The sequence below is a fragment of the Danio aesculapii genome, chromosome 22 (assembly GCF_903798145.1).
Source record: "Danio aesculapii chromosome 22, fDanAes4.1, whole genome shotgun sequence".
NCBI classification, from domain to species: Eukaryota; Metazoa; Chordata; class Actinopteri; order Cypriniformes; family Danionidae; genus Danio; species Danio aesculapii.
Genome location: NC_079456.1, coordinates 10896900 through 11154330, shown reverse-complemented (window position 1 = coordinate 11154330; position 257431 = coordinate 10896900). Strand labels below are relative to the sequence as shown.

The 257431-nt window shown below is 35.9% G+C and overlaps 20 protein-coding genes across 34 annotated transcripts in view; 10 read left to right on the top strand and 10 right to left on the bottom strand.

Annotated features, from left to right (window-relative positions):
• stab1 (stabilin 1) overlaps window positions 1–4998 on the top strand; it is a 70127-nt gene extending 65129 nt beyond the window's left edge. Inside the window, exons 65-69 of the mRNA XM_056447685.1 lie at window positions 352–501; window positions 584–697; window positions 892–1038; window positions 2999–3103; window positions 3218–4998. Of these exons, the coding sequence (XP_056303660.1) occupies window positions 352–501; window positions 584–697; window positions 892–1038; window positions 2999–3103; window positions 3218–3256 (555 nt within the window). The 3' untranslated portion in view covers window positions 3257–4998. The remainder of the gene's footprint in view (window positions 1–351; window positions 502–583; window positions 698–891; window positions 1039–2998; window positions 3104–3217) is intronic.
• An 11668-nt stretch (window positions 4999–16666) lies between these two features.
• On the bottom strand, window positions 16667–48193 carry ccdc71 (coiled-coil domain containing 71). The gene is made up of 2 exons (XM_056448021.1): window positions 48099–48193; window positions 16667–19259 (listed from the first exon to the last, which is right to left on the bottom strand). The coding sequence occupies exon 2, from the start codon at window positions 19216–19218 to the stop codon at window positions 18181–18183; it is 1038 nt and encodes a 345-aa protein (XP_056303996.1). The 5' UTR covers window positions 19219–19259; window positions 48099–48193; the 3' UTR covers window positions 16667–18180.
• Window positions 48194–55826: 7633 nt separating this feature from the next.
• On the bottom strand, window positions 55827–63071 carry kctd6a (potassium channel tetramerization domain containing 6a). Of its 3 annotated transcripts, XM_056448389.1 has the most exons (4): window positions 62789–63071; window positions 62348–62459; window positions 57899–58619; window positions 55827–57789 (listed from the first exon to the last, which is right to left on the bottom strand). In XM_056448389.1, the coding sequence occupies exons 2-3, from the start codon at window positions 62372–62374 to the stop codon at window positions 57933–57935; spliced, it is 714 nt and encodes a 237-aa protein (XP_056304364.1). In that variant the 5' UTR covers window positions 62375–62459; window positions 62789–63071; the 3' UTR covers window positions 55827–57789; window positions 57899–57932. The 3 variants fall into 3 exon arrangements, with proteins under 3 accessions (XP_056304364.1, XP_056304363.1, XP_056304362.1); XM_056448388.1 differs by having other exon boundaries at window positions 55827–58619; window positions 62780–63071; XM_056448387.1 differs by having other exon boundaries at window positions 55827–58619.
• A 4608-nt stretch (window positions 63072–67679) lies between these two features.
• On the bottom strand, window positions 67680–78380 carry pdhb (pyruvate dehydrogenase E1 subunit beta). Its single transcript, XM_056448231.1, has 10 exons — window positions 78291–78380; window positions 78133–78192; window positions 74315–74422; window positions 74168–74230; window positions 73539–73574; window positions 71552–71837; window positions 71370–71480; window positions 69671–69762; window positions 68373–68514; window positions 67680–68111 (listed from the first exon to the last, which is right to left on the bottom strand). Exons 1-10 carry the CDS (start codon window positions 78324–78326, stop codon window positions 67966–67968), a joined length of 1080 nt encoding a protein of 359 aa, XP_056304206.1. The 5' UTR covers window positions 78327–78380; the 3' UTR covers window positions 67680–67965.
• Window positions 78381–82741: 4361 nt separating this feature from the next.
• On the bottom strand, window positions 82742–114387 carry pxk (PX domain containing serine/threonine kinase). Of its 4 annotated transcripts, none has more exons than XM_056447538.1 (19): window positions 114166–114387; window positions 112457–112507; window positions 109079–109126; window positions 107345–107531; window positions 107181–107258; window positions 104925–104998; window positions 104617–104691; window positions 101560–101664; window positions 98370–98471; window positions 97173–97334; window positions 96222–96339; window positions 94139–94217; window positions 91282–91330; window positions 91114–91191; window positions 90549–90635; window positions 90402–90465; window positions 88331–88393; window positions 86524–86551; window positions 84609–84687 (listed from the first exon to the last, which is right to left on the bottom strand). In XM_056447538.1, exons 1-18 carry the CDS (start codon window positions 114277–114279, stop codon window positions 86535–86537), a joined length of 1551 nt encoding a protein of 516 aa, XP_056303513.1. In that variant the 5' UTR covers window positions 114280–114387; the 3' UTR covers window positions 84609–84687; window positions 86524–86534. The 4 variants fall into 4 exon arrangements, with proteins under 4 accessions (XP_056303511.1, XP_056303512.1, XP_056303513.1 ...); XM_056447539.1 differs by having other exon boundaries at window positions 88331–88390; XM_056447536.1 differs by lacking the exon at window positions 86524–86551 and having other exon boundaries at window positions 82742–84687.
• Window positions 114388–116531: 2144 nt separating this feature from the next.
• Window positions 116532–117193, bottom strand: LOC130216476 (hydroxyacyl-thioester dehydratase type 2, mitochondrial-like). The gene has a single exon (XM_056448371.1). It carries the CDS (start codon window positions 117163–117165, stop codon window positions 116665–116667), a length of 501 nt encoding a protein of 166 aa, XP_056304346.1. The 5' UTR covers window positions 117166–117193; the 3' UTR covers window positions 116532–116664.
• On the bottom strand, window positions 116986–120716 carry rpp14 (ribonuclease P/MRP 14 subunit). The gene is made up of 7 exons (XM_056448372.1): window positions 120624–120716; window positions 119667–119775; window positions 119177–119261; window positions 118980–119056; window positions 118358–118436; window positions 117200–117263; window positions 116986–117074 (listed from the first exon to the last, which is right to left on the bottom strand). The coding sequence occupies exons 2-6, from the start codon at window positions 119738–119740 to the stop codon at window positions 117201–117203; spliced, it is 378 nt and encodes a 125-aa protein (XP_056304347.1). The 5' UTR covers window positions 119741–119775; window positions 120624–120716; the 3' UTR covers window positions 116986–117074; window position 117200.
• Window positions 120717–121008: 292 nt separating this feature from the next.
• Window positions 121009–134869, top strand: rbck1 (RanBP-type and C3HC4-type zinc finger containing 1). 2 transcript variants are annotated; one of them, XM_056448219.1, is made up of 13 exons: window positions 121009–121214; window positions 122176–122228; window positions 122307–122451; window positions 122550–122646; window positions 124191–124389; window positions 124472–124566; window positions 124846–125022; window positions 128642–128823; window positions 128905–129016; window positions 131783–131962; window positions 132048–132146; window positions 133429–133572; window positions 133656–134869. In XM_056448219.1, exons 2-13 carry the CDS (start codon window positions 122192–122194, stop codon window positions 133734–133736), a joined length of 1548 nt encoding a protein of 515 aa, XP_056304194.1. In that variant the 5' UTR covers window positions 121009–121214; window positions 122176–122191; the 3' UTR covers window positions 133737–134869. The 2 variants fall into 2 exon arrangements, with proteins under 2 accessions (XP_056304194.1, XP_056304193.1); XM_056448218.1 differs by having other exon boundaries at window positions 121010–121218.
• A 1292-nt stretch (window positions 134870–136161) lies between these two features.
• tbc1d20 (TBC1 domain family, member 20) lies at window positions 136162–149555 on the bottom strand. Its single transcript, XM_056448224.1, has 8 exons — window positions 149205–149555; window positions 147152–147337; window positions 145104–145184; window positions 144523–144709; window positions 143123–143224; window positions 142780–142921; window positions 141102–141274; window positions 136162–138244 (listed from the first exon to the last, which is right to left on the bottom strand). Exons 1-8 carry the CDS (start codon window positions 149266–149268, stop codon window positions 137983–137985), a joined length of 1197 nt encoding a protein of 398 aa, XP_056304199.1. The 5' UTR covers window positions 149269–149555; the 3' UTR covers window positions 136162–137982.
• A 1745-nt stretch (window positions 149556–151300) lies between these two features.
• On the top strand, window positions 151301–157558 carry bloc1s1 (biogenesis of lysosomal organelles complex-1, subunit 1). The gene is made up of 4 exons (XM_056448175.1): window positions 151301–151477; window positions 152633–152705; window positions 153602–153734; window positions 157264–157558. The coding sequence occupies exons 1-4, from the start codon at window positions 151417–151419 to the stop codon at window positions 157372–157374; spliced, it is 378 nt and encodes a 125-aa protein (XP_056304150.1). The 5' UTR covers window positions 151301–151416; the 3' UTR covers window positions 157375–157558.
• A 713-nt stretch (window positions 157559–158271) lies between these two features.
• Window positions 158272–164801, top strand: rdh5 (retinol dehydrogenase 5 (11-cis/9-cis)). The gene is made up of 6 exons (XM_056448174.1): window positions 158272–158723; window positions 161451–161515; window positions 161596–161921; window positions 161995–162253; window positions 163664–163827; window positions 164157–164801. The coding sequence occupies exons 2-6, from the start codon at window positions 161499–161501 to the stop codon at window positions 164375–164377; spliced, it is 987 nt and encodes a 328-aa protein (XP_056304149.1). The 5' UTR covers window positions 158272–158723; window positions 161451–161498; the 3' UTR covers window positions 164378–164801.
• Window positions 164802–166518: 1717 nt separating this feature from the next.
• On the top strand, window positions 166519–178193 carry gls2b (glutaminase 2b (liver, mitochondrial)). 2 transcript variants are annotated; one of them, XM_056447295.1, is made up of 18 exons: window positions 166519–166830; window positions 166941–167040; window positions 169096–169217; window positions 169313–169442; window positions 169513–169592; window positions 170189–170352; window positions 171769–171827; window positions 172182–172214; window positions 172720–172778; window positions 172859–172925; window positions 174460–174510; window positions 174590–174766; window positions 176848–176979; window positions 177079–177171; window positions 177316–177377; window positions 177476–177552; window positions 177641–177704; window positions 177993–178193. In XM_056447295.1, exons 1-18 carry the CDS (start codon window positions 166646–166648, stop codon window positions 178156–178158), a joined length of 1821 nt encoding a protein of 606 aa, XP_056303270.1. In that variant the 5' UTR covers window positions 166519–166645; the 3' UTR covers window positions 178159–178193. The 2 variants fall into 2 exon arrangements, with proteins under 2 accessions (XP_056303270.1, XP_056303271.1); XM_056447296.1 differs by lacking the exon at window positions 177993–178193 and having other exon boundaries at window positions 177079–177160.
• Window positions 178194–180153: 1960 nt separating this feature from the next.
• Window positions 180154–181671, top strand: LOC130216671 (uncharacterized). Its single transcript, XM_056448554.1, has 4 exons — window positions 180154–180205; window positions 180391–180729; window positions 180978–181274; window positions 181405–181671. The coding sequence occupies exons 1-4, from the start codon at window positions 180154–180156 to the stop codon at window positions 181515–181517; spliced, it is 801 nt and encodes a 266-aa protein (XP_056304529.1). The 3' UTR covers window positions 181518–181671.
• A 1073-nt stretch (window positions 181672–182744) lies between these two features.
• On the bottom strand, window positions 182745–186374 carry si:dkey-102c8.3 (uncharacterized protein LOC556374 homolog). 6 transcript variants are annotated; one of them, XR_008835711.1, is made up of 6 exons: window positions 185969–186263; window positions 185022–185345; window positions 184529–184816; window positions 184283–184404; window positions 184128–184199; window positions 182745–184032 (listed from the first exon to the last, which is right to left on the bottom strand). XR_008835711.1 is itself a non-coding variant. In XM_056447299.1 (5 exons), the coding sequence occupies exons 2-5, from the start codon at window positions 186024–186026 to the stop codon at window positions 184319–184321; spliced, it is 756 nt and encodes a 251-aa protein (XP_056303274.1). In that variant the 5' UTR covers window positions 186027–186146; window positions 186280–186374; the 3' UTR covers window positions 182745–184318. The 6 variants fall into 6 exon arrangements, 4 of the variants coding, with proteins under 4 accessions (XP_056303274.1, XP_056303275.1, XP_056303276.1 ...); XR_008835710.1 differs by having other exon boundaries at window positions 184128–184404; window positions 185969–186262; XM_056447299.1 differs by adding an exon at window positions 186280–186374 and having other exon boundaries at window positions 182745–184404; window positions 185969–186146.
• Window positions 186375–190710: 4336 nt separating this feature from the next.
• Window positions 190711–192638, top strand: si:dkey-102c8.2 (uncharacterized). The gene is made up of 4 exons (XM_056447297.1): window positions 190711–190777; window positions 190971–191300; window positions 191542–191829; window positions 191969–192638. The coding sequence occupies exons 1-4, from the start codon at window positions 190729–190731 to the stop codon at window positions 192115–192117; spliced, it is 816 nt and encodes a 271-aa protein (XP_056303272.1). The 5' UTR covers window positions 190711–190728; the 3' UTR covers window positions 192118–192638.
• Window positions 192639–196203: 3565 nt separating this feature from the next.
• On the bottom strand, window positions 196204–201206 carry LOC130216670 (uncharacterized). Its single transcript, XM_056448553.1, has 6 exons — window positions 201149–201206; window positions 198726–199055; window positions 198211–198492; window positions 197979–198083; window positions 197761–197876; window positions 196204–196251 (listed from the first exon to the last, which is right to left on the bottom strand). The coding sequence occupies exons 1-6, from the start codon at window positions 201204–201206 to the stop codon at window positions 196204–196206; spliced, it is 939 nt and encodes a 312-aa protein (XP_056304528.1).
• A 10188-nt stretch (window positions 201207–211394) lies between these two features.
• LOC130216407 (SLAM family member 6-like) lies at window positions 211395–217709 on the bottom strand. Of its 2 annotated transcripts, none has more exons than XM_056448302.1 (6): window positions 217358–217709; window positions 215394–215723; window positions 214859–215152; window positions 214664–214780; window positions 214447–214562; window positions 211395–212546 (listed from the first exon to the last, which is right to left on the bottom strand). In XM_056448302.1, the coding sequence occupies exons 1-6, from the start codon at window positions 217413–217415 to the stop codon at window positions 212493–212495; spliced, it is 969 nt and encodes a 322-aa protein (XP_056304277.1). In that variant the 5' UTR covers window positions 217416–217709; the 3' UTR covers window positions 211395–212492. The 2 variants fall into 2 exon arrangements, with proteins under 2 accessions (XP_056304277.1, XP_056304276.1); XM_056448301.1 differs by having other exon boundaries at window positions 214664–214783; window positions 217358–217706.
• Window positions 217710–228705: 10996 nt separating this feature from the next.
• Window positions 228706–232767, top strand: si:ch211-222k6.2 (zinc finger protein 2-like). Its single transcript, XM_056448300.1, has 3 exons — window positions 228706–228748; window positions 229286–229381; window positions 231425–232767. Exons 2-3 carry the CDS (start codon window positions 229327–229329, stop codon window positions 232633–232635), a joined length of 1266 nt encoding a protein of 421 aa, XP_056304275.1. The 5' UTR covers window positions 228706–228748; window positions 229286–229326; the 3' UTR covers window positions 232636–232767.
• A 1618-nt stretch (window positions 232768–234385) lies between these two features.
• LOC130216400 (gastrula zinc finger protein XlCGF57.1-like) lies at window positions 234386–242766 on the top strand. 2 transcript variants are annotated; one of them, XM_056448292.1, is made up of 5 exons: window positions 234386–234648; window positions 235011–235106; window positions 237381–238671; window positions 240355–240533; window positions 242345–242766. In XM_056448292.1, the coding sequence occupies exons 2-4, from the start codon at window positions 235052–235054 to the stop codon at window positions 240377–240379; spliced, it is 1371 nt and encodes a 456-aa protein (XP_056304267.1). In that variant the 5' UTR covers window positions 234386–234648; window positions 235011–235051; the 3' UTR covers window positions 240380–240533; window positions 242345–242766. The 2 variants fall into 2 exon arrangements, with proteins under 2 accessions (XP_056304267.1, XP_056304268.1); XM_056448293.1 differs by having other exon boundaries at window positions 242333–242766.
• Window positions 242767–244173: 1407 nt separating this feature from the next.
• Window positions 244174–251839, top strand: LOC130216402 (gastrula zinc finger protein XlCGF57.1-like). Its single transcript, XM_056448295.1, has 3 exons — window positions 244174–244216; window positions 246279–246436; window positions 248715–251839. The coding sequence occupies exons 2-3, from the start codon at window positions 246388–246390 to the stop codon at window positions 250004–250006; spliced, it is 1341 nt and encodes a 446-aa protein (XP_056304270.1). The 5' UTR covers window positions 244174–244216; window positions 246279–246387; the 3' UTR covers window positions 250007–251839.
• The last annotated feature ends 5592 nt before the right edge of the window (window positions 251840–257431 follow it).

Sequence of the window (257431 nt, the reverse complement as noted above, 5' to 3'; positions counted from 1 at the left end):
TTGAGAGCCACACATGAATTCCCTGTTGAACACCAAAACAAATACACCAGAAGCATTATAATATATGAAAATATGTATTCATCTTCGATTTGAAACTCCAAATTTGCACTGGATTTTGTATCAATGCATGCAAACTACCCTGATGTCAAAATGACGTCAAATTGACATCTGACATTGCTTTTAAAAAAATTTAAAAACGATTACATCTGTGTTTTTTGACTTCGCTGTTAGGAGTCAATTCAAAACATCAAATCGATTTCCATTTTTGACATGTTTTTGATGTCCTTTTGAGTTTAAGAGGACGCTCTTTCTCTGCTTGGCTTTGGATTTCCAGTTTATTCCCTCTTTCAGACTTTATCGTGGAGAGATTTGCAGTATCATATATCCAGCGTCAACAATCTTCAGTATTATGAGAACCTGAAGCACAACACTGCAATCCCGTCTCGCTTGGGCTCCAACCTCATCATAACCATTCCCTCAAATTCCAGCAGTCAGACTGAGGTAAACAAGCCTCCGCAGCTTCACACCACTCACGCAGCGTTTATACCGTCAGTCAAACTGTTTGCTCCGCTGGTTTCCACAGGATGCTCAACCTCAGAAGCTGGTGAATAAGAAGGTTATTTTGGCCTGGAACATTCCCGCCATCAATGGACTGATCCACGTCATTGATGGGCCTTTCAGAGCTCCACCTGTTCCAGTAAGTGCTACTTTTATAGGAGCACAATGGATCATGCTGGAGGACCATTTTGGTATATGAATGTAAAGGCAGAATCAATCCATCCATGGTCCAGTCTACATATTTTACAACAGCTGTAGAAGACTACAGAAGAGTCTCTTTGTCAAAATCTGCACCTCACTAATATATTTTCAACTGTACGGTCTGATTTCTAGGTTCCAGCAGTTCTTCCGATCTCGCAGTCCAGCGGTGTTGCAGTGACCACTGTGCTGGTTGTCATAGCGATTGTTTGTATTGTTGCCGGACTAGCGTACTATGTCCTCAGGCACAAGAACGATGCCTTTCGTTTCCAGTATTTTAAAGTACGTTCACATAATCAAGCTTCAGGTGTTTATATAGATGCTTACTGTTCTCTTTAGCTTTCATACCATCTATCTATCTCTCCTTACATCAACTATCCATCCATCCTTTCATTTATATCCATCCATTCATTTATATCCATCCACCCATCTATCCGTTCATTTACATCCATCTATCCATATCCATCCATCCATCCATCCATTTATATCCATCCATCTATTAATTTTTATCCATCCATAGATCCATACATTTATATCAATCTGTCCATTTATATTCATCCATTTATATCATCCATTCATTTATTTATATTAAACCATTCCTTTATATCCATCCATTTATATTCATTCATTCATTTACATCCATCCATCTGTACATTTACATCCATCCGTCCATTTATATCTATACATTTATTTATATTCATCCATCCATCCATCTATTTATATCCATCTATCCATCCATTCACTGATCCATTCATTTATATTCAATCATTCTTTTATATCCATCCATCTATCCGTACATTTACAACCACACGTCCATTTACATCCACCCAATCATCCATCCATATGTATCTTCCGTCTATCCATACATTTATATACATCCATCCATTTATATACATCCATTCATATATATATATTCATCCATTTATATCCATCCATTCATATATATTCATCCATTCATATATATATTCATCCATTTATATCCATCCATTCATATATATTCATCCATTCATATATATATTCATCCATTTATATCCATCCATTCATATATATTCATCCATTCATCCATCCATTTATCCATCTATACATTCGTTTATATCCGTCTATACATTTGTTTATATCCATCCATCCATTCATTTATATTCATCCATCCATCCATCCATCATCCATCCATCCATCTATTCATCCATTTATATCCATCTATCTATACATCCATCCATTTAAATGATCCATCTATCCATTCATTTATATTTATCTGTCCATTTCTATCAATGCATCTATTCATTCATTTTTATCCATCCATTCATATATATTCATTCATTCATCCATCCGTTTATATCAATCCACCTATTCATTTATATTCTTCCATCCATTCATCCATTTATATCATCTATCTATTCATACATTTATATCCATCCGTCCATTTATATCCATCCATTCATATGTATTCATCCATCCATCTATCCATTCGTTTATATCCATCCATATGTATTCATCCATCCATCCATCTATCCACATTGTTTGTATCTATCCATTCATTTTTATTCATCCATCCATCCATCTATTTATTTATTTAAATCCATCCATTCATCAATCCATTTATATCATCCATCTATCCATTCATTTATATCCATCCATCTATTCATCCATTTATATCATCTATCTATTCATACATTTATATCCATCCTTCCATTTAAATCCATCCATTCATATGTATTCATCCATCCATCCATCTATCCACATCATTTATATCTATCCATTCATTTTTATTCATTCATCCATCCATCCATACATCCATCCATCCATCCATCTATTTATCCATTTAAATCCATCCATTCATCAATCCATTTATATCATCCATCTATCCATTCATTTATATCCATCCATCCAGTTATATGCATCCATTCATGTATATCCATCCATCCATCCACCTATCCGTCCGTTTATATCCATCCATTCATTTATATTTATCCATCCATTTATATCCATCTATCCATCAATCCATCCATTATATGTCTCTCCTTCCATCTCTCCTTCTATCTGTTAATCCATCTATCTAATAGTTTATCTATTTATGTTTTGTCTTGTTTTCTTTTTCCAGTGTTTTGTCATCTTTATTTCTGATTCTCACTCAGAAATGTAATATTTCAATCCTAGAACACGGAATAAATCATTAAACCATTTCTAAGATGAATGAAAGTGATGTAAAGCTACTGAAAGTAATGTCTTATTTATCATGTAACAGAATGATGATGAAGATGGTGCTTCTACAAAAGCTGGTGGAAATGCATTAGTATCCATCCCAAACCCTCTATACAGCGGCTACAGGGCGTTTGCAGAACCATTTGGGGTAAATCCAGAAAAAGCATCTTTCTGTGTGCTTCTACATTAAAGTACCTGATCATTACTACTGCTCCAGCGCATTTATAGATGAGCTGTACTAATCCATATTTGTTTATTTCAGGATTCAGCAGTTACAGACACACCCAACCTCATCGACTAGCACAGACAGCGGCGTTAAACTCTCCCTTCATTTACCTGCAATCAGCCGACTGCTGATAAAAATAAAGGTTCTGTATTGGCATTGATGGTTCCATGAAGAATCTTTATAAGCCATAAGATCTTTCCATTTCCATGTGGTGTAAAAAGACTCTTTAGAGTATTAAAATGCTGCTTCATAATAATTTGATGTGTTTGATTGCAGATACGTCAGAGTATGTAATTTCCACCCGTTTTTCTCTGCATTTCACACATATTTTTGACTAAAAATGTTCTTTACATTAAGAAAAAATGGTTTACTCACCCTCAAATAGGTCCAAACCTTCATGAGTTTCTTTTTTTGTCTTCTGTTGAACACAAAAAAGAAAATATTTTGATAATGCTGGAAACAAGTGGCCATTCACTGTTTTGATCCAACTATTTTCATGCGCATTTTGAACTATCGCATGAAAAAATGCTTAATGGAAACCTAAGATGCGCTTAATTTTTGAAAGTCTGCATAAAAACAATGATGAAAACAAATTTACTGATTAATTTTCAACATACGCATCAAAAAAGTCAAGTGATTTTGTTTTAACAGTTCATGTGATGATAAAAATAGCATTTGTGTCAGAACCGGTGCATTATGGGATGGCGTGAATGGATGAACTAGCAGACTGACCACTTTGTAAAACATCTGAAATGATCATTCTAAAGTCTGTCATCAAAGTGGATCAGTATTATGCAGTGTGCGAATTATACATTGACAATCGGGGGGAGGTCAACTTTTTCAGTCATGTTAGTTTGAGTAATACATTCTTCAGTCATTGATGTGTTCATTTTTAATTACATCTATTTTATTAATAAAATGTATTAAATTTTTTTGTTTTTTGAGATAAAGTTAGTGTATTCTGACCCACAATATCCTCTAATTACCTCTTTCAGACGTTACTGTACACTATAAAACCTAAAAAGTTAAGGTAACTCAAAACATTTGAGGAAACCGATTGCAACAATCCCTTTAAATTCAAAAACTAACCCTAATGAGTACTGTGAACTTAACCCAGTTGAGTAAATGAAGCAATTTGAGCACAGTAAAACCTGATAAATGAACAGAACTCAAACCAACTGAATACTGTAAACCCAATAAGTTAAGGCAACTCAAATTGTTTCAAACTATTTGAGTAAAAAAAAACTAATCTATAGGAGTTCTGTGAACTTAATTAACTACTGAAATATGAAATAAATATTAACTAAATTAAATAATGAAATATTTAATTAACTCATTACCTTCAACACTGAGATCAAAACTCTTTTCAAATGAGTAGAATTAACTTTCAGTAAATTTTGAGTTTACGCTCATTTCATTTGATAAAGTTGACTGTTGGGTTTTACAGTACAGGTCAAACTATACAAAACGTTTACTTTCAGGCCATATAAAGATACAAGATATATTTTCTCATATAGACTGCATGGTGCGATTATGCATTGACAGTGGTATGAACCGTTATAGGGGTGGTCAAATATATTTTTATATTATCTATTAATTTAATTAATAATATTATTCATTAAAATACAGATCCAAGTGAACTATTTCTCAGTTTTAATGGGCTGACACCCTATATATCTAGTTTTGATGTCCTTCAGGGGGGATCAAGCATTAACTAGGGGGGTCAATCCCCCCAAACCCCCTTGTAATTCGCACCCTGGTATTATTACTTCCAAAAGAAAAGCCTACCAATGTAAAGTCCATTTTTTTTCTTTTAATATTTATATTTATATATATCATATATAATGTTTATTAAGAAGTGACAATTTTGTTCTCTTCAGAACATCATCATCTTTGACTCATTGGATCTAAACAGTTTTTATGTTTTATGTGATATTCCAACTTTGGATGGAAAATAGCATCCATAGTATGAGGAAATATATTATGGATGTCAATGGCTACCAGTTTCCAACATCCTTCAAAATAACATTTGTGTTCAGGAGGAAAAAAAAAAAGAAACTTAATGTTCAATAGGATTTAGATCTGGGCTCTGGCTGGGCCACCAACATTAAAAAAATGTGGAAAAAGTGAAGCGCTATGAATACTTTCCGGATGCACTGTATCTCTTTAAGAACTGTTCTCCAAGTCCAAATGGATTCTTCTATGGCAATACTGTGAAATAAAAAAAAACATTTCGAATCTTTATTTTTAAGAACCTGTCTGGAGAAATGTCCTCAACACCTTTGTTTATGGTTAAACCTACAAACAAAAGATCACTCAAATTTTGTCTTGGACAACATCAGCTTACTGTGGTGTTTTCAGTTCAATAAATGTGCTAAAAACATTTGTTGCTTTACCTGTTGTTTCTGGAGGGGGTTTCCTTCTTGGCCAATCATCGAGGTAATCAACCGTTCAGGGACTCAAACCTGGGGTCTCATTAATGTCTCCACCTGCAAAACCTAATCCCAAAGGTCTCATTGACATAATGGAAAGGTATTTTTGTGTTGCTCAGTCAGATTGCAGATGACTGAAGCATAACACAGGAGGGAGAACATTCCCTCGAGGACACAGACCACCTGTTCATAGCGCATTACAGGAAGACAACATCCCATCATTTGAGCCACAAAGGACTGCAAAATACTGAAACATTGGATTTTTTTTTGTTTTAGATTTCATCTTGTTTTTTGAGACAAACACCTTGTGTTCAAATTTGGTAGATTTTATTTGAGTAATGCCAACTCTGTTAGTGTGGTTCGTTTTAGTAGCCTAAATGTAAACTCAGCAATCCAAACATCGTTGCTCACCAAACAAGTGGAGTGAAAAGATGGGTTTTAATAACCTTCAAAGTGAACTCTATTGCAAGTTGATTGAAATACGAATCCAACATGGACAAAACAAATCTAAGCAGACCAAAAACCAGACATGTAACCATAAAAAGCTCAGAAAGATTGCTCCTTGCGGCAAACATTTATATATATATATATATGTGTGACGTTTTGAATCCTTTACACCTTTTAAAAGCTCTTCATGAGTTTCCAATGGAAAAAAAAACACTACAGTGGCTCCTCGCTATAACATGGTTTACTTTTCTCTGCCTTGCAGTTTAGCCATTTTTTTTGTGTGTGTGTGTAATCTGCCATGCTTTTTTTCTACAGCACATTGTGTTCTGATTCCTGATTAGCGCATTGTGTTCTGCGTCCTGACTGGCTGTAGACCAATCAATCAATCTCCTCTGTGCCGTGTCTCCTGTACAGTACAGAATGTGTTCAGCTTGCCAGATTTACATTAATCTTCGTTCGCTAGCAGTGTGACTGAAGTGCTGTACTGTATGTTTGCAAGTTTTCACCTCACAATGTCGATGAAATGTTCTGCACCGTCAAAGGCACCTGCGGTAGCATCCAAAAAGCAGAGGAAGACGTTAACCATCGCACAAAAAGGTTTAACTTCTGGACATGCTAAAGAAAGGTAGAAGTTACACGGCTGTAGGGCGCAATTACAGAATAAACAACTGAAGATCAAATGGTTTTGATCTTTGGTTTCATCCTATAATACTGGACTTACTTTTTAACGAAGGATTGAACTTTGAGAGTGTTTAAACGAGAGAGAAAAGTGTGAAAATGTTAATGTCTGTCTGAAAAGAGTGTATAAAGTGTATGGTGAGAGGTTTTACAGCCTTAAAACATCTATAATAATTGTAAAAAATAAAGCTACTTCGCAAATTTTGCCTATTGCAGGTAATTTTTAGAACGTAACTCCCGCGATTAACGTGGGACTCGGACGAATTGGCCTAAAATCAAAATCTCGATTAATTAAACATTTTAACTCGATTACGATTAATAAACGATTATTTTATTTACTTAATGTTTGGTGCCCTTATAGTTCACTGACACGTTTTGTACAGTAAATATGCTCACAAATTCCAAGTGAGAGATTTTTGAACGAAGGAATCATTACTTGATTTTAAAATAACTGAAGTAAACACACACTATCTATGATTATATATTGAACATCACTGCTGAACAGCTGCAATTAAAACACACATTGCCTAAAGCGCGGCTCTCCGCATCGCCCAAACGTTGTCACCGCTACCTAACCAACCAATCACAAAGCTTGCGCTGTGTGTCGTTGTGACGTGTAGTTGCATTTTTTTGAGAGGTGTGTGGTTATGCGAGTGCATGCAGTTGGCAGAAGTATAATATTAGAATAATATAATAAGTATAAATCATGATATAATAAGTATTAATTAGCCTTAACAAAGCGGGATCATGTGACTCCGCACATGTTAAAAAAAATTGACCTGGAAAAATTAGATTGATTATAGGTTCTGAATGTTGATTTCGATTACTTTTCGATTAATCTCCCAGCCCTACGAGGGACCACAGTACATGTAACCAAACATTGTGTTTATCCAGCCTGATCTCACAAGGAATAGTAACTGTTTTACGTTTTGTCAGATTATTGGCTAATTCTTATAAATGCAAATATGTTCAGCTTTATGAAAATGTAAGATTTTTAGGAAGAGGCGTGATACCAAACCACATCCCTAAACCCAATCATCATTGGGGGATGAGTAAATCGTACTAAATTGTACAATGAGATCGTACAAATTCATATAAATTAGCCACTAAATCAAAAAGTTACAAATGAGATAGCGTTGGTTTAGCACAGCACACAGCATTATTTTTTTGGATGTTCTGTAGTTAATATACACCTTATTTTTCAGATAAGAGTAGCACAGCCATTGTAACTTAAATCTATTGTGACTTCTGGTTTCATTCTTTTCCAGTGATTTTTACAGGGTATCTACAGGTTTCACCAAGTTAAATCTAAGACTTTTAAAGACGTTTTTAAGACCATTATGAATGAAATTTTAGACTTTTTTTTCAAATATGCTACTTAGAAAAGATTTTCTCTAGTCCTATAAAAATTAATACAAAATAATACAATAATAATAATAGTAATCTTGTTTGACGATTTTTTTTGTAATTTTAAATATATCCATACACAAACCCTATAACCCTTAACAAGAATAGAACAAAACATAGCTGTCAATTACTTCAGTCTACAATAATAATGAAAAAATATATAGGTTAGCTCAGTATCCTCGGCAGTAAATAAATGAAGAACTTTTAAGTAAATGTTACAGTAGGGAAAGTAATTTAATGCTATTTTTAAATAAACAGGTAAACATTTTATCGAGATGGATTGTTAGATGGATTGTTGGATTGCAGATTGGGTTTCATTTCAGTAGATTTAACACTTTTTAAGGCCTAAAATTTAGCTTTTGAGATTTAAGAGTTTTTAAGACCCCGCGGATACCCTGTTTTAGCCATATGAAACAGCTTGGTATGCTGATTGATGTTGTGAATTGGTATTTTCTTAATTTTTATTGATTTGAAACATGTAGCTTCAACGTTTACTGTCATTTGTAATTCCTAGTCATTTAGCCATTGGCAAATTATTGTGAAGTCCTAAAACAACTGCAGAAAATAAAGTGAACAAATACATCAATAAATTCTATGAATGATAATCAAACCAAATGAATGATCTGTGCTTTAGACTGGACCAAATGAACCAAACTACAAATGTGAATGTACTCTGAAGATATCAAAATTTAGTTTAAATTTTTTTATTACAGATTTGAAACTAATACAAACAGACTACAAAAATGTAGTCTACTTGGGAAATAAATGTTGAAAATACAGTCTAAAAGACATGGTGAGCCGTTTAAGCCGAAATTGTGGAGAGGATTGTGGGTTTGATTAATTGCGGGAATGATCTGTTTGATTAATATCACTGCGGTGCTGCCTTGCAAATACTGTAGTAATAATTTATCTCATCAATCATTGGTGGTGAATGTGTTGCATCATAGAGGAAGCTTCTTTTTTGTCGAACAAAAACAAACCATAAACACCTCTCACATTGATGAAATAAAACGATGCTTCAGCAGTGCATTGAGGTGGCTAATGTGTGATTTGGGGAATATCCTGTGGAGTTTAGGACCCAGGGCTAATGGGGATTGCAGTGAATCCACAGCTGGGTCTTCCTCCACCATTCTTCCACTCGATTCCCATCCCCCCCGTTTTCATCGCGCTCTTCCGCAACAAAGCAGCGCCACCCAACCCCACACCAGACACAGAGGCTTCTGGGTCACACAAAAGTGTCGCGTCACACATTGCATTGTGTTTGCTTTCAAATGCCTCAAACCCAGGCAAGATGGCGGGCGCTGCTCGTCGGGAGAGCTAACACGTGGGGAGGTGGTTGGGTTAAAAACTTCACCTGTTGTTCAGTCAGCAAATACCAGCAAAATGGAGTCCGCACACCACACTGTGTGAAGACTTGTCTACAAAATCAAGCAGATATTACTCAGAATGGGCTACGGGGACTTTTAATTTTCAATAAGCACACTTTCATGCTGTTGTAAACTCACTGTGTTTATGATCTGGTTGGTTGAAATATCAATGATCTTCGCTGTCTTATTGAGATACAATGTAAAGTGGGTTTCACACCGGACAAGAAGTAATGCATTAAATATAATTGCTCCATTTTATGTCATTATAATCCTTGTGAAATCTAAATTTACAATGATAATTTAGCTAGTTCGCATTGTTATTCTTAAGATGAATGATTTTAATCCTCTGAAACAAAAATGGTAATCTTCGATAAAAGTCCATGAACTTCCGCAATTGGAGTAGAAGTCCTTCTGTTGACGTCAACTTGAGGGCTTCCATAGCAACTGTATATTAATATCCTTGACCACGCCCCACTGACCATTAGTTTGCTATGAGAGAATGGTGTGTAAAATAAAGCCCTACCCCAAAATCAATATTTCTCTTCAGTAGACCCTACTGAAAAAAACAGCTTAAACCAGCCTAGGCTGGTTGGCTGGTTTTAGCTGGTAAACCAGGCTGGTTTTAGAGGGGTTTTGGCCACTTTCAGGCTGGTTTTCAGCCATTTCCAGCCTGGTCTTAGCTGGTCAGGCTGGGAGATGACCAGCTAAAACCAGCTTGCCCAGCCTAGCCAGGCTGGTAGCCCAGCCAAAACCAGCCATGTCCAGCTTAAACTAGGCTTGTCAAGCTGGTTTTAGCTCGTCATTTTCCAGCCTGACCAGCTAAGACCAGGCTGGAAATGGCTGGAAACCAGCCTGGAAATGGCCAAAACCCCTCTAAAACCGGGCTGGTCGATCAGCTAAAACTAGCCAACCAGCTTGGGCTGGTTTAAGCTGGTTTTTTTTTTTCAGTAGGGGAAAGAACATCAACGTAGTGAAATAAATGTCTCTACAGTATTTTTAATGGATTTTCTGTGCTCGCCTGCTGTTCCTCAAGGCACTTGCTTTTAAATGGCCTTTCATCGTGTTTTACACTTGAACAACTAAATAAATCCTATTTAGCTGACTGTATTTTAATTAAATGACATTATTGATAGTGTAAATCTAAACTAATGAATTTGAAAATAGCTGTAAAGTTTTCACCGGAAGTTCAGCGGTGGCTCATATCAAAGTCCCTTTAAGACAAGCAGTTTCACTCTGCGGCCATCTTTGAAACATCTCGCGGACAGTATGCTCGGGCATTCTGTCTGAGTGGGGAAACATCAAATTCTCCAAAGCTACTTGCCAGGCTTATGATTTCATATGAGGAATCAACAATAAAATTAAACAACACTTATATCTCATAAGTTTCGTTTCTAAATGTTCGACTAAAATATTCGACAAAATCTGTCTGTGTCAACGACTGTGTCATGTATTTTGTATGAGTGTGCTACCCATACTTGTGTGACGTCATCTGTGGAGTTCAGTTAATAAAAGAACATTGGATGGAACCGCACGGCTACTCCTGTGTCATCTTATACTTCATTTAAAATGTAAAATACATAACAGCCTGATCCAAGCCCTCCCCTGGAATTTTGTCAGTCTAAAACAATCGATGATTGGCTCTTGTACCAAAAGGCAGGCTTTAATCGACATATAGCAATCGATGATTGGCTCCTGTACAAGAAGGCGGGTTTTATTTGCCATACAGCGATCGTCGATTGACTCTTGTACTAGAAGGCGGGCTTTATTCGCCATGTAGCGATCGACGATCGGCTCCTGTACTAGAAGGCGGGCTGTATTCGCCATATAACAATCGACAATTGGCTCCTGTATTAGAAGGTGGGCTTTATTGCCATATAACTATCGACAATTGGCTCCTGTACTAGAAGGTGGGCTTTATTAGCCATACAGCGATCGACAATTGGCTCCTGTACTAGAAGGTGGGCTTTATTAGCCATACAACGATCGGCGATTGGCTCCTGTACTAGAAAACGGGTTTTATTCGCCATATAGCAATCGACGATTGGCTCCTGTACTAGAAGGTGGGCTTTATTAGCCATACAGCGATCGACGATTGGCTCTTGTACTAGAAAGCGGGCTTTATTCGCCATGTAGCGATCGACGATTGGCTCCTGTAGTAGAAAGTGGGTTTTATTTGCCATATAGTGATCGACAATTGGCTCCTGTACTTGAAGGCGGGCTTTATTCACTATATAGTGATCGATGATTGGCTCTTGTACTAGAAGGCAGGCTTTATTTGCCATATAGCGATTGATGATTGGCTCCTGTACTAGAAGACGGGCTTTATTAGCCATATTGACCGTTACACTTTTCTCCATTTAAAACTATATGAGTGACATATCTTGTGTATTCTATAGTCTTTGCTCATATAGCATATTGTTACCAAAACAATATGAAAACATTATCTAAAAAGCTAAATTAGATGTGTTGTTACAGTGCCTAACCATTAATAATGGTTCAGCCATCAGTTTTTCTCTGACAGCGGCCAGAACTGGACGTCCACCAAAACCACATGCCCAGAAAACAGACGTCCCAGAGGCCTCCGTGAGCCGCCGAGAGGCACGTGGGCTCTAAAGACACTGCACTCCTTTCAGTAATTCAGCAATCTGAGGATCTCTCATGCCAGCCAGAGTTCCTCAAACGCCAATGAATGAATGTAGTGATGGGAGCAGAAGTTTTAAACCGTCAGGCCTCTTGTTGGTTCGGTGGATTTGGTTCAATGTCTTCATATTTATTGGTGACAGTGTTGAACTGTTATTATTTGGGTTGCATTTATGTGTTGCTAACACCAAGAATTTATAGCAAAACACATATCTGAGTCCAAACAGAAGATCTGAAACTTGGTAAATGATAAAACACGCAGACCAATGCATTGTCCAATTTTTTTCTCATATCCATTTCTAACGATTTCACCAACCAAAACAGACCACAGTCCTAACCTAAATCCAAATATAGGATTAGTAGCACATTCTGACAGTTAGCATTACCATTCCTTTGTGTGTTTCCCAAAAGCAACTATGCAAGCCAAGTAGGGTTGTAAATTTTGTCATTACCAACATTGATCAACAGTGTTTTATATATTAACAAACATTAGCAAATAGCATTTGTTTATATGCATATACTCACCTGAAACATGGAGTTACAGTGTAGTATTTTTAATCTCAACCTTTTTGCGTTATGTGTGAAATCACGAGCACCTGTGTGACATCAACAATATTTCTAACTAACATTGCTTTAACGATGAATATGCAACAAACAAAAACAGTTGTGACTAGCTAGTTAGTTTCTCCAATAACGCATCATATACTATATTGTCATTCAGCAAGCACAGACATGATTTTTCTGAAATGTGAATTTCTCTTGGGTGAACAGATTATTGAATTAACCAGTGAAACTGATTGAGAGGTGGGACTAAGGAAAATTAAATAAATAACGCAAAGTCATGATAGCGATTATTGCCTATTTTAATTGAACAGCATAAACTGGACTATGAAACATCTATTAGGGGCCGATCACACTGAATGCGCTTTTATGTTTCAAAAACGCAAGGCGTACAACAATGCCTTTTTTTGTCGTCAAAATGTTTGTGTTTTCTTTTACTTCAAAAATCATTCAAATATTAAGTAAAGATCCTGTTCTATGACTTTCAGGCTCACATTTGGAAAGATTAACCATGGCCGACACAAAATCCAGTGTACTGGTTTGACTCTTGACAGAAAAAAAAAATCTATCCAAAGGTATTTTTACATCCACAGTCTCTGAATACACAAATATTCCCCAGAGTTATCACTTTCCCTTTCACCAAACTCAATTTGCCACAGCGTTCAAGGTAGCAACTAATTCTAAGAAAAGAAATCTTACAAAATATGGAGAGCAGTGCACCGCAATTATTGCTTTATGCAGCTTTATTTTAATCTGCAGAGACTGGCGTTTCTCCAAATTCACATGCTCAGACCAGAAAAGCCAGAGAAAATGGAGGCCAACAAGAGGCCTATGGCAACTTTGGAAATTGCAGTCCTCCATGACAGATGGTTAAAATGCTGCGCAGGCCAATTATATCCTACCAAATTCATAATAGCAACAGAAGAAAAGCCTTTGTTGAAAGACGCTGGCTGGAAGTAGCCTAATGTTTTACGAAAAATTAACAGTTTGAGTTACTAAAATGCTATTCAGTCCTATATGAGACCCCAGAACGCAAATAAATAGCACAATATTTTGGAGATTTCTAAAGATTGAGATTAAGCTGAATGAATAAGCTCTCTATTGATTTGATTTCAAGAGTTGGCACTTAGATATTGCTTGATTACTAATTGCAGGTTTGGCATGCTGTGCCGGGAGATAATTGAGCCCAGGGCCCCCGCCTGGTCAATTAGCATGAAAGGGTGTCTAAGATCAGGTAGGTCTCAAGAGCTCCCCCTGGTAAAAGAGTAAAAGGAGGAGATGGGGTGGACGTAGGGATTCTTCAAACAAAGATAAGGCAAGTAAGGTGAAATGGGCTATTTATTATAGGCTTTGATTAATCTGATTGGTTTATCAATGATTGCAGATGAGAGACCAGCCGCGATCAATCATATCACGTGCGCCTCTCCAAAATAGTTTATAAAACTTCACTTGATAGGATAACAATAATTGGCCGAGATACAACTATTAAAAATATGAATAAATATGAGTTAATAAAAAATTAAGGAGAAAAATTACCTTTTAAGATGTACAAATGATTTCTTATATTACTAATCAAAATTAAGTTTTAACATTTACAAAATATCTTTATGGAAGATTATCTTTACCTAATATTCTAATGATTTGTCATACAAGAAAATGTTGACCATTATTAACTATTTTCAAAATATAACCACACAACATATGTTTTTTTTGTGTGTGTTCCAGGGTCACCTATGTGATTCAAAATGGTTTCTCACATCTTCATTTGTAAAATCTATCCATAATCTTGAAATTGTGCACAGTTAAAAGGCTTCTCATCTACATGTTAAAAGTGGCTAATGATTAATCTATCTTGCTTGTATATGAGAACTAATCAATATCCAAATCCTTTATTTGAGAATAAGTTGCAAAAATGTCTTAGATATTTTTCCATCCAAATATGCAAATTAGATGTAAACATAAAACATTTGCAAATAAAGCTTTTCATCCAACACTCAAAAAAATGACCCTTGCTGTTTGTTCAAGCTACTTATTTAAAATTGAGCTGAAACAACACAAATCTTGAGGTTTTTTTTTTTTTGATACAACTTAATTGTTTTATGTTCAATCCACGTAAATTTTTAAAGACTGATAAGTTAGCTTAATTCGTTCAAGTTGTTCCAACACAAATCAATAGCATTTTTTTTGACAGTGAACGAGTCAAAGAGCACAATTTGTCACTTCCTGATAAACTGGCACTAAATATAAAAATAATAAAGTAATTTGCTGTGGTAGGAGAAGCCAGTGTGGGCCTTTTTTCCGTATATAATAAATTACTTGTGCCTCAGAAGACAAAAATTAGTGCAATGAACGCACAGCTTTTAGAGGTGTGAGACGCTCTCTTTGGCATTACAGATGCTCAAGACAGTTCTGGGGGTAATAATATTGAACCACTTTGATGACAGACTTTGGAATGACCAAACTACATTTCAGATGTGTAATGTGGTCGGTCCACTGGTTTGTCCATTAATGCCATCTCGTAGCACCCATTTTTGTTATAGCATGACCTCTGTGTTGGGTAGTTACTTTTGAAAGTAATGCATTACAATATTGAATTACTTAATAGAGGTGCTCTGCAATTAACAACACTCTATAACCTACACCTACCTTTTTTACCTTTTAAAAAATACACATTAAAAAATATATATTAGGATAATGTTATCTGAGAACTTCCTGACCCCAGAGTTATACATGCCGTATATACAGTTTATTGAAAGTTTAAAGCGATACGTTTGCTACTTTTGTACAATTTGTCTTAAGTAAAATCACTGTCCATTGAGACGATCATCCCCTTTTCTTTGATGTTGTCAAAATAATGAACACATTACTACATAATCGATTGACTATGTTAATTTTAATTCACCAATTTATTACTTAAAAGCCAATTAATTAATCTAAAAAGTAGTGTGTTACATTTTTTAAAATAGGAACTCAAATATTACTTATTTTTTAAAAGCAATGTTTAACTTTACTAATTACTTAGAAAATATTATTATGTAACTCACGTTAATGCGTTACTCCAACACTGCATGACCTATTAAAATAAAATCGCATTATGCGCATGCTGGAATTTATTAGGTAAACGTGTTTCTATCATTGGTTATGCATAATTTTTCTTATAGTATAAAAGGTTTATCCTACTCAGTAGTGCGCATAAATATATTTAATGCGCATCTTAGACATTTACGCGCATCTTGGCATTTTGTATTTTGCATCCCAAAATGAGCATAAAAACAGGCGGATGGAAACCGATCTCGTGTCTCTCATCGGTTGCGATGCATTTTAATGCACGTTTTATAAATGCAGCCCCACAAATGCAAAAATGTTCTCAGTTGGTTCATGAACGGGAGGCTGCATCCTGTCTACTCATTGATATATTCTAGGTGTCAAAACTATTGAATTAAGAAAGACAATTAGATCTAAGAGGAATCAAAACATTTGATAATAACTGTAAATAATTTCTGAGACTGTGAATTATCTTCATTTCGTCTTAAGCCGAGGTTGCACACACAGCAGTATACAACATAAACCGCCATGAGTTTAATGGCAACAACATTATTATGGCTGAACACCATTGTTCAAAAAAAAAAAACAATTAAACGTACTAAGTGTATTAACCACAATACGCAATACATCAACCAAATAACATCTGGCAAGTTCATTAGCCAAACAGCAAGTCATTTATGGTTGCTGAGCAACTTGGCATATTAATATTAAATATAATTTGTTCAGTTTTCTGCTGTTGAAAACTGCTTTGAACGTGGCTCTTTCATTGATTTTAACATAAATGTTCTATAACAGCATTCAAGATCATTATCCGTGACAATATTTAATCCTGCAGATGTCGTTGAACCATAAACAGTACATTGCTTATTCCAAATGGCATCACAGAAACTCCAGAAATCCACGCCAAATATTTCTCAAACATATTTTAATTCACAACTTGATAACAGTAACTAAAGATACAACACTGACATTTACAGCTTTTGAGTGTCACAGATTCAATGGGGTGAAAATAAAGAATGATTCAAAAGGAAAAGAAAATCTGCTTGAAGTTTGAGAGTGGATGAAAGATTTAACAGGACTCAAAACGTAAAATTTCTAACAACATTTCGTTTAACGTTTGCCTCGTGGCACCAATAAACTGCTGCACTGCCATCATCTACTTTAGCCTGAAAAAAACGAAACAAAAACAAAGAACCACAGGCCTTAAGAATGTCAAATGCGAACTCAATTCTCACAGATCTCTTCCTCCAAATATTCATTCTGTCGTGCCCTAGAAAGACAGCGTAATGCATATGAATCATGAACATCCTCAACAAATGAATCCTGGCAAGAGAAAATTGATATTGTGAAGATATAACGAATGCATTTAGCTTTTTTCAATTTGATACTACCTTCAAGACTGGATCAAAATCATTTTCGGATTCAGGTTAAACATGTCAAAGGTAATCCAAGATGGTCGTAAATGATCAAACATGACCTCCTGGATGAATGGAATGAACAATATACATAATTAACTGCAGGATGAATGACAACAGCATTTTCCCATTCAAGTGTCTGAGGTACGTTCAACCAATGGACGAACAGGTCCACTGCTTGACGGGATGACGAGAACTCTTGCAAGACTTGTGGTCATGGCACCAACAAAACTTTAAAGAAACAAATACCGGGGTTGGCACATTCAAAGGAACAGAGGAATTTATGAGAAGTGGAGTGCAGAAACAAGTACATTGAGATGAAGAAAATAAAAGTACAAAGATTCAGTTATTTTTCACTCTTAAAGTATAAGGCCATTTATTTTGCCCTGAAATTAAATTAATATGCAAAAAAGTGCCCCCAATCTGAACATGTTAGAACCTAAACAAAAATATCATATGCAGTCTATGCCGGCAGACTAACATATTACAAAACTGATGATGTCTAAAAACTTGGGCGACGTTGACATCAACAGGATCCAAGGACGTAGAAAAACCATAAAGACCAACTTAGGTTAGGCTATTGTTGTCTTTTCAAGCAGTAGCATGTAAGAAATCACTCTACAACTTCAGTCTGTTCCCATGATCCAGTAAGACAGCAGTCCATGCCCATAGTATTCCAACAAAAGGAGCATCCCGGGAACTGCATAGTCATAAATAAGGGTTTGTTCATCAGTCCAATCCTTCAGAAGTTAGATAAAAAGACACAAATTATAAAATAAAAAGGTAGGTTGGGATGTGTTGGGGCAACAAAATACTGTGAGAGCAGGAACAAAAAAAGCATCCCATCTTTGGATTATGATGTCAGTAACTACTTGACGATAATGCAAAATTTGGAGGTAACTGCAACGCTCCCATCCAGAGTTAACCTAGGGTTGTTTCCAAAAAAACTCAACTCTCCCAAACAAAAAAAACTTAAGAGAAAACGAAACCGAATCCCCAGCAAGAGTCTATACAGAGTCAACAAGGGGATGGATCTGTATCACAGGCGACAAGTTCACTTGCAAGATTTTCTGTGCCTTCCTCCTCAACTCCTCATCTGTGACTGAATCATCTACTTTTATTACCTTGCACTCGAGACCATTGTCATTCAGTCTAGAAACATCTTGGCCATTGGTGAGTGCCGACTGGGACCAGTTGAAGCTTGGGAAATGGAGTCTCCTTACTGAACCATTGTCCAGACCACTGGCCATCACATCAGGTTTACCTGACACTGCTTGGATATTTTTATAAATGCTACCATCTTTAAGACCGAACCCATTTTGGCAGACCACTGGGGCAGAGTCTCCAATGAGGGCATCTTCTACTTTGAACGGACATGACAAAACTCGTTTGTTGTCCAAGGCAACTACGTTTGATATCTGACTGCCGTTTTCTGTGGGAGAATGTGGAATCCCAGAGAGATCCGGTGGACGTCCCAGAGCAAAACTGCTTTGCGAATCAGCACCAAAGTGAATCTGCAACCTCGCAGTGTGGCCTCCAGTCAACCCCTTTATGTTTGTTAGCTTGAGGCACTGCTGTGCTTGAACAGAATGTTTATCTAGCCTTGTCGACGCAGTGTTCCGCCTAAGACGGTCCACCGAGAGATTCGTCAGCAGGATCTTGGGTTGGTTTTGGAGAATGTCCTTTTCTGCTCGAGTAAGCATCGAGTAATTTACATCCTTGGACTTGCCCAAACCTTTGCGCCCTCCCCGCTTCTTGCTAGGTTTCTGCACTCTCTGAACCTTGGTAGTGCTAATCCTGGAGGAAATTGGCTCCGTAGTGCAAGATGTGTATCCATACACATCTTTGCTTCGCAGAATCACAGGTTTCGCTCCCTCTTTCCTTAGCTCTTGAAGAAAGGAAGCCATTTGTCTCTCTGTGTCTGTCAGGTCCTTGGACATGGGGTTAAAGACCCTTAGGGCCTCTTCAAGGGCAGTTTGTCCAGCTGGGGCAAATCTGGCCCAGGAATGGACTACCTTCCCCATGCCCTGATCTTCACAATTCATGGTGCACCTTCACAGCTGGTATGCATAAGGACTTCAGGTGTCTGTGAATATGAAAAGGATATTAGCAAGATGATTTATAGAAGTACATATGAATTACAGTTTAAGTGTCTAGTATGAAAAATACTAAGTCAAATGTTAATTCTGCATCACCAGCACCAAAAAGATTAACACATTTTTGAGCTTTAAACAAGATTATCCCAATTGCAGTCCTATACCAAACACAGAATTGGTCAAGGTTTTTACTTTGGCATACTCAAAGTAAAGAACAGTAGACAGCCTTCTGTAGATGATATGTAAATAATACAACACAAATAGTCCAACCAGGTTGGCCGTACAACAACTAATTGTTTGTCTGAAAATCTTGTAATGATTGCATCTACTCGCACTAAAATCCTCAAGCAAGTTTTGCCTAAAGAAGTCTGGATCTGCCTAATTGCCTTTATCTGTTTTAGGTCAAAACAGTGCCATATCATATCTCAACTAGACAAAACATCCTGGTAAGGCAGTTTGGGCAAAAACTTAAACAATTTTGATATTTTCATTAATACTGAATGGATCTAAATGGATTTCTTGACCAATATATATTTTAAGCTTTTGTCCCATTGTTAGGTATAATGGTTTTTGATTCACAACTTTTTTTTTTTAAATATAGTTTCAACAAGCCATCTAAAATTAGTCTTGATCGATTTGTATCAATATATCTTTGTTTATTGTACATCTTTGATTCTGACATCATTAACCAGAAATGACCTATAAATGGTTGGTATTTGTACTCATTGACTACATTACAAACTCTGTGGATGGATAAGTATTGTGAAGAACTCCGATGAAAACATTTGGAGGAACACTTTCACATGTCGGGATTTACATAATATGTGTGTGTGCCGGCACTCACCGGCTGCTTCACGTGCACACGCGTCAAGCAATTGGAGTTTGAAGGTAAACAAACAACGGCTTATCATAAGCATTTTATCGATATTTTTTACACAGTTGGCATTAAGAAGGAACACAGAAACATTATCTGACTAACATCTAGCAGCTAAAGGTCTATGGAAAAATATTCAACGGCTTTTATTTTTGGAAACAGCGTGGATGTGAATGCGTTTAAATATTTTGATTGGCTGGAGTACACGTTCTACGTTCACACAGCACACATTCGGGCAAATTACCGGTAATGTTACAACTCCTCTTTCTGTAAAATTGGAACGAATTTACCAGTATTTTTTAAAAAGGGCCTGTTCACACATACAGACCTTTCCGGAAAATTGTTGGTAATTTTCCGGAAAGGTATGTATGTGCGAAAGGGGCTAATGTCGATTTCCAGCTAACTAGGGTAACCGTGAACAATCTGCTCACAAAAAATTAACTTGTGGGTATTTTTTTACATGAGAGGTCGTTATACTACAAAAAAAGTTTCACAGCTGTCAAAATGGTTTTCACTTTAATCTGGCAAAAGGACTTATCAACCTGAGAGTTTTTATTCTGCACAGACCTGGAATGCACAGAATTGTTGGTCACCAAATTTATTGGATGAAAAGCGTTCAGCGGACTGATTTCACTCTTCCTCCAAGTAGGGCTGGGCGATTCTTTCGATTTTTCAGATTAATTCGAATTTACGTTTTAAGACGATTTAATTTTTCATTAAATCGAGGTATCGCGATTTTTTTTAAATAAAACTATTAGGTACAATATAAGAGGCAATATTGTCCGACCACATGATGGCGCGCCTAATTAGCCGTTCACTTGTGAGAGTACGGTGCTCTATGAAGGAATGTAACAGAGAATGTTATGGCGGCAAATCAATGCCAATATTAATCGAGCGCAGCGGTGATGTTTGCGCGCGAGGAGAAGTGAACCGTGAGCAGATTACAGATCTACACGCGAGAAAACTACAGCTCGCGAGCGCACAGGGGATCTTCACGCGCGCGCTCAACTGATCCAGCGCGAAGAAAACAAGTCCCGCGCGCGCACCTCATCATCTGTGCGCTATGGCGAGTGGATAGTGCCACTTCTCAGCCTCACATGGAGAAGGAGAAGGAGCAGTCGACCCTAACGTCGCCGCCTCAACGTGTCGAATTTTGAATAGGAGTGAATGGGAGGGCAGACGTCAAGGTAGCGGCGACGACACGGCGACGTCATATAAAAACCATTTTAGGCGGCGACGTAGCGGCGACGCACTTAAGAAAATTGCAAAAAAAATTGACGTGTATGATACGTCTTAACTAAGTACGCCGCCTCACATGACGTCTCCTAAGCATGACGTCTCCTAAGCACGCCGCCTCACACGACGTCTCCTAAGCACGCCGCCTCACATCGCGTGTCCAAATAAAGCTTCACTTTACCAAATAAAGCATTACCTAATGCCTGAAAACAATATCTATGTTCATATCATAGTTTATTAATCCAAAAGTTGTGATTGATTATAAAAAACACCCAACTTCTCTTTAATGGCTGGTTTGTAAACCATGCAATACATCATTTAGTGTTAAAAAATTTAATCATTAACAAAGTATGAAATTATTAAGCATATTATACATGTGTTTTTACGTTATACGGTATTTGTAGTTTAAACTGCTTAGAATGTCTATTCATGTAAAGTTAATGCTTAAATGATAAACTCTATTTGCTGATGCTTAATAGCTAATTAGTGTAGTTATTATTCTAAAGTGTTACCAAATTAGTAGCCTATTAAATTGCAGGAATATTTTATAACACATGCTAATGAAGAAACATAACATAATAGGGCCAGTTAAGCCAGGCTTATGGTTTAGCTGCATTGGATATATGTGAAGGTCAATTTCATGTTCTTAACCACCTGAGATCGCTGTATACATAAATTATACACGAGCAAATTATGTCTTGAAATGGCTTATTATGTGTCAACAAATGAGTGTCTACACTCATTAAAGGATCATTTTCTAGTCTACTTTAAGGCTTTGTTATGCAGGTTTCAAGGCAAGACAAGTTTATTTTAATAATACAACTTTTAAAATAGTCATTTAAAGTGCTTTACATAAACAAGAATAGCCTAAAAGAAGCAAGTAAAAAACATAAAAACGACAAAAATATATAAATTATTAAAAACAGATTAAATTGTGTTCCATTTGAATGTATCACTTTCAGAATGATACAGAAATCTGCATTCTGACCATGAGAATTCAAAGTAAAAAAGGCAAAATAATTTTTTTGGGTGTTGTAATATTACAATGCATTGTTGTTAATTGGTGTATATCAAGATGTAGGCTAATTTCAATATAAACAGTAATCAACAATTTATTACTTCATGTGGGCAGCTTCAACTAATATGTTATTCTATTGTTTAGTCTTATAATTTATGGTTTAAATATAAAATGCAATATACAATTTGTAGAATATTTTAAAATATATTTAAAATGACAGGTATTTTGATAATATCATGTGTATTATTATGTGAATTATTGTTTTTGTTGTAATTATTATGCAGTTGTAATTATTATGCAGTATGACTAATTTCTACACTTTTGTATTATCAAAACTCGCATCAAGTCAAGTATTAGACAAGTGATGTTGTCCTCCCTAGCTTAGTGTATTTAAATGAAAAAGAGGAGGACCTCCAGGAGTACAATGTATGTGTCTAAAAACACATCTGTAAGAAATTGTATGTTTATACAATCTCACTTGGGTATGCCTGATATAGCATAGACTTAAAACTTTGTTCTGCTGCTTTTGGCTTCCGCATCACAACTTCATCCATTGGTTCAGGACGAATTACTTGGATGACATTTTTGTTACAGACACAGGTAAGTTTTTATATTCAGCCAATAAGTCATTAATACACAAATTAAATAAATACTTTTAGCTAATGCCAAGACTGTCGTCTAAAAAATAAAACTATTTCCATGAAAAAGATACATTTTGATGAAATATTCAAACTTTATTACAGTGACACCTACACTACAGTAAACTCATATCTTTTTATTCTTTTCAAATCATGTGTAGTGAAATGATTATATAAAATGTGCACTAAGAATCTTGCTTTGATTAGACACCTTAACATTGTACTTGGTCTGTGCCATGTGTGATGGCACTGGTGCATAATGGTGGCCCCGTCTTTACTCATGGTGCTTTAGTTCAATTCCGTTGTGAAAAAGTATTGTTGATGGTTCATGATTAAGCTTGCTTTCATATACAATATACTTAATGCAAGTAATCTAAATGCTTTATAGGAATACATTTGATTTTTTCGAGTTATTTTACCTCTTATGTTTGGTTTATTTGTTTACAGGGTCAGTGTACATTAATAAACATTACTGTAAAATGTGGCAGAATTAGCCAAGAATATGTGACATATTTTTGTATTGCTTCAGAATCCCAACTTGTACAGTAAAGATTTGAATGAGTGTCTGGATGAATTTAACTAATATGGTTACAGTTCTGACAGACTCTACAGGGATTCAGATACACCGGAATCACAGATCAAATTAAAACCTCATGTACAACAGTAATTTTACAGCACATCCTACTTTCGGACATCACGTTAAAAAAGACTGTTTACCGGTAGTCTTCTTCCCCGGGCTGTCGCCAGGAAGATGTGGACACTAGTCGCAGACAGATTTATGCGGCCAAATGAAACTTTTTACAAAGCATAGCTATACGACCACAGAAAATGCATAGTACAACAATTTCTTAGAAAATGTGTATTCGTTAAATCCAGAGTAGATTCAGTTGTCTAAAATCATATGAAATTTGACTAAAACTAGACAAAAGTAGCCTAAAACGATTCAGATGACTAAATATGTCAGAAGTAATGTTTAAACTTCTGGCTAAACTAAATCAAAATATAAAATAACATAGTCAAAATATAACACATCCTGTGCTGAAAAAGGTACATTGATTAGTTAACAAGTATAATACAGTATTATTTATCATTTATGCATTATAATATTATGAACTAGGGCTGCAGCTCAGAAACAGTTATATTTACCATAATTTAAGATTTTTCATTCATTTAAAGTTTTTATGTATAGTGCTTTTCACAATAATTTACGTCACATAAACATATAGCCTAGTGCTTCTAAAAATACTGTCTGTGTATGATATAACCATGTGTGTGTGTATATATAGCCTGTGTGTGTATCTTGTCCACAAAGTCCGTTTTTTACGCATCACCTCTCAGGTCCTCGTAGGGTTGACATTATCCCGGCTTGGATCAAGTGGCACTCCACGATCTCTACAGGCCTTCGGATGGGTATCTCATGGAGGAATAGCTGTTAATTTTTTTGTTTGAACAGGAGATATGTCAATGTGACATGTATCCCTTATACAATTAACTCATGTGATGCATTATATGCTTTACTGATAAATAAGTCCTTATAATCTAGTGTCCAACGTGAATCTTTTCATGTGGAAATGTGAATTGATTTACAAAAAATAATCAGAGCATTTCTCAGCAACAAATTTGAGCATTTTATGGTTTTGGGTTTATTTTTTTAGTTAGTCTGTGGACGAAACGTGCCATATAACAGCTTTTACACAATACATTATACAGTTGGCCTATATATTTTTTTAAATATGCAAAAGGCTATACCCCCTATTGAACTTCTTTTAAGGGCCAAGTATTTTCGCACATTTCACGGTCAGAATGACTCAAGAAATCAACATAAACATAACATAAAGGAATTATACATCTCAGAACAATATAATGATAACTTGTTCGAGCTAAACTTAAAACCACGTTTATAGTGATGGTGAATTATATGAAATAATAAATATAAATTGGTAGTAAAACAACAACCTAAGGTTACTTTATTATTTGGCGTCACATGACACTTATGTCGGGAAATGCTTATTACACGTTTGTTGAGGCGACGTCAGTGTCAGACGTGTTTGAGGCGGTGTGCTTATCACACGTTTGATGGGGCGACGTCAGTCTCAGATGTGTATGAGGCGATGTGCTTATCACACGACTGCTGAGGCGACGTAACCCTCTCAGACGTAAAAGTACACGACTGTCTCCTTCGTTCGGTTATCCGTGGCACTATCCACTCGCCATAGTGCGCACGATGTACGCTCTCGCGAGCGAGGTCATGCCTACAGCGCGCGCGCGCGATCAGTTCTCTCCGCTCGCTCGCTGGTTCTTCTCTCTGCTCGCGCGAAACATTTTGGAATTTTGTCAGTCCTGGGGCGGGACTTGGTTCACTTGTTATCTCTAGCGCTATTGGCTACTCTACCTTTCCGGAAGTTAGCCGGGATTGGACGCCGATTAAACGACGAACCATAATTCACGTGATCTTATCATCACCTTAACAAACATGGCTTATGACCAGCACGTAAGTAATCATTTTATTTATTATGAAAATTATTGCCTTTGTTAGAAAAGGTAGTTATTAGAAACTTTATTAACAGGCGCCCTGTTTACTGACACATTGTCTTGTTAAATTAACTAATCTACTTAATCTTTAATTTATATTTAATTTACACAAAGCAAATGAAATTTTTTATTATGCTTACTTTGTAGTCAAAGTATCAATACTTCATCAATATATGCAATTGCACCATTGAAGGTAGTAAAACTACATTAGCCCATACAGCCCATACAGTCAGACTGTAGACAGAACTTTCTCTCAAGAAACCTGTAAAGAACAGCTACATGTGACTTATCAACAACATGCTTTGTTTGCATGATGGTCTACAAAGTTTTTTTTTTTAACTGTTTTAAATTTGCTTAACTTTTTGAGTTGACTGATGTAATGTTTACATTGGTTAAAATGGTTATTTTCTTACTATATATTCAGAAGTATTTAATGTTTAATTCAAATTGCACAATATTTACTTTATTTCATTCAAATCTTCTGCAACGATATTTAACTTGTGAATTTGTTTTACATTTATTTACACCTTGTTGACCAATTTATGTATGGCATGGCCATTAAAAATACAATGTTCCTTAACCAGATGGTTTTTCAAGTTACTTATAAAGAGAATGTTACTTCAGTCATGTTGTTGTAATGTTTTAAGTTGACTAGTTACACAATAAAAAAAAAATCGAAATCGAAATCGTGAATCGGTCAAACTTTATGAAAAAACCTAGATTTTTTTTTTTTGCCATATCGCCCAGCCCTACCTCCAAGCATGGTAACTGTGCAGTCTTTAGCGGATTTTGCATGGTAACGTGGGAATCAAACTACAATGAAACCCATTCATTTTAATGTGTTAACGAAAGCGCAAGGGCAGCAGAGCACAATATTAACTAGCTTGCATGCACCATGGTCAAAGTTGTCTAAAACTGGTTGTCAATTTTATGTGATTGCTTCGCTGAAGCGTTATTTGCATTTATGCTTTAGCACAATGGTCGGGAACCTATGGCTCGCGATCCACAAGTGGCTCTTTGACCAAAATACGTGGCTCTCCTGCTGTCTCCCTTAAATAATATTTTACAGTTAAAAAAAAATGCTAACCGTCAGATAACTAGAAATCAGTTTCCTATTGAAAATACAATTGCAGTTCCCTCCTTATTGTAATTTTTGCAGCAAAAAGAATAAAAACGTTTCGAACAATGCTTGTGTGCGGTGCTGTGAATAAACTTAAATTTCTATGGTAACCGCGCGCACGTAAATTCAAACAACATGAGTGGTGATGATGGCAAAAAGAAAATAATCCTGAAGAACATCGAAAGTTTCAAAATGAGTGGGCAGAAACATTTCCTTTTCTTGAAAGGTCTGGTGCACTTTTGCGACAAAGTACCAGCCGAGCGAAAGCAGAAAGAAGGCATGGGAGCTCCAGCATAAAGAGCAAACTGGACAAAAACAGCAGGGGCAGGACGGGAGTTTATACAGGGGCATCTGGGAGTTCGAGTGCTGTGAACTTTGCTTGCCTCATTGCAGAACGCAAGGCAAATGAAACCTTTCACAGCTGGCGATTAAGTCATGTGTGTTAAGCACGCAAATAAACTGTTTGCGGCAGGGCTTAATTTGAGCCGGATCTTGGTCCAGGAAATGTCAGATAGTCGTGTTTTGCGTTCCGGTATTTTTTTTTTCATTGAGCCGGCATTAACTGGTGCGTGTTGAATACCTGCGTGTGTGTGTGTGTGTGTGTGTGTGTGTGTGAGTGAGTAAGTGTGAGAGAGAGAGAGAGAGAGAGAGAGAGAGAGAGAGAGAGAGAGAGAGAGAGAGAGAGAGAGAGAGAGAGAGAGAGAGAGAGAGAGAGAGAGAGAGAGAGAGAATAAGTCCGTGTGAAAAACAGCGAGCAAAACTGTGTTGTGTGCGCACACACATAAAGGTAGTCACTTTTGACCAATCAGCTTTCTTACATTTACAATCACTCTCATTGGTTGGTGATTATTGTTTCGCGCGCAATGTGCAGTGAAAATAAATAATGGCATAGTGGCCTACCTAAATAATAACAGTTTTTTTCAAAATGCCAGATGCAGTAAAGCATATATATATATTTTTAAACCAGAGTAAATCTGATAATTAGCCTGATTAAGAGAAGATAAAACTGTGCGAATGGATCAGGAGACAGACGCAAAGCGATCTCAAGTCAGCCAGAAAACATTGACTGAAGAGGTATCTGTGGGCTCATCTTGAAGTTTAGACAGAGTGAGTCATTTTCACTTGGCACATAATAGTGAAGTGAACTTAATGTCAGTGGTGTTGGTAAACTGAATGGTGATGTTTCATGCTTTTTTCACTATAACGCTGAGTAACGCCATGTTCCGGTGTCCTGACATTTCAGATTATGCTACCAACACGATATATATATATCTCACATGGCTCTTTAAAAAAAAGAGCATTTGCCAAAATATTCAGAAATAGCTCTTTGCTGAAAAATGGTTCCCGACCCCTGTTTTAGCATTTAACATGCTTTTATCCAAATAGACTCACACCTATGAACACACTGCCCGGAGCTGTGGGCTGCCTGGGGAACAGTTGGGGATCTGGCTCCTTGCTCAAGGGAATGACCTCAGTCATGGTATTGAGTAAACGAGAGTGCTAATTATTCACTCCCCACACCAATCCCTGCCGGTGCCGGAACTCGAACCTGTGACCTTTGAATTACAACTCTCTAACCATTAAGCCACAGCAGCCCCTTTTTGTTTAAGTAATTTTACTATGGTAAACCAGTCACAATTTCACAAAATAAAATTTATTGGACTTTAATGCTACATCCACTGCCTAATCTAATAAAGCATCAATAAATCAATCCAGGAATTAAATAATTCATTTTACACTGTCTCTGAAGCAGGAAAATAATCTGGGGTTCAAATTATATATAGTACACAATTAATAAAAAATCTTTTCTAGAGTTTTTTAAATGGCATATTTTAACAGAACACCAATTGAAATCTCAAACATGCTACTTTTAACTAATCTGATCTAAAGTATAAAATACACACCCTAAGCCAACAGTCTACGAACCAGCTAGAGAATAATTGACAATATTTTAGTCAGTAGGTATGACATACACCTATAGTCATTGAAATCTTGCCACTCCCCAAACATGGATCTATTGCACACACAGCTCTGATATTACTCACTATTCCACATCACATACAGCAACACTACATTTTTGTCTCATGTGAACACTGCATAAATGACTTTCCAAGTAAAATGTCAAAATTCTTATTACAAAATAATATTTATATTAAACAGAACACTGAGCAAGAAATCGTAAGCTGTTTACAGAAATGGGTCTTTTATATGAGCATATTTTGCCTGATTGCACTGGCAGATTAATTTGTTTTAGGCATAAACAAAAAAACAAGTCTTAAATCAAGAAGTGTGGTAAAAACACCAGATACCATCTATAAAATGGAATCTCAAACAACCATTGTTTCCCCAAATAAAAAGTCAATGATAATGGATAATTTAAGTCAGGGGTGTCCAAACTCGCTCCTGGAGGGCCAGTGTCCTGCAGATTTTAGCTCCAGCTTGCCTCAACACACCTGCAAGGATGTTTCTAGAAAGCATAGTAAGAGCTTGATTAGCTAGCCAAGTTGTGTCTGATTGGGGTTGAAACTAAACTTTGCAGGACACCAGCCCTCCAGGACCGAGTTTGGGGACCCCTGATTTAAGGGATCCATTTGGGAAAGAGCTAAATCCACTTAAAAATACTTTTAAAAAATATAAAAATCACAATATCTACATCAAATATACTACTTCCATCAAAAACTCGTTTAATCGTAATATAGACTATATTAAATGGTGATCATCATCACATTAACCAATAGCTTGGGTTCGCATTTAGTGTGAACTGCAGTGTTTCGCATTGATTGCATATATTGTGGAAACCCAAATCTGTGTAAAGTCACGGCCACATCAGACTTTTCATTCCATTGACTTTCATTCATTCACATGCAAATGTGCCTGACCTGAAATGAAAGCAGTGCAATGATATTTTGCATTTCGTAGCAGACAAAAGTCTATGTTTGGTGAACTCTGACCTGCGAAATTGCATTATGTGAATACGCGAGACTGTTCAAAACTCTCAGTGCAGAAATGTAAAACAATTTCAGCAGCATTGCATTATCCAGCCTCTCCTTTTCGGAACACTATCTAAGGGAATATTTAGGGACTTCACAATCGGATCCGATTCCAATTCTGGGAATCACGATGCGATTTAAAAACTATTCTTAAATGTTCCCTACAAAGAAAATCTGGGTATACCTAGTCATTGTCAAATAACAAGAGTTTAGTTCATGGAAATGGCCATACTGTGAGCCTCAGGCACCATTGTTAGCTCGCTCTCATGTCAATTCTGCGAGTGTAAAACCCTGGTGAATAACAGGCCTATCAAAACACAAAACAGACTGTTACGTGACTCATGAGGCAAGCCCTTAAGATTTGCATATACTTTAGGTCACGTTCTTAGTCATCCAGACCTGAAGAGCTGAACCAGCCATAACACAGACTGATGTTGCTCTGGGATCATCAATATGGACGCCCCAGGCTGTGTTTGATAAGGCACAATGCTTCCTACTGAGAAAACAATGATCATTTTCCTCCCTTGGCTATTTTTAGGTCTAAGTTTATATTAAACTTACTATGTAAGACTTTTATTTTTTTACTTTTAGTTTTACTATCGTTTACTACTGACCAACAACAGGCCCATCTGTTCACATGCTCATCAAAGCAGAAGTCAAGCCAACTTGCTTAAGAGTAGGGCATTGAATTAAAGCATTGGAAAAACGTAAATGGACTGGTTAATATTAGCCGTCAATCACTCAGTCAATGTCTTAAATGTAAAGGGCTGAAGATGAAAGAATAAAAAAAAAAAAACACTGGCATTTCTTTTAGAAACCTCCAAAAGTTACAAATATTGTAACTTCTGATAGTGATCATGTGGTAAACCCAACACAGGGTGTCAGCGTCAACACTTATTCACTTTGAGTGGATGACGTCAAACATTGCTGAACTGAATTGTGGCTGCGTAGGTGGCCTTTCAGCGGCATTGCTCACTGGAGAAGTTGGGAATTTCTCAACTTTTCAAGTGGCAATGTAATCATCAGCCAATCAGATCACTTTAAGCACATACCCCAGCTCAGCCAGTAGCCAATTGCGGACCAATTTCATTGACCGACGCTGCTATGACAATTGCGTCAGCTCCTACTTCAGACCGGCCCTCCGTCTCTTATGTATCAGGCATAAGATGGTAAATCTACCATCTGAAAGGGTGTACACTTTCCGAAGAGACTTGATGAAAGACTTCAAGTTCTCTATGAAAGTCTGCTGTTTATCTTATTTAAGCAGTACATGTAGGTCCAGTGGTCATGTGCAGATTGTTGTTGCTTTTTTTTGGTTAGTTTTGATTAGAGTCGTTTTCAAATAATTTGTTAATATTAAGTTTGTAGAAGTGGTGCTCTTAATTTTAGGTGGGTGTGCATAAGTATTGGATGGTGCTACTAATTTTGTTTGATATCATCCGATTCCAGTCCCTGATCAGTCAATTGGTGAATCTCTAAAAAAAATACTTATTAATATATTATTATTAACATTATTAATATTATTAACATAAAAATTCACTAAACTTCAAGTCGTGCCATAGCTCGGTGATGCATAGGTCAACCCAAACATTTTACCAAAGTAAATCCACTCTTGCTCTGCTCCGTGCATACTCCTCAAAAACACACAATAGCTTTTTCACTGCACTGAACCACAGGATATATTTCCCCTAAAACCTGCATTCAAACTCCATTTTCCCCACTTGTAATTTAGAAGCAGATTTAGCACTGCTCTTTACCCAGTGTTATGAAAACCTGGTCTGAACAGACACACAAGTCTAGTTTAGACTTGTACAAAGACAATATATTATCACTGTTAAAGTTTGAAGAGAAAACTACATGAAGACAAAGAACCTTGAATGAAGATCCTTGCAAATGTGCAAAACTAGTGCAAGTGTCATTTAAAAATGTGAATTATAGCTTCTTTGTGATGGTACCACTAAGTGGCGTTCACTCACTGATTGAAGGCTACTGGAGGGGATGTAGACTTTCAGGAGCAGGTGGTGGTAAGAGGGTGCAGTGCCAGTGGCTGTTCTGCAAGCAAGAATCAATGATTTGAACTTGATACAAGTCTCAACCGGTAACTAATGCAGAGAGATAAAGAGAGGTTTTACATAGGCTTTCTTGGACTCATTGTAGACCAGACAAGCTGCAGCATTTTGGATCATCTGTAGAGGTTTAAGGTTGCAAGATGGGAGTCCAGCTAGAAGAGCACTGTGGTAGCCCAGCCTTGAAATGACAAGAGCTTGGACAAAGTTGTGGAGCATGATCTGTTAAGAAGGGTTTTATTTTTCTGATGTTGAAAAATTCTCATTCAAGGACAGCTAATCATCCAGGATTACCCCAAGATTCCTTACTGAAATACATGAGGTAATCGTAGATGATCCCAGTTGGATTGAGAAATTATGTTGAATGTGTGGAGTTGCAGGGAAGTTGCTCATTCAGTGTTTGCCAGATTAAGCTGTAGGTGATGGTCTTCAATCCAAGCTGATATGATCTGTGATAGTGCAGGACCCTTGCAGCAACCGTTGGGTGATCTGGATGAAAGATACGTGACCGAACGATAGACTGACAATGATAAGAGAAACTGTGATTGGATGATGGTTCCCAGTGATGTGGTGTAAATAGAAAAAAAGAAGGGAACAAAGAACAAGATGCCTGAGGTACCCCAGAGACGAGCTGATGAGCTTTGGATACCTCTTCTCTACAGGCAATCCTGAATAATCTGCTGGTAAGGTAAGACTCTAACCAGCAGAGTGGGGTTCCAGTGATGCCCACAGAGAGCAGAGTAGATAGTAGGCTCTGATGATACAACATACCAAAAGCAGCAGATCGGTCCAGTAAAAGAAGAAAGGTTATTTAGAACCTGCTTTGGTAATCTGCAGGGCTTTAGTGACAGTAGTGCAGTCTCAGTGCAATGCTCACATTTAAAACCTGATTATTTTGCATCCAGGTATTTGTTGTGTTAAAATGTGATCATTTGGTCTAAAACAACCTTTTCCTGTGTTTTGGCAGTAAAAGGAAGGAGAGAGACTGGTCTGTAACGTTCAACCATTGAGATGTTTAGTAATGTTTTTTGAGCAGCGGAGTTACCCGGGCCTGTTTAAAAGTGGTTGAGAATTTACCAGCGTGGAGTGAAGTGTTGATGTGCGGTAGGGCTGGCACTATGACCAGAGAAATCTCCTGAAGGATGTATGAGGAGATCAGGTCCAAAAAGAAAGTTGTGAGATGGACAGAGTGGCTAAATTTGGATAGTTTTTGTGAAAAGGCCAAATCATCAGCTGACAAGAAAGTGGTGGAGGAGGACAGAGCAGAGTATTAGATGTCCTAAATAGTTTGCGGTGTCTGAAATGCTGTTAATTTTGTTTTGGTAGTATAGGGAGGAAAATATAGTAAATTGGGAGGCAAATAATGCAAGTTAGGCTAGATATCTCCTAATGTCCACAAAGACATTCATTTTGCGCCATGCTCTCTCAGTTGCCCTGAGTGCTGTCCAATCAGACAGCCATTAAATGGAGGGCAGTAAAAGACCAGAATGTGAAACTTAGCTGGAGAAGTGATAGAGACTGCATGGTATTCAAATGAGGAATTATTGGTAAAGTGAGCATAATTGGAGCATTTTCAATTATTAGAAATGAGAAAACCAGTCCTTCCTTCCCAATCGAGCATGGAGTGTGGGTGATTGCAAAGTTTTTAGAGAGGACAGAGTGACTGAGTCCTGTGAACGAATCTAGGTCTCAGTCAAGGCTGGTATGTGAAGAACATATTGTGTTGCGAATTCTGGAATAAAGTCTGATTTGTTGACAGCTGACTGACAATTCCACAAAACCAACTGAAACAGATGAAGGTGTAGAGGAAATGTGGATCGGGTGTAAAAGTTTTGCCTTCAGACCAGACTTTTAATAGACTTTTTAACAGAAGCCAAAGTTTAAAACCACCAGGTCAAAACACTTCCATAAGTCCTCTAACATTTAGGAATGAGGTCAGTAGGGTAGAGTAGCTTTATGGTTCAGGTCAGTACTGTACAGTACAGATTGGTACAGCTCATCTCAATCAGTCTTGTGTCCCCATTGCCAACAGTACTCCTTTGGCAAATGTGGCGTACAACAGAATGTTGCTGTCAATCTCGAAGAAACGTAAATGTTAAGCCATACAGGTTGTTCACAAATGGCATGAGAAGCACTTCTCACAAAAACTGATGCTTTATATACAAAAAAACTAGGCATGGGATGGTTCACAGGAAAAACTTATTATTTGCTTCTCTTGTCATGGTGTGCACGTGTGTATTGATTGGTTTATTCACATCGGCCAGCAGCTAGCTCTCTGCAACCCTCACATGGTCGCCACTGAAGCCAAGCAGGTCAGTACCTGAATGGGAGACCACATTGGAAATGTAGGTTGCTGTCAGAAATGGTGTTCGTGAGACCAGCAGGGGACACTTAATCTGCGGTCTGCGTGGGTCCTAACACCCGCAGTATATTCGAGAGGACTCTATACTGCTTAGTGAGTGACATCTTTGGGATGAGATGTTAAACCAAGGTCCTGACTGTTGTTAAAAATCCCAGGGTGTCCTTCGAAAAAGAGGGGTTTAACCCTGGCATTATGGCCAAACATGCCCACTGACCTCCTAACCATCCACACATCATAACTGGCTTTATCACTCGGTCTCCTCTCCACCAATCAGCTGGTGTGCAGGTTGGGGCAATATGGCTGCAGACGTGTCATCCAGGTGAATGTTGCACACTGGTGGTGGATAAGGAGATTACCCCAAAAATGTGTCAACCATTTTGAGTGTCCAGAAAAGCGCCATTAAAATGTAAGGAATTATTATTTATTTTTTAAGATTAGACTGGAAAACGAGTGTTTGGAGAGGTATCTGACTGGAATGTGAGTATATTCCATGGATCTCTCTCATGTCTCTGCCTCTTCATAGTCACTCAGTGGAGGAACATTAGCCAGTTGACGCCACATGCACATCACTCTATATTTGCACAAGGCAAGAAGCGCATCATTTGAAATAAACTTGCGAATGCAAAAGACGTGATATGTGAATTGCCCACTGATCTACAATATTCCACATTTTATATAGATCAGTGGATCTGAAGCGGTTTGTAGAACTGAACACTCACAGACCATCTATATTTACAAAAATAACAAGAAAGCAAAATAAATGAATACAGTCTCCAAAATAATAACAATTCGATAAAAATAAACCCAAAACCAGCATTGGCCTCATTTGTGTTCAATAATAATACTTATGCAATCAGCACAAACCTCTCATCTGTATCTTTGTTCTTCACCAGCACACTGTAACCTCGTTAAAAATTATTCCGTAATAATTCTGAGTTCACATAATAGTTCAACAGGTAATGACAATAATTAAAAATTGCAGTTTATTTGGATATTAGATTGCTAAAGGAATCATTTGCTCACTTGTTTTTTCCCCACTCTTCTCTCTCACGCTTGTCCATTTCTAAATGAATGAGAAGCACTTCAATAATCATGTGCAAGTTATTATCATGAAATCAAGTTCCTTATTTTAAATATAGACGCGCGGCAAGCTCACGCATATAGAGAGCCAGCAAAACTGCTTCCCACATGCTTTTAGACACCCTTGTAAAGAAATTCAGCAAACAACAGATTCTTTTTTTGGTTTTTGGCATGTTACAAGAAGATGACTAGGTTTGTTTGAGCTCAGGTATGGCTCATATTATTATTACGGTGTCTCGACTGTGTATTTAAAAATTGTGTTTCCTGTGTTGTCAGTATTCTGGCTTGTTGCATTTTCTGTAAACCAACAGCGTTCAACAGCGAGGCTAGCTACCTCTTTTTGGTACTGTTCTGTTGTGCTAGACACCCTTTGCATAGGGTGCCAAAGTAGTAGTAAGTAGTTTCATTTACAAGGTGTTCACAAATCACAAAAAGTACAGTACCGCAAAAGTATTTCATATACCAGGATATTATGAAAATAATTATGGTTAAAAGACCTCCATGATAAAGTGAAAATATACAATGTTGTTGAATATTGCAATAAGAATATAACAATTCCCTAAACAATTTAGTGGGATTTTTCTTTTTTTTTTTTTTTTTTTTGCTGTTGTCCTTTTCTTTGCTCGTCTTTACTCCGACCATTAGTTTTTATTTCAGCTCTCTACTCTAAGACACTAGCTTCACATTTGATGCAGTCGAGCCAACAACACACACTGGAGAGGTGGTAATAAATATAGTAAAGCCTGATTTATACTTCTCCATCGAGTGTGCAACGTGACCCTGTTTCTGTTACTCTGCAATAACACTTCCAAAACGTTAGTTGGCAAAAGGTGTATATGTTCCTCTGTGTCGAGTTTTTCTGAACGCTACCTTAATGTACAAGTGGCTCAAACTCGCTAATTTTGACGTGCAACAATTTTAATCATAAGGTAAACATAAAACAACAGTCTCCATCCGGAGCTCATTCACAGAGCAATGTGAACCAATCACATTGCTTGCGTCAACAAGACCAATCACATACGTGTCATTGCGACGTGTAGTTGCATTTTTTGAGAGGTGCACGTCAGGATCACCGACGGCCACGGCGCAGGCTATGCGTCCACGCGTAGGCTGCTCCGTAGCATACACGTGCCCTTGACGCAGAAGTATAAATCATAAACCCCATCAAATTTGTCAGATTTAAAGAAACATCTAAATTCACTGCACATCTCTGCAATATGGATATTGGGTCGACTATTATCATAATAATACTGATTTTAATATTTATTGCAGATTTATTGCAGATGTATGCACTACCAGACAAAATCTTGTCGTCGATAGAAATTGTAAGAGCAACACATAACTTGACTTTTAGTTGATCATTTGGAAATGTGGCAGAAGGTAGATTTTTATAATGAATCATCTGTTGAACTGCATTCCAATCATCACAAATACTGCAGAAGCCCTTTTGGAACCCGCATGGACTCAAGATTCTCACAGAAATCAGTCAAGTTTGGTGAAGGAAAAATCATAGTTTGGGGTTGCATTCTGTACGGAAGTGTGCGAGAGATCTGCAGAGTGGATGGCAACATTAACATTAACCTTCTCATGCTTTAGCCTCTATATCTGAAACAGATCCTTGTTCCTAAAAGCAAAGAAGGTCAAGGTACTCCAGGATTGGCCAGCCCAGTCACCAGACATGAACATTTGAGCATGTCTGGGATAAGATGGAGGAGAAGGCATTGAAGATTAATCCAAAGAATCTTGATAAACTTTGGGACTTCAGTGAGAACACTTTCTTTGTCATTCCAGATGACTTTATTAATAAGTTATTTGAGTCATTGCAGAGATGTATGGATGTAGTTGTCCAAGCTCTTGGAAGTATTACACAGTATTCATTCTTTTTCCACTGCACAATGACTTTATATTCTATACTGTACATTGATTCTGTCTACAAAATCTATTACTATCACACAGAACCGCATAGCAGCTATGTCTAAGAAAAAGCTCTAATAAAAAGTAAAACAAAATTAATGTACGACTGTTTTTATGCAAGTAGAATCACTCATGAATGACCCAGAGTTTTCGTAAAAGTGTCACAACTCTGATTTTCACACCTTTTTGCAAATTAAGTTAAAGATTTTTCAAAGCTTGTTTACACCTCTGCTGCTCTGTCCACCAGAGACAGATGTTTATACTTGGTGTAAAGAACCACTGCATAACACTAGCTAAAAGATCTGAAGCAGTCCCTTTCACATTCTCCATTCAAAAGTCAAATGCAAATTGAGCTTTTAAGGATGCATTGTTTTTATTCAAATTTGTAGTTGTGGTGAATAGACCAGAAGGAAAACTGAACTTCAGGCCTAAAGGTCAATGGCCTGCCTGGTTTTGCTCCAATTCTAATCAAGCACACCTGAAAATGGTAATGAAAGTGTTGAGGATTAGCTGAAGATTAGATGCAGCTGTGTTTGATTAGTGTTTGAACTGCATGCTGCAGGAAGAAGGGAAGTATGCAAACACTTTTAGCTATGCATCTACTTTTTGTTAGTATTTAGATTCTGAAATATGTCAAACCACAGGTACACACTGATCTTTCGTTGGTCATACTAATGGCACCACAATGGACATTAGTGCTAACAGTCATTTTCTCTTTTGGGTCAATTACTGTAAGGATAGAAAAACATGCTGAGTAAAATAATATTGTTACATGATCAATAGTAATATATACTAGGGCGATTAATAGGGCGAAAATCTTATTGTAATCACGATTTGCACATGCAAGATTTCTAAATCGCCTTAAAGCACATTCTCGCAGTATGCTATTTCAACCAATCATAATGCAGCGCATCTAAACAGAGCACAACAACAGGAGACTGACTAACTTGCGTATACAGGGATGATGAGTTCAGCACAAGAGGACCAAAAAAAGTCAACATCTGTGGTATGGGATTAAGTTACTTTGGAAGGCTGATGTATCCCAGAACTAGGTAAATTGTAAGTCAGTCATATATTGAGTCTAACAGCACGCGGAAAGCCTGAGTGCATTGCTTCCTTCAACATTTACAGGATGCTTTGCGGTCGCTCCATTGTCATTGCTCGGTGACCATCAACCATTTTCTCAGAGGAGGACAAACTAACAAAACATTGCTGCAGTTCCAATACAAGTTTTATTTATGGAGAGAATTAAAAAGCACTTGGTGTTCGGGTGTCTTGTGTTTGTTTGAGATAACCGAAATTTGTATATTCCATACTCAGCTCTTGTTATGTGACTCGTAGTGCGGCATTTTGAAAAGTTCAATTTAAAGTTTGTCTGAAAAGAGGTGTTTTCAGCTAGGTGTGCCTGGAATACGTGTGCATGTCATTCTCAATTTGTGCTAGCAATTTGCGTGCCTCCATTGGAAATAACTGACTTGTGTGCGCAAAAGACATGATACGTAAACGGCGTATTTCAAGGCAGCGTCACAAAGAGGTCGATGATCTATGCATGGCAAAACAAATCTGAACACACGCAACTACTTCTGATATTTGGTCAAGCAGAATATCGGAGCCTTACTTGAGTTTGGCAGTGCGTGCACTCACACACAGTAGTCTATTTATTTGTTTTATCATGGGTCTGTTCTAGAGACAATTTGCTTTACTAGCTGTTTTTTTAAATTATTATTTTATGTCTGTTTTAGAGACACGTTACAGGTCTTTGATAAAGATCTAAGGAGCAGAGCTGAAAAGCAAAGCTCTCGATTTACCGGTTAATCTACGTTCCTACTCTCACCTATGGCCATGAATTTGGGTCATGACCAAAAGGACAAGATCTTGGATACAAGCTGCTGAAATGAGTTCCCGTTGCACGGTGCACCATTATAGATAGGGTGAGGAGCTCTGTCACCCGGGAGGAGCTCGGAGTAGAGCCGCTGCTCCTCCACATCGAGAGAAGTCAGCTGAGGTGACTCGGGCATCTGCTTCGCATGCCTTCTGGACATCTACCTAGGGAGGTGTCCCCCGGGGCCTTCTCCTGGTGGGACATGCCTGGAAGACCTAGGACATGCTGGAGGGACTATGTTCCCCTGCTGGCCTGGAAACGCCTCGGGATTACCCCGGAGGAGCTGGAGGAATACCAGCTCCCCAGGTGTCTGGGGAGAGGGGAAATCTGGGGTTCTCTCCTAAGACTGCTGCCCCCAAGACCCGGCCCCGGAAAAGTGGTTAAACTAATGAATGAATAAACATTTTCCTTTTGATATACGATTCTCATATTCACACTGTAAACACAGATTCAGTCGGTCTGTGACAAAATCGATTAAAATCAGAATACTGTTAAACATTTATAAATATTTTTTTTTTTTTTTAAATCGCAGAGCCCTAATGCATACTTGCAATTTGTTTGGGCAATAGACATTTGGTCTACTTAATGATTTTGGCCTTTAAAGGCAGTGTTTAATTTTTGCAACTAGACACCATGACTGAGTGTGAAATCATGGGAGTTGTTGTCACAACGTGGTGAGACACAGGCTGTCATCATTAAAGTCTAAATTACACTTGTGCGTTAATTTATTGTCGTTACCCACAGTAAGGTAGCATTAAAAACACTTGCAAAGAAACTTAACACAAAGGAACATAAAACCTGCTGCCAGCTAGTGTTTCAGAAGCGTTATTGCAGAGCAACCCAAACAGAACGTAGAAGTATAAATGCATGACTACACGCAAGGCAGGTGTTTTGTTAATGCTACCTTAATGTACAAGTAGCACACACTCAAGCTGCGTACCAAATGGCACACTACACTTACAAACTCAACAGCATAGTAGAGCTGCACAATTAATCGAAAAAAGATTGCGATCTCGATTCGACCCCCTAGACGATCTTAATCCAGCATTTCTATGATTCTGCCAATCTTATTTTCAAGTTCAGGAGAGAAGCAAAGGCGGCTGCACGAGTCTTTTCATTGTTTCACATACATTGCTCAGCGACATGGACACCTCCAAATGATGTTGAAAGAGTCACATACTGTATTTATAAGGTATAATTCACCCAAAAATGTCATTTTTGTCTTCATATAATGATGTATTCGTGGCCAGGAAATCACACGTGACGTGAGCTGCTGACCGTGAGCTCTTACCACAGAGAAGACGGGCGCGCACCCTACTTAATGATAGACGCGTGCGCACTCTACTTAATGATAGACGCGCGTGCATCTACTTTAGTGAACAGAACCTGCATAGACTGTAACAGGTAATGAAGTTGTAAATATTATTCCGTTTGTGGCACAGAGTGATCGTTTGAGAGCCGCGCGCGAAGTATGAACAGCACTTAGCAGTGAAAATGAAACCGAAAGCGAACACATCATTTACATAATCATATCGCATTTTAGAGTTATGATTGTTTTTTCTTTCATAGCGAGCACACAGTTGTGCATGAAAATAAATGTTTATAGTGTCAGTATAACTACTCTAGCCTTTATATTGTTGATTTTATCAATGAATTAAATGGTCTAATAATGTTGTCAATGACAGATTGCAAGCATATATCTCAAACATAATTCAACATCAGAATTATTATAAGTAGAATAGAATTATTTATAGAAACCACTAGACCTACACATACTATTATTATTGTTGTTTAACCATATGTTTGAGAAAAACAATAATAATTGCCGACTCATATTAAGCTTTATTTTACATCTACAGAATCATCAGAAAATCGTGATCTTTATTTTAAGAAAAAATAAAAAGTAAAAAATTTCGCAATTCTCATTTTAGACAGAATCGTGCTGCTCTACAGCATAGTATATGTATGTAGTGTTGTCCCAAATGGAAGACTAATGTTTTTTTAATTCAAACCGTTTCCCTGATGATGTTTGATGGTTGCCAAATAAGTGAAATAAATGACCAAACTACCCAATAATTCCTGCCATAAGTATAACCACATTCACTATCAGGAGGCGGTATAATCCCTCTCGTAGGAGAATTTTGCTTTCACAATCCAAAATGAATAAAGTTATCCAACATGTGTGCTCGATAGCTCCACCCCTTCCGCTAAGTGAACAAAGCCGCTGTCGTTGAGTGCGTGAAGTGTCCATCATTCCACACTTCATTTTACCAGCTGAATGAGTGTATCATCCAGGTAATTAAAGTGCACTTATTATTTTAGATTTCAATGTGAACACACTACTTACACTATTTATACTACAAAATGGCATAAATTACTGCTCTCCCGCGGCTCTCAGCCATGCCCACACTCGTCACCGCTACCAAGCAGACCAATCACAGAGCTTGCGCTATGCACTGAAGCGAAGTGCAGTTACATTTTTGAGATGTCATCAGCGTCAGCCATGGCAAAGGGTATGCGACCACGCAAAGGCAGTGCCGGACCGACCACCACCACCACTCAACGCAGAAGTATAAATTAGTCTTAATGAAGGCTTGTGTTGTCGCACAGGTGATATGTGCCATGTGTGTTTTTTTATTTTAAATGAGTACAGACTCTTCCTTCCAGCACAGATCTGTTTTTCTCTTGTGGAAATGATGTACCATGTGTGGAAATGTAACTGGTGCATTCAATCATGTTTGTCATAGAAGTAACAAAAATGGAAGCTCGTACACCTAAAATCCTGCTGCTTTCAAGAACTTGATGTGAAAATATTTGGCTTTTTTGTAAGTGGCAGCAGCAGTCATGTTCAATTTAACCAATCATTGAACAGATTATTAATCACTCAGCTCATTCCGGAGCACCGAAAACATGGGTCCAAAATCGCCTACTACTCAGTAGGTACTGCATTTAGAAAAGTAACTTCTATACAGTATGAATCTGCGCAGTATGAATGGAACTCGGACGTACTACATCCGCCATTTTGTCATGACCATGTGACCTACCCACGTCAGTTGCGTTGCTTCACTCCCATATATGAATCATCTCCTGTGGCATCATGGGATAGCGTAGCATGCATCGGAAGCACACTTCAGAATCTCGCTGGAAGTAGTAGGTCATCCGGGTTCTTCTCACATTTTTATCATACTATATAGTATGGACGTATGCAATTTTGGAAAAGCCATAATGATTTAAAATGTAATGAAATTTCTACCATCAACAATCTTGATGCGTGAGTGCAGACTGAGCCGATTTGCAAGGTAAAATTTAAATATGTGCATAATATGTTCTGGATATTAACACTGCTTTTACTAATATGGTTTAATTTCTTTATTTTCTGTAACGGTATCCTTATTTATTTAAGAGTTAACTGGTGATCTGGGACCTTCAAGCTGGACAAACTGTTGTAGTGGACCTTTTTTTTGTAAAACATAAATTAATACTTTTCTGTATAGATACAGGATTTTTTTGACTCTCAGTGGAAATTTGTGAATGGTCGCCAATAATATCATCACAAGAAATAAAAGCAAGTAAGTCCATATTGCCCATCCCTAATCTAAAGTTTTGTCCTTGTATGTTGCTTTAAAATAAACAAAAAGACATTAACAAAACGCATCTCATGAAGGAACACACCAGTTCATGGAAGCTGCTGTCTGAAGAGTATGAAGCAGCCACAAGTAAAATACATCTATACTTTACGGAATTGTGAAGAAAACATTGTGCTTTATACATTTTTGTCTCCAATACAAAACCTAAAATTATCAAGGGCAAAATTTATGAATAATGAATTAATTCATAACGAATTAACTATTTGCAGCCTACCGTTTCAAATACCTGACCCGCATGGTCTTTGTTTTACCCATAACCAAATCATAAATAAATACAGAGAAGCTACACACAAATGTCAATCACTTTTTCCGTGGGACTCGGAATGAAGTGAATAGGCAGAATGATCTGTATCGATATAACAGTGTAGACAAACTTGGTTGGTAAAAAAGTTGCAAAAGCAACCAACAGTATCTGAGGTTTTCACAAAAATTAAGTACAAGTGCGAAAGATTGAAGCAGTGTTCACTTTACTGACGCTGTGACACTTTACCTGATAGATTCAAAAGACAGAAGAGTCATTAGATAGAGACAAGATTAATTAAATATCACGTTTAACAACTATAGTGAAACGCGATCCAGCGGTACATCCTTGATAAACTGTCCGACGTGCACTGGTCTCTGAGGTTTGGTGCTTAAAGCACCCGCTGACTGCCTGGAGTTCAGATGTGCACATATGCTGCAGCGCATGCCAGAGTGTGTGTGGTCACATGATGTGCGTTTTCAGCGGTATAGTGTGGAGGGAGATCTTTTCAGAAATGCAAGATGAAACACCAACTACATCGTTTTCATTCTAAAATGCCATTTTAAAACTTAGACGCATTAGTGTAAACAGGGGCCAAGTATGTATTTTTCACGAGCGGGTTGCTCCTGAGATGGAGGCGGAGCGGAGGATCGACCCAACCCTAATGTCTACACTACAATACATGGCTGCACAATGTACCTCCTTGATCAAAAAGTTGAGTGTGGACCAAATGGACAAACACCAACTAAAATGAGAGCGTTCTGCGCCTGTATGGGAGGATGTGTTTTTCTGCATGGCAGGAGGCAGTAGTCGTTCCCAATGGGAAACCAGAACATTCGACGCATGTGTGCAAAGCATAAAGAAAGCAGCATTCAGAAACATTATGACAGTAATTGTCACTCACCACAGAGGGATTCGCTCCTGCAAATATATCTGATACTAATAATCAATTTTGTTTGCAAATATTTGAAATATCTACAGAAAATACAGCCAGCCTCTTTCTGCTCCTCCTTTACGTGATCTGTTTACTTGCTACGTCACACTCGCATTCTGATTCGTTGCTGAAAAACCATCAGAGCGATCTCTTCAGCCGACGGAGGGATGCCAAAGGTACATGCTAAATCGTGTCAACGCAATCCGACGCTAACCCGACAAAAAGCAATGTGTAAAACACATCAAACCAGACTGACGAAGCCCGATAGCTGACCTGGCTGTTGGCTTGGTGTGTCTTGGCCCCTGGTAATGGTGTCACAGAAAGTTGAAATTAGGCCAACTTTATGTTAATAAGCAATGAAGTGGTAAGTCGAAAATGTATCAGAGGTCACTAGTTTACTAATTGAGGATTTCAGATAATGCAGACCAATAAATTTTGATTCCGACCACACCCGTTTCCAAGCAAAGCAAAGCATCAGTTGATTATTGCAAACTGAGTAATCCTCCATAGCAATATAGGATGTGCATAAGTTAATGTTAACATGCAGAGCCATTGTTTTTGTGGTCATACTGGTTCATTTGTTGATCCTATGGTGGGGAGGGGAAGTCTTTCACCTCATTGAAACGACAAAAAATGTCACTAGCAAATGTCTAGTACAAAATAGTATAGTATAAAAAATAGTAAAGAAAAACAGAATGGAAAAAATATTGCATTTATAGTAGTCTCTCACATTTAAAATATAGGGTATGTTTATATAACAAAGAGGCAGAGTAAAATTTTCACATTTACATTTTTCGATCTGTTTTTGTATCAGAGTTGTCACAATACTGGAATCCGATACCAATCGGTACTGAAATTTAAAAAAAAATTCAAAGTCACTTCGATCAGCTGGTTTGTCTATAAGCTTACATCTGAGTGATTGGCTGATGAATCGCGGGTTTAAAACGCTCCAGTGTCCCCGTATCAGTGGTTACACGCAGTAAACATCTGTGAGTTTGGTGACCGACGACCTTCATGGCCAATCACAGTCATTTCTGTAAAGCACGTGAACACAATGCCAAATCAGCGCTGTTTAAGAACATGCTCCACAGTGCTCAAATGTTCACGGGAAACGGACGTTATTTAATATTTCAGTATCGATTGGTACTGAATTCCAGTATAGCAACTACCCTCTTTTGTATTGGAGACAAGGTTGTCAAAACAATCCCCATTTAAATGGATCCTTTACAAAAAAAAAACAAAGGCCATTTTTTTGGGTTAGGTCTAAACTAATCCAAATAAATTTGAATAACATGTTTTCATCTAAAAACACAACATGTCCACAATATTATTTTCAATTCTTTCCAGAAAAAAAAGGTCATTCACACTAAAACAGCTGAAAACGCTTTCATTCATATCCGCGTGCCATTTATTTACTTTCCGCCTCTTTGAAAATTGTCATCTGCTTCTGTCGCTAAAAAACTTTCCAACTTAAACCTGGTTTATACTTCTCCACCGAGTGATCGGCATGACCCACGGTGCATGCCTTCCGGGTTGCTGTGCATTTATACTTCTGTGCGCCGTTTGTGTTGCTCTGCAATAACACTTTCGAAACGCTAGCTGGCAGTGAGGTTATGTTCCTCTGTGTCATGTTTCTTCGCGGGTGTTTTATTCGTTCTGAACTCTACCTTAATGTAAAAGTAGCTAAATCTCGCCCATTCTGAGGCGGCAGCCAGCGGACGTGCAACAACTTTAATCATAAGGTAAACACAAAACAACAGTTTCCATCTGAAGCTCCTTCACGGGACTCGACACTTGAAAACACTCGCTTCGTGCGGCTCTCATCCCCAATCACTGAGTTTGCGCTACGCGTCATTGCGACGTGTAGTTCAATTTTTTGAGAGGTGCACGCCAGCGTCAGCAAGGGGTATGCACCCGCGCGAAGGCTGCGCCGGAAAAAAACGTACATGTTTCGATTAATTGTTTCACATGACTGAAATGTATCATTTTCAAAAGCCACCATTTTCACAGTCCACATTGCAACATGAAAACGTTTAACCACTTTGAATAGCGTTTTTAAAAATCTGTTTTTATTTCAGAAAAACACCATCACAGTGCGGACGGAAGGAAAACGGAGAGGAACATATGCGTTTTTAAAGAAAAATTACATGGTGTGGACATGGCCTTAAAATTCGTTCTCAAGCAATCTTGAGTGCAAGTCCTCATGCAATGTTATCAACCTCCAAAGTTCAATATGAACACAAGTACAAAGGTCACGTGGAAGCCAGATGTGTCCCTAATCACGTAGATTTGAGCACAACACTCGACACAGAAGTATAAATCAGCCTTTAAAGCGAGTAATCGGCCACTGCGCTAGCTTTGTGCCTAGTCGTGCATTTATACTTCTGTATGCGGTTTGTGTTACTCTGCAATTTAGAAACGCTAGTTGGCAGTACGTTATGTTCCTCTGTGTCGTGTTTCTTCGCGGGTGCTTAATAAATTGTAAGGTAAACACAAAACAACAGTTTTCATCTAGAGCTACTTCACAGACTCGACATTTGTAAACACTTGCTCCAGCGGGTTCGCTCCACTCTCGGCGCTGCCCACACTGGTCACAGCTACCAATCACAGAGCTTGCTCTACACGTTGTTGCAACATGTAGTTACATTTTTTTGAGAGGTGCGCGTCAGCCACGGCGAGGGCTATGCGACAGCGCGAAGGCTGCACCAGAGCACATGTGTGCGATTGATGCAGAACTATAAAGCAGCCTTTAGAATGAGAAGTCATTACAGCTAGAGGAGGGAGGCGCAGTACAAAATGGCAGCTGCGCATCTCTATTGAACATTATTTACAGTTTAAAGACACAACTAGTTTATTTTCTAACTTTCACACGTGCGCGAAAATGAGAAGGTTAAAGTAGATCTTCACATAAATAAATATATGTTAAAAGGCATAAACCTATGGAAAGACATTTATTAGCTGAAATTCATATTAAAATAAGTTTTATTCGCACTGTGCAAAGTAACCTATTCCTGTAAGGCTTTTGAAAATATCATAAGAAATGGAAAAACGATCATTCATTTCATGAACGTTGTAATGTTAAAAATTGTTTTCCATTAAAAAGTGTGAAGGTCATCAAAAGGAAGATTGCGAAATATAATTTTATATGGAATCGTTTTGAGTTTTTAATGTCTTCAGAATTCGTTCTTCCCAGTTAAACTAGATTGACTGATTGATTTACACGATATCGCAAGTGTGTTCTTTGAGTTCTTGGAACTAAGAAACAGCCTTCTAAGCACTGAATAAACAAATCAAGATGGCGCCAGACCTTGTCTATATGACCCTATACACGCCTACAGCGCGAACACTTAATTTGAGCGATACGAAAGCTTTTACGAAATCGCAGTTTCATCGTTTACAAGAAAATGGTAATGGTTTTCAAAAACGTTTACAAACCCACAAAACATTTAGCGTGTAAAACACGATAACACACAACATGTTTTAGTTAAAAAAATTGTGTCATTTTTAACACCACAAACAGAGAAGATTAATTATATGTGTGCTAAAACACATAATAAATACATTTATAGAGCATTTAAAAAATCCATTTAGTAAAAATAAACTGAACTGGGCCCAATTTATAACAGTTTGTGTAAAAAACTGTTAATGCATTTCCTTTATGACTTATCTGTAATAAGATCAACGTTTTACGCCTATATCTATATTTAAATCACAAGACACACACACATAAACACAGATATCTTTCTAGTAGCTACATCGCGCAGAGCCGCCAAAATGCGATACTTCACGAGGTTTGACGTAACCAAGCGCATACAAAAATACACAGATCCGCTCTTCACACGCTATATTAATCTTCCTTAGCAAACAAAACGTAAAACCGATCGAGTGATGTCTAATAGTCGAAGTCACACGACGAAACTCGCGGTTTGAAGCAGTTAATGTCAATAATACACAATTACATTCAATAACATTCAAATGGCGATGCAACACAATACAATAGAGGAACCATCAGCCAGCGAAAATGGGAGATAAATAATCATCCAACACTTATCGGTTGGAGATTCCCTCAAAATCACTCTTGATAATAGGGTCTCAAACACAACAGACGTATTTCAGCCCCACTTTGGGTGTCTACTTGAGAAAAACTAATACGCAAAAAGCCTGGCTAAATGTAGTTCAGCATTTGCCACAGACGGAGTCCTTCTGGCGAAGCTGCTTGAAGTAAATGTGACACTGCTGTAACACCACGCTCATTCCTGCAAGTAAATAAATAATTTTTAAACAATGTGTCTTACCTTTTACCGAGTCCCTTCTGAGAGCATTGAAATGAGAGCCGCCGAGCTCCCTGCCATGAAACAAAAATGGCTCTCAGAGCTTCAGAGGGCGAGAGTTTCGGAGTGGCTGGCTGGAAGAAGGGGCGGAGCCACCGCGAAAATAGCTAGCTGGGTTCAAAATTGTTTATAATAAGTGCACTTGAATTATTTAATGTTTTTATTGTGGTCAAATGGGAAAGAATGGGTTTATAATATACAATAAAAATGCCCACACTCTGTTGAATTGTTTTACAAATGAACATTTTTACCAGTAATGCAGTCATAAATTGTCATAAATAATTTGTCATAAATACACATACACATATATGGAGGACGAAACCTGCAATAACATTAAATAAATATGCAAATACATATATAAATGAGCAAATAAATCCATAAATTCCTGCATAATAAAAATTAATAAATAAATATGCAAATAAATAAATGTATATAGAAATCCACAAATTCCTACATAAATAAATATATAAATAATTAATAGTGCAGGCAGCTAAATAATTAAATAAACTACACAAATGTTGGGGGAATAAGAAAATGCTAAGCTGTTTTTCATTTATATTCATTAGCATGTTGACCTGAGAAAAAGTAAATGCGGAGCTATGTTCAAGAAATAAAAAAAACGTTTGAAAGGGGGGAACTTTCAGTTTAGCATTTTCTAATTGTCCCAACATTCATGTAATTTATTTAATTATTTACCTGCCGCACTAATAATTATCTAAATATTTATTTATGCAGGAATTTGTGGTAATTTTTTAATATATATTAATTTATTTGCATATTAATTTATTTTATTTTTTATTTATGCAGGAATTTATAGATTTATTTACTCATTTATATATATATTTGCGTTTTTATTTATTGTTTTTGCAGGTTTCGTCCTCTATACACGTCAAATATGAATGTTTATTGATAATAAAAACATCTGAAAATGGGCGATTATATTATACAACATTGTAGTTTAGGAGTGGGGGATGGGCAAGCAGAAGCACAACCCCCACCAACTGGTTTAGAAAACAATACACATGCTCAACAGTAATAATGTGAATCTCACAATTTACAGCTTTGTACATTGTAAAAGTAAAACCAAATTCGTAAACTTATTTGATGTCACGTCAACACAGCAACATGAAGATTATGAACATTCACATAAAAAAGCACCAAACTACACAATACATTATTATAAAATATTTTTAATCAAGCATTTATAAGCAAAACACAACAATTGCGATTAGCTTATAGCATGGTATATGCTGTCTGCCTTTAAACAAAATGGCTGTCAGAGCTTTAGAGGGCAAGAGTTTCAGAGTGGCTGGCTGGAAGAAAGGGGCGGAGCCATCACAACAGTAGCTAGCTGGGTTCAAAATTGTTTATAATAAGTGCACTTGAATTATTGAATGTTTTTGTGGTCAAATGGGAAAGAATGGGTTTATAATATACAATAAAAAAGGCCCACGGTCCGTTGAATTGTTTTACAAATTAACATATTTACTAGTAATGCAATTATAAATTGTCATAAATAATTTGTCACAAAATACACATATACATCAAATATAAAGGTTTATTTATAATGAAAACATCAAAATGGGTTTGGAGTGGGGAATAGGCAAGCTGAAGCACAACGCCCACCAACTGGTTAAAAAACAAAATAAATGCTCAACAGTAGTAATTGGAAATCTCACATGCTCAACAATAATAATGTGAATCTCACAACTTACAGATTTGTACTTGTAAAAGTAAAGCCAAATTCGTAAACATATTTGTCGTCACATCAACACAGCAACATGAAGATAATGAACATTCACATAGAAAAAGCACCAAACTTCACTATATGTCATAAAAAATCTTTTTAATTAAGCATTTATAAGCAAAACACAACAGTTGCAACATTTCTGTTGACATTTGGAGATCTCCCCAACTAATGATAGCTTATAGCATTGTATATGCTGTCTGCATTGAAACAAAATGGCTGTCAGAGCTTTAGAGGGCAAGAGTTTCAGAGTGGCTGGAGGAAAGGGGCGGAGCCATCACAAGAATTGCTAGCTGGATTAAAAATTGTTTATAATGAGTGCACTTGAATTATTGAATGTTTTTGTGATGAAATGGGAAAGAATGTGTTTATAATATACAATAAAAAAGGCCCACGGTCCGTTAATTTGTTTAACAAATTTTTACTAGTAATGCAATTATAAATTGTCATAACTACACATATACTTAAAATATGAATGTTTATTTATAATGAACACATCTAAAAAATGGGTGATTATATTTATTCATGATTGTAGTTTAGGAGTGGGGGATGGGTAACCAGAAGCCCAACCCTCACCAACTGGTTTAAAAACAAAACATACGCTCAACAGTAATATTGTGAATCTCACATTTTTACCTGTAGAATGACAATAGAAATTGTACTCGCAAACTTGTTCGTATATCTACACCAAATTCGCAAACATATTTGATGTCACGTCAACACAGCAACATGGAGATTATTCAAGAAAAGAAAATACACCAAACTTCATAATACATCATCATAAAATCTTTTAATCAAGCATTTATTAGCAAACCAAAACAATTGCAACATGTCTGCTGACATTTAAAGACCACCACAACCAATGCTAGCATACAGCACTGCATATGCTCCCTGACATGAAACAAAATGGCTCTCAGAGTTTCAGAGGGCAAGAGTTTCAGAGTGGCTGGTTGGAAAAAAGGGGCGGAGCCATCACAAAAATAGCTAGCTGGATTAGAAATTGTTTATAATAAGGGCAAATGAATAATATAATTCAATTCAATCCCCCATTTATTTGTATAGCGCTTTTACAATGTAGATTGTGTCAAAGCAGCTTCACATAAAAGATCATAGTAAATTAGAACAGTGTAGTTCAGTTTGTAGTGTTTAAGTTCAGTTCAAATGTTTTTTGTAAGCAAATTAGAAAGAATATGTTTATAATATATAAGAAAATAAATGCCCACACTTTGTTAAATGGTTTTAAATTTTTTTGTGTAATCGTTCTACTAGTAATGCAGTCATAGAGTATAAATAATTAGACATAAATGTACAATATACATAAAATTTAAATATATTTATAATAAAAACATCTCGAAGAAGGGTGATTATATTCCCATAGGATTGTTGTTTAGAAGTGGGGGATGGGCAAGCAGAAGCACAACATCCACCAACTGGTTGAAAAACACATGCTCAACAGTAATAATTGGAAATCGTACAATTTACAGCTTTATACTTGTAAAAGTAAAAATTAAGTTCTATTTACAGATTTATTTGTTAATCTACACCAAATTGAGATGTGTCTGTTGATATTTTAGAGACCTCCACAACAAAAGCTAGCATGCATTGTATATGCTCACTACCATGAAACAAAATGGCTCTCAGAGCTTCAGAGGGCAAGAGTTTTAGAGTGGTTGGTTGGAAGAAAGGGGCGGAGCCATCACAAAAATAGCTAGCTGGATTAAAAATTGTTTATAATAAGGGCAAATGAATAATATAATTCAATTCAATCCCCCATTTATTTGTATAGCGCTTTTACAATGTAGATTGTGTCAAAGCAGCTTCACATAAAAGATCATAGTAAATTAGAACAGTGTAGTTCAGTTTGTATTGTTTAAGTTCAGTTCAAATGTTTTTTGTAAGCAAATTAGAAAGAATATGTTTATAATATATAAGAAAATAAATGCCCACACTTTGTTAAATGGTTTTAAATTTTTTTGTGTAATCGTTATACTAGTAATGCAGTCATAGAGTATAAATAATTAGACATAAATGTACAATATACATAAAATCAGAGCTTCAGAGGGCAAGAGTTTTAAAGTGGTTGGTTGGAAGAAAGGAGCGGACTCATCACAAAAATAGCTAGCTGAATTAAAAATTGTTTATAATAAGTGCAAATGAATAATTACTGTTTTATTTTGTGGATAAATTGGGAAAAATAAATGTTTATGAAATGCAAGAAAAAAACTGCCCACACTTCAATGAATGGTTTTGAAATGTTATGTGTTTTACTAGTAGTGCAGTCATAAATGGTCATAAACAAATTGTCATAAATACACACACACATATACTATAAATGTTATTTATAATGAAAACCTCTCAAAGAATTGTGATTATATTCCTGGAGTGGGGGATGGGCAAGTAGAAGCCCAGCCCCCACCAACTGGCCAGAAAAAACACATGCTCAACAGTAATAATTGAAAATCCCACAATTTACAGCTTTATACTTGTAAAAGTAAAAATTAAGTTGTACTTACAAATTTATTTGTTAATCTAGACCAAATTGAGATATGTCTGTTGACATTTGTAGACCTTCACAACCAATGCTAGCATATAGCACTGCATATGATCACTACCATGAAACAAAATGGCTCTCAGAGCTTCAGAAGCCAAGAGTTTCAGAGGGGCTGGCTAGAAGAAAGGAGCGGACTCATCACAATAATAGCTGGATGAATTAAATAGTGTTAATAATAAGTGCAAATGATTAATTACTGTTTTATTTTGTGGACAAATTGGGAAGAATATGTTTATAATATACAAGAAACAAAACTGCCCACACTTCATTGAATGGTTTTACAATTTCAATTTTATGAATAATAGATTATATACACACTATAAATGTATATTTGAAATAAAAACATCTTTAAAAGGGTGAATATTTTCTATACAGGATTGTTGTTTAGGAATGGGGGATGGGCAAGCAGATGCCAACCCCCTCCAACTGTCAGAAAAAAACACATGCTCAACAGTAATAACGGGAAATATCACAATTTACAGTTTTGTACGAGTAAAAGTAAAATTTGAACCTGTACTTACAAATTTGTTTGTTATTTTTTTGTTAATTTTATGATGTCACGTCAACATGGAAATTACATTGCCAATTCAAGCAAACAAAATGTACTAAACTTCACAATAAAGAAATGAATGAAGCATTTATAATCAAAGCATGATAGATTTGTCTGTTAACATTTGGAGACCTCCACAACAAATGCTAGCATACAGCTGCATATGCTCCCTGCCATGAAACAAAATGGCTCTCAGAGCTACAGAGGGCAAGAGTTTTAGAGTGGCTGCCTGGAAGGAGGGGGTGGAGTCATCACAAAAACAACTAGCTGGATTAAAAATTGTATAAAAAGTCCAATAAAAATCATATTTTTTAATTATATACGAAAAAAATGCTCACAGACCGTTTAATTGTTTAACAATTTCACATGTAATTGTTTTACTAGTAATGCAGTCATAAAGTTTCATAAAGAACATTTAGTTCAGAACTAGATTGAAATTCAGTTCAGATATTCAGTTCAGTTCAGAATTGTGAAAACTGGACCGAAGCAGTTTAAATGTACTAAAACTTATTCAGCTTGATGTTAAGCTGCTTTGACACAATCTACATTGTAAAAAGTGCTATAGAAATAAAGGTGAATCAAATTGAATAAATTATTTATTGTAAATACCCAGATATATCAAATATGAGTGTATATTTAAAATGAAAACAATTTAAAAAGGGTGATTATATTCTACAGGATTGTTGTTTAGAAGAGGGGGATGGGCAAGCAAACGCCCAACCCCCACCAACTGGTCTGGGAAAAAAAAGCTTAACAGTAACAATGGGAATCTCACAAATTACAGCTTTGTTCTTGTAAAAAAATTATTGTTGTTAATCTACATCAAAGTCTCAAAGATAATTATGATGAGGTTATGATGAAGTCAACAGGGTGTCATAGAAATCATGAATATTTACAATCATCCAACAAAATGCACTAAACACAATACAACATATGAAAATCTTGTAATCAAGCATTTATAAGCAAAACATAACAAATGCAGCATTATTGTTGACATTTGAAGACCTCCACAGCTAATGCTAGCATATAGCATTGTAGCACATAGCACAATGAACTGACACTAATTAATATTAGCAATATTATTTTACTGTCTGTCAGTTTGTTGATGTAAATAAGAAACGTTTTTTATAATATAAATATAAATTGACACAACCACTAGTCAGATTTAGCATGCTTATTAGCATGGCTAGAACTGTTTTTATCTATCTTTTGAACTACACATCTATCTAGTATTTTGTTCTCTTTAGTGTGTAGGGACATTTCCCCAAGCCTCTTGATGGCGGCCATTTTATGATTTGGTGGACAGCCCAGTAGTCACATAAGCACAATGTCCAGCAGTAGAGAAACGCCCATAATAAATTTTCAAAAATGCCCTTTATAGCACTTTTGTAAATTTAAAGTGATCTTGATACCCTTTCAAATATATTTGTTTATTTATTTATTTAATTGGCAGCCAGCTGGTGTAGTTACAGCATCTACCAGCAGGGGTTAATATTACCATGATAACCAACTAATCATTGGTGGTGTTGGCCCAATAATAGCTGGAAGACATCTTTGGCAGCGAGCACAATATTCAGCAACTGAATTATTCAAATCATGTGGCTTGTTGAAGGGAGCAGACAATAAAATGGACAACTAATCCAGTAGACTTGCATTGAAGGAGGGGCTACAATATCTGTGGCTGTCCAGGCTATTTTGACTGAGGCTAGTGAGCAACCACCTAGCAACCACCCAGAACACCTTAGCAACCGCATAGTAATATGCTCAACACAAGCACATTGCAACACCATAGAAACTATGCTAGCATCTTACACAAGCACTTACCTTTCTTCAGAAAAATACATTATTTCAGTAGATTGATATTTATTTGAAAATGCAGATTACCCTGCCAAAAACATAACATCACAGAAGATTCTAATAGTTTCAACAACAAATACATTTAAAACCATCACATTTTAACCATTTAAACCAGTACATTTTAATGGTTGCTAATTTGCTAATCCATTAGGATGTATTAGTTTTAATAAAAAATACCAGTAGAGACCCACAGGATTAATAGTTTCCATTAAAACCATTACATATACACTAGGTATAGAACACCCTTTACAGCAGGGTAAATAGCAACATGCACACACGCCATGTTAGCTATTCTAGTAGACTACTGTTGAATCCAGCCTGATCTCATGAGAAAACATAAGTATTTTACGCTTTGTCAGTTTAGTGGCTAATTTGTACAAATTCCTACTAGTTCAGTTGTATGAAATTATACGATTTTAAAAAGGAGGCGTGGCACCTAACCCCACCCCTAAACCCAACCGTCATTGGGGGATGTGCAAATCATGCTAAATTGTATGAATTAGATCGTACAAGTTCATACGAATTAGCCACTAAATCAAAAAGTTACGAATTGCAGTGAGACTGTGTTGCTTGAATTTTATTGTTAGCATTGTGTGAGATCTTTATGCACTGTTTCTTATTTCATCAATCCAGTCGGAATACCCGATGTAACTACTGAAACTGTTCATCTGTATTTAAGTTTTAAGCTTGCATTGTGTTTAAATTGGTGGTTCTAGGTTTCCTTATTTATCATTGGTGGGACAGATGTGTAGCCCTGTTCTGAACTGACACCATTGGTTGAAGCTGTGTTGCTATTTTCACAAAGGGAAAGACATTCATAAATTGTGGATATTGTTTAGTCAAGTTATTGCATTGAAAAAGTGGCACTGAGCCAAAAATGTTTCCATTAGTATAATCGATTGAATCCATTTCAATAATAAAACAAAAGGTTTTCTCGATGAAATCCTACAGAATGACATCTGCTAGCGAACAGAACCACACACCGCATGATGAAACTTGTTTTTAATGTGCAGGTCAAATTCATTACACACATGAATGAACTCTTTCAATTTCATTCGGGTTCCCCAACCTTTTAAAAAGATGCAAGCCTGAATTGTACATGCTTTTACAGATTAACATGAATTTTAAATGGGTCCGGTCACGAAACATACAATGTAACATGCGAATTACATATCTTTTACTTGGCATCTCTTAGGTGGGGGATATATGACTCCTAAACAACATTACAGATATCACAGGATCATGCACACCATTTACAGTTTATGGATACAATAACAGGAGAATGTATCTACAGAAATGCTATAAATATTGGAACACTGTATATTTAACACTCAATCAGTATATATTAGCATTTTAGATTTAGGGGTCATTTTTTGCGTAAGATCATGTGTATAGTACTTTCAGAAATAAATTATTTCTGGTTCTTTTAGACTTATAAAGTGGGCGGCAACACAAAACCAGCCTGATTCATCTTTGGCTACCTTAGCCAGAATGGTACATTCAAGTACTTTTCAGTATTGCCCATACTTACAAGTTCGCAACAAGCAAATAATACAATCATGGCTATGTTAAACTTGTAATTGCTTAAGATGCTATCTCAAATTTCTAATTATTGGTATGCTTCGCAAATAAAAATTTTGTCAGATCCTGATAACCCTTTATACCTGGATAACCAATATTTAAACTGATAAGTATAAATCTTTATATATATTTTTTCTAAATCTGATCACAAAACTAAAATGCAAAGAAATACAGTGGACAACTGATTTTATTTTATTCAAAGGGATGGTAAGGAAACATCTAGATCAGTGTTTCCCAATCCTTTTCGTGTTTCATTTCAGGTTTTCGAGTCTCGTTTAATGTCCTGACAATTTGATTCAGATGTGTTTGCATAGGAAGAGATTGAAAATGTGTACTATTGATGTGCCTTTAGGAACAGGGTTGGGAAACACTGATCTAGATCCTTGTTTCCGCAGATTTTTAGTATTAACTCTTCATGACATCACAGAATGACAGATCTGAAGTGGATCAGCATTTATCAGCCAATAAGCATTAAGGGTGCCAATATATTGTCTATTACTAGTTATTACAGTGATGTCCAACCAAATATGAATAAAGCATCAACCAGTCTCTGACCTTCTACATCACACAAACCATCCAATGTTGTTATACTTTGTCTTGTAATCCACCAGCATGATGTTGGTTACCTTAGCCTGGATCTACAGGTAAGATGTGGTAGATTCAAGTAATTTCGCAGTTACCTTTATCTAAAGTTTTCAAGAAGCAAAAAAAGTTAACGTCCTGGTGAAACTTAATAATTGCTCAAGTTGCAATTACATTAAAGTCTGACCAGATATGAATGCAGTAACGATTAGTCTTCAGACTTACCAAAATATGCTCTACCGTGTTCTCATTGGTGCGTTTACTCATGTGATGCAACAGAAAACATTTGAATTGCTTTAAGTGTTGTTTACCTTAGGCAGGTTCTATGGTAAAGATGTGGCTAACTCAAGAAATTTGGGAGCATCTTAATTAAACACAAATTCAGGACTAGTAAAAACACATTCACGTCTTTGTTAAACTTGTAATTGCACAACCTGCAATACTCTACTTAAGTACTGAGTACTGTTTTATCAGTAACATCTGAACAGATAAGAATAAACAATCTATCAGTCCACAACTTCCTGAGCAACTCTACAAAAACTGTCCTATACGGTTCTACCAAGTTCTCATCGGCTAGTTCAGTCGTGTGATGTACCTGTGTGATGGCTATCTGAGCAACTCTACAAAACGTCAAATAATGTTTGATGATTTCATTGGTAGGATTACCTGTGTGATGTTTGCGCGAATGATAAAGCATCAATCAGTCCTCAACCTTCTGAGCAACTCTACAGAATGTCCAATGGTGTTCTATCATGTTCTTATTGGCTCGTTCACTCGTGTGATGTACCTGTGTGATTTTTGTCCAAAATAATACAGCATCAATCAGTCCTCAACTATCTGAGCAACTCTACAATACATCTACTTATGTTTAACCAAGAATTCATTGGCTGGTTTACCTGTGCGATGTTTGCACAAATGCTAAAGCAGTCATCAGTCCTCAACCTTCTGAGCAACTCTACAGAATGTCCAGTGATGTTCTACCGTGTTCTCATTGGCTCGTTCACTCATGTGATGCACCCGTGTGTTGCGAATCGTAAAGCCTTGTTTGGAGATGTACTCCACTAAGTGAACTCGAAGGGACACCTCTTGATGATAGTCACATGGCCCAAAGGTAAAAGACACTTGAAAGTCTCTGGTGTCCATCATGTGTTTATTCCATCTGGTGAAGTTGTTGGAGATGCCCTCAAGAAGTGCATGAACTTTGGTGGTGATGGTGAGTTGAGTTATAATAACCGCCACTGGGTTTGAGTATTTGGACAACTTACGAGTACTTGAAAGTTCAACCACTTGCTCAAAGGTGTCCAGTGGGTAAAGGGGTTTGGTTTCCCCTAAACACTGGATTAAGGGTTCAATCTGGTAGAAGTCTGCTTCCTTACGGAGGAGCTCTGTTTCTTTGAAGTCACATGGTAGCGTCAGTTTGGAGGTTCGTAAGAAGTTTAAGACGTAACGGAATAGAGGACCATCTCGGTCGATGAAATAGTTGCCCTGGGTGTCTCGTGTGGTAGGAAAGTCCCCGCGAAACATGGCGCCCAACATGGAGTCTGGATAACGCTGGAGCGTAGACAGTGACGTGGTGTACAAATGGCCACCAACGTTTAGGGTAACCGTATCCATCATCTACAAGACAAAAGAAGATAAATGAAAGACGTCCAATGCATTAAAGATGTATTTTGTATTGTTGAAAATGGAATAGATTTGATAATCAGTTTTGAGAAACTCTGAACCATTCCTTGCTGATAAGGACAGTTTGGACCAGCATGAACTGAATGCAGATCCATTGATTTTATGCTTTAGTAGTTGGTGGGCCATTAAACCCATGCGGTTTCCCAGAAAACATCAATGATATTTCTAGTAACCAAGACATGTTCATTATAGTCCAGAATTGAAAACAACATCTGCAGGTTCAGCTGCATTATATACATCAGTTTCTATCGAAAGTATACAATGGAAAAGCTTCAGAATCTATAGATTGTGGTTTAAAATACCACATGGTATGTTTGTGATTTCAAATATGTTTTCATTCAGTGGAATAAGACAATATGGGCAGAGACTATAGAATACACAACACGTCACTCAATGGGGAAAAGTGTAATGGCCAATATGGCGAAAGAAGCCACGCCTACTAACACAGGAGCCAATCAGTGATTGTTATAGACTGACATTTCTCCGGGGAAAAGGGACTGTTTAACAAACTGTTTTACGACAGTTTGGTGGTCAACAAACACACTGGAATCTCAGTGAATACTTGCTTCACAGACATAAGAAATATATCAACATAAAGCTTCTACTTTTAAATCAACCAAGTGCACTTGAAAACAAAAGTTTTCTGGTTTTGTAATCTGTATGAAACGAACGCGAGGTACACTCCGTCCTGTCAAATGCACATCACATGACAGAAACTACTCAAACGCCCATAAACTTGTAAACAAAGAGTGGCTTTCATATACAAATGAGATTCACCATCAATCCAAGTTAGAAATGAGGTTGGTGTCGTGATCTCGTTCTTTTCGAGTGAGTATGCGCATTAACTTGGTCAACCTGAAAATATGCTGATTTTGGTTGTTTAGACATTTAGAAACTAAATTTAAGAGACAGTTGATGCTTAATTTTATTGGTGATTCCAAATACGTAATGTAATCGTAAGCTTAGCAAACAGTTTTGGAGAATTTGATGGTTCTCCATTCAGACAGAATGCCTAAGAGGCATTTCAAAGATGGCCACCGAGTAAAATACCTGCCTTAAAAGGACTTTGATATGGCCCACTATCTAAGCTTGTTACTTTTTTCTTTCATATCTAGCAACACCTAGCAAACGCTTAACAACCAGACTACAGACCCTGGCAACCCCCTAAAAATGCCTTGAGAACCTCAATCACCATAGTATACACTCAAAACAATCAAAAAACTGCATAGTAAACAATCATATATTAGAAGTAAACAAGGTTGGTCAGTGAGGAGACTGAAGGGGTTTGTGAGATGTGCAAAAGCTAAAAACGCTAAATTAAAATTCATAATTTGAAAATTAAAATAACCAAAAGGGAAGTTATTAATTCTAATGAAATATGTTGTAATTAATTTAAATTTAAATTAATAACTGTATACTGGCGGCATGGTGGCGCAGTGGGTAGCGCTGTCGCCTTACAGCAAGAAGGTCGCTGGTTCGAGCCTCGGCTGGGTCAGTTCATTCTGCCGTGGTGACCCCAGTTTAAAAAAGGGACTAAGCCGAAAAGAAAATGAATGAACGATTGAATGAATAACTCTATACATTTGGAAGCTGATAACCAATATAGAAGCAAATAGATATAAATATTCATATCAATTTGTCTAAAAAGGGCATCACGGTGGCACAGTGGGTAGCACAATCGCCTCACAGCAAGAAGGTTGCTGGTTTGAATCCCGTCTGGGTCAGTTGGCATTTCTGTGTGGTTTGCATGTTCTCCCCACGTTCCATGTTTCCCCCACAGTCCAAAGACATGCGCTATAGGTGAATTGAATAAGCTGAATTGGCCATAATGTATGTGTGTGAAAGAGTGTGTATGGGTGTTTCTCAGTGTTGGGTTGCGGCTAGAGGGCAGGGTTTCTGCAGGTTTCATAAAGACAAATTTAAGACTTTTCAGACCCTTTTAAGACAATTATGAATGAAATTTTAGACATATACAGGGCTAAACACTAATGATTATTTCTAATGGCCCGGATTGCCACAAAATATGTCAAAATACAAATTGTAGTTTTATACACTTTTTTTCACCATAATATTTCTTTCTTTTTAAATGAGTTTAACATTGTTAAAAGTATTTTTAAAGGCAATTACATAAATAATCAAAAATATATATTTGTTGGCTTTTAGTCCAAATTGATTGAGTATAACTGCTATTCAACCTAATGCGTTTCTGTTAAAAAACCTTAAGTTTCATGTCTATTTATGTATATTATGTCTACTCGCCCTTATTTCTGTAAATATTTTTTGTATGAATGAAAGATAATGTAAAGGGATATATTGCTCTGTTATTATCATGAGGAACTGAGTAATTGTTTTCAGTTGTCTTTCCATGATTTTATTAAGATGGATTGTTGCTGAATGGATGGATGTTGACCCGATTGGGTAACTTTACTTGGACAGAGAAAAATTATGGCAGTTTTAAAATGATTTAAGATCTACAACACAATATTTCAGTGAATTTAAAACTTTCTTTAAGGCCTAAAATTGTTTTTGAAATGTAAGATTTTTTAAGGCCCTGCGGACACCCTGTTAAGGGCATCCGCTGTGTAAAACATATGCTGGATAAGTTGCGATCCTTGATTAATAAAGGGCCTAAGCCAAAAAGAAAATGAATGAATGTATGAATTTGTCTAAAAACATTTAATCTAATACAGTGGACAACAGATTTTATTTAAACATCTTAACTCCAGAAAACATGGAAATTTGAAGGAAAATCTTTTCGCAGAATCATTGACAATTTTCAATTTAGAATTCCTCTTTTTTCACAGTGAAAAACTCTTATACTGATGACATCTTGACTTTCCAGAGCAACCACTTAGCAACTTCCTAGCACCCAGCCATAATATAAATCATTCATTCATTTTCTTTTCGGCTTAGTCCCTTTATTAATCAGGGGTCGTCACAGCGGAATGAACCGACAACTTATCCAACATATGTTTTACGCAACGGATGCCCTTCCAGCCGCAACCCATCACTGCGTAACATCAATACACTCCTGCATTCACACACATACACTACGGCAGGGGTCACCAATCTCGTTCCTGGAGGTCCGGTGCCCTGTAGGGTTTAGCTCCAACTTGCCTCAACACACCTGCCTGGGTGTTTCAAGTATACCTAGTAAGACCATGATTAGCTTGTTTAGGTGTGTTTGATTAGGGTTGGAGCTAAAATCTGCAGGACACCGGCCCTTCAGTAACAAGTTTGGTGATCCCTGCACTACGGCCAATTTAGTTTATTCAATTCACCTATAGCAGTTGTGTTTGGACTGTGGGGGAAACCAGAGCACCCGGAGGAAACCCACATGAACGCAGGGAGAACATGCAAACTCCACACAAAAATGCCAACTGACCAAGCCGAGGCTCGAACCAGCAACCTTCTTGCTGTAAGGCGATCATGCTACCCACTGCGCCACCCCAGCCATAATATTTCCCACAAATATTATTTTCCCATCAGCTCGTCTTTAGGGGGAGAAATGCGAGTTTGTAAGGAGAAAAAAAATGATGGCTTACTCGCAAAGCACTATCTTGCAAGGGGATGTTTATTTACAGTGCCAAAAAGTCCATCCACAGTAAAAGTATATACACTGTACACGGAAACACTGCTTTACTCTCTTCATTAATATTTACCATATGTGTCCAGTCTCCATTCTCCATGTGCTCAATTGTTCCTCTTCAACGATGGTGACAAATGACAATCTCTGCAGCCTTTATGGTGCATAAACACCTCACCAGCTGTAAACTGCAAATATATATAAAATTTAACAGTTTGGACAGTATATTCTGGCGTAAAGATTATGAATATCACCATGAATTAATGAAATCAATGACGCATCTGAAGGACACCTAAGGATTTCCCAGCATCCTAGCCAACAACATTATTCAAATATCTAAAAAAAAAACATAAACCTGCTACGAAAGGCATTGATTTATTAACATCAATGACATTATTTATAATATTTCACCACGCGTGTTTTTTAAAAACATGAATAACGTGTTTAATAAGACCAAACAATCGTGTAATCGTCAGTATATCGTATTATATTAATAAAAACAGCTTACTTGGATTACCTCGTTGAAAATACGTCAATAAATTGTGAATTTAGCCTCTCCTCCTCGTCGGATGTACTCGAGTTGTTTCCTCACGTCCAGAGCATCAGGAACATGGAGGACAGAGGGATTAAAACAGAGACAGTTTGCTTTCCTGTGCGGTTACTTTTTCCCAAAATATATAAGTGAATTTAATCCAGTATGTTCATTAGCGTCTCGTTTTGCTTGAGTAAAGCCTGTAAATGACTGCAATGTTTACGTTTTGTGGATTCACAGAGCAGGACATGAGCTCCTGCTACATCGATGTGGGATGAGCGGAAATGACACACCCACGATCGAAGCCCCGCCCACTACGTAAATCACCGCCCCCGGTGCGAACATGCTGAGACCAGTCCATCATCTAAAAACACATAAATCAGCTGAACTGAGGGTGAATGTGTTTGACTGCTGTAACGCCCGTGTTTCTGTCTCTTTTGTTGCAGTTGTTCACTTCTGGTGTGATTAAATGTTCTATTACAACTGTGTGCGGCGACTCCTGTTAAAGCAGGAAATAAGTTGAAGGAAAGTGGGTGAGTGGATATTACCTTTGTCTTATTTAAAATGCCTGTAATGGTCAGATTCAGTTATAGTAATCCCGAGACTTATTGTCCCAAATTGCAACCAAAGGTTTTTTTATATTTTATTTAGCAGCAGTGAAACAATGAACTTACTTAAACATTATATATGTAAGCAACAAACAGCAAAATGGACTGACATAGCTCCTTAAATAATTGCTAATTTGTAATTATGTTTATCTATCTGCACACTTCTGATTATTAATAGCATCCTGTACATATATTCATTTATTGTAAATCTCTGTTCATAGCTAATACAACCTGTATATAATGTTCATAGTACATCCATCTGTAAATATTACCATAGTTTTTCTATAACTGCACTTTATAACTTATACCTGTATCCTGCACTTGCTGCTATTGCACTGCTGGTTTGACCGAAACTGCATTTCGTTGCCTTGTACTTGTACATGTGTAATGACAATAAAGTTGAATCTAATCTAATCTAATCTAATTGTATAATATTTTGTGTGTGTAAGAATTGCACAAGTATAATTGTACCGAAGTATGGTCATATTACTAAAGAATATTATCATAATAATAATAATAATAATAAATTACACATATTCAGTGCTTAACATTTATATTAACATATAACATACATATAACATATAAATATATTTATATATATACACATACATAAATTCAAGAACAGGACACTGAGGCTACAATTCACACAGGCTCACCAAAATTGGACAATCGAACATTGGAAACATTGAAAAACGTTGCCTGGTCTTATGAGTCTCGATTTCTGCTGCGACATTCGGATGGTAGGGTCAGAATTTGGTGTCAACAACATAAAAGCATGGCTCCATCCTGCCTTAAATCAAGAGTTCACGCTGCTGCTAGTGGTGTAATGGTGTGGGGGATATTTTCTTGGCACACTTTGGGCCCATTAGCAATAATTGAGAATTGCGTCAACGCCACAGCCTACCTGAGTATTGCTGCTGACCATATTCATCCCTTTATGAGCGCAGTGTACCCATCTTGTGATGGTTACTTCCAGCAAGACAACGCGCAAAGCATCTCAGACTAAACATGACAATGAGTTTACTGTACTCAAATGGAAATGGCCTCCACAGTCACCAGAACTCAATCCAATAGAGATGCTTAATAAATCTGTTTAGTTCAAATGCACCAAAATATGCATTTGAATATTACCTATTTTCACTATATATACAGTTGAAGTCAGAATTATTAGACCATCTTTGAATTGTTTTTCTTTTTTAAATATTTCCTAAATGATGTTTAACAGAACAAGGAAATTTTCACAGTATGTCTGATAATATTTTTTCTTCTGGAGAAAGTCCTATTTGTTTTATTTCGGCTAAAATAAAAGCAGTTTTAATTTTTTAAACACCATTTTAATTATTAGCTCGATAGTCTACAGAACAAACTATCATTATACAATAACTTGCCTATGAAAGTTATTGTATAATGTGTAATGAAAAGTTATGGTGTAGAGTCGGGTTGGCAGAAACTTCAAGCATTTCCGTTTTCGCAAGGTTAAGCTGAAGATGATGATCTTTTATCCAGTGTGAAATGTCTGACAGGCAGGCAAAATCCATGTTTCTGGATGACTGGTCCTAAAGATGTCGTGTAGATAGAGAAGAGAAGTGGCCCAAGAACAGAGCTCTGAGGTACCCCAGTGTTTAGATGCTGTAGGTTGGACACCTCTCCCCTCCAAGACACCCTGAATGACCTGTCAGAGAGGTAAGATCTGAACCATTGAATAACAGTGTCTGCAACGCCCAGTGACTCAAGCGTAGATAGCAAGATCTGGTGGTTTACAGTGTCAAAAGCAGCTAATAAATCCAGCAAGATGAGGACAGATGATTTAGAGTCTGCTTTAGCCAGTCTAAGATCCTCCACGACCGAGAGCAGGGCAGTCTCACTTGAGTGGCCTTTCTTAAAGCCAGATTGCTTGTTGTCCATGAGGTTGTTTTGAGTAAGAAAGTCCAGGACTTGATTGAACACTCCTTTTTCCAGAATCTTGGCCATGAATGGAAGCAGGGATACCGGTCGGTAGTTTTCAAGTAGCGTTTGATCCAGGTTGGGTTTCTTTAGCAGTGGGGTTACCCTAGCCTGCTTAAATGAAGTAGGGAATAAACCAGAGTCAAGAGATGTGTTAATTATGTGAGTCAGTGTTGGTATGACTGCAGGAGAAATGGCTTGCAAGAGATGAGAGGGAATGGGATCAAGCGGACAGGTGGTTGCATGGCTAGATAGCACGAGATTGGACACCTCAGACTCAGAGAGCTGGGAAAAAGAGGTGAGTGTGTGTGGTGTTGGTGGTGTATCTTGCGTTTGTTGTAGGTGCAGCAAATTGAGCACTGATTTTTGCAGTTTTGGTGCAAAAGAATGTAGCAAAGTCATCAGTAGTGAGTGTGGAGGATGCGGGTGGAGGAGGAGGATAGAGGAGGGAGGAAAATGTTTTAAAAAGCAAGCGAGGATTGGTGGCACTGTTGACTTTCTGACGGAAGTATGTCTGCTTTGCAGAAGTAACCTCAGCCGAGAAAGAGGACAGAAGAGTTTGGTATGTTATGAGCTGTTCAGGATTTTTAGTTTTTCGCCAAATTCTCTCAGCAGCCCGAAGTTTTGAGCGATGCTCACGGAGAACATCAGAGAGCCAGGGTGCAGGAGGACTGGCACGAGCTGGCCTGGATGTAAGAGGACATAGTCTGTCTAGACATGATTCTAGTGTGGAGCAAAGTGTATCAGTGGCACTGTTCGTATCAAGTGCAGAGAGTTTGCAAGATGGAGGAAGAGAGTCTGAAACAATGGTGGATAGTCTATTGGGTGAGAGAGAGCGTAGGTTTCTGCTTAAGGCAACTAGAGTTGGAGTGTGTGGCGGCTCAGGACTAATGTGGATGTTGAGAGAGAGAAGGAAATGATCCGATGTTTGTTGTGGAGTTACTAGTGTTTGATCAGCGAAGCAATGTCGAGTGTAAATAAGGTCTAGCTGATTACCTGATTTGTGAGTAGCAGAAGAAGGTGCTCTTTTGAGGTCAAAAGAGGCAAGCAGAGTCTGGAAGTCAGCAGCTTGAGGTCTTTCAATGTGAATGTTGAAGTCACCTAGCACCAACAAGGGAGTGTCATAATCAGAAAAAGATGAGAGAAGAACATCCAGTTCATCTAAGAAGTGACCTAATGTACCCGGTGGGCGTTAGATGACAACCACATTTATGTAGAAGGGGTGGATAATGGTGACTGCGTGGAATTCAAAGGAGCTGATTTTTGGCAGAGATGGTCTCTGAGTGAATTTCCATTCTTTGGAAATCAGTAGTCCAGTCCCACCCCCTCTCCCTGTCTGACGAGGAGTGTGGGAAAGAGAGAAATTAGTAGAAAGAGCTGCATGTGTAGCAGTGTCCTCCGGTCTCATCCAGGTCTCAGTTAGAGCCATGAGATTAGTCAGAATGAGTAGCTATGGAGGTAATAAAATCTGCCTTGTTAACAGCAGATTGACAATTCCAGAGGCCCACAGAAATGGCCCCTTTAAATGTCACTTTAATCTGTATAGAAGTGTCTTGAAAAATATCTAGTCAAATATTATTTACTGTCATCATGGCAAAGATAAAATAAATCAGTTATTAGAAATGAGTAATTAAAACTATTATGTTTAGAAATGTGTTGAAAAAATCTTCTCTCCATTAAACAGAAATTGGGGGAAAAAAATAAACAGGGGAGCTAATAATTCTGACTTCAATTGTATATAGTGTGTTATATATACACAGTGCTCAGCTTATACAAGTACACGCCTCTCAAATCTCTCTTTTAAATTCATGTTTTTATTAGGAAGCTCTAGAATATTATATTTGTGCATATACATTAGATTAGTCAGTACTGGAGCCAAATCTGGAGCTTATCTAACAATAACTTACAATAATGACCAAAAAACAAGTACGACCAAAAGTATATTTTATTGAAAAATATTAAATACAAATTTAAAAAGAGGAAAAATTTAAAATTTTAGTTGAAATTTTGTAGGGTGTAATTTTTTTTTTAATATTTAGCTTGAATTAAATTATATTGTCTTTCTATTTCCGAATTTGGTGACTAAAATATAATTTTAATAAATATATGTGTTTAATAAATCTGTTTTGTTTAAATGCACCAATTTACATTGCCTATATTCACTGAGAAATTGATAAAAATAGTCATTTTCAAAATGGGGTGTACTCAGTTATGCTGAGCACTGTATATGAGTAAAACACAAACTGTAAAACTTCTCAAACACAAGCTGAACTTTGAAGCCTCTGTGATAACAACACATAAGAAAATCACAAGCATTCTCATAATCCGTTGTGATAAAAGTTTATTACTTTAGCTTAAAGTAGAATTTACAGCATATTACACATGGGTTGGTTGTTTATGGCCATAATAAACATTATCGTCATGACAAAACCTCATTTTAGAATCAAAATGAGAAAATTAATTTACTGTAGTGATGAGGGAAAGACCATGTAACAAAGACATTTTCCAGATGAGAGAAAACATCCTAGAATTCCCCAAACACTGATGCAGAAACGGAAGAGAACATGGAGTATTTCATATTTAATGTGTCCGGATGGAGGGGTTATTATGTTAAACATTCAGAGTCTTTTTAACGGAGAAGATGATGTCCTTGATTTGTGGTATGCTGTTGTCCTCCAGAATCTTGGCGTACGGCATTGGAATATCAACACCCGTGACCCGAACCGCAGGGGCGTCGAGGTAATTGAAAGCAGGACCTTGAATTAAACGGGGAAAAAAAAAACAAAATAATAAAATCAACTATGATGTTCTGCCTGCTATTCCTGAACAAGAAAGGGTTTTAATTAACTACGCAACACAAGCTGGTTTAAATTGCTCTTTGTGTAAACATGTAGTGAAACAGTATACGCTAGATAACGTGCACAATTTGGAAACATTCTACTTTCACTTTCATTTTGCAAAGTCTTCAGATTTCCAGAGATATAAAAAATAAAAACAAATATATGAATAAAATCTACCCTCCATGATTCGGGCAAGAATCTCTGCCCCGACTCCAAACTGAGGCCAGCCACCTTCCACAGTGATCAGATGATTTGTTTTCGTGATGCTTGTTTCAATGGTGTCAGAGTCCAGAGGCCTGATCGTGCGCAGGTTTATGACCTACAAAAGAAAACACAGACATGTAAAAGATAAACTAAATGAAACTGAAGTGTTTTTAGGCTGTATAGTGTTTTTAAACACCATTGCAGAATGAAAGTGCTCTTCATCTAGCATCTGGCATTTTTATTGAATTTTGCAAAAACGATCTACATCCACACTGTACAGTCTAAAATGCATGACATGTGACCATTCACTGGGTATGCGTATATTTTTCTGGCATCTGTACTCACAGTGTACCGGTTGTGTAATGATCATATAAGATTTACTTGACGAATAAAAGAACTACAGTACACGCAATAGTCCAGAAAACCAATCGGAGAGTGATTGTTGATGTTGATTGTTGAGCCATGCCTCCATTTTCTAAAAAGTGCCCATTTCAGTCCGTCTATGTTGATGTACAAAAGAAACCAGTGTTTCCAAACTAAAATGAAGTCTTCAGAGTTTACAAAACTCACAAGTCAGATGCTGGAGTAGTGTGGATGCTGTAATAAAACCTATACAAATTCAAAATAAAACTAGGTGTAACTCACTAGCGTAAACAGCACCTTAGTTACTACTCCAAAAATAGTCGTAGTAGTAAAAATAGTAGTAGAGTTGAGTGATACTTAGGAAAAAAACTAAAATTTGCAATTATTGATCATTTATTTATAGGTGTTTTAGTAAAGTAGTTTGTTTTTTGGTTTTGCTTTATGCCTGTCATGAAAAAAATTACACCTAACGGCCAGTAGGTGGCGACAAGTTCCTGTCATAATCAGTGATTCACTAAATAATTTATTCAAACGATTTGTTCTACATGGCTGATTTTTTTAAAAAAAAGCAAGTGACTGCATTTAGTAAATCGTTAAATCATACTTGTTTAATCATAATCGTTTAATTATAATAGTTTAATAACGCCATTTCATCCAAAAATATATTCATTCAGAAATTAAATGTCACAAAGTTTTGAAATAATTTTTATTGGTAAAATAGAATAAAACGGACAATATTTAGTTTAAAATGTAACTCGATCAAAATACAAACGGGTTTGTTGAACTTTTGAATCAATGACAATAATAAGTACATATAAATTAACGTTATATGTGGTGTTAATTTGCTTTGAGTGTGCTTTTAAGTGTTTTGAATATGATCTTTTTATACAAAAAAATATTTTTCATACCTCACATTCAATGCCCTCCTTGGCCAAGACGGCAGCAGCATCGAGACAGAGACCGACCATTCGGGAGTGAGACACCAGTGTGATGTGATTTCCTACATCAGAACACCAATATTATAACACACACAAACTCCACACAAGTTCAAAACAATAATGCTACACTAACAAATAACGGCTGGCGATTAACTGCCATTTAAATAATCAAGGCTGTAAGAGATTATTTTATATTATATAAATATTTCGCTCATGAACAGGCATATTTATCTGCACGAATGCAGGACATTCCCATGTAGTATACTAGCTCCTGCAGCTTGCAATAGAAATATTGTGCTGTCATGGCAATTTGGTACTGTGATGATTTTATTGGCTCGGGTTTTTTTAAAATCACTATATTTTAAGTATTGAATAAATTTTAATTAGAAGTCTTACAAAATCAAATATTTCTTAAAAAAAAAAAAAAATACTACAAATAGGTTTCAGTTTTCGGTCAATGCTTCCAAAATTGTTGGGTTTAGCCCAGAATTTTCCTTTAATTTTCATCCCTAATTTTAAATATAATTTACCTTGCATGACTTTTTATGAATGTAAAGAATGTAGTGAATGTGACTTATCTACAGTAACTTCAATTGAACATCTCATTTTCCTTAGTTATTGAACCCACAGCTTCATTGTCCTAGTACAGTATTTGAGCTACATTAAATATTTACATTACTATTAACACACATTATTATTAACAATAATATTCTCATAATCACCCTGGACCACAAAAAATCTTATGTTGCACATGCATGTTTGTGGAATAGCAAAACCTTTATACAGTTGAAGTCAGAATTATTAGCCCCCCTTTGATTTTTTTTTTTTTTTTTTTTTTTTATATTTCCCAAATTATGTTTAACAGAGCAAGGAAATTTTCACAGTATGTCTGATAATATTTTTTTCTTATGGAGAAAGTTTTATTTGCTTTATTTCGGCTAGAATAAAAACAGTTTTTAATTTTTTAAAAATTTATTTTAGGGTCAATATTATTAGCCCCTTTAAGCTATATTTTTTTCGATAGTCTACAGAACAAACTAATGTTATACATTAACTTGCCTAATTACCATAACTTGCCTAGTTAACCTAATAACCTAGTTAAGCCTTTAAATGTCACTTTAAGCTGTATAGAAGTGTCTTGAAAAATATCAAGTCAAATATTATTTACTGTCATTATGGCAAAGATAAAATAAATCAGTTATTAGAAATGAGTTATTAAAACTATTATGTTTAGAAATGTGTTCAAAAAACTTCTCTCCTTTAAACAAAAATTGGCGATAAAAATAAACGGGGGCTAATAATTCAGGGGGGCTAATAATACTGACTTCAATTGTATATCGTTCATAAAACTTCATTTTAAATTAGTAAAGTGGTTAGAGAAGAACTCAATCTTTAAGTATTTAGATTTTTTTTAACCTTCAGTTTCCAGATTTAATAAATATCTGTATCTCGGGCTAAATGTTGTCCAATCCTAACAAGTTATCCATTAGGAAGAGTTTATTTATACAGCTTTCAGATGACATAAATATTCAAATGTAAAAAAAATTACACTTTGGTTTTGTGACCTAATGTCACATTTGTAATAAACTCCTTGTTCCAAAAACATTTGAATCACTTTAAAAAATAAAAACAACATTAACAGACATTCATATTGCTAAATGTTACCCACCCTGTCTTTCGATCTTAGCTTTTCCAATAGGGATGACGAAGTCTTTTGACTGCACCTCTTCTGACATCTCGAACGGCACACCGTACATCAGCTCATTCTCCAAAAACACCACTGAAAAACACAAGAGGCGTCAGTCAAACTCATCCCTCACTTCAGTCTAATCCTGAGAAACATGTGTTTACCAGGATTGTCGTCTCGGATGGCAGCTTTCAGGAGACCTCTGGCGTCCTCAGCGTTCCAGGGACTCACCACCTTCAGTCCGGGACAGTGACCGTACCAGGCGGCGAAACACTGCGAGTGTTGAGCCGCCACACCGGCTGAAGCTCCGTTAGGGCCGCGAAACACGATGGGGACGGACTGAAGGCCTGCAGACATGTAGTAGGTCTTGGCAGCCGAGTTGATGACCTGATCGATGGCTTGCATGGAGAAGTTGAAGGTCATAAACTCGCAGATGGGCCTCAAACCTGCCTGAGAGAGGAAGTGATGGGTTAGTATTGGGATAAAAGAGGGTTTGTGTTTGGTCATTTGAGGATTCAATTCAATTTAGGTGTTTTTTAATGATTATTATCATTTAAAAGCAGCTTCATAAAAGGTGTGCGTTATTACGTTACGGTTAAAATCAGAGTAGTTAAGTTGTGTATAGGATAGTGTTGGCTGATTTCCAAACACTGCTTTATGAAACTTAAAAAGCTGTAGGATTTATTTGTTTCGAATCAATTGGTATGGCTACGTTTTTTTTGTTTGTTTGTTTGTTTTTGTCGTCAAACTTGTACAATAACAGGGAAATATGACAATTGTATTTCATAACTGTAAATGTCACATTTAGAAGAAAAAACAAATAATAATAACAGGAATATAAACCAAAAAAAGGAAAAAGTGGTTTGCTTGAATGGATTTACATGAATTAAAGCTATTTTATAATAGAGAGCGAGAAAAGACAATTCTAATCAACAAGGATTTATGTGTCCTTTAAAAGGTTGTCATAATGTATCAAAAATGTATCAATAATGTTTTTTTTTTTCTTATTTTTAGTAAGTTTAAGAGCGGAAGCAAGAGTCAAATTCAGCAAGAAAAATGGTAAAAATTGGTATGGCTAGTGATTTCAGTAAACAAGGCTTTTACGTCATTACCGTTTCGAAAAAACAACGCTTCTCTAATGGGGGGGCGACCTGTGCAATACCATAAAATCCACATGAATCACAGTAATTCATTCAGATCGCCCCCCCAGTGGTGAATCACTGAACATGTTTCATAGTTTTTAACTGATCTCAGGTCAGTTTTACGAGTTTGTACATTTTTTTTTTAAATGGGACATATGTAAAATGAAAAGTCATAATAGTTAATAACATTAGGACTTAGCAGAGTCCATTATGGAGCGAACAATAAATAGGTCCTGAAAACATAAAAGAATTCATATTATGCAGACACTTAATATTTAATGATAATCTAAGTGCATTTATACTGCAGTTTATACTTTCAATTGAAAGTTTGCATCATGTCGTCGCCTATAGCCTAGGCCAGGGCTGTCCAAACTCGGTCCTGGAGGGCCGATGTCCGGCATAGTTTAGCTCCAACTTCCTTCAACACACCTCCCTGGAAGTTTCTAGTATACCTAGAAAGAGCTTGATTAGCTGGTTCAGGTGTGTTTAATTGGGGTTGGAACTAAAATAAGCAGGACACCGGCCCTTCACGACCATGTTTGGACATCCCTGGCCTAGGCGTTAGTGCTTCATCATAGCACTATGGGATCTCTGCTTTACTGTCTCCATTATTTACTGTCCTGTCCCAATAAAGATGAAAACCACTTAACCAATAATTATATATACAAAAAGAGTTAGCAATATTTTAGAAAAAGCCAATTCTAACAAATGTTTTGCCTGAGTTTTTGTTGCATTTACACAATTCTGGCCACCAGGTGTCCCTAGCAGGAAGAGTTTGAATGCTTCAATACAGTAAATCATTTTGTAAAGGAATTGTTTCAAAGCTTTGAAAAGCTTCATTTCTCCTATCACTAGTATAGGGTGGACAGTATATATACAAAGTTAACCTGCAATTAAACAGTATATAGTGTCCTTTCCAAAAAGGAGATGTCTGTGTGTATAATACATTATCAATGAAGTTTATTTGAGTATTTCTTAAGATTTTCTGTTAACTAAATGATAAACTCACCATCGCGGCACCAACAGCTATGCCAGCAAAGCCCATCTGCAAAGAAGAAAGAAAGAAATCAAACAACAATTACGGCAAGACGATGTAGATGAACAGGAAAAAATAAAACTAACAGCGATCATCTTATTTTCCCAGTTGATTGATTGCACTAGAAATTTGCTAATAATTTTTCACATTACGAGTTTACTAAAATGTTGTTTAAATATGCAATTGAGTGATTCTTTCATTAAATATGTGATGGATTTCTAGCACAAAAATCTGAACATTGGTTGAAGTATTGAAATTGACATGATGGAGCCAAAAGCTTTTACAGATGGGATTTTGGGAATCTCTTCTAATCACTTTATTATTTAGAAAATAGTACAAAATTAAACTAAGTAATATTAAAAAAATCCTAATAAAGAACGTTGGTGCTGATGAAGTAGAGATTTAGGTCTCGTTTGGAGAAAAAGGTCTTGAAAAATGCATACTGTCATTCAAATCTACAAACACAGAATTATAAAGTGTGACAAAAGAAATGTGTGATGTTTTCTTTACATCAAACTGAAAACACTTTAAGAAACGCCACAAATCTCAAAACTGACAGGTGAATTAAAAATGATCATGTTTTCGTATATTTCCATTCTCACCTCTGTAATGGGTGTGTCAATGATACGTTTGTCTCCATATTTTTTCCACAGGCCTCTGCTGACCTGCAACCCAATACAAGCAAATTACAAAAAGATGTTTTAAAGTCATTAATCAGGGAAATGTATGAATAAATGTGTCTATCTGACCTTGTATGCACCGTCATACTGTGCGACTTCCTCTCCGAGAAGGAAAACCCGTTCGTCCCTCTCCAGCTCCTCATCCATGGCCTGGTTGAGGGCATCTCGAACAGTCACCTGCAACAACCCAGAGCATACTTATTAATACAGAATTGTTGACAAGGACAAAATGAAAGTATTATACATGCTTCAGTTGATATTTTAAAGTAAAAATAGATATTTATGGATGTATCGATATATATTCTCGATGGATTTACTCTTCAGTGTTTGGACTTTCAGCAGTGAAAATTAAACCACACTGAACTGAACTAAACTTCAACTCTGAAAACTGGACAGACACAGTTTCAATTTACTAGAACTTCTATATAAAGCTGCTTTAACACAATCTATATTGTAAAAGCGCTATATAAATAAAGATGAATTGAATATATTATAATACTATGAAATTTACATGATATTAAAAATACTGCAGAAAAAAAGCATAATACCATGGTATTTGTAAAAAACAATAAAAAAGAACATGGTAATAACATGGCAATAACATAGCAATACAAAAAGTGTGATTATAAAACTTGTATAAAACCATTATACAACAACCAAACTTTTTAAAATTAACAGTATTAAATAACTATTAAATATGAATTTATTACAGTATTTTGGAAGAACAGATCTATGGGGTTACAGAGAATGATTGTTTTTTTTTTTAAAGAAACCAAAAATAAATAAATATTAATGATTTCTAAATAAATGAAACCATAATGTAGAAATGTTTCATAAATATTCAAAATTAAAATAAAAAAAATTAAAGTAGCATCAATATAAATATTGCATAATACACTGTAATTAAACTTGTATTATTCATAAACATTATTATATTTTCTATATAATATAAAAAAAAAATTAACATAGTTCATGGCCACAAAACTACGGAGACCCGAAAGGGACGTGATGGTGGGGGAAAAATGGGTGGAAGTAAAAAAAACTGAATGGAAGAAGAAAAAAAAAAAAACAGTGATATGAAAATATATATTTTTTACGTTTTTGCGTTCCCTCGCAAAACTGTTTTTCCACAAACACTTCCTGTTCACTTCATACATGTCAACCCTCCTGTTTTTGCCAGGATTCTCCTGTATTTTATCATTCCTGATCACCCTATCATAATCTTGAAAGCATGCTGAAATGAATATAAAAATGTCTGCATTCACTTTCTTTCCATTAAAGCTGTGCGTCGATCACCACCCTTCATATGCAACCTCTGAATTAGCGAATGCATGATGTATACGGACATGCTCCGTTTGATAAACTGATCCCAGATCAGCTTCTGTACACACCGTTTAAAAAGGAGCTAAAGAGCAGGACACTTTGGGATTCAGGTGCGTGTTTAAACAGACAAATACACTAATATGTAAACATAACAGTTCTGTGCGTTTTATTTTAAACACAACTAATTTTCTCTTAAATGAGCACAAACAGTATCTAAAGTAATGAAATGCTTTCATTATAGATCTGTGTATTCTTACAGTGACACCTCTGTTATCAAACTAAACGAGATTCAATTGCTGCTCTTCACTTGTTTGACAACACAGGCGTCACTTTAAATGGCGTGTACAGAAGCTGATCAGTTTATCATCTGGAGCACGTCTGTATACGTCATGCATTTGCTAATTCAGAGGTTGCATATGAAGGGCGATGATCGACGCACAGCTTTAATGGAAAGAAAGTGAATGCAGACATTTTTATATTCACTTCAGCATGCTTTAAAAATACACGAGAAGTATGGAAAAATATTTAATGATAGGATGATAGAGAATGGTAAAATACAGGAGAATCCCTGCAAACACGAGAGTGTTGACATTTTTAAAGTGAATAGGAAGTGTTTGTGGAATAACAGTTTTGCGAGATAACACAAAACATAGTTTTGCGAGGGAACGCAAAAACATAAAAATATATATATATTTTCCTCAGTGGCGTAGCACAAAATGCAGAGGCCCCCCTGCACAGACTGCTGACGGGTCCCCCTGTGAGATATCACGCTGGGTGGGTGGGGGATTTTAATCGCTGTTTTTTTTTTCTTACACCCATTTTTTTCCCCCACAATCACGTCCCTTCTGGGTCTCCATACTAAACTTCAATACCATGACAAAAATAGGAAAGAAATGAGATGGTATATTACTGAGGAATGACCAAGAAAATGTTGTAAATGTGCAAAACACCAAAACAATGATTTACCAATATACTGTACATGTGATTTACAAAAATGCAATGTTCTGGTATATTAATATTTTCCATGAAAACGGTAACCATAAAGAAAAAGTATTATCATGCCACACATACACATGGCTTACGAATGTAAATAAGGAAAATTGTGGTGTTACCATAGTATATTCCATAAGGTTGTTCATTGAAACATGATAAGTGTTGAAAATACCATAGTATAATCATAGTATATAAATAAACATAACTTTAAGCTACCATGGTGCAAATGGAAAAAAATATGGCATACTCTGGAAATTTTAGCAAACTTTTTCATGATAATGTGGCAAACATAGAAATAATTAAAAGCATTAAAAGAAATAAACAGTTAAGGAAAAGTCAAAGTGTGATAGGAGATGATTTCCATCCTCTGAAGCCTTTTTTTGTTCTGCTGCCCTCTGGAAGAAGGTTTAGAAGCATCAAATGCTCAACTAACAGATATAACTTTACCTTTGTTCCTGAGGCATTAAGGCTTTACAACCTTACATTTCAGCAAGCTTTAAATTTTTTATATATTGGTCTTACCTTTGTTTTTTAGTACTATTTATGAATTTATTATGAAGCATGCCGGATTGTGTTTTTTAATACTGTTTGTAAGTGATTTGTCTCTTTATACGTTTGTTGTATCATGAAATGCTACTGCACTAATCTAATCGACCCTGGTGGGATTAATAAAGTTGTTAAACATTAATGCATTATCATGCATAATAAATATTTGCATTTAGGATAGTATATGTGAACAAATTGTAAATAATACAATAAAACAAGGTCGGAGTTTAAAAGACCATGGTAAGCATAAAAAACATGGTGTACATATAAAATATACAGCATAGACATAGTAAATTACTAGGGAATGTTTAATGAAGCATGGTGAATATACAAAGAAAGCAACAAAAACGTTGTACTCCCAACAAAAACTAAATATGACCTTACCATGATGCACAAAATTGTATATTAACATAGAAAGTCTCTGTGAATGTCAAAAATACTAAGAAATTACTATGGTATTGTACTTATAAAGGGCAAAATGATAAAAGCAAAGCACTATGGCATTACAACTGTGTATTACCAAAGTATGTTCACTGAAACATGAAATTATTATTATTACTCACTGAAATATCTCCACGGAGGCCTTTGTTTCGTTCATCCGTTTAACACAAAAGAAGATATTTTGAAAAATGTTGAACCCCCCCCCCTTTTTAAGCTTTTATAGTAATATTTTCTTTTGTGTTCAACATTTGAAGTCACTTGATGGGGTGTTAAAAAGTAAGTTTTCATTTTTGGTTAAACCATGTTAGCTTCAACATTGTACATATACAAACACTGTGCCCTTACCACGGTACAGTAACGTTATTATCATTTATCACATGGTAATTATTCAAAACACCGAGGCTTCGTCATTGTGTTCACACCCAAAACATGGTGTTACCGTCAGTATCTTTGACAGCACTCTTGACATTAATGTATTGTCTAAAACATACTGATATTATACACATTTAAGCTAATTATTCTGTTGTGTTATTGTTTTAAATGATGCAGCATCTGCTGAAGGTGAGAGTCGCAGCATCACTGACCTGCACCGCCGCCGGAGGAGTCCTGTGAAACTCCCGCCGCAAAACCGCTGAAACGGCACTCTGAGACACAAACACACCACCAACATAAGTCTAAGCACTCTTCTCTCACAAACACCACTGTAATATGCTGATAATAGCTCAAGTTCACGCATAAATACCTTCCCCGAGCGCAGAAAACACCTCAGAGACGCCATGTTTCACTGTCCTCTGTGCGGAGGCGGGGCTGTCATCCCAGCGGCCGCGGCCAATCAGAGAGCGGGTTGTAAAAGCAGAACAGGAAACGCGGGGAGAGCGGCCAATCAAAGCGGCGGACTCATGAAAGAAGCGGAAGCTGGCCTCAGTTTGTCACTCCGCGTCCAAGGGCAAGAGAAGAATCTTTTTATAGAAAGCAAAAACCTGTGATTTCTAAATCGGTTGCTTCACTGTTTGATGTAAACTGGACACTTTTGAAATACAGCACAGGGTCATGCTGAAACAGGATTAAACAAGTTGCAATATGCCATAAAGTAAGACCAATAAGGTTATGTTATGAATGTTAAGTATTACATTACATTAAAATAGTTATTAATAAAGTTCTATAGGTTCTGATCATTTCTAATCTATACAGTTTTATTCTAACATTTTGGCTCTACCTTGCTGAAAAAAAACTGATTAAACCAGCCTAAGCTGGCTGGCTGGTTTTAGCTGGTTGAGCAGCCTGATTTTAAAGGGTTTTTGGCCATTTCAAGGCTGGTTTTCAGCCGTTCACCTGATTTGGATGTAAATACCCTCAAATTAAAGCTGACAGTCTGCAGTTAAAGCACTTCTTGTTCGTTTCATTTTAAATCAATTGTGTTGGTGTAGAGCCAAAAATGTTAGAATTGTGTAGATGTCAAAATATTTATGGACCTAACTGTATATATCAAACACGCACACATACACACGTACACACACACACGCACACACACACACACACGCACACACACACGTATATATATATATATATATATATATATATATATATATATATATATATATATATATATATATATATATATATAAATATATACATATATATACATACATATATATATACATACTCAGTTGAAGTCAGAATTATTAGCCCCCATGTTTTATATTTCCCCCAATTTCTGTTTAACGGAGAGAAGATTTTTTTTCAACACATTTCTAAACATAATAGTTTTAATAACTCATCTCTAATAACTGATTTATTTTATCTTCGTCATGATGACAGTAAATAATATTTCTATACAGCTTAAAGTGACATTTAAAGGCTAGGTTAATTAGGTTAACTAGGCAGGTTAGGGTTATCAGGCAAATTATTGTATAACGATAGTTCTGTAGAAAGTCAAAAAAAATATATAGCTTAAAGAGACTAATAATTTTGACCTTTAAATGGTTCATAAAAAATTAAAAAACTGCTTTTATTCAAGCCAAAAAAAAAAAAAAGACTTTCTCCAGAAGAAAAAATATTATCAGATATACTGAGAAGATTTCCTTGCTTTGTTAAACATCATTTGGGAAATACTTAAAAAAAAAGAAACTAAATTCAAAGGTGGGCTAATAATTCTGACTGTGTGTATATATATGATATAAATTGGTTTTATATATATATGATATATTACTTTTGATTATACTTACTATAAAGTAATCTACATTCTGAGATCTGTAAATCTTTAATAAACATGAATATATAATATTGTATATCTGAAAGTTTTAAAAATATCCTAAATATAAAATATTTATTAATAAGCTTAGACTTTTAAAAACAAACTGAAAATATATATAGTAAACATTTTTATATAAAAACCATAAATAATTTCTTGTTATTTCTTTTTACAATAGTATTATACACTCACTGGCCACTTTATTAGGTACAGCTATCCAACTGTCCTATCACATGGCAGCAACTCAAGGCATTTAGGCATGTAGACATGGTCAAGACGATCTGCAGCATTCAAACTGAGCATCAAAATGAGGAAGAAAGGTGATTTAAGTGACTTTGAACATGGCATGGTTGTTGGTCCCAGACAGGCTGGTCTAAGTATTTCAGAAACTGCTGATCTACTGGGATTTTCACACACAACCATCTCTAGGGTTTACAGAGAATGGTCCAAAAAGAGGAAATATCCAGTGAGCGGCAGTTCTGTGGGCGCAAATGCCTTGTTGATGTCAGAGGTCAGAGGAGAACGGCCAGACTGGTTCGAGCTCATAGAAAGGCAACAGTAACTCAAATAAGCACTCGTTACAACTGAAGTATGCAGAAGAGCATCTCTGAACACACATGTCCAACCTTCAGGCAGATGGGCTACAGCAGCAGAAGACCACACCGGGTGCCACTCCTGTCAGCTAAGAACAGCAAACACCAAAATTGGACAATAGAAGATTAGAAAAACGTTGCCTGCTCTGATGAGTCCCGATTTCTGCTGCAACATTCAGATGGTAGGGTCAGAATTTGGCGTCAACAACATGAAAGCATGGATCAATCCTGCATTGTATCAACGGTTCAGGCTGGTGGTGGGATTGTAATGGTGTGGGGGATATTTTCTTGGCACACTTTGGGCCCATTAGTAAAAATTGAGCATCATGTCAGTATTGTTGCTGACCATGCTCATCCCTTTATGACCACAGTGTGCCATCTTCTGATGGCTAATTCCAGCAGGATAATGCATCATGTCATAAAGCGCAAATATACTCAGACTGGTTTCTTGAACATGACACTGAGTATATTATTATTATGTAATAAATATATTATGTGATATCTATATATACATATATGTGCAATTATTAATCACAGATTAAATCATTTTCATATTATTAATGAGATCTTAATTGTAATGCATTTACAATATATCATTAATAATCAATTACAAAACAATTAATAAAGTATAACAATCAAATATATTGAATTTAAAAGGATCTTATTCACATACATACAACTAATCTATAACTTTATGTTAGAGCAAGGAATTGCACAACATAAAATCTGTTCCATTGTCTTTACTTCAATGTTCACGACGAAAAGCACAAGACCATCCTTTTAAAATATATTGCCAATACAAGTTTTTTAATAACAGGGAAAACAATATTTTAGCACTTTGAGGACGTTCTCCTCCAGTGCTTTCAAAGACGGATGAGGCAACTGTACAGAGGCGAAAATCAGTGGCAAATTTCTTCATCATCATCATCAAACACATTGATTCTTCAACCGTCCTCATACATACATACATCTCTGTTGTAAACTTTAGAATGTTTCTTCTTCAAGACCACTGCCAAATAATCAGCGGTAAAGTGCTGTAGCGAAAAAATGAAAACATTATTAAACTCTTCCCCCACGGTAATAACAAAGCTGAGAATGTGTAGTACGGTACTGAACTGCTTTCAGTGTGTGTCTGAATCTATGTACAAATGCATTTACGGGTACTAGAGCTTTGTGCATTACTGTACACTGGTATAGATTACAAATGGATCTGCTTTTCAACAGGACCCTACGATGAATATGAAATATACAAGTCTCCCTATTTGTGTGTGCAAAATGAGAAACCACTTTCGTTTACCAACACTTGGTCATCTCTGATTGGCAGAAAATCCCTACCAGGCTGCAGCAACCAATGGGATTAGACGGAATAAGTGACATCACAATGGACAATATACAATCATGTCAGTGGTAAATCAAAGCCATTTTTGTTTTCAAACAGCGACTGTTTTTAAAGAGACAGTTCACCCTAAAATTTTAATTTACTTACTATAAATATACTATTTCAACATATATACTGGAAACCTGAAGCCATTGACTTCCATAGTAGGATAATAAATACTACAGAAGTTAATGGCTACTAGTTTCCAACATTCTTCAAAATATCTTCTTTCATGTTAAACTCAAGAAGGTTTGAAATAAGTGGAGGAAACGCAGTGACCGAATTTTGTATTTTTAGGTGAACTGTCCCTTTAAGAAGCGTAAAAGCATTGTTTAAATGTCAATATTTGTGCAACATGTTTGATTGTGATCTTTCAGAACAGGAATACAAATAGTACTTTGTTCCGAAAGAAAATGCGTACAAAATGTAGCTCGAACAAAAAACTAAACAATAAAAAGTTCTCCGCTTTTGTAGGCACAATGGTAAATGTGGCAAATGCAGCTTGAACCCTCCAAAATAAACAGTTGAATTAAAACGTCAGATTTAAATGTCGCTCATTTTATGAACTGACAATAAAATCCAGTTACGTTCTCATTCGTACTAAATGAATAGTAATATATAAATCTGTAGCCTGCATTTTCTTCCATATTCTGCCTTCGTAAGAAAATACTTTCAATTTAAATCGATTTTTTTCGGTCAAATGAGTGCGCAAGTCCTTAATTTAGATGCGACAGCTGGTGCAAGCAGAATTGTTTAGGTTAATTATAGTCAAAAAATAAATGTGTTGTAGACACAATAATTGAATTTGAAAATATGGTATGTTTTTCGGCGAAATGAGTGTGCAAGTCTTTAGATGTGGCAGCTGGTGCGAGCAGAACTGTTTAGGTTATGCTAATTATCATCAAAAACGTAACCATGTTGCCCGCATTCTCCAACATGTTTTGCCTTCGTAAAACAATAATAATTATTTTTTCTGTCAAATAAATGCGCAAGTCCTTAATTTAGATGCAACAGCTGGTCCAAGCAGAATCGTTTATGTTATGCTGATTATCGTCAAAAACGTAACCATGTTGCTCTCCTCCATGTTTTGCCTTCGTAAAACAATAATTGAAATTGAAAATGTTTTTTTTTCAGTCAAATAAGTGCGCAAGTCCTTAATTTAGATGGGACAACTGGTCCAAGCAGAATCATTTAGATTACGAAAAATTATTGTCAAAAACGTGAACATGTTGCCTGCATTCTCCTCCATGTTCTGCCTTCGTAAAACATTCATTGAAATTGAAAATGGTATTTTTTCAGACAACTCAGTGTGCAAGTCCTTAATTAAAAAGCGACAGCTGGTTCAAGCAGAATTGTTAACATTACGTTAATTATCGTCAAAAATAAATGTGTTGCCCGCATTTTACTCCATATTCTACCTTCGTAAGACAATACTTTAAATTTAAATTGACTTAAAAAAAATTCGCTCAAATGGAATTGCTGATCTAAGAAGAATAGTTTAGGTTACACTAATTGTCGTCAAAAACAAACATATTGTAAGCATTCTCCTCCTTGTTTTGCCTTTGTAAAACAATAATTAAAACCGAAGATGGTATTTATTTCAGTCAAATAAATGTGTAAATCTATGTGTTTCCCTCATTTTACTTTATATTATTCTGCCTTTGTTAGACAATACTTTAAATTTAAATTGCCTTTAATTTTTTTGCTCAAATGCAACAGCTGGTCCAAGCAGAATCGTTTAGGTTATGCTAATTATCGTCAAAAACGTGAACATGTTGACTGCATTCTCCTGCATGTTTTTCCTTCGTAAAACAAAAATTAAAATTGAAAATTTTATTTTTCGGTCAAATGAATGTGCAAGTCCGTAATTTAGATGCGGCAGCTGGTCCAAGCAGAATCGTTCAGGTTACGTTAATTATCGTCAAAAAATAAATGTGTTGCCCGCATTTTACTCCATATTCTTCCTTCGTAAAAGACAATACTTTAAATTGAAATTGACAAAAAAATTTTCGCTCAAATGCAACAGCTGGTTCAAGCAGAATCGTTTAGGTTGTGCTAATTATCATCAAAAACGTAAACATGTTGTCTGCATTCTCCTGCTGTCATAAAACAATAATTGAAAATGAAAATGACTTTTTTTTTCTCCAATCAAATTAGTGCGCAAGCCCTTAATTCAGATGCGACAGCTGGTCCAAGCAGAATCGTTTAGGTTGCGCTAATTATCATCAAAAACGTAAACATGTTGTCCGCATTTTACTCTATGTTTTGCTTTCGTAAAAACAACAATCAAAATTGAAATGGTTAATTTTTTCATTCAAATGAGTGTGCAAGTCCTGAATTTTAATGCGACAGCTGGTCAAAGCAGAACTGTTTACGTTACGTTAATTATTGTCAAAAAATTAATGTGTTGCCTGCATTCTCCACCAATTAATGCCTTCGTAAGACAGTACTTCTAAATAAAGAGGGTCGTATTGTTTGTCCGAATGAGCGCGTATGTCCGTTTTTTTAAATACAACAGCTGGTCCAAGCAGAATTGTTTAGTTTACGTCGAGCAGCTTGACAAACAAAAAAAAAACCTAAAACCAGGGCTCTGCTGGAATTGAATGGCAACAAAGTTCGATCACAAACAGTCACTTTTCACTGCTAGACGCAAGTTGCTAAAAGACTTTGAGTGGACGAATTGCACTAAAACAAGACGAGCGTTTCTTTTTGTTGTTGTTGTTTCTTCTTCACAAGCGTGGGCCGCTGCGGTCAACAGTCTCTGCTTTTTTCAGTTTGTTTTTGCTGAAGGACTGGATGGAGCTGAGGAGGGCACCTCTGCCCACACCGTTGGCACTGGGAGGAGAGAGAGACGGAGGGTTGGAGTCGATCCCGGGAGGAGGTGGAGGGGGAGGAGGAGGAGGAGGAAGAGGAGCTCCTGGAGGATCAGAAAACAGTCAATCACCATTGGGCGAGTTCAATATGTAAACAGGAAGTGATTAAAGTGCAGCAGCTGTTCTGGTTATACACTTACCACAAGCGGCAACATTCAAAGTCAAGGTGAAACGAACATTTAAAACTGTTTTATATGCATTTATTTTATACTAATTTAATAATCAAATCTACAATATATCATGATATTAAAATATACACTACCTGACAAAAGTCTTCTCGCCTATCCAGGTTTTAGGAACAACATATAATAACTCAACTTCTAGTTGATAATTTGATATCAGAAATGGCTTATATGTAAGGCAAATGCCTCTAGATTACGCTTATTTACCAAAATAAAATATGATCATGCCTTGATTTTTAATTATTTAATCAGGACAGTAAGGTCTGACTGAGCTTGGACGACTGCATCCATACATCTCTGCAATGACTCAATTTATTAATAAAGTCATCTAGCAGGACTCCCAGAGTTCATCAAGATACTTTGGATTCATCTTCAATGCCTCCATCTTATGCCAGACATGCACAATAATGTTCATATCTGGTGACTGGGCGGGCCAACCCTAGAGTGCTATCCTGCAGAAGAATTTGCCCTCTCCTGTGATTTGTAATGTAATGAGCAGCACAAATGTCTCGATACCTCAGGCTGTTCATGTTGCTATTCACTCTGCAGATTTCTCGCACACCCCCATACTGAATGAAACCCCAAACCATGATTTTTCTATCACCAAACTTGACTGATTTCTATGAGAATGTCCATGCGGGTTCCAATAGGTCTTCAGCAGTATTTGGTATGATTGGGATGCAGTTCAACAGAAAAATCTACCTTCTGCCACTTTTCCAAATGATCAACTAGAAGTCAATATATTTTTGGTGCTCTTACAACTGGGATTGACGACAAGACTTTTGTCAGGCAGTGTAGTAAAAATCTATATATTCTTATATAATAAAATATTAACATTACATAAACATATATACATACATAGACAAAAGAACATAATTTAAAATATAACTGAACTTAATCATGGCCAAATAAAATAATAAATGTGTAAGAATCAAAATTTTTGGGCGAACAAGCCCTTAATTTTTTTAGATAAAAATGTAAAATGATCAAATATTACGCAAAAATAAAATATAACAAATCAAAAGTATTGATTTGAAACATTTTGTCTATTAGATATACAATCAAACGTACTATATTTTAAGCTATAAAAATCATAAATATGAAGGATTAGAAAGAAAGCTGCCATTTCACGTTGACTTTAAATATCTTAATGCTGATTTGCCCATACTGTTTGCAGTTACTGACCAATCACTTTCTTGGAAATAAGTGACGAGCAGCATGACTCATGAACCAATCAGCAAGATATGCATCGTCAGCATACAAGCTCAGTTATGCTTATAACTGCCAGATGCCATATATACATTTAAAATGCATTCAATAGCATCTTTAAAAAGTAAAATAAATAAATAAGTAAATAACTAATATAAATCACATATATAAGAAAACCTTTAAGAAAAAAACAAAAACAACCATCACAATCCACAAAACCAAAAGTGCTTGTTAACAAAACGAAAAATTTGCCCTCAGAAAAGCCTTAAATGAACCAATCCTTGGTGCGTAAATTAGCAATTGCAGATTGTGAGCTTTTAAAGTTGCATTAACCCTTCTCAGTAGGCTGGGCTGACCGCATTTGCATGTCATCTGCATGCGTTAATATTAACGAGAGTTTTGCTGTGGGGAATAATAGAGAGCTCTGCTGAGAGAAGGTGAGCTGCAACTTTACAGTGGAAAGAGTTTATTATTGTTGAATTACTTTACCCCACACACGTTCAAAATGGCGCATGCTCTAGTTTTGAAGACAGCATATAAAGAGAGAGAGAGAGAGAGAGAGAGAGAGGCACACACAAGTTACTGATCATATCTGAATGAGTCCACACATCGGATGATTATCCGTCCCTCTAGGATTTTGCGGAGAAAAAAAAATCAGATTTTTGCGAATAAAATTACTGATGTTGTGGTAAGTTTTGCAGCAAATCTTGAGGTATTTCTTTTATCAGTTTGCGGTGAATGTACACACAAATTTACACTCCTCTGTTTATTATTAATTTATTAATTTTTTTGACCTCGACAACCACTGATGCTGTAATTTATAAAAAAGAAACACTAAGAGAAACTAGAGTTTACTGTGTTGTAAAAATATGCTATACAAATAAACTACTACTACCACAACAACAACAACTACAACAGCAACAACAACTACTACTACAAAAACTACTACAAGAACAACAACAACTAAAACAACAACTTCTACTACTACAACAACAACAACAACAACAACTACTACTACTACAACTACAACAACTACTACAACAGCAACAACAACAACTACTACAAAAACTACAACAACAACAACAACAACTTCTACTACTACAACTACAACAACAACAACAACAACTACTACTACTACTACAGCAGCAGCACTGTATTGTAAAAATATGCTATACAAATAAACTACTACTACCACAACAACAACAACAACAACAACTACTACTACTACAACTACAACAACTACTACAACAGCAGCAACAACTACTACTACAAAAACTACAACAACAACAACTTCTACTACAACAACAACAACAACAACAACAACAACTACTACTACTACTACAGCAGCAGCGCTGTATTGTAAAAATATGCTATACAAATAAACTACTACTACCACAACAACTACTATAACAACAACAACAACAACTACTACAGCAGCAGCGCTGTGTTGTAAAAATATGCTATAAAAATAAACTACTACTAGAGTACTACTACCACAACAACAACTACTACTACTACTACTACTACAACTACTACTACTACTACTACTACTACTACTACAGCAGCGCTGGTTATACAAATATGCTATAAAAATAAACTACTACTACAAAAACAACAACAACTACTACTACTATAACATCAACAACTACTACTACTGCTGATACTACTTTAGCAACAACTACTACTATGACTACAACAACAACAACAACAACATCAACTACTGCTACTACTACAACAACAACAACAGCAACATGACGAGGATCACACATCAGATGAGAATTATGTATGGACAACTTGAGCACATTTCATTCGCAAATATGAAAATTTTTTGAATGTAACACTAGTGCCGATGGCGCTCTGTGGGAATTCGAACAGTGTCCTGACTGCCCAAAACATGCGACAATTAAAAAAAACTTTCAATCTCTGCAAAAATTCACAACATTTGCTTGTTTTTACATTTTTTCATGGAATCACGAAATCCTAGAGGGTCTGGATTATGCTCTAGTAAAATGAATGGATGATTGATTGATTGATTATGGAAATGAGAGATTACGTCTATGATTGATGTTTGATTGAAAAAACAATGAGAAACGTTAATGCGCCATTGAGAGTTACAATTGAAGACATTTTACCACATCATGCAACAAATATAGAAGAAAACAGAACATGTTTGCTTGGAGAACTGACTGTTTGAGTGGAGATACTGGAATAAAGATGCACAAACCAGGAAAAACAAACTCTTCTGATGTGGTTGAGATAGTGAATGGTTGCAAATGAAGTTGTACACGGGACGTACCTGATCCGGGTAGAGGAGTAGGAGAGGACGGGCAGGTTGGAGGTGAACTCGCTCCAGAACCTGCTAGAAGAGGAGGAGAAATACATGCTTTACTGTGTTACTTCACTGTAAAGTTACTGTATTTAGATATTTAACTCCTTAACAGGCATTATAACTGTACGGTTAACATTTTGTCTACAGGTTATCATTAAAATTAAAAACTCAAAATGGTGTCAGGGACTCAATTTAACCGAAAAAAAAAAGTTTTATATTAGTTTTAGTATTAAAAAAGTCACTCAGAATAGTTTTTTGTAATCATGATAAACCTCTGAAGACCTTCAACAGCAGGAGTCTAGTTAAAAAAAAACATTTGAAATCAAAATGTTTCGCAAAATGGACAGATCTAGAAAGGGCACCTATATGACCCTTTTTCTTTTGTGTCTCCAGAATGTGTCTGTAAAGTTTCAGCTCAAAACACCCATCAGATTATTCATTATACCTTTCAGAATATTGGAATTATCTGCTCTGAACACAATGTAGCAGTTATTGTTGCCTCAGATAAACAGCACAGTGACAGACATGAAGGAAGCAGATCTCACATAACGTTTGTGAGTAATACTACAGTAAGAACTTTACCAATGATTATTTGTTGTGGAGTTAATTCAAGCCTTTTTGCAACGATGAGTCACACACAATGTTGTTACAAAGTTCACGCCCACACACACACAGCGCACGTGTTTAACATTGAAATATTTTTGCATGGCAAATGTGACAGGATACATGTTAATATCCACTGCTGTATGGACATCAGTTGCGTTAATGTACAAAATAAACCTGATTTAACGCCCACAATCAAGGATTGAAGCATCTTTTTTTATAATTATACTGACTGTGGTAATAAATTCATTACACACATGCACTGTTTTAAAAGCATTTTAAACTTGTAAAACTAACTCTTGATCACATTTGATGATGATTGATGATCACAGAGTGCTCAACAGATCTTTTATTCCCAGTTGCTTTGCACACGTCCTGTCTTGTTGATTTGATTATATGCGTTACTACTGAGACATGTTAATTTGAGGCTGTCAATCACTTCGGAGGGTGGGGAAAACGCAATCCTACATCATGTTGCGGTCGGCCTCAAAATGGGAGGGATTTGTATCCTATTTTAAAGTCAGGAAATAAAAAATAAAAAAAATAAACTAAAAAAAACAGAACGACCGCTATATATACTTCCAGAATCGATCCTTAGAATCTTTCTATGAGCTAAATAGAATATTTCTAAATATTAGCTGGCCCCTCACATAGTTTATTTTAAGACTGCCTTTCGATAGATGATACAGGCTGCCTGTGTGCAGATACAATCTTTTTAAGAAATCTTTTATACCTACATCAATTACATTTATAAACACGTAATATTTGAGTTGATGATTAAATGTTTGTGTTCATATGTGTTGTCTTTTTTTTGTTCAGTACAGTGGTCCTTCGCTATAATGCCGTTTGCTTTTCACAGCCTCGCAGTTTTCTTTCGAGTAATTAGACATGGTTTTTCTCTACAGCGCATTATGTTCTGTGTCTTAATTGGCTGTAGACCATTGTCAGTCAATCTCCTTCGTGCAATGTCTCCTGTACAGTACAGAATGCGTCCAGCTTGTCAAATTTACATTTATCTTTCAACGCTAGCAGTGTGACTCTGAAGTGCTGTACTGCATGTTTGGAAGTTTTCTCCCCACAATGTCGACGGAACATTCTGCACTGTAAAGGCAGAGGAAGATGCTAACCAGCGCACAAAAAGGTTGAACTTCTGCCATTAATACATAAATAAATGAATGGTTTTGATCTTTGGTTTCATTCTTTAATACTAGACCTAATTTTCTACAAAGGTTTGAACTTTGAGAGTGTTTAAACAAGAGAGAAAAATGTTAAACTGTTAACTTAACTCTCGCGAATAACAAGAGACCGCTGTATATGTAAATTTGGCCTAGGGTCCAAGATAAATTTCCCCATTCGGGACAATGAAGTGTATTAAGTTAAGCAAGTTACTTTTGCTTATTTTATAAACACACATTTACTAATAAAAATGACCTACCAGAGTTGTTGTTATATTTGACAGAGAGATCCTCCTCAATTTCATACGTTGACTGTCTTGATTTCTGAAATAAAACACTCACGTTTAGAGGGAATAATGTAATCGTTTGGATATTCTTGTTATGCAAGTGTTATTGTGGTAAAGAACCTTTCTAGCCAAAATCTTTCTCTTCCTCTTTTCCTCCTCTGAGCCGTGGTGTGACTGCGCTCGGGTCAGTCGCTTGTGCTGGTGGATCTGAAAAAAATAAAAATAAAATAAATAAAAAATTAAATAAATAAATAAAACATGAGGTTTCAATTACAGAAAAAGAACTTGAACAATTAAAAAATTAAGACCTTTAAAGAAAAAATGGATTTTCCTGTAGTCTGAGTTGATGAAAAGTTTGACTGCTTCAGCCACAGTATTCTTAACCACACCCCTTTTACCGTTAGTTTGCTAAAAGGAAATGATGTGCAAAAAGAAAGCCCCGCCCCCTACTCAATATTCTATTTCAGCTGTAAATACATCAAATACTGAACTAAAAGTGGTTTACACAAACTTTGATGCTTTACTGGAAGAAAAAAAATGTCACCAACATCTTCAATGACCTGAGTGTGAGTAAATTAACCAAATTTTCTAGCTGAATTAAGCATACTTAATTAAAATGACAACATCAAGTGTGGTCATGTTTGCAACGCAAACGTTTGTTGCAAAAAAAGAAGAAGTCACTGACCGTCCTCTGCTCCTCCACCAGACGCTTCTCCAAACCCTCTTTGGAGGATTTCAGGGCCTCCTTTAATTTAGAGCTGATCTACAGTTTGTAAAGAAGGGAAATTAATCACTTGTAAAAACACAAACTGGTTTATTATTTTTGTGTCTTTTACTTCAGGTCTGTTTTTACCTTAAACTGGGGTTTTTCAGAGTTGAACAGCAGCACGTCATTGAATAACCTGATAGAGCAAGAGTTTTAAACATTTACAATTACAGTAGACTCCAGCACATGCTCTGTGTTCATGACTCGATTAAAAATAAAGACTTTATCTGTTGTACTTGTTATTCTTGAGATGAATCGCACAAAAGCATTACAATGGCTTGGAATCATTTCATCTTATAATGTAAAATGAATTTTTGCAGTAAGAAAATAAGACCTACAGTTGAAGACCAAGTGATCCACCCTCCTGTGAAAGTTTAATTCTTTTTCAAATATTTTTCAAGTGCAGTTTAGCAGAGAGATTTTTTTTCAACACATTTTAATCATAATATTTCTAATAACTAATGTCATTAGTCTTTGCCTTGATGCCAGATACTGTTTTACTAGTCATTTAGAGTGTAATTTAAAGGCTTAACTGGGTGAATTAGGCTAATTAGCCAGGTCATTGGATAACAGCAGTTTGTTCTGTTGCCAATCAAGAAAAACAAAAACTATTCTTAAAAGTTCACGAAACACCAAAACACATTTTTGAGATGTTGACAGTCATATATGTGTCCCACGCTGCAAAAACACTATTAGGACACATATATTTCACTAAAAAGTGAAAATTGGTTGTTTTTGAGTTATTTCGTGCAAATTTGTTTTTGCAGTTTGAAAATAATTTTTTAAGCTAGGTCACGGCAATTAAATCCTTGACGTCTTGGGAGTCTTTCTTATGAATTAATGCTGAAAACTCAAAGTGTTTCCAGACCGCCAATCAGCACGCTCTATTGTGAATGAGGTGCAACTTCATTAATATGCACGATGGCTTCGAGGACGAGAGACGCCACGTTGTGTTGTCAACCGTAATTAAAACAAGTGGAAGAAGAAGAATTGTTTGGAGACATGGGTCGTCAGTGTTGCATTTATAAATGTTCAGCAATAAAGGTTGTTTCCATTTTCCCGCAATGACAGCGCAGCTGGACTCACGTGTGGATTACAGTGGTCTGCTAACATGCGACAAAAATATGTCTGTAAGGAACATGTTTTTCCCGAGAGCTTTTCACATCTGGAAATGGTGAAATCGGAAATTGCCGCTCGTCTTCTTTTAAAAAATACGCGGTTCCAGTAGGTGTTAATTGTCCTGTCTCTACAGATTTGGTAAGTGTGTGATCACTGTTCTTTGTTTAGAGGCAAAGTTAGTCAGCAGTACTCTTTCAGTTTTTAAAGACATACCTAAATCAAAATGATTTAGTTAATAAGTTTACAATATGTTAACATACAATATTATGGACTGAAAGATCTGCTGTAAACGCTGCTCTCCGAATGTATACATGTAAACACCGCAATCAAACTATTACCATCGTAGGATTTTCGCCGCATTTTGTGACATACACACATGTCTATACACACATGGCTTTTAAGTTACAGAGAAATGGAGAGCTTTTTCCTCCCATTTGCCATGCGGTATCAAACATTCCATTAAAACAACATTCTTCCAGCAGTTCCTCGCATCCAATATTTCGTTTGTGATGGGGGCATGCATGAAATGTTCCTGAATGAAAGTGAAAGTGCCAAACTGCAGTAAAGTCGACAAATTAAAAATGAAACAGCCGGAATTACATGCCACTCCGGAGGAAATGTGGATAGCATGGTGACGGAATGATGTTATTATAATTACGTGCTATAACATGTAAAACGGGATCATGACAGGAACATTCAAAAAGCAACTCATGTAAACACCTTAATCATATTATTGTCTTATTCAGATCAAGGCAAATAATTTAATTACTGATGTCCATGTAAATGTAGTCAATGTCTGTCTGCCCTGCATCTGTGTTTGTGTTGCCGCTGTGAAAATCAGCTGTAATGCATGTACTGAAACTGCCCTTACGCCACTCGACACTCCCACCTAAAAAAAGCTGGACTCACCCACTTTCCTGACTTTTTTCAAACTAGAGGTGTGAAAACACCCTGCTGAGACATTCATGGCCCTTTAAGGGGGTTGATAATATTGACCATAGCAGCTTTAAAAAAAAAAATTCTAGCCATATAAAAAAAAGAGAAAACAAAGACTTTACTCCAGAAGAAAAAAATATTTTAAAAAATACTATGAAAAATGTCCTTGCTCTGTTGAACAGTTTCACAGGAGGACTAAAATGTCTTTAATTTTTTACACCATTTTACATTATTTTACTAATTTTAATCAACGCATTAACTAATGACAATTAAAAGAAACATTTTCTTCCTGAAATGATATTATAAAAATGTATTTATTTATATATATATAAAAAAACCTAGTGTGTATATAAAAATACCCCCAGTGTGACGAGAACATGAGTACATTGAGTCTATTTACTTGTGTAAATGTGTGTAAATTTGGATTTATTCAGTTTTTTTTTATTAATTTTACTAAAATTATTGTCTAATATGAAAATGTTCATATTATTTATCTATAATACAGTTTGTAAAATAATATGTTCTGTCTTTTAGTAGACATATTATATTATAGACTTGCTTTGTTTACCAAATAAGTGGATCTAATTGGATTTTGGTCGCGATACTCTCAAAATCATTTTATCTAAAAATCTGCAGATTTTTTTTTTTTTTTTTACAAAATTCTGTGCAGAAATAGCAAAAAACTTCCACAGATTCCATATAGCCCTAGACATGAGGTGTGTCTCTGCAGGCCACCTTAATAAGAGTACAACTAGGTCATACCCATGTCATTATACATCTTTCTGTGCCTGTAAACCACATAAAGCTTTCCACACAAACACACACTCACACACACACGCACACGCACCCGCACACGCACACACACAGAGGACTGAATGCAGTAACTCACGATGTTTGCAGCAGTTGGGAAACGGTTGGCATTCCTGTTTTGCAAGCTTCAGTGGACAGAATGGACTGAAGAACAGAGACTGTGAGAAAACAGGAACAAACGGTTACGCATTATATAAAACCGCTAACTTTGAACAAAATGACCAGTATGTGTTCAGGATGTTACTTCAGCAGGGAGTCAGACTACAACAGAAAACCTGGGAACAACAGCTGTATTTTTAAACATTGACAAATGAAAACATGAGATTGGAAAAATTGATATATTGCAGCATTTTATTTTTCTTTGATAAATATTGCGTTGTGAATACAGTTTTACAAGATGGTTTGGATAGCTCTATTTGACAGTTTTCTGGGGAGTCTAACAGTATTCGGGTGCAGAAATGTAATAATCACAATTCAAAAAAGCTTTTATTTCTTTATTTTGTCTTGTTTCTATTCCGAATATTGGAAATTTCTTAGATCATGTAAAAATATTTTCACCTTTAAAAGAATCAACTCAAAATTAAGAGTTTTTTCTTTAAAATAATCAACATTATCTGCTAATGGGGCGAGTAAAGATATTTGTACTAGAAACATGACAAAAATTCTAAGTACGTTTTTTTTGTTGCATAAATCGTTTAAATAATTAAATACAATGAATCTGTTTCACCTCTGAAACATCATAACTCTCTTAAAATGCTCAGAGACGTTTTTAAGAGGCCTTAAAAAAACCATTCAAATGATAAACTTTCACTTTACTATAGTTAACCTCTACAAATCACGTGTGTTCTGTGACTCCAGCTCAACTATAATTCAGAATCAACATTGCATTTCTTGCTATGCGACTATTGCAGATGCGTACATTGTGATATCGATGCTAAAACGATATATTGAGCAGCCCTAACAGGAATAGAACAGCCCCAATATGGATCGTACAGTGGAGAGGACTGACAGAAAATAGTGGTGAGCAGAGTTAGAGGGAAAGGATCAGCAAAGGACCTCGAACTGGGAATCAAACTCGGGTCACCGTAACATCCTCGGTGCTTAATGACGATGCACCTAACCACTAGGCGACAGCTAATTGTCTTACTGTTTTAGACTTTCTCATATAATATACTTCATTCTAGGGCTGGACGATATGGCAAAATGCATTCTCGATAATTATTTTCCATATTGAACGATAACGATATACATTTCGATATCAGTTGTTAATGCTTCCAAGATTTAAAAGAGTACCCCAACAATGACTCAAGCCACAAAAATAAGAGGATCCATTAAATGGCAAAACATTTTCGGCTGATAAATTTTCGGTGGCCAAAAATCCAGTAAATCTCTAATATTTACACACTTTTATATCTATATAAAAGCAAAAAAGTCCAGAGCTTATCATTGTTATTAATATAAATTTAATCGTGATACGATATAATATTGTTTATCGGCCCAGCCCTGATTCATCCTAAGGCTGCACAATAGATTACAAAATTATCGTTATCGTGATAAAAGTACACAATATACACATCTCAGAAACAGGTGATAAAATACATTGATTTTATGCATTGGTCATTCTCTAAAATTCTCTAAATTTGACCAATCTGATTGGGCCATACTATCTTTATTCCGGCCTCCCCAGTAGTTGCTGTTCTGCTATTGGCTGGAGCGGCCCAAGGCTGAACCCAGTGTCAAAAATAAACACTAATGGCGGGGACTAACATTACGCAACACTAATATTTTACCTGTTCATTTTAATATCACTAAATAAATAAATAATTTTTAAAAAGCTTATGAAAATAGCATTTTTTCAAACAAAATGTTAAATCGTAGGAAATATCGTTATCGCATTACCCAACAACGTCAAATATTTTTCCAGTATCGTGCATACCCTACTACACACCTGCCTTTTACATTCAGTCAGTGCTAATAAATGCCTGTAAACTCTAATACATGCTGATATCTGACATATTTTGTCTAATTTGATTCAGCTTAACTTTGTTTATCACTTTCTTTAAATGCACCGTCTTTGTTAAATGACATTACTGTCCAGTGTTGTTGTAGGTTGTGGTCTGGTTAGTCGTAAATGTAGAGTAATCTCAGAGGAAGGGACTTACCGACGGATGAGAATGGAGCCGGAGGACACTGATCTACAGGAACAGCGTCAGGCGGACGGCCGTACGTCATTTCATACAGCAAGTGTCCAAACGAGTAAACGTCTATACTTTCTGTGGTCTGATGACAGAAAAAAACAACAACATCACACATTTCAGCGATACTGGAATTATTTTTATCATGTAAACAACACATTTGGGTGTATTTAGATGGGATTTTTTAGAAATAAAAGAACAGTTTTGTGGAATTAAACTTGGCAAATTACTTAAAATGCATCAGAATGTGTTGAATATATTGTTAAAAAGGTGTATGTTACACTTTTGTGTTTGTGTTTTGGTGTCAGATAATTCCACAGAAGGTATTTTTCTTCAGTTTTATTAGCATCAAAACAGACAAACATTTTGGCACTGAATTGTTGATAAAATGTATTGTTGCGCTGATTCATACATCACTGGAAAATTAATGTTGAATATTTACAATTTATAAAATGTAAAATTTATTTATTTTGCTTAGAGTAATACTTATATTTTTAAGATCAATTAATAAACTAATAACAAATATATATAATATATGAAAATGACAAAATTAAATACAATTTTCAAATTATGGTATGTATGGTAAGTAATAATAAATAATATGTATATAATAAATGTTATAACAAATAAAAAAATAAATAACTCGTCATTAAAATACACCCATTCTCACAATATGTTTATGATAATATACTATTAATTGCTGCATAAAATTAAATATAATAAAATACGAAAAGTAACTATTTTCTAAACCATTTTTTAAAATACGTAGCTTTTTGTTACTTAAATATAATTTTTGTATTTTCTTAATATATGAATAAAAATAAATATAAAATACAATTGACATTTATAATAAATAATATTTAATTTAATAGTTTGTTTTTAATTTTTTTTAGTAAATTCAACATAAAAATGTCTTACGTTAATTTTCCTGAACTGTGTCACATAAGGCCTGTAGTAAGACGGCAGTCCCAGTAATGAATTCTCTACATCCAGCAGTTTACAGGTGTTTTCGTCGATCAGGACATTAGACGCGTGAAGATGCCCATAAGGAAAACCTTTGTCATGGAGAAATTTTAATGCCTGGAATAAAACGAAAGACAGATTTATGGATATTTTAATGTAAACCAGTCTGAGATAAAAGAATAGTAAGCAAATCTGAAAATACACTACCATTCAAAACATTTTTTAGACACCAAGGCTTCCTTTATACAATTAAAAACACAGTAAAATGTATAATATTTTGATATATTATTACAATTAGCCATAATTGTATGTTTTATGTGAATATACTTTAAAATATAATCTATTTCTGTGATTTAAAGCTGAATTTTCAACATCATTACAATCCAGTCTTCAGTGTCACACAATTCTCCAGAAATCAGTATAATATCCTGATGTAATGTTTAATAAATCAGTTATTATCAATATTGAATATTGTTGTGATGCATAATTTCTTTAAACTTTATATATATATATATATATATATATATATATATATATATATATATATATATATATATATATATGTGTGTGTGTGTGTGTGTGTGTGTGTGTGTGTGTGTGTGTGTGTGTGTGTGTGTGTGTGTGTGTGTGTATGTGTAATGGACATATACAGTATATGCATGTGTGGAATGATATATGTGTATGTATATGTACAGTATATGCATATTTATTCGTTTGTTTTCACTGGTTATATGTTCCTAAAAATAATTAAAAAATAAAAACATTAACAAACTGAAATATAACCCTTTATTAAATGGTAATGGATACACAAGGATAAATCAATTTATGTTAAAAGCAGGTCAAATATAGTTATGCATGTAAACAAATAGAGGGAAGAAAGTAGACAAATGACAATTCAATATGCAAATATTAAAATAACAGTGCTGTCTGTTACAAGCTAACTGTGAACATCTGATATTTATGAATGCAAGTCAATGGAAGGTTTAAAAAATAAATTCTACTATTTCAATGTATAATACTTATGTTTACTAATAATAAACCCTTACACAAAAAAATGTACAACAATAACAACAATAAATGATCAAATCAATACTGATTCTTTTATAAACTGGCTATTTTGACTGGTTTTCTAAACCAGTTAGTAATACAGACCTCCAGAATCTGTCTCCCGAACGTGCGGATCTGCTGCAGCTCCAAACCCTGGATCTTCTTGGGATTGCAATACTTCCTCAGAAAGGGCTCTTTGGGCTTCACCTGAAGGAGCGATACAATTCAAGAACGTTAAAGAGATCATGAACTGAGACATACAGAAATTCGCTGTACTATATAAACATTTCAGAGCTCAAACCTCAACTAAAGTAAGCTAAATTCCGCCTTCATAGAAGGTCAACTGCCACTTTTACATCACTGCCTTCTAGCCCCGCCATCTTATTCTCATGAGCTATGTTCACAGACTGTAAAATATATGGACGTAGTATCCGTGACGTCACCCATAGGTTTCTGAACACTGCAAAAGAAGCTACAAGTAGGCGAGGCCAACCGTCGCCATTTTGTTTGCGCGTCATCGCACCCACAGCGGGATACCAAACAAGGGCAAACAGGCGGAGAGTGAGCGGAGCTACAGACACCTGCTGGGACTTTGCTTAGACCTGGCAGACAGACTTTACTTAGGGAGAAACGCTTGATACTTTATTACCTGCGACTGGTTTGTGTTCTGATCACATGTGCTTGGCTGTACACTATATCAATAAAGTGTTTAGACTTTTAAAAACACTGTAGTAATACATTGAGCCACTAAACATTGTTCTTATGACGTTTTTCTACAGGAGGAAAACGCAAATTACTTCCAAACACTTCAAATATAGTGTGTGTTAGTAAATGCAAGACTACTGATGATGAAATCCAGCATAACACTGTATGATAACGCTTCAGACGACTGTTCTAGAACCTACAGCTAATCAATCTGTCAGATTCTGGAGTGCTTTACGGGTCTAAAGAAAAATATTAATGATAAATGATCTTAAATAAAACAAATACATTTATAGAGATGGTATACAAGTATATAACTTTACTCACATGGGAAACGGAGGCCACGTGAATTGTTTGTGAGCACAATTAAGTGCACACAGCATCCCATATCATCTGATAATTGTAAGAAATAAGTCCAGAAGGCAGCTAACTGTGTAAAGCCACATAAAACAACACAAAAATACGATGAACATGCCGAGATCAGTGGCTAATCTGCCGGATTCAGATGAGGTGAAGTGACGGCAACCAGCGAGACCTAGCTGTCACTCAAGTGGCCACGCCCTTAATTATGCAAACTTAATATAACCTAAAATAAAGGAAATGGATGAGTTATAAAAAAATTCACCCCCTCACAGTTGTCATGGAGGGTAATAATAGCTATATGAACCAAAATCGTTCTTTGTACCAGGCTGTAAACACCTTATTTTCTGCTGTAAAGTTGGCCATTCTAACAGTGGGCTAAATTGCAATTTGCTCAATTATGGAGCCAGGACTAGCGGAATTTTGATGAATTGCAGTTTCAGTTACTTCCATATGGTCTTCCCGATGGAGAGCGGGAGGTTGCCGCTTGGCTATGTTTCAATCCAAATGTGTGAATTTTATTTATGCGCAAAACCAGATTAACATGATAGTTTTAATCTATTTTATTCGCTTTTAACGTCTATGAACTACTGCTGTTGTTGATCAGCGCCACCTGCTGGACTGATCACTTAAAAAAACATGGAAAACAACTGCTCTAAGGCATTTTTCCCTTGTTGTCAGGCGGCATCCTGTGCTGTTCAAATTGTGCTGTTCAAATGAAGCCTCGTCATCTCTAAAGTCAACATCTTCTCTTTCATTCAAAAATATAACCAACCCAAACAAATGTAATTCACCAAAATGTTTGACACACACACAAGTAGCCTGTACTGTCCCACTAACATAAACATAAACTGCTTCCGATTATAATCAACCTACAAATCAGCCAGCAGAGAATTTTATTGGTCATTTTTTGGAAATTGCATGACGTACATACCTGTTAAGTTTCATGCCAGTAATCCGTTTGCTCTATAATGCAGTGAAGTATTGTGTGAGTGTGTGTGTCTGTGTGTGCGTGCGTCGGGAAAACACACACACTGTATTTCTGGCGGAAGACACGTGAAACTAAAAGAACGTTTTTCTCTCGCGCTTGAACCACATCTGACAGATTATAACATCTTTAACACACACCTTTCAAAGTTGTGCGTCACAAAAACACTCCATAATCCACTCCAAACGCTATTGAAACCCATTTTTTATCACAAATTACCTGTTGTAAACGCTGTAAACGGAAGTTATAAACATTCTACCGGAAGATGCTCCTCGCTATGGCACCCTCTCCATGCAGCAGCCAAAAAAGGTCTATATAACAAATGATTTGTGCCTCAGAATTTGAAATGGTGTTTCGTGCAGTGGCTTTTGGAGGTGTAAGACACTCTTTTAAAGCGCAGACGCTCAAGACAGTTCTGGAGGAAATAATACTGAACCATTTTAATGACAGACTTTGGCTGAGGGATTTTAGAATAACCAAAACTACATTTCAGATGTTTTACAATGTGTTTTTGATGCTCATTCTTGAATTTATTCAGTAAACATGTTTCCATGGCAGTTCGTGCGCATTTTTGAGTTTAACCAACTCATTTGTATTTTAACTTTAAGTGCATTTTTTAATTTTTACACGCGTCTTGCCATTTACATTAAAGGCCCCATGAAATTAAAATAAATTTTTTTAGGATGTTAATATTACTATAATGTTAGTTTTAAGGAGATCTATAATCTAGTGTGCTACAAAACAGTGACAACATTTGCGGTTAGAAAATTTAAACCTGATATAAACACCCAAAGTTTAGGTTTATCACTTCTGCCTAAATTGACCAAAGAATTTTTCAAGCTTAAACTTAAGCTCAAACTTAGGTTTCTCAAAGCTTGACCAATCAAACTCTCTCTAGTATCTGACATGCCCCACCCCCTTCGAGACACTTCACATTTGATGCACTTGATCTCAACCACTCTCATTGAAAAAGCTGTGATAAAAACAAAACACTATTGGCAGTTTTTTTTAAAGGGGAGGAGCTACTCTATGTCCTGCTCTGTCTTCATGTTTCAGTTCAGATGGCATCAAACATTAAATAAAAAAAAAGCACATTTCAATGCACTTCATGGGACCTTTAAGCATTAAGCATATTCCAAAACACACATAATCATAGCTATATTGTTCATTGACATTTATAACTTCTATAAAACCTCGGATATGAAAACACATTTGATTTGATGTGTCAAATAAAAAGAGCCAAACCTTGCAAATGTGATCCCTTAGCGTTCCTTTCTCACTGAAAACTCGGATGATTAGCGCAGAAGATTCACTGGTAGTGGCGAAACTGACAGGAGAGATGTTTGAATGCTATGAAAAAAACATACAAAACAGTTTAAAGTTATTTTTTGTCCAGATTTATTTTGTTTTAGGACTTTGTCAGGGTGCTGCTCAGACATTCTGCTTGGTTAATAGGTGACTGTTTCATAAGCGTGTCGATTTGCATGCTTTCGCATGAGACCGATGGTGAGATGTGGGTCATGTTTTCCTCATGAATGTGAATCTCAGCTGGTTTCCTTTAATCTGCTGATCTGGAATGCAGACGTCACGATCAGATGTCCTCCAACTGACTGAAGATCAGCCTTGAAGAACCATTTTATACACGCATATGCGGAACAGCATGTCTAACAAGGGATTTCAAAGGGATAGTTCACCCCAAAATGAATGTTTTTCTCATCATTTAGTCTCCTTCAAGTGCTTCCAAACCTTTATGAGTTTCTTTCTTCTGTTAAACACAAAAGAAGATATTTTGAAGAATGCTGGAAACTATAGTATAATTCCATAGTATATTCAAGTCAATGATTACAGGTTTTTAGCTTTTTAAAAACAGATTTGGAAAGTGAAAACAGGTTTGGAACAAGTAAAGGGAGAGTAAATGATAACATATCAGAATGTATTGAATAACATCTGTCTGATAACATCTCATTTGTTCATTTATTTTCCTTCAGCTTAAGGCTGGTTTATACTTCTGTGTCGAGTGATCGACGTGACCCACAATGCTTGCCTTGCTCGTAGCCGCGCATTTACATTTCTGCATGCTGTTTGTGTTGCTCTGCAATAACACCTCCGAAACGCTAGCTGGCAGTAGGTGTTTATGTTCCTCTGTCGTGTTTCTTCGCGGGTGTTTTGTTTTTTCTAAATGCTAGCTTAATGCACAAGCAGCTAAAACTCGCTTATTCAGAAGTGGGAACCGGCAGACGTGCAACAACTTTGATTATAGGGTAAACACAAACAGTTTCCATCTGGAGCTCCTTCACGGGACTCTACACTTGTAAACACCCGCTCTATCAGACTCGTGGCTATCAGCACCGCCCACACTTGTCACAGCTCCCAAGCTGACCAATCACAGAGCTTGCACTACACGTATTTACGACTTGTAGTTACATTTTACGAGAGGTGCGTGTCAGCGTCGGCGTCAGCCACAGTGAGGGCTATGCAACCGCGCGAAGGCTGCGCCGGACCATACGCATGCGCCTGACGCAGAAGTATAAATCAGCCTTTAGTTCCGTTATTCATCAGGGGTCGCCACAGCGGAATGAACCACCAACTTTGATAACATCTCTGATAACTGAAATGAAGCCGAAATAAAATAAAGATTGCTAATGTCTGGCAACTAACTCAAATAAATGTAAATACAAAACTAATAAAAGTGGCAAAACCAAAAAAAACTTCTAATAGCAAATAAATAAATAAAACTAAAACAAAAGCTGAAATACAAATGAAAATAAAATACATGTCTGGAAATAAGAGTAGCTGAACTAAAACACACAAACAAAAAACTAAATAATGATTTGACTAAAAAATAAAAGTAAATAAAATAAATCCTGAATAGTAAAAGGCTTTGATCTCTACGCTACACTTTGAAGTGATTCGTTTAATTTGCAGAACGGCTGCAGAAGTTGAAAAAGCAGCATGAAAAACAAGAGCACATGACAGCAGTCGCACACAAAACATCCAAACATCAGGCTCCGTAACAAAACACACAAACAGAGGCTCTTTCAGCTCATTCGTGACTGTGAGTTGGCTCTCCTAAAAGGGATAATTCACCCAAAAATGAAAATGTCCTGTTAATTTACTCAACCACAGCTCATCTAAGACGTAGATGCCTTTTTTCTTCAGTTGAGAAAAGTAGATTTTGAGCTGAATCTGTGGTCCTTGGTGATTCTTAAAATAGCAGTGAATAGTTACAGTCTTTTAAGAATGAAAATAAACACATAAGTCCAAATCAATAGCCATGGCTCCTGATGATACACTGAGGTCACACTCAAGCAAAACGATCAGCTTGTGTGAGAAATTGAACAATTATTTGCAATATTATTAGCTTTAATCCACAACTTAAGCAAACAGATCTGGCGCATGTGCCAATGTAGTCTGATTGTAGTCCTGTCGCTTTGATGATGAATGCTCAAGAGCGCACGCTTGGATGGGAGGTCAGGTGACACAATTTTTTGATAGATATTGCTGATTGTGTCACCAACCCTCGATTTCTTCATCAAAATAACAGAACTACAACCGCACTACAATCACACACATGTTGATAACTGTGGATTAAAGCTAATAATATTGTAATAATGTTCAAATTGCTTAGACAGACCGATCGTTTCGCTTCATAAGACCTCAATGTGTCATCAGGCGTATTTGCATAAAGTGAGGTGATTGGCTGATGTCCACATTGGCGCTTGAAAAGTTATACATGTTTTTAACTTCTGCCACTAACAGTGGACCAAACGCAACACGACGAAGCCACAATTCAGTTCAGCAACAATCAACGTCACTACATTCAAAGTAAATGAGAATTGTTAACGCTGAAGACCCGTGTGAATAAGCGGTTATTCACCTTTTACCTTTTTCGACACGTTGAATCGTGGCAGCCGGCAACCATTGACGTCTATAGTAATTTTTTTTCATACTAAGGAAGTCAATGGGTGCCAGCAACCAGCATTCTACAAAATATCTTCTCTTGTGCTCAACAGAAAAAAGAAACTCATAATGGTTAAAAAAGAATAATGGGTTTCATTTTGGGGTGAACTATCCCTTTAACATCCATATCATAAATAAATAATAGAAAATAATAAAATAACATAAAAATGATTTGTTAATACTAACTATTATAATTATTATAAATTGATTTGCATCCTAAATGGTCATAAATATATTTTAAGTCCTAAAAGCCACCAGATTTCCCAGCAGCACCACAACAGAGTGCCAAAAACATTCCCGCAACCATATAACAACGCTCTGGAAACCCATTTCAGGACTTACAGACAAAGTTGGCAGCAGCTTCATTGCAGACTGGAGATCTTTGTCAGACAGGAATTTATCTGGACCCAAATCAACCTAGAATCAGTAGAGAAACGGTACAAGGGTCACACAGCGCTGCGGCTAATTATAGAGACTGGAAACAAATGAGATTAGCAGGTTAGTTAAGCAGTCAAACAAAGTGGCCAACAACATCTACTGTATCATGGTTGTGTAATAATGGGAATTAAATGAGTCGAGGGTTAAAGTACTAGATTAACAGAGCAAAGGAACACAGAAAACATTACTGTGGGCATCGAGATGAAACTTACCCAACTTAATACTTGTTTCTCTTTGGGCTGATCTTTGTCTTTGACTAAAAAGTACCTCTTTCGCAAACGCCAGCCTATGAACGAGAGAGACAGTGCCAACATTTAATCACAAATAAGCACATTTTTTGCTTTAATTTGCTTTACCTGCGATGTATATCTGTAAATAAACAGTTTTCTGCATTTTCTGCTTCATCTTTTTTATCTTTCCTCCTTTAACTTTATTGAAAATTGTAACAGTTTTGAATGATTTTTCCTGTCTGTTAGTGTTACAAATAATGGTCAAAAAATACCTTATAATAAAGTTTTTTAAGACTTAACTTAATTATTTCGTATACAATATATTGTTTTTAAACTACTAAAATGTCAAAAGTCACTTTGCTAAGCTGCAACATCAAAGCTGAACTATAAATCAACTGAAAAACAACAACTGTGAATCTTGAAATACAAAAACTGATAATATTTTTTACAGTGTGTCATTACCGTAATGCGTAATATAACTACTCTCTGTATTTATTTTTTATATTTTAATAATTATTATTTATAACTTTAATAAAGTTGTATATTATTATTATATTTAATTTCTAATTAATTATTTGTAAGTATGTTATTATATGGACTTAAATGGTTATTTTATGGAATTAATTCTCTATGTATTATTTATCATTATTTTAAATTTATTATTAATTTAAATATATGTCTTAATTAATTAGCACATTATTAATGTATTTACTAATTATTTAATTAATTTGTATAATATTCTCCATAGACTTTATATCTATACATATTATTTTTATACATTTTCAACATCAAAGTTCACAGAGCAGAGATGCAATTTTTAACCATAAATAAATCATGAAATACCAAAATTAGCAGATATTTTTTAAAGCATGTCATTACCAAAATGCATAAAATATTATATATATAACAATACTGAAATATTATAGATTTTTCTTTAAGCAAAATTGTATTTCCTATGTCTCCTTGTGAGTTTGTGATAAAATAACCTGCGTTCTTAAAATTTGAAGCAGTGAGGGTAAATGTTTTGTAAACTTTGTTAATTATCCTCGCTAAAGCAGAAGAGCAAGTTTCTTCCTAATGTGCCTCGACTGTGTTTTTACAGTCAATGGACACCATTAAAAGGTCAAGAAACATTAAAGTGTCTGATGCAGGGGTGTGAATATAAACAACGTGTCATCAGGAGAAAGAGAACAATAAAACTTCAATCAATTAATCATTAACCATTATTATTGCAATACCATTCAAGCAAGACTGAATATAACTTTCAGGATTAACTTAAAAGCCCATAGAATACTTCATGGAAAAAATACTAATAATTTATGTTCATTTAATATAACATATATGATGGATTTTGATATAATAAAATGTAATTTAATACAATATTGCATTATTTCAGAAAAATTTGATGATTTGCAAGTTGATAATTTGATGAAAAATAAGTAATTTGTTCTGCTTTAAATTATCATTACCATGAAAATGTAACATTAATGTAATAAGTAATAAAAGAGAATAAAAAACAAATCAAAAACAAAATTTGGACATAATTTCTTTATTAATAAAATAATTATTTACTTACAGAAAGGATAATCAGCTTATCTAATCTAATCTAATATCTAAGGGAAACAAAACCTTTTGCATGTCGATATTATTGGTGATTTTTAGAAAATAAATATCTGCTTTAAATAATCATTACCATACTACAGCAAAAAACATACTTTATTAATAAATGAATATAATGTAAACTTTTATTATTGTTACATTAATAATATTTGAGGGAACACTCATTTGCATGGTAATATTGTTGATTTAAATTCTTTTTTAAAAATCTGCTTTAAATTATGATAAGCATAACAATAAAAAAATCTCATTACTGCAATACAGGAAAAAAGGTATGGAATAACATGCTTTTTTAAAATACATTTATAATAATGTACACTTTTATTATAATTATATTAATAATATTTAAGGAAACAATCTTTTGTCATAATCTTTTTTATATTTTTGGTAATCAATTTGCACATTTTTCAGCTTTGAATGATCTTTACCACAACAAAAACATAATACAGAATAAACAGAATACAAAACACATTACGGTAATATGAAAGCATAATATAATATAATATAATATAATATAATATAATATAATATAATATAATATAATATAATATAATATAATATAATATAATATAATATAATATAATATAATAATAAAACAGTTAAAACTGCACTGTCACTCACCAATGTCTTTTAACGGCTCAACAACCTCCCATTTCGGATCAGATCTGAAGAACATGGACACCTGCTGTAAGGCTATTTCTGAAAAATAAGGAATGGGGAAATTTTAAGCTTTTAATGAACAAAATAAACTGCTTTCTTTTTCTAACATGCCCTGGTCACATTACCTGTGTAGTTAGCTGAATAATTATTAGTGTCGAGAAACTTTTTGACCAGCTCGCAGCTGCACAGGATGTGATGTCGTGTGATGTAGTTCAGGTAGGACTGTAGACCCTTCTGGCGCTCAGCTATAAACTCACGGTCCATGTTTCCTAACAGCTTCTTAGGAGGAAGTGGCAGGTTTAGGCCTGATATCTGTAAACACAGAAACATTGACTCACAGTTACTCTTTCACTGATGACAAGTGTAATTTAATATAATATTATTTGAGGGAAATTAAATACTTTGCATGTAGATATTTTTGGTGAAAATTATTACAAATATTTCTGCTTCAAATTATCAATACCATAAGAATTAAAATAATTTGGGTTACTTTTAAAAACACATATATATATATATATTTAAAATTATCAATACCGTAACTTTTTTTTTAATTCACATTACTGTAAAGCCTGGTTTATACTTCTGCGTCGAGTGATCGCTGTGACCCACGGCGCCTGCCGTGTTTTGTTATATCCGAACGCTACCTTAATGTACAAGTAGCTAAAACTTGCTCATTTTGAGGCGGGATGCGACAGACGCCAACAACTTTAATTATAAAATAAACACAAAACAAAAGTCTTTATCTGGAGCTCCTTCACAGGACTCGACACTTGCAAACTCTCGCTCTAACAGGTTCTCGCAGCTCACGGCCCCGGCCACACTAGTCAGTGCTACCAGGCCTACCAATCACAGAGCATATGCTATGTGTCATTGTCATGTGCATTTACATTTTTTGAGGGGTGTGCATCAGCAACAGTCACGGAGTGGGCTAGGTGACCGCGCAAAGGCTGCTCCGGAACATAAATTAGCCTTAATACAGCAAAAAAAAAGATAAACTGATATGTGCTTAGAAATTTGGATAAACATACTTTATTTAGAAATTATATTGTATAGATTCCAAAAACATATCTCATGCATGTCAATGTTGTCAATATGTTGACAATATTTATGATGTTGTCAACATTTCTGCTTTAAATTATCATTACCATAACATTTTTTAAAAATTCGAAAATTGTTTGTAAAATATATCTTATGCATGTCAATACTTTCAGAAAAAAAAACAGGTTTGGATAAACATGCTTAATTAACTCTCTAATAATCATTAGCGAAATTGTATAGTTAATTACATTAAGGTAATAATAATTTACTGTAATATAATATAATATAATATAATATAATATAATATAATATAATATAATATAATATAATATAATATAATAAAATATAATATAATATAATATAATATAATATAATATAATATAAACATTTATTACATTTATTACATATTTATTGCCACATCAGCAAATATAATATAATATAATATAATATAATATAATATAAATATTTAGCATGTTGATATTTTGATAAAAATAAATATTACTGCTTTAAATTCACATTACCATAACAATAAATAAGTCCTTACTGTAATACACCAAAAAAAGATTTAAAACTGGATATGCATGTTCCAATAATAAAATAAAGCATGTTCTGTTTTATTCATGTGAATGCAGAGACATTGACCAACAGTAACTCTTTCACTGAAGTGTAAAAGCTTTCTGAAGGATGTGAGTTTTTAAGACTCAGCAACAGTGAATCACAGCCATTAAGACATCACAGCATTATTTATAAATGACGTGGAAACACTAATCTGGGAACGGATGTTTTTTCCCAACACAGGCTTGTTCAAACAGAGCACTTACCAGTAAACTGTTATTCAGCATGTCGAAGTCACTGTATCTGCGGATGACCTGAGAGAAATACAAATCAAACTCAAAATCAGCCATTCTAACAACAGGACAGACAGAATACCAGTTCAACAAGACAGAGAAACAAGATTTATGGCTAGAGAGACAGACAAAAAGTGAGAGAACAATAAGGAAAACAAATTGATAATTTGATAGACAGATTAAAACAAGAATGATAGTTAAACAGTTAGAGATAGTGAAAACATGAGTTAAAAAACACAATAATTAATTAATTAAGATATCAAGACAAACAGATGGAAGGCAAGACAGATATAGAGTGAAAGAATGACAGAATAAAAAAGACAGGCATATGGACAGAGTTACTGAACAAAGAAAGACCGAATGAGTAAGACAGACAGGCAGATAGAGCGACAGAACAACAGAATGAGAAAGACAGATTATAGAGTAACAGAATGAGAGCTGGATAGAGCGAGAGACAGAGCCAGATAGATAGAAAGAGCAACAAACTTAGAGAGAGTCAAATGGATAGAGTGACAGAACCATTAAGACAGAGAGTTAGATAGAGAGGCAGAATGAAAGAATGACCAAATAAAAAAAGAAACAGATGGATAGAGCGACAGAACCAGGGGAGACAGAATGAGCAAGACAGACAGATGGATAGAGCGATAGAACGACAGATGGATAAAGCGACAGAATGATTAAGACAAAGATGGGTATAAGGCAGATGAATTGAGGGACAAACTGAGAGACAGACAGATGGATAAAGCAACAGAATGATTAAAACAAAGATGTATAGAGCGACTAACACGATAGAGCAACAGAATGATTAAGACAGATGGATAAAGCAACAAACTGAGGGACAGACAGACGGATAGAGCAACAGAATGATTAAGATAAAGATGGATAGAGCAACAAACTAAGAGACAGACAGATGATAGAGCGACAGAATGATTAAGACAGATGGATAGAGCAACAAACAGAGACAGACAGATGATAGAGCGACAGAATGATTAAGACAGATGGATAGAGCGACAAACTGAGAGACAGACAGATGGATAAAGCAACAGAATGATTAAAACAAAGATGTATAGAGCGACAAACACGATAGAGCAACAGAATGATTAAGACAGATGGATAGAGCAACAAACTGAGAGACAGACAGATGGATAGAGCGACAGAATGATTAAGACAGATGGATAGAGCGACAAACTGAAAGACAGACAGAATGGTAGAGTGACAGAATGATTAAGATAAAGATAGATAGAGCAACAAACTGAGAGACAGACAGACGGATAGAGCGACAGAATGATTAAAATAAAGATGGATAGAGCAACAAACTGAGCGACAGACAGACGGATAGAGTGACAGAATGATTGAGATAAAGATGGATAGAGCAACAAACTGAGAGACAGACAGATGGATAGAGTGACAGAATGATTAAGATAAAGATGGATAGAGCAACAAACTGAGAGACAGACAGACAGATAGAGCGACAGAATGATTAAGACAAAGATGGATAGAGCAACAAACTGAGAGACAGACAGACGGATAGAGCGACAGAATGATTAAGCTAAAGATGGATAGAGCAACAAACTGGGAGACAGACAGACGGATAGAGCGATAGAACGACAGATGGATAAAGCGACAGAATGATTAAGACAAAGATGGGTATAAGGCAGATGAATTGAGGGACAAACTGAGAGACAGACAGATGGATAAAGCAACAGAATGATTAAAACAAAGATGTATAGAGCGACTAACACGATAGAGCAACAGAATGATTAAGACAGATGGATAAAGCAACAAACTGAGGGACAGACAGACGGATAGAGCAACAGAATGATTAAGATAAAGATGGATAGAGCAACAAACTAAGAGACAGACAGATGATAGAGCGACAGAATGATTAAGACAGATGGATAGAGCAACAAACAGAGACAGACAGATGATAGAGCGACAGAATGATTAAGACAGATGGATAGAGCGACAAACTGAGAGACAGACAGATGGATAAAGCAACAGAATGATTAAAACAAAGATGTATAGAGCGACAAACACGATAGAGCAACAGAATGATTAAGACAGATGGATAGAGCAACAAACTGAGAGACAGACAGATGGATAGAGCGACAGAATGATTAAGACAGATGGATAGAGCGACAAACTGAAAGACAGACAGAATGGTAGAGTGACAGAATGATTAAGATAAAGATAGATAGAGCAACAAACTGAGAGACAGACAGACGGATAGAGCGACAGAATGATTAAAATAAAGATGGATAGAGCAACAAACTGAGCGACAGACAGACGGATAGAGTGACAGAATGATTGAGATAAAGATGGATAGAGCAACAAACTGAGAGACAGACAGATGGATAGAGTGACAGAATGATTAAGATAAAGATGGATAGAGCAACAAACTGAGAGACAGACAGACGGATAGAGCGACAGAATGATTAAGACAAAGATGGATAGAGCAACAAACTGAGAGACAGACAGACGGATAAAGCGACAGAATGATTAAGCTAAAGATGGATAGAGCAACAAACTGGGAGACAGACAGACGGATAGAGCGACAGAATGATTAAGACAAAGATGGATAGAGCAACAAACTGAGAGACAGACAGACGGATAGAGCGACAGAATGATTAAGCTAAAGATGGATAGAGCAACAAACTGGGAGACAGACAGACGGATAGAGCGACAGAATGATTAAGACAGATGGATAAAGTGACAAACAGAGACAGACAGATGGATAGAGCGACAGAATGATTAAGACAGATGGATAGAGTGACAAACAGAGACAGACAGATGGATAGAGCGACAGAATGATTAAAACAAAGAAGGATGGAGCAACAAACTGAAAGACAGAGAGACGGACAGACGGATAGAGCAACAGAATGAATAAGACAAAGATCGATAGAGCAACAAACTGAGAGTCAGACAGATGGATAAAGCAACAGAATGAGTAAGACAAAGCTGGATAGAGCGACAGAAAGATGATAGAGCAACAGAATGATTAAGGCAGATGGATAGAGCGACAGAACACAAAATGAGAAAGATAGATTATAGAGCGACAGAATGAAAGAAAGTTTTGAAGCGACAAAGACAAAATGAAAGACAGATCGCTAGAACGACACAATAAGACACAGATAGATAAGAGTGGAGGAAAGAGGGACAGACAGATGTTGGATAGAGTGGCAGATTGATATATTGAAAGAACTACAGCATAAGTAAAATAGACAAATTGCTAGAGGCTGATGGAGAGCAACCAAACAATAGACAGACAAAATGAATTGTATACAGACAGACAGAATGATAGATAAACAGATAGACAGATCGACAGAATGATAGTTAGACAGACAGACTCACCGTCCAGCTGTTGTCTGTTGAAACGCCCCTTTGGACTCGAATGATGTACTCCTGTTTACAGAGAGAAAAGACATGATGACTGATTACAATCTGGCAAATATACATTCAAAACAAACAATATACACATATAAAACCCCGAAAACTGGTTTATCAGGTCTTCTGCCCCAAATCACCTCTAACATCACCAGACTTGTCCGGCCTGACTAGCAGAAACCAGCCCAAACAGACACATCTTTGTTTTGTTTTTTCTTCTTCTTCACAATATCGCCCACTCAAAAGCCCAAAGTCGTGTTGTCACATATTTGTGGTTTTCTGCTGCACAATTTGTGAAGCAAGACCAAATCGGGAAGTGGAAAGATTCTTCAAAACTTCAGCAAAAGCCTCAGACTGACCCTGAGGTTTATGGCGGCTTCCTTAAGCTCAAACTTATTAATGTTTGACTCTCCTTCCAGATGTCACCTGATCATTTCCACACAAGTAAAGCGAGAGCAAAGGCGTTTAATTTCCATCATGCACTTCAACACCTTTTCATCACTTCAGATGACATCCGTTTGAGGCTATTTTTGCACCTTGTGTTAGAAGATGAACAACCATTCTGACTTCAAGCTTAAAAAAATAACAATATTTATATAATCAATATTAACTGATGATTGTAGACTTTCTGTTAATGTATTATCATTTTTCTCATCTTAAGTGCTTTTTTATTCATGAAACCAGTTAATATGTTGCAAGTTTACACAACACAGAACTGAAAGCGGCATACTAGATTGCACTTTCATATGAAATCATCACGAGTAGCGACTAGACGAATAAATGAGAAAGGAAACACTCGGTTTCAAAGCACAGGAAATCTTTCAGCTCTAATGCAAATTAGCTATTCTCATTTCTGTCCGTAAAGCAAACCACACAAAAAAGATCCAGACTGATGTAACGTCACATGAGACCTACAGCAAATGCTTGTAAATTGGCTAATTTGAATTCAGATGCTTTTCATTAATAAAAACATCCCTTTGAATCTTGGCTAATATTTACATACTGCTTACAATTAGTTTATTTATTTTTCTAATTGCTAACTCTATTGTTATGACTTTATTCCCAAGGGTATATGCTTATGAAATCTTTAAACTGTAATGTTTACAACCAGAAAAAATATTTTAGAGGTTTATAATATTTACATTTATGGTTCCACTGTTGACAACTGCGGAACTTTAAGGTAAAGCTGGTTTTATATTAGGACATTCGTTCATTTTTGAACAGTGACAAGCTAATTTGTTAATGTTGGGTCTGAAATCGGATGTAACGTTAAGTATGACTCCAAAACAACACTGGCATATTTAACTGTAAACAATGCTGTACTTTGATAGCCATATGATTTCCCTGTCTAAAATACTTTTCTAAATTTACATTAAGAAGGTGAAAGTCTAAATGTGCAAATATAAAACCAACTTTACCTCAGTATCTACAAAACCGCATTAAACAAAACGCGACTTTTACACATCAAATGCGATTATTCTGATATAAATCGACCAATAATCGATTAGTATTAACGTGGAACGTCTTAAAACACAACATAAATCTGACGGCTGACATTCAAGCCTGATTTACAGTCAGTTAACGCGTATTTGTAGTCGTTCTAAAACCGCGTCTGATCATCAGCGCGAACATAAGCACCGATCGACGGGGCTCCGGTGGCGGCTGCGTCTGTTTACCGTGTGCGACTGTAAACTCTGGCTGGCTTCGATCACGGCGCTCAACGGCACGGTGTCGTCCAGCGGCGGCTTCCTCCCGGACAACGGCTGCTGCTGCTGCTCCATGAACGCCATCCCGGATCAAAAACAACAGCAAAACGGCCGCCCGGTTCGACAGGGCTCGGTAACCGAGAGCCCGCCCCGGTCAGAAATGGGACGTGACGGTACAGCGAGAGCGTCTGTGCTGCTTGTGACAACGTGGGAGAAACGAATCAGAAACTGCCAGTAAATGTGACGTAGATGTTTTCGCGGAGACGAGCGCGTCCACTCTGTAGTGCACACACTCTAGAGTGGATGTGAATGACGACGCAGTTTTGTTATTATATTTACAACTTCTACAACAACTATTAACTTTTGATTATGTTATCAAGCCATTTTTTTGTTGACTGCGTTTCATATTCATAAGTGTACATTTTATAACTAAAAACTGTTTCATAGTGTTTTATAAAGAGTTGAAAAATACTTGTCAACATAGTAAACATAGAAAGCCTATTTAAACTGTCCAATTGGGTTGAAAAATGTAAAGGTTATGCTTGTCATTTTGTTATTGTTTGTTTTGTTTTCATTTTTTTATTTTACTGTTATTATACTTTCTATCACCCTGGCCATATGCATCTACAAAAAAAAAAAAAAAACTATACAATTTTGAGATGTCCCTGCTTAAACAATATATTTTTAAATAAGTTGTTTATATGTATTACTTGTGTTCGTGCAATAAAAATAATAAAGTGAGATTACGCGCCATGTTTTACGAAGTACAGTCAAACAGGAAGCTCGTGAAGCTCACTGCTAAATTCAGTCATATTTCTTCTTCTGAGGTTCGGTGTACAATAAAACTTCACAAAGTGACAAATAAACAACCATGTATACGCACGTTGTTATTCATTTTTGTTTGGAGTTTGTAACACAAGCTTTGCATCATTGCAAACCCGCTAGCATTGAAGGTGTTGACAAGGCAAGATCATGTGACTGGAGAGTAACGTGTGACCTAATGTAAACATGACCCGCAGAAACATCTTTTCTGTTTATTTTCTTGGCAAAGAACCGAGTACCCCACATCGCTTAAACACTAAGTTTTATTTCTTTATTAAGGGGTAAAAGGGTCAAATTATTGGACTGACGACAAAGGAAAAGATTGTTTGAAGAACTTGCAGACTGTTTTGCTTCACAAGACCTCAATATAACAGGAGCCACAGGTATTAATTTTACTTTGTCTGTATGCTTTCTTTACTCTAAAAGCATTTGTTCCCTCTTTAGTTACATTTTATGAATGAACAAAGACAACAGTTTCAGCTTAAACTCTTCTACAATGTTTTATAAAAGAAAAATCACGTAGTCCTAGAATTCCTTAGGATTTAAATTTTTGGTTGCACCATCCATTTAAAACATTTGTCATGCAAACATTTCTTACTGTGACTGTAAAATTGATATTATAAATACAGTGTTCATACTTAATTTACTATTAAAATTCCAAGACTTTTTTTATTCTTATGTTTCATGTAAAACACAGGTGTTAAAGTGAGGTCCTTAAGGGCCACAGCTCTGCACAGTTTAGTTCCAACCCTGCTTCACACCTGTAGGTTTCAAACAAACCTGAAGGACTTAATCAGTTTGATCAGCTGTGTTTAATTAGGGTTGGAACTAAACTGTGCAGCGCTCCGGGCCTCCAGGAACTGGCTTTGACACCAGTGATGTAAAGCAGTGTTTCCCCAACCCTGTTCCTGAAGGCACACCAACAGTACACATTTTCAACCTCTCCCTAATCAAACACACCTGAATCAACTTATCATAACATCAGAAGAGACTCCAAAACCTGAAGTTAATGGGTCAGAAAAGGGAGACATCCAATATATGTACTGTTGGTGTGCCTCCAGGAACAGGGTTGGGAAACACTGATGTAAAGTATACGTATACTTGTTAAGTAATAAGAAAAACAATGCACGTTCAAATTTATTACAGCATATCATAAAACACGCAGCAATCTATTTAGTTTAAATACATTTTTATATCTATGTAAAATTGATTTAGATAATGCTTACACAGCACTAATAATGTGAGAGCATGTTTTTGGCCAAAGACAGAAGAAGGACAATTAACCTATATTCAAGCATACAGATGTTTCCATGACCTTTACCAAACCATGAGGGTTTTTCTGTTTTTCCCAAACTTATCCAGGCCTCTGAAAAGCCATGTCAAAATTTCTTGACTTTTCCAGGTTTTCCATGAACGTATAAACCCTGTGAATAACTATTTGAAGAGATCTGAAAATAATCTGCTCGTTTAAATTGGACACACAAAGTTATTTCCCACACCAAAGAGCGAAGATATTTAATCTCGCAAAGTTTATTGAAACTTTAACCCAGAGATCAAACCCAAAACGAACATTAAATCTCTGAGCAAGAACAAAAATAATCAAGAACGAACATTAAATTCCTGGCAGCACACAAAAACTCAAATTCCTCATGCTTGTTGTTTGTTCTGCGGCATCATGACCATGACCTCTCCCTCCATGACCACTTTGTCTTTGGCAGCGCAGGAAACAGAAATAAAAGCGAAGGACATTTTGATCTTTTTGACCTTAGCTTCCGCCACAACCTCCTCTCCGATGAAGAGCGGCGCTGGAAAGCGTATTTCCTGGTAGAGAAACACGCAGCCTTTACCGGGTAACTTCGTCCCAAGAACTGCTGAGATCAGACCATTAATCAGCACTCCGTGAACAATGGGGGCCTCAAATGAAGTTGTTTTGGCATACTCCGGGTCGACATGGAGAGGATTTGTGTCCCCCGTCAGCTCAGCAAAAAGTGCAACGTCTCTGGCACTGAATGTTTTGCTTAGCGAGGCCTGTTCACCGACGTAAAGCGACCTGTGCCCTGTTGTGGAGGATGCAGGAACCATCAGTGCTGAATTGACAACATGATATACAGTTCTGCTGAAAATCCTTCTTCTAAAAAGAAATGTCATTTTTTTTCCTCAAGGTATTTTTATGTAGGCCCACCTCACTGATCTCCAAACTGCAGCTCACGACTATTCCCGGACAATGCTAACAAAAACGGTGACACCTGCAATCATAAAAAAACAACATTAGATGTCTGCAATGTGAAGTCTAGTGGGGTTCAGTACAAAAAAAAAACGTGAGATAAGCAGCCCTCCACTGTAAACGCCCATCTGCAATCTGACGCACATTGCAAAGTAAACAGTTTGGCTGACAGAATGCCAATGGTCAGATTAAAATTACGTCGATTCACTTCTGGCAGGGATACAATTGATCCCTTAAGCACTTTACTGACATCTAGTGCCTATTAAAAGAGTGCAAATGAAGGTTAAGTCCAAGTCAGTCCTGGAGGGCTGGTGTCCTGCACAGTTTAGCTTCATGTTCCTTCAACACACCTTCCTGGAAGTTTCCAGTATACCTAGAAAGAGCTTGATTAGCTGGTTCAGGTGTGTTTAAGTGGGGTTGGAACTAAAATATGCAGGACACCGGCCCTATACAGGGTATATGCAGGGATCCTAAAGTTAATTTCAATACCTTTTTAAGACTTTTTTAAGACCTTGTCAGAATATTTTAAGACCTCATTGTCAGTTCTAATCAGTATAAAACCTTTACCTCAATAGATATATAAACAGTTGTAGTTAAATAAATCAATGGAACACAACCATGCAACAGAACGGTTGTTTTCAGCGACAGGCTTCAGCCATTCTTTAAACTCGTCTTCCTCCATCCAGGAGTACGCAAATTTACATTTTCCCATTTTGTCGTCTGTTTCGCTCTACGGTTTCACTACATGTGGAAAGCGTCACGTCACCTTCCCACGTTTGTTGCAAATTAGGTGGCATCAGCTGGATGGAGAAGCTTGGCCGGACAAGCCCCGGCCCAAACCTAACGCATGAATCGAGCACCCCGTTGTTAATATTAGGAGGAAAATAAATATATTTATGCTTTTTTGGAGTCAAACACTTCAGACAATTCTTGAACAAAATTTAAGACCTTGTAATAATGTCATTAAAACTTTTTAATACCTTTAAAGGGCCTTCATTTTCTCATAATTGTTTTATCAACTTTTAATACTTTAAGACCCTGCGGACACCCTGCTCTAGAACAGAGTAATTTAAGTAAACGCTGAATTGGTGAGGAGAACGATGTGGAAAAACCCACCTGTGTGACTCTGAATGCACACGCCTCATTTTGATACGATCCCAGTAATGTTAAAGCACTCCACAGTTTCACCAGCCCGCTAAGATGAAGAAACAACAGAATATTAACACTGAAAACCATTAGACAAAATAAGTGAGACAAATCCATACCTCTCTTTGCTAATTAAAAATAAATGGTTTCTTCTGTGTTTGAAACCCCAATCTCAACAGATTTCAAACTGTCCTAAAATCAAGCCCTGAGAGACAGCCTAAATTTATCGAGCTAAAGTTGGATTTATATTCGCACATTCGTTCAGTGTCAACTATATTGTTTACCGCTAACATTACTTTGAATATTTGGTTTTAAATCACATGTAAGAATGACTTCAAAACAACATTAGCACCTTTTAATTGACTGTACTTTGATAGTCATTGGCTGATAATATGATTTCCCTATTCAGAGATTGCTAACTTTTTGAAACTATATAATTAAGGCGAAAGTCTGAATGTGTAAATATAAAACAAACTTTACCTCAATCCTAAATTTCTCTGTTCATAAAAACAGATTTGAAATTTCAGCAAACCATGCTCTGTCAAACACTTTGGCCTAAATTTTCAACATTTGTTCTAGAAGCATGATGTACCTGTTGTACACTCGTAGTATACCAGTCAATTCCTTCGGATCAAACTTTAGCAGATCAAATGGGAAAGAAGCGCCAATCTGCGGTACAGAAAAAAATACATATTAGAATCAGTAAGACAACAAAAAATATTAAATCATATGCTGAAATTCCATGATTGGCACATTAAATGTTTATAGAAATGGAAATACTGTGCTCACCTCACCATACAAGTCCCTAAGGCCACTGATAATCAATTGCTTGAACTGCGCATCAGTAATATTTCTGTTTTCTTTCTCCAAAACTCTAAAAAACAAATTAAATAAAAAGTTCTGATGGTCCATTTTATACGTTCAACATTAAAAAATAAAATCATAGTATTATTGAGGTAAAGTTGGTTTTATCTTCGCACGTTTGTTCAGTGACGACTTGTGACAAGCCCTATATTGTGTTTATCACGCTACTTTGAATATTCGCTCTGAAGTCGCATGCAAGTATGACTTCAAAACAACATTTGCATATTTAATTGACTGTAAACAATGATGTACTTTGATAATGTTTGGCTGCTAATATGTTTAGCCTATTTAGAATTAGCAAACAACACTTTTGTGAAATTATATCATTAAGGAGAAAGTCAGAACCTGCGAATATAAAACCAACTTTACCCCAATCATAATATTAATCAGATCAAAACTGACCTGTTCCACTTACAGAGATATCTTCATATAATGATAAACAGATGCATTTTTGTACACATATCGCTCAAACTTTGAGGAATCCTCCATAATTTGAAGTTTGACCCTCAAGTCTGACAGCAAACCTGTTTAAATGAAAGGAAATCAATTCATTACTACTCAATTCAAGGTACAGTGCTCAGCATATATAAGTACACCCCTCACAAATCTTTTTAAATCATATTTTTAATAGGACGCTATACAATATTATATTTGTACATATACATTAGATTAGTCAATACTGAAGCCAAATCTGGAGCCTATCTAACAAAATAACCTACGATAACAGCCCAAAAATTAGTACACCCAAATTTAAGTTATAGAAAAATATTAAATACATTTTTTTTTAAAAAAAAAGAGGAAAAATCAAGAGTTGAGTTGAAATTGGTGTTGAAATTTTGTAAGTTGTATTATTTTTTTGTGCAATATTTTGCTTGAATTTAATTGTATAATCTTTCAATTTTTAAATGTTTGGTGACTAAACTATTATTTTAATAATTATATCAGTTTAATAAATCTATTTTGCTTAAATGCACCAAAATACATTGCCTATAATCACTGAGAAATTGATAAATGTTCAAAATGGGGTGTACTCGATTATGCTGAGCAGTGTGTAAATGTAACCGATGTCTGTTTTTGTGTAAATGTCTGTTTTAATTGTACCGTGCTCCATGGACAGTAATAAATCTTAACCAAGGTATATCAGAAAGCAATATGGTATTACCATCTAATAAAATGATTACATCATAAAGGTGAATTATTAAAACAACAAACAGTTCAGGGCAGCTCAGTCTCTCACGTGAAATGTCTGTATTAGCTGTCCATACACACGTAAAATACACAGTTAAAGAGTCTGCTGTTGCTTAAAAGTAAAATGTACAATAAATTATACAACAAAACAGCCGTTTAAAGACTAAAACACTGATAAACTTACAGAATTACAGATTATGTTTGTCCTTCATTCACAGCACGCGCAGCGCCATGCGCTTTCTTGCGCTACCAAATCTCGCGACAACATGTTAGGAATGCGGATGCTCGCACAATCTTACACATATTCTCGCGACACTTCACCAAATTCACCAAAACAAGAAAATGTATGTCCAGTTAAAGACAGACATGATAATTCAGTGTGAAGTTATGACACACAAAAAGCATAACAATAAATTAATTTTTTTAATTAATTAAAATTCACTACTGTTTTATTTAAATGCTGTTTTTAGGTTAACTTTAAATATCACTTTCGTTAAAAAACATTATTGTATCTTATTATTCTAATGTATAGCATAAGTGTACAGCGCGAATGTTCAAATGAAGAACTATATCCAGAGTGTCTTCCGCATCTGTGGTTGTTTGGACCGATGGAGTTGCACAACACTCCTCTGAGACTTTCCTGACTTCCTTGTGAAGCTTCGTTTCACTTTTCTTTCCACATATTTATAATTGTGACAAGAGCACGGATGGTTTTATCACCACTCACTATAACTGCAAACACAACACGAAGAGTGTTTTAAACGTTTGTCCTATGGTTGGTAAGTTTATTTCTGCATTTGTTTTGACTGTGGCGATTGTCGAGCTGAATGAGCATGCTGTCATGTTCTCATAGCTGGATGCAGTTTTAAACCTTTACATATGAGGTAAAAATATGTTTATAGCCTTTTCTAAATGTATGCAAACATGGAAGAATATAGTACCGTGGTATTTTCTAATTACTATGTAGCCTAAATGCCATAAATATATATGGTAATTCATATAAAACTATTTAAAATGTCCAAGGTACTGTTTTTGTTCAACATCTAAAAGATTTGGACAAGTCCATGGACATTTCATGACATACATTACGATAATACAATGGTTTAAAGTTATTTTAGTTAGTTATCTAATAATAGTGTGTTAAATCAGATTATTGTACAACGTTTTTTTTCCATTTAAATATGTTTACTTCATTTCAGTGTTCACTAGTTTAAATAATTTAAATAAAAATTAAACAATTTAAAACTAAATTGTCTGTAGTGTGTGTGTGTGTGTGTGTGTGTGTGTGTGCGTGTGTGTGTGTGTGTGTGTGTGAGAGAATAAATGTGAATGGGTAATTCCCAGTACTGGGTTGTGGCTGGAAGGGCATTCGCTGTGTAAAGCATATGCTGGAATAGTTGGCGGTTCATTCCGCTGTGGCAACCTCTAAAATAGAGACTAAGCTGAAGGAAAATTAATGAATAAAACAGTTTAATAAATATATTAAATTATATTTACTAAAGATTTGTCAGTTATTTTCATTTTATAAAAATAAGGATTGATATGTATTTAAATAATAATGATCGTAAACTATATCATAATAAACAATGATTTTAAATTAAAATATAGCATTATTTTTGTCTAATTAAAGTTTACATTAGATTTCAAATTCAGAGATAGATTGATTTAAAATACTAAAATAATAATAATAATAATAAACAAAATAACCTTTTGTTTTTACTTTCTTTTTAAACAAGCTATCAAGATTCAAGTATGGCTGCTCTTGATGCCTCTAGAAATGTAACGGAAGGTGAGTTTTGCCATATTATGCACTATATTTATATATCAGACATATACATATTTTAATATATCATCTCTGCTTTTCCAGCGGAGGATGCCGCTCGACTTCTTAGTGACGCCATTAACTCCAGAGACAAAGATGAAGCAACTAAATACCTGAATCAACTTCTGGATCTGAAACTCCCAGTGAGTGTCAAAATAAATCCAGATGCATATTCTCAAGACAACATCAGGTATGCTTTTAGACCAGTTCAATCACACATAGAAATGTGTTTGGCTGAAGATGAACTACTATTTATTTACTATTTTGTTTTCTACTGTGCAATGGCAGATTAAGAGTTGGAGTGGCAGATGCTGAATCAGAACATCACATCCCAATAACAGTGATGGTACCAGTTTACATGACAATATCCGAGCTGAAGGAAAAGGTAAATAGTGGTGGTGATGGATATGAGACTGAAATGAAATTATTTATATACCAAGGTTATTTTAGTAAATGAAAATGAAAACTAAGACCACTGGACAAAAAAAAAACTTTTTTGTTAAGTGAAATAAAATAAAAATTCACAATAAATGAAAATGAAGGTGATAACAGTCACTGAAAAACGAACTGAAATTAAATTATGCTTAAAGCAAAAATAATAATCATTTTCAGAATTCATATGCACTCATTCTATAGCGGAAATCTGAATAGCGGCTGTTTAGAGAAACACCAGTAGATGGCGCTTTTAAAGAATATTTTTCATCATTTGACAAAATATGTGAACTTGGCATTTTTAAAATCTATTTATTAAACGTTTACTGAAATAACAGGATAGTTTTACGGAGTAATCGAAACAAATATTATTCCCAAACCTTCCCCATAAACAAAATGTACTTACAATTACAAAAAAAATTGAAAAATACATAAAAATCTATAAAAATAAAAAAAGAATAGTGTCAATTATGTACAAAATATGTATTGATCGTTTACATTTATAAATAACCCAAGTAAAAAGTAAACATGTACATCAACAAACTGAAATTTAAATATGTGGATATATTATATTAAATTTAAATATGTGGATAAACTATTAACGGTATCCACAGATCCAGATACAATATACTTAATTAAATTTACTCTGCAATAAACTTGCCTTTTTAACTACATACATAAACTTTAATATTAAGTAAGTTTGTCTTAATTATTAATCTAAAGTTGCATTTGTGTGATTTTGGTTTTAATACCTGTGTTCAAACTATTATTTTACTTTCATTATTAAAACTATGTCCTAACTACACACAACCCGTGACACACAACAAAAGCTGTCTTTTCCATGTTAATATTAGTTTTTTGACCTAATAATTCCCGACATTGATGAGCAAAATTTCTATTCATTTCTATTTCTGCGATGCCGTGGCTGAACAACAGCATAAACTACTATGACAATGATACCCTCAGGTGCTGACTATGTGCTTTATTCAGTGTTTAATGCACCCAATGTGATTTTAAGTACCATTTTATGTGACAGTCACTAAGCATGTACTTTAATAGTGCTAAAGAGGTTTATTATGTAGTAATTAGATTATAAGCCTTACCATTTGGTTTCGAGTGCACTATTCTGCATTTTTCCAGTTGTGTAATGTCTGGTGTGGACAGCCAATTTGCTTGACGATGGAATCTTGTCACGTGTGTAGTTAGGGCATGGTATAAAATGTTTGAACAACATTAATGTAGCCTACAATGTATGCAAACACTAAACCTGGCTTTGCTCTACACTGGACATAAAAATTGAATGTAATCTAATCTAAACCAGAATTACTCAAACTAAATATATAAAAACTGAATAGAAATAATAGAAAATAAACTAAAACTACTGAACTAAAACTAAACTGAAAAGTACAGCATTACTGAACAGCAGTATTGAAATAAAAATGTAAAAATGCTATACTATAATATCCTTAAATTCATCACTCATAATTCATCTTTCAGATCAACGGTGACTATGGCTTCCATCCGTCTCTCCAGCGCTGGGTAATCGGGAAGCGTCTCGCCCAGGACAAAGAAACCCTTTACTTTTACGGGATCCGAAACCATGATGATTCTGCCTTCCTCTTCATCCGCTCTGCTCAGACTGTCAATCTGCGCCGCGAACAAGAGAGAAGAGAGAAGGAGGAGAGGCAGATCGATGGTAATGCTTTATATTTTTAATAAAGACAGAGTGAATTATATTAATTTGAAGTATTGTAAACCACATGCGTTTCTTCATATAGTTATAATGGAGAACATTGATCATCCTCGTCAACGTCCACCAGAGCGCATCCCTAGAGGAAACACTCGCCCTGCTCTACCTCCAAAACCCAAATTTGTATGTCTGTCTGTCTGTCTGTCTGTCTGTCTGTCTATCTATCTATCTATCTATCTATCTATCTATCTATCTATCTATCTATGTATCTATCTATCTATCTATCTAACCTTTATCCATCCATCTATCTATCTAACCTTTATCTGTAATTCCATATTTCTGTTTGCTTTGTCTATTGTTCTCTCTCTCTCATTGTATTTATCTAGCTGTCTTACTCGTTTACTCTGTTGTTCTGTCTGCAGCTCTGTGTAATAATTGTAATAATTTTACTTGGTTTCACAGCTGGATGGCTGGGCATGTCCTCAGTGCACGTACCTGAATAAACCGACACGTCCAGGTTGTGAGATGTGCAGCCAGGCAAGACCTGACAACTATCAGGTGCCAGACCTGTACCAGCCGGACGAGTCTGAAACCAGGAGACTACAGCAGGAGGAACTCGCCAGCCTGCAGTATGAGCAGGTTTGCTGAGGAAAACACAACATTATAGACTTCAGTCAACTGTTAGACATACCTGTCAACATTGGGATGTGAAAGTAAGAGACACAAAAAAAAAAAACCCACTAAATATGTTCATCTGGAGCGGTTTCATTGTAAATAAACTGCTGAAACTGTCAGTAATACGTTTTTATTATTATTTACAAAGGATATAATAATTAGTTTACATTAGAAAAAGCTGAAAATAAATGATCAAACAGTTCAGCTCAATAAAATTCTCATTCATCTTTTCTTCACTGTATAATTTGAACATTCTGTATACATTAAATAACAGGTGTCACTTTAAAAATGCACAGATCTATAATAAAAGCACTTTATAATAAAAGCATCCTAACTGTTTATGCTCTATTAAGACAAAATTTGTTGTGTTTAAGAGAAAACCCAACAAGATCGACATGTCTAGATGTTTTTGTTTTTGTTATTATTATTATTTTTATTCATTCATTCATTTTCTTTTCAGCTTAGTCCCTTTATTAATCTGGGGTCACCACCGCGGAATGAACCGCCATTATTATTGTCATTATTATAATCATGATAATGTGTAAATGTCTGTTCAAACACGCACCCAAAACCCAGTGTCCATTTGAGCTCAGTGTTGCCAGATTGGGCGGTTTCCCGCGCATCGGGCGGTTTTTAATTTATTTTTGTGGGTAAAAAAAATGACGTAGGCGGGTAGTGAAAATTTGGGCAGTTTTGCAACAGCGTGCCCGCCAGCCCCGGTCTGCCCTCATACACCTGTTTTGATCTCCCAAAGAGATGCCATATCTCCCGTTCTTCGCATACATATGCTTAAAACTGGTTATTATAGTCTATTGATCGTTGGGCGGCGCTTTTTGATTTTCAGCGAATTATTTTTTTTATTTATTTATTTATTTTTTGACAGCTTTTGGGCTGAAAACAGTCGGCAACATCTGGCAACACTGCTTGAGCTCCGCATCAAATTGCGTACGTACAGAATCCACTTGGGAAACAGTGATAGTGATTTATTCATCACTATGGAGCGCATCAGACAGTCATTACATGAACTGACTGTTTTGAGGATTGCATAGGGGCTATGGCGCCTGTAATGAAAAGGAAATGAATCATGCCGTTTTTATGTTTATTTCAAAGTGTTTTCATGCCTAAATAAAATGAAAGCACAGAACGGATTCACATTTAAGAGCAAGGGGCGGCCCCTGGTGCTTCGGTGGTATGGGTTGTGTATAGGGAGGATTGGCTCTTCACAGAAAGATAAAAAAATACGGGAGAAACTACTACGGGAAAATACCTTTATGGGATGACAGCGGGATAGAACTGTAAAATACGGGAGAATCCCAGGAAAAACAGGAGGGTTGACAGGTATGCTGTTAGATCATATGGGAGGAAAACCCCCAAAAAACACCAGGTTATTTTGTGGAACAATCTGATGCTTCTAAAAGTACAGAGCATTTCTGTATAATGGGTCATGAAACCCCCTTCTTTTGGTTCAAATCTACCTCAGAATTATTTTTGAAATATGCAACTTAAATTGGTGTATAAAGCTGTGAGCAGAAGGTAGCAGAGTGGGCATGATGGAGCAAAGCAGGAGACAAAGTGACTGTCAGTGACCAATTGTGACTAAGGGTGCATTTCCCGGTTCGTTTGACAAGTGTGAGTGCTCTGAATCGGGCTCAGGCGCAGTTCAGTTGGCTGGTTGGAAGAGGTGTGCCGTTCGGTTGGGCTTTGACATGGCTGAGCCCAAAACTGAATATGCGAAGTCACTTTTAAAGGACTGTTTTATATGGATTTATTAATCATTCTTCCTTTTCAATAAACACGAACTGTTCATTGTTTATAAAAGATGCAAACACCTTGCTGCACGTCAGCTGCCACCTTCAGCAAACCTAATACCTGCTGCATGAGGATTTTTATGATAGGCTAACTTATGAGCGTCAAAAGTTGTGGATCTGTTCCGCAAAATATTTCGTCACCTTGGAATTATAAGGTTCTATCTGTGTTCTGAATGATTTTAAGACATTGAGCTTAAAAGTTTTTGCATTCCATAGCAAACAGTATGTGTGTAACATTAGTTTTTTTAAATAGTCTTAAAATGTAAACAACTTATAAAAAACATCCCATATTGTAAATAAGTTGTCAATTAATAGGAATATGTCAATAACTCAATTTTGACAAAAATGTCAGATAGATAATAGTTCGGCAATGACAGTTCGGTAATAATAGTTCGGCAATGACAGTTCGGTAATAATAGTTCGGCAATAACAATTTGGCAATAATAGTTCGGCAAGGACAGTTCGGTTACAATAGTTCGGTAATAATAGTTGGGCAATGACAGTTCGGTAATAATAGTTCGGTAACAATAGTTCGGTAATAATAGTTGGGCAATGACAGTTCGGTAATAATAGTTCGGTGATAATAGTTCGGTAATAATAGTTCGGCAATGACAGTTTGGTAATAATAGTTCGGCAATGACAGTTTGGAAATAATAGTTCAGCAATGACAGTTCGGTAGTAATAGTTTGTCAATAACAATTTGGTAATAATAGTTCGGCAATGACAGTTCGGTAATAATAGTTCGGCAATGACAGTTTGGTAATAATAGTTCGGCAATGACAGTTTGGAAATAATAGTTCAGCAATGACAGTTCGGTAGTAATAGTTTGTCAATAACAATTTGGTAATAATAGTTCGGCAATGACAGTTCGGTAACAGTAGTTTGGTAATAATAGTTTGGCAATGACGGTTCGGCAATAATAGTTCGGTAACAATAGTTCGGCAATGACAGTTTGGACAGAACCTTATAATTCTAAGGTGATAATTTGACTGCGTGTCACTGCATCCCATACGACTAAAAATAATACAAAACAAAATAACTAAAGCAATGTCTACTGTGCTGAGTGAGAGCGCTTCTCTTCCTGTTAAACCGAGCAGTCGCATCATCGATGACTGAAACGTGCTCTGGCTCCGAAAGTAAAAAATGCAATGTGAGTGCAGGCCGTCGGGGGAGATGGCAGGGTGGACAAGCACGCTTAGGCACGGTTCAAGGTAACCCTGCCAAGTGAGAGTATGCCCTAAGATTGCTTATTAAAAAATTTAGACACACACATACATATTTTAAAGGGACAGAAAAGTCCTCGAGAACTGGAGCATTTGAAAGTCGTGCCTATCAGCGTCTGAAAGCTGTGTGAATGGATGCTATATTTTAGCTAACAGATGCTAACCGTGTCTTATTTGATGTTCAATACACATAAATATATTAAGAAATTTAGTCGCGGGTTTCATGACGCTTTAAATAGATGAATGGAAAGTGAAACTGATGAACTTTATTGACCTTATTCTGCACTCATTCTTGCGATTGTTTTAGAACTTCCGATTGAGTTGCCTATGGGGAAAAATGACTAGAAATAATAAACGACAGAAAACGGTCAAACTATTTGCTCTACAAACAAGTGTGTTCATGACTATACATAAAAAAGTAGAATAATATAGAACAATTGTATCACATAATTGAAATGTAGATATTTATAAAACATGTGATCCTCTTTCCACTGTTAGCTTAAAAAAGTACCAATTGAGAAACGTAACATGTGGCTATGTCAATTTGCATAGTCTCTGTTTGAAGAGGAAGAGAGGAATTTCCTCGAACGGCAGAAGAATTACGAAGAACTCCTGCAAACGGATGAGCACAGTCTGGTGGGAAACACAGATCAACTGGAGTGCGCTATTTGTTTTAGCACCATCATGCCAGGAGAGGGCGCCGTTCTGAGAGAGTGCCTGCATAGCTTCTGCAGGTGATTTAAACACTCTTTATTTGGTATAAACCAGAAATACCTACAAATCTGACTGCAATTCAACTTCTGTATCTCCTACAGGGAATGTCTGAAGGAAACCGTTCTGAACTGCCTGGACGCTGAGGTTTCCTGTCCTCATAGGGACAACGCTTATGCCTGTAATTGCAAACTTCAAGATCGAGAGATCAAATCTGTAAGATCATCAATGTGTTATTTAGCTTTAAACTATACTAATGCTTGATTCTGAATGGCTGATGAACATTATGAGTTTTCAGATAACTGCTCAGCGAATGTGGTTCCAGGCTGATTTAGACTGAATTAGAGTTCTGTATCATATTGAATAACAGCTCACAAATGTTAAAAATTAAATAAAAAATTCAACATAATCATTTGGATGAGATTAGTATGAAAATAGCCCTACACACTGGAGTAGTTTGAGGACAAAAAACTGACTAATGTCTTGAAACACAACATCTGAACTAAGCTGTTTCCATCCAAAGATGAGAATTAGATGTACGCGCTAAACTAGAATATTGTATCAAACATTTGCAAATAAAGCATTGTTTCCTGCTAAGGAGTCAAAGAGAACAAAATCGGCAGTTCGGTAATGACAGTTGGGTAATAATAGTTCGGCAATGAAAGTTGGGTAATAATAGTTCGGTAATGACAGTTGGGTAATAATAGTTTGGCAATGAAAGTTGGGTAATAATAGTTCGGCAATGAAAGTTGGGTAATAATAGTTTGGTAATGACAGTTGGGTAATAATAGTTCGGCAATAACAGTTGGGTAATAATAGTTTGGCAATGACAGTTGGGTAATAATAGCTCTGTAATAATAGTTGGGTAATAATAGTTCGGTGATAATAGTTTGGTAATAATAGTTCGGCAATGACAGTTGGGTAATAATAGTTCGGCAATAACAGTTGGGTAATAATAGTTTGGCAATGACAGTTCGGTAATAATAGTTTGGCAAGGACAGTTGGGTAATAATAGTTTGGCAATGACAGTTCGGTAATAATAGCTCTGTAATAATAGTTCGGTAATAATAGTTCGGCAATGACAGTTGGGTAATAATAGTTCGGCAATGACAGTTGGGTAATAATAGTTCGGCAATGACAGTTGGGTAATAATAGTTTAGCAATGACAGTTCGGTAATAATAGCTCTGTAATAATAGTTGGGTAATAATAGTTTGGTAATGACAGTTGGGTAATAATAGTTCGGCAATGACAGTTGGGTAATAATAGTTCGGCAATGACAGTTGGGTAATAATAGTTCGGCAATGACAGTTGGGTAATAATAGTTCGGCAATGACAGTGGGTAATAATAGTTCGGCAATGACAGTTGGGTAATAATAGTTCGGCAATGACAGTTGGGTAATAATAGTTCGGCAATGACAGTTGGGTAATAATAGTTCGGCAATGACAGTTGGGTAATAATAGTTCGGCAATGACAGTTGGGTAATAATAGTTCGGCAATGACAGTTGGGTAATAATAGTTTGGCAATGACAGTTCGTTAATAATAGCTCTGTAATAATAGTTGGGTAATAATAGTTCGGCAATGACAGTTGGGTAATAATAGTTCGGCAATGACAGTTGGGTAATAATAGTTCGGCAATGACAGTTGGGTAATAATAGTTCGGCAATGACAGTTGGGTAATAATAGTTCGGCAATGACAGTTGGGTAATAATAGTTTGGAAATGACAGTTGGGTAATAATAGTTTGGCAATGACAGTTCGGTAATAATAGCTCTGTAATAATAGTTGGGTAATAATAGTTTGGCAATGACAGTTCGGTAATAATAGCTCTGTAATAATAGTTGGGTAATAATAGTTTGGCAATGACAGTTGGGTAATAATAGTTCGGCAATGACAGTTGGGTAATAATAGTTCGGCAATGACAGTTGGGTAATAATAGTTCGGCAATGACAGTTGGGTAATATTAGTTCGGCAATGACAGTTGGGTAATAATAGTTCGGCAATGACAGTTGGGTAATAATAGTTCGGCAATGACAGTTCAGTAAAAATATTTCGACAATGACATTTGGGTAATAATAGTTCAACAATGACAGTTTGGTAATAATAGCTCGGCAATGACAATTTGGTAATAATACCAAACCACTTTTGATGACCGACTTCGCCTAAAGTATTTGAGATGACCAAAACATTTCAGATATCGTGCAACACGGTCGGTTCATTAGTTTTTCCATTAATGTCATCATATTGCGACCAATTTTATCATCACATGATCTTTTAAACAAAATCACTTTTGACTTTATTGATGCGCATGTTGGAATTTATTCAGCAAATGCGTTTCCATTGTGGTTTATGCACATGTTTTTATGGCAAAATTTTTCTGCATCTTGGTGTTTTCATTAAGCATCTTATTATGTGATAAACATAATTTCAAAATGTGTATAAACATAGGTAGACAGAAACATAGGCTGTGTCTGAAATCACATACTTTGCTACTATACAGTATGTGAAAAACAGTATGCAAACCAAGTAGTATGTCTGAATTTCTAGTATTCGAAAAACAGTAGACGAGAAGTATCAGGTGATCAGGTATCAGGAAGAACTACTTCCGGCAAAAATCTGTAGTGCGCATCCAATTGACGCTAAACTATCCCATGATGCCATGCAAGAGAATTCATGAATGGGAGCGAAGTGAGGCAACTTACAAATGACGGATGTAGTAGTGTGTCCGAATTCCATTCATACTACTCACATTGTACTATATAGAATGTACTTTTCTAATGGTCATGAAGTAAATTTTAACTCAAATATATCTACTCGAGTAGTAGGCAATTTTGGACGCAGGCATAGCTACATGTGGTAACCATAGTAAAAGCAGAATAACTGAATCCTATTTGTTCAGTTATTCGAAAATAATCCACACCTGAGCTTATTTATTATTTTTCCAATAATTCAATGCCCTATCGTTAATTATTATTCCTACCAGCTTCTCTCTCAGGACGAGTACCAAAAGTTCCTAGAACTGCGGCTGAATATCGCAGAGTCACGCAGTGAGAACAGTTACCATTGCAAAACCCCCGACTGCGCTGGCTGGTGCATCTTTGAAGATGATGTGAATGAATTTAAGTGCGACATCTGCAAAGAGACCAACTGCCTCCTCTGCAAGGTGAACCAAAGTTTGCTCTTATTTAGTTCACGTCTAGTTTTGAAGAGCAAATGATGGTGAGTTTAAAGACTGATTGTTTTTGAAGGCTATCCACAAGGGGATGAACTGCAAAGAGTACCAGGACGACCTACGTGTGAGAGCGCAGAACGATGAAGCGGCTCGGCAGACCACAGAAATGCTGGATGTGGGTGAAGATTTTGATTCTATGATTTTTTGTCTTTTTTAAATGTAAACATTGAAATTTTCGAAAATGCAAAAGAGCGTTCACTAGGGATGGAAATTGTTCTGTTTGCTTTTGATGCACTAAAAAATAGTTTTAGTTTGGCTTTTGTTGAAGTTTTCGAATGTTGAAGTTACGAAAATGTGACGAATGTTAAATGTTGAAGTTTTCGAAACTGTGAAAGAGCGCCCTCAAGGGGTGGAAATTGTTCCATTTGCTTTTGATTTACTAAAAAGAAATGATTCGTAGGAGTCATTTGGATAATCAAACTACATTGGTAATGCTGCGTTTGATTCACTAAACAGAGTTGATTCATATCAGTCGGTTTTTCAGGAATCACACTATTGATTGTGCTGTGTGATTCATTCAGTGGAAAGAAATGAGTCATTTGTTTGTTTTTTTTTCGTTTTTTTTTAAAGATCCCTTTTATTAGAATCTTTTTTTTTGGCAAATCAAACTACATTGGTTGAACTAAATGTGTTTGATTTAGTAAAAGACGGCAATTAATAAGATTATTGTTTATTATTTGTTATTCAGATTAAATTGGCTTTATACTTGTCTGGCTTTCAGACTAGTTTGGTTATGTTTGAATCTCTAAAAAAAAAAAAAGGGTGATTCATAAGAATAATTTTTTTGGGAATTAGACATATTTTAGAATTAGACTGTGTTTGATTCACTAAAGAGAATTGATTCATTATTGGAATCAAACTGCATTGGTTGCTCTGCTTGATTAAAAAAGAAGCAAATTCATAATGCACCAAAACAGCAGATTCATATTCAACACTCAGATTCAGCAGAATTATTTCACAAGAATTTATTAGAGTGATTTGTTTAGGAATCACACTACTTTCATCACTGCATGAATTTGATTTACTAAAACAGATGAATCATAAGAGTCATTAGTTAAAGAATCAAATTACATTGGTCATGTATTTGACGCATATTTGCTGAAGTTTTTTTTCCTTGCCACTAGCTTTCTTAGTTTGGGACCTGTGGAGCTGCGCATCGATGGATTTGCTCTTCAGTGTTTGAATTTTAAGCAGTGATATTTAAACCACACTGAACTGAACTGAACTGAACTGAACTTCAACTTTGAAATCTGGACTTTAGTAGAACTTCTATGTTAAGCGGTTTTGGCACAATCTACATTGTAAAAGCGCTATATAAATAAACATGAATTGAATATAAAAGCAAAAATATCAGCAAATAAATATTAAGTTACCTTTCAACCGTTGTCCCATTCCAGCAACTACTAAAGAACGGCGAGGCGATGAACTGTCCCAAATGTCAGGTGATCGTCCAGAAGAAAGATGGCTGTGACTGGATCTGTTGTCTTATGTGCAAAACCGAGATCTGCTGGGTGACCAAACAAGCCAGATGGGGACCTCAGGTATATATATTTTTATATAAACAATAATTACACACAAGCATAAACATTAAATGGCTAATCTGGAGATGGTTTTGTCTCCTCAGGGTACTGGAGACACATCAGGCGGATGCAAATGTCGAGTAAACGGAGTCCTTTGTCATCCGCAATGCCAGAACTGCCACTAAACACTAGCGAATCGCAAAACTTCCTCAACAAGCAAAAATGCTACAACAACATAACACTCCTTAATGTGATCAGGTTTGGCCTTTTAAATGATGTTCACATGTTCACTCAGTCTAGTCATAACTGGCACATCCCAAAAAAAAGGGTTTGATGATTTAAAATGTTTATAAAATTTATTGTACGTTTACATGACACCATTTGTAACTAAATGTGTTTCAACGCCATGAAAATGCTAACTTTTAGCTATCTTTGATTTTAAAGTGAGCATTATTTTAAATCTATACGTTATTTTCTGCTTGGTAATTTCGAAAATGCGATTCTGTTAAAAACCGTGACGTCGTGTTAGTACTTGACAGGCAAAAAACGGTATGTGCTAACTAAAGAACCACATAACTGTTTCTGTATATCGCCACCTACTGGTTTGGCATACAAAATACTGCAATTTTTTGTTATTTTAGAGCAGGTAGCTATCGCAAGCGTAAGCGCGCAAAATATTTAGTGTTTTTATTAAATTTTAGTCATGTAAACATACCCTAAAAGTATCTCAGCTTTAATATAAATTTAAAAGTGCCTCAAATCACTACTATTTTCTGCTGAACTGATGCTCTGGGACTTTGTGCAATGAAATCGAAAGAGAAAGAGCTTTATTATTTGGTATCTGAGTGTTAATTTGAAGGGAATCTGTGTTTTATAATCCAAAGATGTATTTTTTTTTAATTGTCAAATTATAGTAAAGCATTCAACATGGCGTGAAGGAATCAATCTATTAAAGAACCGTTTAAAAAAGAAATTACATTCATTTTAAGACAAAAACAAACCGTTTATTAAATTATTAAAAACAATTCAGTGGCAATTTGCATAAAAGTTCATATAAACCCTTTAGTAAATAGTTTGTTTTTGTTTTTAATATGTACGTTGTTACAGTTCAGCGAAATTTATAGATCTATTACTGATTAAAGATGCTGTTTATGCAATGGACGGATGTATTGAGTGAAGTTTTACAAAATACAAAACAAATTGCATACATTTTCTATTTTTTCAATTTTTTTTAAAAGCATGTAATTGCAATATAATTCTGTTTACTGATTCAGCTCGTTTACAATCTTTTATTATCCAATAAAGCTGGTATACAAGATTAAAAGAATGCAGTTTTAAAACAAACGACTTCAATATCTTCATATGTGTAGCTCACAAAATATGCTTAAATGCTTTCACTCCCTAAATCATTTCAAATTAGACATCCTTCCTCTATATATATATATAAGTCGCTTTGGTCAAAATGTAGATTATTTTATCTTGACTGTGCGTAATTCACATAAAAAGCATTGCTTGATGACGATTTGATGTGTATTTGTCACTTTATTTGTTGGACCCCAGGAAGACTAGCTACTACTTTGGTCGTGGGGATCGAAATAACCACACATTATAGTCATCGAGCAGATGCTTTTGACCAAAGCGACTTATATTTGAGGAAGCATTCAGCAAATTAACAAGAAGAGACAATACACACTACAAGAAGTGCTAATTATACAACGGAACTGTTAGTTTTCAGAGAATTACAAGAGTTCACACTTAGCTGATGATTGATTACAAAGCGTGTTTGGCATGCTGTCCCAGGAGAGAGCCCTGAGTTCTTAAGATCCTCGACCCTGGGGCTCCTTCCCGTTTGCAGGGCGAGAGTAGAGTTTGAGCTTAGGTAGGTCTCGAGAACTCCCCAGCTTATTTATGGCTAATGACAAATTATGGAGTGCTGTGGAGAGATATACTGCTGATTGAGAGCTCATCTATAGTGCCAATTTGGTTTGGTCAATTCACCTATGTCACATGTCTTTGGACTGTGGGAGGACCCGGGGGAAACCCACGTGAGCAGGGGAAGAACATGTAAACTTTGCACAGAAACATCGAGTGGCCTGGTAAGGACTTAAACCAGTGACATTCTTGCTGTGAGGCAACAGTGCCAACCACTGGGCTGCCGTGCTGCCCTATCAAGAAAAAGGGGAGAAGTAGGAGTTGAATTCTTCAAGTCGAAGATAACTGAGGTAAGAGACTCTGGTTATTTATAGCGAGTTAGGAATTAATCCGATTGGTGAATCATGCGTTAGCTAATGCAGGACCAGCTGTGGTCAATCATAAGCATGTGATCTTCTCGAAATTAGTTTAGAAATAAACCATCAAGTGAGGGGTAAGGGGGTAGTGTTTTTCATAATGAGAAAGGTGTTTCTGCAGGTGGTTTGTCAAGCCCACTCACCTGTGTGAGGCACACTTCATAAATCCACAATGTATTTTTTGAGAGATATGGAGTGATTGTAAGAAACTGTCTGGTGCAAAACTGGTGCAAGTGTTGGTTAAAGTATCATTGAGATGAAAGTGTTTTCTACTGGTGGTTTCTCAACCCCACTCACAAAAACAGAGCAGTAATGTACACAAACGCACTAAACTTTCACTTTTCTTTTTATTTAAACATATTTGACACATTACGAACCAGAGACGACCTATAACAATCTCTCAAAAGTGCAAAAAAATAAGCAAGAAGCATGTTCTTTAGTGCAAAATTAACGAAAAATTAAAGCATAAACAGCAGAAATGTGTCGACAGCAGCGCAATATTTTAATAAATTATGTTTTTTTATTTAATCAAGTGATTTTAGGATCATAATAATCGATCTGAATGTTATTCTAAACATGTTGATTAATGGAAACGGTTATTTGTGAACAGCATTTAGACAAGAAAATTATACGTCAACGATTCAACATGTCATGATCCAACATTGATCTGGATCTCAATCATAGAAGCTACTGTAGTTCACATTCACCATTTAATATAACCCCCAGATTCAAGAAATCTCAAGTTTGTTGATCAACTCCAGCTCAGCTTTTCAAAGTTATTTGCTACAAATCAGCATTTCTAACCCAAAAATACTGCAATTAAGGAAAACTGAAATGTGGTGGGTGAAAAAATAACATGCAAATTGTGAACATGTATGTAAAAAAATACAAGTTAATCTGGTGCTCTTTTATAATAGTTTTATAACTTAGATATTACAGACATGTAAATGTGGTTCTGAATCAGTTCAATGAAACAGCCAATTCTACAAACAGGTCCTAAAATATTTTGGTCTCGCTATATTAGTTATTCTTTATGCCAGCAAAGTATAATAAAACACACGATTTCTCGATCAAGAAACACAGGATGAGCAAATTTCTGCGCAAATAATCCGTAATGTCATTTTTGTGTAAATTATTGATGTCGTGTGTCATGAAAATAGTTTTACAAATATTGTACAGCAATGTCTGATTATGATAGTTTTTTTTCGTGGATGAATTTTATTTAATTATTAAGTTTATTTTGAACATTTTATTTAAAGTTCTTATGAAATTGTTGCATTCATTTAATAATTGTTGCATTCAATGTAAATTTACATTTCGAAATTTCAAAACAAAAATGCACTTGAATTATTTAAAAAAATAAACAAAAAAAAGCATTTAAATTATCACATTGAATTGAACAATTTATTAAATATAGTTTCTCCTCAAAATGACTGTACATTGCATAAATTACGTAGACTGAACACAACAATCATGAACTTATAAAAAAATACAATCACAAAATTGTAACAATTAAATAATTAACGTAAATCGTCACACTGAATTGAACACGCCAATCGAATAAACTATAGTTTAATAGTTGAGTCATACATTGTTCGTAAACCCATTATGTTAATTGACAATTAACAAAATCTAACTTCATTCATTCAATTGTGGCACTGAATTCAGTGACGATAAAACTAAAAACGTTTTGCGAACAACATATGCGAACAATGTTATTGTGTAAATTTAAATTATTCTTTTATATAAATAAAATTCTTACGTCAAATAATTAGCTCAAATCACATTTCACGACCGAAAATGCGAACATTGCTATTGCGTAAATTTAAATTATTCGTAAAAAAATCTGTAAAAAAAATTACGCAAAAATTTGCTCAGACCACATTTCATGAACAAGAAGTTTAGTGTACAAATCTCTGCTATACGTTTACCTCAACGCAACAACTGACGCTTGATTCACCGTTTCATTTCAGAATCTTACTGAATTATAACAACTATGCGCACAATATATTTTATTTATTAGTCTAACTTCTTCACAAGTATAAATACTTAAAAAAAAAAAAAAAAAAAAGCAAAATAACATATTTAGTCCTTCAACAATGAAGACGGGACGCTGTGAGCTTGTGCTGTTATTTCGGCTCCTTCACGGAAACAGTAAGTCTAATTTCGGAGCCCATTCCAGAGCTGAATTCACCACGGCCAGTGCCGCGGCTCCCAGTGCCACAGTCAAACCCATGACCGCTAACCTCATGAAGCGGCGTGCCGTGGGCTGAACCACCACCACCGTCCCACGCTGAGCCTCCAGTGTTCGCTGCTGCTGCTCTTTCCGCCTCTGTCGGAGCACCACATCCGGCCGCTGCTGCGTTGACGCCAGCTCAAAGTCTTTAAACGTGGAGACCGCCGTTCTGTAGGAAAACAAGGGATTGTGGGATTTTTGTTGTTACGAGTTGTCAAGATTAAAAGACTTCTGAAGCAATGCTGGGGTAGTAATGAGAGTTACATGTAATCTGATTACTTTTTCAAGTAACTAGTAAAGTAACGTATTACTTTTTCATTTCCAATAAAGTATCTGAGTTACTTTTTCAGAAAACAAATAATACCAGTTATTTTATTTATGGACTGACAGCTTCCCAGTCCCTTTGTTGCAGGGTATATACAGAACTTCTTAAGTTGAATTTAATACCCTTTACTACCTTTTTCAAAACCTTATTATATACCTTTAATATAAAAAAAAATGTAAATACCAGCAAGACTTTAACCAGTTTGTTTTATCGAGCATGAACGAACAACACCTCACATGATATCGCTCAGGTCCTACTCTCAAAATATAAAAAAATACACGCAAGTTTTAGAAAAAAGGCTTGCACTTAACACAAATTGAAAATTTATCTAAACTAAAATGGGCTCGAAAATTTAATACATCGTCAGATGACGTTTATTACTTTTTAATACTTAACCTATTTTAACCCCATCCTGTGTTGATTTAAATTGTGAATAAACTCACATATGGCTGTTCTGAAGGAAAACAAGAGGGTTTTTTGTTGTTGTGAGTTGTCGAGATTAAAAGACCTCTGAAGCAATGCTGGGGTAGTAATGAGAGTTACATGTAATCAGATTACTTTTTCAAGTAACTAGTAAAGTAGTGCATCACTTTCATTTCCAATAAAGTATCGGAGTTACTTTTTCAAAAAACAAGTACTACCAGTTATTTTATTTATGGACTGACAGCTTCCCAGTCCCTGTCTTGATTGAAATCGGGAGTAAACTCACATATGGCCATTCTGAAGGAAATCAAGAGTTTGTTTATTGTTGTTGCGAGTTGTAGAAATTAAAAGACATCTGAAGCAATGTTAGGGCAGTAATGAGAGTTAAGGCTCATACACACCAGAACGCTTTCCGTTTGTGTTTATCGTCAGCGTTTTATAAGACGTTTTTCCAGATTCAAACCCAAGCGATTTTCACTAGCGTCAAGCAGAAGAGTATAAAATCACTCCTTGACGTTATATGGCGCTACACAACTTTAAGCTTCTGACACCTCGCTTATAACACAGAAGAAGAGAAAGAGAGGAAGTTCACATGCTTGTTATTAAAGTTACTGATGACTCGAACAAGCATGGATGGTTCAAGTAGCAGCTCCAGCTCTAGAGATGAAGGAATGATTATTGTTCACAGAGCAATAAGCAGCTCCACGTTCATATCGCCACTGGGCATCTTCTCGCATTGACAATTTTGCTCTTGAGCACCTCCAAGTGCTGTTTACTGTAACTTCAGCAGCTCTGTACACGTGAACAAAAGTGCCAATTTGATTGGAGAAGGTTTTAAATGCAACGCGTCCAAACAAAAGAACGAGCATGAGGAATTTCTTTAAAAATGACGCTTTTACGTCTGCCGTTTTGCGCATTGATGTGCATGATTACATTGGCGCCCTTTATTTAGTCACGAGGCATTAAACGTCAACAGAAAACGCGAGCAAAAAGCGTCCCAGTGTGCACGGGCCTTAACTTGTAATTAGATTACTTTTTCAAGTAACTAGTAAAGTAATGCATTACTTTTTAATTTGCAAAAAAAAAACAAGCACTGCCAGTTATTTTATTTCTAAACTGACAGCTTTCCAGTCCCTGTGTTGATTGAAATCAGGAGTAAACTCACATATATATTGTGTACGATGTGGAAATACAATTCTTTTGCTCTGAAATCAAGATGGCGGCAAGCACAGTTTTGCACTTTATTGGTGGTATTATGTTTAATGAATTTGCAATTTATAAAATTTCTGTAGCTCTAGCTTAAATCTTAATTAATCTTGGCCAGGACGCTCTTGTAAAAGAGATTTTTAATCTTAATGTGTCTTTCCTGGTAAAATAAAGGTTATAATAATAGTAATAATAATAATAATAATAATAATATAAAATAATAATAATTAAATGTGAACATGTATTTAGCCATTTAGCCATCTCACTTCAATAAGTACTGATCCGGTTTCACTTAAAATGAATAAAAACTTTGAAATGCAAACTGTTTTCATCATGCATCCTGTTCTTTAAGATACCCAGAAACGCAGCACCTCTGAAAGTTTTATTTGACCTGCACCTTAACATTACAAATGAGAATTGACAGTTCCGGCTGAAGTTCACTCACTTTACATTTAAGTCTGACTTGGAGAAGTCAAAAACATAAAAAATTGTATATTCTTACCAACAAACAAGCCCTGCCTAGAATAAAAAGTTGTGTAAATGTGACACTATTCATAAATTCACTTAAAAATAAGTAGTAATGCTAGATTGTTATATGTTACTCTAAAAATGAACCTTCCCCAACACTACTCTGAAGTGGCATGAAATGTGCAGCTTCGTTTGTTGCGTGAAGTAATTTAAAACAGAAACACAGAGGAAGGGCGGGACTTATTTGGTAGCCCCTCCCATTATTAAAAAATAGCCAGTAGTATTTTGTTTATACCAGAGCTTGAGTTATTAAGCACATCTGATTCATGATTTCCACCATTTCTCCAATTGTAAACTACAGCATGCAGTGCAGAATTTAAATAGGTTTAATACGTTTTGTGGTTTGCGCTGACTTGTGCATATGATCGGCTCCGTGCTGTTGTGTATCTAGATCAGAAAGTGTGTGGGCTTTAGCAGTTTATGTGATTCAAATACAAAACCTGGACCTCGTTCACCCCAAATGGGAAGCATATTTTATAATGTCTGAATCGTTGTTAGTGTTGATTTCGAGGGCGTCTGTAAAAACACTGAGAGAGAAACTCACTGCTGACTGCGCTCTCTGGCCAGCTCTGATGGAGGAAACTGCACGAACAGATCTCCAGCACGGCTGATCAGCGTTTCATACGGCAGGTCCTCTGGGATGCGGGACAGGAGGTGGTGCATCATGGCCATGTCACACTCACAGTCCAAGACCTCCTCCTCACGATGCAACACGATCTGCAGATAATTACTTTACAGTTTAATAGTCTCATTTTATGATGATTGAGATATATATATATATATATATATATATATATATATATATATATATATATATATATATATATATATATATATATATATATATATATATATATATATATATATATATATATATATATCATTGTTTTATAAGATCTAACTGTGTGCTACAGAACTGAGAAATATTAAATGTATTAAAAACATTTTCTGTTACATAATAAAAACTATTTCTTTGGATTACGGTAATGACAATGAGATTTTAAAATATGAATTAATTTATAAAACAACTTTGTGAAGCTGCTTTGACACAATCTACATTGTAAAAGCGCTGTACAAATAAAGGTGAATTTTTAAAAAATGTAACGTCCTTGTGTGGCCCATCCAGAGCCCAGACCTAAATCCTATTGAACATCTCTGAGAGATTTTAGAGAGATCTGAAAGTAGCTGTACACCGTCGCTTCCCATCATCTTGATAGACCTTAAGAGGTACAGCAAAGAGGAATTGGCAAAAATTCCCAAAAACAGATGTGCCAAGTTAGTGGCATCATACTCAAAAAGACTTAAGACTGTAATTGCTGCCAAAGGTGCATCAACAAAGCACTGAGCAAAGGCTGTGAATACTGATGTACATATGATTTTTCAGGTTTTTTATTTTTAATAAATTTAAATATTTATTTCCAAAAATGTTTTTTGAATTTCATTGAAATTAAAATAAAAATTAGATTTTTAAATTCACGTTACGGAAATTGTATACTTTTTCTCTGATAACAACATTGGGATTTTCAAAATAAATTATCTAATTTCACGATACACTTATGGAAAGCACATAACAAATATTATAGAATTGTATCATAATGTTACAAAATTGAACAAATAACATACAAAAACAATACAATTATTAAGTATTAATAGTTATTTTCATGTTTATGTTCACGTTCACATTATTTTAAATGTCTCAATTGACAAAAACTTAAAGGCATAAAAGTCTGTCATCGTTTAACATTAAAGAAGATATTTTGAGGAATGCTGTAAACCTGTAACCATTGACTTCCACAGTATTTGTTTCTCCTATTATAAAAGTCAATGGTTACAGCTTTACAACATTCTTCAAAATATCGTCTGTGTTCAACAGAAGAAAGAAACTCGTAAAAGAAGAAAGGAGGAAGAGTAAATAGTGAGTACATTTTCCTTTTTGGGTGAACTATCCCTTTAACAGTCTTAAAAACAGCCTTCATTTTTTTTCTTTTACATTTTGGGCTCAAAATTAACTCCACAATCAATATTTAAGAACTTCAGATATCTCAGAAACTTCAGTAAGTGTAAAAAAAGCAGGACAAACAGTCCTGACATAATAGAAAGTATCAATTATTAATTCCATCCTGAAATCACAGTCTGATTCAGGCCTAAAAATAGCAGCGATTGCGAAACTGCTGACCCACAAACCAGAAACAAAGCTTTCTGAAGAAAGAACAACAACTCACCACTGCAGCAAAGTAGATGGGCATGAGCGGATGGCAGGCCAGGAAGAAATCATACAACCGAACCACGTGGCGGAAATCTGACAGGACGTGCCCAAACCAGGTGATGAGCCAGCTGAGGGCGAATATGGTGCCCACTTCAGCTCTGCAGACAAAATGGAGACGTTTAAAGTGGCGAAGAAGAAAACAATAGAACAGAGGACATTGTGTGTTCAGGAGATGATTATTAAGATGTTGCATAATGATGAACACACAGGAACACAGATCAAGTAGACTATTGTGCTTCAGCAAACACACACACACACACACGAGGGAAAGCAAATATTAGAGGCGTTTGTTGACTGACTGCTGCATGAAGTCGAAGACCTCAGGATTGACCCTCTCGATGATGGGCATCAGGTAGTTCAGGATGTGTTTAGTGTTGTCCATTGTGGGGTCCATAAAGTCCCTGTGATGGAGGAGAAAGTACAAAATAGAATTTTTTGTGTGTCTTTAAATAAAATGGTTATTTTTGTTTAATTCATAGAAACTGGAGGAATTAAATATGTTTATTAAATTACATATTTATATTAAATATTTTTAGGGTATGAGTTGTAAGAATTGTACAAAAGAAAAATATTTAAATATTAAAGTTTTTTTTATTGAATTATATGCTGATTATCTACATTAAACGTTTTGTACATGTAAGTGAAAATGATCATAAGATTTGGGAAGTAATTAACGTTTATTTTTGTGTTTTTCTTTTTTGTATTTTCTTGGACATCGATATAAAAGGACATTTAAATATAAAAAGTACATAATATTGAATTAAAATACATTAAATCTTTTTTACACATGAGAGGCATACATATAAAATACGTTTTATACTACATTTAACTAGAAAACTATTATTTATATATATATATATATATATATATATATATATATATATATATATATATATATATATATATATATATATATATATATATATATATATATATATAAATCATATATGTCATGATTTATGTGATAAATATGTTAAATATTTGTAGTATTTAGTAATACATTTCATACTGGAAACATGTTAGTAGCATGCTAATTCATACTAGAACCATGCTATCAACAAGCTAATTGATACTAGAAACATGCTAGCAACATGAAACATGTTAGCAACATGCTAATTCAGACTAAATTTGTTACCAACATACTAATTCACACTAAAACATGCTAATTCATATTAGAAACATGCTAACAGCACGCTAATTCATACTGGAAACATGTTAATAACACCAATTCATGCTAATAAGGCAAGTATCTATCTAGTAATAAGGCATCTATCTATCTATCTATCTATCTATCTATCTATCTATCTATCTATCTATCTATCTATCTATCTATCTATCTATCTATCTATCTATCTATCTATCTATCTATCTATCTATCTATCTGTCTGTCTATGCAAGTATGTATGTATGTGTATATCCTATGTATTTATGCATGTGTGTATCCTATCTATCTATCTATCTATCTATCTATCTATCTATCTATCTATCTATCTATCTATCTATCTATCTATCTATCTATCTATCTATCTATCTATCTATCTATCTATCTATCTATCCATCTATCCATCTTTTAAATTTGTAGTATTTCGTGGGAATTGGGAATTGGCCCCCAAAACAGGCAAAACATTACGAAAAACAGGTAAAATTACACAGGTAAAAAAACACATTTGCTTTTACAAAACAATTTACATAGTCAGACCTGAGGTGGTGTGTGGAGAGTTTCTCCACGAGGGCAGTGGCGAGTCTCTCTCCGAGCACCAGCAGGAAAGTGACCACGATGTCATGATAACCCTGATAATAATGCAGCTGAGGGTTTTTCACCAAAACACGCAGAATAATATCAGTGAGCTCCTCCTGAAGACCCTCACGCTGCTCATCCGGCATCCCTGAGGAACAAAAACACACAAAAACACTGCATTTCAAGCTAATATAACATAATACAATACAATACAATACAATACAATACAATACAATACAATACAATATAATATAATATAATATAATATAATATAATATAATATAATATAATATAATATAATATAATGCAATGCAATGCAATGCAATACAGTACAATATAATATAATGCAATGCAATATAATACAATACAATGTAATGTAATGTAAATGTAAATGTAATACAATACAATGCAATACAATACAATACAATACAATACAATATAATATAATATAATATAATATAATATAATATAATATAATATAATATAATATAATATAATATAATATAATATAATATAATATAATATAATATAGGTCTGCTGACCTGGAGGAAAGCGCCTGAGCGACCGCTGAACATCAAGAAGAACCTGGTTGAAGTCTTTGTTGTTTTCTCGATCGACAGGATCTGGAAAGAAAAACTGGTTTTAAATCTGCGCAGTGTTGCCATATTGGGCAGTTCTGAATTTGATTTTGTGGGTAAAAAATGGCATAGGAGGGTTGACAAAATTTGGGCATTTTTGAGACGCAAATTTTATATGCAACTGATTTAACAAAACGTAACTGTGTGCTCCTACTCCATTCAGTTAGTAGCATCAAGTGCATAGCAAACCGTGTGAGCCCACCCATAAGACGAGGTAAAGAAGTTGCATCAAACTCCTCGGACAAAGCAGACTCCTCTCCACAACACGCAGCGCCAGCAGTTAAACTTAAGGTGGTTTATCATAAAACTTATCGATTATTTTTTCCGCAATTGACAGCAAGAACACTGAACCGTTGTCTACTTGACAAGCAGCACCCAATTATGTTCAAAAGAATAAAAAAATGCCACATAGGATAAATTTACACCCCATTTCGAAAGTAAAGACCCATTCTAATTGGTAGTGTAATCTACACAACATTAAGTGCAGTGTGTGGGTGAGGCGGGGGGGGGGGGGGGGGGTGGGGTTCCGATGTGATCTGGTTATGTTGTAGTTCTGTGACTGCTGGTGTCCCTTTCTGTGGTTAAAATTATGAAAGTAAAAGTAACTAGGTTAATTTCGTTTGGGTGGGTTTTGAACAGCTTTTGGGCTGGAAAAAGTCCACTATATCTGGCAACACTGGATCTGCATTGCATTTAGAAAGAAATGTTGTGCCGTTTTTTTTTTTTGCTGCTATTATTTTTATTGTTTCAGCATATACATATATATATACGGTTGGAGTCAGATTAGCCCCCCTTTGAATTTATCTTTTTTTAATATTTCCCATTTTATGTTTAACAGAGCAAGTACATTTTCACAGTATGACTGATAATATTTTTTCTATAGAGGACTGATAATATTTTTTCTTCTAGAGAGACTCTTATTTGTTTCATTTCAGCAAGAATAAAAGCAGTTTTTAATTTTTTAAATCCATTTTAGGGTCAAAATTATTCGCCCCTTTAAGCTAATTTTTTTTCGATAGTCTACAGAACAAATCATCGTTATACAATAACTTGCCTAATTACCCTATCCTGCCTAACTTAATTAACCTATTTAAGCCTTTAAATATCACTGAAAGCTGTATAGAAGTGTCTTAAAAAATATCTAGTCAAATATTATTTACTGTCATCATGGCAAAGATAAAATAAATCAGTTATTAGAAATGAGTTATTAAAACTATTATGTTTAGAAATGTCTTGGGAAAAAAAAGCTTCTCTCCCTTAAACAAAAATTGGGGAAAAAAATAAACGGGGGGGGGGCTAATAATTCTGACTTCAACAGTATATACACCTACACACATTCTTTGCTTAATAGCAATTGTGGTTGATCATCTTAAAATAATATACAGCATGTTTGTAATAATAAAAAGCATTTTAAAATCCACATAAAATAAACTTGTATCATTTAAATAAATTATAATACATTATAACAGTATATAATAGTAGCATAATAAATTATAATAGTAATATTCACTATAAAAGTGACGAGAATGTAATTAAGCATCAAATTCCTACACAAAAGATACATTTCAATATTAAAATGAACTTTTATTAACTACCTTATATATTATATTAACTAGCTTAACTAAAAGCTATATTGTATGTAAATTATGTAGCAATGCAATACAACAACTTTTTATAACAATTAAACCATGTCACTTCTATGTTAAGCTGCTTTGACACAGTCTACATTGTAAAAGCGTTAAATAAATAAACATGAATTGAATTGAATGGTTTTCTCCTCATCATACATTAAATTTACTGGGAGGATAAACCCTTGTTTTTAAGTATTTCCTAATACTTAAAATTAGCACTAGTATTTCCTAATTCTTAAAAATTTGCACCTGATAACGCTTTATTATGTTGAATTGAGTATAAAGATAGAATGCAGCAGATAAAACCCCAGTATCTCTCACCCAGTTCCTCTGGTATGTTTTCCTCAGAGACGTTGAGCAGTTTAGGCCACACCAGGCGTCTGATCTCGTCGGTCATTAGACCTCCTTCACTGATGGCCATCCGTCTCAGAGCCGCAACGTCCACCGGCCGACAGCTCAGAGCCTGCGTGATCTCAGACATCTTCTTCCTGCGTCTGCTCTCCACGTCTGAACACATCAGCATAACACACGCTGATGATCTGAACACACTCAAATATCCACTGGAAATGCAGATCTTCAACTTTGCTCTTCATTTGAGCAAGTGTTTGGTCACGACAGACGATCCCAGAGGATTTAAGACTGGATATCAGACTGAACTATATTAATTTATTAGTTGTCAAAGTTAGTATCAGCTCTAATTTAAATGGTCTGGGTGTTATATTAGACTATTAGAATAGCAGCTTAACTTATGAACTTATGAAAATCATATCTCCCATGTCACAAAAAAAGCCTTCTTTCATCTGATAAATATTGCTAAGTTATGAAGTATGCCATCCATCTTGGACACAGAAAAGCTAGTTCATGCTTTTATGACTTCTAGACTGGATTACTGTAATACTCGGTTTGCTGGTTGCCCAGCATCCTCTATTAATAAACTTAAGTTAGTACAAATCGCAGCTGCCAGAGTTCTTACCAGGTCTAGAAAATATGACCATCTCTCCCCAATCTTATCCTCCTTACATAGGCTGCCTGTTAAATTCCGTATTGATTATAAAATATTGCTTCTTACATATAAAGCTTTAAATAATCTAGCTCCTGTTTATCTAACCAACCTTCTGTCTCGCAAAAATATTAATAATATTTTAGTCGGAATTTAGGGACGGAATTTGTATTATACTTTTCTTTCTATAAAACTAGTCACATTATTATATTATATACACAATAATACACTACCATAGGAAAACACAAACGTAGGACTGTATTTGTTAATGTTGGAAGTTGGTTTGTATATTATGTTTGTTTGTTCAAGTTGTTTATGTAATTATCTGTTACCGGCAACCTAAAAAAATATATAATAAAATAAAGCATTGACACAAATTATCACAATAAACAAATAAAAATGTATTTTAAAAAAAGGATTGTAAGTGGTTGCGATTTTAAAAAATTGATTTTTTTTCTAGTTTTTACATGTTTTAGTGTGAGATTAATATTTGTTCATTAATCTAAAGAGAAAACACAGGGATGCAGATTATGAATAATAGTGCTTGAGATGAAATAATGAGCACAAAACCTATTAATGGGCAAAATAAGTCACAGGACACTCCCATAGAAATGTCTTTTGACGTATTTAAAAGATTATGAAGGAGAAATGAATTATTTCCCACCTAAAAAATTTTTTTCTTCGTATTTTATTTCTATTTAGCGCTGCCAAACAATTAATCATGAAATCTCTCTGTGTATGGGTCACGTGTGTGTGTGTGTGTATATAACTAAAATATTTTCTTATTTATATATTTCTTTTTTGTTATATATATATATATATATATATATATATATATATATATATATATATACTTAATTTACAATGTGTATATACAAAATAAATATGTACAGTAAATGTTTAAGCTTTTATTTTGGATGCGATTAATTTATATTTTGACAGAAGTTAGATATGAATGTGTATGTGTGTGTGCACGAGCAAAATAGTGGTATATTTATTCTTTATATATAAATACATTAAAATTGTACAGAACTGAAAGATTTTATACTTTTTTTAACTTTAATTTGTTACATTATAAATATTATAATATTCTAGAAATATACAAATAGATAAGATAAGACAGATAGATAGAAAATTCATTTATTCGTTTATCTACATGCATCCATGTAACGTTATGCATTTACCAATGTATTCCAGCCCCTCTAACGTATTTTTATTCCATAACATCTACCTATTCCCAAACACTCGACAGTTTTATTACTGTAAAAACATTATTATCGACATTAATCCATTTATCGACAGATAAAGTGAAGCAGTAAACCCCTCTCCTCCTCCTCCTGCTGTCATAAATGACCAGAGTTCAGTAATACACACCTTGTTTTCCGACTCCATTGAGCGGGTCAGCAGCTCCGACACTCCGCGACCTCTTCAGATTCATCCTGAGGCTAATGTTCAAACTCGAGCTCCATCGTTTTACTCCACAGAAAAACACAACAGGTTTAGCTGCTCTGCTAACTTAAAGGCCACATCATCTCATTCAGGCCCGCGCGAGCTCAATTAACTCTTGTCGGCTAAAAATCATCTGTCCGTCCGGTCTGTGTGGCGCATGACAGGGCTTTAAATGAGCGCGATCCGCCGAACCGAACTGGGATCACGGAGCATCTTTTGTGTCATTTCATGTGAATCGCTTCAGGAGCACCAGCTGTAGTTTCATCTGGGTTGGTGTTTACGTGTGGAGTGAGGGATTGTGGGAGTTGTAGTTTTATTTGAGCACGAACAAGGTGGCCTTGTAGCAAACATTCAAAATAAAAGTCCCCAATTTAAAAAAAAAAACACCCATTAGAATGGGTTGCACAGCTAGTGTTTTTCAGCCAACGGTAAACTTCCGGTGAAAGATTATTGTAACTATTTAAATTTATATGGTTCCTTTTCACATAATCGACATGATAATGTGATTAAAATACAATTAGTTAAATAAAATTAAGCATTCATTTAGTTCTTCAAGCTCAAAACGAGATGATAGACCGTGTAAACTCTAGTGCTGTCAGTGCCAGTAGGCTAGCGCAGAAACAATTAAAAATACTGAGGCAAAATAAATTCATATTTTAAAGATGTGACAGGGAAAATGGATCACTTATCTTTTAAAGCAAAACAGATCTTAAACGGGGCGACTTTGTAATGAAAAGACCGGAAACTTTTTGGTCTTAAAAGTAAAAATCTGTGCGCATATACCCCATTTGCTGTTCCTCACGTTAAAAAACATGCTCAATAAATGATACAATTAATTTATAATAACTTAACAATGTAAAATAAATGATAAATAATAAAAAAAATGTTTTAACTCTTATTCAAATGCATTAGAAACCACTCTGTGTCAGTTTTAAAGAGAAACACTGGAAAATATGTAACACTGACTGCTGTGGCATTTGTTTTTTTATACTATAGTTGTCAAAGTCCAACATTCTTCAAAATATCTTAATTTGTATTGAACAGAACAATAAATAAAAAAAATTAAATAAAAAATAAATAAAAAAGTCAAAGGTGAATAAATGATTATAGATTTTTTTTTAATTTTTGGGTGTAATATCACTTTAAAGAAATAATTAACCAAGAAAAAGTAATATTCATCATTATTTACTTGCCTTCCACTTCAATAAATAAATAAACAAAATATAACTGGTTTGAAACAAGTCAAATGTGAATAAACGATTGTAGATTTGTTTTTAATTTTGGGGTGTAATATCTCTTTAAAGAAATAATTAACCAAAAATTTAATTTCGTCATTATTTACTCGTCTTCCACTCTCTTGAACACAAAATAAGATGTTTAAAAATAATGGGCTATATGCACACAGACTTTTAATTTTCAGCTAGACAGCCTAAGGGCTTCCGGTGAACTAATATCACGTTTAATATATGATTTCTTTATAAATCAGCGATCTTCATTGCTGGTAATTACGAAGTGGGTCTCAGATCTGACAAAAAGCACTGAATTAAATTCCATTTCCCCCCGCCATGTCTTTAAAATATGACCGTTTATTTTACCCCAGTATTTTCAATGGAATTTCTGCGCTAGCCTGTTGCTACAAACGGCGCTGATTACAATTGGTCTTTCATCTCGTTTTACGCTTGAACAACTAAATAAATGCTTAAGTCTATTTAACTTAATGTATTGTAATTACATTACAACATCGATGCTGTAAAAACTACCTTGTGAAATTGAAAATAGTCACATGAAGCTTTCACCGGAAGTTTATCGTTGGCTTTAAAACTCAGCTGTGCATAGAGCCCATTACTATCAGCGGTTTCAACATTCTTAAAAAAATGTTTTCATATCTACTAATAATCTTTAAAACCACTTGTGATTGACTACATTTTCATTCTTTGAAAAACTGTCTAGTCAACAAATAACTTTTATTTTGAAACGGCGCTTTAAAATACTGTCAATTATTTTTGTCCTTCCGCGATCTCCGTATATGTTTTCAGAGCTGCTTGTCATGTGAGGCCAGTGATTGTCAAAACATTTAGAGAAATTGGCGTTTAAGCACATCGAAATATTTTAAGTTCTGCTAGATTAAATAGCCAAAATGCTCTCGCGGTTATTAAAAGAACACCAAGCGAAACAAAACGAGAGGAAAGAGCTGCAAGGTATGTGCGTCTGTAAATCTCTATCGACTAACTCAATTTCATAGGCCCTTTAAATATAGATATAACTGTCCCGTGTGTTAAACGTTTTTAAGTTTACGTTTATAAAAACCATCATTCAATATTGCTATGAGATTTAGATTTTTGAGAGGTCATTTTTAGCGTTCATTTAATCGTTTTCTTTAAAGTTGTTTTTTTATTTCCTGACTAAATACAGTTGAAGTCAGAATTATTAGCCCCCCTGTTTATTTTTCCCCAATTTCTTAACACCAAAAACAATAGTTATAATAACTCATTTCTAATAACTGATTTATTTTATCTTTGCCATGATGACAGTAAATAATATATTTGACTAAATATTTTTCAGGACACTTCCTTTACAGCTTAAAGTGACATTTAAAGGCTTAAATAGGTTAATTAGGTTAACTAGGCAGGAAAGAGTAATTAGACAAGTTATTATTGTATAACAATGGCTTATTCTGCAGACTATCGGGAAAAAAGATAGGGGCTAATAATTTTGACCCTAAAATGTTTTTTTTTTCCCAAATCTTTTTATAAACATTTTGGTCAATAAAACATCAATTTCAAAAGTATTTGAAAAACAGAGACAAATTATCTTTGCTCCAACAGAGACCCCCGCCCCACTGCACCATTTCTATACAATATGTTATGCCCATTTTTAATCTGTTTCACATCATGTCATGATATAAACATGTTTTTTTTTATTAGAAACTGCTAACAAATAAGACTTTCTCCAGAAGAAAAAATATTATCAGACATACTGTGAAAATTTCCTTGTTCTGTTAAACATCATTTGGGAAATATTTGAAAAAGAAAAATAAAATTCAAAGGGGGGCTAATAATTCTGACTTCAACTATATATCGCATGAATATACTGGCAAAACATACAAAAATGATGAATAAATACGTAGTAATAAAATATGTAAGTTCGTTAAAATGAAATAACCAGAAATTTTCATTTGTTGACTTAAAGTATTTATTTCAATACAAAACAAACAGCTAATAAAATATTTTGAAATTTTTTTTACAAGAAAGTGAATTTAATTTATTTGTGTATAAAGATATTTAACGTTACATTTACTGATAATGTCTTGAAATAATCCCTATTATGTTATAAAATGCTACTATAATCTACAGAAAGACGAAGACGAGAAGCGATAGCAGCTGCAACATGTTTAACAGAAGCTCTGGTGGATCATCTCAATGTAGGGTGAGTCGGAAACCTTTTATGTTTGTTAAGGTGTTATTTAATGCACAGGATTTCTATGGTCAGTTCATGTGATGAATGTGGTCATAATCCACGTCTTTAAGTGTGTACGTTATGACGAAACTCTATGAAAGCAGCTTAAAACTGCACGACTGTATGTAAGTGAATGGGTTTTTGCAACAAATTTATGCAAAACTCACATGAGAAGCATTGCATACAGAAACACAATTTTTAATATTATTTTAAACATGATTATGGGAGACTTCAAGGTGTTTTACATGTAAACAAAAGCCTATGATGCTGTTTGATAATGCAAACTGAATTCATTTTAGTTTGTTAGCGATCATAAACATTGTAGAGCAAACTTTTTCACGGTTTATTGCACGTTAAAGAGGGGAATAAACGATAAATCTCCCATAATCCTGGAAAACCGCTTACTTAAGTGTCGTAAAATAATTAGTATTAATATATGTATTAAACAAAGCTCACACTTTCATAATACTCAGCTATTGTAGATTGCTGAAATCTGCCTTGTTTAATCGATGACTGAATTTAACCCCCTAAAAAACTGGCAGCGCAGCAGAAAATGTCTATAAAATCAAAATAAAAATTCAAGTTTTAACTGACTATTGCAGTATTTATTATTAAATATAGTTCCAATAAATGGGTGCAATATAATTGGGTATATATTCCAATATAGTTGGGTAATCTGGCAGTGGGCTGGTTATAGAGGCCAAAACAAAGACAGACATTTTTAAAGGAGAATAACTGACTTTATCATTGTTTTCTTAGCATGTTTCATAAATATCTGCAAGCATATGGTGATTTCATGCTTTAGAAGAGTCAAACACCTTTAATCTCATTGCAGTTTTAAGACATTTTAATTACTTTTTTTTCAGTGTGGCGCAGGCCTACGTCAATCAGCGCAAACTGGACCATGAGGTGAAGACGCTGCAGGTTCAGGCTGGTCAGTTTGCCAAGCAGACGGCGCAGTGGATCAATATGGTGGAGAACTTCAACCAGGCCTTAAAGGTACACAGGCTTTACCATATAGAAAATACTTCACTATTAACCCTTTGGGCAATCCAGTCAGACATGTGGGATTGCTATTTCTGTGCTCCTGGGAGTATGTATGGAGGTTAGAATGTAACTGCCAATTAAATTAAATAAAAAATTTAAATCAGCCACTTTTATTTTTAATTTAGGCTTAATGAGTCACCATGGAAATTACAACGAAATACAGTAGCTGCATCCGAAATTGCTTACTATTAGTGTACATTCTGCATTTAAATTAAAACTTCTCAACTGGTAGAAAAGTTTAGGTGCGTCACAAATTGCACTATTCTACACACTTTGTACCCGAATGATGCTGTTAAAAATAAATGTTGAATGTTGGGCACTTCACGCATTCAATGGTCGCAGATTTGCTCTTGAAGCAGAAGGGGGCGGAGCTGTTTGGCGCTGAAGTTGGATTATTTTATTTATTTTGGTTTGTGAAAGCAAAATTCTCCAATGTAAGTGATTATGCCAATTCCCAATGGTGAATGTGGTTGCTCTCATGACAGGTACTATTGGGTAGTTTCTGCATTTATTTCACTAATTTGGTGCAACATTGTCTGAGGAAATGGTTTGAATTGAAACATTGAAACATGGTCTGTCTTTCCACTGTTATGCAGGTGACACTCAAATTTACCTGCCTTTAAAAAGGAGTTCAAGTGGATTGGAGACTCTAATGTTTTGCCTGTCGGATGTGAAAGCCTGCTTGTCTTTAAACTTTCTAGATTTTAATGAGAGTAAAACTGAAATAATTGTGTTTGGCCCGTCATTCTTCTAGGACACCACCAGTAGATCTTGGTGAATCGGGTTTTTCTGTGAAGCCTTGTGTAAAAAATCTGGGTGTTATCTTTGATGATGGCTTGAGATTTGCTAAACAGATTAACGCAGTGATCAAATCCTGCCTTTTCCAGCTTCTACTTTTAAAAACAGTCAAACCTATTTTATCTAATGTTGAAAAAATAATTCATGCTTTCATTACTTCTAGATTGGACTACTGTAATTCGCTATATTTTGGGATCAGTCAGACAACTCTATCCCGCCTACAGTTAGCTCAAAATGCTGCAGCAAGGCTTTTAACCGGTACCAAAAAATATGATCACATCACACCAGTTTTGCGCTCTGCACTGGTTTCCTGTGCACTATCGTGTCACTTTTAAAGTTCTTCTCCTGGTTTTTTAAATCACTAAATGGCCTGGCTCCTTCCTACCTGTCAGACCTGTTGACTGTACATCAGCCTGCTCGGTCTCTTCGGTCATATAACCAGCGACTATTATACATCCCAAAGTCGAGGCTGTAATGCAGGGGTGACCAGGCTTTCGCAGTAGCTGGTCCTACCTTGTGGAATGCTCTGCCCCTCTGTATTAGGTCTATATCATCTCTGTCTGTTTTTAAATCTAGGTTGAAAACTTACCTTTTTGATTTGGCATTTTATCAATGAGAATTGTGTTTTAGCTATAATATGTATCAGTGAAATTGTTTGTTTTAGCTATAATTTTATACTTGTTCTTTGTGATTTGCATGGTTCAGCACATTGGTCAACATTTGGTTGTGTATAATTGTGCTATATAAATAAAATTGACATTGAATTGCTGTTTAGTGAAAAAACGTTAATGTTAAAAACGTGTTCCATTTTGGACGACAATAAATTCATACACTATATCAGTGTTTCCCAACCCTGTTCATAGAGGCACACCTACAGTACATATTTTGGATGTTTCCTGTATCTGATACATTCATTTCAGGTTTTTGACTCTCTTCTAATGTTCTGGTGAGTTGATTCATGTGTGTTGGAATAGTAAGAGGTTGAACATGTACTGCTGGTGTGCCTTTAGGAAAAGGGTTGGGAAACACTGCACTACACTGTTGAGTGTACAAGTGCATAAGTGTATGTTGTGCCTTTTGGGATGTATTTAGTATAATTGTGAGTAGAATAAATGGACTTACTACATTCGCCGTTTTGTCTATATCACATTTCCCACCTCCGACAGTTGCATTACTTCACTCCCATTCAGAAAATATCGTGCATGGCCTTATAGGATGGTGTAGCGTAAATTGGATGTGCACTTCAGGATCTCACCAGAAGTAGTAGGGCATCCGGATACTTCTAGCTTACTGTGATTATGCCAGTTCCTATGTGGTGTATGTGGTTGTTCTCATGACAGGCACTATTTGGTAGTTTTGGGATTTGTTTCACTAATGTGGCAACCGTTAAACATCGTCTGGGAAACGGATTGAATTTTCATTTGGGTGAAAAAATTTAGTGTTCCATTTTGGACGACACTTAATTCATTCACTACATCAGTGTTCCCCAACCCTGTTCTTAGAGACACAACAACACTACACATTTTGGATGTCTCCCTTATCTGAACCATTAACTTCAGGTTTTGGAGTCTCTTCTCATGTTCTGGTGAGTTGATTCTGGTGTGGGATTCGGAAGAGCTTGAAAACGTGTATTGTTGGTGTGCCTTTAGGAACAGAGTTGGGAAACGCTGCACTACATGGTTGATTACAAGTGTATAGTGTGCCATTTGGGATGTATTTTGCATAATTGTGAGTAGATTAAATGGAATTCAGACTTACTACATTCAGTTTCGTCGATATCAGTGTTTCTCAACCACATTCCTAGAGGACCACCAGCACTGCATGTTCTTGATGTCTCCTTTGTCTGTTACACCCATTACAGGCCTTTTAGTCTCTGCTAACAAGCTGATGATCTGAATCAGGTGTGTTTGGTTAAGGAGACATGGATAATGTGCAGAGCTGGCGCTCCTTCAGGAACGTGGTTGAGAAACAGTGGTCTATATCATATTTCCTACCTCCGTCAGTTGCATCTCTTCATTCCCATTCAGAAATGATCTTGCATGGCCTTATGGGATAGTGTAGCTTCCATTGGATGCACACTTCAAAATCTCATCAGAAGGAGTAGATCATCCAGATACTTCTCTTCTACTGTTTTCCCAAATACTATAAATTTAGACATACTACTCGACTTGCATACTGTTTTTCACATACTATACAGTAGGGAATGTTGTGATTTATGGTAGTGTAGCTGTTCAAACTCTTCATGGAGACAAATGAGATCTAAACTTACCAGTGAATAAGTTTGTCCATTATTTTGCTAGCGCACATTGTTATTCTTTATGTGAACGATTAATCTGTGCAAGTTAATCCACCAAAAAACAAAACAAAAATCTGTGTGTTTGTTTTGGTAATCTTCAGTCAAAGTCTGACCATTTGCATCTGCGTTTGGATTGGCGGTCAGTATCTGATGATGTAATGTCGACACATCAGCTACAATATCCTTAACCACGACTCTCTTACCATTAGTTTGTTATGAGTGAAGGATGCACAAAAAGAAAGACCAGAACACTCAATATTCTGCTTAAATTAAGCACATCAACATACTGAAATAAAAGTCTCAGCAACTCCCAGTTCACATGGACTTTACAGTCAGTTTCTCTAAAGTGAAAATGGAGATTTTTTTTGACGGATAAATCTTTTATAGGAAATTGGAGACGTGGAGAATTGGGCGCGAAGTATCGAGATGGACATGCGGACGATTGCCACGGCTCTGGAATATGTGCATAAAGGCCCGGCCCAGCCGGCGTCTTCATGAACAGACAGACTCTTAAGGTCCAAAGTGGACCAATACACTGAAACCATTGATGAAACCTAGACTCTCATTTACTCTAGTGAAGAACTGCTGGGACGCCTGTTGATTAATTTACGGTTTGTTTTTATTTGTGTTTTATATCATATCATATGTGTTTGCGTAATAAAAAAGTGCCATAATTGTTGCACTTGAGCCTATTATTACATTTCTCCTTACATATTACAAAGATTCTCCAGTGCAGATTAGCTTCCATGATTTTACATGCCATTTTGACCAACATTCGTCAAGTGTTCATTCAACCTCAGTAATGAATGTAAAGTTCCAAGATTATAAACGCTTGTTTTAGCTTTTATAGACACAATCACGAGCTAAAATAGATTTTATACGTTTTTTTGTGGGATTTCACGGCTTGCTAGTTTGTGTAACCCGTTTTAAGCTGTGCACACACCGTGACGCTTCATAATCCACATTTCTAGCGACAACAAAGGTCTCTCAGATTCACGGGATTAACTTCATTTATGTAAGGTGAAAGAGTAAAACTTTAAAAAATGTGTGGAGTATGACAGATTGCACATATTTGCTCTGTTGGAATACTTCTGGTTGATTTTTATGCTTGATCTTTATTAACATTTATATGATGATTTACAAAAGACACTAACTAATATGTCATTCAGTGAAACTAATAGTTCATATACCAAATAAATCACGTATAGTAGATTTAAAACAGGAAATATTTGCTGGAAAAGCACAAAAATATGAATTTTTACACTTCAGATCACTAAGTTTTACTTGTTTGTCAGCTTTACAGTTCTTTTAAATGGTCACTTATTTTGTTTATATGTTTAAATACGGTCAAATCTGACAGAAACTTCATTTATTATGAATTTTTTGACACAGAGTGACATTATAAAATTATTTCACCAATATTTTGACATTTTTAGTAACATCAAATATTCCACGTGGTCTCTAAATTAATAAAGCCAAACAACATCATCCACAACAATATGAACAAAAATAGCAGTTGTTTCAAGCCTCCGTAAACGGAAAATGCCACAATGTCACACTCTTGTCTTTGCTTAAAATTGCCTGTCAACCATCCAAAAACAAATTCAATCAACCTAAAAATAAAGCGAATTGGCAAGATTCTCCCTCAAATGTTCCTCCCAGTCCAGTTATTTAGGGCTCACACTTGCACAAGCACACAAAAAAATAGCCAAACAGCAATACGCCGAGATTGGAGATTAGAAATTGTGGCCCTGTCTTAGAGGATCAGCTTTAGGGATAAATCTCAGACGCAAAACCCACTTCACATCATTCACCATTCAGGAGCTCCAGAGCCAAGAAGGGAAAAGGTAAGTCTGACGATCCATTACTTTAGTAGCCGAGAGTCTTAATTGTATCTTTAATGAACATTATTATTAATCATATGTAAATTATTAGCATTTGTGTATGTTTCATTTATGTGTGTTTGAGTAAACTGGCTTCAGATTTTTGGTTAATTTTTTACTTATGTGAAAGTCATTTAAATAATTGTTAGGTGAAGTGGAGTAATGACGTCATGTTTTTTAAAGCAAAGTAATTAATTTAATCCGTGTAGTAACTTAATTCCTTAAAGAACTTTTATTTTGAAAAACATTTCTTAATTGTTTGTACTAGCGATTGATTGAGACGTAGTTCATTTTTAAAAATATTATCATGAGAAATAACTCAAGCATTTTGTGTAAACAGATTTATTATTATTATTATTATTAATTTACATTTAATAATTAAAAAAAATGTATCAGTTTTTCTAATTAGCCAACATTTCTTAAAACATAATAAGACTAAGAGCTTAAATCCTTTCTGTCATTGTGTTTTTGGTGTCCTTGAAGAATCCTCAACATTTCTCTTCGCTAATTAGCCGCCGAAGCTAATAGGTTTTGAACTTTGAGAAGCTTATAGTGTTTACTGTGCTGCTGGATTTTAATTTTTTTTACGGAAACCATCTCAAACCCTACTCCGATACCAAAGTCTCCCATTGTTTCTTAAGAGCCTTAGCTCGAGATTTCTCATGTGCTCTGAAAAACGGCAGTGTTATGCATGTTAGCGCCCTGTGACTGCATAATCTAAGTGAAGCACGTGGGTCAATATTGTTCAATAAGCCTCCAAAGAGCACGTTACGTCACTCGAGTTTTACGGTTTACGCGTCAATTCATGAGGTAGATTACATGAGTATTTGGATTGCAGTTAATCAGCTCTAATTTAATTATGCAAATGTTTTAGCAGATTTGAATTTGGGTATTGATGGTTTTATGGTCTACACTTTTCATTTACAAATCGGTAAATTTCATACTAAATACAAAATTGTAAGAAATACATTAAAATAAAATATATAATTTATATATATATATATATATATATATATATATATATATATATATATATATATATATATATATATATATATATACATATAAGGGCTGCACAATATACAGTGCATCCGGAGAGTATTCATAGCACTTCACTTTTCCCAGATTTTTTATGTTACAGCCTTATTCCAAAATGGATTAAATTCATTTATTTCCTCAAAATTCTACACACACAATCCCCCATAATGACAATGTGAAAAAAGAGTTTTTGAAATTGTTGCAAATTTATAAAAATAAAAAACCTGGAAAATCACATGTACTTAAGTATTTACAGCCTTTGCCGTGAAGCTCTAAATGGAGCTCTGGTACATTCTGTTTCCACTGATCATTCTTGAGATGTTTTAGCAGCTTAACTGGAGTTCACCTGTGGTAAATTCAGTTGATTGGACATGATTTGAAAAGGCATACACCCGTATAAGGTCCCAGGGTTAACAGTGCATGTCAATAATCAAAAAAGTGAATTTAATCCATTTTGAAATAAGGCTGTAACATAAAAAATGTGGAAAAAGTGAAGCGCTATGAATACTTTCCGGGTGCACTGAATCGTTTCCGCATCAATATTGAAATGTGTGTATCCTCAAAAGTCACATCGCAGGATATGCAATGTTGAGTCTGAATTATAGTTGACCTGTAGATACAGAACTGTATTTATTTTCTGTATTTGTATGGAATTTATACAGTTTATCAAAAAAAAAAAGTTTTTCTTACTTGAAATTTTGTCTAAACATCTATATTTTAAAGCAAAAACAAGATTATTTTACTCACCCCACTGACAGATAATTTAGCTTGTTCTTAATTTTGACTAAAAGCTATATTTTTACTTGATTAGAAATGTGACAAAGCAAAATACAATAGCTTTTTTTTTTTTTTTGCATTGTGACTATTCAATTTCTGCACCCAAATACTGAGAAAACCATCAAATACTGCTACTCAAACTGTATTCATCTTGCTAAATTTATCGCAGAAGAATTAATTAATCGCAATATCAGATTTTTCCAATATCGTCCAGCCCTAAATATGTATTTATAAGAGTTTGGATACAAAAACCTCTAAATGTCCTCTGAAATCTTTCACTAAAATGAGCATTTTTATCAGGATCCTGTGTGTGTGTTCAGTAATATCATTTTTATGTCAAAAAATAAGTCCTTTTCATGGTCCTTAAAGTGAAATATCTCAACATAAACAAAGGAGGCCAAGAAAAATGTTCAGTTTTGATTGAAAATTCAGATGGCAGTGGTTTTTGCATCTGAACTCTTCATATATATATATATATATATATATATATATATATATATATATATATATATATAAAATTAATAGTACATTTGTTTTCCTTAACAACAACAAAAAGTGTAAAGTAACCAAATTACCTATTTGTGTAATTCAATCAATAATTTTAATTATTAAAATAAAATCTACAAACAAATAAGAAATTGATTGTGTTTTATAATTGTTAAATATTAAAACGTTAAAAAAATTATTGAAAAGATTATTCAAATTTTTCAATAATTGTCATTTTTTACATAACTTTACAAGATGTTTTGTTCCATTGAATTATTATTGCGCCCCTTGTGGCGATTAAATGAATTGCATCTGGATTCTTCCTGCATTAATTACACCTGAACTGCTGTGTTTTTCATTTTTTTATGTCACTGGCGATCTACCAAAAAGCAATTGTTTACAAAACATCTTCACAGAGCCACTCAGGAGGCAGAAGCGATGTTTGAGTACTTGAGGTAAGAGCGTGTCTGATTACAACACTGTAAGCAAATTCACCAAATATGTAAACTTAGCACTAAACATTTTGTGCTTACAGTAACTGCTGTCCCTGCACCTATACATTGGGTGCGTTTACGCTCCTGTGGGTTCTGGTGTGGTTCTACCGGGACAACCTGGAGGTCACTAGAGTCTCAGAAAAGCATGTGTTCGTGACCGGTTGTGATTCTGGTTTTGGACACCTACTGTGCAAACGCCTGGACAAACGTGGTTTCCGGGTCCTAGCCGGGTGTCTTACGGAAAAAGGTGCAGACGATCTGAAAAGAGCGGCAGGACCTTTCTTGAAGACCTGCATTTTGGATGTGACCAGCTCTGCTAGCATCCAGAAGGCTATGGAATGGACCAAAAAAGAAGTTGGTGATAAAGGTGAGATTCAGTTTTAGGCCTCGAAAATAAAAGTATTGAAACAATTTTCACATATTTGTTCCTGACTTTTTAGGACTTTGGGGTTTGGTGAACAACGCTGGGCGTTCTCTTCCAATGGGACCGTCGGAGTGGATGAAAATCGAGGACTTCGAAAGCACCCTCAAGGTCAACATGACTGGCGTGATTGAGACCACCATGACCTTCTTTCCACTTGTGAAAAAGGCCCGTGGACGGATTGTAAATGTGGCATCGGTGTTGGGTAGAGTTGCAGCTAATGGCGGCGGGTATTGCATCTCCAAGTTCGCAGTGGAGAGTTTCTCCGACTGTCTCAGGTATTGCATTTCAATAAAAGGTCTGGGATGAAAAAATAAATATCAAAAATAACATGTATTATTCACAGTCCATTTACATAAAGTTTTCAGCCAAAAATTGTAAACTTTTTATGTGTGTACAGTACATAGTGTCTGAAAAAAGGGTATGTTTTGTCAATGTACATGTAAACACCTGAAAACAAGAGCCTGTAGATTAAAGTTAAGTGCGAACAAACAAACGACAATGGTCAAGTACGAGGTAGTTGTGTTGTTGCTTAAGTATTTGCTAACACTTCATCAGCAAAATGTGGATTTACTTTACAGTATCACCACATTACCATTTCAAACCAAACCACCAATGGCACATTGTAACTTCCTTTCTGTTTGCTAACAAGGTGATAGCGCCAAATACTGGTTTGGCATATGTAATTTTTGTGCAGGTATAAGTGAAGTTTTATAATTGAAGTTTTACAAACTAATTTCGAGAGAAGCACGTGATAAGAATTGGTCGTGACTGGTCCTCATCTGTAATTAGTAAGCCAATAGGATCATTCCAACTCACTATAATAGCCTGTCTAGCATTACTCCCTTGTCCTAATTTTTTTTTTTTTTTATTCCTCTATCCACCCCATTCCTCCTTTACCAGGGGGAGCTCTCAACAACTACCTGATCTTGGAGCCCTTACATCCTCATTGACCAGGCAGGAGCCCTGGGCTCACTATCTAAGAGCTCAGGGTTCACTTCCGGGACAGCATAACAAACCTGCTATTATTATCAAGCAATATCTAAGTGTGAACTCTTGAAGCCAATTTTGTGAGGAGCATGTGATATGATTGAATGCAGCTGGTCTCTCATCTGTAATCAATGACAATCCAATCAGATTGATCCAACCCTACAATAAATAGACCTATTTTCCACCCCTTTTCCTCCTTTATGAGGGGGAGCTCTCGAGACCTACCTGTTCTCGTACTCCCTTTCATGCTCATTGACCAGGCGGGAGCCCTGGGCTCAGGGGAGTAGCAACCGGGGGGGATGGGGGGGATACGTCCCCCTCACTTTTTGGGACAGGCCATTTAGAAACAGGTGATCAATAATTATATGAATCTAAAATTTTGAATCTCATTCAGCTGCCCCCCCACTTTTAAAATGTCCTCTTCACCCCTGCCTGCAGAGGCTCAAATATCTCGGAGCTCAGGGTTCTTTCCCGGGACAGCATGCCAAACCTACAAATAGCATCAAGCAATATCTAAGTGCGAACTCTTGAATTCTGAGTTTTTGGCCATTTTTTTGCGGATGTGTAACAGATTGTTTTTAAAATTGTTGAGTGGCAATAAATTAAAACACAAGGTAAAAACGTTTCTGTTTTTGGCTACATTGTTGTTGTGTCAATAGTTTTTAAGAGAAATCTGATGAGTTCTGTGGCAATTTCAGGAGAGACATCCAGGGTTTTGGGGTCAATGTGTGCATCATCGAACCTGGTTTCTTCAAGACGCAGGTGACCAGCCTTGAGCCCATTGAGAGGGAACTTCATCGCCTCTGGAATCAACTGACCCCTGAAGTGAAGGAGAGCTACGGAGATAAATACTTGGATAAGTGTATGTTATTCATCCCCAGCAAAGACATTTTCTCCATTTTCCAAAATATCGTCCATTTAAGGCTCATTTAAACTGAGCGTTAAAGTATGGTTTGGTGCAGTACAATACGGTCCACATTTATTTCAGTTTCCGCTTAAGGAAACATCAAAGTACGACTCTTACTGTACCAATTTTTGGGACTCATTTTCTAATATACAAATCAGATAGATGGCCATACAATGATGTAAAAACATAATTTCATTTATTTGTTGTCTATAAAATTACATTTAATTTTCAGAAATAAATATTTTTTAAATGTCAAACTGAAAAACACTCTCTTATCTCTTCAGACATCTGGATCCAGAGGCTGATCATGAACTCCATCTGCGACTCTGACCTCAGTAAAGTGACCAACTGCATGGAGCACGCTCTACTAGCCGTCCACCCAAGAACTCGCTACAGCGCAGGCTGGGATGCCAAGCTCTTGTGGATTCCCTTGTCTTATATGCCTGCTTGCTTTGTAGATATTGCTTTGAAGCTGGTGATGCCAAAACCAGCAAAAGGCGTTTAAATTTGGAGTGTAGTTAAAAGGTTATTTTAGGCCAGATGCTCTTAAATTCTTACTTTTGGTTTCCTTCTTATACACTGGACTGGGCTTTGACTAGATGACTCTCTGTGGATTCAGTTATGTATTTATGAGATCTGGACACTATAAATAATTTTTATATATTTATGAAAAATGAAGTGTGTCCATATTACTTTCAACACCTTGCCCTATTTCTTATTTCTCAATGGCATTTATTTCTCTTGCCTAATAAGTGACTTTTGCCTGAACTTGCCTTAAGTCAAATCAAATATTCATCAATGTTTCTGTCACAAATATTTGCCTGATGGTGAAATAGATGTGTTGCCATTCATTGTATGAAAGTTTCAGTTGTAGATCCTCACAACGTGCCACATTAACTGAAAATGTACTTGCAAATGGAGTACACACAAGTGTATGAATGTACAAATTCAATAAACTTTCAAAAAAAAAAAAAAAAAACCCTGAAGAATCTGCAATCTCTCTTTTGACTGGATTTGACTGTTTATCACTATTATGCTCTCACTATTATGCTGCCCTAGGTGGCCGCCTAGGTCGCCTCTATGGATGCGCTGGCCCTAGACATGGTCAACAACAATACTCGGGTAGGCTATGGTGTTGACACAATGCTCAGTTGGTACTAATGGGCCCAAAGTGTGTCAAGAAAATATCTGAAAATATTTGAGTTACTGTTGCCTTTCTATGAGCTCAAACCAGTCTGGCCATTCTCCTCTGACCTCTGGCATCAACAAGGCATTTGCACTCACAGAACTGCCGCTCACTGGATATTTTCTCTTTTTCAAACCATTTTCTGTAAACCCTAGTGATGGCTGTGCGGGAAAATCCCAGTCTACTCAGACCAGCCCGTCTTGCACCAACAACCATGCCACCTTCAAAGTCACTTAAATCACCTTTCTTCTCTATTCTGATGCTCAGTTTGTACTTGTCTTGACCTTGTCTACATGCCTAAATGCATTGAGTTGCTGCCATGTGATTGGCAGATTAGAATAAACTTAATTCATATTGCTTGAAAGACTAAGCTGTATCATCCTTATGTTTAATTTTAAAGATGTAAGTTGTGGACCTCTTGGCAAGATCATCTTTGTAAATTATATATGAATTATCCAGAGTTTTACAACAAATAGGAAAAAAAAACATGGTTACTAGAGTTAAACCATAACCACATCTTGACCATAGTTTTGCTGTACTAAGTTTGTTTTGTCAGAATCAGAATCAGAAAGAGCTTTATAGCCAGGTATGTTCACACATACATTGAATTTGTTTTCGTGACAGTGCTTCTACAGTGCAACAGGATTACAGAGACAGGTAAAAAAAAAGATAATAAATATATTTTAAAAATGGCATTTTTTTTAAAAAGTGGCATTTTTATTAATATTTGTATATTTTAATTATAAAATGGTAGGATAATCAATTCACCAAAAAAACAACAACAACAACAACAAAAAAAAAAACAGTTACAACACTATTGATAAAATAAAAACATGGTAATTATCAACATTTTACCTAAACTTTACTATATTTTCCAACTAGGTGTTATATCTATCATTTATTAAACAGTGAGTCTGTCCCATTAAAAAAGAATTATTAACCATTTTGCACACAGCATGGCTTAAAAATCTCTAAATTAATATATTCTTCTAAACTGACCATGAAAGTATACATTTATAGATTATTATAATTATTATTGGGTACTTGAGACATAGTTTGACCAACTATAGCAGTTAGTCAAGGGGTAAACAGTCTTTTGGATTGAAATGAAATTAGAGCGTTCAACTTTTTCAGAATCAAAGCCAGGGAGCTTCTAAAAAGATCTATCAATATAAAGTATTCATGTAGCATTAATTAACAAAGAGTTATATAAATACAAAGAGTTAATATTACAGTAGCATAATACACTTTACTACAGTATGGTTCAAGAACACTACATTAAGAGTAGCCATATGTGGGTTTAATATGTGATTTAAATCAGCAAAAGGCATGGAAACCTCTTTAAACCTCTCATGACAGCTAGGGGGTCACTTCAGCCCTGATGTTTTGTTAAAGTTATTCAGTAATTTTTGACTGTAAACTATCAGTCGACGTCAGCGCTGATAAAGTGACCCTCGCGCACCTGTCGACGCGGCTCAGTACAAACAGACGCACGAGACCCGGACACGGACACCGTTATTTGTTAGCTACGAGGACTACATTGAATTCACGCTTTTGATTCACCATTTTTTAATAAGATACTGAAATATGTTTTCTTTAAGGACCCTGCGACTACCGAATATTGGATTTATTGCTTTACTGTCGAAAGATGTTGTAAAACGTAGCTTGAAGAGTCCGAATCTAGTCAGGAGTCCGTTAAGTTTATTTTCGCGGGTTAACGTGAGCAGCAAGTTTACTGAACCTGCATCCACGGATCAACCTAAATCAAAAGCGTGAGTCACTTTTATAACAAATAACAATACATATTCATAAAATATAGCATATTGCCTAAATTTGAAAAGATTACAAGAGACTGGTGTATGGACTTATCTTATGAAAGCAGAAATATGACGAATAAGGATCTCTTCTCTGGACTGGAGGACATGCTCTTCTACACAATAACTGAAGGAGCGGAAAAAGTTCCCGTGTCTCATTTCATTGCTGTGAGTTTATTCATTGACACAAACACACATAAAACATGAGTCAATGGGTTGTGTAATAAGTAAATTTAAGGTCAATAAATGCCCCTTTCCCTGCTGAAATTTGCCCGCATTTGTTAGTATGGTAAGTTTTGATGCTGGTCCTTTGCTGGTCTAGCACATGACCAGAAAAAGACAGGCACACTAGCAGGCTTTACAGTATAAATGTACAGCTGCTTATGTATAATCTATGTCATCTATATAATGTCATCTAATACGCTTATTTTTTCTTGCATAGTTGGCAATGCATTTATCATTTATAAGCTTGATATATTCATTCTGAACGTGATTCCAACAATATCCCCAACAAAGATGTAACATTCCCCTTATGTTAGTATTTGGTTCCCATTTGATGATTTTTTTTAAAAAAAGAACCACAAACATAACATTATGTGGATGTTCTTTAGAGATTTACTTTTTTGCAACCATAAAATGACATTACCCATGCAAAGCAGGGTTGTTGTTTTGAATAACCTATACATAACATTCCCTCATGGTTATTTTTAGGTTATCATTTCCACGACCTAAAAATAATTTTCCTAGAACGCTCCCTGCAGGTTATTTTATACAGACTACAGGCCCCTAGCCAGGGGGGTTTCAGATGGTTCGAAAGACCCACCACTTACTGACAAAGTCCAAACTTTGTCCCATACATGAGCTCATTTGTCCTTTATTGACTCTTATGCCATCATAAATTGTGAAAATATCAAAAAAGGCTTTAAGACCAAGAGGAATTCTCTGTTGGCTGTTATGACTTCAGTTTTGGCCAATGCAAACTAATATTTTTCATGAGTCCAACGTTCAGCTGTGCAAGAACACATACAATCTGACCTAAGTGAAATCATCTTTCACTACTGACCGACTGTAATGCTGTTAAATAGAGAAAACATTTCACAAGTAACTTTTATTTTATAAAAAAAAGACTAATAAAAAGGTGTGAAGCACCAAAAGCCTCCCATAATAAAATTAATTTGAATACTATTGTGGCTATTGTTGTTATCCATGAATTCTCAGCCTTTTTTTTACAAGAGAAGCTACAAAAAGTGTGAAGCTCTACATTATTTTTATTTATTTATTTTTTTTTTTCTTATTCAAATGGCCAAATTCTGACTGAGTAAAGTTGAATGTGCTGGCCAGTTTGTTGTTTGCCTAATAAATGACAATAGTTTATTTTTTTTCCTAATGATATACGCTGTAATACATTTGCATTTTTAAAATAAGTGTTTTTTCAAATTTCTTTATTCTAAATCTTTAGGAAATAATTTTTGTACATCAAAAAAAGCGTGGTTATGATGACCATGCAAAAAGCTGATTCAGCTAAAAAAAATAGCTTAAAATGTCACTAAAATGCAGTGTTTAAATCTCATAATTAAAAAGAAAATGAGGCTTATAACTGCAAAAAGGTCAATTTTTTGAGAAAAAAGAAGCACCCCTTTCACCGGGCTGGCTACGGGCCTGGACTGTGCTGAAGTTATTGTTCTGGGTATGCTGCCAAATTTTACACATTAATGGACAAAAGTCTTATTTATTCATCTATACACTCTCAGATATAAAGGTACAAGAGAAGAGCTGTCACTGGAGTGGTACCTTTGCAAAAGATACACATTTGTACCTAAAGGGTTCATAATAGTGCCTCAAAGGTACTTATTCTTTTTTAGGAAATAATATTTAGGAACAAATGTGAATCTGAAATGTATTTCCACAAATACAGCTCTCATTTATTTCTGAGACTGTATGATGGTGCTTGTATCATTTTATTTGCTAGAAGATACAGACTGTATGTAAATAATATCAAAGTGAAGAGGTTGGGGAACATTGTAACATTCTACAAACCTTTAAAAGAATATAAACTAATATAACTAATATAAACTGTAACATTATTGTTATAGCTGTGGTGTGGATTCTGCAATTCTTCTAAATTTAGTAAAACATTATTATTATTATTGCTATAGTAATCATTATGGATGCGAGCAGGTCATTATAAGGAAGAGAAAGAACAGTATTTTCTGTATCTTGCAGGCTTTGAAAAGCACTGGATTGCTGACTTCTGACCCAAGATTACGTGACTGTATGGAAAAAATTCGCAGAGCAGTCCGAGATTCGACTGGTGAAGTCATGATGGACCGTGAGCTATTCCGAAAGCGAGTATATTGTGTGAAAATTCAAAAACAAATTTCTGCAAAAATTAAGTGTATTTATATAGTGACTAAGTTGCAACGTTTCCAACTTTATACAGATGTGCAAGTGGCAACATAGTTCTCCTGAGTCTCGCTTTCAGACGAAAGTTCATCATTCCTGAATTTGAGGCATTTATGGCCATCATCAATCACATTTACTACACATCAAAACAGCAACAAGATGGACAGGTAGGACGTTTATTTTAATACCTTTTTTTTTTACTTAATCGAATAGTACTACTCATTCAGTCCTTTTCAGGTTGCGAAATACATTCCCCATCTAACCAAGTTCAGTCCTGATCTTTGGGGAGTCTCATTGTGCACAGTGGATGGACAAAGGTAAATTGAAAAAATTTGTCAGGACCCTCAGATATTCACAAATATTTTGAGTAGTAAAATATATCATTTCAGCATCGATATCGCAAAATGATCATTCACAATAGTCACATCGCTAGTACACGCAATGTTGAGTCAGGATTGTAATAGTCATTTCGCATGTGTTTTTGAGGCCTGTGACTGTGTGAGGGTTTTAAAAGCATTCAGGCATAAGAATTGTACCATTTGTAACTTTGACAAATTAATAACAATTTAATTGTTTATAAAACGAAGACATTGCAATATTATTTTACATTTGATTATTCAATTATTGAACATCTGAAAACAGTTCAACAATCAAATGCTTTTTTTGTATCTTTTTTATAATTGAATTAATCAGTGGTTGTAGGGTTTTCTATATTTTATGCATATGCACTCCCCTACAGAATCATCCCGATCAATCTAAATTGATAAATTCTTTCCAAATAGTTAATCAGCACATCTAGGTAAATTGTATTCCTATCGCGATATAAATTGCAGAATAATATTATTGCAATGTTAGACTTTTCCAACATCGTGCAGCCCTAATTTCAAGTTTTAAATCACCTCTTTGATTTCAGGCACTCGGTGGGAGACACAAAAGTGCCGTTCTGCTTGCAGTCGTGTGTGAAACCGCTGGAATACGCCATCGCTGTACATGAACACGGGACGGAGCATGTGCATCAGTATGTGGGAAAGGAGCCCAGCGGATTCAAATTCAACAAACTCTCCCTGGATGAAGAAGGTGGATGAGAAAATTAGATTGGGTTATCATATAAACAACCAAGAAGATGGAAAAGTTAGCTGTTGTTTGCTTGGCTGCAATATTTGAATACTTGATGGTTTTACATAGGGAAGTCCAGATCCCATCACATGATCGGAAATCAGGCCCAATCACATGGTATTTTGATTTGATCGGAATTGGACGTTATCTACGAATCAAAACTCAAATATATATGAATATATTCTTATTTTTTTTAACACATCTATAGTTACGCGGTAGCTCAGATTTAGACCTCTTTCTTGACTTCACACAGAAACAACATCGCGTGTGGCATGACATCACTTTGTTGCAGAGATGCTATTGGTTAAAAGTCGAACACAGAAGCAGCTTGAAGGGGAAATTGCGAGTATGTCTGCGATCTGGAGGTATTATAAAGTTGACGACAACAACATTGCCATAGCAAACTATGAGATATGTAAACTTGGGATAGCAAGAGGTGGAAAGGAAAAGGCTACATTTAACACAACAAACCTGATAAGGCACCTTAAAAACAAACACCAGACACAATACAGCCAGTTTACCCAGGCAACCCAACCAAAGACCAGTCAGCGAAAGAGGAGAGAAAAAAAGCCCCGTGACAACACGAAGGCACATGACATCACAGTGAAGATGGCGCAAATGATTGCAAGGAGTGACCTGCCATTCGCCTTTGTAGAGAACCCTGGATTTCTTATGCTTATGAAGCACGTACAGCCTCGATTTGAATCTTTTAAATGTATTTTAGAAGTATTGGATTGGTTTTCGGTATCAGTCGATACTCAAAATCAAACGACTCAGACTCAAGGGCAAAAGAATCTGATCGGGCATCCCTTGTTTCTGATATTATTTCTTTAAAAAAAAGAATCTAAACAGGCAATTGTCATTTAAAATTCAATAACTTTCTAACAATTCCAAAAAAGGGCAATGAAAATCTGAAAATGTAAATTCAGAATTCTGACTTCTGTACTTTTTTCAACAATTATTACTTTTTCTTGCAATTTTGAGCTTATATCTCATGCTTCTATACTTTTCAAGTAGCTCACAGTATACAGTCCAACCACTCCTTAAGATCTCTCAAACTATTGAATAAAGACTTGACTGAGGCTCCGCACTAGTTTTGACGGGTAGATAGATTTAAACATCATCCGCATAGCAATGAAAAGAGAAGTTGTGTTTTCTAAAAATATAACCCATGGGCATTTTCAACAATGAAAACAACGCAGGGCCCAAAATGGACCCTTGGGAAATGCCACACAAAAGTTAAGCAGTAGATGAAGAAAATTCCCCTAGATGGACAGAAAAACTAACGTCTGAAGAAAAATATATTTAAATAATGTTGAATTTTTTTTGAATTGCTCATGATAAATAAAATAATATGTGAAGAATTTCTGTTTTCAGATAAACCTCACAATCCCATGGTCAATGCTGGAGCGATTGTCATCAGTTCACTTATCAAGGTAAACATCTCAGTAATCAAAACCAAGAGTTCAAATACAACAAGACTCACATACCAAAACAAACACTGATACACACGCATTGACATGCTGGCTTGACCAGGAGTTCATTTGATCTTACAAACCTTTGGCCCAGAATTCCAGCTCAATGCAAACAGACTGGTCTGCCAGTGTAGCCTGACCTTGTGTGAAGCCATGAGCATTACTGGACTGGACTGAATCCAGACCAGTAAAAGTGACCTTTATACTGCATGTGTGAAATTAATGCTTTCTAGGTTTTAGAGTTTAACAGTACTAGCTAGAATACACACACTGGAAATGAAATAAAGTTTTGCTCTTTTTTTTCATTCTGTCCAGCCAGGCGTCAACAAGGCAGAGAAGTTTGACTATGTAAGTTGGGTTTTTACATTTTACAAAAGATTGATTTGCCCAAAACCAAAATTCTGATAGATCCTAGCATACATTTATAACTTATATGAGATCTTTATTGGATTAAAATTATACTTAATGGCAACAAGGCCTATTAATCTGTACAGCCAAAAAAGTAGTGCACACCACCTTTGTGCTATATTACAGCGTCAATGTTATTTACGTTTACGTTACGTTAGATTTTTAAATATTCTCTGTTTTTTTGGTCACTTTCATTCCATAAAAGTTTCTTTATCTTGAAAATATTTGCTTTAGATTGTGAAATTGTTTTTTTATACCACTAAAAATGTTGTTTGGGGAATCAAAAATGTTCTTCACTGATATCATAATTTATGAAAACCTATGTAGGGTTCTTCCCAGTACTTTTCATTTTAATAGTGTATCTGTGTGTGAACTTTTCCATTAAACAGACCAAATGCTATTTCAAATTTGGTAATTGCATTTTTTTGTTGGGTCTCAATTCTAGGTAATGGACTTTGTAAAGAAGATGACAGGCAGTGAGTACGTGGGCTTCAGCAATGCAACGTATGTCTTTCAGTTTGTCATGCCAAGCTTGTTTTCCACCTGTTGATTCACTATTGACTCATTTGATTTTGTTTGAACAGGTTCCAGTCAGAAAAGGAGACAGGAGACAGAAACTATGCAATAGGATACTACCTAAAAGAGAAAAAGGTTACTTAAACAAACAGTAGCTATTTTTCCATCCAAAGATGTAAATTAAACTTTTATATTGTACAAAACTGTTATATTGCCAAAAAAAAATTTGTATAGAGCATAATTTCCATCCATTGAGTCAAAGAATAAAATTTTCACTTCCTGATAAACTGCTGCCAAATATCAAAATAGAAAAACGAATTTACTGTGGTAGGAAAAGCCACTGTGGGCCTTTTTTATTATATATTACTTGCAAAATGCAATGAATAAGTGATACGCTCTTTGGGAGTGCAGATGCTTAAGACAGTTCGGGGAACTAATAATACAAGCTACTTTGATGACGGTCTTTGGCTAACGCAGTTTAGACCAAATTTCTAAAGGTGCAGTATGCAAGCCAGACACCCAGAACTATGTATTGCATTCCTGAATCAAAACAAACGCAAGTGCAAGTTGCCAGATTGCAGACCAACAGGAGCGAGTCTGACAATTCTGACCAAAACTGATTTATATTCTGTTCTATATGAAAGTAACGGCAGGCAATAGAAGGAATATTTTCCATATTAAAAGGAGTTTTTTTTCTAACCAACACCTTGAATTGATATATTAGAAACGGCTTCTATTTATTGTAGCTGAACAACAGAAAACTGACAATGATCACCTCAGGTACACCTCATGTGCTTTATTCAGTGTTAAATGCTAACAATGGGAGTTTGAATACCATTTTACATGACATTTATTGCCATACTACTGAAAGCAGCAGCAGATAGTACACCTCAGATCTTGAAAATAAAATAAACCCTTTGAAATTGAACTTTAGAATATATTAATATGTAATATATTAATTAATATTTCTTAGATTATAAACGTACCATTTCGTTAGAGTACACATATTCTGTGCTTCTGAATGGCTGAATTTAAATTTCTGTCGTGTTTCGTCTGGTGCAAACAGCCTAATTTCTTTTCATTGGCAAATCTCGTCACGTAGCGTGTTGTTAGGACACGGAGTTACAATGAAACCTGCTCACCTAATGTTTACGTTCATAATATTTATATTATTTGCTAATTAATAACCTCATGTGGAACTACTGTACAACGGAGGTCGCATTTCGGGCGCATACTTTGAGAGCCTTCCTGAATAAATTAATGAAGTATGCATGTTTTTACATAGGCAACTGAAAGGAATGCTGAAATATAATTGGTTAAACTGGCAATGGGCGGGTAAAAAAAAACAAAACAAAGACAGAGGTTCCGTCACGTAACTCACATTTTTAAAGCAGAATATCTGACTTCAGCATTGTTTTTCAAATAAACAAGAATGTTGGGATGTTTCTTAAATATCTGCAAACATATTGTGGTATTTTTATGCTTTAGACGAGTCAAAAACGTACATACAGCACCTTTAAAATGTATGCAGATCTTGGTGTTTCCATCAAACATTTTTTACACAATAAAATCCAAAACATAAAAATAGATGGATGAAAACATGACTAAAGTTTTGGGCCAGCATTTGATTTTTTATATGCAAATGCAACTGTGACAATCTTCTTTACAGTGTTTTCCTGATGGAGTGGAAATGATCGACGCGCTGGATTTTTATTTCCAGGTAAGCTCTGCTGACACTTTTCTATTGTTGGATTTAACAATCCTGTAACAATCCAGACTTTACTTTCCATTCCTCATAGTTGTGCGCCATAGAGGTCACGTGTGAGTCGGGCAGCATAATGGCCGCCACATTAGCGAATGGAGGAATTTGTCCAATCACAGGAGAGAGAGTTTTGAGCACAGAAGCTGTTCGAAACACACTCAGCCTCATGCACTCCTGCGGGATGTACGACTACTCGGGACAGTTCGCTTTCCATGTGAGTAAATAAATTGACTGACACTGACTGTCACACTGCATATTATACTACTTTTGGATAGATTGTTGATTGGTTGTTTTGGCTTATCTTGTTGGCAATGTTTAATATTTGGTTGCTAGGCAGTTCCTTGGGTTATTCTAGAAGTTGCTAGTTTGTTGCCCCAGTTGTCAGGGTGGTAGCTTAGGTAGTCTGGATGTTCGCTTTGATGTTGCTAGGTGTTGGGTCTTTCTATGTGTTTGCCAGGCTATGCTAGACAGTTATTAGGCTGTTGCTATGTAGTTGTTAGTGTATTCTAGAGAGTTACAGAGATATTGTGCAGTTGCTAGAATGTTTTTGATCATTGCTGGGATACTCTGGGTGGTTGTTATTTTGTTCTAGATAGTTGCTATACTGTTGCTATGCAGCTGCTAGTACATATTATTGCAATGCTAGCATGTTTCAGATACTATATGATAGGGTTGCTCAACCCTGTTCTTAATCTACTTCCCTGCAGAGTTTGACTCCAGCCCTGACCAAACACAACTAAAGCTACGGTCACACCGGGCTTTGTGTGTGCGAAATTCTGTCGTGCGGCGCTGCAAAAAGGGGCGGGATTAAACAAGCTTATTAGACATTTAAAAAAGCGAGCGATTTGCTCCATGTTTTACATTTTTGCCCTGAGAGGTCCTGTTTTGATTCTCAATTGGTCTCATGCAGTCATGTGATGCAATTTAGCAGGTTAGAGTTCACCAAGCTTGAACTTTGCACCGCAGCAACCTGCGAAACTTAACGCATGACCCCGCGTTTCTGGTCTGACGCATTCGCGTGCGTATGAATGGAAGTCTATGGGAGGAAAGTCAAGTGTGACCGCAGCTTAAGTAGGATCTGAAGGAGCAGTTGGTAATTAAAGACAGGTGTGTTTGATCAAGGTTGCACCTGAACTCTGCAAGAAGGTAGATATCCAGGAAAAGGGTTGAATGGCTTAGAAACATTATTAAATTATATGCATTAGGTAGACCTCTCAAAGATATTGACCTCTATTTTAAAGATTTAGGTCCAAAGTCTAAAGCGCATGAGGCAAAAGCATTATGGTCGTGTCCGAATCCACTTTTGCTATTTTAAGGATGGAAAAATACGCTTTATGCCCCAGCGCATGGTCTAACAGGGTGGTGCTTATTCTCTTAATGAGTTATGGGTGTGTTTTGAGCATAATGTGCATTAAAGCAATCAGAGTCTCATCTCCCATTTCCTTTAAGAGTCAGTTGTGTTGCACCATGGCGCATTTGCTATTTACACGGCGGACTTTGTGTGTGGAAAAATTGAATGCTTCACTAGCGAGAAAAACAAACCATCTGCAGTGTGAGGATAAAGAATGAGCCTCCTCCATTCAGCTACTTTACTTTCTCTTTACTTTATTTTTACTGTTTACTCCTTTACTTTCATAGATAAGGTGTGAAGACGATTAGCCAACATATTTAATTTCATTTGTTAAGCACAAAGATTTGTTTCAAAACTATTTCTAAATTAATTTCTAATTTCCAACAAACAAATGAACAATTATTACGAAGTGTGGTCAAAAAACTGAGTTATAACCAAACACACGTCCAATTCTTATGCACCATATGGTGATGCATACGTCTCCAAATTCCAACAGGTGGACAAATCTAAACTTCTTTTTTATTAATGCAAATATAAACACGCATATAATAAATAATACTTCTAATAATAATAACATTTTACAAATGCAAATTGTCATGATTAAACTGAAAAAGCCTCTCGAGGTGAAGAAGGCACGGAGGCAGTGGTTTTTATATTTATGTAGAACATAATAATAAAAAATAATTTTTCTAACATTTTAATCCTTTAATTTATTTTCATATGTAAAGGTATTTGTGTGTTGCTGCACATCCTGTGTGTATTAAGCAATGTGTAAGCATTTGGACCTGCATAGGCGCAACTAACGCGCTCTGCAATGGACTTTAGACCTGCTTTTAGTCGGTCATTGAATGTCTAAACAATATATGATTGCCTTATGTGTAAATAAAGTCCTAAAAATTTGTTAAAATAACACTTCTATATCTTTGAATTTCAATACATGATAGGTTGGATTACCTGCTAAATCTGGTGTGTCGGGTGCAGTTCTTCTGGTGGTGCCGAATGTTATGGGTGTCATGTGTTGGTCGCCCCCTGTGGACAAAGTCGGGAACAGTGTCCGTGGAATCCGCTTCTGTCAGGTATTTCATTCATTGTTCTGCTAGTTCATTATCTTATTTTTTATTTCACACCATAGATTTGATTATGAAAAAGTAATAACATAACCTTCCTGGAAATAGGAACTGGTGTCTTTGTTCAACTTCCACAATTACGACAATCTGAGGCATTTTCTAAGGAAGCAAGACCCTCGCAGGCAGTCTGGTGATGACAGAGTAAACTACAGTTTTCACATTAACCCAAACTGAAACTAAACTCCCATAATAAACACCAAAAGCTTGTTAAATGCTTAATATGTAGCTCTTTTTAGATTAGTTGTAGGTTCGAGTAATAATCAAATTAAATATTGCTTCTTGTAGAACAAGTCGGTGGTGATTCTGATGTTTGCGGCCCACAGTGGAGATGTTTCAGCTCTAAGGAGGTTATTTTATGCCGCTCTCAACTTTTTCACTTTAACTTACAATTTCTGAGTGCTACCAAAATGTGTGTTACTTACTTGTCTCCTGTTTTCTCCATCAGGTTTGCCCTGTCATCAATGAATATGGAGTTGAGGGACTATGACTCTCGTACACCTCTTCACGTAGCTGCTGCTGAAGGTAGACTTTTTTCTGTAAACATAAAGCATATTTATGTCGTTTATTTAATCTTCAATCCAATTTGGCTTCCGTGTCTGCTCTGTTGTAGGTCACGTGGATGTTGTGCTATTTCTGACGCAGGCCTGCAAAGTCAACCCTTTTGTGAAAGACCGGTAAAGATGATTGGGTCACACTTTATTTTTATGGCCCGTTTTTTGAATTTAAGTTACATTGCATTTACATGCCAACTAATTCTCATTAGATTATAAGTAGACTGTTAGGTTGGGGTTAGGGTTAGTGTAGTCAGTTAAATGTCTGTTGAAGGAGCAGTATCAGCAGATATTAAGCAGACAGTCTAATACTCAAATAGACCATCAAAATAAAATGTTAAGGATTATTGTTTCTTTATTTGTTACCTTCAGCTTTACCCATCAGGTCTAAAACTAACCTTTGTCATTCAGGTGGGGAAATATTCCTCGAGATGATGCCATGCAGTTCGGCCAAAAGGATGTGGTGAAGATCCTGGAGGAGTATGAGCAGACCTACAGCCCACAAACCTCTCAGACTGACACAGTAGATCTTAGTCAGCCATCCAAATGCTCATCTCTGGGGTGTAATCTGCTGTGAATTTATCAAACCAATGAACTTGTTGATTTCATGGAAAAAATGTGCAAAATTAGGGTATATTTATTTAAGTATCTCTCTAGAGTTCACTTTTTTTTCTATTTTGTAAATATTATAAAGATTTATATATAATATAAGATTTATAATATGTAAAAGATCTTTGTAAATTATTTGGGTCATACCTGTTATCTTAGTGAAAAATGTACAGTATAATGCACAATGTACAGCGTCAGACAAATAAAACCAAATATGCAAAAAAGATTATCTTCATATATGTTTAAGCAGTGTTTTTTTACGTTTTAATCTGATTTCCAAGATTTTTTTTCGCATTTAAAATATTTAGGTTTTTTATCCCTGCAGAAAAAACAGCTTAAACCAGCCTAAGCTGATTGGCTGGTTTTAGCTGGTTGACCAGCCTGGTTTTAGAGAGGTTTTGGCCATTTCCAGGCTGGTTTCCAGCCTGGTCTTAGCTGGTCAGGCTGGAATATAACCAGCTAAAACTAGCTTGACCAGCCTGATTTAAGCTGGACACAGCTGGTTTTGGCTGTCTCAAATATGTTTAACCAGTGTTTTTTACATTTTAAATCTGATATTTAGTTTTTTTTTTTTCGCATTTGAAATGTTTAAGTTGTGTATTTTATATTAATTTTAAATGATCAAAATGGCAAATATAAAGTTAAAAAGAAATTTATGCTCTATCTAAAAAAATCGCTAAAATTTGAAAGTTTGAAAATTACCTGAAATCATGTCCAATCCAATCGCTCTCCTTGCGTAATCGCGCAAGATCAAAACAACTCGATAGCAATGGCGGCAACACCAAACTATCATTACGCTGGCTTAACAACTGGCACAAAGCTGTTATTTTTAAAATAACACAGAAATACAGTAGGTTATATGTGTAAATCACATCACAGACTTCTACCTCAGAATAGACGGAAGTTGTGGCTAAGTTACCAGAAACGGTAAGTGTCAACAAAAGCTTATAAACGTACCTCACAACATTTTGTAGATATTTGTAGTTCTGTCCATGAACGATATTTTTAGTTTCACACTTTAATAAAGCCACAGATATAAAAATGTTTTAGATGTCACCAATATATTTGTTTTCGTTAGTGAACTGAGCTTTTTGATTAAATATTTTAATTCATTTACTGCAATCTACTGGCGATATGACCTGCAGAGGCACCACTGAAAGAAATTGTCAACAGTGTAGCCATATTGGGCGGTTTCCCTCCCAATTGGGCGGTGTTGAATTTATTTTTGCGGGTAAAAAGGACAGGCGGGCAGTGAGAATTTGCAACGCAACGCCCGCCCCATGGAACATTTTGCATTTCGGCGGTTTTTGCATAGCTTTTGGGCTGGAATCAGTCAGCTACATCTGGCAACACTGATTGCCAATAATATTTTTGATGAAAAGATCGCAGTTAGTATTTCATGAATGTGGAGACAGCTTGGAGTTCTTTAAAACTGTTTGTTAGCAAGAAACGGAAAGTGATTTTGTGGTGATGAGAAAGCAACCAGCGCTTACACTTTGACCTCGTGTGCATTTGCAAACCTCTCACAAAAGTTTAATCAGACCACAGTGCTAACAACAATGCTGTTCTGCTTGGTGGTGTTATATTTGAACATGATGGGTGTTTACGCTAGTACAAGCATTAACATCTTAGTAGCCATTAGTATTAGTCAGTAGCCATTTCTTAGGTTGTGAATTGTCTTAAATCTGACAGATTAAAGAGTGCACAAATAAAAATGTCAACATAACACAATGTTAAATTAACATGAGAGAAAAATAGAAGATTTATAATACTTTTGGTACATTGAATCAATCCATTGTCTGTCAGTATGAAAACAAACATATGTTTGGCTTCAAAGTGGTCTTTGAAACGTCGTTTTAAGCATAATTTTGACTTCCTGACAAAAGTATGAGCAGTCATTGGCTGAATCTTCACCATATGCTCTGAGAATTGAAACCACAGTCATGCCAGTCACTCTTCAAAGATGTTCTGCTACACGTTGGGTTTATTCTTCACCTTCTTCATTCCGATGGGAGGTAAGATGTTTATTGCCACTTATACTTTACAGCTCAAGTAATCTAATATGAATTTGTCACTTTGACTGATTTGTGTCAAAACACATATTATTGCATATGGTTAACGTACTGTTCAGTTACTGTTAAAAAGACAATAGGTTAATAATGAACCATGGAAAAAGTCAAATAAATTTTTCGTGAATGTGTTTCAGGTGTGTTTGGTGCTAATACAGATGAAGTAAAGTCATTATCAGTAACGGAGGGAGATTCTGTCACTTTAAACACTGATGTTACTGAAGTGCAGAGCTTTGATCAGATACTGTGGATGTTTGGACATCGAGAGACTCGTATCGCTGAAATGTACAGACAGGATTTTGACATGTTTGACAGTAATGAGACATTTGGAGACAGACTGAAGATGGACAGTCAAACTGGATCTCTGACCATCACAGACATCAGAAATGAACACTCTGGACTTTATAAACTAAACATAATCAGCAGTAGAAGAGCAAATTCATACAAGAAATTCAGTGTTACTGTTTATGGTGAGTTCAATGTCACTCTAACATACTGATTTATTATTTTATAATATTTTCTGGTTCATTCTGGGCAGAAATCCTGCAGTTGTAACATTTAAAGAATAGAGATGCAGAAATTAATATCCTAAATTTGCAACTATATCCAGAATCATTTTACCTGCTGTCATGAGTAGCACATATCAGATTCGCTCAGCTGTATTTGCTCAGTTACTTTATGCTGTAAATAATAAAATCTCTTATTTTATGTTTTCTAGCTCTTCCTGTTCCTGTCATTATCAACAACTATTCAAACTCTTCATCCAACTCATCTTCATCAGCGTCCAGATGTTCAGTGTTGTGTTCAGTGGTGAATGTGAGTGCTGTGAGTCTCTCCTGGTTCAAAGGAAACAGTGTATTGTCCAGCATCAGTGTGTCTAATCTCAGCATCAGCCTCTCTCTACCTCTGGAGGTGGAATATCAGGATAAAAACACCTACAGCTGTGTGGCCAATGACACATTCACAACCCACACAACACATCTGGACATTCAACAACTCTGTCAAACAGATAAAGGTATTCGATTACTTGCATCATCTTTATCACAACTATAATGTCTAGTAGATTATTGGGAATTAATTTAGAGGAATAGTTTTCAGTTCCTTTATCAGAAGATTTAACTGGTGTGTTTTTCGTCTTTCCCCAGATTTATACAGTCCTTTTGATGGTGTGATTCCTTCACTAATTTACGCTGTGTTGGGCATGAAGGCTGTCACTCTACTTACAGTATTTATTATGTCAAATTTCAATTCAGAATGACAGAATTATAATTCCGTCAACTAGAGTATCATGCTGGAGAATTTGACATTAATTTGACCAACAGTGGACCAATATTTTGATGTTGGATCTTAACGTCAAGCTAATGTCTGGTGTCTAGTTCACCTCAAAATGTATGTTTTTTTGCAACAATTCACTCACCATTGGCATTTTCCAAACTTTTTTTAGTTTCTTTCTCTTGTTAAACAAAAAAAGACAATAATTTAAAGACTGTTGGATACATTGACTTCAACTTACGGCAGCGACTCTGGAGGCATTGTTTGTGCATAAAGGCATCTCAGACAGTCTTCTTGGAGAGCACAAGGGTTTATTCATGTACAACAAACTACAGAAAGTTTTGGTGATATTTAAGAGAATATTTGCTTATTACAGTTACTTCTCGCTAGTAAATGGAAATCAAATTGCAAAACACTGGTCATAAAACGTACATTTACAGTGCACACAAAATGACACCCAAATTGAGCTTCCAGATGCCATATTTATAACATAACTGTCAGAATCTGAACACAGGATTGTAGAATAGCAAATACAGCTAATTTTACATCTATGCTGTCTTCCAAATTCAATCAGGAGAAGGAAACTTCTGACTTGAGACAATTGGATTCAGACATGCCTTGATGCATTCCTGCTTTAGAATGCTGTCCTGAAGGGATGTATTTTTCACAGTGCTCATCTCCAACATTCTTGAAAATATCTTCTTTCGTGTTCAACATAATACAGGAACACTTGATGTTTTGAAACCATTTGAGGGAGAGTAAATTGTGGGTGAATTACATTTTTGGACCTTATTAGAATCTGTGAGTCTGTCTTTTGGAGTCAAACACTTTTCTGACGTTATGCTGACCTCTGGTGGCTGATATATATGAAGCGTTGATCCATTGTTTGTTTTTTACTTTAATTCAACTTTTTGAACTACAGCCTTTAATTTAATTATACATCTTCAAATCAATGTATATTTTGTATATCTAGATGACTAATTAAATGTTTCCCTAAGTATTATTTTTCATATTTTAGTTGTACTTCTGAAATCAAATTGCAGCGATGATTGATTGTTGAAGACCTGCAATAACCTAATCTTCCCTCACACACAAGTGTAAGATGTCACTGGTGTCATCTTCTGATGTGGCCACTAGGTGGCAGTAACATAATTATTCAATAGTTGCCTCTTTAGTTGCATGGACATGAATGAATGAAACATTGCCAGCAAAATATATGTACAAAAACGATTTATAAACAACAATTTATTAAACATTAAAGAGTACAGTGTCTAATTTTTCTGATTGAGATAAACAGCAATTCCCAGCAAACAATTTTGTGTTCAATAGACGTCTGATAGACATCTAAACATAGTCGTCTTGGCTAAAACAAGGATTAACTTGGGCCTGTGGTAGGGAACCTATGGCTCCCGAGTCACATGTGGCTCTTTGACCAGAAATACGTGGCTCTCCACTCCAGTTGTCTTCCTTCAATAATATTTTATATTTTACATATATTTTTTACAGCAAAATGTATAAAAACTCTGTTAACAATAAAAGGATGTTCTTTATTCATTCATGGACTTGTCAATCGTCAAATAGACGTCAAATAAACCTCTCTCAAGGTTTTTTTTCTTCACTTTCGCCATTTAGTGAAGTTTTTTCCCTCTCCGCTGTCGCCACTAGCTTGCATGGTTCGGGATCTACAGAGCTGCGCATCGTTGGATTTGCTCTTCAGTATTTGGACTCTCAGTAGTGATTATTAAACCACACTGAACTGAGCTAAACTGAACTGAACTTAAACACTACAAACTGAACTACACTGTTCCTATTTACTGTTACCTTTTATGTGAAGCTGCTTTGACACAATCTACATTGTATAAGCGCTATACAAATAAAGGTGAATTGAATAGACGTATTAGACAGACTTTATATGTGTAGTCATTCATTTGTTTATTTAATGACTAGTCTAACTTTGGCCTATTTGTCTATTAGATTTTCACTGACAGCCCAAATCTAGCCTTGTTTTAGCCAAGACGACATCTATTAAACATCTATTAAAAACAAAAAATGCTTGCTGGACAACTTGTATATGCTCACTTGACTGCCATTAATACTGAAATATGAGATTCTGCCACTTATCACAAGAAGCACTAGCAATAACTGACAACTACAGATTTAATCCTGGAAACAGTAATGAGAAATGCTGCGGACATTTCTGACTGCATGAAAATTACTTTAAAAACCTTTGTGCTGAGTCTGCACACAAATACATTACTGTTTAAACTAGGGCAAAACAAGAATCGGTGGTTCAGTAAAAAGAGGTGTGTTACATTTAAACAAGCCAGAGTGTCTGAAATTGTATGGAATGATGAGACATGTTATAACGTGCAGTTTGCATACACCATAGACAAGAGCTAGAGAGAAAGCATGTGCTGAAATTTTGTTGTTAACCGTAAGAACCAATAAAATGAGAAACCCTGAGGAGATCTTGAGTAGTTTCTGTGTAAAGCACAGCAAAACTGAGCAAAAAAAGGAGAAAACAATGGTTAAATATATCTATAGGAGAAATTAGAGATGCTTTTATCCAAAGCGACTTACACCCCTGAACACATACCCGGGAAGCAGTTATGAGTTCGGTGCATTGCTTAGAAGAATCACCTCAGACATAGTTGGCTCGCCACATCAACTGAAAAGTTAAGAGGGTCAGTTATTACCATCACTTGTTAGAACCCAATGCAATAGTACTAATGGATTTTTTTGTTACAGTACATGAACATGAGTCATGCATTTTTCCCTTTGTGCTTCTTATAGGAAGTACACTGCAGCAGCAAGTCCAGGCAGAACTAAAGCAGAAATGAATCCAGTGTGGAAAATGGCAGCATGTGATGCTTCTAAAACAGAAAGAAAACAGTTCACTTTAGATCTTCATCAACTGTTCCTTCATATTTCATGTTTAGATAAACTTTAAATGAATGGTACTTGTCAGTAAACAGACACTGATCACCACTGACATACCTCTATTTGTCTGACAGAGTTGACTGATGTCCAGTTGTTTGGTGTGGTTTGTGATGGGATTGTTGACCACACAGCTGTAGGTGTTTTTATCTTGATATTCCACCTCCAGAGGTAGAGAGAGGCTGATGCTGAGATCAGACACACTGATGCTGGACAATAAACTGTTTCCTTTGTACCAGGAGAGACTCACAGCACTCACATTCAACACTGAACACAACACTAAACATCTGGAGTTTGGGGATGATGAGTTTGAAAGCACGTTGCTGATGACAGGAACAGGTAGAGGAGCTAGAAAACAAAGAGCTTTTATTATGTAAAGTATAAAGTAGTTAAGCAAATTTACAGTTGAGCATATTCTATCTGTGCTACTTCTGACAGCAGGTACAATGATTCTGGATATAATTGTAAATTTAGGATATTAGTTTCTACATCTCTATTCATTAAAGCAGAAAAAATTTAATGAATTAAAATTCAGTATGTCAGAGTGGCTCACCATAAACAGCAACATTGAATCTCTTGTATAACTTAATTTTGCTGATGATGTTCAGTTTATAAAGTCCAGAATGTTCATTTCTGATGTCTGTGATGGTCAGAGATCCAGTTTGACTGTCTATCTTCAGTCTGTCTTCAAATATCTCACTGCTGTCAAACATGTCAATGTTCTGCCTGTATATTTCAGCGATACGAGTCTCTTGAGGTCCAAACATCCACAGAATCTGATCAGTTTTCTGTATTTCAGTAACATCAGTGTTTAAAGTGACAGAATCTCCCTCAGTCACTGTCACTGACTTGACTTCATCTGTAGCACCAAACACACCTGAAACATATTCATGAAAAGGTTTGAAAAGTAAAATGTAAGATAGTGAGTTAGCTATTTAATTTTAAATTTAATTTATTGGTGGATTTTTTTTAAATAAAAAAATAAGATTGTGAATGCTTCTTTTCCCAAAGACCATACATTTGCACCACAAAAAATATAAACATTGACATACATATTATGTATTATTAATGTGTTCCTGTATTATTAGTATTCCAGGTTAATATCAAATATGCAATAATTTTTTTTTCCCAGTGTGCATTTAAATATCTTTATTTGAAAACATTTCCTAGAAGATATAGTGGGCTGCTTGTTAGGTTCATTAAAGAAGAATCTGAAGGCCTGAATTTCCATGCAAGGAAGTCAGAGAACATGAAACTGAAAAAGTTATTAAATAAAAGATGATAAATTGCCTATACAACTAGCACAATACTTAGGCCCTTATAATGCCCTCACACACTTTAAACGTGAGGTATGTTGTGATGATTTTGAATCATGGTCCATATCGTATCGTCATGAAATTAAATAAAGTGTGGATTCACAACAACACCAACTAGCAGAGAAGATCGAAGCTGCGATACTTAAAACAAAACTGCAAAAAAAGTGTGAAGTGAAACACTTACCGCAAATGAGCGACAGCAACAGGCATAATGTGGTTTTGCTAAAAACACTCTTCAACATTTTGATGATTAAACTTCAACTGATGATGCTGTAATCCGAGAAGCTGGGCGGCCTGCGGCGGTAAAACTACAAGAGACGAAACACGGTTCTCTGATCAGGATTTCCTTTCCTTACCTATCCCTGTTAGCACATTTTGAAGATTAAATGATGACAATTATTAAAACTATATTCAAGATGCTGAAAACGTCCTTTCAAACTCTGAAATTGACTGCTGAAAAAGTGAAAAGAAAAACAGCACCGCCCTATACCATACCTGTCAAAATTGGGATGTGAAAATATGTGATCTCTACCCCCTTCGCTCCTCTTCAAACCGCGTGTACAGAAGCTGATCTGGGAACAGTGTCAGTACGCAGCGCGTCAGCACCGTTACACTGATTCAAATGTTACATACAGTATGAAGGAAGTGAATGCAGCCGTTTTAATACAAGGCCAAATCAGAAAAAGTTGGGCGAGTATGGAAAACGCAAATAAAAAAATAATGATTTCTAAATTTACTTTGACATGTATTTCATTGCAGACTGCACAACAAGCATTGTGCAATGTATTCCTCATCATTTCTATTGTTTTTTAGCATTAAAAATAGCATTTAGAAAGTAAATAATTTACCACTTTGTAATGTTGCCATTTCTTTTCACAACACTTAAAATACGATTAGAGACTGGAGACACTGATAAAGTGTTTTAGGTGTAATTATGTCAAACACTTCTTAAGGTGGGCAATAATATGGGGTCTTTTGAACTTTGCACTTCAAAATGCAACACATATTCTCTATTGGAGACAGGTTGGGAATGCAGCAGGCCAGTCAAAGTACCTGTATCATCTTCCTCCATCTTCCTCCTTCACTTTCGCTGATCGCCCTCACAGCCACTTACCCGCACCATCCCCACCCACTCTCCATTTCCGCGGACTGCACTAACCCCTAACCCCCTGCTGTTCACTTTCGCAGGTCGCCCGCAATCACTCACATCTACTCCCCGCCCCAACCACTCCACCCAGGGCCGGCCCTGTACATTTGGTGGCCCTTAGCAGAATGATTTTGGGGCCCTACCTTGCACTAAATAGTGGAGTATTGAAATTGCAAACCGGCCTACAATTTTATTGCTTATTAAATACAATTAAGGACAGAGATATAAACCCTTATTTTTCTACTTAATAACTCTCAGAATGGCTTGGACATTTTTGTCAACTACCAGCTTCAAAAATGAAAAATTAAACTATCTTTAATAAAGGGGCAAGTGATTCCTACTTTGCATCCTTCATGGAGAGTTTAAAACATTTTATTAATTTGTCAAACAGATTGAAGATCCTATAAAAGATTTTAGGTTGAGGTTTTTTGTTTGTTTTAATAAATTCCAAAAGTAAAAACACTGCAAGGAAAGACAGCGAGCAACAATTAGCCAAAACTGAAAATGCATTACTTAGTAATAAAATATACATCATGAACTCACTACAAACTCAAGAATACAACAACAAAAAAATTAACATTAATGCAAAAGTTGATTCATAATTAATAAAACCAATAAGCAAATAATATGAAGTGAATAGGAAAAAATTCAGATTAAAAACATAGAAAAAGGGAAGCAACAAATACTGGGTTAATGTTCATCCCCAAACATAACTTTATTATTTCCTTCAGTCTCTTTCCCTGTTCCTTACATTTAAGATGCACGGTCCAGAGCTTATATTAAACTAAGATTAATTAAATTAGGACATAACTTTTATAATTATGTTTCAGGACAAAATTATTACCATTGTGCAAAATATGTCAGTGAAAGACGCTTCAATATTGCATTTCAGTAAAATGCGTTTCAGACTAAAAACGAGTCTGTAAAACCAGGAAAAAATCGAATATTTCATATAAGTAGACAACTTACTAATTTGTAATTACCTATTTTCACTAAATGTGCCACTAGATTATGTCTTTAACATCATCATTAGTACTTAAAAGCAATGCTAAAAATTATTTTGTGCTTGTCTCTTCTCGTCGTCATTTTCACCTTCAGTTTTCTACGTTTGAAGAAGAACGTTTGTTTCATTTAATTTTTGTGGTCCAATTTCCAAAATAAAACAGGTAAATGGCACTGAAATGGCAGGCAATTAGGTAAAGGCCATGGCTGTGTTCGTGCATGGGCTCACGTTCTTGTGGCGACTGTCTTGCAGGTTTCCTTGGAAGAACAAACTTGAACCGCGAGAACACAGCGGTTCATTCCTTCATTTTTTCATTCCTTCAAGCTAATTTGTAAAATGCAAATAAAAATGATTTCATCAAGGAAACGGCTTGCACCACTAGTGGGATGTTTGGGCGCCCCCTAGTGGTGGTGGGGCCCTAAGCAGCCGCTTAGTTCGCTTCTAGGGAGGGCCAGCTATGACTCCACCCTGGCTTTTCACTTTATGAATAGAGGGACCCACTAAAAAATTTTGTACATAGGGCCCAAAATTGCTGGCTACGCCTCTGGGAACTTGCGATCTATATCCTGCACCCTCAACCATTTCAGTCCTTTAAAACTGCATGTCCTTGTCAGGGCCCCAATTCATTTAGTCATTGGTGATGGTGCACTGCTTTTATATTTGGTGTTGGTTTCTTTTACTTAGATTAATATTTGCTGGTATCGGGACAATTTAGTCATTGACTTCTTCTGCTTTGACTTTGCATTTCAATGTATACTTTAATTGCACTTGACCTGCAAATTAGAATATAAACTGTGGGAGATACTAATGTTTTGCCTGCGTTCTCCTAATGGTGTGATAACACATGAAAACTATTAATTGCTCTCCTAACAATAAAGTTACCGCACATTAACAAACCAATCAAAACAACTTTATGGCGGCAACACCAAAATACGAATGAGCTGTCTTTTAGGGCACGAAGATCGATATTATTAAAATTAGACAGAAATACAACAGGCCTGTGTAATATTTGTAACTACAGATGATTGCAGGTTAACATCACAGATTCATACCTAAGTTGTTGCCATAGATATACACACTGGATATTGCTTACAGACCCTGAGCATGTGTCAATAGCGCCGTTACATTTGTTCAGTGCTCCCAGGACAAAAGTAATTTAACCGCACTAATCAAAGCCAAACTGAAGATGCTGAATTTTTGCACTGCATACAAGTGTAATAATGAACTTTTGTGCTAAACAAGTATCATTATTGATGATAATACAGTCTCTTACTGCACTGACCGTAGACAAATGCTAGTGCTAGTTTTAATGCTAGTGCTAGACAAATGCTTATGCTAGTTTTGTCGAATAAAATCAGCAAACAATGTAAATGAAATATGACAACAAGATGCTGCGGTGCCAAAAACTCGTATTATTGTTGGCTAAGTGAAGTAACGGCTAGTTTTTGATGTAACTTATGAGCCTGATAATATAACAGCAACTGCGCCTGGATGTGCATACTTTCCACTCTAAATTATGGAATTTCACAAATGTTAAATAATTAGATCAGAAAGGTGAATATCATGCATATTCAAATACACGAGTCGTTCATAATGGAGATTTCTTCACAAACTAATCCGTTAGAATTAGGAGTGAAAGCAGAAAGGATAATACATTTTTCTATCCACACAAACACACACTTGTTCTCGGGAATGCCTGTGCGGTCACTTATCCATCGATATAGAAAAGGGATGTAAACTTTTCGTAATTTAAAAAAATTTTGCGTACTGACCACCGGGAAAATTCCCGATCATTGATATATGTATATATGTGTAATATATCATCGATGGCCAGTCCTCCACTGCACCTTGGTCCCACATTAATTTTAAAGGAGTGCTACCCTATACTAAAATGGCGGCTCTATTGACGCATTCCTTACAAGACAACAATAGCATAGGCGACATCTAATGTAAATATATCTATAAGTTGTTGCTGTACCAGAAGCTGTAGTTTTCAAAACATAAGCTTAGGCCTATAAATGTACCTTAACAACATTTTGTAGATATTTGTGGTTTAATCCATGATCCTTTCATTCTTTTACTGCCATCTACTGGTGACAAGATCTACAGAAAGTGCCACTGAACTAAACGGTGAACTAATATTTTTTGTACAAACTAAAAAGATAGTAATTAGTAGTGCATCATGTACTGTCAGTTCTCTAATACCACTGTCTGTTAGCAAGAAGCGGAAATCGATTTTGTGGGCGGAAGATGAGAGAGAGAAAAAAGAGCTTACACTTTGGCCTCACATGCATTTGCAAACCTCTCACAAATCCTCAATCTGACCACAGTGCTAACACCAATGCTGTTCTTATCAGCAACTTTGCCAGACACTTGTATGTTTGACTCAGGTTGGTGATGTTATATTTGAACACGGTGTGTGTTTACGTGAGTACAGGAATTTACATTCTTTATGTTTGTCAGTAGCCATTTCTTAGGTTTATATTCGTCTAATATCTGACAAATTAGAGAGTGCAAAAATAAAAACAATCGTTGTTAAGAACATGTAAAATGGTACTGTCAATATAACAGAGTTTTAAATACCTGAAAGATTTAAGATTTGTAATACACTGGTACATTTGAACCAAGTCTGTCAGTGTGAAAACAAAAATATTTTTGGCTTCAAAATGGTCTTTGAACAGTTAATTTTAAGCATAATTTTGACTTCCTGAAAAAAGTAAGAGCAGTCATTGGCTGAATCTTCACCACATGCTCTGTAAACTGAAACCACAGTCATACAAGTCACTCTTCAAAGATGTTCTGCTACATGTTGGGTTTATTCTTCCTCTTTGTTTGCATGGAAGGTAAGATGTTTATTGCCACTTATACTTTACAGCTCAAGTAATCTAATATGAATTTGTCACTGACTGATTTGTGTCAAAACACATATTATTGCATATGGTTAACGTACTGTTCAGTTACTGTTGAAAAGACAAATGAAAAAGTCAAATGTTTTTTGGAGTCTCAGTCAAATACATTCTTGTGAATGTGTTTCAGTTGTGTTTGGTGCTGATACAGATGAAGTCAAGTCATTATCAGTAACGGAGGGAGATTCTGTCACTTTAAACACTGATGTTACTGAAATACAGAAAACTGATCAGATTCTGTGGATGTTTGGACCTCAAGAGACTCGTATCGCTGAAATATACAGGCAGAACATTGACATGTTTGACAGTAATGAGACATTTGGAGACAGACTGAAGATGGACAGACATACTGGATCTCTGACCATCACAGACATCAGAAATGAACATTCTGGACTTTATAAACTAACTATCATCAGCACTAGAGGAACTTCATACAAGAGATTCAGTGTTACTGTTTATGGTGAGTTCAATGTCACTCTGATACACTGATTTATTATTTTATAATATTTTCTAGTTCATTAAAAAATCCTACAGATGTAACCTTTAAACAAGAGAGATGTAGAAATTAATATCCTTAATTTGCAATCCAGAATCATTTTACCTGCTGTCAGAAGTAGCACTGATAAAATATACTCAACTGTAGATTTGCTCAATTACTTTAGTCTGTAAATAACAAAAAACTCTTACTTTATGTTTTCTAGCTCCTCTTCCTGTTCCTGTCATCAGAAACAATGCTGTGAACAGTCAAAAATCATCCCCAGACTCCAGATGTTCAGTGTTGTGTTCTCTGGCTAATGTGAGCACTGTGAGTCTCTCATGGTACAAAGGAAACAGTGTATTGTCCAGCATCAGTGTGTCTGATCTCAGCATCAATCTCTCTCTACCTCTGGAGGTGGAATATCAGGATAAAAACACCTACAGCTGTGTGGTCAACAACACCATCACAAACCACACCACACATTTGGACATCAGTCAAACATGCCACACAGGTAGAGATATTTAATTACTGGCATCATCTTTATGACAAGATACTGTAATGTCTAGTAGTATATTGGAAATTAATTCAGAGGAATAGTTTTCAGTTTCTTTATCAGGATATTTAATGGGTATTTTTTATTCTTTCCCCAGACCCTCAAGAAATATACAGTCCTTTTGATGGTGTGATTCCTTCACTAATTTACGCTGTGTTGGGCATTACGGCTGTCGCTCTACTTGTTTATTATGTAAAATTCAGAATGAAAAAACAGAATTCAAATCCAAAGGTGTCCGTCATCTAGAGTATCATGCAAGAGATTTTGAGATTTTCCCCAACAGAAGAAAATCATTTGAAGATTGTTTGATACCCATACCATTGACTTCCATTAGTTTTTGCAGGAAGGCATCTCGCAAACCTGATTTCAGTCTTCTTGGACAGCACAAGAGTTTATTTATGTACAACAAACTACAAAAATTTTGGTGATGATTAGGGGAATATTGTCACGTCAGCTGTAGTGCCATCATGTGGTCTTTTGGGCATTAGTTATGCTTTGTTTTTGTTCCTGTTTTGTAGATGTTCACGTGATCACTACTTTCCAGCTGTCCATCATCGTCTAATTAGTGTTGTCTTTATAAGCTCTGTTATGTTGTGTTCAGTTAGCCTTTGGATTTTTTTTTTTTTTTGCTGTTGGCACTGTTCTGTTTTGTTTTGTCTGGCTCTTATCTGGTCCTAGTCGGTTTACCGACTCATCGTTTTGGTTTGTTCACTGTTTCACGTTTTGATTATATATTTTAATTCCTGTTTAAATGTTGTTTGATTCACCTTGTGTTTAACGTTTTGTACTTTTTTAATAAATTTTTTTATCAAACTTAAATTGCTGCATTTGGATATTTTGTGCTTTTGTAAGCCCAACGTGACAAATATTTGCTTACTATTACTAACTTCTAGCTAAAAATGGAAGTGAAAATCACACAAAATGACACCCAAATAGAGCTTCCGGATGCCATGCACTGTATTTATTAATTAGCTCAACTGGCAGAAACACACAAGATTGTGAAATAGCAAAGGCAGCAGAGGATACATCAATACTGTCTTCCAAATTTAATTAGGGGAAAGAAACTTCTGACTCGGGACAGGAAGTGAAGAAGATGCCTTGATGCATTCCTGCTTTAGAATGCTGCCCTGAAGGAATGTATTTATCACAGTGCTCATTTCCAACATTCTTCAAAATATCTTCTTTTGTGTTCAACATAATAAAGAAACACTTGACGTTTTGAAACCATTTGAGGGAGAGTAAATTGTGGGTGAATTCTCATTTTTGGGCCTCTTTACTGGTCTGTCCTACTTTTAGAGTCAAACTTTTTCTGACATTATGATGACCTCTGGTGGTTGTTAGATATAGAGAGTTGATCCATTGTTACTTTGATTCAACTTTTTGAAGTACAGTGTTTAGTTTAATTATACACCCCCAAATCAGTGTATGTTCTGATTCTTGTACTATTTTTGAAAACAAGACATCATCTGTCAAAAGATGAGCCCCCTAAGCCATATTATAAACACCCATCTAGATGTAAATTAAATGTTTTTTTCAAGTATTTTTCATAATATTGCTGTAGTTCAGATGTAGAGATGGATTGTTGAAGAGCTGCAGTAACCCTTCCCTCCAAAGTTACATACACAAAAACAATATGTCACCGATGTCAATACCTTATGTGATAATATAAATAACTTATAATTATTCAATAGTAATTCGTGTCATGGACAAATGAATAGAACATTTTCCTGCAAAATATATGTACAAAAACGATTTACAAACTATTTATTAAACAATGCACATCTAAAAGAGTAAAAGTTTGTCAGGTTTTTCTGATTGAGATAAATGATATTTGCTACAGCAACATCTGTAAATGTTTGATTAAGTGCCATTAATACTGAAATATGAGATTCTGCCTCTACACACAAGAAGCACTAGAGTTAAAGAGCCCCTGTTTTGCATTATAAAAGGTCATGTTTTGGTTTTGGGGTCTCCAACAACAGGCTGATATGCATGCAAGGTCCAAAAACAATGGCATTGTCCTATAACATGCATTTATTTTTACTTAATTATCCCAGCGACCCCCGATATGATTCGTTCAGCAATTCATTTGTTCCCAAACTCCTCCTTAGCGCGATGCTAATCTGCCCTGATTGGTCCGATGACCCAGTCTATTGTGATTGGTCGACTGCGTTCAGCGTGAGACAGAGAGAAATACCCACCACAGCTTATCAACATTGTTGAAGTAGTAAGAGGGCAGAGTGTATGTGTGAGCCCAATGCAGGAGTGCATTAAAGCAGTGCAGCTTAACATCAGCATATTGCTCTATTCTTAACCATAAGTAAAAACACACATTCAGTATTAATCCACACAGCGGCAAAAGCTAAACTATTTTGAAACCGGACCGCCGCACATGTGTAGGAACAGCTGACAGTGGCCATAGCATCGACAAACTGCAGTGGATTGCGATCCCACGAACGCATTTAAATCCGTAAACAAAGCGGCACACGGCGCATTTTCAATGTGGCATTAGACACAATATATAAATATAAAGAGTTAACCAGATACAGTACAAGCGGTTACAAGTAACAAAACACAATTAAATACATAATTTGCAAGCTAGAGACAACAAGGAAGCAGCCATTTTGATCACACTTAGTTACTTACACTTGTGAAATGGAGAAAGAAACTGATCCATGAACTGTGCACTGTAAAGTTCCTGTCAAGCTCTGACAAAGCCGACAAATCCTTCATTGTAAGCATGTAGATTGCTGAAACACTCGTCAAAAAAATGCAAAACGCAAAAGGCTGGAGCTGTAATGCTGAGGTGTTTTTGCAAAAATAAATTTCAACCACTGACTCTTTACAGCATCATCTTTGGGTAGGAAAAAAATACCTCTAACTTTTCCTCACACTTCAGAGCACAGCGTCTTTGCGACTTGATTCAACCGGGATCTGCAACAGTGTTTGTCTTCCTCCTTTTCTTTCTATAATATTTGTGGGTTTCAATTTTCCCGGGTCTGCGCATGCAACAAATGGGCGGGGCTTGAGTTCCGTATCAACGTCACGCCGACACGGCTAAAGACTTGTTACAGCGGCGATTCATTCAAACCACTCTTGAGTCGACTCCTTTATAGATGAATCAATAGTTTTAAACACGCTGCACTTTCAGATTTAAGCCTTAGCTGGATATTTCACTTCACTTAGAGCTGTAGAGGCGACGCAGTGGCGCAGTAGGTAGTGTTGTCGCCTCACAGTTAAATAGGTCACTGGTTTGAGCCTTGGCTGGGTCAGTTGGTGTTTCTGTGTGGAGTTTGCATGTTTTCCCTGCGTTCGCGTGGGTTTCCTCTGGGTGCACCGATTTCTCCCACAGTCCAAAGACATGCGCTACAGGTGAATTTGGTAGGCTACATTGTCCATAGTGTATGAGTATGAATGAGTGTGTGTTGATGTTTCCCAGAGATGGGTTGCGGATGGGCTGGAAGGGCATCTGCTGCGTAAAACGTGCTGGAGAAGTTGGCGGTTCATTTCGCTGTGGCGACCCCGGATTAATAAAGGGACTTAGCCGAAAAGAAAATGAATGAATGAACTTAGAGCTGTGTTACACACTACATGGAAGGTCATTTTCAAACACCCATAATAGGGGCTCTTTAACTGACAACTACAGATGCCACATCCTTTATCCTGGAAAAATAGCAGTTATGGGAAATGTTATTGAGCAAATATTATTAGTCAGAACAAATAACATTGATTGTACCTATGTTTGTCATAGGAATATTTGAATGTGCAAAAGACAAAGCCAGTGAAATCAAATTCATTATGCATGTTGAGTTCTTGTTTTTTTTTCGTATTAATGTGGTTCTGGGCGACGCAGTGGGTAGTGCTGTCGCCTCACAGCAAGAAGGTCGCTGGTTCGAGCCTCGGCTGGATCAGTTGGCGTTTCTGTGTGGAGTTTGCATGTTCTCCCTGCGTTCGCGTGGGTTTCCTCCGGGTGCTCTGGTTTCCCCCACAGTCCAAAGACATGTGGTACAGGTGAATTGGGTAGGCTAAATTGTCCATAGTAAATGAGTGTGAATGAGTGTGTATGGTTGTTTCCCAGAGATGGGTTGCGGCTGGAAGGGCATCCGCTGCGTAAAAACATGCTGGATAAGTTGGCTGTTCATTCCGCTGTGGCGACCCCGGATTAATAAAGAGACTAAGCCGACAAGAAAAAGAATGAATGTGGTTTTTCCTCAAAATCTGAAAAAAAGTCCAGTGATATGGTCATCTGAATATGTTATTTCCCTTTTTCATGTTTTTAAGCATAGATCCAGACAAAAGTATTGTGCTGAAATAAAATAGTTGGTTGGTGTCTCATAAGGCGACACTGGAGTATATAATTTCCTCAGTCCCATTTGCATTCTGCAAGACAACACAAAATTCCGTTGAGAAAGGAGAAGGGCTAAAAGCATTTCTGGAGAATATCTGTGTGACTATTCAGTGCTTGTATTGAAAATATCAGATATCTCAATAAGTGACAAAAGAACTTGTGTTCTTATTCTTCTGTAAGAATGTTTGTAAAAAATACTAATTATGATGTCATATAAATACATTTTCTGCCATTAAAATTTACCTTGGAACCATTCCTCACTCAAATATATCACACAACATTGGAAGACTTTGTATATGTTATTTTCTATTTCTGTAATAGTGTTTCCGTCATTGGAGTATGAGAGCTTGAGAGTGCTGGTTGTTCACTATAATCATAATGACTTTAAATAGCAGGATTTCACGAGTTCACACTTGCAATAGTTTCAGAATAAAGTGTATTTGGCGTGCTGTCCGGGGAGAGGGCTCTGAGCTCGGGGAAGACACCCAAACTCGAGTTATTCCCCTTATCAGAAAACAGAGAGGAATAGGGATTCGAGCGAAGTATCTAGCCCGGCCCCAGAACGCTCCCCCCGGGATTGTAATGCTTAAGAGGTGAGGTGACGGGGTGCTGGAGGGATGCTAAAGTCGTAAGATGCTGCAGGTAAGACAGCTTTGGTATATATAGGGGTTTGGTCAAGAACTGATTGGATAATAGAATGATTGTCAATGACGTATTTGATACTGAAACTTCTGCGCGTGCTCCTCCCGAAATTTGTTTATAAAACATCACATTGTTTAAAAAATCTCAGTTTGTGTTGTTATTTTAAGTTTACATCAAAAAGAGATTGTTGCTGCTTGTTCAAACTACCTGTTTAAAATGAGCTGAAACAACTCAATTCTTGGAATTTCTTTGGCCATTTTATTTGTTTTATGTTCAGTCCACTTAAATTTGCAAACCATTTGCGTGGGATTGAATTAAGAGAGGGAAATATTGACAATAAAAGTAATCTTAGGTGTTTAAAGTTAATAGAAAGACTTGTTAGAGTTTAGTCTTCGCTTGAGTTTGAGGATTTAGAAGAGTTTCATGTAATGCTTTGAGTTTTGAGATTGCCACCTTGCAGAAATACCCATGCTTTGGGTTTTTGTTGCAGCTTAATTAGCAAGACTGCAGTTTGTCGCTTTATACTCAATGAGCAATAACTGTCCTAAAATAAGTTCTGAGATCAGTCTCAATCAACTGTACTATGTTTAAAATGTCTCTTTTCATTTAGGATAACTTCACATAAAACGAAGAGAGGTCGAAATGTACGATTCATAATAGACATACATGATATTATCCGAACTTTGAGTTAACGTTAAATAAAAGCACAAATGTATTTAAACTTTTATTTGATAAAATCAAGTTGGACCAACTCAATTTCATTTAATTGTGTAAATAGCTTTTTTTTGTTGGTGCTAAACAAATTTATTGGATGGAAATTCTGACCTTAATTAAATTGATTTCATCCGATGAGTTATTTTTTTGAGTGTATATGTGAGAAATGGGTGTTAATAGCTTACCTTTTCAGATTTAATTTTTGAGCAAAATGTTGCTTCAGCATAATCTATGTCAACATCCTCGATGTCCTCAGATTGGGCTGTTGTCAGTCTTTGTGTACTTGGTTTGCCACCATCAACTTAAGAGTTAAGAGAGTCAGTCATAATGCTAATAATGCATAATAGTAATAATGCTTGATGTTGTTGTTGTTGTTGTTACAAAACATGGTAATTTGTCATACCTTTTTTCCCTTTCTGCTTTATATATAGGAAATACATCGCAGCAGCAAGTCCAGCCAGAGCTAAAGCAGAAATTAATGCAGGGAGGAAAATTGCAGGTGGAGTTTCTACAACAGAAAAGAAAGTAGGTCACTTTGGATATTCATCATTTATTCATATTTCATGTTCACAAAATAGTTGATGAAAAAGTGCATGTCAGTAAATAGACACTGATCCCCACTGACATACCTCTACCTGTGTGGCATGTTTGACTGATGTCCAAGTGTGTGGTGTGGTTTGTGAGGGTGTTGTTGACCACACAGCTGTAGGTGTTTTTATCCTGATATTCCACCTCCAGAGGTAGAGAGAGGCTGATGCTGAGATTAGACACACTGATGCTGGACAATACACTGTTTCCTTTGTACCAGGAGAGACTCACAGCACTCACATTAGCCAGTGAACACAACACTGAACAACTGGAGTCTGAGGATGAAGAGTTTGAAAAGTTGCTGCTAATGACAGGAACAGGAAGAGGAGCTAGAAAACATAACATAAGAGATTTTATTATTTATAGCATAAAGTAAATGAGCAAATTTACAGTTGAGTATATTTTATCTGTTCTACTCCTGACAGCAGGTAAAATGATTATATAGTTGATATAGTAGATTATCTCCATTCTTTAAAGGTTACATCTGCAGGATTTCTGTCCTGAATGAACTAGAAAATATTATAAAATAATAATCAGTGTATCAGAGTGACATTGAACTCACCATAAACAGTAATGCTGAATCTTTTGTATGAAGTTCCTCTACTGCTGATGATGTTTAGTTTATAAAGTCCAGAATGTTCATTTCTGATGTTTGTGATGGTCAGAGATCCAGTTTGTCTGTCCATCTTCAGTCTGTCTCCAAATGTCTCATTACTGTCAAATATCTCAATGCTCTGCTTATGTATTTCAGCGATACGAGTCTCTTGAGGTCCAAACATCCACAGTATCTGATCATTTCTCTGTACTTCAGTAACATCAGTGTTTAAAGTGACAGAATCTCCCTCAGTCTCTGATAATGACTTCACTTCATCTGTATCATCACCAAACACAACTGAAGCACAGTGACGAAGGTTTAAAATGTTTAACATATGATAGTGAGTTTACTTATTAAATTTATCACTAGATTCCTTTGAAATAAAAAATAAAAACATAAAAAATGCCACAAAGACATAAATATTAATTTTCTTAGACACACTATTTATGTTACTGTACTATTAGTAATTTTAATTAATATCAAATATGCAATGATTTATTTAAAATTTTTAAATCTGTAATTTTTTTTTTTTTTACTTCAAAGTTTGTTTAACATAAAAATAATCTTACATATTCCGGATTTCTGCTGTAGTTCTGTCATTTAAAATTGGTTTTCAAACTGTTGTTGCATAAAAATGTTGTAAAAGAAAAATGTATGTGTGCGTTTAAAATGTGGTCTCAAATGTGGTACACTGCCACCCTGTGTGTGTGTGTGTGTGGGGGGGGGGGGGGGGGGGGTTGTTGCTTTTGTTTTCTCTCTCTCTCACTCTCTCATTCTACCTTGTCTCACCTTTTGGTTGGGGCATGCGGCAGTAGGAACAAAGGGAGATGGTGCCAAACACTAGTTGGTGAAGGCTGCTCTCATTTGTTTCTCCTGCCCCACACTAGCTTTTGTGCTTGGGATACTATTGTAATATAAAAAAATCTTGTTGTTTGTGAACAATAGTGAAATTTTCACTTTAAAATCCCATTGTTTTTTTTATACTTTATCTTGTTGGTTTTGTTTCAAGTTTTTGGAGCTGTACAGAGGAGGATACCACTTTTTGTTTAAATACATTTATTTTTCTCCTGTTTCTGATAGAGAGGGAGCAAGGTAAGATCTTTGTTTTTTTTCTTTTAATTTTCTTTTGAGAGTTTAGAAAGTGGCTTCCTCATTCAGTTCAGTTAGATCTTTTGTTTGTTGTTTTGGCATTATCCCCTCCTTATTATTTATTAATCTGTTAATAAATGTACTTTATTTTTGACATTGGATTTGGTGTGAGTTGTTGTTTGAGTGCTGGGACAGGAGAAGGATGATGATTGTTGGCTGCCTTGCCCTTTAGTTTTTTATTATTTTGTTATATTTTCTATTATCATAATTGGCCTCTAATTTATTTTATAATTTGGCTAAATTTAAGTTGTTAATTTTTGTTTTTCCCCTTTTAAGTTAAATTGTTGCGTGTTTCCCTGACCCTAGATAGGGGAGGCACGTAACACTGTGGTTGGGGGCCTCAGGGGAGCGCAAAGTTGTAGTGATAGTAGTGGTGCACGAATATATTTGGAGAAAAAAACATTAAAATGTAAGATAATTTATATAATTTTTTATAAATAAAACAATAAAAGTAAAACAAAATTCTATACACACATGAAATAAAAAAAAAATTTTGATCAAAAATATTAATTATATGTATAAATTAATACAAAATGAGAATTTGTATAAATTAATTAAAATTTGCATAAATATGCTTACAATACGCAATAATAGATAAAAACAAAAACGTAAAAATGTAAATAGTAAATAAAATAAATATGTAAAAACATTAATGCTTAATAAATAAAAAGTACCGTAATATAATGAGTAGGGAAATTTGGGGAAAAAAAAATGCTATAACTATTATAAAGTATTTTCCAATTTCTCTTTTTAGACTTATTTTTAATATTGATTTTCCCAAAAAACCCTAATTCAAGTAATTATCCCTCGTAGAACATTATTATCAACATGTGGTCTTTGGATTCTAAAGGATTAAAAATATTTTATTTAATCATAATATTGTACGCTAACATCATAGATTTTTTGTTAAAATTAAAGAAAAATTTCCAGTGTGCTACGATATATATATATATATATATATATATATATATATATATATATATATATATATATATATATATATATATATATATATATATATATATATATACATATATATATATATACACATATATACATATTAGGGGTTGAATGACCTTTTGTGAATGACATTATGATTTATGTTGTGATGATTTTAGGTCATGCTCCATCGTAGATTGTCTTCAGATTAAATTAATTGTGGATTTCACAACAACATTATCAAGCAGAGAAGATCGAAGCTGCGATACTTAAAAAACTGCAAAAAAAAGTGAAACACTTACCGCAAATGAGCAACAGGAGCAGGCATAATGTGGTTTTGCTAATAATAATCTTCAACATTTCGCTGTAAAAATGATTAAACTTCAAATGATGATGTAATTTGAGAACTGCCTGTGGAGGAACAACAAGATGAATATGACCAGGATTATTTTCCTTACCAATCACTGTTAGCAAAATCAAATTCAGATTTTATCGATGACAATTATTAAAACTATTTTCGAGATGCTGAATACATTCTCACAAACTCAGAAAAGCACCACCCTACACCAAAGCACCACCCTACAACAAAGCACCACCCTACAACAAAGCACCACCCTACACCATACCTGTCAAATTTGGGATGTAAAAAAATCTCTAAAAAAGATCTCTCCCCCTTACCAAAATAAAAAAACACTCACAAACACTACCAAAAATGACCCCAAACTCCTTAATCTGTTCATTCAGAAGTATTCACATTCCCAAAGAGTCTATTTTCGCTCCTCTTTAAATCGCATGTACAGAAGCTGATCTGGGTGTCTTTATCAGTTCAGAGCGTGTCGGCACTGTTACATGAATTGACGGATTCAGATGTTACATAGGAGCTTTATGGAAAGGAAGTGAATGCAACCATCTTTATATTAATTTTAATGTGCTATCAAGCCAAAATAAAACTAAAAGCATAATTTCTTTTGAACAGTTCTTGCAATTATTGTCACATTTGAGATCTCTGTGTTGATGCTACTTTCACTTTTCACAGAAAGATTTAAACACAGGAGAAACATGGGAAAATACTTAAATGGGATGATATCGGGAGAGAAAGGTAAAATACAAGAGAATCCCCGTGTTGTGACGTAAAATGCACCCCTGCTAAATTATGCACCTGATTGCCTAATAACAACCACACCTCCTAATTCTAACCCCACCCCCAAACCTAATACCAACCCTCACACCTAAATCCAACCTCAACCTGTACAAGTGAATGAGGGGGTGCATAATCTGGTAGAGGTGTGGCAAAAACACGAGAGTTGACAGGTAGGCCCTTTACTAATATTTGGATCACAAATCAACAGAACAGGGCCAAGATAGAATCACACACTGTAAATTGTGGGCACTTGCGATCTACAGCTGAAATCAAAAGTTTACACACACTCTAAAAAAAGGAACATAACCATTTTTAAAAAAATGTCTGATGGTAAATCATACTAAACGTTTACTATTTAAGGTCCGTTAGGATTACCTAAATGATTTACATTTGCTAAATGCCAGAATTATGAGAGAATTTTTAAATAATTTCTAGACAGTCAAAAGTTTACATACATTTCCTTGGTATTTTTTTAGCTTTGCTTTTAAACTGTATAACTTTGGTCAAATGTTTTGGGTATCCTTCCACAAGCTTCTTACAATAGTTTGAAGGAATTTTGGCCCATTCCTCCAGACAAAATTGGTGTAACTGAGTTTGATTTTTTGGTTGTCTTGCTCGCACAAGCTTTTTCAACTCTGCCCACAAATTTTCTAAAGGATTAATATCAGGGCTTTGTGATGGCCACTCCTAAACATTCACTCTGTTGTCCTTAAAGCACATTTTACCTAATTTGGCTATATGCTTAGGGTCATGGTCTGTTTGAAAGACCCAATTGTGGCCTAGTTTTAATTTCCTGGCTGATGTCTTGAGATGTTGCTTCAGTATTTCTACATAATGTTCTTTCTTCATGTTGCCATCTATGCTGTGACGTGGACCAGTCCCTTCTGCAGCAAAACAGCCCCACAACATGATGCTGCCGCCCCCATACTTCACAGTTGGGATGGTGTTCCTAGGCTTGTAAGCTTTCCCCTTTGTCCTCCAAATGTAACACTGGTCATTATGGCCAAACATTTCAATCTTAGTTCCATCAGACCACAGGACATTTCTCCAAAAATTATTCTTTACCTCCCAGTGTAATTTAGCAAATTGTAATCTGGCTTTTTTGTTGATTCTGGCTTGTTGATTTTCCCATGTTGTCACACAAGGAAGCAGTGTGTTTGAGGTTTTCCTTAAATACTATTCTACAGTTCTGCCTCCGATTAACTCAAATGTTGTCAATTAGCCAATCAGAAACTTCCAAAACCTTGACACCATCATCTGAGCTTTTTCAGAGGCAGAATAATCTTATTGTATGTAAACTTGACTTTTAAGAAAAGTTATAACAATTTCTCAACAAATATCTCTGTCGTTATTCTGCTTTTAAGTATGAGAGAAACACATTTGATAATCCTAACTTACCTAAAAGAGAAAAAGTTTAGTCACATCAACATCTGACTTTTTTAAAATGGTTATGTGCCTTATTATACAGTGTATGTCCCTGTCAGAGCTCCAATTCTTAAATCTAATGATGTTTTTTGGATATTCCTCAGCAATTTAGCCTTTGGTGACAATTTTATAGCATGTAAGTGACTGCTTTTATATTTGGTGCCACCGAATGAAACTGAATTAGTATTTTTGTTTTACAGACTAAAAACACAGCAATTAGTAGTGTATCATGTACATTGGACACAGCTTAGAGTTCTTTATAACTGTTTGTTAGGAAGAAGCGGAAAGTAATTTTGTGGGCAGAAGCGCTTGAGCCTCGCGTGCATTTGCAAACCTCTCACAAATAATCAGTCTGACCACAGTGCTAACACCAGTGCTGTTCTGCTTAGGTTGGTGATGTTACATTTGAACATGCAGGTGTTACTGAGAATACAAGCATTTAAATCTTTATTTATGTTTCTTAGTAGCCATTTCTTAGTTTGAGAATTGTTTAATATCTGACACACCAAAGAGTGCAAAAATAAAAATAATTATTGTTGTTAAGAGGATGTGAAATGCTTGTAGTCAACATAACACAATGTTTAAAAAATTACCCTGTAAGATTTGTAAAACATTGGTACATTTGAACCAACCCAGTGTCTGTCAGTTTAAAAAAACAAACATATTTTGCACTTCAGAATGGTCATTGTAAATTTTAGGCTTCATTTTGACTTCCTGACAAAAGTTTAAGCGGTCATTGGCTGATCTTCACCACCAGCTCTGTGAACTGAAACCACAGCAGTGACTCTTCAAAGATGTTCAGCTACATGTTGGGTGTAGCTGCCCTTTGGCATCAATAAACGAGACACAGAGAGTTTCTGATGTGTACTTTTTACTTTATTTTGCTCAAGACGAGAGCCATTATTCCACTTTCATTACTTTTGTATGTGTAGCACCATAAAACTACACAAAGAAACAACAAAATCGATAGATGCAACTCGTATACAGAAAAAGGCCACAAATAAAGACCCCATTTACAGAGAAACATATAAAAACTAAATGATGAAGTAAATAAAGACAGTTTGAAACAACTAATAGAAAGGCAGAGCTCACGATTGCCATAAACATACAAACGACTTAAATGGACTTAAATAATCAACTTCACATACCTCACTCCGCTTTACTAAAGGGTTTTAGGATCTTGCCATGCACTGCGTAGAAACATGCATCCTCTTCTCACTGCTAGTCTGACTAACTTTTGTTACTCAGGCTACGTAAAACACGTGACATGCTCTGAACAAATTTAAAGTGATATGATCATTTAATGGTCAACTACACTCCCACCAATCATTTTAGGATGAATTGATATAACAAACTAAAATTAATCCGAACATGATTTTGAACCTTAATATGACTACTTTTACTTTCATGAATGTATATCAGGGCTAAAAAGTATTTCAGAAATAATTACTTGGTCTGATGAGAGTGTATCATCCCAGTTATTAACAGTCACTCTTCCTCAAGAATTACCACGAACTTCTGAATCGGCCTTTCAAAGATTGAGAGCTTGGAAGCCTGATCACATTTGCTTATGAGTTTTTGTTCTGCTACTCGTAACTTCCCAGCAAGCTTTGCTTTTTTAAAAAAAAAAAAAAAGATGTCTAATAGATGTCTAAACATAGGCGTTTTTTTCCGATTCAATTTACTTTTATTTGTATAGCGCTTTTACAATGTAGATTGTGTCAAAGCAGCTTCACATAAAAGCTCATAGTAAATTGGAACAGTGTAGTTCAGTTTGTAGTGTTTAAGTTCAGTTCAGTTTAGCTCAGTTCAGTGTGGTTTAATAATCACTACTGAGAGTCCAAACACTGAAGAGAAAATCCAACAATGCGTAGCGCTACCGATCCCAAACCATGGAAGCTAGAAGCGACAGCAGAGAGGGAAAAAAAACCTTCACTAATTGGCGAAAGTGAAGAAAAAACCTTGAGAGAACCAGACTCAGTTGGGCACGATCATTTTAATTTCTCCGCTGGCCAAACGTCTTGTGCAGAGCTGCAGTCTCAGCAGCGGAGGCTGGAAGCTGGCCTCAGCGAAGACTCGTCTGTCCCTGGAGCGTCACAGGAATCAGTCTCATGTTCTCCACTCCTCCATGACCACCACAGTAGCTGCTCAGGATACGGCCTGGTCCAGGATATGGAAACCTTGGGATCATCTCGTCGTTGGTCTTGGATCGAATCAGTGACTCTGCATAGTCTGAGGGCAACGGGAAGAGTATCCCCAGGTGGAAATGGAGAATAAAGAGAATAATTAGCGTAGCTGCTGTTACTAGTGTACATAAACAAGATGCATAACCTGTGTGGAAGCCCCCTAAGTGGTGCACTAAGTGTATGCTTTACTAAACAGATAGGTCTTTAATCTAGTTTTGAATTGGGAAAGTGTGTCTGAGCCTCGGACGTTATCAGGAAGGCTATTCCAGAGTTTAGGTGCCATAAATGAGAAGGCTCGACCTCCTTTACTCGACTTTGCTATTCTAGGTACAACCAGAAGCCCTGAGTTTTGAGATCTTAAAGAGCGGGTTGGATTGTAGCAAGACAGAAGGTTGGTTAGATAAACAGGCGCTAGATTATTTAAAGCTTTATATGTGAGAAGAAATATTTTAAATTCAATGCGAAACTTAACAGGCAGCCAGTGTAAGGAGGATAAAATTGGGGTGATATGATTATGTTTTCTAGACCTGGAAAGAACTCTGTCAGCTGCATTTTGTACTATTTGAAGTTTGTTAATAGAGGATGCTGGGCAGCCAGCAAACAGTGCATTACAGTAGTCCAGCCTAGAAGTCATAAAAGCATGGACTAGCTTTTCTGCATCTGAGATGGATAGCATACTTAGTGATATTTCTCAGATGAAAGCAGTTTTTGTGACATGGGATATATGATTTTCAAAAGTTAAATTGCTGTCTAGTATGACACCCAGATCTTTTATAGTAGAGCTAACGCTAACTTTGTATCCCTCCAATTGTAGATTGAATTCTGTGTACAGGATTTAGGCCCAATAAGTAATAATTCTGTTTTGAGTTTAAGAGAAGATAATTGTTGGTCATCCAGTCTTTAACATCTTTAATACACTCAGTTAGCTTAGACAGTTTAGACATCTCATCAGGTTTAGTTGAAATATATATAATTGAGTATCATCTGCAAAGCAGTGAAAGCTGATCCCATGTCTTCTAATAATGTCTCCCAGGGGTAGCATGTAAATTGTAAACAGCATAGGGCCTAAAACTGATCCTTGAGGCACCCCATACTTTACTGGGCTGACTTGTGAAGGCTGTCCATTAATATTCACAAACTGGTAACGGTCTTGGCTAAAACAAGGCTAAACCTGGGCTGTCTGTAAAAATCTAATAGATGTCTAAGAATAGATCAAAACTAGACTAGTTGTCAAATAGACAGATTAGAGTCGACCTGTCTAGTTTTGGGCTATTCTTAGAGGTCTATTAGATTTTCACTGACATCCCAAGTTTAGCCTTGTTTTAGCCAAGCTGTCTATGTGTCGATGTCTATTAGAGGTCTATTAAACACAAAATTGTTTGCTGGGTTCACTCGTCTCACAAATCCATCACTTTCCTTGACAGTTTCAACCACTCTTCCTAACTGCCATTAACTTCTTGGGAGCACATTCTCTTTGATTATTACAACATCACTTACTCTGCGTGGAGCATGCCACTTTTGGCGTGTTGAAATGTTAGGCAAGTACTCTTTCTCCCAACCACCCCAGTATTGCTTAACCAAGTATTAAACTCTACGCCATCGTTTCATAGCATGTCTTCTTTGATAAATTTTCATGGAGGGGAAGTACAACATCAGACTTTATAAATAGTAAGTGGTTTGTGGTTCCAGTAAATTTGGATCATTAATGCCATCTACTGTATGTGGGTGACTATTAACTATGGCCAGCAGACACACAACGTCATAAGACGTTAATATTAGGTTAGATTTAGGTCATCAGTATCTATAGGCAATGTTATTTTGACATCCAATAACTACGTGAAATTACATTGATATTTGGTTGATTTTAGGTTATGTTAGAAAGGGACCAAACTTCTACGTCGAGCCAACATCTTAAACCAACCTCATATTATTGTCAAATATAGACATCATAGTGGTAACCTCCACACAACGTCAAGCTGTAACATCGCTAGACATTGATATTTGGTTGTTTATAGGTTGCGTTGGAAAGTAACCAAAATGCAACGTGTGACCGACTTTGGACATTGACATCAGCCTGATGTTGGGTTCTGAGTCTGACGTCAATACGATTTTTACTTCCAAATAAAATGCAACATCCAACGACGTTGGCGTTCAATCTCAATCTGATGTCATCAAGCCTACCTGGGCACAGAGCAAGTGTGGCATTGAGTACACTCCACATAGTTCGTATTTGTCATTCCCAGACACCTCCAGTGTAACTTGCAGAGGAAGCATTAAAAGCAAACTCGCATTGTTTCTCTGAGGGAAAGACTTCCAGAGTTTTCATGTAAACTTGATTCAGGCAATCTTTGAATTCGTTCCTGGCCCCAACATAGTTTGTACCCTGATGAAGTTTGCAAACTACTCCTCCAAGGCTTATAAAGCATCTCAAGGCATTGATAAAGGCACCTGTGGACAAATCTTTTCAATATGAACTGTGTGAGATGATAAACAAGTGAATATTAGACCGTAATGCTTGTATTGTGAGCTCTCTTTATGACAAAGGGCCAAAAACAGTCCATTTCACAGAATGTGAAAGGAGCAGATACTTCGACATGCTCTTTGGGAAGTTCGGCCATTCATTGTTCTCTGTCAGTCGTCGGCATTGCACACACTTGTGTATCAGCTTGGGAACTCATTTGCTACCTCCAATGAATCTATTCATTCTAAGCTGCATTTGAGTTTGCGTTTGACCCTGGTGACAAATTTTGGGATGGTAACATAACAAAACTAGCTTGCTGATGTACCTATTCTTTGGTAGAATCACTTCTTCAGTCTTCCATGTACACGAAGAAGAATCCAGGTGGTATAGGCTGTAGAATTTAGAAGAATATTCCTGTTCCTAATCATTCTCATTTCTTTGGAAAACATTTCCTATTGGATGAGCTTGGTCACCAGTTCAGCAGCTCTCTGATGCTCCTCAACAGCTACAACCTTGCCACAACTTTTAGAAGCATTGACAAGAAGGACAGTCGACTGAAACTGCTTATAATGTCAGTACTGTCACTGACTGTGGTAACAAATGTTTGGAATGGTTAAACTTCCAGGTCACCAATAAGCAAATTGGCTGAGGTATGTGGTGTTGGACTAACTTCTTCCCTAAGAAATTTGGAACCTCTTAACCAGGTCAACTCTAGAACAATGATCAACCGAGTTTTCTAAGGTATTAGCATAGTAGCACTGGCTTGGATGCATAATGTCCCTTATTTGTTGCACACAGTTAGCAACGAATACATGAAACCTCCTTGCTTCATTGTTTATATAAGCCAAATCAACCTGTGAATCGGTCCAGAAGGATTTTTGGTCAATGTTTATTTCAAGCTCTGTCTTCAGCCTGACACTCATTTTTGCAGATAAAACAGCCGCCGCAAATTCCAGTCTTGGTACACTTGTGACTTTTGTAGGTGCAACTCTAGCTTTTGCAATTACCAAACTGCAATGCACTTTACCTTTGTCATTTTTAAAGTGGAGGTAAGAGCAAGCTCAATGTCCAGTGCTGCTCACATCAGAGAAATGATCTTATTAATGGTATTAGGGTGATAACATCTTGGTATGACAACTTCCTTAAGCTTTTTGAGACCACCTTTCCAAACTTCCCATTGTGAATATAATTCATCTGGTAGCTGATTGTCCAATCCTATGTTTTTTTCTGACACAGTTCTACCAGGATACACTTTCTCTGAAAAATAAATGGTGCCACAAATTCGATTGGGTCAAACAGGGAATCAATGACAGACAAGATTCCACGGCAGGTCGATGACTGATCTTTATAGTTGATATTGAATTTGAAAATGTCATCCTTTGTTGACTACTGAACACCAAGTACATATACTGACGGTGTTGCTTCAGGGTTTAAATCTGGCAGCTAGCTCTCTGCAACTCTCACATTGTCGCCCACTGAAGCTAAGCAGGGCTGCGCCTGGTCAATTCCTGGATGGGAGACCACATGGGAAAGCTAGGTTGCTGCCGGAGGTAGTATTATTAAGACCAGCAGGGGGCACTCAATCTGCAGTCTGCCCTAGTACATTGATGGGGACTCTATACTACTCAGTGAGCGCTGTCTTTCAAATGAGACATTTAATAGAGGTCCTGACTCTCTGTGGTCATTAAAAATCCCATCATGTCCTTCAAAAAAGAGTAGGGGTTTAACCCTGGCATCCTGGCCGAATTTGCCCACTGGCTTCTGTCTATCATGGCCTTAACCATCCCTATATCATAATTGGCTTCATCACTCTGTCTCCTCTCCACCAATCAGCTGGTGTGTGGTGTGCAGTCTGGCACAATATGCCTGCCATCACGTCATCCAGGTGGATGCTGCACACTAGTGGTAAAGGAGGAGATTTGCCCCAATGTGTAAAGCGCTTTGAATGTCCAGACAAGCACTATATAAATGTAAGGAATTATTATTATTATAGACCAAGAGGCTTTGAGACAATATCCCTTTCAGATGGGTCTATGCAGTAGAGAACATTATCCTCATTTAAGTTAAATTCATAAAACCGTATACCTCCACAGTTACAGAGTGCTTGAGCATCAACGATCAGTTTCTTGGCTTCGTCAATTGAACGAACACTGGCTAGCCCATCGTCTATGTAAAAGTTTCTTTTAACACACTCTGATGTTGTTGAGTGTTTGGCTTCGTACTGCTGTGCCAGGTACTGCAAACTGAAATTGGCACACCCGGAGATGATGTGCCCTAACATCCAAAGACTTTGGAGGCAGCGTTTTATGTATGAAGGAATCTCATAAATCTGATCTCAAGCAGTTTACTTAGACAGCACAAGAGTTTAATTATGTAAAACAAATTACAGAAAGCTTTGGTGATAATTAAGCGGATATTTGCTTACTAAAATACTAACTTCTTGCTAGAAAGTGAAAATCCAAATTGGAAAATGTTGGTCTAAAAGCATACATACAGTACACACGAAATCACACTTAAATAGAGCTTTCAGATGCCATATACTGTATTTATTAATTAACTCAGCTGTCAGAAACACACGGGATTGTATAGGATATATCTATGCTGTCTTCCAAATTCAATCTGGAGAAGGAAACTTCTGACTCGAGACAGGAAGTGAAGCAGAATTTGGACACTTGCCTTAATGCACTCCTGCTTTAGAATGCTGCCCTGAAGGAATGTATTTATCACAGTGCTCAATTCCAACATTCTTGAAAATATCTTCTTTTGTGTTCAACATAATAAAGAAACACTTGGTGTTTTGAAACCATTTGAGAGAAAGTAAATTAGAGGTGAATTCTCATTTCTGTGCCTCTTTAGAGACTGTCCTACTTTGAAGTCAAACACTTTTCTGATGCTATGTTGACCCCTGGTGGCGATATGCAGAGTCGATCCATTTGTTTGTTCATTTGTTTGTCTTTAACTTTAATTTGACTTTTTGAACTACAGCCTTTAATTTAATTATACACCCCAAAATCTATGTGTTTTGATTCTTGTAGGAGCTTTGACAAACATGACATTGACATCATCTGTTAAAAAGTGAGTTCCTCTAAGCCATCTCATAAACACCCATCTAGATGACAAATGAAATGTTTCTCCAGGATTGTTTTTTTACATATTGTTGTAGTCCAGATAAATGCTTAAATATAAGTCCAGATATATAGTCCACTTACATACATAAATACAAGATATCACTGATGTCATCTTCTGATGTGGCCACTAGGTGGCATTAACATACAATTATTCAATAGTTGCCTCTTTTGTGTCATGGACAATTTACATTTCCAGCAAAATATATGTACAAAAACGATTTATAAACAATTTATTAAACATACCACATCTGAAAGAGTACAGTTTGTCATATTATTCTTACTGAGATAAACGATACTTGCTACAGCAACATAGCCTACATGACAGCCATTAATACTGAAATATGAGATTCTGCTTTTATCACAGTCACACACAATACAAAAAGCAGATGACAACTACAAGCCACACCCTTCATCCTGGAAAAACAGCAGTTACAGGAAATGTTTTCGAGCAAATATTATTAATCAAAGGAAATAACATTGAATTCTGATTGCATATAAATTACTTTAAAAACCTTTGTGCTGAGTCTGCACACAAATACATTACTGTTTAAACTAGGGCAAAACAAGAATCAGTGGTTCAGTAAAAAGAGGCATGCTAAATTTAAACAGGTTTGTAATGATATGGTTTGACGGGACATGTAATGACTTGCAGTTTGCATACACCATAGGCAGGAGCTGGAATTTACTTGTTAACCGTAAGAACCAATTAGATGAGAAACCCTGAGGTGATCTTTAGTAGTTTCTGTGTAATATAGAAAATATAGACTAGATATATCAATAGGAGAAAATAGATATAATATAAAATAGATAGGAGGAAATGATTTGAGCAGTCTGATGCAAGACCATTACTTTTTCAAAATTAAATTAAGTACAATTGTTTTTTTCAAAAAACTACTCAGAGCAAAGGAACACAACTAAAGACTATTATGTATGTCCACTGCAGCATATAATATATATTAAAACTCTGTGGTTCTACATATATACAACACAATATATATCCCATACTTCATTGAGCTTTTGCTTGGTCTCCTGTTAACTTTAGCTCAATAGGACTGTCAGTGTTCATGGAAATATATCTATGTTTGTCATAGGACTATTTGAATATGCAAAAGACAAAGCCAGTCAAATCAAATTCAATATGTTGAGTTCTCATTTATTTTGCATTAATCTGGTTCTTCCACACAAAAAAAAAGCCCAGCGATATGGTCATCTGAATTCTTTTTGCCATATTTTTCAGATTTTTAAGCACAGATCCAGACAAAAGCATTGTGCTGAAATGAAATGGATGGTCGGTGTCACATGTCATCATGTGACCATGTTGACACTGGAGTATATAATTTCCTCAGTCCCATTTGCTTTCTGTAAGAAAACACAAAATTCCATTGAGAAAGGAGAAAGGAACACATCTGGAGAGAATCTGTGTGACTATTCAGTGCATGTATTGGAAATATGCCTGAGAGCAGGATCGAAAATGGTATTAAATGTAGAACATGTGTTCTTATTCTTCTCTATGAACATTTGGAATAAATACTAATTATGATGTCATATAAATGCAATAAAGTTTACTTTGGAGCCAACCTAGGCTCATTCTGATTGCATACCCCTATATACATTTCTGGAAAGAGCTAAATATGTCTCAGCTACGATTTTTTGCAGTTTTTGTTTTCGTGAATCCACTAGAGGACGCTGCTGTGTACGCTTGTTGAGATCTCAATTATCTCTTGTGAATACCATTCGCACCTGCTCTTCTAGCGTAAACCCACCAGAGGCTGCTGTTGACTGACTCAGTGACTGACTGGCCAACCGACTGATCCACCCCCACCCTCCCTCTTCCCTAAACCCAACCAATAGTATTTTAAAAAGCAGTAATTGACCCCCACCCCCACCCCCCCACCCCTTTCCTTAAACCCAACCAATAGTGTTTTAAAAACCACATATTGACCTGCCCACCCCTTCCCTAAATCCAATCCATAGTGTTTTAAACAGCACAAATTGACCTGCCCACCCCCTTCCCTAAACCCAATAGTAAGTATGGTCAATATGGCCCACCCCCTTCCCTAAACCCAACCAATTGTGTTTTTAAAAGCACATATTGACCTGCCCACCCCTTCCCTAAACCCAGGGCTGACGCGTCTATAGAGGTGATCTAGGCAGCTACCTAGGGTGGCAAAATAGTGAGGGCAGCGTCCGCATTCAGTCAGTAAATCAGTATACTATCATCTCAAAAACATTACAAGAATTAGATGCTTTGTTTCCAGAGAGGACTTAGAGAAACTTGTTCATGCTTTTATCAGCAGCAGGGTGGATTACTGTAACGGCCTCCTCACTGGCCTTCCCAAAAAGACAGTCAGACAGTTGCAGCTCATCCAGAACGCTGCAGCCAGGATTCCGGCCAGAACCAGAAAATCAACGCACATCACACCTGCCCTTTAGACTGGACTTTAGACTGGCTCCCAGTTACATTCAGAATAGATTTTAAAGTATTATTACTTGTATTAGGCACATTCAAATCAAGACTGAAAACACATCTGTTTAGCTGTGCCTTTACTGAATGAGCACTGTGCTACATACGACAGTTAGCACTATTATGTCTTTCTTTTCTTTTTTTAAATTCTTTTATGACCTGCTTTAACACATTTTAATCTGTTTTTAATCATTTTATTGTTTTTTTTTCTTATACTTGTTTATTTTCTTATACTTGTCTTTTTTGATTCTTGTTTATGTAAAGCACTTTGAATTGCCACTGTGTATGAAATGTGCCTTAACTAGGTTAATTGGGTTAACTTGGCAGGTTAGGGTAATTAGGCGAGCTATTGTATAATGATGGTTTGTTCTGTAGACTATCGAGAAAAAAATAGCTTAAAGGGGCTAATAATTTTGACCTTAAAATGGTGTTTAAATAATTAAAAACTGCTTTAATTCTAGCCGAAACTAAAAAAGAAGAAAAAATATTATCAGACATACTGTTAAAATTTCTTTGCTCTGTTAAACATAATTTGGGAAATATTTAAAAAAAATTCAAAGGGGGGCTAATAATTCTGACTTCAACTGTATATGTTAATTTCTGTTAATAGCGTTAATAGTTTTCAATTCCACCAATTGATCTTATTTAATTAACTAATTAATTAATCTGTAATTATACAATGATTCTAAATAGCAGGATAACCTTTTAAAAATTCTCAGTTTGTGTTCAATAGAAACTCCCAAAGCTTAATGTTTTGGTTAGAGGTGGTGAAGGGCATGCATGTTAATGGCTTACATTTTGTGGTTTATTTTGTGGATGAAATGTTGCTTCGGCATATTGTATCTCTACATCCTCTGTCTGCTCAGTTTGGGCTGTTGTCAGTCTTTGTGTACTTGCTTTGGAACCATCAACTAAAGAGTTAAGAGAGTCAGTCATTAACATAAATCATTAGAACCCAATGCAAAAGTAACAGTGCCCTTTTTTTGTTACAAAACATGAACATAAGTCATACCTTTTTTTCCTTTGTGCTTTTTTCCTTTGTGCTTTTTATATAGGAAGTACATTGCAGCAGCAAGTCCAGCCAGAACTAAAGCAGAAATCACAGGGAGGAAAATAGCAGCTTGCGATGCTTCTAAAACAGAAAGAAAGCAGTTTACTTTCAGTAAAAAAAAGGTCAGTAAATAGACACTGATCACCACTGACATACCTCTACTTGTCTGACAGAGTTGTTCAGTGTCCAGATGTGTGGTGTGGTTTGTGATGGTGTTGTTGACCACACAGCTGTAGGTGTTTTTATCCTGATATTCCACCTCCAGAGGTAGAGAGAGGCTGATGCTGAGATCAGACACACTGATGCTGGACAATACACTGTTTCCTTTGTACCAGGAGAGACTCACAGCACTCACATTCAACACTGAACACAACACCGAACAACTGGAAACTGATGATGATGATGATGAAGAGTTTGAATAGTTGCTGCTAATTACAGGAACAGGAAGAGCTAGAAAACATAAAATGAGATTTCATTATGTATAGTATAAAGTAATTAAGCAAATGCACAGTTAAGCATATTTTATCTGTGCTACTCCTGACAGCAGGTAAAATGATTCTGGATATAGTTGCAAATTTAGGATATTAATTTCTACATCTACATTCTTTAAAGTTTCCACTTTTCTGCCCAGCATGAACTAGAAAATATTATAAAATAATAAATCAGTGTATCAGAGTGACATTGAACTCACCATAAACAGTAACAGTGAATCTCTTGTATGAAGTTTCTCTACTGCTGATTATTGTTAGTTTATAAAGTCCAGAATGTTCATTTCTGATGTCTGTGATGGTCAGAGATCCAGTTTGTCTGTCCATCTTCAGTCTGTCTCCAAATGTCTCATTACTGTCAAACATGTCAATGCTCTGCTTATGTATTTCAGCGATACGAGTCTCTTGAGGTCCAAACATCCACAGTATCTGATCAGTTTTCAGTATTTCAGTAACATCAGTGTTTAAAGTAACAGAATCTCTCTCAGTCACTGATATTGACTTCACTTCATCTGTATTAGCACCAAACACACCTGAAGCACAGTGACGAAAAGGTTTAAAATGTATAACATATGATAGTGAGTTTACTTATTAAATTTATTACTAGATTCTTTTGAAATAAAAAATAAAAACATTAAACATAATTATTTTCCCAAAAACCATAATTTAGTTTCTGTTTAAAATACTTTTAAAGATTTTTCACCACCAAAAATAAAAACATTGACATAAATGTTAAGTTTCTTAGATGCACTGTAATGTGTTATTGTACTAGTTGTAATTTTTGCTAATATCAAATATGCTATGATTTGTTTAACATTTTTTTAAATCTTATTTTTACTTCAAACTTTGTTTAACATAAAAATGATCCTACATATACCAGATTTCTGCTGTAGTTTTGTCATTTAAAACTGGGTTTCAAACTGGCGTTGTGGGCCTCAGGGTAGCGCAAAGTTGTTCTAGTTGTACGCGAATATATTTGGAGAAAAAAAACATTAATATGTAAAATAATTTGTATAATATTTTATGAATAAAACTATAAAAGTTATTCAAATGTAAAAAATTATTAATATACACACATAAAAATAAAAAGAAATAAAAAATGGATAAAAAATACTAATCATTTGTATAAAATAATACAAAATGTGAATGTTGTAAAAAATAATTATAAATATGATTACATTATACTATAATAGATAGAAACTAAAAAGATTAAAGTAAATAATAAATAAAATAAATATATAAAAACTTTAGTGTTTATTAAATAAAAGGTACCGTAATATAATGAGTAGGGAAAATTGTAAAAATGCTGTTAGTATTATAAAGTCTTTTCCAAATTCTCTTTAAACTTATCCATAATATTGCATTTTCACAATATAAACACATGTATTAAGTCTTAATACAAGTAATTAAATTCATCCTTGATTGAAGATTATCATTTTAAAATATTTTATTCAATCATGATAATGTTTGCTAACATCATAGCATTTTTATGTTCAAATCAGTTTTTTTTTCAGCATGCTAGTTATTAATACCTATATTTAAAAACATTTTCGGGACAGTAGTTTAATATTAAAAGAGGTTAACTAAAGAAGAATCCGAAGGTCTAAATTTCCGTGCATGGAGAACAAAAAAAGAAAGAAAGAAAATGAAAACATTCAATATTATTAATTAAAATAGGATAAATTGCCTATACAAATAGCAAATTACTTATAGAGACACACATTGCAAAAGTTTAGTTGTAATTTATAGATATTTATTTTAGAACTGGTGTTCTATTTAGTGTTTTATGAGTGATAAATTGTGAGTAGGAGATATTGCTAACTTTGCGGATTTATATTAAGCAATAATAAAAGCAAAATTTTAACTTTCAGTATTTGGAGAAAGATAACTGAATATTACATTCCTATTTATTAATTCCAGTACCAATTCCCACCCATCAACTCCACTGCTACGTATGTTGATAAACCAGTCTTTTGTATTTGTTATCCTTATGATGCCCTCACACACTTTAAACGTGAAATATGTCGTGATGATTTTGGGTCATGCACCATCGTAGATCGTAGTGAGATTAAATTGATTGTGAATTTAACCACAGTTATCTATCAAAGAAGAAGCTGCGATATTATTAAAAACGGCAAAAGTCGAAAAGACTAAGTAAAACACTTACCGCGAATGAGCGACAGAAACAGGCATAACGTTGCTTTGCTAATAATAATCTTCAACATTTTGCCGTAAAGATGGATAAATTCAACATGATGATGTAATCCTAGAAGAACTGCCTGCGGAGGTAAAACGACAAGAGACGAAACACGGTTTTCTGATCCTTCCTTAATCCTTGCCTAACTTTTAGGAAATTTAGAAGCTTTAAATAAAGGCAATTTTTAAAACTATTTTTCGAGATGCTGAAAACGTCCTCACAAACTCTGAAATCGACTGAGAACACGTTTAGAAAACAAAGCACCGCCCTATATTAGCTAGATGCACGACCACGGGTAGACTATGGTTTGCTAGTAAGCTGTAGGCTGCACTGTATAGGGGATCTTGGGAACTAAAAATAACTTATTTGTATTAAAACGATCTGTTGTAAAACTGACCATTTAACGTTTTAACAGTGTTCCTTTTTGGCTGGAAATGGTAGCTTTGTTGGAATATGAAAATAAAATTGGAGCAGGAATAAAACATTTTAAAGTAATTAAAGTGTATTTGGTGAGATAGTTGCTTGGCAAGATCAGCAAACAACTTGTTATGAAACCAAAGCCACTATGATTGCAAGTTCTGCCATTACCAACAGAGCTGGGTGGAACTTGCGTTTCCCAGTGATGTTTTTGGAAACACCCTAGTTTGGATGAAATTACCATATCCTAAAGCATAGCTGTCGGTTTTAGCTAGACTTCCAGCAAGGTAGCATATATGTGGTTAAATAGAAAAATCAGTATACACTCTACAAAATGCTGGGTTATTTGAACTAAAATTGGGGTAAAATATGGGTTAACTTTGGTCTTGTTAATTTAATTTAAAATGAACCAAGCTGTTGGTTTAGTCCGTATTACACTCAGAATTGGGTTGTATTTTAGAGTGTAACACTTTACTTAAAAGGGTGTCTATACTGTCATGAAACCTTTATCATCATGAAATGACACGTCTTAAATATGAATGAGATTTAATGCTTTAATGCATGGATATAACAACTGTTATTAAGTGTCATTCGCTCAGTTATGACATTTTAAATGCAAAGATGACAATGTTTGTTATGACAAACAAATACATCACATCCTGTTTTTTGTCTTTGTCATGACAACTTGACATTAGCAAGACAACATAACCCGTCATAAATCTTTCATAATCCTGATTGCCATGCCAATATTAATGTGTCAAGTATTTCAGCATTATTATTATTATTTTTTACCTTATCTACAGTGGTACAAGCTAAATTTGTAATTCAAATGTCATTAAATATTTAATAAACGCTTGTAAAAAAAATTCACAGTGTAATAACACTTTTAATGAGACATATTTATGAAAAATACAGTTATTTATAGTTTATTTGAAGATTATATATTACAGAATTAGGGTCAATCCATCAGCAGTACTTTATCTACCTACACTCTGCTGTGGTACCACATATGCACGCACCACCACGCAACCATTTCTCAAACTCATTGTTGTGCACATGGTTGCACATTCCACTGAAACAAACCACAGTGTGGTACACAACATATAGGTACAGTACCCTGACCTAGATTACATTAAGTTATTGCACTGCATTATTGAGGTGATTAAACTGGTTATATCAGCTGCAAATAAAGAAAGCAAGTCTTTGCGTAATTTCTTGGGTGTTTATTTGCTCAATCTGCAGTCTAAATTGAATTCTTGCACGTGCAGTCTGCAGTGCAGACTTCTTGATCTGAATGATAAACCCCTCTACAAGCATCACTGTGGTTTTTAGTTCTTCTCTGAATCTAAAGTCCATTCCTCTTCATTTCTACTTCACTGAAAAACCCACTGCAAACTGAGGCCTATGATCTGACTCAGCCATCAGAGATCTCATCGTGATGTTTGTAGAGAAGTTGCAAAAGTTTGCACAGTTCACTCTTTAATATGCACCCCTGCAGAAGCCACTGAGAGAAAATAGATTATTCTGATAAGTTTTAAAATAGTAATCAACGGTGTGCAAAGATGAGATCAGATTAGCGCAGTCATAAACCTAATTAGGTCACGGGCTGAAGCGCCTGTCATGAGAACGTCTGTCGCATCACGTTGAGTGACCACCACTTCCTGTTGAAATGCACTGACGATCAATCACAGGTCAAAACCAAAACGCAGCATCTATGCACTTGTGCTTTTTTTCACACGTATGCAAGTCAGGTTTAAATGTCAGCTGCTGTCACTCAGGACCACAAAAGCAAATGACAAAATGTGCAGCATTTTTAATAAAAGCTATTCGCAGAAAGAGTGAGTATTGTTAGTCTTGCGATCAGCTGAAAGAATAAAAATTCTATGTGATGGAAAGGGTGCAAGATGGTCACAGCTAGATGGTTACTGGTTCAAGCCTTGGCTGGGTCAGTTAGCATTTCTGTGTGGAGTTTGCATGTTCTCCCCGTATTGGCGTGTGTTTCTTTCGGGTTCTCCGAATGAATGTGATGGAAAGGTTTAATAACGAATCATATATAAAAGGCATTAAAGGGATAGTTCCCCCAAAACTAAAATTGTGTCACCGTTTACTCACCCATCACTTGTTATAAACCTGTCTGACTTTCTTTCTTCTGTTGAACACAATATATATACACAATCGATTCACGACAAGAATGTCACTGGTTCGAGCCCCGGCTGGGTCAGTTGGCATTTTGGAGTTTGCATGTTCTTCCAGTGTTGGCGTGGGGCTCCTCTGGGTGCTTTGGTTTCCCCCACAATTCCAAACACATGCGCACTAGGTGAATTGGGTAAGCTAAATTGGCCGTATGCGAGTGTGAATGAGAGTGTATGGATGTTTCCCAGAGATGGGTTGCAGCTGGAAGGGCATTCACTGCACAAAACATATGCTGGATAGGTTATCGGTTTATTATTAAAATGACTAAGCTATATATATTAGGGTTTTTTTACCTTTATTATTCAGGACAGTAGAGATGAGACTGGAATACATGGGTAGCAGACAGAGGGAGAAGGATCAGCAAAGGACCACAAGCCAGGAATCAAACTCAGGTCACCGTGAGCTAGAGCTAAAGATCTTGATTGAACCTAAAGGAACCCGACAGGTTCGGGCTTAATTTTTATCATTTTAGACAGGGTCGAGCCAGACTTGGGCTTGTGTGGTGAATGAAGTCATGGGATGCATTTCAATTAGCGCGAGAAAGTAATCAAATCGTTTGTCACAACATCAAACCCATCCCTGCAAAGGATTTATTTTATCTCTTTGTTTCAACTTCTAAGTGGCCTATAGCCTACGTTTGTTATGAATAAATTATGTTAAAACATGTATAAACAACTCATTCTTAAAGCCAAAAGAGCTGTGTGCATGTGCACATTTGAATAATGTTGGGCTGTAAACGGGTTCGGGCTTTTAAAAAGCTGACAATCAAAATGTACTTGTCGGGCTCGGGCCAAATTATGTTGTGCTCGGGCCCAGTCGGCCCTAACTTTTATGGCCCGATTACAGCTCTACCGTGAGCACCTCAGTGCTATATGACAGCACACTTTACCACTAGGCTATTAGCGAATACAAATAAGATATTTTTAGTATATCTTCTTTAGTGTTCAGCAAAAGAAAGAAACTCACAAAGGTTTCGAACCACTTTAGGGAGAGTAAATAGTGAGTAAATTTTTATTTTTGGGTGAACTCTCCCTTTAATGGTCATTCAGTGATATTGCAGGCAAAGCTGGTTTTTCCATTAGAGAGTAGTTTAATGATAACAGAACTGCTTACTGTAAAAGTGTTGTGTCAACAGTGCTGTAAATGTGTTGTGCCAACAGTGCTGTAAATGTGTTGTGCCAACAGTGCTGTAAATGTGTTGTGTCTATACTGTTCGATAAGCGCCGTCTTTCAGATGAGACGTTAAACTGAGGTCCTGACTCTCTGTGGTCGTTAAAAATCCCAGGATGTTCTTCGAAAAAGAGTAAGGATTTAATTCTGGCATCCTGGCCAAATGTTCCTACTGGCCTCTGTCCATCATGGCCTAACCATATAAACATCCCAATATCAGAACTGGCTTCATAATTCTGTCTGCTCTCCACCAATCAGCTGGTGTGTGGTGTACGGTCTGGCGCAATATGGCTGCCGTCGCGTCATCCAGGTGGATGCTGAGATTCCCCCCAATGTGTAAAGCACTTTGAGTGACCAGAAAAGCGCTATATAAATGTAAGGAATCATTATTACTATTATTACTTACATTTATATCACCCAGACAGACAGACAGACAGACAGACAGACAATAGAGACAATAAAAGGTCATTAAATAAGATACATAAATAAGGTATTAAAATATAACGTTTTCAAAGAACGGCAGTCACATATTGATTAAAAAAAAGAGATGCATTTCATAAAACCCCAATTTTTCACACTTTGGGTTCTGGTAGGCCACCATTTCCTGCAGATCACAGAGATACTTTACTATCCTACAGTACACTGTAAAACCCAAAACTTTAAGGCAACTCAAATCATTTGAGAAAACCGATTGCTACAAAACATTTGAGTTAAAAAAACTAATCTATATGAGAACTGTGAAGTTAATCCATTTAAGCTGAGGTAATGAAGTATTTAATTAACTCATTACCTTCAACCCTAAGTTCAAAACTCTTTTCAAATAAGTAGATTTAACTTTCAGTAAGTTTTGAGTTAACTACACTCATTTCATTTGATAAAGTTGACTGTTGAGTTTACAGTGCACCAATAGATTTACACTGAGCAATGTTTGTCTACGGAGCTCCCAAAATATCTTTTGTCCTTCAAAAGTCTCTTTTTTCCCTTTGTCCATAGTCATCATTATGATTCAGACTGACCAAACTTGCTTACATCAATAAACAAAGAGATCAGCAAAAGGAAAGAGCTTCCTTGTTTTAGCTTCATGTTTTGCCTACGTTATCGACTGGGTCATGTTGCCAAGCTACGACTTCCAGATGGCAATTGATATCTATGTCAACCGTGTTTTGTTTGCATAGCGTGTGATTAACAGCATCACACAAAGGACGGGGAGTTTTGCATTTTACCTGGCACTTTCAGGAGACCCTGTGAGTTTACCAGCGCTTAAACACTCATTTCTAATGATAAACATTATCAGTAATGGAGATCATCCATTACACTCTATCCTGTTTAATGAAGGTCTAAAGGAGGAGCCTGGTGTTTATACTGTAACTTGATCTGTTTTGTTTTCAGTAAGCATGAGCTGATATAACACTCACAGACAGTCTGGCTTAGGTTGGTGTGCTTTATTACGTGGGATTCCCTGATGTTTCTGACGTTAAGCACCAGGACTACTGTGTAAGAAGCAATTGAGAACATTATGACATAGAGGAAGGGTTAGAAGTCATAAACAAGTTCCTCATTTTAAGACCTCCCTATTTATTTTTAAACACAGTCTGGTTCTTTTATTATAACGGATCTGTTTGTTTGAGATCATGTTTCCTATATCGAAAATGAAAGTTGGGAAACCTTGTTGGTACAGGAGAAAGCTGCAAATCTGTACATATGAGCGTCAATAGAAAGCTCGTATTTTTATCTTGGTCTGTCACTGTTTCACTTGCCAAACCGCATCCTGTGTCAGAGGTCTCAAAGCAGACCATTGTTGAGCGGTAGAGTTTTCTTTAAAATAACCCAACTTCCTGTGCCAACGAAGTGCAATTTACCATGTTTGTCCTTTCCTCTACAAATATTGACTTCAGGTCTCTGTTCAAAGAAAGCACACCTATAACTGCGGGAGCGACGTGGTTTGTTTCTGCCTGGAGAGAGATACAGAAAGGATCTTCAAAAGGATCCATTTTAACTTTCTGTTTCCTCCCCCTCCCGTCCTGACTACAGTGTTTCCTAAATGCAGGGGAAGATGGAGCTGGGGGATTTCCATGGAAAACGTCTCACTGATACTACTGAAATTACAGTACGCAAAACATGAACCTCAGAGTTGTGATGTAAGCCACAAAAACAAGGAAATGTGTAAGAACATTAATATATCCATCATACGTTGTTTAAATGTCATTTTTATATTCCTGTTCCTTTAAATATCAAATAAATTTCTTCACAAACAGATTAACAAAGTAGAAAAATCTGTATAAAGGAAACCAAAAAGCTTCCCCACAGGTCAACACAGTAATTATTTATAGTTGTTCTGACACCTAGTGGTGTTTGTGCTTCTTTCTAAACAAGCATTTTGACAATGCTCCCCGCTTGCCATGGAGCTCCTAAACAATCTCATTCATTAGCAAGGAAGCTAACTAAGTGTTACCTAGCATTCAAACTATTTTACAAAAAAATAATATAGCACATTTATGTGATGCAGAAGCTGTTTGCTTTAAAGACAGATTAAAAAGTGTGGCATAATACTTTCATGCAAGTTGTAAGGGTTGCCATTGCCATAACCATGGGACGCTATTTATTTTCCCACCACATAAACTGCGATCTCCTCTGGTAAAGAACGCAGTGACGTCATGTTCCAATAACGTTTTACACTTCGCAATGTGTATTTTAAACATATCTGCTCCCTTGTGGTCAGATGTTATTGATTATCTCACTAAAATATGTATATAATAGGCACTAAATACATACATAAAATATGTATATAATAGGCACTATGCACAGCTAGTTTCATAGCCAACGATAAACTTCAGATCTTAAACGTGATCATTTTGTAAAAGTTAGACAGTTCACTAGAAGCCATTGGGCTGCCTGGCTGAAAATTAAAAGTCTGTGTGCATATAGCCTATTTCAAGAGTTCACACTTAGCTGATGATTAATTATAAGCTTGTTTGGCATGCTGTCCCGGGAGAGAGCCCTGAGCTCATAAGATCCTCGAGCCCGGGGCTCCCTCCCGTTGCAAGGCGAGAAGGGAGTTTGAGCTCAGGTAGATCTCGAGAACTCCCCCGCTGTAATAACCAATGAACAGCCAGTGATTGCTCTTGAGAGATAACCATTTACCAGGAGCATGTCTATAGTGCCGGTTTGGATTAGTCAATTAACTTCTGTTGCATGTTTTTTTGGACGGTGGGAGGAAACCGGGAAACCCGGGGGAAACCCACGTGAGCACGGGGAGAAATGCAAACTCCGCACAGAAATGTCTGCTGGTTTGGTAAAGCCTAGAACCAGAGACATTCTTGCTGTGAGGGCAACAGTGCTAAGCACTGGGCCACCGTGTCACCCATCTAGGAAGAAGGAGGAGTAGGGGTGGATGGGGGGATTCTTCAAAACGTAGATAGCGGTGGTACGTAACCCAGGGTATTTGTAGTAGCTTAGGAGTCGTCTGATTGGTGCATTGAGAATTGGATAATGCGGATCCAGCCGCTAGCAATCATAAGCACGTGATCCTCTCGAAATTTGTTTATAACTAAACTTCACAAAGTAACTGCAGCTGAGGATAAAAAATAAATTATAGGTTAAAAAATAAAACCTCATGTACATTATATATATCTTTGCAATGTGTATTTTAAACGTGTCTGCCCCTTATGGTCATATGTTATTTATCTCAGTAAAATATTCATTCATTCATTCATTTTCTTTTCAACTTAATCCCTTTATTAATCTGGGGTGGCCACATCGGAATGAACCGCCAACTTATCCAGCATATGTTTTATGCTGGATGCCCTTCCAGCTGGAACCCATCTCTGGGAAACATCCATACACACACATACACTACGGACAATTTAGCCTACCCAATTCACCTGTAGCGCATGTCTTTGGACTGTGGGGGAAACCGGGGCACCCGGAGGAAACCCACGCGAACGCAGAGAGAACATGCAAACTCCACACAGAAACGCCATCTGACCCAGCCAAGGCTCAAACCAGCAACCTTCTTGCTGTGAAGCGACAGCACTACCTACTGCGCCACCACGTCACCCCTCAGTAAAATATGTATATAATAAAGTAACTGCAGTTAAGGATAATAAATAAGTAAAAGATTTTAAAACTAAATTTAAAAATTAATATCATATGTACATTATATGTTGTTTTATAATCTCACGGCAATTCGTAACTTTTTGATTTAGTGGCTAATTCGTACGAATTCGTACGATCTATTTCGTACAATTTAGTACGATTTGCTCACCCGCCAATGACGGTTGGGTTTAGGGGTGGGGTTAGGTGCCACGCCTCCTTTTTAAAATGGTACAATTTTGTACGACTGAACTCGTACGAATTCGTAGGAATTAGCCACTAAACTGTCAAAATGTAAAATACTTACGTTTTCTCGTGAGATCAGGCTGTAAATTATCATTATTTACATGACCTTCACCTGTATTAATTTATTTTTTTAAAAGATAACACATCCAGTTAATATCTAGGCTATATTGTCTTTGTTTCCAGTCGTCAATCTTATTTGTCACATTTTTATAATTAGCACCATGACCTTTTAGTGAAGCTGGAAGTGTATTACTAATTAACATTACTTATATATTGACTGCATGATGACCATGTTTAAAACTGGATATAAATATTAAAATAGTTACCAAAATGAGTCAAACCTTATAATTAAAAACTTTTTAAATGTAAAAAAAACAACTGTTTCGTTTACATTTAATAAATTATTACACAGGGAATGCATCATTTGAAAAATTAAACAAAAACAAACAGACTTGAACCTTGATGCCACCTGGTGGAACAAAAACAGGACAACTAGTGCATGTTATTTTAATTTTAGAAATAATTTCAAAAACAGAGTTAAAATATACACAAAGGTAATATTAGTAAAACAGTAAAACCTACTTTACACTCAAGATTTAAAGTATATAAACTAGGATAGACTGTACAAACATCCAGCCAGTAGGTGACCTGTTTTCTGAGCAGTGTTTAATCAGAAAGGAGGAAAATACAAGTTCAGACAAGAAACTGGAACACTTTAATGATGCTATAATAATGCTTTCTCAGCATGAGCAGATAAGTCAAGTAAATAAACTAAATGTTTAAGAGCAGAGGACATGTCTATTTCTTACAAATAATAATAATAACAATAATAAGTTTAAGTATGCTATTAGCATGCATCTTTAAACTTAAGAAACACAAAAATATACTTTCAATCTATGTATTTCTCAAAGAGTTGCAGTAAAATTGGAAATGTAGCTACAGTATTTACATATTATGAGTGAGTGCAAAGGAAATCTTTGATATCTGATGTTAAAACTACAGAGATCAATTAAACATGTTCTTTATCTACTGCACGTAGAAACTTAAAATATTGGGCACAATGGGAAACCTCTTTACTTCCTCTGTAAAAGGGAAAATCATAGCTATATTTGTACAGCTGTAAAATATTTGGATATTACCAGTTTTTATTTTTATAAGTGAATGTTTAAGAAGTGGAGGCCTATTCACCTTTATTTTCAGCTGACTTACCTTGGGGTGTCTACTAATCAAATATTATGAGTCATAGTCTCTGATCAAATCATCTCTGAATAAGGTCTCTAGTGATTCAGTTATCAGACAGGCTGTGTATTTTCTGTAATTTAATCAGTGTTTCAAATGCAATTCAATTACATGCATTTACTGCCATTTGTTGTGCTTTTTGCTTCTGATTATGTCAGCTTGTGTCATAGACTTTCTACATTTGCACAACAACGTAGCCATTATTTCAAAACCCCAACTTAAGCTGGTACATTTTATTCTCAATAGCCTACAAATGTTAAGCCTGCTAGAAAAGTTATGATGGAATAAAAATTATACGTACAACATAAAGAACTGATTTAATTTGAGCTCATTCAAATACAGAGCAGCTTAACTATTCAGGGATTCCTACATAATAAATTAGATTTTTAGACTGGCTGATATATGGATTAAACCCGGGTTCCCTATATTGATGCTTATAGGCAACCAGTGTATTGCTAAAAACATTATAAAGACATCAATAAATAAATAAAACGATTATTGTTTCTTCTAACACGAACTAATACTTTCCTGCCTCTGAATAAAAAAAAAATTAATTGGAAAAAAAAAAATGGGTAAAAACTTTAAAAAAAAAAAATTTAAGTCAGAATTCTGAGTTATAAAGTCGCAATTATGAGTTATTAAGTGAGTTTATTAAATGAGTTTCCTGTTATGCCGACTGGCCATAAATGGAGTTTTAAAGACGCATGCACATTAGCTCATAATCACAACATAAAGCCTATTTGTGGCTTTTTACTGTTTATCACGCTTTCAAAAGGAAATATACAGTTGAACTAGGCTGTCTATTTATTCGGATGGATTTATTTTTTTTTTATTTATTACCATTTGGTCTAAATTGCAATTATAAAGCAATAAACAGAGCGTCAGAAACTAGCTGGTTGTGGGATTCATCCAAAAGTATAAAATAAGGATTTCTATATTATTTATCTATTATATGTGTAACAATTATATGATTTACATTTTGTCGCAGCTGTTATTTGTTTCATATTGCAAGAGTGCCCTCGTGTGCTGTACTTGGGAGCTGCAGACACATCGTACATAGACATTATAAAGGGCTAAAACTAAGAGGGTTCTATTATTATTATCTAGTCTTTATTGGTAAACTGGGCTGAGAATCCATACCACATCACAAGCAGAGAACCTAAAGAAAGAGTCTTTAACACTTCATTTATGGTCAATCGCCATAACAGGAAACTCCTTTAAAACTCGCAATTCTGACTTTATTACTCAGAATTCTTACTTAACTCGCAATTCTGACTTAATAACTTGGAATTCTGACTTTACAACTCAGAATTCTGACTTTATAACTCAGAATTCTGACTTAACTCGCAATTCTGACTTTATAACTCAGAATTCTGACTTAATAAATCGCAATTCTGACTTAATAACTCAGCATTCTGACTTAACTCGCAATTCTGACTTTATAACTCAGAATTCTGACTTAATAACTCGCAATTCTGACTTAATAACTCAGAATTCTGACTTAACTCGCAATTCTGACTTTATAACTCAGAATTCTGACTTAATAACTCAGAATTGCGACTTTATAACTCTGAAGTCTGACTTAATAACTCGCAATTCTGACTTTGTAACTCGCAATTCTGACTTTATAACTCGGAATTCTGACTTTATAACTCGCAATTCTGACTTTTTAACTCGCAATTCTGACTATAACTCAGAATTCTGACTTAATTACTCGCAATTCTAACTTAATAACTCCGAATTCTGACTTAATTACTCGCAATTCTAACTTAATAACTCAGAATTCTGACTTAATAACTCAGAATTTTTTAAAGATATATATTTTTAAATTATTATATATATATTTTTCCAATTAATTTTTTATTCAGTGGCGGGAATGGGCTTCCATAATATTTGGCTCAAAAAAGAGAAAAAACTACATGTGGCGCTGTTTTGATTTTTTTTCGTCTCGCGTTGATGACGTCACCGCCGGCGCCTTCAGCCGCTGTTGTCTTCCGAGCTGAGGTAAGCGACAGTTCACGGGGGTTTTCTGTATGTTTTACACAGTAAATAAACATTAACATTTACACTGTCGTTTCTTGATTGTTGTAATATTGCTGATGCTGTCTGTTCGTTTCTTCAAGCGTCTGCTGACTGAATAAACATTTAGCATTGCAGACAACGACGTAAGGAAAAATGGTCAAATTTTTACAACCTAAACAATTTAGTGTGTTTTTATTAGGTTTGGGTATGATTGGCCTGATGTTTTATTAATAGATATATGCACATTGGTGAATATATATTTCACTGATGTTAAAACTGACTCAAAGACAACATAAATACTTGTAATATGTGAATTTATGTAAAAAATAACTTAAAATGTCTATAGTTGGGTATATAAACTGAAGCAACAGGATTGATATGTGTGTTTATGAACGAATCCATTTGATTACATCTATTTTGCTGTGTTTTTGTCAATTCTTTTTGTATCACACATCAGTTCTCCTCAGTGAAGCTCCCCACACAATATTTGACCCATAAATGCTGGATTATTGTCCTCAGATGACAAGGGAAGAAGAGTTTGTAAAAAGGACACTGCCAACATGGATGGCCCAGAATCCTGCAGAATAAAACATGAAGATATCGAAGAACTAATAGGTTGGTGTTTATACTTGGTTCTTTATTATAACATTATAGAACTTAAATAATTTCTTGAAGCATTTATTGCAGATAGTGCTGCATAAGTGAGCTCACACTATGCACCATATTAATGCTAATTTAAAACACTGAAGTGATGTCAAATGTTGAGTAAGGGCTAAATTACTTTCAGGCGGTTGTTATCACAGAATAAAGCCCGACATGTTTATCAGCTGTGGCTGGGACACACCAGGCTGATGGTTTTCTGTTGAGCTGCGTCTGTAATGCTAGTTGTTTTGCTGACTAAAGCTACGGTCACACCGGGCTTTGTGTGTGCGAAATTCTGTCGTGCTGCGCTGCAAAAAGGGGCGGGATTAAACAAGCTTATTAGACATTTTAAAAAGCCAGCGATCGCTCCATGTTTTAAATTTCTGTCCAGAGAGGTCCTGTTTTGATCCTCGATTGGTCCCATGCAGCCAAGTGATGCGATTTCGCAGGTTAGAGTTCACCAAGCTTGAACTTTGCACCGCAGCAACCTGCGAAACTTGACACATGACCCCGCGTTTCCGGTCTGACGCATTCGCGTGCGTATGAATGGAAGTCTATGGGAAGAAAAGTCAAGTGTGACCGCAGCTTTAGACATAGGGCTGGGCGATTTAGCCCAAAATCTAAACCTTGATTAATTGAACATTTTATCTTGATTACGATTAATGAATGATTATTTTATTTATTTAATTTTTTAGGTTTAGGCTCACTCAAGATGATTTGAAATACCCAGATGAGCCTGTGTTATTTGTTTCAGCAGTTGTTATCTTGGAATAACATACATTGTAATATCACGAATGACTAATCATAATTAAGTATTCCAGACAGCTGTGTCATAATATACATCTAATTGGTAGTGTTCGCAAATAAAAAAGCCATTTAATCTCTGCTTCATGTTGGCCTGTTGAAAAGACTGTCAGAGTTTATTTCTGCTAGAACAACCTAGATGTAAATCATAGGTCTCAAACTCGATTCAGAGAGGGCCGCAGCTCTGCACAGTTTTGCTCCAACTCTAATCAAACATAGCTGATCCAACTAATCAAGATGTTCAAGACTACTAGAGACTATTAAGCAGGTGTAAGTTGGAGATAGTTGAAGCTAAACTCTGCAGAGCTGCGGCCCTCAAGGAATTGACTTTGAGACCATTGATGTAAATGATCCATTGCGTAACATCCACACAAGACCGCTGGAAATCAAGCCGTTTAATGTTTGGACTTTTTGATCCTTCATAATTTTACAGAACTTCAAGGTATCCTTTCAGACAGCATTGCAGTGTTTAATAATCATATAATCAACCCAGGCTCATTCTGAGAACGTAGTCCCGGGGACGTTTCTGGAGACCGCGAAATACGTAGCCGGGGTACGTTGGGCTGCATTTAATTTTTTTAAGCGAACGCTGCGGGGCGGTGTGACGCCGTTCCCTTCGGCGCTTGCCGGCCGGCCGCTCGCCTCCGTGTGGAGGGCTTTCCCGCTGCATCCAGTTTGTCCGGTTAGCTCTTCGTGTACTCTGGCGGACTCGAGGCGCAGAGAGGGGCTGACCACGACGACGACCGGGTTCGAGTCCGGGGAAGAGCGGTTCCAGAAATCAGGTAAGAAAACAAAAACAAAAAATGAAGCGAACAAGTTCGTCACAGGGTGAGAATGTGGTCAAAATCCGACAACATGGTAAAAATCAGACGAGGACCTTTCTTTTTCTGGACGGCTTTTGTGAATCGTCGTTGGTTGGGTTTAGGGATGGAGCCCGCCGATTGGCCGGTCGCACGGCCAATCATTCTGTCATCCAGGCGGAAGGTCGTTCGACAGCGGCCTCTGGTGGGTTTACGCGAGAACGGCGCGGGAAAAAGCGCGCACAGCGGCCTCTCGCGGACTCGCGAAAACAAAAACTGCCAAAATACGTACCTCCCCAGGACTCCCTGGGAAACGTCACCGGGACTACGTTCTCAGAATGAGCCTGGGTTGCAAAGAATACATCAGCATAGGAAAATCAAATGTTTTTTAACGGTTTTACTTTCGTTTTAGACATCATGGAGGCGAACAGGGAGACTGAAGAGCTCCTTGAAGCGGTAGATAAACATCAGGACACACGTGAAGAAAAATCCATAAGTCCCTCTTTCCAACACAGACCTGAATTATGTTTCACATGCCCTCAGTGTGGAAAGAGGTTCTCTTGTGAACAAAGTCTCAATCTTCACATGAAGTTTCATCGGGGAACAAAGCCGTACGCGTGTGATCAATGCGATAAGATATTCACACTAAAAACAAACCTTAATGAACACATGAAAATCCACACTGCAGAGATGCTGTACACATGTAGTCAGTGCGGGAAGATATTCACAGATGAAGAAAACCTTAATGAACACATGAAATCCCACGTTGTAGAGGTGTTGTTCACATGTGGTCATTGCGGGAAGAGATTCACACATAAAGGAAACTTTAATGAACACATGAAAATCCACACTGGAGAGAGGCCTTATGCATGTGATCAATGCGGGAAGAGATTCACACATAAAGGAAACCTCAATAAACATATAATAGTACACACAGGAGAGAAGCCGCACTCATGTGATCAGTGCGGGAAGAAATTCAAACTCAAGCACACCCTCAATGACCACATGAAGATCCACACCGGAGAGATGCCGTATATGTGTGATCAGTGCGGGACGAGTTTCAGAAAGTTGGACACGTTCAGGTTACATCTGCGATATCATTCTGGAGTAAGACCGTTCTCTTGTGATCAGTGCGGTAAACATTTCTTTACGTCAGTTGCACTGAAGTATCACGTGAAAGCTCATTCAAAGGTGAAGCCTCATGTTTGCTCCTTGTGTGGAAAGAGTTTTATGGAATTAAGTGGTTTAAAAAAACACCAGAAAAGACACAGCGGCGTGAAGAACCATGTGTGTTTTGCTTGCGGGAATACCTTTTTTGATGGCGCCCAACTGAAGCGACACCAGAGAGTTCACACTGGAGAGAAACCATACAACTGTCCGCACTGTGACAAGAGATTCAGTCAGCCAGGACATTTGAAAACGCATGAGAAGATCCACAGTGGAGTAAAGCCACACACGTGTGATCTGTGCGGGAAGAGTTTCATACGTAAAGGACACCTTAAGGGTCACACGAAAACCCATGTGAAAGAGAAAGTGCATCCCTGTCCTGCATGTGGGAAAAAATTCACTCATTTAAATTCTCTGAACAATCATACAAAAAACAAATGTCTAAAATTACAGTAAGTGCTTAAGATCTAGTCTTTTCAAGTGTAAGATTCAGATCCGTTCAAAGTTTTTATTCCTCCTAAAAGGTGTAATATGCCTTATAATGCTTAATGGACTCTTAGTCTAATTATACCGTGATTGTGACTTTATCAGCTGTAATATATGAAGTTTAACAATAAATGTTAATGTTGAATTTGTGCCATGTGCTTTGATTATTTTTTAGAACATTCAATTCAATTCCCCTTTATTTGTATAGCGCTTTTACAATGTAGATTGTGTCAAAGCAGCTTCACATAAAAGCTCATAGTAAATTGGAACAGTGTAATTCAGTTTGTAGTGTTTGAGTTCACTTCAGTTTAGCTCAGTTCAGTGTGGTTTAATAATCACTACTGAGAGTCCAAACACTGAAGAGCAAATCCAATGATGCGCAGCTCTACAGATCCCGAACCATGCAAGCCAGTGGCGACAGCAGAGAGGGAAAAAAAACTTCACCGATTGGCGATAACATGTATTTACCCCACACTAGCACAGCATTACCCTACATTTCTTCCCATTAAGTCATAGATTTTAACATGGTCAGATTTCTTATCAATCAGTAAACGCTCTGTCAAGGTTGCAGTATATATATGAAGTTATTAAATATGTTGACTGATATGATTTCTGTATATTATTTGACTAAATTAAGTAATAGTCATTTGTAGCCACAAGTTTAATGTTATGCGTTTTTATTTAATGTTAAGTTTACCTTACAAATTAAAAAGTGTCAGACAAGCAGACTTTAAAATAATGAGTAAAACAAGCGAGTATACTGAGGGTATACGCTTATTGATCCTCAGAAGTCGTAATACCTAAACAGCTAGTGGACAAAAAGAGTAGGCATACTGAGTATATGTGCGTATAGCCCCAACTACACCACTGATTGTGTTGTCATTCTTGCAGGTCTTGATTTTTGCCAAGAACGATGTGATCCTGCATTAATATCTATGTTGATCCTGGAACATCATTTTAGTTGGAAAATGTAATCCATCCAATGTAATCTATTCCCTACCCCTAAACCCAACCATAACTGTAAATTATTCCCAAAATCAGAGGAGAACAGTTGGATAACAATCATGTAGAAGTGCATAAACCTACTTGTAAGCCTAAACTTAACATAAATGGTAAACGTATCACTTAATTCTGATTGGCTGATTGATTTCGGTGTATTATTTGACTAAATAATGTAATAGCGATTTGTAGCGACAAGGTTAATGATGTTCTACCCAAGGTTACCTTACAAATGAAAGTGTCACACAAGCAGACATTAAAATAATGACATCTGTTGATCCTGGAACATCATTTTGTTCGAAAAGGTAATCCATATCCCTTCCCTACCAGTAAACCCAACCGTAAATGTAAATTATTCCCCAAGTCAGAGGGATATATTCATAATAGTTGGATAACAATAATGTAGAAGTGCATAAGCCTAAACTTAACATAAACTGTAAACGTCTTCTATTTCCGAATGGATGATTGGAATGTTGTTCCAGGATCAACATAGATGGTAATCCAGGAACATGTCCTACTTGGTGAAAAAATCAGGTTGGTGGTCATATTTATCATTACTGTCATAAACACTCTGGACAAGATAATCACGAAGTACAAAATTACTGTAAGTAAATCCAGTCAGACATAATATATATTTTTTGTGGTGTAAATCTTTGTTCTAACACGAACCCAACTAAGATTATGTGTGAACTACAGTTAGCTTTACAAAATAGAAAAAACTACATGTGTCGCTGTTTTGATTTTTTTCGTCTCGCGTCGATGACGTCACCACCGGCGCCTTCACGCACTGACTGTTGTGTTCCGAGCTGAGGTACACAGTTCACGGAGCTTTGTATGTTTTACACAATGGATAAAAGTCACAGTTTCTGAAAGCAAGGTTGCAACATTTTACGCAGCTATTTCTATATTGTTTTCATTGTCGTTGCTGTTCGTCATTTCAAGCTCAGCTGACTGAAACGGACATTTAACAAAACACATAACGACGTGAGTAATGTTAACTAATGTTGAATTTCTTTCGACCTAACCAATTATGTATTTACATATGATTGTCTTGGTGTTTTTTAATGACACACTTCGGGAGAACATTATTTCCTTGACTTTGAATTCAGACTTACCCACAGGTATGTTAATACGTGTAATATGTGAATTTATGTTAAAGTTAACTCTACATTTTGAAAGTTGATAGATAAACTGAAGCTACATGCTTGCTAAATGAAGGTTAATGAAGGAATCCGTTTGACAATATCTATTTTGCTGTGTTTTTGTCAGTTCTGCTTCTGGTACCACACATAAGTGAAGTTTCTCACACAATATTTGACCAATAAATATTGGATTATTTTCCTCAGATAAAAAGTGAAGAAAAGTTTGTTAAAAGGACACCGGCAACATGGATGGGCCAGAATCCTGCAGAATAAAACATGAAGATGCTGAAGAACTAATAGGTTGGTGTTTATACTAGGTACTTTGTTATACCATTGTAGACCTTAAATTATTTCTTCAAGTAATTATTGCAGAAAGCACTGCATAATTCATCTCACCGTATGCTGTACACCAAATAAATGCTTATTTAAAGTCATAGATTTATACACTAGATATCGCATACGGACCCTGAGCATGTGTCAATAGTGCCGCCACATTTGTACAGTGCTCCCAGGACAAATGTCATTCAACCGCACTAGTCAAGACAGTGTTTCAATGTGAAGATGCTGGACTTTTGCGCTGCGTACAGGTGTAGTAATGAGCAAACAAAGAAAGCACAAAGACAGAACATTTCATAGGTAAGATTTCGTTTCTTTATGATTTTGTATGTTTTTGAACTTTTGTGCTTAACAAGTAACGTTATTGATGATATACTGTTACTTACCTCGTTCACCATAAGAGAAAGTACCAACTTGCACTAATTACTAGGCTTATGCTAGTTTTGTAGAATAAAATCAGCAAACAATGTAAATGAAATACGACAACAAGATGCTGCGGTGCTAGAAACTTTGTCGGCTAAGTGAACGAGTCGTTCACCATGTAGATTCATTCACAAACACTTCCTCCGTTAGCATTAGAAGTGAATAAAGGAGAGAGGGTGTGTTTCAGGACACGGATTAGATCAAATTTAACAGGAAGGGAGGATATTACATTTCCATGAACACAAACATTCGCTCTTTGTCAGCAATGCCTGTGCGGTCACTTATTCATTGATGTGATGTAAAATTTTGATGTAATTTTTCATTCATACATTCATTCATTCATTCATTCATTCATTTTCTTTTCGGCTTAATCCCTTTATTAATCTGGGGTCGCCACAGCGGAATTAACCGACAACTTATCCAGCACATGTTTTATGCAGCGGATGCCCTTCCAGCCGCAACCCACTGGGAAACCCATACACACTCATTATACATACACTATGGACAATTTAGCCTACCCAATTCATCTGTACCACATGTCTTTGAACAGAGGGGGGAAACCGGAGCTTGATGTAATTTTCGTAATTTAAAAAAAATATTTGCATACTGACCACCGGGAAAACTACTGATCATAGATATATGTGTATATCTCTGACCCACAGTCCTCCACTGCACCTTGGTCTAGGGGCGTTGCTAGACATAAAGCTCTACTGGGGCACGCAACCCCTTAACCCCCCCCCCCCCCCCCTTCAAAAAGTCTAAATATATATATATATATATATATATATATATATATATATATATATATATATATATATATATATATATATATATATACACACACACTATATATTTTTTTATATACATATTTATTATAAATAAAAGTATTCTTGTTATTATACAATGATTATTCTAAATAATCTTAAATGTAACTGGAAAACAGTGTTAAGACCCAACTAAAGTGATGCTAGGATCATTTAAGAAATCGTTTGCATGAATATTAATTTCGTTTGAATGAAATTCTATAGACAATTCAATAAAATAAAAAAAATATGTTTTATAGAATTATTTGTTGTCGTAGACTTGACACATGGCAGATAATTAGGTTTATTAAGTCTTACCTCTCTGACTCGTCATCCCTCCTTTTTGCTTCATACAAAAAAAAAATCTATCAAGAGGCATGCTTAGTAAGATCACCATCATATTGTTTAAACTTTAGTTTTGTTGGCTTGCAAAACAAAAAAGGCGGTTACGCCAGTTCTACAACGCATGAGCAGCGCGTGAGCAGCAAGTAGCCTGCTTATTTGGCACGCATGTTAACTACTGGGACTCGCACTGACAGAAGAGCAGCGCGTGCGAGAGGCATGCGGGTTCTCTGCACACACGCACAGATGCGTCAGTTTGCTTTTTGATTAAACACATTGCTTTCACCAGCGTTGGTATGGTTGCACATAGAGAATAACATCTTTATTTCAGAATTACCACTCTTAATAAATACATGTGCACATGAAGTAAATCATATCTCAATGCATTTACTGGGGCACTGGAGATTTTTACTGGGGCACGTGCCCCAGTAAATTGGATCTAGCGACGCCCCTGCCTTAGTCCCACATTCATTACAAAGCAGTGCTACTCTGTACTAAAATGGCTGCTCTATTGACCCATTCCTTCCAATAGACAACAGGGTAGTCGACATCTAATGTAAATATCTATGATTTAAATTACTGAAGTGATGCCAAATGTTAATCATATAATACATCAGCATAGGAAAATCTAACTTTTTATATTTTTTTAACGGTTTCACTTTCGTTTTAGACCTGATGGAGGAGAACAGGGAGACTGAAGAACTGCTTGAAGCAGTAGAGAAACGTCATGACACACATGGAGAAAAATACACGAGTCCCTCTTTCCAAAACAGACCTGAAGTACACTTCCCATGCCCTCAGTGTGGAAAGAGTTTCTCATGTGAACAAAGTCTCAATTTTCACATGAAGTTTCATCGGGGAACAAAACCGTACGCGTGTGATCAATGCGATAAGATATTCACACTAAAAACAAACCTTAATGAACACATGAAAATCCACACTGCAGAGATGCTGTACACATGTGATCAGTGCGGGAAGAGTTTTCTTCTTAAAGAACGCCTTAATAAACACTTGAAAATACACACTGGAGAAAAGCCGTTCACGTGCGATCAGTGTGGGAAGAATTTCCTTCATAAAGGTTACCTTACCGAGCACATAAAAATCCACACTGGAGAGAAACCACACACGTGTGATCAGTGCGGGAAAAGATTTGCATATAAGGGAAACCTTACAGATCACATGAAAGTCCACACTGGAGAGCGGCCTTATGCATGCGATCAGTGTGCGAAGAGATTCAAACATAAAGGAAATCTCATCGAACATGTGAAGATTCACACAGGAGAGAGGCCGTACTCCTGTGATCAGTGCGGGAAGAAATTTAAACTCAAGCACATCCTCAGTGATCACATGAGAATCCACACCGGAGAGAAACCCTTTACTTGTGATAAATGTGGGAGAAGTTACACACGAAAGCGGAATCTTTCCGATCATATGAAAAGCCACACTGGTGTAAAGCTGCACACTTGTGATCAGTGTGGGAAGAGTTTTGTGAAGACAGGTGTTTTTAAAGTACATCTGCGTACCCATTCGAGAGAAAGACCGTTTAACTGTGACCAATGCGGTAAAGATTTTCTTAGGGCAGATGCGCTAAAGGATCACCTCAAAGTTCATACACAGGAGAGGCCGTATGTGTGCTCTTTATGTGGGAAGGGTTTTAGACAGATGGGCACTTTAAAAGTACACCAGAAAAGACACAGCGGTATAAAGGATCATATTTGCTCTGAGTGTGGAAAGACTTTCTTTAGAGACTCTGAACTGAAAGTGCACCAGTCAGTTCACACCGGAGAGAAACCTTTTAAGTGTTCGCACTGTGACAAGACATTCAAACGGGCTGAGTATATGAAAATGCATGAGAGGATTCACACTGGAGAAAAGAGATACAACTGCGATATATGTGGGAAGAGGTTCACGCAATTATCAACTCTCTACAGTCATACAAAAAACGTCTGCCTGAAATCACAGTAAGTGCTTCATGTTCAAACCCTTTACTTTGAGATGTAATGCTGCTTTCTCACCAAACAAGACCTAATAATATGCCAAGCAATACAGGTTATGTTTGATATACCTTAAATCTGAAAAAAAAAAAAAAAACCATAACCCAAACTTGTCAAAAAGATTTCATCTAAATGTTATGGTCTAGAGCAGGGGTCGGGAACCTTTTTTCAGCAAAGAGCCATTTCATTTTTTTTTATCAAATACATTTTTTAAAGAGCCATTTGGAGTGTGTGTATGTAATAAAACCTTTATTTATTTATAAACAAAACCTTTATTAATGTCCATGCACAACTCAAAAATAAACAACCATGATGCATCTCAATGAATGAGGAAAGGACAATTTATAAATTATTTTCTTTTTGCCATTGCCACTCATGAATATTGTTTGAATTTTATTTGAAAATGTAAGTTGCTTGCCCTTTATTGGTGTCGCGATTTAAGCTCAGCCACATATGCGCATTGGTTGAAATGTCTTTTTATTTTAAACTGAGTTCTTATTCAATTTAATGTAGAAAATACAATATAAAGGGAATTGTAATTGTATTTTTAATTGCAAACTAATTTCTAGTGGGAGTTATAATTTTTTTACCTTGAAATTATTATTGAAGAGAGTCAGCTGGAGCGCCAGATATTTTGGTCAAAGAACCACATGTGGCTCCCGAGCCCTAGGTTCCCTACCCCTGGTCTTGAGTTATGCTGATTTTACAACCCTGATTTATAGATAGGGTCATAAAGATGTTGGACATTTTGGGTCTACTCACACTATGCTATCCGAACCGTGCCCAGGCCCGTTTCCCGGATCGTTTGAGAAGTGTGAATGCTCTAAATCGGGCTCATGCACGGTTCACTTGGCCAGCCCTGGCCCGGTTGGAAGAGGTGTGCCAGAGCCCAGTTCACTTGGGCTTTGGAGCGGTACGCTTGTGTGTGAGTGCAAAACGCGCCAATGCCCGAAAATGAAAGCTAGACGTGACTTTTAAGGGACTGATTCATATGCGTTTATTAATCATACTTACTGTTCAATGAAAGCTGTTCTGTGAACTGTTCAATAAACTGTCATAGTTTATTGAAGATGCAAATCTCTCACTGCATGAATGCTTCGCACCTTCAGCAAACCACCTAATTCCTGCAGCACGAGGACTTTATGATTGTTTATGAGCGTCAAAAGTGGCTGATCTGTTCGGTGAAATATTTGACTGCGTGTCACTGCATATCAAATGACTTAAACAATGATATAACTGAAGAAATCTCCGCTGTGCTGAGAGAGAGCGCTTCTGACCAGCGCATCAACGATGACGTAAGCGTGCCCTGGCCCGAATGTAAAGTGAGTGCGGGCCGTCGGGGAGAAGGGAGGGGGGACAAGCGTGCTTTGCCCCAGTTCAAGGCAGTTGTACATAGTGTGAGTACGCCCTTAAAAACTGGACTAGTTCAGTTATGTTCACCTGAGAAACTTAACCCAGGCAAAGCCTTGATCAACTTGCATTACCATGTCCATTCTTGGTCCTTTCTGTTATTTTACTTTTATCAAAGTAAATTATTTGTTAATTTGAGTTTTTTCTAAAAAGTCATGAAGTACTTGTTTGATTTTGCTTGATTAAGCTGCTTAATAAAGAGAAAATCATGCATTTTAGATTTACTTCTTATGTCTACAGATCTGCTCCCACAGCAGAGCAGTGAAGCTCCACAGTTCTCCACCTTCACTGAAGCTCCTTCCACAGCAGTTCACCAATAACTGCTGCAATATTCCCGTCAGCCTACAAGTAAAGCGGTAGTTCATGAAAGATCATTAATAACATGAGTCTGGAGTATGAAACATGAAGGTAACAAAGAGGTTGGTGTTTATTTCTGATACTTTATTTATTTATTTATTTAGTCTCCACTTTCCTTCCTAATCTGTAACCGCCTCTCTGGCTATACCACTAACTGTACTCTCTCGCAAAAAAAAAAATTCTAATGCTTAGCTTCTTAGACTTTACACACCTGAAACTTGTCTATAGCACTTGTTCACTGCTGCTCTTATAGTTGTGTAAATTGCTTCCTTGTCCTCATTTGTAAGTCGCTTTGGATAAAAGCGTCTGCTAAATGACTAAATGTAAATGTAAATGTACTTTTTTAATGATGGTGATGCTTATATAGGTTAAATATGTGATCATGAATCACAAAACCATTCTTATGTTGCACTGGAAACCACAAATACATTGTGTGGGTCAAAACCATTTTTATTTAATGACAAAAATCATTATACTATTAAATAAAGACATACACTACGGGTCAAAAGTTTGGGGTCAGATTTTTTTTATCATTTAAATAAAATGATTCTGTTCATCAAGGCAGCATTTATTAAATGTAAAAAAGTTAAATTGTTAAATATTTATTAAATATTTATTACTTAATGTATGTAGTTTCAAATTAAATTATTACACCAATCATTATTGTTTTAATTACTATTACCATTAATAATAATACTATTAATAATAGTAGTAGTAGTAATAACAATAATTAATATTAGAGGGATTTCTGAAGGATCATGTGACTCTGAACACTGGAATAATGAAGCTGAAAATTCATCTTTAAAATCACAGGAATAAATGATTAAATTAAATGATAAACACTTTTAAACAGTTTTTTAAAGTGCAATAACATTTCACAATTTTACAGGATAAGCTTATATTAAAATATAATCCCGAACTTTTGACTGGTAGTGTAGCTGCCAACACTCCTGTTTTCCCAGGAGTCTCTTGTATTTCACTCTCATCTCCTGCCATCCTCCTGTTCTTTCTGCCATCCTCCTGTTCTTTCTGCCAGGAAAGTCCTGTTATTTGTATTGCCCAAACTAGTTACGAAAAATCATCTTTTGTGCCATGTTTGTCAAGTTGCCAGATCTTGTATGAAGCTCACACAACCTCACACAATTGACAAAATATTCAAATCTTTAAGCAGTTTTTACCTAAATCTGGCAACATACGTTACAACCCAGTTGCACTGTTGATTCTGTACAGGTGGTAGATGTGGGATTTCCATGGCAGTGGTAGCAATGTCAGTAGTAGCAGATAATTCCAGATTTTTAATTCAATCTTTATTTCTATAGTGCTTTTATAATGTAGACTGTTTCAAAGCAGCTTAACATAGAAGTTCTAGTAAATTAAAACTGTCAGTCCAGACAGTTTTCAGAGTTTAAGTAGTTGTATCTTGGCCAAATATTGTTCAATTCTGACAACATATACATCACTGGAAAGCTTATTTATTCAAATTTCAGATGCGTATGAATCTCAGTTTCCGCAACTTGACACTTATGGGTGGTTTTGTGCTCCAGGCTCACATATAGTGTTTAATGTGATTCAGGGGTTTAGATAGAATAAATATGAGCTGTGAAATAAACTTAGTTAAAATATTGTGTAATATATGGGACACTTTCCATTAACTAGAGCCTGAGATTGAAACGTTCAAACAAACAGTATTTAAAAAACAAAACAAAAAAAATATTCATCTTAATTGTCAAGATCTAATTATTTGAAGTGACATACTGCTGTTGATAACTGTTCATATGTGTCTCTACAGTTTTACATTACTAAGTTCTGTGATTTTGACAGGAATTATTAAACAAATCACAGGAAATAAACCTTTTTTCAGCTTTCATTTTAGAGCTGGTGGAGGAGTTTGAGAGGAGAGAGAAGCATTGAGGAATATGGAGGAGACAATCATCACGTCAAAAGAAAAATCTTCAAGCTGCTCTCAGATTGAAAGTACATTTTTTTAACTGAAAGTAGCAAAAACACAATCCCCTACATCTGTGTGGCTAGTCTTCGGTGTTCAGCAGCAGGTTTTTTTCTGGATTATAAACTCATCCATCCATGGTCACTGGAAAGTTGAGTACACTATGAAAACACCTGAGCCCTTTAAAGGAAATGTTTGTGCCTTCACAACCATGCCTTGTATTTTCTGACAACGGCAAAAACAAGTAGAAAGAGTATGAAGCTGTTTTCTATTTATTTATTTATTTATTTTATTTTTTAATTTTTTGCATTCCACCTGGCTGCCTTTCTGTTTTTTCCATTGAACTTTTACATGACATTTTCTCATTAAAACTTTATAAAAAGAATAATTACTTGGTTTCTGTTAGTAATGAGTTTTTTTTTGTTGTTGTAATGACCTGTAAAGTGTTTTTTAAATGCTTTTAATCTACCTTCAGATCCACAAAACCAGAAGTTATAAGTGTCAGTTTTTTTTTTAATTCAGATCGACACAAAACCTGAACGCCAAGTAAATCAGCTTCCACTGTTGTGTGACTTGTCAAAATAGCACAAAATTAGTTAGAGATACAACTATTTGAAAATATGGAGTTAAAAAAATCTAAATACTGAGAAAATCACATTTAAATTGTCTAAATGAAGTGCTCAATGATGGACATTTTACTAATCTAAAATAGGGTTTAGAAATATTTACAGTAGGGAAGTTAAACATATCCAAATGGAACATGATCTTTACCTAATATTCTAATGATTTTTTGGCTTAAAATAAGATTTTTTTTTTTGTGGTCCAGAATCACAATTCTTCCAATCTTTTGCAATTGCTTTTTTATTTTTGGCCTTTATTAAGTTGATGGGACAGTATTTCTGACAGGAAGCAAAGTGGGGGAGAGCGAGAGAGGGATATGACGCCCTGAAGTGCTACTGCACCATATGTCAGTGCACTAATCACTAGTGACTAGGCTATTGCGCCGAAAATCTTTTGCAATTGCAACAATTCATAAAACATAAAAAAAATCTAAGATAATGAAAATTATAAAGCCTATTTTAACATTCATTTAATAGGTGGACAAGAGTAGAGTTTAAACCATTTCAATATTGAGGTAAAGTTGGTTTTATATTCACACAGTCTGACTTTCTCCTTAATTTAATTTCAGAAAAGCGTTATTTGCAAATTCTTAATAGTAAAATCATATTATCAGCCAATGACTATTAAAGTACAACATTGTTCACAGTCAAATAAATAGTGCTAAAGTTGTTTTCAAGTCATGCTTGCATGTGATTTCAGACCAAATAGTCAAAGTACCATGATAAACAATACACAGAGCATGTCACAAATTGTCCCTGAACAAATGTGCGAATATAAAACCAACTTTGTCAATCATTTCAATGTGGTGATGTCATTGGCCCATAAAATGTCTTGCTTTTTGTCAAACTATTTCATATCTGTAACAAAAGTTAATTCAATCATTACTTCACATAAAAAAAATAGCTATCATAACATTATTCATCGATATGTGGATCTTTTTTTTATTCTTGGAAGCTATGGAAGTTAAAAATGAAAACAGAATATGCGTTAGAACCATTACTATTATTGTTTACATTCATCATAATGGTCTAGGAAAGTGTCTCATTCTTAGATTTGAGAGAAAAATCACTTCGCACTACGGGACAGCAGGTGGCAGTGTGCACTTAAAGAAACATTATTAGCGACCTTTTCAGAGAAGAAGACGTAACCGCTAGCATCAGCAGTTGATAGTATGCAAGGGTAAGAAGTTAGCCGTTGTACTCTGTATATAAACTTTGTATTTTACAATTATAAAAACCCCGTTTATTAGAGAAATTTTACCTCGTCATTTCTGTGTTTCCACCTGGAAGAGTGCTGTTATGCGTCTATGACTGAAATGGTTTCTAAAGCAGGCAACAATATGAGGAACTACTGTTGAATTCAATTAAACGAGCGATTTTTTTGGGCATTTAAGATTTTTATGTTTCATTTTTTGGAATATTAAGATATTTAAAGCAATAGTTGTGTATTTTACTAACTTGTAATCATTGAAATGTGCAAAATGCCAATTACAATAGGTGGTTTGACAGTAGAATCATTAAAATATTGCTTTGTTTATCTCTTTAATAATAAAGTTTTATTATTATCAGTTGCTGTTCTCACAAAACGACAAGAAGTTAATCGAATTTCTTTATGGCTCAGTCTGGGCACTGAATTCAATGTTAGTATATTAGTTAATTAAATCTATGATAAATTAAGTCCTGTATCAAGTTTTTAAAAAATTTTTGACCAACACACAAAATAAAATAAAAAATAGGGAATATGTAAATTTAGGGGCATCACAGTGACACAGTGGCTAGCGCTCTCGCCTCACAGCAAGAAGGTCTCTGGTTCGAGCCTCAGCTGGATCAGTTGACATTTCTGTGTGGAGTTTGCATGTTCTCCCTGTGTTCATGTGGGTTTCCTCCGGGTGCTCCGGTTTCCCCCACAGTCCAAAGACATGCTATTGGTGAATTGGGTAGGCTAAATTATCCGTAGTATATGTGTGTTTGTGTGTGTGTGTGTGTGTGTGTGCGTTTGTGTGTGTGTGTGTGTGTGAATGGGTGTATGGGTGTTTTCCCAGTGATGGGTTGCAGCTGGAAGGGCATTCATTTATTCATTTTCTTTTTGGCTTAGTCCCTTTAATCATACGGGGTCGCCACAGTAGAATAAACCACCAACTTATCCAGCATGTTTTTACGCAGCGGATGCCCTTCAAGCCGCAACCCATCTCTGGGAAACATCCACACACTCATTCACACTCATACACTACAGACAATTTAGCCTACCCAATTTACCAGTAACAGCATGTCTTTGGACTGTGGGGGAAACCGAAGCACCAGGAGGAAACCCACGCAAACGCAGGGAGAACATGCAAACTCCACACAGACCCAGCCGAGGCTCGAATCAGCGACCCTGTTGCTGTGAGGTGACAGCACTACCTACTGCACCACTGCGTCGCCCAGTGTTGGGTTGCAGCTGGAAGGGCATCCGCTGCGTAAAACATGCTGAATAAGTTGGCGGTTCATTCCGCTGTGGTGACCCCAGATTAATAAAGGGGCTAAGCCGAAAAGAAAATGAATGAATCAGAATCAGAATCAGAATCAGAAAGAGCTTTATTGCCAGGTATGTTCACACATACGAGGAATTTGTTTTCGTGACAGAGCTTCAACAGTGCAACAGGATTACAGAGACAGGACAAAAAACAGATAATAAATATATTTTTTTTAAAATAGAAGTAAGTAATGAATGCAAATATACAGATTGACAAGTGTATGTACATGTTTATTACTATATACAACGTTATATGTGCAGCTGTTATGTGCAAATTGGCATGTAAAGTGTGTTGTTAAATAAGTGTATATGTGTATAAAAGTGTATGGCAAGTAGTGATGTTGGTTCCGCAATTATTATCATCAAGTGTTCATGAGATGGATTGCCTGAGGGAAGAAACTGTTTCTGTGTCGGGCTGTTCTGGTGCGCAGTGCTCTGTAGCGTCGACCAGAAGGTAAAAGTTCAAAGAGGCAGTGTGCTGGGTGTGAGGGGTCCAGAGTGATTTTGGCAGCCCTTCTGCTCGCTCTGGATAAGTACAGTTCTTGGGGAGTAGGAAGGGTTGTACCAGTGATTCGCTCAGCAGTCCGAACTGCAATGAATGTAAATTTGTAAAACTTCATATTTTGATAATTGGAAGTCCAATAGTAAGCTATACATGAACTGTGTGAATTGTTGAAAACATCAGTTTGACAACACTACTTTTTTATTTTTGACTTCTCTTATCCCACAGTATTTGGCATCAGTGAAGCTCCATCCAGTGCAGTAAAACAACAAATGCTGGAATGTTTTCATCAGCTTACACACAAAGAAAATAAGAGAACACGAAAAAACACAGAAACATGAATGAACCCAGCAGTGTAAAACAAGAAGAGACCGAACAACAAATAGGTTGGTGTTTTTTCTTGCTTTCCTCAAAATGATTTTTCAGACTTGCTGGTTGCAGATAGAAACATAAAGTTATTATTGTTAAACGTTAATCCAAAATGCAATGACATTGTGTAGGAAAATTTTTTTCAATAATAAGAGTAATAATAATAATACTAATAATAATAATCTTCAACTGGTTTGACTTTTTAAAAGAATATTTAAAGTAAATAATAGGTTATGAAATTTACCAATTAAGCTTTTATGAACACTGTTGTGTATGTATGGTCAGTAGTTGCTCAATTTAAAATGTAGCTTTAAAGCTAAAAACATATCCTAATTTGATCATAACTTACCATGAATTATAAAACCAAATGGAGCCTAAACCATTTTTTTACTTTTGGATTGTATCAAATTTAAGGATATTTGAGAAACATTTATACTAATTGAACATTTAACATTCACACAGATTGAACATCTCGGACTAAATATTTGCTGAGCTGTTTAATTTACATTTATCTGGTTAATGGTTCAGTGTTACAAACATTTTTATCATTCATTCCTGTTTATGTTGGAAAATGTATTATTATTAGGGCTGGGCGATTTGGCCTAAAATCAAAATCTTGATTAATTTAACATTTTAACTCGACTACGATTAATAAACGATTATTCTATTTATTTATGCATTTATTTATTTTATTTTTCTGCCCTCATAGTTCACTGACAAGTTTTGTACAGTAAATACGCTCGCATATTACAAGTGAGAAAATGATGCATTACTTGATTTTAAATATTTAAAGGAAACACACACTATCTATTATCTAAAATTATCGTTTGGTCATATGAGAAATGGTCGTGCCCAACTGAGCCAGGTGTCTAGGTTTTTTTTCCTTCACTTTAGCCCATTGGTGAAGTTTTTTCCACGCCGATGTCTGCACTGGCTTGCATCAATGGATTACTCTTCAGTGTTTGGACTCAGCAGTGAATATTAAAACACATTGAACTGAACTGAGCTTAAACTCTGAAAACTAAACTACGCTGTTTCAATTGACTATAATCTTCTGTGTGAAGCTGCTTTGACACAATCTACATTGTAAAAGCGCTATACAAGTAAAGGTGAATTGAATTAAATATCTATGATTATTTATTAAACAGTAACGTTGAACAACTGAAACTAAAACACTCGTTGCCTAAAACCAACAGTCGCAAATGAGTAACCTGCACTTTTGTAAACAAAATAAATTATTTTCAATGTTTTCCGTATTAAAAGTAGAAAATAAGCAGCATCTCTTCTAAATAAAATAACTCTTTTATATCCTGTAAATAATATTTTAAACCATGCATTTCTTGAATCTTCTGTAAACAAAGATTTTATGTAAATAATAATTTTATTGTAAGGGAAAATATGCCATCTCTGGTGCAGCTTCCAATCATCTTCATATTGCAAACATGAGATGTGTAGTTACGTTTTTTTGAGAGGTGCATGCAAAGGCTGCAGAACCACACCCGTGTGTTCGACACAGATTTTTAAATCCGCCTTAAAGCTGCGGTCACACCGGGCTTTGTGTGTGCGAAATTCTGTCATACGGCGCTGCGAAAAGGGGCGGGATTAAACAAGATGATTAGACATTAAAAAAAGCGAGCGATTGCTCAATGCTTTAAATTTCTGTCCAGAGAGGTCATGTTTTGATCCTCGATTGGTCTCACGCAGTCAGGTGATGCGATTTCGCAGGTCAGAGTTCACCAAGCTTGAACCTGCACCGCAGCAACTTGCGAAACTTGACCCTGCGTTTCCGCTCTGACGCATTCGCGTGCGAATGAATGAAAGTCTATGGGAGGAAAAGCCCAGTATGACCGCAGCTTGACAGAGCGGGGTCACATGATTCACCACACGATAGGGAAAGTAATTGAAAAAAATTGACCTGAAAAAATTTGATCGATTATAGTTTCTGAATGTCGATTACTTTCTGATTAATCGCCCAGCCCTAATTATTATTAGTCCTATTATATTAATAGTACTATATTAATAAATAATAAACTGTTTACAAGTCCTAAAATGATTTTTAAGAAATCATTTTAGGACTTGTAAACAGTTTATTATTTAATAGTTCTCACTACAAAACATGCAATTTGTACATGTAAAGTGAAACAAATAACTGAATGATTAATGTATCCAGTTGAATGCAGTGAAAGTATCTAAACATAAGGGATTTTTTTAACGTTTATCACGTCACGATTGTTTAATTTATTTATCTTAAACGGCTTAATGGAAATCACTTTTTCACCCTCTTTAACGTTTTAGACCTGTTGAAAGACGATGAGAAGATTGAAGAACTGATTAACGCAGGAAAGGATCATGACGTCAAAACTGAGGAGAAATCCTCTTTGCTAAGCACAGCACAGATATCCTTCACCTGTCCTCAGTGTGGAAAAACATTCCCCTGCGAGCAAAATCTCAATCTTCACATGAAATTTCACAGGGGAACGAAGCCGTTTGCGTGTGATAAGTGCGAGAAGATCTTCACGCTAAAAGCAAACCTTAATGAACACATGAAAATCCACACTAGCGTACAGATGCCGTTCACGTGCGTTCAATGCAGGAAGATTTTCATGCTGAAAGAAAGCCTCACCGAACACATGAAAATACACACTGAGGACAAGCCGTACACGTGTGATGAGTGCGGGAGGAAGTTTAAACATAAGGGCACTCTTACTGAACACATAAAAATCCACACCGGAGAGAAGCCGTACGAATGCGATAAGTGCGGGAAGAAGTTTAGACATAAGGGAAACTTTAACGATCACGTGAAAAACCACACGCGAATTAAACCATTCTCTTGCGATCAGTGCGGTAAGTGTTTCAGACTCAAAGATAACTTCGATGACCACATGAAAGTCCACACCGGAGGGAATCCACATACATGTGCTCAATGCGGGAAGACGTTCAAACAGAAACATGTTCTCAATGAACACATGGTTATCCACACCGGAGAAAAGCCCTTCACGTGTGAACAGTGCGGGACGAGTTTCACACGAAAACGCAACCTTGCTGATCACATGACAATCCACACTGGAGAAAACCTGTATGCTTGTGATCAGTGTGGGAGGAGTTTCAGACAGTCGAGAGTGTTGAAAGAGCACCTGCGGACTCATTCTAGCGAAAGAACGTTTAACTGTGACCAGTGCAGTAAGAAATTCTTTAAGGCGGACGCCCTGAAGGAGCACCTGACAGTTCACACACAAGAGAAGCCGTATGTGTGCTCTTTCTGTGCAAAGGCTTTCAGGCTGATGGGTAATTTAAAAATACACGAGAAAACACACACCGGTCAGAGGAATCACATTTGCTCTGAGTGCGGAAAGACTTTCTTTACTGTGTCCGCACTGACTCTCCACACCAGAGTTCACACTGTAGGAAAACCGTACAAGTGTTCACACTGTGACAAGACGTTTAAGCGGCCTGAATGTCTGAAAATACATTATAGGGTTCACACCGGAGAGAGGCCATATCACTGTCGCTCATGTGGGAAGAGGTTCATTTATTTGTCTAATCTGCATCAACATTTGAAAGCCGCAAAGTGTAAGACAACACAATAAGGCTGCATTTACGCTGCCTGGTTCAAGTGACTCAATCACGATTTTTATTTTTATTTTCTCCCATGTGGCACAGAACGAATATTGCCCATGTACGTGTAAGCAGGAATAAATCGCATGGATTCCGATTTACTCAAATCAGATTCAGGCCTTGTTCATATGTGGAAATCTATCTGATATGAATCGTATCCGTGCCCTCGTGTCTGCAGGTAGATCGGAATTTCACCTGTCAATGCGAGTCGTGCTTCATTAAAAACGTCAACTCTGCTGAAATGAAAGCGTCCGTCTGACATCATTCATCAGAGTCGCAAACCTTAAATCTCAAACACGAGGACTAAAAAAGCTTTTATATTGTCATGTAGCATGCATAGCATATATAAGCATGTTAACGAGAGAGAGAGAGAGAGAGAGCGAGAGAGCGCAGCATCCGCCACGTAACTAATATAAACTAATATAAAACTATTGCATACATCGCATGCATAAATCACGCCATGGACGTTACATTAAGATGCCTACTGGTTTATAAAGGCCTAGATTAAAACAAGATGGCAAAATGAGAATTTTTTTCTTTCATAAATGATAGTAAAACACCTTGTCAAAAAGAATTACAAAAAAATGAAAACCCTGTGAACTGATTAAATACAGCAATGGAGAAAATGTCACTCTTTTATTATCAGCTGTCAGTCAGCGCCCGCTCTTTTTTTCCTGGTCATTGCACCTTTGCTTTGTGCAGTGTAAATGCAGACAATCAGATACGAGTCACTTTTAAAAGACGATGTAAGCAAGTCAGCAAGAAAATTGGATAGTCACAAAATCGGAATTGACCATCAAGATCTGTAGTGTAAATGCAGCCTAAGTAAGCTCCTTCATCCTTCATATAGTTAATATTATTGTCAATTAATGCTGGGTTAATGCATCACATGTAAGATATGTAATCAGGTTACTTTTTTTCAAGTAACTTGTAAAGTAACTTTTAATTTTAATTAAAATAGCTGAGTTTAGGCATGGGTCAGTATAAGATTCTGATGGTATGATAACCTTTGTTAAAAATATCACGGTTCCACAGTATTGTGTTTACTGCTCTAAAATATGTTCTTTTTAAAATGTCTCTGTAAAAAAAAATTCCCTTTTGAACACTAAATATTTTATTTTAAGAAACATTTCAAATATTTTTGAGCAGTAAACATGTCAGGCTAAATAATTAAAATAAATCAGTGACTTCTGCCATCTTTATTAGTTTCAAAAACACAGATTTCTTTAAATGTTGAAAATACTTTGGATATTTTTCTTTTCTTTGGATATACAGTAAGCCACTGCACTGTTCAAGCATGCTTGGACGTTGGTTTATAAGCGATTTGTTTTTCACATGTTTGCTGAATTGTGGGCTGACCAGCAGCTTTTGATGTGTAGGGTCTTTTTCTGCAGGAGATGCTGTTGCCCTAAAAAAAGTAAATAAAATTGTCATTAAAAACTCATTAAATAAAATACCCTAGAAACGGTATAACAGAAAAGATTGACTTTTCCAAACCGCTGGCTGAGTTCCTTTTTCAGAAAAAATAAATAAATAAATGACGGCAGTTACTTTGTTTTCCAGTTTGTTGACTGGCAACTCTCATGTCAAAATCAAAAATGAGTGCAAATGTGTTGCGTATATGTGTAAACACAGTACCCGGTAGTTTAAATTTGGACTTTTATTTATTCATTTCACATATATAGAGATATTTGATTAATTTATTTTAAACATACTATTTGGAACCCTGAAATATTTGTTTGAGCCGAGCTTCAACTTTACAGATTTAACTGTTTCTTAAGCCTGAAGTTTTTCACTTTTTGTGTAAAAGGGCTTCACCTTTATTTATATATATATATATATATATATATATATATATATATACATATATATATATATATATATATATATATACATATATATATATATATATATATATATATATATATATATATATATATATATATATATATATATATATATATATATATATACATATATATATATATATATATATATATATATATATATATACATATATATATATATATATATATATATATATATATATATATATATATATATATATATATATATATATATATTGACAAGCATTCTAAACAAGCAAGCCCGGTATGTATGAATAAAGTTATGTAATGCATTACTTTTTGTTCAATTACTTCCTTTCCTAATGCCTTGTTTACTTTATTTTTTTAAATAAATATCACAAGATTGTAATATTTTTAAAAGTGATTTTATCCAACACTGGTAATAATAAACTGTTGTTTTTTATCAGTACCAAGACTCCTGCTTTACAGGCCGTCATCAAACCAGATGATCAGGTGAATCTGATCATAGAAAAATGAAAGAAAAAGCACTTAAGTTGTACATATTTTTTCCTGAGAGGATTTACAGTGAAATATATCAAAAAGTAGCTCAATACATACAAAATAATTGTAAATGAATTCAAATGACTATATATGAACTCAAAATGAATTGTTTTTATCACTTATTTATATGTGATATACAAATAAATTATTTTTATCATAAAGTGAAGCATGTGAACTTTACACTTGTGTATATCAAGATTAATTCTGTCAGATCAAATCAGTCAATCATGCATCAGTTGATATAATTCTGTTTATTTGGTTAAAATGTTTCTATCCCACCAATTTGCCAAGTTGTTTGCCAAATAAATTGATATTTCATATTATATTAAATTTCAAATTTACTTTGCATTAAAAGTAGTTTCATGTATGTTTTTACTAAAGCTACAGTGACAGTTGAGTTTATGTTTGTGCTAAATCAAACAATTTCTTGTAAACAATTAAATTGTTAAACTAACAGCAGTCAGTTTACGATAAATTAAGATAAAAAAGTAAGATTAGAATATAAGTTTTTTTTTTCTGTAGCAAAACCCTCCTCACAGGAAAAAACGAAAGAAAATATTCACTTTGTATAATGATATTTATGTATTACAGATGATTATTTGTCTCACATTGTGAAAGAAGCAACAGTATTGAGCATATGTTTTTACGCTTTCAGCTGTCAGTTTCTATCCCAACCGTGCAGATCAAATGAAGATGGCTGATGATCCTGGAGAAAATTACTTTGCAAGAGGGCGCAAGATACCTCAGGTTCTTTGATCTCGTTGCAAAGGACAACACAAACCCAGTATAATAACATAACCTCGTTCACCTTTGTTCCTTCTCCCCAACTTTTTTCCCTTCGCCCTTTCTCCTCTTCACCAGGAAGATCATTTCTTTAGTATTGATCTATAGTTCTGTGCTAATGCAAGTGACTTTAACCATCATGTCTGGTATCATATGAAATATTTCAGTATGACTAGTGCTGTGTACTCATCACCACAGATATATGTTAATAAGCATAACACAACAACACAGATTCGTAAAGCCCACTGCAGAGGGGGTGTTTTCTTCTAGGGTCGTTCATTTAAATGACCTGTTTCGCACAGGCTCTCCAGATCCAATGGCCAAACTTAATGCAAATTTCCGTTGTTATTCTGAGCACCGACACTTGTAGGATATTCTGCCTGGGTCTTTGTGGAAAGTGTAAATGGCTCAGGGTGATTCTGTCGTCAGATCATCAGCTCGTCAAGTGGAGTTCACTTTCTGAAATATGTGTTTTCAATATGGTAAAGAGAGAATTTCAGAGCATTGTTTCCCATCCCTGTTCATGGAAGCACACCCAACGTCCATATTTTGGATGTCTCCCTTATCTGGCTAATTAAATTCAGGTTTTGGAGTCTCTTCCTATGTTCTGATGAATTGATTCAGGTGTGCTTAATTTGGAAGAGGTTGAAAATGTGTACTGTTGGCGTGCCTTTAGGAACAGGGTTTGTAGACACTCACTTAGAGAGTTGTTTTCCAGTTATGGGATTGAAAAAATGGTCAAATGTCCTGGAAATAGTCCTTCATCTTGGATTTTTTTCTGAATTTTGAAGTTTATAACAACTTAGTGTTTGTAAGCCTGGATATGATGGCAGACCTCTGTTGCACAATGGCAATATGATCCTCATTTTTTTAACCAAATCCTTTGACGAAGTACCTGAAAAAGGTTCTGGAAATGTCCCAGAATATTCCTGGAAAATTATTTCTTAAAAAGAGTGGAAATCTTGAACTTGCACTCTTTTATTATTAAACTCCATTATTAAAGCAGTTTTAGGTTCACTTCTTTTTATGAACAACATAATGCTAAAGTTGCTAATTAACAAAACCGTCAGTTTAATATGACTTGTGTTTTACTTGTATGTGAAGATCTGCTCTTTCTACCACAGCAGCTAAACTTACGTGAAGCTCCTCCCACAGCAGTTTAGTGATAGTGAAGCCCCTCCCACAACACTTAAACTTCAGCAAAAGTCCTCTCACAGCAATTCACCAATATCTGCTGTACAATTCCCATCAGTCTTCAAGTGAAGGAGTCAAGAGGAACAGTGAGAACATGAGTGATCCACAACCTTGCAGAATGGAACAGGAAGATACTGAAGAATAAAGAGGTCAGTGATTATATTTTAAAAACATGGCATGAAAAAAATATAATTTAATGCAGTGCTTCTTGTTTGGTCTGATGCTTACTTCATATCGTATCTCAGCCAGGCAGTAAAGATCGCTGGTTTTTAAAGAAATCAGATCTTAAGCGTGGCGATTTTTGTATGGGATGATAATAAACTGGAAGCCCTGGGGCTGGCTGACTGAAATTAAAAGTCAGTGTGTTTGTTGAAATATGTGTATGAGATTGCAATAAAATGCCCAGCTGTAGCTAAAAACATCTAGTTTCGCACTATAAAACACTAGTTTAGAACAGTGTTTCTCAACCACATTCCTGGAGGAGCACTAGCTCTACACGGTTTCCATGTCTCCTTAACCAAACACACCTGAATTAGATCATCAGCTCATTAGTAAAATTCTGTTGTACGGCTTTGCTAAAAGGGGCAGGATTAAACGAGATAATTAGACTTTTTTTAAAAAGCGAGCGATTGGTCCATATTTTAAATTTCTTTCCAAAGAGGTCATGTTTTGATCCTCAAATAGTCTCACGCAGTCAAATGACGCAATTTCACAGGTCAGAGTTCACCAAGTTTGAACTTTGCAACGCAGCAAACTGCGAAACTTGTCGCACAAGCTTGCGTTCCCAGTCTGATGCATTTGCGTGCGTATGAATGGAAGTCAACCGGAAGAAACCGCACGCATGCGGTTAGTGTGAGAAGAGTTTTGCGTACAAACAAAGCCTTATCACACACATTAATATCCACACTGGAGAGAAACCGCACACATGTGTTCAGTGTGGGAGGAGTTTTAGACAAAAAGGAGCCCTTCATGCGCACATGAAAAACCACACTGGAGAGAAGCCGCACGCATGTGATCACTGCGAGAAGAGATTTGCATATAAACATCAATTGAATCAACACATGAACATCCACACAAGAGAGAAACTGTATGCCTGTATTAAGTGTGAGAAGAGTTTTGCACAAAAACAAGGCCTTCTCTGTCACATCAAAAAACACACTGGAGAGAATCTGCCCACGTGTGATCAGTGCGGTGTAAGTTTTTCAAATAAACAAACCTTTAACCATCACCTTAAATTGCACATGGGAGAGAATTCGCACACATGCGATCAATGCGGGATGACTTTTGCAATATTGTCGCAACTGGAATGTCACATGGCAATCCACACCAGAGAGAAGCCGTACACCTGTGATTTTTGGCAGAAGACATTCATACTAAAATCAGTCCTTAAGATGCACAGGATGATCCACACAGGAGAGAAGCCGCACACATGCGATCAGTGCGGGAGGAGTTTTCGCACTAAACAAACCCTTCAAGACCACATGAAAATCCACACTGGTGAGAAGCCGCACACGTGCGATCAGTGCGGGAGGAGTTTTCGCATGAAACAAACCCTTCAAGACCACATGAAAATCCACACTGGTGAGAAGACGCACTCGTGTGATCAGTGCGGGAAGAGTTTCAGACAGGCCGTTACTCTTAGACTCCATTTGTGCGTTCATTCCGGAGAAAGACCATTTCACTGTCATCACTGTGGAAAATCCTATATTTCATCATCACACTTGATGACCCACATGAGAGTTCACACAAAGGAGAAGCCTTACGCGTGCTCTTTGTGTGACAAGAGGTTTCGGCTGATGAGCGGTTTAAAAGTACACCAGAGGAGACACAGCGATGTGAAGAATTATATGTGCTTTGATTGTAATAAGTCGTTACTCAGTGCACCCGAACTGAGAAAGCATCAGAAGGTTCACACTGTAGGAAAAGCGTACAAGTGTACACACTGCGACAAGAGATTCAGTCGATCAGAAAATCTGAAGAAACATGAAAACAGGGTTCACAATAAAGAGAATTAGCAGAGCATCTAAACATTGTCGTCTTGACTAAAACATGGCTACATTTGGGCTGTCATTGAAAATCTAACAAAAAAATAAATTAACTTTCTTTATTGTTAGTTTTACTACACCCACGCTTGTTCACATTACATAAAAAATAAAAGGGAGGCAATGGATGTAGCGGTGCGAGAACTGAAGAGCAGGGAGCAGGTATAGAGATAGTTGCACGCTGGGTTTGGTGCGCATTGATTGATTGATCGATTGATTGATTTTATTTGACAATTCTAACAAAAATATACAAACAAGTCCAGTTAGACCAATTCATACATTATTTCAAAAACTGTTGAGGATAAAATACTCAAAAAAGCCACAGGCTTCTATCCATTGTGGTCCTCGATATTCTTTAAAAATTTACGAGCAAATCATAAATGGAATGCAAACATCATCAGCTCAGCAACTCAGCACATCAAAATCCTCAACATCAACTGTAAAACAACCACTTTTTAATTTCCCTTTTAAAAACACTCAATTTGAATCTCTTTAAATCGTGGGCAAAACATTTCAGGCAGCAGAGCTAGTACACAAAAAAGAATTTCTACCTGATTCACTCTTAAATCTATATGGATAAATATCCCTGAACAATATTTTTGAACAATTAGTTTTAGACTTTTTTTGAGGCCCTAAATCATTTAATAATATCCATAATTTTTGCAAATCTTGCTTAGTTTCTTTTATTTTATCCTCAAAATTATTTTTAGCCTTTTCTTTTTAAATTGCTCATAATAAAATGAATTGTTACTATCTTTTTTAAACATTTTAAAACTATCATTACTCTCCTTAATTGCTTTTAAAATACTATCCCTCATCCAAGGTTCAGTCTTTTGCTTCATTATATCTTAATTTTTTAAAAGGTGCAACTTTATCCAAAACTTTAAAAAAAAATTGTCTTTAGTCTAGCCCAGGCCCTATCTACATCATCACACTGCAAGACCTTAGACCAGTCAACCTTGCTAAGTTCAGTCATTAAAACCTGTGAACTATATTTCTTGAGAGATCT

Bases quoted from the DNA above. Each gene is read 5' to 3' on its own strand.
- ccdc71 (XM_056448021.1), bottom strand. From the start codon at position 19,218: ATGAATTGTGAAGATCAGGGCATGGGGAAGGTAGTCCATTCCTGGGCC.
- kctd6a (XM_056448388.1), bottom strand. From the start codon at position 62,374: ATGGAGAATGGAGACTGGACACATATG. The intron at 58,620-62,347 runs GTAAATATTAAT...TTTGTCTTGTAG, and splicing joins ATGGAGACTGGACACATATG to ATGATGGATACGGTTACCCT.
- pdhb (XM_056448231.1), bottom strand. From the start codon at position 78,326: ATGGCGTCTCTGAGGTGTTTTCTGCGCTCGGGGAAG. The intron at 78,193-78,290 runs GTATTTATGCGT...TTTGTGTCTCAG, and splicing joins GTTTTCTGCGCTCGGGGAAG to AGTGCCGTTTCAGCGGTTTT. The intron at 73,575-74,167 runs GTGAGAATGGAA...TCTTCTTTGCAG, and splicing joins TTGACACACCCATTACAGAG to ATGGGCTTTGCTGGCATAGC.
- pxk (XM_056447536.1), bottom strand. From the start codon at position 114,279: ATGGCGTTCATGGAGCAGCAGCAGCAGCCGTTGTCCGGGAGGAAGCCG. The intron at 112,508-114,165 runs GTAAACAGACGC...CTCTGTAAACAG, and splicing joins AGAGTTTACAGTCGCACACG to GAGTACATCATTCGAGTCCA. The intron at 84,688-88,330 runs GTACGTCCCGTG...CTGATCCTCCAG, and splicing joins TACTCCTCTACCCGGATCAG to GAGCTCCTCTTCCTCCTCCT.
- LOC130216476 (XM_056448371.1), bottom strand. From the start codon at position 117,165: ATGACATTTCTTTTTAGAAGAAGGATTTTCAGCAGAACTGTATATCAT.
- rpp14 (XM_056448372.1), bottom strand. From the start codon at position 119,740: ATGGAGGATTCCTCAAAGTTTGAGCGATATGTGTACAAAAATGCATCT. The intron at 118,437-118,979 runs GTACATCATGCT...TCTTCATCTTAG, and splicing joins ATACTACGAGTGTACAACAG to CGGGCTGGTGAAACTGTGGA. The intron at 117,264-118,357 runs GTGGGTTTTTCC...TTATGATTGCAG, and splicing joins GTGCATTCAGAGTCACACAG to GTGTCACCGTTTTTGTTAGC.
- rbck1 (XM_056448219.1), top strand. From the start codon at position 122,192: ATGGCTGCTCTTGATGCCTCTAGAAATGTAACGGAAG. The intron at 122,647-124,190 runs GTAAATAGTGGT...TTCATCTTTCAG, and splicing joins TATCCGAGCTGAAGGAAAAG to ATCAACGGTGACTATGGCTT. The intron at 125,023-128,641 runs GTTTGCTGAGGA...CAATTTGCATAG, and splicing joins CCAGCCTGCAGTATGAGCAG to TCTCTGTTTGAAGAGGAAGA.
- tbc1d20 (XM_056448224.1), bottom strand. From the start codon at position 149,268: ATGAATCTGAAGAGGTCGCGGAGTGTCGGAGCTGCTGACCCGCTCAAT. The intron at 144,710-145,103 runs GTCAGCAGACCT...TTTGTTCCTCAG, and splicing joins GCTCAGGCGCTTTCCTCCAG to GGATGCCGGATGAGCAGCGT. The intron at 142,922-143,122 runs GTCAGTCAACAA...TTTTGTCTGCAG, and splicing joins GTCTTCGACTTCATGCAGCA to AGCTGAAGTGGGCACCATAT.
- bloc1s1 (XM_056448175.1), top strand. From the start codon at position 151,417: ATGCTCTCGCGGTTATTAAAAGAACACCAAGCGAAACAAAACGAGAGG. The intron at 151,478-152,632 runs GTATGTGCGTCT...TATAATCTACAG, and splicing joins CGAGAGGAAAGAGCTGCAAG to AAAGACGAAGACGAGAAGCG. The intron at 152,706-153,601 runs GTGAGTCGGAAA...CTTTTTTTTCAG, and splicing joins GTGGATCATCTCAATGTAGG to TGTGGCGCAGGCCTACGTCA.
- rdh5 (XM_056448174.1), top strand. The intron at 161,922-161,994 runs GTGAGATTCAGT...CTGACTTTTTAG, and splicing joins AAAAGAAGTTGGTGATAAAG to GACTTTGGGGTTTGGTGAAC. The intron at 162,254-163,663 runs GTATTGCATTTC...TGGCAATTTCAG, and splicing joins AGTTTCTCCGACTGTCTCAG to GAGAGACATCCAGGGTTTTG.
- gls2b (XM_056447295.1), top strand. From the start codon at position 166,646: ATGTTTTCTTTAAGGACCCTGCGACTACCGAATATTGGATTTATTGCT. The intron at 169,593-170,188 runs GTAAATTGAAAA...CTTTGATTTCAG, and splicing joins TGCACAGTGGATGGACAAAG to GCACTCGGTGGGAGACACAA. The intron at 177,553-177,640 runs GTAGACTTTTTT...GCTCTGTTGTAG, and splicing joins TCACGTAGCTGCTGCTGAAG to GTCACGTGGATGTTGTGCTA.
- LOC130216671 (XM_056448554.1), top strand. From the start codon at position 180,154: ATGTTCTGCTACACGTTGGGTTTATTCTTCACCTTCTTCATTCCGATG. The intron at 180,206-180,390 runs GTAAGATGTTTA...TTCGTGAATGTG, and splicing joins CTTCTTCATTCCGATGGGAG to TTTCAGGTGTGTTTGGTGCT. The intron at 180,730-180,977 runs GTGAGTTCAATG...TATGTTTTCTAG, and splicing joins ATTCAGTGTTACTGTTTATG to CTCTTCCTGTTCCTGTCATT.
- si:dkey-102c8.3 (XM_056447299.1), bottom strand. From the start codon at position 186,026: ATGTTGAAGAGTGTTTTTAGCAAAACCACATTATGCCTGTTGCTGTCG. The intron at 185,346-185,968 runs GTAAGTGTTTCA...AATATGTTTCAG, and splicing joins GTTGCTGTCGCTCATTTGCG to GTGTGTTTGGTGCTACAGAT. The intron at 184,405-184,528 runs GTATGTCAGTGG...TTTCTGTTTTAG, and splicing joins ACTCTGTCAGACAAATAGAG to AAGCATCACATGCTGCCATT.
- si:dkey-102c8.2 (XM_056447297.1), top strand. From the start codon at position 190,729: ATGTTCTGCTACATGTTGGGTTTATTCTTCCTCTTTGTTTGCATGGAA. The intron at 191,301-191,541 runs GTGAGTTCAATG...TATGTTTTCTAG, and splicing joins ATTCAGTGTTACTGTTTATG to CTCCTCTTCCTGTTCCTGTC. The intron at 191,830-191,968 runs GTAGAGATATTT...TTCTTTCCCCAG, and splicing joins CAGTCAAACATGCCACACAG to ACCCTCAAGAAATATACAGT.
- LOC130216670 (XM_056448553.1), bottom strand. From the start codon at position 201,206: ATGTTGAAGATTATTATTAGCAAAACCACATTATGCCTGCTCCTGTTG. The intron at 198,493-198,725 runs GTGAGTTCAATG...TATGTTTTCTAG, and splicing joins ATTCAGCATTACTGTTTATG to CTCCTCTTCCTGTTCCTGTC. The intron at 197,877-197,978 runs GTATGACAAATT...TTAACTCTTAAG, and splicing joins AAAGCAGAAAGGGAAAAAAG to TTGATGGTGGCAAACCAAGT.
- LOC130216407 (XM_056448301.1), bottom strand. From the start codon at position 217,415: ATGTTGAAGATTATTATTAGCAAAGCAACGTTATGCCTGTTTCTGTCG. The intron at 215,724-217,357 runs GTAAGTGTTTTA...ACTGTGCTTCAG, and splicing joins GTTTCTGTCGCTCATTCGCG to GTGTGTTTGGTGCTAATACA. The intron at 215,153-215,393 runs GTGAGTTCAATG...TATGTTTTCTAG, and splicing joins ATTCACTGTTACTGTTTATG to CTCTTCCTGTTCCTGTAATT.
- si:ch211-222k6.2 (XM_056448300.1), top strand. From the start codon at position 229,327: ATGGATGGCCCAGAATCCTGCAGAATAAAACATGAAGATATCGAAGAA. The intron at 229,382-231,424 runs GTTGGTGTTTAT...CTTTCGTTTTAG, and splicing joins AGATATCGAAGAACTAATAG to ACATCATGGAGGCGAACAGG.
- LOC130216400 (XM_056448292.1), top strand. From the start codon at position 235,052: ATGGATGGGCCAGAATCCTGCAGAATAAAACATGAAGATGCTGAAGAA. The intron at 235,107-237,380 runs GTTGGTGTTTAT...CTTTCGTTTTAG, and splicing joins AGATGCTGAAGAACTAATAG to ACCTGATGGAGGAGAACAGG. The intron at 238,672-240,354 runs GTAAGTGCTTCA...TTATGTCTACAG, and splicing joins AACGTCTGCCTGAAATCACA to ATCTGCTCCCACAGCAGAGC.
- LOC130216402 (XM_056448295.1), top strand. From the start codon at position 246,388: ATGAATGAACCCAGCAGTGTAAAACAAGAAGAGACCGAACAACAAATA. The intron at 246,437-248,714 runs GTTGGTGTTTTT...TTAACGTTTTAG, and splicing joins AGAGACCGAACAACAAATAG to ACCTGTTGAAAGACGATGAG.